This window comes from Myodes glareolus, chromosome 4 (assembly GCF_982192425.1).
Source record: "Myodes glareolus chromosome 4, mMyoGla1.1, whole genome shotgun sequence".
In the NCBI taxonomy this organism is placed as follows: Eukaryota; Metazoa; Chordata; class Mammalia; order Rodentia; family Cricetidae; genus Myodes; species Myodes glareolus.
The window spans coordinates 121,505,058-121,722,718 of record NC_142029.1 but is presented as its reverse complement, the minus strand read 5'-3'; the positions used below and the strand labels follow the sequence as shown (position 1 = coordinate 121,722,718).

The window sequence follows — 217,661 nt, the reverse complement described above, 5'->3', positions numbered from 1 at the left end:
ATTGATAAAGAACCTTCATCTGGCAATGGACGGAGATAGAGACAGAGACCCACATTGGAGCACTGGACTGAGCTCCCAAGGCCCAGATGAAGAGCAGAAGGAGCGAGAACATGAGCAAGGAAGTCAGGACTGCAAAGGGTGCGCCCACCCATGGAGACCGTGGGACTGATCTAATGGGAACTCACCAAGGCCAGCTGGAATGGGACTGAAAGAGCATGTGATCAAATCGGACTGTCTGAATGTGCCTGACAGTGAGGGCTGACTGAGAAACCAATGATAATGACACCAGATTTTGATTCTACTGCATGTACTGGCTTTTTGGGAGCCTGTCTGTTTAGATGCACACCTTCCTAGACCTGGATGGAGGGGGGGCCTTGATCTTTCCACAGGGCAGGACACCCTGACTTCTCTTAGCAATGGAGAGTGAGGGGGAGGGGAAGTGGGGGAAGTAGGAGGGAAATGGGAGGATGGGAGGAGGTGAAAATTTTTAATAATAATTAAAAAAAAGAAATTTGCAGGTCAATAAATATCTCCAAAATTCTTTTTAAAAAAAGACTTATGTATGTGTTCTGAAATACTATATCCATTTTAAAAGAGAAAACTTGGCAAACTGATGTTACGACTTGTAAATATCTGATATTCAGGACATCTGATATGTGACATCTGTGAACGGGTCATTCGACCCTCAGGTTGAGAACCACTGATTTTGAGGATGCCAATATTAACTAAGAACTACAGGATTAGGGTCCCAAAATAAATTCTACCATAGCTGAACAATCTCAGAAAAGTCTCACTATTTGATAACTAAGGAGCAATCCAAAGAACTGTCAATAAAACTCCTCAGGAACCCCAAGAGCTCACACAAGTCCTAAAATTCACAGATGTTTGCTGATTAAAATTTTCCTTGTCAGTCATATCATTTTTCTTTATTAGAAAAGGAAAGCTGAAATCACATCAGGACCAAGAAGAACTGAAAATAAAAAATTTTTAAAAATGAAACAAAATGAAGAAAAAGCACAGGAAACACAGAGATGCAGAGACACAACAGTGGCACACACAGAAAATTCACATAAACAAAATAAAAACCAAAAGACCAGTAAGGTAAAAAGCTAAAACAAAACAAAGCCCTCCAAATATAATTGATATTATAAAATAAATATCAAGTTATTATTAACTTGATAATATATTATCAAGTTAGTGTTGGGTTGGTTATCTATTGTAGGGCACAGGACTAGACTTTAAGTGTATTTGTGTCCTCAGTGAGTCTCACTTGGGGAAAACTGATGTTTTTCCTTTGTGAGCGGTTATCAATTGGAGATAACTTCAGGGTTAGAGATGGGACTAGTGTCCACTTTTCCCTTTTGGTGCTGGTACTCCATCTGGCTTAGACCTTTGCATACTTTTTAAATTTAAAAGTGTGTTATAAAGAAAATATATAGCAAAGTGACTTGCTAGCTTCCTTATCCGTGACTCTCCCAGTCTCCTCCTTTGAGTGAACACACACCATTCCTCTCCCATTTGACTGCTGGCTTCTTTTAACAATATAGTCAAGTCTTGTAGCATAAGATGAGTAACGTTCCCTTGTGTGTGCCTTGGACATACATAACTCTGTACTGGTACCCAGCTGCTCCCTGCTATGACCTGCAATGATCAACAATGACGTGGCTACAGATCTTGGAAGCTTCATGAAGAACCCGGTTTCACCCGTGAGGACACATAGTCAGAGGTGGAGCCACTGGATCAGATGCTCCTGTATCTGTGGTTGTTTGGGGTTCTGTGGAGCTTTCTGTGGCAGCTGCATCACATTGCATTCGCAGCAGCAGTGCCCCTGAGTCCCAGTTCCTCTGTCCCCTTAAGCCACTTCCCATTTTTAAAAGTTATTCTTGAAATGGGCATAGAGTGGTATTTGATTGTGGTTTTAAGTTACTGTTGGCATATGTTCATTTTGAGGGTCATGTTGACATTTCCATGCATACCTAGCCTGTGACTTGATATTTATCCTCCTCTGCTCTCTCTTACAGCTCAGTCCCCCTCCACCAACCCCTTCCCCCACTATCCCTAGCTGTCGCTCTTTTACTTCAGTTCTTGTGCTGCTATGGCTAAAGGAACCCCATTTTATGCCAAGCATTGATCTTGGTACCCACTAGTATTTGTTCCTGATTCCTGTCCCTGGAAGATAAGTTCCAAGAAACCCTGACTCAGTGACCCTCGCCCAAAAGTCTACAGTCGTGGCCATCTATTTGTTATGATATGACTACTTTTTTTGGTTTCTGTGACCTGCTTAAAAAGGTTCCCAAAGATTGTTCTGAGTTGCCTTCACCACTTAACTTGGCAGCACAGACCTGTCTTTGATTGCTTACATAGATATTGATGGTCTTCTAGTGGTTTTCACCTTTAGAAATCCTCACCTCAAATGCAGAATAGATACCATAGATACTCTGAGATACCATCTTACAACTGTCAGAATGGCTAAGATCAAAACCATGATGACAGCTTATCGTGGAGAGGATGTAGAGTAAGGGAAACACTCCTTCATTGCTGGTGGGAGTACAAACTTGTACAGCCCCTTTGGAAATAAGTATGGCAGTTTCTCGGAAAACTGGGACTTAATCTACTTTAAGACCCAGCAATACCACTCTTAGATATATACCCAAAGGATGCTCCATCATTCCACAAGGAAACTTGCTCAACTATGTTCATAGCAGCATTATTTGTAATAGCCAGAACCTGGAAGAAACCTAGATACCCCTCAACTGAAGAATGGATAAAGAAAATGTGGTACATTTACACAATGGAGTATTACTCAGTGTTAAAAAAAAATGACTCATGAAATTTGCAGGCAAATGGATGGAACTAGAAAAAAAATCATCCTGAGTGAGGTAACACAGACCCAGAAAGACAACCATAGTATGTACTCACTCATAAGTGGATATTAGATGTAGGGCAGAGGATAGCCAGGCTATAATCCACAACTGAGAATCTAGGTAGCAAGGAGGACACTAAGAGGGATATGCCTGGATCTGGAGGGGGGGGGAAATGGATGAAATCTCCTGGGTTAACTGGGGTGAGGAGTAAAGGGGAGGGATTGTGGGATGGTCAAGCTGGGAGAAGGATGGAGAGGGAGAACAATAAAAGAGATATCTTGATAGAGGGAACTATTATGAGGTTAGGGAGAAACTTGGTGCTAGGGAAATTCACAGTAATCCACAAGGATTATTCCAGATAAAACTCCTATCAATAGTGGAGAAGGTTCCTGAACCAGACTTCTCATGTAATAAGATTGATGACTGCCCTAATTGTCATCATAGTAACTTATGATGACATAGTAACAGTTACTTCATCCAGTAACTGATGGAAGCAGATGCAGAGATCCACAGCCAAACACTGGGCCAAACTCCTGGAATCCAGCAGGAGAAAGGGAGGAGGGATCATATGAGCAAGGTGGGGTCAAGGACATGACAGGGTAACACACAGAGACAGCTGACCTGATCTAGTGGAAGCTCACGGACTCTGGATCAACAGCTGGGGAGCCTACATGGTATCATGTAATGGTGAGGAGCGGCAGAAAGGTGGGCTGCGTTCCCACTCGGATCCCGGCTAGCTTACGCCGAAATAATTACACAGAAACTGTATTCTTTTAAACACTGCTTGGCCCATTATCTGTAGCCTCTTATTAGCTAACTCTTACATATTGATCTAACCCATTTCTAATAATCTGTGTAGCAACGGAGGTGGTGGCTTACCAGGAGGATTCTAACCTGCAGCTGTCTCAGAGAGGAGAGTCATGGCGACTGCCTCATTGCCTTCTTCCTCCCAGCATTGTGTTCTGTCTACTCCACCTATCTAAGCTGCTGTCCTATCAAAAGCCAAGGCAGTTTCTTTATTAACCAATGAAAGTAACACATAGACAGTTAACCCTCCTCCATCAGTACCGAACTAGGTCCTTTGAATGCAGATGACAGTTATATGGTTGGGTTTTTTTGTGGGACCACTGGCAGTGGGACCAGGATTTATCCCTGGTGCATGAACTGGCTTTTTGGAGTCCATTCCCTATGGTGGGATACCTTGCTCATACAGGGCAGAAGGGCTTGTTCCTGCCTTACCTGGATATGCTAGGCTTTGTAGAGCCCCCATGGGAGACCTTACCTTTTCTGAGGAGTGCAGAAGGGATGGGAGGAAGGTGCGGGGGCAGGAGAAGGAAAGGGAGGGAAACTGTGGTTGGTATGTAAAATGAATAAAAATGCATAGCTTAGTATAAAAAATATCCTCCCCTCACCCCTTTTCTCACGGCTATCTCAAATTTGGCTCAGAGATTGTGGTCCTGTTATCCTGGCAGTAACAAATATATTTTTTAATTATAATTGGATTGAGTCTATGGTCTTTTCTCAGGGATTACAAACTCCTTAGCAGTAACTTTTTCTACTCTGCATACAGCAGAAAACATTTCATACTTACTTGCTTACATCACCTAACACGATGATGTCCATTCTATATGCTTTCCTGGGACCAACATAAAGGTCATGATTTTATTTATGTAATTATGCATGTAATTATGATTCTCAGTCTGCCCTTGAACTCACTATGTAGTCATGTGTAACACCCGATTCTGTGTTATCCTCTCGGTACAGTTCGCGCGCAACTGTACCTTATGCGAGTTTGGGCAAAGGCCTGGAGATTGAAAGGAACGCACAAGAGACCATGGTCATTCGAAAAGAAATCAGCCGAATGTCATTTTATTTAGCTTTTTGCCAAACTAATATACCTAGGCTGCTGCAAAAGGATTATCTCCCAGGTAGGGGGGAATCTGGCTGGTGCATAGGAATTTCCTCCCAGGCATGGGGGGGGATCTGGCTGCTGCATAGGATTTCCTCCCGGGCAGGTGGGAAATTACCATACCAAAGGTGAAACAATGCCCTACAGCTAAATCACCAGGCTATGGCAGAGGGAGCACAGAACTAGCAGGAATGCTATAGCTGGCTGACCAGAACTGTCCTCAAGATGCACCCCAGGGAGCAAAAGTAGACCGGGCCCTACAGTCATGGATGACTTTGAGCTTCTGATCTTCCTGCATCCATCTTCCACATACTGGGATTACAAGCATGGGCCACTCTCTTAGCCAGTGTTCTATTGCTGTGAAGAGACACCATGACCACAACAACTCTTACAAAGGAAAGCAAGTTTAGGCTTGCTTACAGTATCAATGTTTTAGTCCATTGCCATTATATCAGGAAGCATGGTGGCATCCAGGAAGATATGCTGCTGGAGAAGGAGCTCAGAATTCTACATCTGGATCCACAGGCAGCAGGGAGAGAGAGTCACTGGGCCTGGCTTGGGCTTCAGAAAACCTCAAAGCCCACTCCCAGTGACACACTTCTTCCAACAAGATCTTACCTCCTATTCTTTCAAATAATGTCACTTCCTGGTAACCAATCATCCAAATACATAAGCCCATGGGGGCAATTCTCATTCAAACCATCACAGCCACCATGCTGTGGTTCCGTGCATCCTGGACCAGTTCTCTTCCACCTGTGCTGCGTTCCTAGCCTCCAGTTAGAGACTCTGACTTATATTTAGAATGCCTAGTTATGTTTGAGCATTTTGTCATGTGTGTATTAACTGTGTATGTGTTTGGATTTGGAGAGCTGTCTGTCCATATCCCCAAATAATAGCAATTACTACTACTACTACTACTACTACTAATTTTGGTTTTTCAAGACAGGGTTTCTCTCTGTAGCCCTGGCTGTCCTGGAACTCACTCTGTAGATCAGGTTGGCCTTGAACTCAGAAATTTGCCAGTCTTTGTCTCCCAAGTGTTGGGATTAAAGGAGTGTGCCACCGCAACCCAGCTCCCTGAACTATTTTCAAATGCAATTATTATTCCTTTATTGTGAGGCCACTGCTTTAAAAAGGAAACAAGGCAGTCTCTTTCTACTTGTTTACAGTCTTCTTTAGGGTAGGGTTGCATGCGATGCAGGCTGACCTTGAACAGTTTTGTAGGTGAGGATGAGCCTGAACTCCTGATCATTCTATTTCCAACTCTCAAATGCTAAAATGACAGGCATGAGACACAACACCCACCCAGTTTCTGCAGTACTCGGATGAAACCCGGGGTTCTATGTTTCCATGAAGGATCTCGCACAGTGGGGACCATCCTGCATCACAGTTTTTCCTCACATTCAATCACTAATGTCCCTTGGGTTGCAGGTGCAAGGGGGTTCATATGACCATAGAGGCAGAGCCAGGAGTGTCAGGACAGGAGGCCAGCATGTCAATGGCCTCCAACACCTGGAGAGATAAGAGGTAAAAACCAGTTTCTAGCTCTCTCTACAGGGACAGTTACCCATGTGACACTGACTTTACCACAGACACTCCAATCTCAGTTCCTGGTCTGCTGCACTGAAAGAGGGAACCATCTGTGTTTTAGACACCTGCTGTGTGTGACTGTGTCAGGGGCCATCCGAGGCTCATAGGGTCGCATCCACTAAACAGCCCTGGCCGGCCCAGGGAAGAAGGAAGACAGGATCTTCACTTTTGCAGTAGCCTTTTCCATTTTAAATTGTATTTATCAGTGTGTGCTCAGTCTGTAAAGGGAAGGTTTACTAATCTTCCAGTCTGGTACACCACACATTTTTGCTCATATACATTCCCATTATCTTCTCCCATCTTCCCTGTCACTTTTTTTTCTGTCTCTGATCAACTTTCATGTTGTGTGTGTCTGTGCACATAAAGAAACCTACATTCCATGTATGAGAGAAACATAGCATTTGTGCCTTTCCAGTTCAGCTTACTCTGTTCAGCATGCCAATCTCCAGATCCACCTGTTTTCCCCAAAATTACATCATTTAGTTGTTTATCTGACTACACTTCTCATAGGGGTGCCCATACTCCCCCAACCCACATCCCTTCTTCCAACCTGGCTGACCTCTCTCCAACTAAGTCTCACCCCAGTTCCCATGGCCCCGTCAGAACAATCCCTGTGAGTGGTCTTGGGCCCTATACAGGAACAGCCCAGAATAGATAAAAGCATAAAATGTGGGACTTGAGTTAATCAATGCTGTGAGAAACCTGGGCTCTCACTTCATAATAGCAAGCACGGGAGAAGCAACATTGTTGGGGGATATTCATTCGATCACTATGAACCCTGAGTTTGCTTTTGCATTAATTAAATAAAATTAACCTTGGGTCAGAAGGCTAAGTTAGCAACTAGCTGACAGAAAGTAATCACAGAACATCAGATGGCATGTGGAAGAGACACACACACACACACACAGAGAGAGAGAGAGAGAGAGAGAGAGAGAGAGAGAGAGAGAGAGAGAGAGAGAGACTCACCAGAAATTGTAGCAAGGGGTTTTGAGTGGTGCACGTTTATCTTTGTGTCTTTGTTTTTGCTTTTCTGAGCATAAGAACAGGCCCTTTGGAAGATACTAGCAATGACAGAAGGTTAAACTAGATGCCACTCAACCTCTTTGAGCTAGCAGGGTATTACCCCAGCCTTTTAGTCTCGAGTTTTATTAATAGAAAGAATGGTAGAGATTTAGTTAAAGCTACCTTTAGTGGCAGCAGCAGAGGCAGCTCCTGTGGGAACAGAATCCCGCTAGACTACAACCCAAGCAGCAATTGCTGGCTGAAATAGCAGTAGATTGAGGTGCACCCACTGTGCCTGTAGGTAAAACACAGCATGGTGAAGCCAGGTCGTTCACGACCATCCTGTTTATTTGAAAGCTTATTGGGCACATGATCTTGTCACATCTGCAGGTGGCAGGCAAGCTTGGCTGTTAGTAACTCTCTGCTCTACTCTTTTAGTTTGGGTCGGGGTGGGTAGACTACCACACTATAGCAGGGGACCAATCTTTTTGTTCACCTGTAGCTAGACTTAAACTGGATCAAGGCATTTTCATTTTGAAAATGAACCCATCACTTTTTTTTAAAAAACTCCTACAAATACCACTAGAGAACAAATAGCAGGTTTGGACCACAGATTAGTAAAACTTGAATATGACCTACCCGTACCCCAAGAACAGGATAAGCTAAAATACATAAATGGGATTGGTTCAAAATGCAAGACTGCTCAGCTAAGCAAGTGAATGCCCCATCATATACACACAGCATCTAAAATCCCTTCTCCTGACCTTCCACATGGATTAAACACACATAGGACCTGCCTGGTTCAGGCCACCATCACCTCCTCTAGGATGCAGCAGCTCCTTCTCCTTAAGTAAAGTCTGAGTATGGAGTGGTCCCTCCCCAAACCTTGCTCTCCCTTGCCTCCCAGCAAACATGAGGAGAGCAGACCTCCTTTAACATGCATTTGCCCCGTAGTGTACTCTGTCACCATCAGCCAATAGCAATAGAGCCAAACAGTAGTGCGGACTCAAACCCTGATTCATACCAACCCTTTCAGCCTTCGGGTGTTTTGTCACAGTGGTGAAAAACCTATGGCCATACCCTTCTCTTTGCAGCCCTAGGATCTGTGTGGTAGCTTGTGTGGCCCCCATAATCCCATAATCCCGCAATCTCATATTAGGAGGTGTGGCTTTGTTGGAGTGGGTGTGGCCTTGTGGGAGGAAGTGTGTCATTGTGGGGGTAGACTTTGGGATTTCATATACTCAGGATATCACCCGATGTCAGTCAATTTCTTGCTGCCTTCTGATCAAGATGTAGCCAGGACCACGTTTGCTTTCACACCCCTACGTACCCCATCATGAAACCTCTGAACAGTAAGCAAGCCACCCCAATTCACTGTTTTCTTTATAAGAATTGCCACGATCGTGATGTCTCTTCACAGCAATAGGAACCCTAAGACAATCTGCCTTGTGTGGTTCTCATCAGGGCAGCCATAGAAGCCTGTTAAGGTGAAAAATGCATATAGCTTTGTTCTCATCAAGGGCTTTACATTCTTGTCTCACCCTGAAGTCCTCTTGTATGGCATCCTGCCACTCTCTGCTCTGAACAACTATCTTTTTCTATGGGTGACATGATGAACCAAACGCAGGTCCCCACACGACCTGCTGGGCTAAGCAAGCTGTTTCTGCCTCTGAGCCACTGTCTTTCCCCCTGGGGCACTTCCCTCCAGGAAATGCACCAGACATCTTTAGTCCTGCCATCATCCCTGATGCCTTCAGATTAGAAGACTGACCCCAGTCACCAGGCCCTCTCCTGCATGATTTTTCTGAACTTCACCCATCATCCCCTGATTTGTCCTAATTAGTTGTGTTTACTTTTTCATTTCAGTTATGATAATGAATTTGACAATTTCTTCCTGACAGAAATGGTGGTGCATCTCTAGCCCTTACAAAAGTGGTAGTTCCTGGAAGGAGCTCAGTATTATTCACCAAGATAGTGCACACTTAGTGGCTGGTATCACTCCTACACAGAGCCCTGTGTGCATCACAAGCCCTTATCACCCAAAGTGACACACAGACATAGGCAGAGGCTTCTTGTTTGTTCATGGCAGCTTATGCCTGAAATAATCACTCAGAAACTTTATTATTTGCAATACTGTTTGGCTAATAGCTTGAGTGAATTGCTAGCTAGCTGTTACATCTAAAATTAATCCATTTCTATTATTTCATATTTTACTATGAGGCTCGTAGACTACTGGCAAGGTTCCAGCTGTCAGCTGGCGTCTTTTCCCTCTGATAACTACATGGCATCTCACAACTCTGCCTTTTTTCTCCAGCATTCAGTTTAGTTTTCACTGCCTAGTTCTGTTCTGCCCTGCTATAGATTCAAAGCAGTTTCTTTATTCATTAACCAATAAAAGCAACACATGGGAGAAGAACCTCCCACACCATGCGGCCGAGCCTGAGGAAGGTGGAAGGGTATTGAGGAGTGGGCCCAGCACAGGCACAGTCTCTGGTACAGGAGGGTAGGCAGGGTGACAGGATTATCATGAAGGATGGGGGAGCTCAGGGTGAAGACACCATGAGGCCCCCAGTGCAAGCTGTCATGGTTTTCAGTCTCTATCCATGGCAAGAACACAAAGTACTCAGACCATGGAGGGAGAGGGTGACAGCTGCATCCACAAGTACATCCCAGAGCCGGTACTAGAGAGACACGAAGGTATTGTGGGGTATCCACCAGAGAAGACTGCTTGGGCATGGGTTTAAGCCAATAGAAAATCTTTATTAGCTGGCCGGCAGGTACCCTGGGTATTTGTGATCCCAGTGTAACATTGAACTTTCTCCAGTGTGAGCTTTGAAGCACAGACATACTGGTCTGGGTTGGCACACTCTGGCTAACAAGAACAGTTAGCCAGAAGCAGAATTACAGAAGCCAAAAGGCATGGACTTGGATAGACTAGGTCTTTATTTTTGTTTTGGTCAGTGGTACTGACAATGCTGAATTTTACGGCCTGAGTGGTACTCCTCAAGAAATCAGCTGTGGTAAGGTCTGGGGCCCTGTCACATTCTCCAGCAATCTTAATGAATCAGTCAAAGTGTGAACTCATACTATTTTAGTTTAAGATGCAGGGCCCCTGTGTTAATCCAATCAGAAGTAGAGACCCAGCCAGTGCTGAGAGTGGAGAGCTGCTGTGGGGGTGGGGGGCAAACCAGGAGAGCAGACTTGTGTCAATTATTTGGTTTTTGTGTCTCTTCTCTTTTTGAGTCTTTTTCCTCTCTAGCCACAGCGAGATTTTTTTTTCTAATTACTCCTGATTAATTAGCATAGGAACAACAGGTTTCTTCCAAAGCTATTTATTGTTGCCTTTATCTTAGGAACAGTAAGTTGAAGCCCTTCCAGTGTTTTAGGACCGTTTCAGTGTCTAACTGTATATTACTGTAGCTTTAGTCCAGAAACAGAGCTGTTTAAAACCTCTAGATCCTGATCAACCTGTCACTTAGTTTGGAAAGCATTAGAAGGGGCACATTTAGTCAAATCATTGGTATGTGCCTACCAATTAGTCTCAGGGGCTTGGTGTCCAGATGTGTTAACCCACAAGGCCAAATAGCAGGTGTCAGAATAAAGGAAAGTGCCTAGGTTAAAGATTCAGGAATAGTAGACAAGTTTTAGTCTCTTGTAAGTCCCCATAATTTGGGTGGTCCCCAGTTACAGTGAGTTGTCATTCAATAAGATGACAGGCTGGTTAGTTCCTATGTAGTATGGGAGCTGGGTATCTAAGCATAACTAGCAATCCTGGCTGATTTCTGGCAGGGAATGAATAACTCTATTCCCAGGGTCCCTTCCTATGATATAGAGTGATCCCAAGTTTTCCAAAGACCAGAATCTTTTAAAAGGATTTTTCAGGTTTTGAATTGGAAAAACCTTTGTTCCTGGCACCTAAGGGGCCCAGCCTTAGGGCATGCATAGAATTGTAAACTCAGTATTTCTATCTCAAAAGATAATTCCCCATATCTTTGCTTTGTTTCAATACAATCAATTCAATTCAATAAAGTGGGGATCAGCGAGCAAAGGTCAAGATGAATACAGTTTGCTGGCCTATAGTCAACTAGCCAAGACATATCCTGTATCTGTCTTTCTCAGTCCTAGGTCCAGACCTGAGGCCCATGGGGGTTAGACCATAACTCTATACTCATACCCTTTATACCCATAGAACAAAGCATAAGACTCAGGAGGAGGTAGAGGGGCAGGGAGTGAAAAGGCCTGGGTCCCAATGAAACCTTAGTTTTAATGTGTCCATAGTCCAGAGACAGTCCAGTTGGCATCATCGTCCATGGCTTCTACTTGCTTGACCTGGGTGTGGTGAGTCCGTTGTGTAATGCCGGCTACCTTCACAGCCACAAGAATAAAGAGAATCTCCTTGTAGGGTCATTTCTAAGTGGTTCCAGTGCCCCTTTGGCTACCTGCTAGAACCAGGGAGTATCAGCAGACTCCAGCAAGGAGAAACTGGTACTTGGAGGTCAGTTGGGTCTCTCAGATAACCCAGCAAATACACTCTTTGGAGGACTGGAGGTTCTGTTGTGACTTTAGAAAAAAAATGGTTAGACAGTTCTGCCAACTGCTGGTCTCTGGGCCTGGGAAGCAGTGGAGGAGGTCTTCCTAATAAAGTCTCATGGGGTAAATCCCTTTCTAATGGGGTACAGCAGGTCTGAAGCCAAGGAAAGGGGTCTATCCACCCTTCTCTGAACTCTCAAGAGAGTTTCATTATAGTTTTATTTTTTTCTTTGTAACATCCTTTTTTTTTCTACCTTCCCAGGACTCTGAGTTCTATAGGCACAATAAAGTTTTCCGTGTATTTCTAAAGCTTTAGCTATTAACAGAGAAGTTTTGGCTTTGAAAGCCAGACCACTGTCTGGTCCTGTTGGCTAGGAGTAGGCCAAATCAGGAAAACAGTCTTTGGAGGGGCTTTTAATCTTCTACTTACTATCTGAGCAGTTTCAGCCCAGGTGGGGAATGCATCTACCCACCCAGAGAAGACGCTGGTTTCTACAAAAACCAGCAAGTATTCTTATCTGCCCCTGGCATGCCAGATCACTGTGAAGTCAGTATTCTCAGAGCATACCAGTGTTGGTCTCTCATTCAGACCCCATCCTGGATAAGGGTTCTCTGATTTGGATCTACTTAGGCACAAGACTGTAATCTGGCTGAGACATCCTGAGCTAGCTATAACAACCTAGCTGGTCTGAGCAACTCTGCTCTGTGAATCTCAGGCGAGTAGCCTGATAAAGGTCAGTCCCAGAGTCCCACCAATTGTTTCTGGGAGAATGCTATTTCCCTCTGTTGTCCTCCATCAACCTTTGGGTTTGAACCGTCCGTTTCTTCTTTATCAAGGAGTCTCAAGCAGCACTGGGTTGGGGTATGTCATCAAAGTATCAAGAAGGCCCCTCTGCTCTTCATGCCATTCGTTGGACAGCAAGATTTTCGTGGCCCCAGAGTGTAGGTTAAGACCTCTTTTGTAATGTCTTTTGTTTGTGGGCAAACAGATGGAAAATATTTTGAGACATCTGGAAGGGCTAGGGCTATAGCAGACATCAAGAATGTTTCATAAGTCTCAAATGCTTTTTGTTAGGTCTCAGTTCAGGTTTGGGGCTCAATGAGTGCCCCTCTTTGTGCTGGTGTGTAGAGAGAGCCCTTGCTATTTCCATTTCTGGCATCCAGAAGCAGAAATACCTAGCTGCGCTTAGTGACTCTCAAGCCTGTCTCAGTCTTCGGAGCTGGGATCTGAAGGATGGCAGCATCTTACTCTGAGACAGGCTCCCTTTGCCTGCTCTCAACTGGGACTCAAGATCGGCAGCCTCTTATGTGTGGAGCTGGGCTTTCTTAGTTGGTATTCACTAGCACAATGTAACTACTATGAGTTCATATGTGCAAGAGCTCTGGTGGGAGCCAAGGATGCTGCTTGCTTGTGGTCATCCACTGCTCTGGCTCTTACATTCTTTCCACTCTTCCTTCTGCAATGATTCCTGAACCTAAGGAATGGAGAGTGGTGTAGATGACCTGTGTAGGGTTAAGCACGCTGCAATTTTTATACGCAGTTCCCTTTGTTGTTGAGTAGGATCTTATATTCTAAAATTGGAATTGTTTCTGTTTGCTTATAAATTGTCTAATTAAGAGTCCTTAGTATGCGGTGAATATCTGCTTTAGATGTTGTCTCGTGGCATGTAATATTTCACCATCTGTGCAGCCTTTTTTGAGACAGTAAGAAGTTACGGGTATCTAAACCTTCTTGGTGTGTACAAGGAGACCCATGATATGTCCAGGAGGAAGAAAATAAAGAGCATTAAGGAGGCTGGTTCAGACAGGCAATCATCCTGGAGAGGTGGCCACAGGCCAGCTCAGCCCAAAGAAAATCAAGGCTCCTTTGCCTGGCACCTCTAAAAGTTTCCTTTCTCCTGTGAATGGTCTTGGTGTGACTAAGTGAAGGACTTTGCCCACTGGGACCATCCTGCATTGTCTATGGCCTTCAGATCCAATCACAAGTGTTTCTCTAAGGTAAAAGCACAGGGATACGGGATGTTGATTCAGGGTTGAGGCCATGGGATCCCAGAGGCAGAGATGGGAGTGGTGGAGAGGGGACAAGGATGACAATGACTTCCACTGAGTGGGGAAGCAAGGGTGGACAGTCCTTCTGACCTCTTCAGGGACCATTGTAAGAGGTCACTTGTTTGTTCCCAGCTGTTCAGACCTGAAATAATTACACAGAAACCATATTTTTTGCAATACTGTTTCACCAATAGCTTAAGCATATTTCTGGCTACCTCTTATATTTTAAATTAATCTGTATATTGTCATAAGGCTGTGGCTTACTGGGTAAAGTTCTGGCGTCTGTCTCCAGCAGGGCTACATGGCTTTTCTTGTCTCTGCTTTCTTTCTCCCAGCATTCAAATTAGTTTCCCCACCTACCTATATTCTGCCCTGTGTAGGTCTAAGACAGTTTCTTTATTAACCAATGGTATTCACAGCATACAGAGGCAAATCCCACATCACCTCCCCTTATCTGTTTAAAAGAAAGGTTTTTAACTTTAACATAATAAAATTACATATAACAAAACAGAATTACAGTTACAATATTTATATCTACTTTATCTTTTATCATAACTAAGAAAAACTATAATAATAACTATCTATTCTTCAACTTCATCAAAGACCTCAGAAAATATAATATTATCTAAGTAAACAGGAAGTACATCATAAGCCCTATGGTGAGTGCCCAGGCATCTTTTAGCAGTGACACAGCTCTCGCTCTGAGACCTGGCAAGACCACTGTGGTAACTTTGACTCTTTGAATCTCAGCACTTTTAACTCGTGCCTGTTAAAAATGAGCGAGGGGGTCACATCCCAGTGACTAGCTCAATTTCCTGACTGAGCCTGCACTATGATGGGGTTCTGAAACTCCCAGTAATCCCACACAACTGCAGCAGCAGATAAGCCTCAAGGAGCTGGAGGAAGCACCCAGGGCCCTGACCTTCCCACTGGCTTGGGCTGTCCACACGAGCAATTAAACAAGTCCACTGCATTCCTGTCCTCAGAACACGCCTATAGGAAGCCTCTATTCAAAAGCAGGTTAGAAGTTTCTAGAAATCAGACCACATTTCTGTGGAAGCCATGGTCATCTGCCACTGACCTCCAGTATGGTTTGTGAGGAAAGCGAGGAGGTAGGGGGACTTTCATGATGGCAGTCACCTACATAAGAATATACACTTAGCACCTTGCACGAAAAAGCATCAGGACATGAGTCCAGGCTAGAACTATTTATTTATTTAATTTTATGTGCATTGGTGTTTTGTCTATATGTATGTCTGTGTGAGGGTGTTGCATCCTAGAACTACAGACAGTTGTGAGCTGCCATGTGGTTGCTGAAAATGGAACCTGAGGCCTCTGGAAGAGCAGTCAGTCCTCTTAACTGCTGAGCCACCTCTCCAGTCCAGTGTGGAACTTATATTTGGTGGTTGTTGCTAGGAATAGCAGAGTGCTCATTTGCTTTCCGTTGCTATGAGAAACACTGACCAAAAGCAACTCAAGGATGATATAATTTCATTGGCTTAGGGGAGGAGACAGTGCACCATGAAGGGAAACCGAGTCAGGAACACAAGGAGAGATCTCAGAGGAACACTTCTTACTCTCATGCTCCCAGGCTCCAGCTCAGCACTCTCTCTCTCTCTCTCTCTCTCTCTCTCTCTCTCTCTCTCTCTCTCTCTATTTCTTGACAGGGTCTCACGATGCTGATTGTCCTGGAACTCACTAGACCAGGCTGGTCTTAACTCACAGAGATCTGCCTGCCTCTGCCTCCCAAGTGCTGGAATTAAAGGTGTACATCATTGCACCCAGCCAGCTACCTTTCTTATGTATGCCGGGACACTTGCCCAGAGACAGTACAGCCTGCCAAGGGCTGGGCCCTTCCATATCAATCAGCAATCAAAAATCAAACAAACAAAAACAATAAAACACCCCACAGACCAATCTGGTGTTAGTTCCTCAACCAAGATTCCCTCTTGCCAGATGTATCTAGGTCTGCCTCAAGATGACAAAAAGTAAGGCTGGAAAGATGGCTCCACAGTTAAGAGTGCTGGAGGCTCTTCTAGAGAACCTGGGTTCAATTCCCAGCACCCACATTGCAGCTCACACCTGTCTGTAACTCCTGTTCCAGGGGATCTGATGCCCTCCTACAGACATACACACACTAACGACACCAAGGCACATAAAATGCTAATAAAGAAAATATTTGAAAAAAGATGTAACTGTGGCAAGCAGTCAGTTCCTACTGATGTCAATGACCCCGACTCACAACAATACCTGGTACAACAGCATCCTGGGCCCCATGTGATCGCCACAATATATAAAAACACAGTAATACATAGAAAATAACCAGGGGAGCTGGGGAGATGGCCCAGTCAGTAAATGATTGTCATGAAATCATGAGGATCTGAGTTCAAGTCCCTAAACCCGAGGACCTGAGTTCAAATCCCTAAACCCACTTTTAAAAAGCCTGGTGTGGCAATGCACATCCATAATCCCATAATCCCAGCAGTAGGGATGAGGAGACAGAGGATCCCTGGAGCTTCCTAGCCAGCAAGTCCTGCTAAGTCTGTGAGCTCCAGGCTCAGTGAGAGACCCTATCTAAAAAGCAGGGTGAAGAACCATTTCAGAAGACCCAACATCAACATGTGACCTTCACAGGCATGAACTCACAGGAGCTCACACAAAGAATAAAAATAAGGTTAACATAATTTACCAGGTACACAACCAGACAAAATGATCCAAATGATAACCAACAGGCACATTGGGACAACTAGAACGGACCACAGAAGAGTCAGAGCACGGCCCTAAGAATGCTCATGTCTACAAGTTCAAGAGAGGAAAAGGCGGGACTGTGAATCTCAGAGAAAGAACACAGATCAGAAACACACCAAAAGGAAATCTCAGAACTGAATAACACAAGCAAAATTGAGAACTCAACAGGAGAAAACTTAGGAATAGATTAGACTCAGTGACAAGAAGGTAAGTAAACTGAAATGAAGGAAAACACCAAAAAAGAATATTCATAGTGAAGCTAGTTGGGAAAAAAAGGAAGCAGACTCAGAACCCACTTGCATGAGGGTTGACCCAGTCGGAAGAGTGAGTTTCCCTTTGTTACTTCTTATATTACTTTGTTACTTTGTTACATTAACTATGCTGAGCCTGCCTCTAGGACTTTTTCCATCCCACTCCTCTCTAACCGTCTTTGGCCCCTCTCATGATCAGAATACTTTTCTTTTCTTTTCCTTTGTTTGTTTGTTTGCTTTTAAGACAGAGTTTCTCTGTGTAGCCCTTGCTGTCCCAGAACTAGCTCTGTAGACCAGGCTGACCTCGAATCACAGATGTCCACCTGTTTCTGCCTCCGGAGTGCTGGGATTAAAGGTGTGTGCCACCACCGACTGACAGTTTTGTTTTCTTTAATTTTTTATTTTATGTGTATGGTGTTTTGTCTGCATAGCACATGCATGCAGCACCTACAGAGGCCAGAAGAGGGTGTTGGATCCCCTGAAACTGGAGTCACAGATGACTGTGGGGCTCCATGTGGAGTGCTGGGAACAGAACTCAGGTCTTTTGAAAGAACAGTGAGTGCTCTTAACTCTCCAGCACCTCCAATGTTTGCATAAGTGACATTCAGCCAAACATGCATTCACATTCCTATCTCATTGTCCATAGTTGCCCTGCCTGATGCCAGCCAATTCTATTAACATAGATGGATTTGAGAATCACTTTGTCAATTTGTTCAATTTCCTCTTTAAAAGCTGTGGGTTTTGATTAGCACTGCACTGGATGCATATACTGATCTGGGGAGAGATGACATCTTTCCATGACTGCATCTTCTAATGCAGGATTGTGGCAAAATCCCCACTTAACTCAGGCTGTCTTGACTCTCTTGGCAACGTTTATTATTATCTTTTGAAAAATCTTTGACTAGATTTACTCTTAGACATTTGATCTTGTGTGTGACTATAAATTATTTCATTTTCCACTTAGGGAAAAAAGACTTACTTTGCTTTTAAGATTTATTCTTATTACTTTTAATTATGTGTATATGTCTATGTCTATGCACAAGGGTAAAGTGCCCTCAGAGGCCAGAGGGTTGGATCCCCCTGGAGCTAGAGTTACAAGGAGTTGTGAGCCACCCGACCTGGAAGCTGACAAACCAATGTGTCCTCTTCAAGAGCAGTGCATGCTCCTACCCATCAAGCCGTCTCTACAGGCCCCACAACTCATTTTAGATACTAGTTAAGTAACCTGTGAGCCTGTGCCACACAACTACCATTGCATTGGATATTTGTTTATTCGTTGGGATTATCTTTGTATGTAGCGGAGGCAGTCAAGCCTAGAGAATCGCAGACTCTGCTTGCTTCTGGTTATTCACACACAGCTCTTGCAATAATGCACTTGGCAACCCAAGCCCCTCACCTGCATGCACTATGCATGCACAACATGCTCCACTCTGAACCATGCAGTATGTTCTTTCCCCCTTAAGGACCATCCCACTTGGATTATATCCTGTCTTACTCAGCTTACCTCTGAATGAAGGCTGATCTGGCTTACACTGGTTTGGGATGAGACACAATCAGGGAAACCGTGTCCTCCAAGTGAACTTTTAGAGGGAATCTCTTATTTACCATCCTTTGGCTGTGCACAACTAGGTGTGCATATTTAAACTCAGATATATCATGGGAAGGGACATGGGAGACCTAGTCTGTCAATCAAAAAGATAACCACCCAAACTATATTCCTATTAAGCAAACTTTCCATAGAAAGAATCCCCAGGCAATAATAACCCAGTAGTGCAGGCTGCTGCTAATCTTGAAATTGGATTTCTGACCTGTACCTACCACTGCTTTCCCTTCCTTGTAAAGAATTCTCTGCCGAGTCCTTGCATGGCTCCAGGGAGCTGACCTGAGCAGGCATGGAAATGAAAATAGACAACATATACAGAGAAAATGGCATCGGGTGAACTGGGCTCTGATGAAAACTGGCAGCGACCAAGAAGCTCAGGGTGTTCACTATAAAGAGCTGAGCAGCGAGGAAAAGCAGATGGATGGATGGGGAGGCATGCATCTGTCCTGTGCATCATAGGACACTGAGCTGTGTCCCATGCTTTCACACATGAAATGCCAGCTAATACACCTTCCCCACAATGACAGTGAGAATGTCTCTAGCCACTGGCAATTATCTCTTGGTAACAAAAATCACTCCCACTTAAAAACCACCACAGAAAGAAATGGAATCTGCCTCGATGCCCATCACCAGATGACTGGATAATAAAAATGTGGGAAAATGTGGCAATTACACACAGAATAAATAAAACAGAAATTTATTCAGCCATAAAGAAAAAAGAGATCATGATTTTTTTTTCAGGAAAATGGGTGGTTCTGGAAATTATATTAAATAACACATACTGCAATTCTCTTCCATATGTGGATCCTAGCTTCTAATTTTTGAATGTGTTTATGTGAAACTGAGTGCAGATACAGGCAGTACAGTAAAAAGGAAACCATAAGAGGGGGAAAGAAGCTTTACGGAACAGGGAGAGGGGGAGGATAGCAGATAAGCTAAAATGGAAAAATGGAAAACAGATGGCTGGGGTGGAAAGGTGCAAGCAGAAGCGAGTAGTGGGCGGGGAAAGAGGACCAACCAACACACACACACGCAGAGAAAGAGTAAGTATCACCATGCCAGGAGACTTGTTACACTTTGCATGCTAATTGAAAGTAAATTTAAAATAATACCAGAATGCTTCAGATACCTAGTCAAAAAACATGTATTTTAATCTCTTGTAAACTGTTCAAAAGAAAAAGAAATAAAGTCTCTCTATTTTTAATATTTGCAAGTAAAGAGGCTCTCTGGGCCTCCCCTTTCCTGACAGGCATCCTGCAATGGGCGGCCAAGACCAAGTTAAAACACAAACAGGGACAAGTTGTCAAGGCAGTGGTCTAGACACCTTGGAGGTGGAAGGGAGGCAGCGAACAGTGAGGATGCTATGACCAGCTGACCAGAGCCGAGTTTCTACATCAGGATGCTCCCCTGGCTCCAGACAGAGGAGACCTTGTGTCTCCCTCCTAGCAGTCCCAGGAATGAAGCAGCTTCCCATGTTCACCTACCAATCGTGTTTCTAAACACGAGTTACAACCTCCTTAGAAAATGAGCCTTTGAAACTGGTCAGCCATGCTTGGTCTTGGCTGCACCTGGGTGGTATTAACATCAAGAGGAAAGAGAGAAACCTGTGTGGCTTTACCTCGGCAGCACGAGCCAGATTCCATTTCCTCCTCAGGTCTCTTTGCCTTTACTCTCACCATGGACAAAAAAAACCCACCCATCATTTTCCTTAGATACTTGGCCCTTTGTTTTAGACCAACAGCCTGTGTTGTTCCCACTAAGTACATCTTTATCTAGATGAGAAAGGGGTGCCTGGTCCAGACGAGGACGACACTGGAAACAGCAAGCATTTCTCTGGGTGGGAAACCAAGTCCAGAGCTGGGAGTTCATGGGTACAGTGTTTGCCCAGCATGCACAAGGCCGTGGGTTCAATTCCCAGACCTAGAGATTCTGTCTTTGCTTGCTTTTCATTGCTGATCAAAAGCAATATGGAAGAGAAAAGGCATTATCTGACTTACATGACAACTCCGAAGGTACAGTCCATCATCAAAGGACGTCAGCACAGGAACTCTAGCAGGATTTTAAAAGAGCACGAGACTCAAGCAGAGACTATGGAGGAGGGCTGCTTACTTGCATCCTCCTGCAGGCTAGCTCGGCCTGCTTTCTTACACAGCCCAGGCTCACCTGCTCAGGGATACCACTACCCTCAGTGGGCTGGGCCCTAACACATCAATTAGCAATTGAGAAAATGCCTCACAGACAGGACCACTTGCAATTTAGTGTAGTTAATTCTTCAGCTGAGGTTTCCCAGGTGACCCTAGTTTGTGTCAAGTTGACAAAACCTGATCATCACAAGTTTAAACCCGGTGGTTCTCAACCTTGCAGATACTGTGACCGTTTAATACAACTCCTCAGGTTGCAGTGAACCCCCAACTATAAAATTATTTTCATTACTACTTCATAACTGTAATTTGGCTACTGTTATGAATCGTCATGTAAATATTTTTGGAGACAGAGGTTTGCCACTGGGGTTGAGACTTATAGGCAAGGTCACTGGACACCAGCCTCATTCTCTTCCTATGCTTACTGTGGGAAGTGCTGAGCCTCCTCCAGACAGGTAGTCTGCCAGCTGACAACACCTGTTCAGGGACAGCGTGACAAACTGGTCACAGGAACAGGAGTTCATCTCCTGGCATGAGTATACAGGTATCTGAACCTCCAAAAGTAATTACCATCAGAGACTTTACTGTGGGCGCAGGGTCTGTCAGTCTCGGTAAGGGCTGTGCTCTGTGAGGAGACCATGCTCACAGTCTTTCCTCTGGGTGGCTCATCTCTTTCCCATCCTGTCTCAGTTATGAGGAAGAAGAGGAGGTGGTGGGCACAGCCCTAGTTCCTGAGCCTGCCACTGATATGTCAGGGAGATCTCAGGCTCCAACCAGAAGGGCTTCGCCTTGGAGACCACTATAGAATACTCTGGTACGGAGTTCTTTCATGCTTTCAATAAGATGACACCTGGGGACGCTGCAGGAAAGATCTAGATCCGCTTCAGCACAGGGTGTGTCTGAGGCAGGCCAATCTACCAATTACTCAGAGTTATGCCTCTTCTTCTGCTTTCCAATCCCGGGACCAAAGGGGTACACTACCAATGCCTATATGAGCTCCATGCCCCCTGAAAAGCTGTTTTGGCATTGGTGGGAAAAATCTACATGAATTTGACTCACTGCAAATGGTTCTTTATGAAATGGAATAATTCGGACTTGTTCCTGAACCAGGAACCAAGAGGAACGGCAACTAGTAAGAAATGTTCATAAGCCTACCTCTAGCAAGCCTAAGATGATCCCCAAGTCACTGTCTGTGACATGAAACACACATTTTATTCATTCTCCTGGTTCCTAGTAGGACCTCAGTTCCCACTGGTAATAAAACATTCTCCAAAGAGGAGAAAAAAAAGAAACAAAAAATTCTTTCTTCTAGTTGAAAGTAGGAATCAGCCTTAGTACCCCAGCAGAAGGTAATATAAGCACACCAGAGAAAATGCGGCCATGGAAGGAAAGAAATTCAGTAAAAACTTGTAATTCAGCCTTCCCCTTAGTCAGATTTCTCATGTTTTCTAAGGAAATCTCATCATCTCTCTACGTTGTGTCTATTGTGCCAGCCAATGGGAATGCTGTGACAGGGCAGCAGGGGACACTGAAGCTCACACTGGGCCAAATGCAGTGATGGGGTCCTGATATAATAACCTCCAAAGCCAGATACACACACGTGCACATGCACATACACACACAAACACACAAACGCACTCACACGCTCTCACACACATACATACATTCATATAAGCAAACACACATGTGCACATGCACACACATACATGTACACACACCTGTACGTATGTATACATCCCACACACAAAAACATGCATAAGATTTTTATAAGATTTTAAATTTCTTTTGAAGATACAGATAAATTTATATTAGGTTTACATTGATTTTGATTTTCGTGACAGGAAGAAAACCCTTCTATATTTAGCTCACCAAACAAGAAAACAGATTTAGTTTACTGATTAGCTGCCTACTGACACATTCAAGGAACCCACTTGTTCTTTCTTATGGCTCCTATATTTCTTTGGGTTGCACAGTCTGTTGCTTTCAAAGACAAAGAGAGCAGAAGATAGGGAAGCAGGAAAGTGTCATCGTCCCCCAATTCTTGTTTTTGAGGCACGGCTAATATGTTGCCCATGATAGCCTCCAATTACCATAAGGAGACCAGCTTGCCGTCAAATCCCTACATTTCTCTTGATTACTAGTATTACAACTGTGAGCTACCACTTTTGCCTGTGCTTCTTAAAGGCTGAAACATATCCTATTTACCCCCATTCACTTGGAGTAGGAAATTGTTCTCATTTGACCAGTGAGGTCCTTGGCTTGCCAATAACTTTCCACAATTGCCATGAAAGCTAAGGCAAACAGTTTAGAGGCAAGTCGAGTGTCTCTACTACAGACTGCCTACTCTTCCCCCAGTTAGGTGCCCGTGCTTCATTTTTCATTTTTCATTTTTAATGATCACTCTTATCTTCCTCCTAGAGAAAGACCTCAAGTTTGTTTTTATTTATTTATTTATTTATTTATTTATTTATTTATTTATTTATTATGTATACAACATTCCTTCCATGTAAGCTTGCATGCCAGAAAAGGCCACCAGATCACTTTATAGATGGCTGTGAGCCACCATGTGGTTACTGGGAATTGAACTCAGGACCTCTGGAAGAGCAGTCAGTGCTCTTAACCTCTGAGCCATCTCTCCAGCCCCCACAAAATGATTTTTTTAAAAAGTTAGAAAGGAACTTATCAGCACCGCACCCTCAAGGTTCCCATTTCCACAGATCTCAGAACCCAAACAAACAGAGCCAGGCCTGGTTAGTACTTATTCGGAAGAAAAGTCATCTCTAATATGCTCAAAGAAAAATCAAATGATGCCCACCCAGATCCTGGGGAAGAGGAGGCAGCCCTTCCAGAGATGTCTGACTCTATCCCTAGTCGGCACCTGGCCCAAGGTGGCTGCTGCCTGGCAGGCGCTGGAAGCCTGGAGCACAGGTGGCGGCATGAAGACTAAGGAGAGAGCCTGGGGTAGCTGGCAGCTGGCAGACACGGGGGCGGGGGTGTGGAGTAGGGCTGGGGTAGGGGACAGCAGAGCAAACTCACCAATGCTGCTGAAACTCTGACAAAGTTCTTCATCCTGCCGCTCTTCTGGCATGGCTGAGGCTCAATGAGGTCCCACAGCTGGGCGGTGTGGGGCATGCTCATCTTGGCGAAACTATTTCAGCTCACAGGGCCCACAAGGGCGGGCAGAGATGGCGTGCACAAGGTGCCCGCAGGAAGTAGCCAGATTTGAGTCTATGCCCTTTTCTCCAACGAGAGCCTAAATGTTTTCCATAATTACCATTCCAATTTTCTGCCACCCCTACATCCAAAGGGTCTGGAATGTCAAGTTGGGAGCATAGGCCCCAGGCCTGCTCTGGACTCCAAATCCCAGCAGGCCAAGATCCTGACCACTCCCCAGGGTACTTAAGTGATCTCCCGAAAGAGGAACATGTGGCCACCCAAGAGTGCAGATCTCCCATTAAACCTGGATAATTCTTAATTTGGCTTGATTGGGAATTTTTGCGTCAGCAGGGAGCTAATATTAAGAAATATTCCTAACAGATGGTGGCCTTCAAACCTATGGCACTACCATCTGCCTAATTCTATCAAATCTGACCGTTAAACTATGTTCAATTCGATTACAGTAACAAAAACAAAAACAAAAAACCTTCATGTGGAAAGAGAAAAATCAAATACAACAAACAGGTGGGTCCCAGCTTTTCTCGATAAGGACGTTTTAGCTAATTCCTTTTTAAAATCTATAAATGAGTATTCAAAGGACATTGTTAATGTTTACATCACGATGCACACATTGACTTTTAAAATGACAGGACCTCCATTAGCAATAAGCACACAGAGCAACAAAACCATGGTTTCTAGCTTTCATCCTGCAATTGGTGGGGGTGGTGGGAAGAGACAGGCTCTCTAGAGACATGGCAGATTCTAGACCAAAGGCAGAAAAAGTATAATCATAAATCAAAATATCGGCGAATCAATCCCACACCAGTTATGTTTTAAGGGGTTATTTATTTTGGGGGGTAAAACTTACATACACCATAAACCGTCAGGAAGGGAGCCTAGTCGCAGGAGCTGGGAGCAGGAGCCAGGAGCAAGCACCGGAACCAAGAGCCGGAACCAAGAGGGCCTGATCTGGATCTGCTTCTCTTTTTAAAAGAGAATCATAAACTATGGGAATTTTCAAAACAAGGGAAGGAGGATATGTTTAAACTGAAATCCAGAAACAACCTAAAGAGCTTGTACCTATAGGAACAATTATAACAACAGGCAAAAGGAGTACTATTCATTACCCATGCACTGTAGCTAGGAATTCCAGAGAGCATACAGGATGATCGCTCCAATGAAATCAGATAGATAGTACTTCTTTTTAGCATGAGATCAACTCAGGTGATAGCTAGTATGACAATTTCTGCAAACCATTACAGGCTGACATATGGTACCAGGTAAATACAGAGAAGAATGCATACACTTGCCTTAAGATAGTAGGAGCTTGACTGCTGACTACATCTCTTAGTTTCTTTTACATAACACTAAATCTGAAGGATCTCTGGGAAGTTAATGGTGGAGCTGTGACACAGGTAAACCCACCTTGCAGTAACAAGTAATGATCACAACAAGGGTTTGGGACTACATAACAAACTTTCAGAAGTGCCACAGTACCCTTTACTTCTGCTTTATGGACACGGGATCCGCTCCATAGCATAAACCCTAATTAAACTTAAGTGCCAACGGTACTGGAGCAGTTCAGTGGCTTTGCTGGGTCTGATCCCACAGAAACTTCAAGCACAACGCTTGTTAAATGCCATGTGTTTTTAGCAAGGTAACAGAATCAAGCTTCCTTTCCAGCTCCCTCTCACGTGCAGGAGTTTCGTGATTGCAAATGTGCACCACTGCACGTGGCTGTCCCTTTCTCTCTCTTACCTGCAGTAGTTTTAGGATTACAGATGTGCACCACTGTACTTGATCTTCCCTGTCTCCATCTCACCTGCAGGAGTGTCGGGATTACAGATGTGCACCACTGCACCTGGACTTCCCTGTCTCTATTTCACTTGCAGGAATTTCAGGATTCCAAATGAGCAACCACTGCATCTGCCCTTCCTTTTCTCCCTCTCACCTGAAGGAATGTCAGAATTACAGATGCACTTGGATTCCTTTTCTCCCTCTCAATTGCAGTAGTGTCGTGATTACAGATGTGTACCACTGCACCTTGCCTTGCCTGTCTCCCTCTTGTCTGCAGGAGTCTGGGGCTCACAGATGCGCACCTCTGCACATGTTCTTCTCTTTCTTCCTCTCATCTGCAGGAATTTCAGGATTACAGATGTGCACCACTGCACCTGGCCATCTGAGTCTCCCTCTCACCTGCAGAAGTATGGGATTACAAATGTGCACCACTGCACCTGGCCTCCCCTGTTTCCATCTCGCCTGCAGGAGTATGGGATTACAGATATACAACAGAGCACCTAGCCTTCCTTTTCTCTATCTCACCTGCAGAAGTATGGGATTACAGATGGGCAGCACTGTACCTGGCCTTCCCTGTCTCCATGTCACCTGCAGGAGTGTCAGGACTTCAGATGTGTACCACTGAACCTGGACTACACTGTCTAAACCTCACCTTCTGATATGTCTGAATTACAAATCAACACACTGCATCTTGCCTTCCCTGTCTCCATCTCACCTGCAGGAGTGTCTGGATTACAGATGTGCATCACTGCAACGGGCCTTCTGTAGAATGAGGGCTGGCTTGTTGGGGTTTCTGTCCCACCCGGTACCCCACAACCAGCATACCCAAAGGAAAATCACACACAAGACTCCATAAGATTATAAATTGATTGGCCCTTAGCTCAGGCTTCTTATTAACACTTATAGCTTATATTAACCCATTATTCTAATCTATGTTAGCCATATGGCTTGGTACCTTTCTCAGCGTGGCAGCTCACATGTTGCCTCTTCGGTGATCTGGGCAGGAACGGCAGAGGAAGCTTCCTGCTTCCCAGAATATTCCTGTTCTCATCGCCCCGCCTCTACTTCCTGTCTGGTTGACCTGCCTATACTTCCTGCCTAGACAATCAGCGTTTTATTAAAATACATAATTGACAGAATACAGACAATTCTCCCACACCATTTCCCTCTTCTTTTTTTAAACAAAGGAAAATACCCATAGTCCATTTGTTGGGAATGTGGGTGCAGTATTTCAGGCTACTTCCTGCTGATTGGGAGCACTGATAATCTTATGGGGACCTAAAGAAAATTTTGAGTTATAATCAAGTCCTGACTGGAGTATCCTGTGAGTCTTGATCATCTCAGGCAGCAGTCTTGAATCTGTTCAGGATGAAGAACTCAGACATCTGGGTCATCTCTTCCTACTGGAGATTTCTCGGGTGATCTCTCTTGGTCAAACTGGATTTTTCTTAAATCAGAATGAATCCACAGCCTCTCATTTTCTGTGGAAACAAAAGCAAAATCTCTTCTCCAAAGTAACATACCTTTTGACTTCAATTTTGAAGCCAAGGTATTTTCAAAATACCTATCTTGGATTAATTCTGCAGCATTTATAAGCAAATGTCTTTTGGCGACTGTTGCTCCTTCCTCAACATTCAAACAATTAAAAGAAAGCATAATAGCATACAGTATCAAGATTCTCTGTGTATTTTCCATCTTTATGCGGCTTTATTTTAACCTCTATTTCTTTTATTTTTACTTTTAACTTTTGGCTTTTTGAGACGGGTTCTCTGTATATATCTTTGTCCTGGAATAACTCTGTAGACCAGGCTGTCCTTGAACTCACAGAGACCCACTTGCCTCTGCTTCTCAAGTGCTGGGATCAAAGGTGTATGCTACCACACCTTGAATTCACAGAGATCTGTCTGTCTCTGCCTTCCAGGCTACCACACCTTGAAGTCACTGAGGTCAATCTACCTCTGCCCCTTGAAGTCTCAGAGGTCAATTTACCTCTGCCTCCCAAGTGTTGGGATTAAAGGTGGATACCACCACACCCAACTACTCTCTTTCTTTTTTTACTTTAAGAACTTTAACTTTTATCCTGCATATATTTTTCACACACTGTAAACCATTTAGAGGTTTTCTTCCTCTTTGAATCTCTCTTTACTGTATATCTCTCTTTTTCTGACCACATGAGTCTTTAATGGGTAGGACTAAAGCCGTAGCTTTGACAGTTAGATCCAGCCCATTCCTTAGCTTTCCAGCCTCATGGCTGAGATACCAGCCAGAGCTTTGTTTACTGCCACAACTCCATGGCGTTTCAAGGTCCTTGACAGCAAGCAAGCTGCAGCATTCTGCTCACAGACCACACTCAGTTGGACTGCCTGCCTGAAAGAGTCAGAGTTTGCCCTAGCAGGATGGCCCAGAAAGCCAGCATTTTAAAAACGGCACAGCTTTTTTCCTGCTATGGCTGAAAACTGAAAAGCATGCATTCAGTTTTTCATCAACACCGTTTAAGTGCTTTGTGGCAGGACCTCTTAATGAGCTGCAAAGTTTTGCAGCTAAAGCTGAATCAGGAAGCCTCTCTTAGATGAGAGCGCTTGCTTGCCTCTAGCAGGCAGCGCAGACCCAAGAAATTGCTGCCACCAAGAAAACATGCTTTCCCAAGCTTTCTCAAGCTTTCTGTGGATTCAGTTATCCACGTCTGGGCGCCATATGTAGAAGGAGCTGCGGGCAGGCCTGCTTTTCGTCCCGCCCAGCTCCCACACGGCTAGCTTAGCCCTGGAAATAACAACACATAAATTGTATTCATTTAAACACTTCCTGGCCCATTATCTCTAGAGAGTTAGTTACTGGCTAACTCTCACATCTTGATTAACCCATTTCTAATAATCTGTGTAGCACCACGAGGTGGTGACTTACCGGGAAAGATTCAGCATGTCTGACCTGGTGGTTGGCTCCATGACTTCTTGGATTCTTCCTAGAATTGTACGTGATGCTCCAATAACTGGAGCCTGGACATTTTATACTGATGCAAATAAATCATGGAAAGCAGGTTATAAATCGCAAGAATTGAGTAAGGTGGAACAAAGCCCTTATAATTCTGTCCAGAAGGCAGAATTATATGACATTCTTATGGTTCTAAGGGATTTTAAAGAACCTCTTAATATAGTTACAGATTCAGAATATGCAGAAAGAGTTATCTTGCATATTGAAACCGCTGAATTCATACCAGATGAAACAGAGTTGACTTCATTGTTTATCCAGGTACAGGACATAATTAGGAATAGGCTTTGTCCAATGTACATAACACACATCCAGTCACATACAGGTCTGTCTGGCCCTCTAGCACAAGGTAACGCTGAAACTGACCAATTATTGATTGGAAGCATTCTGCAGGCCTCAGAATTTTATAAAAAAACATCACATCAATAGTAAAGGCTTAAAGAAAGAGTTTTCCATTACATGGCAACAAGCTAAGGACATTATAAAGAGATGTCCTACTTGTTCTTTCTATAATCAAACACCGTTGCCTGCAGGGAGTAACCCAAAGTGTACTCAAAAGAATGAAATTTGGCAGATGGATGTGTTCCACTTTATGGAATTTGGTAAATTAAAATATGTACACCACACCATAGACACGTATTCAGGTTTTCAATGGGCAACTGCCCTGAGCTCAGAAAAGGCTGATTCGGTAATCACTCATTTATTGGAAGTTATGGCCATCATGGGTATACCTGCACAAATAAAGACAGACAATGGTCCAGCATATGTATCTAAGAAAATGAAATGCTTTTTTGCTTACTATAATATAAAACGCATTACAGGTATACCAAATAATCCTACAGGTCAGGTAGTTATAGAAAGATCAAATCGTACTATAAAGGATATGCTGAACAAACAGAAAGGGACGAAAGATACCCCCAGAAATAGATTGCATAATGCTTTATTAACCTTGAATTTTCTTAATGCTAATGAGAAAGGAACAACAGCAGCAGAGAGGCATTGGATAATGGAAAAAACTTCTGAACTAAACCAACCTGTTTATTTCAAAGATGTGCTGACCTCTCAGTGGAAGCCAGGAGATGTGCTACATTGGGGAAGGGGTTTTGCTCTTGTTTCCACAGGAGAAGAAAAATTGTGGATACCATCAAAATTAATAAAGGTTCGATTTAAAGAGGAGAAACCTCTTGGAAAGGAGAAATGACAGCTCATCTACAATGATGATATTCATACAGGTGGTAAGAAAAACACATAGAATTGGGGCAGGGTTCTGTTCTTATCTCCACAGGAAAACACTCATCTTTGAAAAATTCAAGGGACCCTGGATATTTGAATCCTGACAGATGGAAAATAACGGCCCAATAGAGATTATCAAGAAAACTGAATAGGTTCTGTAAGTAAAATATACTAAATCATATTTCTAAATTTATAGAACTGGTTTTGGAGTTGGACTCTGGCTCAGTCCCTCTCTAATTCCAAGCCTGTTGTTAAAAGGAAAACCCAGAGTTTCTGGAGTTTCTGTCTCATGTCAAGAGCCATGATATGGGACATGATATGAGTTTAGAAAATATCTTTACTTTTTTTCATATCTATCATACCTTTCATTAAATATTTCTATCATGCCTTTCATTGAATATATGTATGTCTGTATATGTCTATATGATTACTGTTTAAGTTTTCCACAATGAACAATGAGTTTTTCCTGCAGTGACATTTGAAGTTTCCAGGAAGAAGATGGGGCCCCATAACAACAACTCCACCTGGTTGAGATGACATCATGATACTGATAGCGCTACTAAGAGACCTCTTTTGTGTACCAGCTGCACAAGACGGTTCCAACGTGGTTACCTGAAATGGTGCACATCTTGTACAACATTCTGGCCAGACCTCCACAAAATACTCAGAGACTATTTGCAATTTTAAAAGACATTGATCTTGAAATTTAACCATCATTTTACTTTCACAGGATCCCCAAGAAAGAACATCGCCCCCATGACAGTTGGAAATAATTCTAGAGAATGGCGTCCCCTCTCCCAGTAAAGTTTGTCCTTGGGTTTAGGGACATCATTTAGGGGTTGGTTATAATTAGTATACGATTGAGGGTTGGGGAGGAATTTTATAAGCACAAGAAACTTAAAGAAAAGAGGGATAATTGGATTATGGGATAATAGATTTGTACTTGTGAGTTATTGTTTTTAGACAAATATATTGGTATAGATTCTTATATATTGATACAAAGTTAAATTATGTTGACTATTGTATACATGCATGCTCCTACCTCTGTTTAAAACATTTTTATGTATTGATATATATATTGTATTGATATATGTATATTTACCATATTGCATTGTACACTTCTACCTCTGATTAAGATACTTATATATTGTCTATGTATTGATATATATTTACCATATTGCAATGTATACTTGCACATTGTTTATATTTGGAGGTCATATTGTCCTCATTTATTGCACAGTTGTTTATTGTCTCAGTCTTTAAGTTATAAGGGATTGAGAACTGTATAGATCAGTAGTCATCTAAGTTTGTCATCTATAATTAGACTAATCAGGTTCTTCAGATACATAGAGATTATATTCAGTATAGATAGATAATCTTCAACCTCTTCAAAGAGCTGTAGAAGATGGCCTTTAATCTAATTCAGAGTTCTGTGGTAGTGAGACACAATCACTCCTGGCAACACCAATCTATTCCCGAGAGAATGTTGAGCACCAAAGACACTCCACCTGGAGCCTTTCTTCTTGCCAGAACTGGCCTTTGGGTAAAGAAATGCCCATACCTCAACTACTGAGAGAGTTACAGAATATCCGTAAATGGGTAAAACAGGACTGTCATATCCTGCCAAGACAGGGTAAGATAGTTTTGAAAAGTTTCTTGCCTTTGAAAATGGTATGTCAGTTACGTCAGGCCTTAGCCAAAGTTGGTTGCTTCAACACTGCAAACGTGACTTTGGGTGTTTGCCCAGGTAGCTAGTTGTCTCTGTAATTTGTTACATGTTCTGGAAATTGTTTGATTGCACTTCCTAATTACTCAGGTAACATCATTTCCCTTCTCAGATCTTCGATGGGATTGAAGATTATATAAATGTAGTTACTTTCCTCTCATGACTTGGCCAAGTTATTTATTATACAAGACTTAAACTAGTTAGAATAGGTTATTTGTATTTATTGTATATAATTTTGTAGGTTTGTACTTAGTGTATATAATTTCGTAGTAGGCTTAGAACTCTCTTACTTAAACAAAAGGGGGAGATGCTGTGGGAGCTCCCTCCGCTCCTTCAGCCAATAGCCACTGAGATACCAGCCCATGGGTGTGTGGTCTCTCTCTCTTTAAAAAAGCAGCGGCTGTCCTCCACTCTCTCTTTGGCTTCCGGCTCTGCTTCCGGCTCCTAGACTCCTTTCCAGTTTGCGCAGAGGGGCTGTTGTCTGGGAAGGTAATCTGTAAGTTTTTTTCCCCTTTGAAAAAATAACCATTCTATTAATCATAATTTCAAACTGGTGTGGGATTGTTTGTGACTTATGCCTTCAGCCTTCCCTTTATCCCTCTCACCTGCAGAAGATTTATGATTACAGATGTGCACCACTGCACCTGGCCTTCCATGTTTCCATCTCACCTGCAGTAGTGTCCTAATTACAGATGTGCACCACTGCATCTGGCTTTCCCTGTCTCCATCTCACATGCGTAAGTCTCAATTTACAGATCTGCACTACTGCACCTGGCCTTCCCATCTCTTTCTCACCTACAGAAGTTTCGAAATTACAGATGTCACCACTGCACCCTGCCTGACCTGTCTCCCTCTCTCCTACATGAATGTCTGTATTACAAATATGCATTACTGCACCTGGCCTCCCCTGTCTTTCACCTACAAAAGTGTCATGATTACAGATGTGCACCACTGTACCTGGCCTTCCCTGTCTCCTTCTCACCTGCAGAAGTGTCAGGATTATAGATGTTCACCACTGCACCAGTCTTTCCCTGTCTCCCTCCCACCTGCAGTAGTTTCGGGATTACATATGTACACCACTGTGCCTGGCCTTCCCAGTTCCATCACCTGCTAGAGTGTCAGGATTACAGATGTGTACCATTGCACCTGGTCTTCCTTTTCTCCCTCTAAATGCAGGAGAGTCAGAATTACAGATGTGCACCACTCCACCTGGATTGCTTTTCTCCCTCTCACCTGCAGGAGTTTCGTGATTACCAGAGTGCACGACTGCACATGGCCGTCCATGTTTCCCTCTTATCTGCAGCAATGTCGGGATTGCAGATGTGCACCACTGTGGCTGGCATTTCCTGTTTCCCTCTCACCTACAGGAGTTTCAGGATTACAGATGTGCACCACTGTTCCTGGCTTCCCCTGTTTCCATATCACCAGCAAGAGTTTCAAGATGTGCACCACTGCACCTGGCATTACCTATCTCCGCCTCACCTGCAGAGTATGGGATTACAGATATGTACCACTGCACCTGGCCTTCCCTTTCTCCTGCTCTCCTGCAGGAGTGTCGGGATTCAGATGTACACCACTGCACATGGCCTTTCCTGTCTCCATCTCACCTTCAGGAGTGTCGGGATTCCAGATGTGCACCACTACACCTGGCCTTCCCTGTCTGCATCTCAAATGCAGGAGTGTCAGTTTTCAGATATGGGCCTCTGTCACCTTGCCTTCCAATCTTTCTCTCACCTACAGGAGTGTCAGAATTACAGATGAGCACCACTGCCCCTGGCCTTCCCAGTCTCCCTCTCAGCTGCAGGCATGTCATTATTACAGATGTGCACCACTGAACTTAGCCATCCCAGTCTGCCTCTCACCTGCAGTGGTATCTGGATTGGAGATGTCACCACTGCACCAGGTCTTCACTTTCTACTTCTCACCTGCAGAAGATTCAGGATTTCAGATGTGCACCACTGCACCTGCCTTCCCTGTCTCCATTTCAGATGCAGAAATGTCAGTTTACTGATGTGCACAACTGCACGTGGCCTTCCCAGTCTCTCTCTCACCTACAGGAGTGTAAGGATTAGAGATGTGCACTACTGCCCCAGGCCTTCCTTGTCTCCATTTCACCTGCAGGAGTGTCGTGATCACGAATGTGCACCACTGTACCTGGCCTTCCCTTTCTCCATCTCACCTGCAGGGATGTCGGGATTATAGATGTGCTCCACTGCATCTGGCCTTCCCTGTCTCCCTCTCAGCTGTAGGTTTTATGAGACTACAGATGTGCACCACAGCTCCTGGCCTTCCCTGTCTCCCTCTCACCTGAAGGAGTGTTGGGATTACAAATGTTCACCACTGCACCTGGCCTTCCTTGTTTCTCTCTCTGCTGCAGGAGTGTCATGATTACAAATGTGCAACACTGCACCTGGCCTTCCCTTTCTCCATGTCACCTGCAGGAGTTTGGGATTACAGATGTTCACCACTGCACCTCACCTTCCCTGTCTGCATCTCAAATGCAGAAGTGTCGGTTTACAGATGTGCACCACTGCACCTGGCCTTTCTTGTCTGCCTCTCACCTGCCGGATTGTCAGTATTACAGGTTTGCACCACTGTACTTACCCTTCCCTGTCTCTCTCTCACCTACAGGAGTGTCAGCATTACGGATTTGCACCCCTGCACCTGGCCTTCTCTGTCTCCCTCTCACCTGCAAGAGTGTCATGAATGCAGATGTGCACCACTGCACCTGGCCTTCCCTGTCTCCCTCTCAGCTGCACGAGTGGATGCCTTTGGTCAATGAAAATAGGTCTCCAAATATATTTTCAGTATAAATGTCCAGGCTGTTTAAGAAGCTGCTAGATCTCAGACTTACTAGGAAAATGTATTCTCAGGGTAGTGAATGTGTTTTCCTTGAGGAAAACGAGGAAATGGGGACGTGCAGCCTAACAGCTGGGATAGGCACATGCCATACTGAGGGGCGTTCTCAGGAGACCAAAGTTCATGCCAACTTCTTAGAAAAGTCATAGGCCTTAATGAAGGAACCCTATTGTCAGCATGCTGATACCTGGATGTTATCTAAAGACAGAAGAATGTATGGAAATTAAGAAGTAGCTAGGGTTCCTACTAACAATAGACTCCTCAAAGAGAATATGAAAACCCCTCTTTTCTTCTTCAGTACACAGCTTGAAACTCACAGGATAAAATAAAGGTGGGACTAGCCACATGGGCCAAATGTATTGATCCTTCATGACTTTATCTAGAATAAGATAGTTTCTGAAGTCCTGGATATAGACACCAAAGTAAGATATTTTCTACCTTCAGTATCAGTAGGGACTGTCACATGGAATTGTAGATAATGTATCTGTGTCTTTTTAGCTGTAACTTCAATGAGAAGTCAATGACATAGCAATTGGTTTGGTTTTATGTCACATCCACACATTATTCAATATATGTGTTACTAGTCACAAGGGAAAGAAATGAGAATAGGTAGACAATACATGCTACTCCATCAATATCACTTCAAATCAAAGCAAAATGCATCTTTTTGAACTGTAGGAGGCGTAATGTGCAATCTGTTACTCTGTAGCACTGGTATCTCCTGGAGCCTGTGTGGTTGTGAGGCTGCTGTCTTCAGTCCTACTGGGTCAAAGATCAGCATTTCATAACTTCTAAAAATTATTTTATAGCTGGGCATGATGGTGCAAACCTTTAATTCCAGCACTCAGGAGACAGAGGCAAGTTGCTCTCTGAGTTATAGGTCAGCCTGATCCACAGGCAGAATTACAGAGTTTTAGCTACAGGACATCCAGGGCTACACAGAGAAACCCTGTCTTGAAAAACAAAACAAAACTACCAACAAAAGACCAAGAAAACAAAGCTCAAGATAATATAATATGTGGGTGTTGCATCTGTGTTATATGTGCGCCAGGTATACAGAGAGGCAAGAAGAGGACATTAGATCCCCTGGGATTAGAGTTATAGTCAGTTGTGAGCCACCATGTGGGTCCTGGGAAGATCTCTTGGCCATGCTGAGAATAATCCAACAGATAGAGTGGGTAGAGGTGGGGGTATAACCAGAGGCAATTAGATGTATAGGAAGGCTATTACAGCAATCCAGAAAAGACAGTGTAACTTACCTACAGGTGGTAGTAGTGGTGGAGGAATGGAGAAATGGTTAGATTCCAGATGCATTATGAAGATGCATACTAAGAATTGGATCTGAGTATATGAGAAAGGTAATTTTCAAGTTTTTTTTTTTTTGTTTTTAGAGACAGGCTTTCTCTATGTAACAGTCTTGGTTGTCCTGGAACTCTCTTTGTAGACCAGGTTGGCCTCAAACTCACTGAGATCTGCCTGTCTCTGTCTCCCAAGTGCTGGGATTAAAGGTGTGAACCACCAACAACCGGATAAGGGTACTTTTTAGATTCTTGGACACAGCAATTGGAAGAATAGAGTTGCTAATGACTACAGTGACTCCTAATGACTAATGATGCTAATGACTTCTAGCATCTCCTAGAAAGAGTGTTTTTTTCTCCTTAGCAATTTCCCCAACCATTGCTGCAGAACAAACCCCAAGGTCTTAAGTATGTTACCTGACATGTTCTACCACTGAGCTATACTTGCAGCCCTTTCTCCCAAACTCTGACGTGGTAGGTGACACAATAAGCCTGTGGGCCCAAGCTTCCTAATGTTTGAGTCATGACATCATAATTAATAACTGTAAAATGTTTCTGGACACATCACTCCCAAAAGACAATTGTAAGTCAAATGCACAATCAATCTGAGATGTTTCTGTGCTGCATGTCTTCCCTGCAGTCTTGGTTCTGAATTCACAAGTTACACTTCTCTGGGACGCCGGCACTCCACATGATGTGGGTGAATGTTTCTGAACTACTATAGCTCAGGTCCAAGACTGCCGTGTGTTACGAATTGTGTGCTTTTACTGTATGCACAAAGTTTTCTGCTTTTTACAGAGACATAATAATTGAATTATGAAAAACAAAGACTTTTAATATTTTTCTGTCATCATTCCTTAGCATGCAAGTATCAAATTAGTATCATTGGATTGTATCATGCTAGAATGTTGATTTTAAAAATTGCTGTTTAGAGGACCTGAGCTCATTTCCCAGCACCCACATGGCAGCTCACAACTGTCTATCACTCCAGCTCCAGGGAACCCAACACCTTTATACAGACATACACACAAGAAAAACACCAATGTACATAAAATAAATTTTAAAAATTTGTTGTTTAGAGGCCAGCAAGATGTCTCAGTGGATAAAAGCCTGGTGATCTGAATTTGATCCCTGGGACCTACACACAGTAGGAGAGAATCAGTTCCCACAGCTATATCATGAATTCTAATTAGTATTAATAATAAAAACCCAGATACAGATATAGGAGTTAACGCTGAAGATCAGAGAAGCAAAGCACCAGCCACTAGAGACTTCTTTTACCGCTACCAATGCTCAGACCTAAGGGGCGATCCTGACTGCATCTCCAGACTGCATGTCTCCACCAGACTTCAGACTACACTGCTCCTCACACTTGTCCAGTCTTATATTCCTCTCTGCCTAGTCATGTCACTTCTGTCTCCACCTCCCCTGTGACAGGATTAAAGGCATGGGATCCCAAGTGGTGGGATCACTTTTGTGAACTTTGTGTGAACTGTTTCTCTTTTATATAGATTCCATCTTGTGTAGTCCAGGGTGGACTTGAACTAACAGAGATCCCTCTGCCTCTTTCTCCCCAAGTCCTGGGATTAAAGTTGTTGTATGATATATTGTTGCCTGCACTTTTCTGTGAACACCCGGACCTCGAAACAGGCGCGCGCTTTCCCAAACCAAGCACATGAGAATGGATTAATATCCTAAGGGTTGAAACACACAGACACAGGAGATCGGCTCATTCACCAAAAGAGCAAATGGCAAATGGCCACTTTATTAAGCATAAGTCGGGTATATATACTGTAGGGCAGAAGGACACCAGCCCCCCATCAGAAACAGGCAAAGAAAAAAAATCAGGTAGTCGCGCCCAAGGTCAGAGAGCAGCTGATCAGGGAAAGAGGAAGTCAGGTGGCCGCGCCCAGGGTCGGAGAGCAGCTCTGGGCAGGAACCTAGCTTGCGGAGAGAAACTTGCTTGCAGGTGGAATTACCATAACAGAAGAGGGAGAGTTCTCTCTAAGCTATACCCTCGGGCTGTAGGTGAAATTATCATAACAGGAGAGGGCGAGTTCTCTCTAAGCTACACCCTCAGGCTGGTGCAGCGGAGCAGAGAAACCAGGAAGCAGAGGAAGAATGGCCCTGCATAGCGCCTCGAGCAAAAGGGGGAAAAACCTGTGTACCTACAATATATGACTTATTTCTTACTCTTTGTTTATGATGATAAACTTGACTGCCCTGGAACTTAAATTTAAATTTTTCCCTCTGACTATTTGTGTTATAAAATTCAAAGTTTTGTGTTTGACTGTACTTTTAATACTGAAATGTTTTTTTCTCTTAATTCAGAGACTCTTAGTAGAATTCATAATATTAGTCTCTTATGGAGATTAAAACTGCATTAATTATGTATAATTATATGGTTATAATTAGGATAAATCAACCTGAAGGTGGTGACAATATGAATTGTCTCTATTTCCTCAAAATGAATTACATTTGGTTATTAAGGGTTCTTTATATGTACTTTAGACTCATTTTTTTTTTATTTTTCGAGACAGGGTTTCTCTGTTGTTTTTGGAGCCTGTCCTGGAACTAGCTCTTGTAGACCAGACTGGCCTCGAACTCACAAGGATTCGCCTGCCTCTACCTCCCGAGTGCTGGGATTAAAGGCGTGCGCCACCACTGCCCGGCTCTTTAGACTCATTTTTGATTTTGGTTGTTGGAATGCAGTGAAGTGCCATGATTCTTCTTTTGACAAATTATGAAAATTTTCTACTATGTTATTGTATTAAAAATTATCTGTTGGAGTAAAAAAAAATAAAGTTGTTGTATGCCAGCCATTCCCTGGCCTCTAGTGGTTTAGCTCTGTACTCTAATCTTCAGGAAAACTTTATTTCTTAAAACACAAACAAAATTTCACTACACTATGATCCCCCTCACTAATAAGTAAGCAAAGACATGTAATTTTAAAAATTACTGTTTGGGCTATGATCTGAGTTTCATTTTAGAAAACAATTAAATGGAGGTTGGAGATTTGGCTCAGTTGGTATAACATGCTTGCCTAGCACGCATGAAGCCTCAGGTTCAATTCCAACACCATGTAAACTAGACTTAGTAGAGTACTCTCATAATCCTAGCACTCAGGAGGTGGAAGATTAGGTATCCAAAGTTATTACTAGCTAATTTGAGGTCAGCCTTGTATGTGTGAAACCCAGTCTCAAAAAAAAAAATCATGAAAAGAATTTTGAATTAGAATTAGGGCAGAATTTTCAACAAATTTTAAAATGCTTGTAAACATACTTCTGCCATTTCAAATGTGTGTGTGTGTGTGTGTGTGTGTGTGTGTGTGTGTGTGTGTATCCTTACATATGCCATGGCATTCTCGTGGAGGTCAGAGAAATTTGAGTGTCTGTCTTCTGTTTTCATCTTGTTTGATATGGGGTATCTTGATGTTTTCTCTCTGCTGTGTACCCTAGGCTAACTGGCCATCTAGCTTTAAGAAATTCTTTTGTCAGCTGGAGGTGGTGGTACACTCCTTTTATTCCAGCACTTGGGAGGCAGAGATGGGAAGATCTCCATGAGTTGAAGGCCAGCCAAGTGTACAAATTGAGTTCCAGGGCAGCCAGGACTGTTGACGTAATCACAAAACCATCCCACACCAGTTCAGAATTATGAATAATAAAAGGGTTATTTATTTAAGGGAAAAACATTGTCCTATATAACAGGCCTCTGCATGAACAGGAACAGAGCCTAGCAGCCAGAAGAGGGAGCCAGAAGCAAGAGAGCAGGCGCACATTCACTGCTGCTTTTACAGTATAAGAGACTGTGGCCAAGTGGGCTGGTATCTTACAGACTATTGGCTGAAGGAGCAGAATGTGTTCCCACAGCACAGGACTGTTACAGAAAGAAACCCTGCTTGAGGGGAAAAAGAGAAATTCTCCTGTCTCACCCCTTAGTCTCAGCTCCACAGGGACACTAGGATGCACAGGCATGCACTACCACATCTGGTTTTCTGTAGGTTCTGAGGATTCAGAGTCAGGCCCTCGAACTTGTGCAGCAAGCACTGAGCCCCCATTCTACCAGCCCACTTCTGCTATTTTGTACTATATATTTGTGAGAATCAATACTCTCAGAATGGATGATTATAAAATTAAAATATAAAGCAACTGTAAAAATAAATATGAAATCCAGCATTGGTGGTGCATGTCTTTAATCCTTGCACTTGGGAGGCAGAGACAGGAGGATGTCTGTGAGTCTGAGGTCAGCCTGGTTTCCAGAGCTAGTTCCAGGACAGCTAGAGCTATATAGAGAAACTCTGTCTCAAAAAAAAGTACAAAAATTAACATTGAAGATTCTATGTGCTGAGCAGCATTAAATACTCAGCTAATATTTAATATTATGTAAGATATACAAAATGGCTTTTGTCTTTAAAAATGATATAATTTTATCATGTATACAAGAGTGGTTTTAAAATAAATTTCAGTATTATTTATCATCAGTAAATGTTTATCTTGTATAACTATTTTATGTAATTATATACACAGGTGTTGTAAGGAGGCTGCTTGTTCATTTCCTGGCTGCCCAGACTCCTGAAATAACCACACAGAAACTATATTAAATAAATCACTGCTTGGCCTATTAGCTCTAACTTCTTCTTGGCTCGCTTTTACATCTTAATTTAACAAATTTCCATGATTTTATATTTTACCATGAGGCTTGTGGCCTACTGGCAAGGCAAGCTTCCAGTGTGTCTGTCTCCAGCATCAGCTCCATGGCTTCTCTCTGTCTCCACTTCCTTTCTTCTCCCAGTATTCAATTTAGTTCTCCCCACCCAACTAAATTCTGCCCTGCTATAGGTCCAAAGCAGTTTCTTTATTCATTAATGGTAATCACAGCATACAGAGGGGAATCCCACATCACCCAGGCTCAGGTAAAAAGTTCTCAGTCAAAAAGCTGTCTTGAGTGGAAAAACCTTTGCTAGATGACAAAGGAGAAAGTACAATTTAAAATGTGGTTTTGTATGAAAAGCTGAAGGTGGGTTTGGAGAGATAGCTGTTTCCCAGAAGATCTTTCTTCAGTTCCAAGCACACATATGATAGCAAATACCTGCCTGTAAGTCCAGGCCCTCTGTAGGCACTGCACGAACATATGTGGTACACAGACATACAAAGTACACAGACATACACGTCACATAAAATAAAATCTTTAAAGAAAGCTAAGCTGGATGTGGTATTGCTTGTTTTTAATCCCATCACTCTGAGACTAAGGCAAGCAGTTATCTATGAATTGAAGACCAGTCTCGTCTACATAGTCAGCTGCTACCTGCTAGCCAAGGCAAACAAACTCCTAAGGTTAACTCTGTCATGATTGAGTGTAAGTAGCTCAGGGCAAGAGTGAAATAACAGATATGGCAGTATTAGCAAAACTCTCAAACAATGAAAACTGAGTTTTATTGAACACTTGCATATTGACAGGGGAGACAAGGGACAGACAGGGGCATTTTCACATCTTATAAAGTCACATTTGTACTTCATATCGTAGGAAAGAGTTCGCAAGTACACATTGTAATAGCTGACTCAACACTGCTAAAAGAATGTTTGTTTTGGTGATCCAGGGGAAGAACACAAGGTTTTGTGACCTTGGGAATACACTGCACAGCTGCACAGCAAGCACAAGAGACACACAGAGAGAAGCTGCAGCACTGTGACTCTCAGAGGCAAGGCTGACCACCTGATCAGAGCAGGAAGACTAAACTTTGAAACGGTTGTCTGCCTCTGTTTCCATTTCATTAAAGACAACTGGCTGGAAATCAGGAGGCAAATAGAGGATGCTAATCTGCTGTCTCCTCAGATCACAAGGTTTCTAAATAAAGTGGCTTAATGACTCAATCCCTGTTTTCTACTCATTGGTGTTTGTTGTGACAGTTTAAAGGAACTCTGCATTTTGGTGACAGTATCACACAATCTACTTTCACCTTTTGATAGCCAAGCTGTGGTATAGTCTGCAAAGCTTACACATTTATTCTGTGGTTCTTGACAAGAAACGTTTGTAGATTTGTGATAGATGAAAATAGAGGGTGGAAGGTGACTCAGCGGTTAGGCCTTGCTGCTCATCCAGAAAATGTCCCTGATTCCCATGTCTGAAGGCTTACAGCCTCCACTTCCTAGCTCTGGAGGGATCAGACATTGGTCTTTTGGCCTCTGAGGATGCACAAACACACGTGGCACAAGGACACACCACACACAGCAAAATGGGGCATTAGTTGATTTTTAAAATAAAGGTCATGAGGGTGAAACTCCCATGACGGCATTCATAGCTTTATATTTATTTATTTACTGTGTGTGTGTGTGTGTGTGTGTGTGTGTGTGTGCCAGAGGTTAATTTTTGTGAGCAGGTTCTCGCCTTCCATTTTGTTGAGGCAGGGTCTCTTGTTTGTAGACAGGTTATTACAATCTAGCTGGCCCTCTTGTCTCCATCTTTTGTCTCAGGAGGTCAGGCTTGCCCAGCAAGCCATCTTACTCCCTTTCTCTCCTCTCATCTTTTCTTTTCATGTGGCATAGGTTGTCCCCAGAGCTGCTATGTAGCCAAAGCCGGCTTTGACTCCTGATCTCTCCGCCTCCATCTCCCAAGTGCTGGGATCACAGACCTATGCCTTTAGGGCTGTCTTTGATCATTTCTGAAGCTAAGTGATTACTTATGGAAGTTCACTTTGCTAAGTTTACTTCATTGTGCTTGATGGGAATCAAACACAGGGTATCTCAGATACTAAGCTGAGCTATAACATTGAGTTCTGTATATGCTTGAACGTTTTCACAATAGCGTTTTAAATTTTTAGATTTAAAAGATGATTAATCTTATGCTTTTCTCCTCCTTTCAAACAAACAAACAAAAAACCCTTATGAATGTTGTGTGGGGTTAATAAAACAAAGTCTTGCCCTTTGTTTCTTTTTTTGAAAGACAGAAGTGATTCTAAGTTTTTGGTTGAGCAATATCCTTGGAATAGTCACAGACATAGTACAAAGGCACCAACACAAGTAAAGGAAAAGATTTTTGTCTTGGAGGTGTGTCCCAGGACCAATCGCATTGCCAAAAAGAAATCAAATCGAAATCCTCTTTAGATGTCACCATAGAGTCCCTGGCCCTCAGCTGATCTGCAAAGGCAATGCCAGGCGCCAGTCCAGGGAAGTTCCGTCAGCCCCACCTAGCAGGGGAGGGGCGCGACGTCAGCACGTCGGTCCTCAGGTCCAGCTGGGAAAATACTGACCTGAGTACCCAGGCTGGCGCCGGCCGCTTACAGAGCCCAGGAGCCGAGCGCACTGCGGCTGCGCAAGCGTGCCGGGGGCGGGGCTTCTATGCTGAGCGGCCCTTGAGGAGCGGCTGCCGGAGGACCTGGTAAATCCCGAGAGACCGGAATGATTAGCCGAGGGGCTGCTCCGCCCCTGGCTCCTCCCGTCTCGCAACATGGCGGCGCCCAGGTGAGGCGGTGTGAGTGCGGTTGCCTAGCTGTATAAGCTCCAGTGGGGCTGACGATAGAGAAAAAGCATCGGTGAGGTAAAAACCTCTGGTGAGGAGAGAAAGAAGAGTATGGTAACAGTTTTTAGCGGTGACGGAGGGTCGCAAACCAAAGCTTATTCCTGGCAGCTCCTTGTCTGTTGTCTTGGCCAGCGTGGGCCCACCCAGGTAGGATAGGGTGCAGTCTATGGGCCAAGGCATGCAGCGGTGTTGGCAGCTCTGGTAGGATCTAGTGTTCATGTGTTTGGCGTGGGATAAATGCCCAGGGATGCCTGTATTAGCTGCTTCTGTGATTGGAGACCAGCACTTGATTCTAGTTCTTTTCCAGTCAGCATCAATTCTGTGAAGCAAAGGTAAGCTAGTAAACGTTCGTCCATATTTTTGCGACTTACACGCTTCTTGATCAACCCTTCTGCCTGTAGGGTGAGGGTGGTGTGTGTCAGTCTGTGCTTTTGGTCGATTTCACTGAACGTTTTTTTTTCTTCTTTCTTTTTTCTTGATATTTATTGAGGTCTACATTTTTCTCTGCTCCCCTCCCTGCCTCTCCCCTCCCCTCTTCAATCCTCCCCCAAGGTACCCATGCTCCCAATTTACTTAGGAGAGCTTGTCTTTTTCTTCTTTCTACTTCCCATGTAAACATAAAGCAAAGAAAACCAGCCTACAAACCACAATCTCAGAGAACTTAGACAACAATGAGGACACTAAGAGAGACTGTATGCCAGGAATCCAAGACTGTATGCCAGGAATCCAAGACTGTAGTGAGAGTTTGAGTCCAGCACATCCATGTAATCCGGATACACATCTGGTGTTATGGAAACTGTTGAAGATGGCTGCCAAAATCAGAATTCTGGAGAAGAGAAGTTTAGGAGCTAAAATGGCAAATTCTACTATGTTTATAAAACAAACAAACAAAAAATAATGAGTTGCTACTGGGTATCACATCATTAAACATCATTAAACAGTGCTAAGTGCTACCCGGTGAATATTACTAAATCACTGCTTCATGCAGTTAAATTTCTATGCACTTGTAGGAAAAGATAATAAACACCAAGTGTAAGCAAAAATAGCAACATAGAATATGTAATTTAGAAAGTTAGAAAGGGGTATGATAAATTTTTTTCTAATTGCTTAACTGTTTCTCTGTTCTTTTAAAATAGATAGTGCATTTTGAATAGCTTATAAATTCAAAAGCCATGAATTTCCTTACTCACATACCTATTTCCCTCTCTTGGAACCAACTCATATCACTGATTTCTCATATTTTAAAAACATGTATGTGAAGCCTTGTTTGATAGAAATCTAGGTTTGTTCTTAGTGTTTGCTAAGAAGTGTGTTACAATCAAAAGATTCACATTATGTGTGTTGATTGATAGCTTTTTTAAAAAAAATATTATTTTTATTTTCTGTTTGTGTGTTTTGCCTGCATGTGTATCTGTGCATTTCTTGCATGTCTGGGGCCCAAGGAAGGCAGAAGAGTGTGTCAGATCTCCTGGAACTGGAGTTATAGATGGTTGTGAACTACCGTGTGGGTGCTAGGACTTGAATCCGGGTACTGAGGAAGAGCTGTCAGTGTTTATAACCACTGAGCTGTCTCTCCAGCCACAGCTCTCTGTTTTTTGACTTAGGGATGGGCACAGTACAGTTGCCAGTTGGGGTAGGATCAGGGAAGATGTACTGGTGCTTAGCTAGTAGCAGAGCCTTTATGTCTCTACACTCTCCTTACCAACAGGGAACGTGCTCAGACTGGAGGTCACCGAACTACTATCATGGCTACTATCCGGTGACCTAACTTCTGTCACACATAAGGTGCATCCAAGCAACTGTGCAGTGACCTTGATTCCTCTGTTCACATCTCAGTAATCACCAAGGCCTGTTGATCTTATGGAACTTTTTTTTTCTTTCTCCCCTCTCCCTGTGTCTTTCCTTCTATGTCTCCAGTGTAAATTAGATTAGGCTTTCTGCTTGCTGCAGATAGGATATTGCAGGTCTTCTCATTCTCATCACAGTTGACCTGTTTTGTTCAACCAGCCTGCCTTACTCACTTTACCGTCCAACATGTACTCTGTGTTCTAGGAAACTGAACTAATGCTATTTTTCTTCTTTTCTTAAATGAAGTCTAGTAATTAATTTTGACTGTTCCCCCAGTTGTTTTAAAATGTAATTTTATTTAAGTTTATTTTGATTGTTAACTTTGAAGTGTATAGCACTGAACTAGAGATTCAGTAAACACTTGCTGCTCTAAAATATTTATGTGCATGGTGTGCAAATTTGTAGTCCCAGCACACAAAGGCTGAGGCAGGATAGCTTTTGTGGGTCTTAAGTCAGCTAGGGCTGCATAGTGAGTAACCGTCTCAATAAACAAAACAAATAAGCATATACTGGACTTGAGGGATGCACACCTGTAATACCAGCCAGCCTGTACATCTTTGAAATACAGTAGTATCAGAAGTTCAAGGTCAGCCTCAGCCTTGTAGTAGTTGTACAAGTTGTACAAGCCTCAGCCTTGTAGCAAGTTGGAGGCCAGCCTGGGATATGTGACACCCTGTTTCAAAACAGAACAACAAAATAAGGAGAAAGAAAGAAAAAACAAAACCTCTCAATTTATTACGATATTTCACTGCTGTTGATGGACATTTCTGTTTATCCTTTGCTGTTACCTCACTGAATACCTCTTTTTAAAAAAATCCGTATGTTCTGATCTTTCTAATTTGAAATCTTCCCAATTTTTTCAATTACATTGATTTTGTGTTTTTGTCTGTAGTTATGACACAAGCAACGGAAATTCTATTAGTAGTTAATTATATGAAGATATGTCATATATTTTCTTTTTCTTTCTTTCTCTCTCTCTCTCCTTTTTTTTTTTTTTAGTATGTATTTGTTTTTCTCAGCTAACTTAGAAGTTCCCACAATGCTATGCGGTGTATTATAGTTGTATGGTCAGGGCACTAAGGTCATAATAGGCATAAATGTTCACTCAACATTCCGTTACTCTTCCGCCATATTTCCTGGGTATGTACCATATGCTGGCATTCTTGTTCTCCCACAGTTTACATCACAGTGGAGGACTTAAGCTAACAGATGACTTGTCATGAATTTCTTTTACTTTCTGAAGTATTTCACTTTTTTTAAAAAATGGTATTCACTTTTCTAGGTTGTTGAAACTAATTTTTTTAACAAAACAAATTTTTATAAACATAGAAAATATTAATAATATAATTATCTCTTCAGGACTTTCAAGATTTACTCTTTTTATCCCTCTTTTCTACAGTATTACTATGAACATCAATCATAAAGGTGGCTTAAAACTTAACAAAATTGAGAAGAAATTCTTAAGGAAACAGAGTAAAGCCAGGCATGTGTTGCTGAAACATGAAGGCATCCAGGCAGTATCTTATCCCACTCAGGTGACCTTAAAGTATTATCACTTGAATATAGCTGTATCAATCTTCAAATGTATTATGTTAATATTGTGAAGTGTAGCTCAAAGCTGCAATTTGTTCAGTGATATGTTGCACCTGTATTAAATATACATGTGATAGGATGTGCTCATTTTCTATTAGTATGGTCTGTAGTTTGAATTCATGTTTAGTGTGGATTGAAATAGAGTGGTTCTCAACATGTATTTCACAATTATAGGAAAACATATTTCTGATGGTCTTAGGAACCCACAACCATGAAATTTTTTCATTGCCACTTCATAACCATGATTTTGCCACTGCGTAGTGTCTCAGTTCCCAAGACCATCAGACGTATGGGTTTTCTAAGAATTGTGACCAACAGATTGAGAACCACTGAACTAGAGCATGTTGCAATTATATATTAAATCTTTTTAATTAGTAAAGCAAACTTAACATTCATTATTATGTTTAATTAATTCTCTAAAAGTCTTTATGAGCTAAATGAGAAAACTATCATCTTTGAGAAGTTAATTTCCCTCAATATAAATAAACTAGTATATGGTTGAATAGAAACTTGAAGGTATATCTTCAATATCTTAATATAATCTTTCTTTTTTCTTACCTTCCCTATTTTACAAAGTATTTTGGTTATATAATATAAACTATATTCATTAGTCCTTATTTAGAAAACCTTTTCTTTTCTGTTGGAAATAATTAAGTGAGATGCTATGAGCTATTGTGAGGTTTCCTGAGCTTTAGATTATAACTCAATGTAACTCACTTCTCTCTTTGTTTAGATATGAACATTACTTTTGGCCTTGGCTTTTTTCTAAACTGGATATAGTATATATGCCATACTAAACTCATGCTAAAGACCCTCAGGAATGAATTTAGTTTTCTTTTATTTACTAATGAAGTGACTAATGGCTTCTGAGTGACCTCTGCCCACTGCAGACACCTAAGTATGATTGGAGAGTTGGATCTTAGCCAAGCTTTCTCTGGGGAAGGGAAGCTGATCACTGTGATAGTTACTTTTATTATTACTACAACAAAATAGCTGACAGAGTAAGGAGGAAGAATTTTTTTTTTAATCACCATTTTGAAACTACAGTCTATTATAGCAGAAAAGGCATTACTGCAGTACTGGGTCCTATGGCCTTGGGTGTCCGAAGTGGCTAGTCATCTTAAAATGATAGATAGGAATTGGCTAGAGAAGAAGCTAGATGGAGCTACAGCCTACAAGCCCCACCTCTACTATCCAGTATCAGCCAGCTAGGCTACATATAATCATAACCTCTTCAAACAGTGCCATCCAATGAGGATCAGGTATCCAAAGAATTGACTGTAAGGGACATCTCACATATATAAACCATAGCAACCAGTGGCCCATGATATATTCAGTCATGCCTGTGTAGAAGGTGCCATAAAACTATAAAAAGACAGAATTGAGAGCTTTTGGATATTGGAGCATGTGTAATTTGCTGGAGGGTGGTGTCCTCAGGGAGGGCAGTGGATTGCTGCCTTTTAATAACCTATATAATAAATGAGTGGCCGTGAGCAGTGTTTCACTGAGTTCTATGAGCTGTTCTAGTAATTTAATAGCCCCTGAGCAGATAATCTCAGGAACTGAGTTATAGCTTTTTGTCAGAAGTGTAGGTGATAGTTTCCTGCTGAGGGGAGCAGGCTTGCAGGACTGAGCCTGTGGGTTCTGTTGTTCTCACTAGGTAACTAGTGTTAAACTGAATTGATTTTGTCTAGAGAGAAATTAGAGGACACTTAACTGGGCTTGCTGCTGAATCTGCTAAGAATTAATTGGTTGCTGGTCTTTTTAATCATGTTGAATTAAGTACATGAGAATAGAAAAAAGTACTTTTTTTCCTTTTTGTCTCTGATTCAGATTTAGGGAAATGGGAGTGTTTTTTTTTGTAGTGGTGGCCACACATAACTAAATTGTTACAATATTTTAGTGAAAATATCTTATTGAATGAAGTCCATGATAAAATAATATGAGAATAAATTTTTTGCTGTTTAATGTGGTATTGTAATAGTGAGTTTATTATGTGTATCCTTATACTTGTTTGTACAAATGTATATGGCTGTCCTCTGGGGAAGAGAGTTTTTTCTTTTTTATTATCCAGTTTGATGATAATACTGTTACATCCTTTTCAAGGAATGTTGTAGATATCCTCATTGTGTAATAAATGAACATTAATTTACTAATCTTGAATTTAGTACAACTCATAGAATCAGCAAACTATTGTACTCAGAACGAACATGTCTTGTGAGCTAAGAATGGGCCTCACATTTTAATAGTTTGTTAAATAAACCAAGTTGAGGCTGTGTTACAGAAATTTACATGACTTATAAATTTTGTAATATTCTTTTAAGGACATTTTCAACACTTGATATAAATGATGAAATTGATAAGAATAAACCATTCCATTCGTTTTTGTTTTTTTAAATGTTTTTAGATGTAATTGGTTACACCAGTGAGATGTCCCAGGAGATACAGGTGCCTGCTACACAAACCTGACAACCTGAGTTCTATCCTTGGACCTGATGAGGTAGAAGGAGAGAAATAACTCCAGAAAGTTGTCCTTTAATCTTCACATGGGTGCTGTGGCACCTGCACACTGACACAGACACCCCACAGACATCCCCTTCCTTCCCTACACACAGACACACACACTAAAAGAAGATTCAGAAATAATAGGTGATAAATTGTGTTAACACCATTTAAACAGGTTTTAAGTATAGAAACTATAAGGGTACTAGACTATAAACCTCAAAATAAGGCAAAGAGAATTTCCTCATTCCCTCACATCGCATGACTAAAGTTTGCAAAGTGACAGGAAGTAATCTTGAAATTTATAAAGGTAAAAAGTTTACTTACAATATGACTAAATTACTTTGACTGAATTAATTTATTTGAGCAGGAAACTTCTCATGGTTTCTGAACATGCAATTAAATTTTCTTTGATCCAGTTCCTCAGTTTTACTTTTTGGTAAACATGGTTCCAGATGACCCAGAGTGCTCCCTCAATCCCTTAACCTGGTTTTCTGCTCAATAGTTTCTTGCTCTGTAAAGTGTGTCTCATATTACCCAATAAGTTTACTTTGTTTTAGAGATTATGCTAATTAGCATTAAATAGGTCAAAGAATGTAAATCATTTATTCTTTAGTAAAATATATCATGTGACTCTGATTGCATGTTTTCTCTCCAGCCTTCATTCCTTCTTTTTCATTATGTTGATTTGTATTTCTGAACATAATAGGAAGTTAGATTTTAACCTTCATTTCTGGTTATGAAGAAATAAATATATCACCATTGCAAACTATTTAAAAATAAATGTTTATAACATAGGAAAACTTTTCCTCCAAAATATTCAGTAAATTGGTTTATATACTTTGTATGAAGCTAGCAAACCAAATAACCAAAGGGAAAAAACAATTTTAATTACAATATTCTGAAATAATGATTTTATTTTATTTTCAAATAAATAGGTCATATCAATTGCTTTTTACTTATCTCACCACCCCCCCCTTTTTTTTTAAAGAGCCTGGTTGTTGCCAATGGTGGTCTTGGTAATGGTGTGAGTAGGAAGCAACTGCTTTTGGCTTTAGAGAATTGTGGACCCATGGAAGCTCTCTTAATGCCACCTAATAAACCTTATGCATTTGTAATATGCAAAACTATCGAAGAATCCAAGAAAGCATATGCTAACCTCAATGGAAAAGAAATCATTGATGATTTGGGGCAGAAGATTATTCTGTACTCGAATTATGTGGAAAAAGGTACCTTGAAGTTGCTTACATTTTTTGCGTGAGCTTTCTTCTTATGGAGTCTCTATCAATTTCTCTGTGTGTGGGAGGGTAAGTGTGTGTGTGTGTGTGTGTGTGTGTACATGTATATGCTGTTGTGTATATACATATGTTATGCTGGTGTGTTTGCTTGTGCTGTGCCTGTTGGGGTCAAAGGCTGATACAGAAAGAGAGGAGCCCCTACTCACTGCTGGTAAGAATGTGGACAGTTTGAAATAGAGTTTTCATATGATCCAGCTATCCTGCTTCTGGTTATATACCCAAAAGAATTTTAATTTTTTTCTGTTGGATAAGGATGTTAGACACAATTATAGATATATTGGCTTCTTTTTCTAGGTGAACCCCTTCTATTTCTTCCTCTTGTTGATCTAGCTAAGACTTCAAACCCTATATTGAATCCTAGTGGAGAGAGGACACCCTTGTCTCATTGCTGTTGATATTAGAGGAAATATATTCAGTTTTTCTCTGTTTCGCATAATTGTCCATAGGTTTGTTAAATATAGTCTTTATATGTTGGGGTATGGTACTTTCTAGTTCTTCAGAGATTGTATCATAAAGGAATATTGAACTTTGTTAAAGCCTTTTCAGTATTAAATGAATTGATCCTGCGGTTTCCATTCCCATTTTGTATTGTTTTTACCTTTGACATTTTTTAGTAACAGTTTATAAGTATATGAAAAACCTGTTCTTCAAATGAGGTTTACAAAGTGACTCAATCATGTGCAAACAGAAGACTTGAGTGCCATTCTTTGTTAAAATGAACTATAAAGACTACAGTACAGTACAACTCTGATCTTGATCTTTGCTTTTGCACTTTCTGTGGGCCTTCAGCATTTCTGAAAATGGTGATTTAGAGCTTTTCTGACATTGGTGCAGAAATTTATTTTTTCCAGGAGTTCAGATTTTGTATATGAGTATTTTAATTTGTTTTCTTGTAGCACAATGGAAAAAGTTGGGGCTTCAAGCCTTGCCTCCAGGCCTCTTGGTGGTAGAAGAAATTATTTCTTCTGAGGATGAGAAAATGCTTTTGGAAAGTGTTAATTGGACAGCAGACACAGGCAATCAGAATTGTAAGTAAAACTACAAGGTCCATAAATTAGATTTTTGGAAAATATCCTGTTTCTGCTCTTGCTTTCATTGTACACCATAGGTTTATTGGCATTTTACTGTTTCCTCAAGATCACTGGAAATAGCTTGGACAAGATCACTTGGAAATAGCTTGGACATAGGCAAGCCACACTAACAGTTCTTAACAACAGTATTATATATAACATTTGTATTAGCAACCTGTTCTAAACTCTAGTCTGAGGAATGTTAACATAGCTTTTATCAGATCTTCCACTGTTTAAAATCTTGTTTACTTCTTGACTTGACTCATGTGTCACAGACTAAGCACTCAGGACTGGGACTGAGAATATAGTCTATTCAATGGGGAGAAGTCAGATTCCCACAATCTGAAACCTTGACTCCTTCATGACCCTGTCCTTGACCCTGTACTAGACCTTGCCAGGTCTGCTGCTAGGCAAGGACACAGAGCTAGTGTTCCTTTAGTTGTTTCATCAGGGTCTCTGAGAAGGCTGTAGACTGACCTGGATCACAACATTTTCTCTGGCACTAACTGGTATAGGACATCCCATCAGAGCTGCTTCACCTCTTTCCAGATAACTAGCAACCCTGTGAGTGGCAGGATATATGCATATTCCTCTCACATTAATAGGTGTTTTAAGCATAATGAAACAAATAATATAAACAAAATGGGTAATGCTATTAAAACAGGAAATTTAACAATTAGGAGAAGTTGTCATTACCTAACAACTCCTTATAATGAGTGAAATATGAAGTGTGCTGTCCTTTTCTTTCAAGCAGTTTATTTTCTTTATACAGTTCAAAAGTCCTTAAAACACAGAAGAGTTAAACATTTTGGTTATGAATTCCACTATGAGAACAACACTGTGGATAAAGATAAGCCCTTACCTGGTGGTAAGTACATATTAATACACAGCAGATACTGGCATGGGAAGAATGATGTGATATATAAGAAATCTATAGTAGTTGAGGTGCATGTCATCTGTAGGTCAATTTTTGAGGTGACTGGTTAAATTTAGAGCATTTTCATTCAATAAGTGGCCTGGTTTAGTTATAAAAGTTCAAGTATACGGATGAAGTCGAAGCTCTTGTCTACTTCTATTCCTTCCTTCCTTCATTTGTTTATTTAGTTTGCATTCTGACTGCAGTTCTCCTTCATCTTCTCCCAGTGTTGACAGAGGTTTCTGTCCCACTTGGTCCCATAGCCATTCAGTCCCAAAGAAACATACAGAAGTTTACATTAATTATCAACTGGTTGACCTATTTGCTCAGGCTTCTTATTAACTAATTCTTACATCTTAAAGTAGCACATTATTCTTGTCTTTGTTAGCCATGTTGCTTGGTGCATTTATCAGCGAGGCATTTTCATCTTGCTTCCTCTGCATCAGGGTGACAACTGCAGACTGCTTCTTTCTTCTTCCCAGAATTCTCCTGTTCTCATCCCCTGCCTCTAGTACCTGCCTGGTTGCCCTGCCTGGCTACTTGCCAGTCAGCATTTTATTAAAATAATACAAGATAAAAGATTAAAAGACCATTGTCCCACAGCACCCCAGCCTCTTCCCCCACTTCCCTTCTGCTTCCCCATCTACTGCTCCATTTCTATTCAGAAAAGGGCAAACCTTCTATGGATACCAACAAAACATGGCATATCAAGTTGCAGTAAGACTAAGCACCTCTTCTTGTGTTAAGACTGGGCAAGATGACCCAGTATGAAGAATAGGGTCCCCAAAGCCAGCAGAAACATTAGAGATAGCCTCTGGTCCCACTGTTAGGTGTCCTACAAGAACACCAAGCTATACAACTGTCAAATATATACAGAGTGCCTAGGTCTGACTCCCTAATTCTTGGTCCAGTCTCTGTGAGCTCCTAAAAAAACAGGTTAGTTGTTTCTGTGAGTGTCCTTGACCCCACTGACTCGCACAATCTTTCTTCCCTCTCTTCAGCCGGATTCTGCAAGCTTAGCATAATGGTTGAATGTAGGTTTCTGCATCTGTTTCTACAAGTGTCTGGATAAAGCCTCCCTGATGACTTCTAGGTTAGACACCAATCTATGAGTATAGCAGAATATCATTAGGTATCATTACATTGACATCTTTTTCTTCAGTCGTGTTTGCTTCTGTCCTAGATCTTTGGGCCCCTCAGCCTCTGGATCCTAGTGCTTCAGGCCGTGTCGGGTGAGCTCACTCTCGTGGCATGGTTCCCAGACTGCGCTTGTCATTGGTTGGCCACTCTCACAATTTCTTCACTACCTTAATCCCAGCACATTTTATAGGCAAGAAAGGTTATAAGTCAAAGGTTATATGGCTAGTTTGGTGGCCCAATCCCTCTAATGGAAGTCTTGCTTGATTGAAGGAGATGACCAGTTCAGGCTATGTATTATATCCCTATTGCTAGGAGTCTTAGTTGGGGTTATCCTTGTAGATTCTTCAGAGTTTCCGTTGCACTCTGAAATGCCTTCATTTTCCAGTCATCTCTTTAAATACTTTCTCCATCCCATACCTCCTCATGACTTCTGTTCCCATCCCCATCCACCCCTTAGTCCACCCACAAAATTTATTCTAATTCCCGTTCCCAAGGAGATCCAAGTTACTTTCTCCCTATTACTTAGCTCTCTGGGTCTGCGGATTGTAGCATGATTATTCATTACAGCTATTATCAACTTATAAGTGAGTGTGTATTATGTTTGTCTTTCTGGGTCTGGGTTACTATACTCAGGACGATTTTTTTTTCTAGTTTCTTCCATTTGCCTATGAATTTCTTGATGTCAAAAAAAACAGCTGAGTAATGCTACATGGTGCAAACGTACCACATTTTCTTCATCCATTTTTTTGTTGAAGGACAACTAGGTTGTTATCAGGTTTTGACTATTAGAAATAAAGCTGCTATGAACATAGTTGAGCACTTGTCCTTGTAGTATGATTGATCATCCTTTGGATATATGCCTAACAGTGGTATAACTGGGTCTTGAAGTAGATTGATTTCCAATTTTTCTGACAAATCACCATAGTGATTTCCCAAAGTGACTGTATGAGTGGCGTGTTTGACTTGCTTCACATCCTCGACAGCATGAGCTATCAGTTGCGATTTTGATCTTAGCATTCTGATAGGTGTAAGATGAAATCTCAGAGTCTTTTGATATGCATTTCCCTAATAACTAAGGATATTAAACATTTTAAAAGTGTTTCTTGGATATCTAAGATTCTTCTGTTGTGAATTCTTTGTTTAGATCTATACCCCATTTTTAAATTGACTTACTTGATTTTTTGATGTCTAATTTCTTGAGTTTTTTTATATATTTTGGAAATTACCCCTCTGTAAGATATAGGGTTATTAAGATCTTTTCTCATTCTGTAGGCTTCTATTTTTCCTACTGATGATGTCTTTGCCTTACAGAAGCTTTTCAGTTCCGTGAGGTTCCATTTATTAAATGTCTATCTTAGTGTCAGTGATTTTGGTGTTCTTTTCAGGAAGTTTTCTCCTGTGCCAATGCATTGAAAACTGTCTTCCACTTTCTCTTCTGTCAGGTTTAGTGTATCTGAACTTATGTTGAGGTCCTTGATCCACTTGGACTTGAACTTTGTGCAGATTTATAGATATGTCTCAAATTGCATTTTTGTATCAACCTTCAGTTAGACCAGCACCATTTGTTGAAGATTACTTCTTTTTTCCATTATATAATTTTGACTACTTTGAGAAAAATCAAGTGTTCATAGTTGTATGGATTTATGCGTGGGCCTCCAATTGCATTACCTTGACCAATGTGTTTTTATGCCAATACCATGTTACCATGTGCTTTTTATTACTATAGTTCTGTAGTTGAACTTGAAGTCAGAGATGGTGCTAACTCCAAAAGTTCTTTTATTGTACAGGATTGTTTTAGCTATTCTTTTTTTTTCCTTCTCTTTTTTTTTTTTTTTGTCTTTTCATTTGAAGTTCAGTATTTTTCTTTTAAGGTCTGTAAAGAATTATCTTTTGATTTTAATAGAAATTTCATTGAATCTGTAGATTGCTTTTGATAATAGGGCTGTTTTTACTGCATTGTCCCTACTGATACGTGAGCATGGGAGCTCTTTCTACCTTCTGTTATCTTCTCCGATTTTTCCTTTAAATACTTGAAGTTCTTGTCATAAAGGTATTTTACTTGCTTGGTTAGAGTTACACCAAGATATTTTATATTATTTGTGACTATTGTGAAGGGTGTTGTTTCCCTGATTTCTTTCTCTACCTGTTTATCCTTTGTTTATATCAGAGCTACTGGTCTTTTTGAGTTAATGCTGTATTCAACCACTTTGTGGAAGGTGTTTATTAACTGTAGGAGTTCCCTGGTAGAATTTATGGGATCGCTTATGTATACTATCATATCATCTGCAAATAGTGATACTTTGACTTCTCCTATTTGTATCCCCTTGATCTCCTTTAGTTGTTTTACTGTTTTAGCTAGAACTTCAAGTACTATATTGAATAGATATGGAGAGAGTAGACAACCTTTCATTGTTCCTGATTTTAGTGGGATTGCTTGGATTTTTCTCTCCATTTAATTTGTTTTTGGCTATTGGCTTGCTATATATTACATTTATTACATTGATGAATATCCCTTATATCCTTGATCTCTCCAAGACTTTTATAATGAAGAAGTGTTGGATTTTTTTTAATCACTTTTTCAACATCTAGTGAGATGATCATTGTTTTTTTTTCTTTCAGTTTGTTTATATTGACTGATTTTCGTATGTTGAGCCATCTCTGAGTCTTTGGGATAAAATCTACTTCATCATGGTTGATATTCTTTATGATGTGTTTGTTGGTTTACAAGTATTTTATTGAATATTTTTGTGTTGAGTGATATTGATCATTAATTCTCTTCTTTGTTGAGTCTTTGTGTGGTTTCAGTATCAGGATGACAAGCCTCATAATAAACTTGGCATTGTTGCTTCTTTTTCTGTTTTGTGTAATAATTTTAGGCATACTGGTATTACCTGTTTTTTGAACATGTGATAGAATTCTGGCCCTGGCCTTTATTTGGTTTAGAGACTTTTAATGACTATTTCTAGTTCTGATCTTGATTTAACTATGGTAAGTGAAATCTATTAAGAAATTTGTCTGTCATTTATAGATTTTCCAGTTGTGTGTTGTATAGGTTTTTAATGATTTTCTGGATTTCCTTGGTGTCTATTGTTATGTCCACCCTTTTCCTTCTGATTTTGTTGATTTGCATGTTCCCTCTCTGTCTTTTAGTTATTTTGTAGAAGGATTTGTCTGTCTTACTAATTTTTTCAAAGAACCAACTCTTTGTTTCATTGATTCTTTTTATTGCTGTCTTTGTTTCTATTTTATTGATTTCAGGCCCCAGTTTGTTTATTTCCTGCCATCTATTCTTCTTGGTATTTGCTTCTTTTGGTTCTAAGTTCTCGGGTGTGCTTTTAAGTTGCTTGTATACAATCTCTCCAAATTCTTGATAAAAGCACTAATGTTGTAAACTTTTCTCTTAGCTCTGCTTTCATTGTGTCCCATAAGTTTGAATATATTCTTCATTCATTTTCATTGAATTTGTAAGAATTCTTTAATTTCTTTATTTCTTCTTTTACAATGTAGTCATTCATTAGAGAGTTGTTCTATTTCCATGAGTTTGTTGTTTTTCTGCTGTTTTTGTTGTTGAAATTCAACTTAAATCCATGTTGTTCTGATAGGTTGCAGGGGGTTATTTCAATTTTCTTTTATCTTTTGAAACTTGCTTTGTAACTGTGTATATGGTCAATTTTGGAGAATGTTCCATGAGGTTCAGAGAAGAAGGTATATTCTTTTGTTTTGCTTGAAGTATTCTGTAGTTATCTGTTAGATCCATTTGGTTCATAACATCTGTTAGCTCTAGTATTTACTCTGTTTTTATCTGGGTGTTTTGTCCATTAGGGAGTGCAGGGTATTGAAGTCTCCCAATATTAATATTAACAACCGTGGGTGTCCTTGTGTTTGGGGAAAGGTATTGAGAATTAAGATGTCATATTGATGGATGTTGCTTTTGATGGGTATGAAATGTCCTTTCCCATGTCTTTTGATTAATTTTTGTTTGATGTCTACTTTATTAGATATTAGGATAGTTGGACCAGCTGGTTTCTTGGGGGTTATTTGCTTGGAAAATCTTTTTCTAACCCTTTACTCTGAGGTGACGTCCGTCTTTGATGTTGGGGTGTGTTTCTTGTATACAGCAGAAAGACAGATCTTGTTTTCACATCCATTTTGTTAGTCTGTGCCTTTTTATTGGGAAATCAAGTCCTTTTACATTGAGAGATGCTGTTTTCTTATATTGTTGTTGTTGGTAGTGTGTGCAAACGTGTGTGTGTGTGTGGTTTTCCTTTGGGATATGCTGATGTGAGATTATTTATTGCCTATGTTTTTGTGGGTTTAATTAACCTCATTGCATTGAAGTTTTCCTTCTAGTTCTTTCTGTGGGGCTGGACTTGTGGATAGAAATTTTTTAAATTTTACTTTGTAATGGAATATCTTGTTTACTCCATTCATGATGATTGAAAGTTTTGCTGGGTATAGTAGTCTGATCTAGCATCTCTGCTTTTAGAATTGCCCTTGAGAAATCATGTGTTGTTCTGATGTATCTATCCTTATATGTTATTTAACCTTTTTATCTTGCAGCTTTTAGCATTTTCTCTGTGTTCTGTATGTTTTATGTTTTGATTATTATGTGGTGGCTATTCTTTTGTTTCTGATCCAATCTATTTGGTGAGTGTTCTGTAAGCTTCTTATACATTTATGGGCATGTCCTTTTTTTGGCTAGGAAAATTTTCTTCTATGATTTTGTTTAAAATGTTTTCTGGGCTGTGTTTGTGCTGTAAATCTTCTTCTCCTCTTCCTATTGTTTTTAGGTTTGGTCTTTTCATAGTGTCCCAGATTTTCTGAATGTTTGTGTCAGGAATGTTTTAGATATAACATTTTCTTTGGCCCATGTATCTATTTCTCTATAGTTCCTTCAACACCAGAGATTCTTTCTTCTACTTATATTCTGTTGGTGATGCTTGTGTTTATAGTTCCTGTTTGAGTGCATATATTTTTTCTTTTTTAGAATTACTTCATTTGTGTTTTCCTATTTACTTCTATCCTCTTTCTCTTCTTCCCTTTAGAAACATGTGCTCTAATCAGGTTAACACACATTCTTCACTTTTTATGAAATGAGTTCATATCCAAAATGTGTGTATCTATTCAAGTACATAGTTGAAGATGAATAGCTTCATATTATAAAAGTAGTTCTCTATCATCCACTTATAGTATATTTCTCACATGTGCCTTTTGGATATTTAAAAATTGACAAAGTATTCAATTTAATTTCTAACATAAAGTCTATAGGTTGAGTCTCTGTAAATCTGAAAATATAAAATTCAAATTTCTCTAAAATTTGCGGATGTTTGAGAGCAGATATGATGCTCCCAATGGAAAATATTCATATCTATGTGATGAGTCATAGTGAAAACACAAGCACATCAAAAATAAGATATAAGATTACTTTCAGCCCGGTATAAGGTTAAACAGTGATTTTGGATAAGGGCATTTCAATGTATATTAAGTTTATTATCACTTTACAAAATGTCAAATTTGTTATTAGTAAAATTATTATTTTGTGCTTTTTATTTGATTGTGTCAATGGTGTAAAAACTTTAAATATTCTTACAGGTCTATTTTTAATTTGTTTTGCCTGTGATTTGTCATCTTTTTTGCTTTGACCGCAACACTAAAAGCTCAGATTAGTATCAGTGTTACTTTTATATTTTCGGTTAAATATATAGTTTCTGAGTGTGTTTTGCTTTTCTGGTTATCAACTTTAGGTCTTCCTGATATTTGCAACAGTATTTTGGAAAAATGGTTGAAAGAAGGTTACATTAAGCATAAACCTGATCAGTTGACCATAAATCAATATGAGCCTGGGCATGGTAGGTTTTTCTTTTTAAAAAAGCATTTTCTTTTATTTTAGGGTATCTATTTTCATATATATATATATATATATATATATATAGAGAGAGAGAGAGAGAGAGAGAGAGAGAGAGAGAGTTTTGACTGTATGCATGTCTGTGAATCGCATGTGATTGTAGTGCCCTAGGAGGTCAGAAGAGAAACTATCATGTCCCATGGAACTGAAGTTATAGATGGTTGTGAGCTGCTTTGTGGGTGTTGGAAACTAAACCTGGGTCTTCTGGGAAGAGTATCTAGTGTTCTTAATCACTGAGCCATATCTCCAGCTCCATTTGTTTCTTCTTTAATATCCCAGTTGTGTATTTCAGAATTAAGAAGGTTATGAAACTTTTCAAGATCAAAATTCAGTGTTTTTTGTTTTTATTTTAGCTCAAATTAAGTTTTAGACTGCTTCAATAATATTCAGTATCTGTATTACTTCTTATTACTTGTAGTCTGTACCTCCATTTCTTGAGGAGCTTCCATTATAAAACATAACTAAATGGATATACATTGCTGTTTGTAGTTTTTGTTTCTCTCTCAACATGTCAGACAGGGAGTTGGTAGCTTGGAAAACAAGAAATGCATAATAGAAGAAGCATGTTAGCCACAGAAAGGAAGAAAGTTAACTGGTTGGATGATTTTTTTCCTCCTGCTTTATAATGTGTAAGATAATTCTAGGAGTATTTGTCAGTGAAAATCTTAGGTATAGGTAGGTTATTAGTAGCATTTTCACCCGATATTTGTAGTTAAGTGAGTTCCCCCCCCCCACACACACACAAAGGGAATCACTTTTTGTCCCACCTTTTTTTTTTTTTATCATGGAATGTTTTATATTTTATTTTTTATTGTGATGCTGAGGATTAAACATAGGACCTAGTGTAGCATGAATTATAATAAAAACCTGAAGTCAGATATTGGGATAAATGCTGAAAGATCAGAGAGACAAAGGAGCCAGCCACAGCCACCTCTTGCCTAGCTAACTTTTCAGCTGAAAGGGGTTGAGCTCCTTTCTGTACCTCGCCTGATTATCACTTCTTCTCTCTGCTGAGCCATATCACTTTCTCTTTCCTTTTCCCAAGTGCCTGGCCTCTGTGGTTAACTAGTGGCTAGCATTGCACTCTGATCTTCCAGCAAACATTATTATTATAGCACAAACAAAATATCACCACAGCTTAGTCCTTCTGAACAGGAACCCAGTCATTGTGCTACATTCCCAGCCCTCAAAGACTGATTAAAACGTGAGCTGCTCCTTTCCCAGCTCTCGTGGGGCTAGGACTTTAGATGTGTACTGTGGTGTTAATATTGTAAGTATTTGAATTTCTTGTTTTCTTATCTGGCTTTCCACCAGTCTATACATTCTTTAGTAGGATGTTTCTTTCTTCTTTGTATCTTTTCTCTGAGTTACAGTTTCTTTACCAATGTCTACTCATTTGCCAGACTGATGAATGGAAGAAGTGGTATCTTAATTATTAGTACACTAAGTCTTTAGTGTATTAATGGCCTCTGTTGTCCAAGTTTTTGAGAATCCAAGTGTTTATGGAAAAGAATGACTTGTATTTGTCTTCCACATTGACCATTTAAGCAGTTACTCCTGAGACTTTATTTAAAGTCAATTCTCAATGTCATTTTACTTTGATGTTGAGTTATCCTGGTTTAGATTTAGTTTAATTTTGTTGAGTCATATTCACTCTGTTTCCCGCTAACTGAGATAATAGTACCTTCTAAAAAACCAATCTTTTCACCGTAATTATGTGAGACTCCATGTGTGTAGTCTAAATCTACGATGAACGATGAAGTGATATTGTCATGTTTTCTATCTCAGGAATTCCTCCCCATATTGACACACATTCTGCATTTGAGGATGAGATTATTTCTCTCAGTTTGGGGTCAGAGGTAAGTGCTGAAGCATTTCTTTTTTTCTTTCTTTCTTTTTGTTTTTAAATCAGCTTTTAGCCTATTTTACCTTGCACAGTGCCTTGTTTCCCCATATGGGAATATCCATTCTAATTAAAATGAATTAAAATTTCTAAAAGGAAAGAACTTTGTTAGCACATTAGTTCCTAAATGACCACCCCTCCTTTTATTTTTTTTTTAAAGTTGTCATCAGATGCCAGGAAAGTCTATACATTTATTGATACATTTCAAATTAGCAGTTGGGTGAAATATAGATAGATTTTCTCTGGTACTGTTTGGCCAATTTTTGACCTGCCTTTGTTTCATTGTCACCTGATGGCAAACGATAGTCACTGTATGAAGCAGGATAATGAAATAATGACAGAACTGAAATACAAATACATAAACTACTCATTTATTTATTTATTTGGCTATTGTTGTTATAGATGTAATCTTTTTGGCTTTGGTCTTCGTATGTAGACCAGACTGGCCTGGAACTCACAAAGATCCACCTGCCTCTGCCTCCTGAGTGCTAGGATTAAAAGCATGTGTCACCACATCCGGCCACATGGTAGATCTTTATAATACTTGGGTAACTTGAGTCAGGCCTTTCAGAAATGTTAGCAGCAGATAATTTCTGCCCCGCCAGGTGAAGGAAAGCCCATGTTTATTCAGTGCTTGCTTTCTCTTGTACTTTGCTTGAACTGCTATACATGCAGAACCATGCTTTAATGTGGTGAATATAAGCCCCTCAATGAATGAGGGACCAGGCCCTGACTACTCTGATAGCCAGACCTAGTCCCTTGAGGCATGTGGCCCAGGCCCTGTCCCTCAAGACTGCTCTTACAGTTTTATTTTAATGGCCATTTCTGTCTGGAGATGCAGGTGGCTAAGCTCTACCATACAGGTGGAAAAAAAAAAGCCTGTGATCAGGTCACAGAATTCCATTAATTCATGAGTTTGCCCCCAAGATCAGGCTAGAGAATTACAGCAATTCCTGAACTTGCCTCAAGATCAGGCCGCCCTGGAGAGGTCTTCCTCCCCTAAAAACCCCTATGTCCTGTTCAGTTCTTTGCTGCTTTTCTCTCAAGCAGAGGCAAACACCCTCTTGTGTCTTTCCCAAAAATTATTTTGTGTTAGGTTTGTTGGGTGGTATGAACTTTGGTATTCCTACTGCCAGAATACCTTTCCTCTCAGAGATGTAACACTTATAGTATATACAAGTTTCACATGGACTTTCAGACAGAAATAAAAAAAAAAAATCCAAAATAATTTTTGAAATATGAAAGCATCTGACTAGGGTTATTCAATATTTGATGTCTCACCTGAAGGCAAGTACTATTTGCTTCTCACCCTCCTTTCCTCTCCCCTCTTCCTCCTTTTGTCTCTCTCCCCTATATCTGTACAGTTCCCATCTGTATAGCTTAAGTACTTTGGCTTCTTAACTTTTGCTGTATTCTTCTGATCATCTTATTGCTGTGATTAAAAAACCAATATGATTTATTTGATATAGTAAACCATCTTTTCACTTACATATGTAGATTTTTGTATAGAAGGTTTTAGAAATAATGAGCATGGTAGAAAAAGCAGTTCTTTTTCCATGTTGCCGATTGTTACTTGTAGTTTTAGAAGATCAGTGAATAACATTCTTGAGTTTTCTTCCCAAAGCTGTGAAATTAAAAAAAAAAAAATGACAAATGAAATCAGCATGTCTTCAGCTCCCTAATGAGAAAAATGATGGCAGACTTCATTGTAGGTCTATGGCCATTGCATACTTCACCTCTGAGTTGTGGAAATAAAGTGTTCTTATTCGCACTGACTGTTTAGAGGAAAAGGCTGGCCCTGTAACATTAGACCAGAAGGAGCTTGGTAGATAATACACACTGGTTCTGAATAAGAGTGAAGAAAGGGCAGGGACAAGTGAGCTAGCTTTATTGCTGTCCTGGGAAACTGTAAGCAAGAAGGTATGTCAAAGGTAGGGGTTTGCTTCTTTCTCCTGGAGAGATTTGCCTCCCTCCCAAGGAAATATGAAATTAAACACTGGAAGTGCTTAATTAAATGTTGTAAAAATCTTGTGTTTTTTTTAACTGAAATCTTGTTGATTGGTATTTCCATTTCTTGTCTCTGGAGATGTGCTTTTCATCTGATGGTGGAATGATTAAGTTTTTTGTTAACTTTCTATGTAATAGCTAGGAAGGATATGAGTTATAGTTATTACAGGCACAGATTTTACCTTAAAAGATAGTTTGAGGGGAAGTAAAATTTTGAGATTTTGAAAATTTCAAAATTAACATTTCAGATTATCCTGCTATTCAAAGTAGGGCTCTAAATCTGAACTTTTATTTTACTTATCAAGTGGGGTTATTAAAATTGCTTTCCTGACCAAAAGATTATGGTAGGAATAACATGAGTTAATCTTGTTAAAATGGTTTTCAAACTTGGAGCCATCCATTTAGGTAAAGACTCATCAAGGCTTGTCCACTAGGAGTCTTTGCTTGAAACCTTCATTTTTTTTTTTTTGGCAGAAATAGAAGTCCTTATTCCCATGACCTGGGTGCAAGTTTTTTTACCCTTGGCACAGCAGCCATCCACAGTTGTTTTTAAGAAATTTCCTGTATTTTCTTGTAGTGTACCGTTGGGACCTGTCTGCTTGTGGCAGCCTCCTTTTCTTCCTTCCTTTCTTCCTTCCTTCCTTCCTTCCTTCCTTCCTTCCTTCCTTCCTTCCTTCCTTTTAAATTTTAATTAATTAATCATTATTATTTTTTAAAAACTATCTTTTCTCATTTTACATACCTATCCCAGTTGCTACTTTCTCCCCTCCTCCTGCTCCCTCTATCTTCCCCCCACCCCATCCCTATCAGACTGGGTAAGGATTCCCATGGTGAGTCAACAAAGTCTGATATGTACCTTTGAGGCAGGACCAAGGCCCTCCCCCCATATTTAGGCCGAGCAAGGTATCCTGGCAAAAAGAGTGGGTTCCAAAAGACCAGTTCAAGCACTAGGGATAAATCTTGGTCCCACAGCCAAAGCTAGTGGCGCCACAGACTGCGCAATCCAAACAATTGTCACCCACATTCAAAGGACCTAGTTTGGCCCTATGCAGATTCCCCCACTATCAGTCCGGAGTCAGTGAGCTCCCTCTAGCTCAGGTCAGCTGTTTCTCTTGGTATCCCCATTATGGTGTTGACCCCCTTTGCTCATATTATTACTTGTCCTTCACTTTGACTCGTCTCCTTTTTCTTCTTCCATCAGTTGCTGTTTGAAGGTTCTATAATGATAACTCAGATATTCATCAATCTGATTACAGATTACAGTGGAAGGCCAGTTTAGGCACCTTCTCCACTATTACGTAGAGTCTTAGCTGGGGTCATCCTTGTGGACTCCTGGGAATTTGCCTGGTGCCAGGTTTCATGCTAAACCCATAATGGCTCCCACAATCAAGTTATCTTTTTCATTGCTCTCCCTCTGTCCTTCCCCAGTCTCCACCATCCTATTCCCTCCTGTTTTCCTCCTCCCTCCCTCTCCTCCCCCTCCCTTTTTGCCCTTCCTTGTCGACTCCACCCACCCTCCCACACACACCCTGCACCCTCCCCATTTTCTCAGGATAACTTGTCTATTTCCCCTTCCTTGGGGGGATCCATATATGTCTTTCTTAGAGTTCTCCTTGTTAACTAGCTTCTCTGGGGTTGTGGGCTATATTCTGGTTATCCTTTGCTTTACATCTAATATCCACTTATAAGTGAGTATATGAAATGTTTATTTTTCTGAGTCTGGGTTACCTCATTCAGAATGTTTTTTTTTCTAGTTACATGCATTTGCGTGCAAATTTCATTGTTTTTTATCACTGAGTAGTACTCCATTGTGTAAATGTACCACATTTTCTTTATCTGTTCTTCTGTTGACGTACATCTAGGATGTTTTTTTTTTTTTCTTTTAGTAATTTTATTAAATTATAAAAAGTTTCCATTTACGCCCCTCCTCCCAACGCCCTCCCACTCCCCCCCTCCCTCTCCTCCTCCCTCTTTGTCCCCAAGGGAAGTCAGGGTCTCCTGCCCTGTAGGAAGTCCAAGTTTCTCCCCCCTCACTCCAGGTCCAGGAAGGTGAGCATCCAAACAGACTGGATCCCAAAAATCCAGTATATGCAGAGGAAACCAGTCCCAGTGTCATTGTCAATGGCTTCTCGGAAAGACTGCAGGCCAGCCACATTCAGAAAATCCAACCACATTCAGAGAATCTGGTTGGATCACATGCTCTTTCAGTCACGGTCCATCTGGCCTTGGTAAACTCTCATTAGATCCGACCCCTTGTATCAGTGGGTGATAGTATCCCTCGCAGTCCTTCGTCATTTTCTTCCTCCTTTTGCTCCTCGTTTGGAACTTGGGGGGCTCAGTTCGGTGCTCCAACGCGGGCCTCCATCTGTATCGTCATCCAACGCCAGGTGAGGGATCTATGGTGATAAGCAAAATATTCATCAGTATGGTCACGGGCCAAGGCTGGTTCAGGCACCCCCTCCTCTGTCCAGAGAACAATCTGGGGATCTCTCCTTGGACCTGGGATCCCATATATAATCAAGTTTCCTGTAAACTCTAATATGACTCCCTTAGTTGAAATATATTCTTCCCTGATCCCACATTCATCCTTCCTCCCTTCCCCCCATCCCGGTCAACCGAGCTTTCTCCATTCCTCCCCTACTCCCTTCTCTCTAACCCTCTCCCCTTCCAACAACCCTCCCACCACCCCTCCCCCCATGCACCCAAGGTTACCTGGGACTCTTGACTATTTCCTACCTCCTGGCGGATAGGTAAATAATCTTCATCAGGTTCGTCTTCCTATTTAGCTTCTCTAGGATCACGAATAATAGGCTCAAAGACCTTTAATTATGGTTAGAATCCACTTATGAGTGAATACATACCGTGTTCCTCTTTTTGGGTCTGGCTTACCTCACTCAGTAAAGCGTTTTCTATGTCCATCCATTTGCATGCAAAATTCAAGATGTCATTATTTTTTACCGCTGAGTAAAACTCTAATGTGTATATGTTCCACACCTTTTTTAACCATTCTTCTATTGAGGGGCACCTAGGCTGTTTCCAGGTTCTGGCTATTACAAATAGTGCTGCTATGAACATAGTTGAACAAACGCTTTTGTAGTATGTTTGGGCATCTCTAGGGTATATTCCCAAGAGAGGAATTGCTGGGTCCTGAGGGAGGTTGACTCCCAGTTTCCTGAGAAACCGCCACACTGATTTCCAAAGTGGCTGCACAAGTTTGCATTCCCACCAACAATGGATGAGTGTTCCCCTCATTCCACATCCCCTCCAGCATAGGCTATCATTGGTGTTTTTAACTTTAGCTATTCTGACAGGTGTAAGATGGTATCTCAAAGTGGTTTTGATTTGCATTTCCCTGATCGCTAAGGAGGTTGAGCATGACCTTAAGTGTCTTCTGGCCATTCGAAGTTCATCTGTTGTGAATTCTCTGTTCAGATCAGTACCCCATTTTTTAATTGGGTTAATTAGAGTTTTAGTGCCTAGTTTCTTGAGTTCTTTGTATATTCTGGAGATCAGACCTTTGTCTGATGAGGGGTTGGTGAAGATCTTCTCCCAGTCAGAAGGCAGCCTTTTTGTCTTACTGACAGTGTCCTTTGCTTTACAGAAGCTTCTCAGTTTCAGTAGATCCCATTTATTCATTGTTTCTCTTATTGTCTGTGCTGCTGGGGTCCTACTTAGGAAGAGGACTCCTGTTCCTATATCTTGTAGACTACTTCCCACTTTCTCTTCTATCAGGTTCAGAGTGGACGGATTAATGTTGATGTCTTTAATCCATTTGGACTTGATTTTTGTGCATGGTGATAGATATGGATCTACTTTCATTTTTTTACAGGTTGACATCCAGTTATGCCAGCACCATTTGTTAAAGATGCTTTCCTTCTTCCATTGTATACCTTTAGCTCCCTTGTCAAAAATTAGGTGCTCATAGGTTTGTGGGTTAATATCCGGGTCTTCTATTCGATTCCAAAGGTCGATTTCTTTGTTCTTATGCCAATACCAAGCTGTTTTCAATACTGTAGCTCTATAATAGAGTTTGAAGTCAGGGATGGTAATGCCTCCTGAAGTTCCTTTATTGTATAAGATTGTTTTGGCTATCCTGGGTTTTTTGTTTTGCCATATAAACTTGATTATTGTTCTCTCAAGGTCTGTGAAGAAGTTTGATGGGATTTTGATGGGGATTGCATTGAATCTATAGATTGCTTTTGGTAGAATTGCCATTTTTACTATGTTGATTCTCCCAATCCAAGAGCAGGGGAGGTCTTTCCATTTTCTGGTATCCTCCTCAATTTCTTCAAAGACTTAAAGTTTTTGTCAAATAGGTCTTTCACTTCCTTGGTTAGAGTAACCCCAAGATATTTTATGCTATTTGTGGCTATCATGAAAGGTGATGTTTCTCTGATTTCCCTCTCTGCTTCTTTATCCTTTGTGTATAGGAGTGCCACTGATTTTTTGGAGTTGATCTTGTATCCTGCCACGTTACTAAAGGTGTTTATCAGCTGTAGGAGTTCTTTGATAGAGTTTTTGGGGTCACTTATGTAAACTATCATATCGTCAGCAAATAACGAAAGTTTGACTTCATCCTTTCCAATTTGAATCCCCTTGATCTCCTTATGTTGTCTTATTGCTATTGCTAGAACTTCAAGCACTATATTGAAGAGGTATGGAGAGAGTGGACAGCCTTGTCGCGTTCCTGATTTTAGTGGAAAGGCTTTGAGTTTCTCTCCATTCAGTTTGATGTTAGCTGTCGGCTTGCTGTATATTGCTTTTATTATATTTAGGTATGATCCTTGTATCCCCAGTCTCTCCAACACCTTTATCATAAATGGGTGTTGAATTTTGTCAAATGCTTTTTCAGCATCTAGTGAGATGATCATATGGTTTTTTTCTTTCAGTTTATTTATATGATGGATTACATTGATAGATTTGCGAATGTTGAACCAGCCCTGCATCTCTGGAATGAAGCCGACTTGATCATAATGGATAATTTTTCTAATGTGCTCTTGGATACGGTTTGCCAGTATTTTATTGAGAATTTTCGCGTCAATGTTCATGAGTGAGATTGGCCTGTAATTCTCTTTCTTGGTTGTGTCTTTGTGTGGTTTTGGTATTAGAGTAACTGTAGCTTCATAAAAGGAGTTAGGCAATGACTCTTCTGTTTCTATATTGTGGAATACGTCAAGGAGTATAGGTATTAGCTCTTCCTGGAAGTTCTGGTAGAATTCTGCATTGAAACCATCTGGTCCTGGGCTTTTTTTGGTAGGGAGATTTTTGATAACAGCTTCTAATTCTTCGCGACTAACAGGTCTATTTAGATTGTTCACCTGTTCTTGGTTCAACTTTGGTATATGGTACTTATCTAAAAAAATGTCCATTTCTTTTACATTTTCCAACTTTGTGGCATATAAACTTTCGTAGTAAGATCTAATGATTCTCTGAATTTCCTCTGTGTCTGTGGTTATGTCCCCCTTTTCATTTCTGATCCTATTAATTTGCACGTTCTCTCTCTGCCGTTTGATTAGTTTGGATAGGGGTTTGTCAATCTTGTTGATTTTCTCCAAGAACCAGCTTTTTGATTCATTGATTCTTTGGATTGTTTTCTCTGTTTCTATTTTGTTGATTTCAGCCCTCAGTTTGATTATTTCCAGTCTTCTACTCCTCCTGGGTGAATCAGCTTCTTTTTTTTCTAGAGCTTCCAAGTGTGCTGTTAGGTCTCCAATGTGTGCTTTCTCCGTTTTCTTTATTTGGGCACCTATTGCTATGAACTTTCCTCTTAGCACTGCTTTCATAGTGTCCCATAGGTTTGAGTATGTTGTGTCTTTGTTTTCATTAAATTCAAGGAAGTCTTTAATTTCTTTCTTTATTTCGTCCTTGACCCAGGGGTGATTTAGTAGTTGACTGTTCAACTTCCATGAGTTTGTTGACTTCCTGGGGTTAGCATTGTTGTTGAATTCTAATTTTAATCCATGGTGATCTGACAAGACACATGTGGTTACTAATATTTTTTTGTATCTGTGGAAGTTTGCTTTGTTACCGAGTATGTGGTCAATCTTCGAGAAGGTTCCATGAACTGCAGAGAAGAAGGTATATTCTTTCCTATTTGGGTGGAGTGTTCTATAGATGTCTGTTAAGTCCATTTGATTCAATACCTCCAATAAATCTCTTAATTCTCTGTTTGGTTTCTGTGTGATTGACCATTCCATTGGTGAGAGAGGAGTGTTGAAGTCTCCTACTATTAGTGTGTGTGGTTTGATGACTGCCTTGAGTTCTAGAAGAGTTTGTTTTATATAAGTGGGTGCCTTTATATTAGGGGCATAGATATTCAGGATTGAGACTTCTTCCTGATGAGTTGTTCCTGTTATGAGTATGAAATGTCCATCTCCATCTCTTCTGATTGATTTTAGTTTGAAGTCGATTTTGTTAGATATTAGAATGGCCACACCCGCTTGTTTCTTAGGTCCATTTGCTTGGAAAACCTTTTCCCAACCCTTTACTCTGAGTAGGTGTCTGTCTTTGTGGTTGAGGTGTGTTTCTTGTAAACAGCAGAATGTTGGATCCTGTTTTCGTATCCAATCTCTAAGTCTGTGCCTCTTTATAGGTGAATTGAGTCCATTGATATTAAGAGATATTAATGACCAGTGGTTGTTGACTCGAGTCATTTTTTTTTTTTTTTTTTTTAGGTAGTAGAGTGTATGTGTTTTCCTTCTTTGGGTTGTGCTAGTGAAGGGTCGCTAGATGTCTGAGTTATTGTAGTCAGTGTTGGCAATGTTGGATTCCTTGGGATGTAATTTTCCTTCTAATATTCTCTGTAAGGCTGGATTAGTAGTTACGTATTGTTTAAATTTGTTTTTATCCTGGAATATTTTGTTTTCTCCGTTGATAGTGAATGAAAGCTTGGCTGGGTATATTAATCTGGGCTTGCATCCATGGTCCCTTAGTTTCTGCAGTACCTCTATCCAGGACCTTCTGGCTTTCATGGTTTCTATAGAGAAGTCTGGTGTAAGTCTGATAGGTTTACCTTTATAGGTTACTTGACCTTTTTCCTTTGCAGCTCTTAATATCCTTTCTTTAATCTGAATGCTTTGTGTTTTGATTATTATATGGCGAGGGGATGTTTTTTTCTGATCCAGTCTATTCGGTGTTCTGTATGCTTCTTGCACCTTCATAGGAATATCACTCTTTAGGATGGGAAAGTTTTCTTCTATAATTTTGTTGAATATATTTTCTGGACCTTTGGACTGCAATTCTTCTCCTTCTTCTACTCCTATTATTCTTAGATTTGGTTTTTTTATTATGTCCCATATTTCCTGAATGTTTTGTGATGAGAATTTGTTGGATTTGCTGTTTTCTTTGGTCAGGGCATTTATTTTCTCTATGGTGTCTTCATAATCTGAGATTCGTTCTTCTATCTCTTGTATTCTATTGGTTATGCTTGTTCCTGAAGTCTCTGTTTGTTTACCTAGATTTTCCATATCCAGCCGGTCCTCGGTTTGTGTTTTCTTCACTGCCTCCATTTCAGTTTTCAATTCTTGAACTGATTCCATTACCTGTTTGATTATTTTTTCTTGGTTTCCCAGGGTATCATTTACGAATTTACTTATTTCTTCAAACTTTTTGTTATATTTGTCTTCCATTTCTTTACTCATTTCTTCCATCCTTTTGTTATATTTCTCTTCTATTTCTTTAAGTGAGTTATTCATACCCTGTTTAAGAGACTCTATTGCTTTTATAATGACACTGTTTTCCACTTCTTCCGGTATAGGGTGTTCAAGTCCTTCTGTCATAAGATCGCTGGGATCTGGTGTTTTCGTGTTGTTTTTCAGATTGTTGGAGGAATTCTTGCCTTGGCGCCTGCCCATCTCTTCCTTCAGATGCTCTCCAATGGCTCTTCCCTCCGCTGGGTCTTTTGCTACTGGATTAATGCCCCTTGCTATCCAGGAATCACTTTGCCTGCAGCCTTAGGTTGCTGCAGGCAGGCTTTAGAACAAAGGGATTTCCGTCCCTTTGCACTCACCGCCTGTACGTCCCGCGGTGCCCTCCCCGGCTGAGATGGAGGAATTTAAGCCCCGAAAAAAGGAGAGGGGAGGGTATGGGTTCCAGGCAGAAAGCTGGGATGGCGTTGCAGGAGAGAGGGATTAGCTGGGGAAGCTGCCCCTTTGGAGTAGTCAGGGAGATAAGGGTGGCGGGAGTATTGTGTGTTCCCTAACCGGCCTTGTGTGGCGGTCAGGAACAATACACTTACCCCTCCACAGGAACAGAGCCCCTCGCTGGTCAGAGGTGCCCCTGCCTGCAGTCTTGGCTTGCTGCAGGCCGGCTTTTGGAACAAAGGGACTCCAGCCCCTTTGCACTCACCGCCAAACCTGGCCCGCGGTGCCCACCCCGGCTGAGATGGAGGAATTTAAGCCCCGAAAAAAGGAGAGGGGAGGGTATGGGTTCCAGGCAGAAAGCTGGGATGGCGTTGCAGGAGAGAGGGATTAGCTGGGGAAGCTGCCCCTTTGGAGTAGTCAGGGAGATAAGGGTGGCGGGAGTATTGTGTGTTCCCTAACCGGCCTTGTGTGGCGGTCAGGAACAATACACTTACCCCTCCACAGGAACAGAGCCCCTCGCTGGTCAGAGGTGCCCCTGCCTGCAGTCTTGGCTTGCTGCAGGCCGGCTTTTGGAACAAAGGGACTCCAGCCCCTTTGCACTCACCGCCTAACCTGGCCCGCGGTGCCCACCCCGGCTGAGATGGAGGAATTTAAGCCCCGAAAAAAGGAGAGGGGAGGGTATGGGTTCCAGGCAGAAAGCTGGGATGGCGTTGCAGGAGAGAGGGATTAGCTGGGGAAGCTGCCCCTTTGGAGTAGTCAGGGAGATAAGGGTGGCGGGAGTATTGTGTGTTCCCTAACCGGCCTTGTGTGGCGGTCAGGAACAATACACTTACCCCTCCACAGGAACAGAGCCCCTCGCTGGTCAGAGGTGCCCCTGCCTGCCACATCTAGGATGTTTTTAAGTTCTGACTGTTAAGAATAATGTCCTTGTGGTATGAGTGTGCATCTTTTGGGTATATGCCCAAGAGTGGTATTGCTGCATCTTGAGGTACATTGATTCCAAATTTTCTGAGAAACGGCTGCACTGATTTTCAAAATTGCTGTACAAGTTTGTGCTTCCACCAGCAATGAAGGAGTGTTCTGCTTACTCCACATCCTTTCCAGCACAATTCCTTAAATGTCTTTTGACCATATGAGATTCTTCTGTGGAGAATTCTCTGTTTAGATCTGTACCACATTTTTTATTGGATTATTTGGTATTTTAATGTTTAGTTTCCTGTGTTCTTTGTGTATTTTGGAGATCAGTCCTCTAGCCAATGTGGAGTTGGTTAAGATCTTTTCCCATTCTATAGGTAGCCATTTTGTCTTCTTGACTATGTCCTTTGCCTTCTCTGTTTCAGGTTGTCCCATTTATTGATTGTTGGTCTCTGAGTCTGTGCTATTGGTGTTATATTTAGGAAGTGGTCTCCTGTAAACATGCATTGAAGTCTACTTCCTGCTATCTTTTCTATCAGGTTCAGTGTCAATCATTTTGTTGAGGTGTGTGATCCATTTGGACTTGAGTTTTGTGCATGGGGATAGATATGGATCTATTTGCCTTCTTCTACGTGCTGACATCCAGTTATGCCAGCATCATGTTGGCATGTTTGTTGAAGGTGCTGCCTTTTTTCATTGTAAAATTTTAGCTTCTTTGTCAAAAATCAAGTGTTCATAGGTATGGATTAATATCTCGGTCTTCGATGCAATTTCATTGGTCCACGTGTCTGTTTTGAAAATATCAATCTGGTTTCATTACTATAACTCTATAGTAGAGCTTGAACTCAGGGTTTGTTGATGCTCCAGAAGTTTGTTTCTTGTACAGGATTGTTTTGACTATCCTGAGTTTTTTTGTTTTTCTATATGAAGTTGAGTGCTGTTCTTTTGAGGTCTGTGAAGGATTGTGTTGGAATTTTGATGGGGATTTTATTGAATCTGTAAATTGCTTTTGTAAGATTGCCATTTTTATTATTAATTACTACTACCCAGGAGCATGAGAAATCTTTCCATCTTCTGATATCTTCTTCAGTTTCTTTCTTCAAAGACTTAATGTTTTTTTCATACTAGTCTCCCACTTCTTTGATTAGTGTCACCCCAAGATATTTTATGTTGTTTGTGGCTATTTATTGTAAAGGGTGTTGTTTCTCTGTTTCTTTTTTTACTTTTTTTTATTAAAAATTTCCACCTCCTCCCACTTCCCTCTCATTTCGTCCACCTCCCCCCTCGCCTTCCTTCTCCAGGCTAAAGAACAGTCAAGGTTCCCTACCCTATGGGAAGTCCAAGGTCCTCCCGGCTCCCCCCAGGTCCAGGAAGGTGAGCATCCAAACAGACAAGGCTCCCAGAAAGCCCATCCATGCAGTAGAATCAAAGCCCAGCGCCATTGTCCTTGGCTTCTCAGTCAGCCTCCACCATCAGCCACATTCAGAGAGTGCGGTTTGATCACATGCTCCATCAGTCCCATTCCAACTGGCTTTGGTGATCTCCCATTACATCAGTCCCATTGTATCAGTGGGTGAACGCACCCCTCGCTGTCCTGACTTCCTTGCTCATGTTCTCCCTCCTTTTGCTTGTCATTTGGACCTTGGGAGCTCAGTCCAGTGCTCCAATGTGGGTCTCTGTCTCTATCTCCATCTATCACCAGATAAAGGTTCTATGGTAATGTGTAAGATATTCATCAGTGTGGCTATAGGACAAGGCCAGTTCAGGCACCCTTTTCTCTGCTGCTCAAGGAACAAACTGGGGACATCTCCTTGGACACCTGGGAACCTCTCTAGAGTCAAGTCTCTTGCCTACCCTAAAATGGCTCCCTTAATTAAGATATATACTTCCCTGCTCCCATATCCACTCCTCCTTCATCCCAACCATCCCATTCCCTCAAGCTCTCCCCATCCTCCCCTTCTCCCTTCTCTCCCCCCATCTCCCCTTATCTCCATCTCACCCCCACCCCCTTGCTCACAACCCCTGCCCGGCAATTTTGTAATCTTCCAATATCCAGGAGGATAACTTTAAGTTTTTCTTTAGGTTCACCTTCTTATTTAGCTTCTCTCGGATCACGAATTATAGGCTCGATGTTCTTTATTTATGGGTAGAATCCACTTACCATACATACCATATTCCTCTTTTTGGGTCTCGGTTACCTCACTCAGTAAAGTGTTTTCTATTTCCATCCATTTGTATGCAAAATTCAAGATGTCATTGTTTTTTACCGCTGAGTAGAATTCTAAAGTTTATATGTGCCACACCTTCTTTATTCATTCTTCTATTGAGGGGCACCTAGGTTGTTTTCAGGTTCTGGCTATTACAAATAGTGCTGCTATGAACATAGTTGAACAAATACTTTTGTAGTATGATAGGGCATCTCTTGGGTATATTCCCAAGAGTGGAATTGCTGGGTCCTGAGGGAGGTTGACTCCCAGTTTCCTGAGAAACCGCCACACTGATTTCCACAGTGGATGCACAAGTTTGCATTCCCACCAACAATGGATGAGTGTTCCCCTTACTCCACATCTTCTCCAGCACAGGCTGTCATTGGTGTTTTTAATTTTAACCATTCTGACAGGTGTAAGATGGTATCTTAGAGTTGTTTTGATTTGTATAATTTTAGCTCCTTTGTCGAAAATCAAGTGTTCATAGATTTTTGGATTAATATCTGTGTCTTCGATTTGATTCCATTTGTCAACTTCCCTGTTTTTATGCCAATACCAAGCTATTTTCATTACTGGAGCTCTAATAGAGTTTGAAGTCAGGGATGGTAATACCTCTGGAAGTACTTTTATTGTATAGGATTGTTTTGGCTATCCTGGGTTTTTTGTTTTGCCATATAAACTTGATTATTGTTCTCTCAAGATCTGTGAAGAATTTTGTTGGGGTTTTGATGGGGATTGCATTGAATCCATAAATTGCTTTTTTTAGAATTGCAATTTTTACTATATTGATCCTCCCAATCCAAGAGCAAGGGAGATCCTTCCATTTTCTGGTATCCTCTTCAATTTCTTTCTTCAAAGACTTAAAGTTCTTGTCAAATAGATCTTTCACTTCCTTGGTTAGAATTACCCCAAGATACTTTATGCTCTTTGTGGCTATCGTGAAAGGTTTTGTTTCTCTGATTTCCCTCTCTGCTTCTTTGTTCTTTGTGTATAGGAGGGCAACTGATTCTTTTGGAGTTGATCTTGTATCCTGTCACATTGCTAAAGGTGTTTATCAGCTGTAGGAGTTCTTTGGTAGAGATTTTGGGGTCGCTTATGTACACTATCATGTCATCTGCAAATAACGAAAGTTTGACTTCTTAACAATTCGAATCCCCTTGATCTCCTTATGCTGTCTTATTGCTATTGCTAGACCTTCAAGCACTATATTGAAGAGATGTGAAGAGAGTGGACAGCCTTGTCTTGTTCTCTCTGATTTCTTTTTCTGCCCTTTTATCATTTGTGTATAGGAGGGCTACTGATTTTTTTTTTTTAGTTGATCTTCTATCCTGCTACATTATTGAAGGTGTTTATTAGCTGCAGAAGTTCTCTCATAGAAGTTTTGGGGTTACTTATATGAACTATCATATCACCTGCAAATAGTGAAAGTTTGACTTCTTCCTTTCCAGTTATTAACCCCTTGAGCTCCTTTAATTGTCCTATTGCTCTAGCTAGAACTTTGAGTAGCGTAGTGCATAGATAAGGGAAAGAATGGACAGACTCTTCTTGTTCCAGATTTTAGTAGAATCGCTTTGAGATCCTCTCCGTTTGATTTGATGATGAATGTCAGGTTGCTGTGTAATGTCTGTATTATGTTTTGGTATGTTTCTTGTATCCCTGACCTCTTCAAATCATTTATCATGAAGGGGTTTTATAGATTTTGTCTAAGGTTTTTTCAAAATCTAATGAGATAATCATGTTTTTTTTTCTTTCAGTTTATTTATATGGTGGAATACACTGACAGATTTTCATATGTTGAACCATCCCTGCATCTCTGGGATGAAGCCAACTTGATCATGGTGGATGATTTTTTTGATGTGTCCTTGGATTTGGTTTGCCAATATTTTATTGAGTATTTTTGCATCAGTGTGCATGAGGGAGATTGGTCTGTAATTACCTTTCTTGGTTGAGTCTTTGTGTGGTTGGATATCAGGGTTACTGTAGTCTTGTAAAAAGAGTTTGACAATGTTTCTTCTGTTTCTATTGTGTGGAACAATTTGAGTAGTACAGATGTTATGAAGCTCTTCTTTGAAGTTCTTGTAGAATTTTGCTCTGAAGTCATCTAGCTCTGGACTGTTTGGTTGGGAGGCTTTTGATGACTGCTTCTGTTTTCTTAGGGGTTACAGGCAGGTCTATTTAAATTGTTTATTTGGTCTTGATTTAATTTTTGTGTGTGGTACCTATCCAGAATATTGTCCATTTCCTCTAGATTTTCCAATTTTGTGGAGTACAGGTTTTTGAAGTATGACCTAATGAGTCTTTGGATTTAACAGTGTCTTTGCTATGGCCCCTGTTTTATTTCTGATTTTTGTTAATTTAGATATTTTCTTTTTGCCTTTTTTGTTAGTTTGGATGAGTGTTTGTCTGTCTTGTTGATTTTCTCAAAGAACCAGCCCTTTGTTTCATTGATTCTTTGTATTGCTTTATTTGTTCTATTCTAGTGATTTCAGCCTTCAATTTGATTATTACTTGTTGTCTATTCCTGCTGAGCGAGTCTGCTTTGTTTTATTCTAGAGCTTTCAAATGTGCTGTTAAGTAGTTAGTGTGAGATTTCTTCATTTTCTTTATGTCGGTACTTAGTAATATGAACTTTCCTCTTAGCACTGCTTTCGTAGTGTTCCATAGGCTTTAGTGTGTTGTACATTAATTTTCGTTGAATACTAGGAAGTCTTTAATTTCTTTCTTGACCCAGGGGTGATTCAGTTGAGCATTGTTCAATTTCTATGAATTTGTATACATTTTACAATTAGTGTTGTTGAAATCTAACTTTAAGCAATGGTGATCTGACAAGATGCGGGGGTGGTGGTACTCCAGCTTTTTTGTATCTATTGAGGTTTGCTTTGTTACTGAGTATGTGGTCAGTTTTACAGAAGGTTCCATGAGGTATGAGAAAAAGGTGTATTATTTTGTATTGGGTGAAATGTTTTATAGATGTCTGTTAAGTCCATTTGTATCATGACATTTGTTAGTCTCTTATTTCTTTGTTTAGTTTCGTCTAGCAGTCCTATCCATTGGTGAGAGTAGGGTGTTGAAGTCTCCTACCATTAGTGTGTTGGTTTGATGTGCAATTTAAGCTTTAGTAATGTTTCTTTTATATATGTGGGTGTTCTTGTATTTGGGGCATAGATGTTCAGAATTGAGATTTCATCTTATTGGATTTTTTTGTGATGAGTATGACGTGTCCTTCTCTATCATTTTTCTTTGATTTTAGTTTGAAGTCTATTTTGTTAGATATTAGAATAACTACACCCTCTCGTTTCTTAGGTCCATTTGATTGGAAAACCTTTTACCAACCCTTAAATTAATGTCTGTCTTTAAGGTTGAGGTGTGTTTCTTCTATGCAGAAGAAGGATGGATCCTGTTTTTATATTCATTCTGTTAACCCGTCTCTTTTTATAAGTGAATTGAAATTGAATCCATTGATATTAAGAGATACTAATGACCAGTGATTGTTAATTTCTGCTATATTTCAGTGATAGTGTTTGTAGGTTTCACTTCTTTGGAGTTTGCTGGTATGAAGTTTAAAATTATCAGTTTCCTGTGTTTTTGTAGATGTAACTAACTTCCTTGTGTTGGAGTTTTTCTTCTAATATTTTCTGTAATGCTGGATTTGTGGATAGATATTGTTTAAACCTATTTTTGTCATGGAATATCTTGTTTTGTCCAATTATGGTGATTGAAAGCTTTCTGGATATAGTAGTCTGCAGCACATCTGTCCAGGACCTTCTGGCTTCATAGTTTCCATTGAGAAGTTGGATATAATTCTGATAGGTCTTACTTTATGTGTTATTTAGCCTTTTTCTTTTGCAGCTTGTAATATCCTTTCTTTGTTCTGTATGTTTTGTGTTTTGATTATTATATGGTAAAGCTACATTTTTTTTGTCCAGTCTATTTAACGTTTTGTAGGCTTCTTATACCTTCATAGGCATATCCTTCTTTAGGTTGGGAACGTTTTCATCTATGATTTTGTTGAATATATTTTCTGTGCCTTTGAGCTGGAGTTCTTCTTCTATCCCTATTACTCTTAGGTTTGGTCTTTTTTACAGTGTCCTAGATTTTCTGGATGTTTTGTGTGAAGGATTTGTTGGATATAATATAGTAATATAATATAATCTGTTTCCTCTACTGTATCCTCAACTCATGAAATTCTTTCTTCCATTTTTTCTATCTGTTGACTAAGCTTGCATCTGTAGTTCATGTTCGTTTACCCAGATTTTCCATTTCTAGAATTCCCTCAGTTTGTGGTTTCTTTATTGTCTCTATTTCAATTTTCAAGTCTTGAACTGTTTGAACTGTTCACTTCACTTGTTTGTCTTTTTTTGTTTTCTTTGATTTCTTTAAGAGATTTATTTATTTCTTCCATTTTTTTCTTTTCCTCCATTTCTTTAATGGGATTTTTTATTTCCTTTTTAAGGGTCTTTAAAATCTTCATAAAGTAATATTTAAGGATGTTTTCTTCTCCTTCTTCTGCGTTAGAATTTCAGGTCTTCCTTTTGTAGGACCTCTAGCTTCAGGTGTTGCCATATTGCTCTTTCTGTTGTTGAATGTATTTTGTGTTGGTGCCTACCCATCTCTTCCTCCAAGGGGTGCAGGTGGGGCCTCTGCTTCAGGGGGTCTCTCTTCCTCCAATTACTTCAGATGGGGCTTGTTGCTTAGATGGTTACAGATTCTCCTCTGGGGGACTCCTCTCCATTTGCTGTCTGGGCCAAGGCTCTGGTGGTCATAGCTGCAGTGAGGAATCGTTGCAGGTATGAGGCAACTGCTCCAGGATCTTTGGGGTTTGGTGGTTGGGGCTGGGGCATGGGATGTTCCTCTGTGGGCTTGGACCTGGACAGCAGGGCCCTCTTGCTGGGAACCCAGATACTCACCTCTCCATGGCAGTCAGTGCCAAGGCTCCAGTAGTCAGAGATGTGCTGTGGGATGGTTAGGAGTGAGAGGAGTCTCCTTCCAGGCTTCAGGCTTTGATAGGTGGAGGTTGGGTTCAGGATATGTCTCTGGGCATTAGAGTCTAGAGGGCAGGGCCCTCCAGCAGGGAAGCCAGATACACATCTCTCCAGGGACAGTCAGCTCCAAGTCTTTGGTGGTCTCAGATGTGGTGGTACATGGTTGCTGATATGAGGAGGCTGCTCCCAGATTTCTGGGTCTTGTCTGGGGGTAGGGAGTAGGGCACAGGATGTGCGTCTTGAAACAGACTCCTTTTTGGGCCACTGAAGAGCAGATTCTTGTTTATTGGCAAAACTGTCACCATTGAGTTAGTATCAGATTCTAAGTTGCACAAGTGACCTGTACTGTGGAGAAAGGATGGGATGTCACATTATTGAGCCTGCTTCTCAAAACAATCATGAAAATGTTTCAGTTCCTAAAAGGTAGTGTATAGCTGCCTATAGAATAGAATATGGAAGTGTTCCCTTTTCTCCACAACCTCTCCAGCATAAGTTGTCATCGTGTTTTTGATCTTGGCCATTCTTACAGGTGTAAGATGGAATCTCAGAGTTGTTTTGATTTGCATTTCTCCGATGACAAAGGATGTTGAACATTTCCTTAAGTATCTTTCAGCCATTTTAGATTCCTCTTTTGAGAGGTCTCAGTTTAGGTCTGTACTCCATTTTTTTATTGGATTATTTTTTCTTTTGATGACCAATTTCTTGACTTCTTTGTATATTTTGGAGATCAGACCTCTATCTGATAGGGGGTTAGTAAAGATCTTTTCCCAATTTGTAGTGGGAATGCAAGCTGGTACAGCCCCTTTGGATGTCAGTGTGGCGATTTCTCAGAAAATTAGGAAACAACTTTCCTCAAGATCCAGCAATACCACTTTTGAGTATATATCCAGAGGATGCTCAGTTGTACCACAAGAGCATGTGCTCAAATATGTTCATAGTAGCATTGCTTGTCATAGCCAGAACCTGGAAAGATCCTAAATGCCCCTTGACCAAAGAATGGATAAGGAAAATGTGGTACATCTACACAATAGAATACTACACAGCAGAAAAAATAATGACATCTTGAATTTTGCAGGAAAATGAATGGAGCTAGAAAACATCATTTTGAGTGAAGTAACCCAGACACAGAAAGACAGTTAACACATATACTCACTCATAAGTGGTTTTTAAACATAAAGCAAAGAAAACCAGCCCACAAATCACAATCCCAGAGAACTTAGACAACAATGAGGATCCTAAGAGAGACTTACATAGATCTAATCTACATGGGAAGTAGAAAAAGACAAGATCTCCTGAGTAAATTGGGAGCATGGGGACCTTGGGGGAGGGCTGAGGGAAGGGAGCAGAAAAAAATGTAGAGCTCAATAAAAATCAATAAGAAAAAGAATGGCATACAGTGCCTATAGAATACCTATGACTGCTTTATATAGTATAGTATGTAGCTGCCTATTGAATAATGTACAGTGCCTTTGCCAGCTTACTGTATCATTGAAATAAATTTTTCAGCTACTTCATTGTTTTATTTTTTTAATGTCATTGTTTTGCTTGTTTTTTGCTGTTTTTTTCTCCCCACCTAAAATCCAAGAGGCTATATAATATTAGTTTTTCTCCTTTTTAAAGAAATTCCTAAGGTGGCTTTTAGTTCTTAAATGTTCTAGCCCAAGTTGTTCCTATCATGTTTTTCCTTATTTTACTCTAAGTCGTATTTCAATGCCTTAATTTTATCATTATCCTTAGAGTATTTTTAAAAGTCTCATAGTATTTCTAAAAAATAAGTCTGAAAACTGTTGTCAGATATGTCTGTTCATACATTAATCCTAGCACTCTTGAGACTAAAAGAAGTAAATTGCCCTGAATCCGTGGCCAACATGGCTTATAGAATGAAACTTTGTTACAAAACTAAATCCAACACAAAGCAAAATAAAACTTGAAATAGTAGTGTATATCTTATAGAGAGCTAATATAGTCTTGACTTTTTGTCTGAGCTATTTGTATTGCTTTTACAGTTAAACTGTAGTCACCTTAAATGCTTTTGTACCTCAGAAAAATACCTCATATATATACACATACATTTTTTGATATGTATTCATGTGAGGATACTTAAAAGTAAGTAAGACAAGCACAATTACACTAAGTTTGTATCTCAGATAACATGATGTTTCCTGAAGGTTAGTTCATGCTCTTTTGCTTAAGGTCTAGCTTATTGAGCTACCAGCAAGGGGTAAGATGCCTCAGGACATGTGAGAATAATAGACACACTTCATAATTGCTTAACGTTTAAGTTATTAAGTAAGTGCAACCTGTCTTTTGTGGTTAGGTGTGTTTTAAGCAATGCCCTTACCATAAATTTCCTTGTGATAATGAGCTAGGAATAGTGGGCAGATAATCAGTTCAGCAAAAACCATAAGGACTTGGTCATCTAAGGATGACAATAAGCATTTTATTATAAATTAAAATTTGACCAGGACATAACTTGAAAAATGAAACTAAAAATCATGGAGATGATTGATTTTTTTCCCCTTTTAACAATATTTAATTTATGTAATAATTGCTATTTTTTATTTTTAAATGTTTTTAATTGAGCTATATATTTTTCTTCAGCAATGGAGGAATGTTCCCTTTACCCCACATCCTCGCCAACATAAACTGTAGTCAGTGTATTTGATCTTGGCCATTCTTACAGGTATAAAATGGAATCTCAGGGTTATTTTGATTTGCATTTTTCTGATGGTTAAGGATGTTGAACATTCACTTAATTGTCTTTCAGCCATTTTAGATTAATCATTTGCAAGTTCTCTGTTTAGGTTGGTACCCCATTTTTTTACTGAATTATTTTTTTTGTTTTGATGACCAATTTCATGAGTTCTTTGTATATTTTCAAGGTCAACCCTTTGTCCGATGTAGGGTTGGTGAAGATCTTTTCCCATTATGTAGGCTGCTTTGTCTTGTTGACCATGTCCTTTCCTTTACAGAAGCTTCTCAATTTCAGGAAGTCCCATTTATTAATTGTTTCTCTCAGTGTCTATGTTACAGGAGTTATATTTAGGTATATTTAGGGACTGATCTCCTGTGCTAAGGTGTTCAAGTGTACTTCCCACTTTCTCTTCTATAAGGTTCAGGTTGATAGTTTTATGTTGAGGTATTTGATCCATTTGGACTTGAGTTTTTTTTTTTTAAAGTAATTTTATTAAATTATAAAAAGTTTCCATTTACGCCCCTCCTCCCAATGCCCTCCCACTCCCCCCCTCCCTCTCCTCCTCCCTCTTTGTCCCCAAGGGCAGTCAGGGTCTCCTGCCCTGTGGGAAGTCCAAGTTCCTCCCCCCTCCCTCCAGGTCCAGGAAGGTGAGCATCCAAACAGACTGGATCCCAAAAATCCTGTATATGCAGAGGAAACCAGTCCCAGTGTCATTGTCAATGGCTTCTCAGAAAGACTGCAGGCCAGCCACATTCAGAAAATCCGGCCACATTCAGAGAATCTGGTTGGATCACATTCTCGTTCAGTCACGGTCCATCTGGCCTTGGTAAACTCTCATTAGATCCGTCCCCTTGTGTCAGTGGATGATAGTATCCCTCACAGTCCTTCATCATTTTCTTCCTCCTTCTGCTCCTCATTTGGATCTTGGGGGGCTCAGTTCGGTGCTCCAACGCGGGCCTCCATTTGTATCGCCATCCAACGCCAGATGAAGGATCTATGGTGATAAGCAAAATATTCATCAGTATGGTCACGGGCCAAGGCCGGTTCAGGCACCCCCTCCTCTGTCCAGAGAACAATCTGGGGATCTCTCCTTGGACCTGGGATCCCATATATAATCAAGTTTCCTGTAAACTCTAAAATGACTCCCTTAGTTGAAATATATTCTTCCCTGATCCCACATTCATCCTTCCTCCCTTCCCCACATCTCGGTCAGCCGAGCTTTCTCCATTCCTCCGCTACTCCCTTCTCTCTAACCCTCTCCCCTTCCAACAACCCTCCCACCCCCCCCCCCATGCACCCAAGGTTACCTGGGACTCTTGACTATTTCCTACCTCCTGGCGGATAGGTAAATAATCTTCATCAGGTTCGTCTTCTTATTTAGCTTCTCTAGGATCACGAATAATAGGCTCAAAGACCTTAAATTATGGTTAGAATCCACTTATGAGTGAATACATACCGTGTTCCTCTTTTTGGGTCTGGCTTACCTCACTCAGTAAAGCGTTTTCTATGTCCATCCATTTGCATGCAAAATTCAAGATGTCATTATTTTTTACCGCTGAGTAAAACTCTAATGTGTATATGTTCCACACCTTTTTTAACCATTCTTCCATTGAGGGGCACCTAGGCTGTTTCCAGGTTCTGGCTATTACAAATGGTGCTGCTATGAACATAGTTGAGCAAACGCTTTTGTAGTTTGTTCGGGAATCTCTAGGGTATATTCCCAAGAGAGGAATTGCTGGGTCCTGAGGGAGGTTGACTCCCAGTTTCCTGAGAAACCGCCACACTGATTTCCAAAGTGGCTGCACAAGTTTGCATTCCCACCAACAATGGATGAGTGTTCCCCTCATTCCACATCCTCTCCAGCATAGGCTATCATTGGTGTTTTTGAGTTTAGCTATTCTGACAGGTGTAAGATGGTATCTCAAAGTGGTTTTGATTTGCATTTCCCTGATCGCTAAGGAGGTTGAGCATGACCTTAAGTGTCTTCTGGCCATTCGAAGTTCATCTGTTGTGAATTCTCTGTTCAGATCAGTACCCCATTTTTTAATTGGGTTAATTAGAGTTTTAGTGCCTAGTTTCTTGAGTTCTTTGTATATTCTGGAGATCAGACCTTTGTCTGATGAGGGGTTGGTGAAGATCTTCTCCCAGTCAGAAGGCAGCCTTTTTGTCCTACTGACAGTGTCCTTTGCTTTACAGAAGCTTCCCAGTTTCAGTAGATCCCATTTATTCATTGTTTCTCTTATTGTCTGTGCTGCTGGGGTCCTAATTAGGAAGAGGCCTCCTGTGCCTAAATCTTGTAGACTACTTCCCACTTTCTCTTCTATCAGGTTCAAAGTGGACGGATTAATGTTGATGTCTTTAATCCATTTGGACTTGATTTTTGTGCATGGTGATAGATATAGATCTACTTTCATTTTTTTACAGGTTGACATCCAGTTATGCCAGCACCATTTGTTAAAGATGCTTTCCTTCTTCCATTGTATACCTTTAGCTCCCTTTTCGAAAATTAGGTGTTCATAAGTTTGTGGGTTAAAATCTGGGTCTTCTATTCGATTCCATAGGTCGACTTCTCTGTTCTTATGCCAATACCAAGCTGTTTTCAATACTGTAGCTCTGTAATAGAGTTTGAAGTCAGGGATGGTAATGCCCCCAGAAGTTCTTTTATTGTATAAGATTGTTTTGGCTATCCTGGGTTTTTTGTTTTTCCATATAAACTTGATTAATGTTCTCTCAAGGTCTGTGAAGAAGTTTGATGGGATTTTGATGGGGATTGTATTGAATCTGTAGATTGCTTTTGGTAGAATTGCCATTTTTACTATGTTGATTCTCCCAATCCAAGAGCAGGGGAGGTCTTTCCATTTTCTGGTATCCTCCTCAATTACTCTTTTCAAAGGCTTAAAGTTCTTGTCAAATAGGTCTTTCACATCCTTGGTTAGAGTAACCCCAAGATATTTTATGGTGTTTGTGGCTATCGTGAAAGGTGATGTTTCTCTGATTTCCCTCTCCGTTTCTTTATCCTTTGTGTATAGGAGTGCCACTGATTTTTTGGAGTTGATCTTGTATCCTGCCACGTTACTAAAGGTGTTTATCAGCTGTAGGAGTTCTTTGGTAGAGTTTTTGGGGTCGCTTATGTACACTATCATATCGTCAGCAAATAACGAAAGTTTAACTTCATCCTTTCCAATTCGAATCCCCTTGATCCCCTTATGTTGTCTTATTGCTATTGCTAGAACTTCAAGCACTATATTGAAGAGGTATGGAGAGAGTGGACAGCCTTGTCGTGTTCCTGATTTTAGTGAAAAGGCTTTGAGTTTCTCTCCATTCAATTTGATGTTAGCTGTCGGCTTGCTGTATATTGCTTTTATTATATTTAGGTATGATCCTTGTATCCCCAGTCTCTCCAACACCTTTATCATAAATGGGTGTTGAATTTTGTCAAACGCTTTTTCAGCATCCAATGAAATGATCATATGATTTTTTTCTTTCAGTTTATTTATATGATGGATTACATTGATAGATTTGCGTATGTTGAACCATCCCTGCATCTCTGGGATGAAGCCTACTTGATCATAATGGATGATTTTTCTAATGTGTTCTTGGATTCGGTTTGCCAGTATTTTATTGAGAATTTTCGCATCGATGTTCATGAGTGAGATTGGCCTGTAATTCTCTTTCTTGGTTGTGTCTTTGTGTGGTTTTGGTATTAGGGTGACTGTAGCTTCATAAAAGGAGTTTGGCAGTGACTTTTCTTTTTCTATATTGTGGAATACATTAAGGAGTATAGGTATTAACTCTTCCTGGAAGTTCTGGTAGAATTCTGCATTGAAACCATCTGGTCCTGGGCTTTTTTTGGTAGGGAGATTTTTGATAACAGCTTCTAGTTCTTCACGACTAACAGGTCTATTTAGATTGTTCACCTGGTCTTGGTTCAACTTTGGTATATGGTACTTATCTAAAAAAATGTCCATTTCTTTTACATTTTCCACCTTTGTGGCATATAAACTTTCGTAGTAAGATCTAATGATTCTCTGAATTTCCTCTGTGTCTGTGGTTATGTCCCCCTTTTCATTTCTGATCCTATTAATTTGCAAGTTCTCTCTCTGCCGTTTGATTAGTTTGGATAGGGGTTTGTCAATCTTGTTAATTTTCTCCAAGAACCAGCTTTTTGCTTCATTGGTTCTTTGAATTGTTTTCTGTGTTTCTATTTTGTTGATTTCAGCCCTCAGTTTGATTATTTCCAGTCTTCTACTCCTCCTGGGTAAATCAGCTTCTTTTTTTTCTAGAGCTTTCAAGTGTGTTGTTAAGTCTCCAATGTGTGCTTTCTCCGTTTTCTTCAATTGGGCACTTAGTGCTATGAACTTTCCTCTTAGCACTGCTTTCATTGTGTCCCACAGGTTTGAATACGTTGTGTCTTTGTTTTCATTATATTCAAGGAAGACTTTAATTTCTTTCTTTATTTCTTCCTTGACCCAGGGGTGATTTAGTAGTTGACTGTTAAACTTCCATGAGTTTGTTGGCTTCCTGGGGGTAGCATTGTTGTTGAATTCTAATTTTAATCCATGGTGATCTGACAAGACACAGGTGGTCACTAATATTTTTTTGTATCTGTGGAAGTTTGCTTTGTTACCAAGTATGTGGTCAATTTTCGAGAAGGTTCCATGGGCTGCAGAGAAGAAGGTATACTCTTTCCTATTTGGGTGGAGTGTTTTATAGATGTCTGTTAAGTCCATTTGATTCAGTACCTCCAGTAAATCTCTTATTTCTCTGTTAGGTTTCTGTCTGATTGACCTGTCCATTGGTGAGAGAGGAGTGTTGAAGTCTCCTACTATTAGTGTGTGTGGTTTGATGACTGCCTTGAGTTCTAGAAGAGTTTCTTTTACATATGTGGGTGCCTTTATATTAGGGGCATAGATATTCAAGATTGAGACTTCTTCCTGATGAATTGTTCCTGTTATGAGTATGAAATGTCCATCTCCATCTCTTCTGATTGATTTTAGTTTGAAGTCGATTTTGTTAGATATTAGAATGGCCACACCCGCTTGTTTCTTAGGTCCATTTGCTTGGAAAACCTTTTCCCAACCCTTTACTCTGAGTAGGTGTCTGTCTTTGTGGTTGAGGTGTGTTTCTTGTAGACAGCAGAATGTTGGATCCTGTTTTCGTATCCAATCTCTAAGTCTGTGCCTCTTTATAGGTGAGTTGAGACCATTGATATTAAGTGATATTAATGACCAGTGATCGATGACTCCTGTACTTGAGTTTTATGTGTTGCAGTAAATATGGATCTATTTTCATTCTTCTATATGTGATATTCAATTATGCCAGCATCATTTGTTGAATATGCTTTCTTATTTCCATTTTATATTTTTAACTTCTTTCTCAAAAATCAGGTGTTCATTGCGTGTGGATTGATATCTGGGTCTTCAATTCAGTTCCATTGGTCCCCTTTACTCTGAGGAGATATATCTTTCTTTGAGGTTGAGGCATGTTTATTGTATGCAGCAGAAGAATGGAGTCTGTGTTTGTATCCATTCTGTTAGCCTGTGTCTTTTTATGGGTGAGTTGAGTCCATTTATATTAAGGGATATTAATGACCAGTGATTGCTAATTCCTTTCATATTAGTTTTCATTTCTAGGGATGTTGTGTGTGTTTTTTCCTTCTTTGGGATTTACTGCTATGAGAGCATGTATTTTCTGTTTTTTTGGATATACCTAACTTCCTTGGGTTGGAGTTTTCCTTCTAGTACTTTGTGTACTGGCTTTGTGAGTAGGTATTGGCTAAATTTGATTCTTGTTTTGTCTGTTTATTGTGATTGAAAGTTTTGCTGGGTATGGGAGTCTGGGATGGCGTCCATGTTCTCTTAATGTCTGCATAATGCTTGACTAGTACCTTCTGGCTTTTATTGTTTCCATTGAGAAGTCAGGTGTAAAAATTCTGAGAGGTCTGACTCTATGTTACTTTGCTTTTTTCTTTTGCAGCTCTTAATAGTCTTCCATTATTCTGTATGTTTAGGTTTTTTATTATTATTATTAGGTGGTGTGGGGACTTAATTTTTGGTGCTGTCTGTGTGGTGTTCTTTAAGCTTCTTGTATCTTCATTTGCATATCTTTAGGTTGGAAAAGTTTTCTTCTATGATTTTCTTGAATATATTTTCTATGCTTTTGAGTTGGATTTCTTCTATCCCTATTATTCTTAGGTTTGGACTTTTCATGGTGTCCCATTTTTCCTGGATAGTTTGTCTTCAGCATTTGTTAGATTTAATGTTTTATTTGACCATTGAGCCTGTTTTCTTTTCTCTGTTGTATCCTCAGCATTTGAGATTCTCCCTTCCATCTCATGCATTCTGCTGTTTATGCTTGCATTTTTGGTTCAAAATTATCTGTGGGTCTTTGAGTGCAGGCTTTCATGTGTCAAAGCACATATAGTAGAGATGTACACATATAATAATGTGTGAAATCAGAAGACAGATTTTGAAAGTGTTAATCAGTTCTTTTCTTGCAAGTAATTTTCTATTCATATCTAATTTGCAGTTAGATTCATTCCTTGATATCATTTGTTGTGGTGTTTTTCTGTTTTGGAATATCTTTTTGGTGTTTCTTCTTTCTCTTCCCTTTCTGTATATATAGAAAGCTCACATTTTGTTGACTGTCTTATTTGCTGTTATAGTTGTCCATTGAGTTAGAAAGTGCTGGAATATCAGTGCTATGTATCATCTTAAGGTATTTTTTAAAATTTTTGTGATGTTTTTAATTTTTTTGAATGTGTATGGGTGTTTTGCCTGTATGCTCTTTTGTGTTTCATATTTATGCAGTACCTGTGGAAGCCAGAAGAGGTTATTGGATCCCCTGAAAATAGTGCTACAGATGGTTATGTACTAAGTAGGGCTGAAACTTGAACCTAAGTCTTCTGGAAGAGACAGTCGATGCTCTTAATCACTGATGCATCTCTCTAATCTCCTACATTTATATTGTTTTAGACAAAGAATAGGAATAAGGTATATAAGCCCCAGATGACAGCTTTTATCATCATTTTTTTTTAATTTTCCAAAATAATGTTAGAAACTAGAAATGTAAAGCCAATGTAATTGTCTTCAGATCTTTATATATTGGTAATGAGAGTAGACTAAAAACTAGATAAGGCAAAAACTTGGTTCTAGTTCATACCTATTTATAAATAAGTATTTATAAAAAACCCAAGACTAGTTTTTAATGAAATGTTTTAGGTAGTAGATGCCAGCTTGATAGATATAGTGGCAAGGACAGGACAATAATATCCATTAGTAATAAGTACTCTCTATACTCTAAAATATACTTTTTATAACCTTGTGTTATTGGTTATTAAATTTTTTTCCTTGACATATGGTCTGTGTATATCACGACAAATGTTTTGAAACTGATTAGTCTCATGTTTATGTTTGTCTGTCCTTATTTGGTTAGATTGCAATTTCTGAATTTGAAAAACATTTCCTTCCTTTGATGCCAGGGGCAATGTTTGAGTTTCACAAGTTAAATGTTTGTTCCATTTGTAAAATGTTGAATTTTGGCCATAATTTTTTTTTTATTACTTTAAAAAAATGTCAATCCAAGTTCTCACTACTTCCCCTCCTCCCACTTCCTCCACACTCCCTCCTATCCCTCCCACCTCCAATCCTAACATGCAGTAGAGACAAATCCCAGGGCCACTGTCAGTGACCCCTCAGTCTGCCCCAACTGTCAGCCACATTCAGCAGGACTAGTTTGATCCCATGCTCTTTCACTCCCAGTCCAGTTGGAGTTGGTGAGCTCTCATTAGCTCAGGCAAACTGTCTCAGTGGGTCAGCTTCTCATGGTCTTGACCTCCTTGCCATATTCTCACTCCTTCCACTCTTCAGCTAGACCTTGGGAGCTCAGTCCAGTGCTCCAATGTGGGTCTCTGCCTCTAACCTTTAGGTGAGTGAGAACCTGCACTTTGCATTCAAGTTTGAAATCTTTGATACTTGACATGATGACTGATAAATTTGTTGGCAAACTGGAAACAAATCTCCTAGAATCCTTCCCTATCACAGCATGGGATTTAATTTAATGCACCAATGATCATCTCTAATAAAATAATTTTGTTCATTATTTTATCCTTCTTTGTGGACCGTAGCTTAACTTCAGAAAATCAAAAACTATATACATTGGTTTTGCAAGACATGTTAGATTTTACCCCCCTTTTCATCAATTTCTTATATTTTCATACAGAAAAGTTGATAGAATTGTAAACACCCCTAAACTTGCTTCCTAGATCCTTCAATCAACATTTTAATATATTTGCTTTAGTCAAATACTACTTTATCTCTCCAACAATTTGTTAGTTTTTTATATAATTCTAAGCCAGTGATAAACAAGCATACTTCATTGTAAAACTATAACTTTTATGCATAACTTTTATGAGTACTGATGTTAGAATATGACTAAATAAAAGTATTTGTAAACATTTGGGAAAGAAAGTTTGTAGAAAATCAAATATCATCACTTTACTATACTTAGATTGATACCAAAAGGAAACAAATGTAAACTTGTCTGGTTATTATTTACAGAAAGTTTTTATATAATATCTAGTTAGATCCAGTATTATTATTTTGAATAGCAGTGATAGTTAATCACATTTATTTAACTTTTTTTCCCAACTACTGTGATGTAGTCACCTTCAAGAAGGATACAGGCTAAATTCCTTTATCCTACTTATATTTTCTGATCACATTTATTTTATTTATTTATTTAATGCATATGAGTGTTGTTTCTAAATTTACACCTTTATGCCAGAAAAGGGGATTAGATACCACTTTAGATGGCTCTGAGTTACCATGTGGTTGCTGAGAATTGAACTCAGAACCTCTGGAAGAGTGACCAGTGCTCTTAACCACCGAGGCATCTATCTCTCCAACCTAAAACAGTTCATTTAATATTTTTTTATTGTTTGAGACAGTTTGACAGAAAATGCCTCCCAAAGGGAGTAGCAATATTAGGAGGTGTGACCTTGTTGGAGGAAGTGTGTCACTGTGGGAGAGGACTTTTAGTTCTCCTTTGCTTAAGCTTTCCTCAGTGTGACAGTCAGTTGACTTCCTCTTGTCTGCTTGCAGATATTTTGATGTTCCCCATATAATGATCATGGACTAAACCTCTGAAGCTGTAAGCAAACCACTCCAATTAAATGTTTTCTTTATAAGAATTTCCATGACTATGGTGTCTCTTTACAGCAATAAAAACCCAACCTAAAACACAGAATTTCTCTGTGTAGCCTTGGCTCTCCTGAATCTTGTTCTGTTCACCAGGTTGGCCTCAAAGATCTGCCTGCCTCTGCCTCCTAAGTGCTGGGATTAAAGGCATGCACTACCACTGTCTAGCTCACATTTATTTTTCAAATAGGTTTATTTGTTCACTCAAAAAATACTGTTCTCAGTTCTGCACTATGCCCTTCAAATTCCTGTTCATCAACTGCTGCCGTTTGTAGTATTTGGTGGGTTCCTAAGACAGAATATCTTCTTGAGTATTGTATTTTTGCAGGGCCATTTAGAATATTTGAATGTACATCAGAGAAAGTTATACTGTTTTCTTGGACATCTTTTAGTATTTTATTTAGTATTTTAGTGTTTTATTTCTGTCAGAGTACCACAGAGGTTAACTAAGATTCGGAATCTAATAATTATTTTTCCCTTAGATCATTACTTATTAGCATTCCATGGGTGGTAAAAATCTGCTATTTTCTCTATTAATTATGTACCATATCCGTTATTATGTAATTCATGCAGCAATCTGTGAGGGTTAAGAAAACTAGGGAAGAGAGATGTTAACTGACTCTTAAACATGACTCAGAATCCAAAGAGCCTGGCTAGGAGAGTGCTGTGGCTACAGAATCCTGTGTGACCTGCCTTCGTGCTTCACATGCTGTTTTCCTCTTACTACCTGCCTTATAGTTGCCTGCGATGTTCTTAGAAATGTGGATTCTGAACTTCACTTCATATTCAATGTAAAAGTTTGTCACCCCAGTGGGTCACCTGTCCTTATTGTGTTAGAGGAAGTTTTAGCTTTACTTAGCTGTTAACCTAGAATATGGTCAGCATAAATGAACCATCCTTAATTTTTGGAATGTATGACACTAGACTCAGTATTAACCCTTCTTTTCTTGGTGATAACCTTTCAACATTTGTCTTTACTCTAAGATTGTTATGGATTTTAAGCACCCGGAGGGTGTCACAGTACAAGTTATGTTACCTCGTCGGAGTTTGCTGGTGATGACAGGAGAATCTAGATACCTTTGGACTCATGGGTATGTATTGTTGTAACCTTGGTGACTGATGGAAACTTTCTGTTTGTAAGATTTCTTAATCTTTTCTGTTGAACTGCTTAAGCCATGTCCTGTGCTTGCACATCAAATTATTTGGGTATAAACCACCTAGGATGTATGCCGAGTTTTTTTGTTTCTTTGTTTTCTTTTTAAATGTACTGCCTTTTTATTTTAAAAAGATTTTAAATTTAAAGAAAAAATTTAAGTGTAATAGAGTAAACTCCCTCCTTTTTTCACTTATAGTTCTCAGTTGTGAATACTTTGCTACATCTTACTTTTTCTCACTTATTATCATCATTGCTTTTGCTTAATCATCTGAAAGTTAACTTTTTCTTTGTTTTAGTGAAAACGCATCTTTAGTTGTTTGACGTCAGTACATACTACTGCTAGAATTTATGTATGAGAATTTATGTATGTATATAAAAATAATTAAAATATTGCATAAATTTTTTATGAATTCTGATCTGTTTATAAATTTTAACTCGCACATTTCAAATATTCAAGGTAATGATCATGTTATTATATTAATAGCCTGTTCTGTGCTTTCATTTGTCTATTTATTGAAAATAGATTCTTCTCTTGTACAGTATATTGTGGCCAGTTTCCACACCCTCTGTGCTACCTAGCTCTCTTCTACCTCATCTCCTCAGATCCATACTTCTAGTCTCTTTCCTTTTCAGAAAAGAGCAGATCTCCAAGAGATGACAAACAGGACAAAACATGATGTAATAAATCAAGGCAAAAGCCTATATATTGAGTCTGGACAAGGCAGCCCAGTAGATGCAAAAGAGTCCCAAAAGCAGGCAAAAGAGACCCACAAAAACACTAAGCTAACAACCATAACCTGTATTCAGAGGACTTGGTACAGACCCATCTAGACCTTGTGCCTTCTTCTTTAGTTTCTGTGAGCCCATGTGTCTTAGTTAAAGTTTCTATTGCTCTGAAGAGATGCCATGACCATGGAAGGCCTTGTAAAGAAAAATGTTTAATTAGGGTAGTCTTACAGTTCAGAGATTTAGTCCATTAATGTCCTGGTGAAAAGCATGGTAGCATTCAGGCAGACATGGTGCTGGAGAAGGAGCTGAGAGTTCTACATCTTGATCTGCAGGCATTGAGATGACCTGACTTGAGCTTTTGAGACCTCAAAGCAGACCGCCTAGTGACATACTTCCTCTAACAAAGCCACACCTATTTCAACAAGACCATATCTCCTAATAGCACCACTCCCTATATGAACCAAGTAGTCAAACACATGAGTCTATGGAAGCCATTCCTATTCAAGCCGCCATACCATGTGAGCCCTGCTTAGTTGATTCAGTGGGCTGTGTTCTGGTACCCTCTATCTCCTCTTATTTTTACCTTCCCCTCTTCTTCAGGTTTCCCAGATATATAAGTGGGGGGAACCTTGTAGAGACCTCCAATTTAAATTGTCTCTCTCACCCACATAATATCTGGCCATGGGTCTCTGCACCCATTCTCATCTGCTGCTGGAGGAAGCCTCTCTGATGATGAGGGCACAGACACCTATCTATGAGCAGATGAGAATATCATTAGGAATCATTTTATTATTTTTTTTCTTGCCAGTTATATTTTGTTCCTGGCCATCTAGGCAATGTAGGTAATAGCTTCCTTCTTGTGATGTGAGACTCAAGTTAAACAAAATATTGATTTTCCACTCTCACAAGTTCTTTGTCACCATTGCTCCTTCACGTCTTTCAAGTGGGACAAGTTGTAGGTTGAAGGTTTTGTAGCTGGGTTGGTGATGTGGGATTCCCCTCTGTATGCTGGGAATACCATTGGTTAATAAAGAAAGTATTTTAGGCCTGTGCAGGGAATAGAGGTAGGTGGGGAAAACAAAGCTGAATGCTGGGAGAAAGGAGGTGGAATCAGGGGAGAAGCCATGTACCCCACCACCACCACCACCAGAGACAGATGCCATAACTTTAGCCGGTAAGCCACAGCCACATGGCGATACACAGATTAATGGAGGTGGGTTACATTTATATAGTTAGCCAATAAGAAGCTAGAGCTAATGGGCCAAGCAGTGATTTAATTAGTATAGTTTCTGTGTGATTATTTCTGGGCTGAGCAGCCAGAGACAAACAAGTAGCGCTCTCCTCCAATAGGTTGGCTCCATGTTTCTCTTTCCATAACCTGCAGAATATCTTCTTGAACCAAACTGATTGTAACAGAAGGGTGAAAGCTCTGTACTTTCTTCACTGTACATATAGATATAGATGTAGATGTAGAATTTAGAGAGGAGCTCAGTCTCTCACGTTCAGTGAGCTGTATAGATGTTGTACTAAGAAATGATGCTTTCAGTTTCAGAGAATGATCTGTCCTAGTATCAGCTTAGGTTATTTAGGAATCTCCTCAGTACCTTTTGGGCCAACAGCACAACTAAATGCAACCCAGTCCCACCACTTAAAACCTTGCCTGGCTACAAAGATGGTCAGTTCAGACTTCATAACCTCTGTTGCTCAGAGTCCTCACTAGGGTCACCCACACAGATTCCAGGAAATTGCATTTCCACTCAAACCTCAGTTGACCCCCTCATTCCTGCTATTTCTCCCTGTACTCTCTCCCTCCATCCCTTCCCACCCATCTTACATGATCCCTCCCACCCATGTCCTCACCCTCCTGTCTCCCTCCACCCCCCACAACACCTATTTCCCTTCCTAGGGATTCCCCGCTAGAAACCTATTCTTTATCCTCTCTGGATCTATGGATTTTAGCTTGATTATCACTTACTTAGCAACAAATATCCACTTATATATAAATACCATATTTGTCTTTCCGGGTCTGGGTTATTTTACTTGGGATATTTTTTTCCAGTTATAGCCATTTGTTTGAAATTTTCATGATGTCATTTTAAGTAGCTGAGTAATTCTCCATTGTATAAATGTACCACTTTTTCTTCATCCATTCTTTTGTTGACGAATATGTAGGTTGTTTTCAGTTTGTGTTTGCAATGAATAAAGCTGCAATGAAAATAGTTAAGCAGGTGTCCTGGTAGGATGGAATGCTCTTAGGGTATATGCCTAAGAGTGGTATAGCTGGGTCTTGATGTAGATTGAGTCCCAATTTTCTGAGGAAACATATTGATTTCTACTATGGTTATACAAGTTTACAGGCTCACCAGCAGTAGAGGAGTAGTTCCCATTCACATCTTTATCAGCATGAGCTGTCAGTTATGTTATTGGTTGTATCCATACTGACAGGTGTCATTCAGACATCCAGTTTTGGCTAGCACCATTTACTGAAGAAACTCGTTTTCTCCAGTGTGAATTTTTGGCTTCTTAATCAAAAATTAGGTATCCATAGCTGAGTGGATTTATGTCTGAGTCTTCATTTTGATTCTGTTGATCCACTTGTCTGTTTTTATGTTAGTGCATGAGGTTTTTATTACTATAACTAAAAATTTTTACAACTAAAAATTTTAGTACAACTAAAAATCTGGGATGGTGATACTTCCAGCAGTTCTTTTATTATTAGCTATCCTGGGTTTTTCTTATGATGGTGAGAATTGTCCTTTCAAGGGCTTTATAGAATTGTGTTCTAATTTTGATGGGGATTATGTTGAATCTATAGATTGCCTTTGTTAAGCTATTCATTTGTACTTTGTTAATTCTTCCAATCCATGAACATGGGGAATCTTTCCATCTTCTTATATCTTCTTCAGTTTCTTTCTTTAAGACTTGAAGATTTTATCATACAAGTTTTTCACTTGCTCGGGTAGAATTACCCCAAGTTATTTTATATTATTTGTGGCTAATTGTGAAAAGTGTTGCTTGAAGTACAATTAATTAAAAACTCAGAGACTAACATTGGGACTCAACCTGAAGAACCAAAACGGAAAGCAGTCAGCCACTGGCTCTTACCTCGACCTCCATCCGTGGTGATCCTGCCTCCAGGAATCTTTGAATGAGACTGTATCTGAGCGCTGTTTCCTCTCATTTTATAGTCATATCTAGTTCTGAGATTAAAGGTGTGCACATCTTAGATTAAAGGCATGCATTTCCCAGTTTCTATGGTCAACTACTATGGCTACTGGTATTAAAGGTGTGTATTACCATTACTTGGTCTATAAGACTGACTAGTAGGGTTGTTTTACTCTCAGATCTTCAGGCAAGCTTTATTTATTAAAATACAATTGAAATGCTACTATATTTGTTTCCCTGATTTCTTTCTTAGTCTACTTGTCATTTATGTATAGAAGGGCTACTGATTTTTTTTTTTTTAAGTTAACCTTGTTTCCACCCACTGTGCTGAAATTGTTTATCAGTGATAGGACTTTGCTCATGGAATTTTTAGGGTCATCTCTGTGTAGTATTATATAATCTGCAAATAATGATACTATAAAATCTTCCTTTCCATTTGTATTTCTTTATAATCCTTCAGTTGCCATATCGCTCCATCTAAAAGTTCAAGTACTATATTGAATAGATTTAGAGAGAATTTGTTCCTGATTTTAGTGGAATTGCTTTGACTTCCTCTCCATTTAATTTGATATTGACTATGGTTTGCTATAAATTGCTTTTATTATGCTTAGGTATGTCCCTTTTGTTCCTAATCTCTTCAGGAGTTCTATCATGAAGGGTTATTGGATTTTGTTGAATGCTTTTTTGATATCTAAAGAAGTGATCATGTGGATGTTTTCGTCACTTTATTTACTTGGTGGATTACAATCACAGATTTTTGTATGTTGAACCATTCCTGCATCTCTGGAATAATCTTTTTTGATGTGATTTTTAGATTCAGTTTGCAAGAATTTTATGGAGTATTTTTATATCTGTGTTCATAAGGGAAATTGGTCTGTAATTATCTTTATTTTTTCAGCCCTTATGTGGTTTGGGTATCAGAGTAACTGTGGCACCTCATCAGATGAATTGAGCATTGTTCCTTCTGTTTCTATTTTGTGAATAATTTGAGGAGTATTGGTATTAGCTCTTCTTTGAGAGTGTGGTTGAATTCTACACTAAAATCATCTGACCCTTTGCCTTTTTTGGTTGGGAAACTTAATGACCGCCTCTATTTTACTAGGAGTTATAGGTCTATCTAAATTGGTTTAATTTTGACATGTGGTATGTGTTGAGAAAATTATCCATTTCTTTTACATTTTCCATTTCAGTGGAGTCTGGGTTTTTACAGTATGTCCTTTTGATTCTCTGGATTTCCTTGTTGTTATGTTTCCTTGTTGTTATGCCTACCTTTCATTTATGATTTTTATTAATTTGGTTATTGTCTGTGTTTTGCTTTATAAGAGTTTATCTATCTTGTTGATTTTATCAACCAACTCTTTGTTTCATTGATTCTTTTGTGTTTTTGTTTATTTATTTTTTTGTTTTTTGCTTTTTTAAGACAGGGTCTCTCTGTGTAGACAGGTTGCCTTCAAACTCACAGAGATTTGCCTGCTTCTGCCTCCCAAGTGCTGGGATTAAAGGTGATTCTTTGTATTGTTCTCTTTGTTTCTTTTTAAATTGATTTCATAGGCAGACTTATTGGAATTATACCTGACTTCTTATGGAGATTCTAAAAGCAAAAAGGGCTTGGACAGATCGGCTGCAGATTCTAAGAGACAACAGATGCCAGTTCAGATTATTATACCCAGTAAAATTTCAGATGTCACAAATGGAAAAAATAAGATATTTCATAATAAAGTCAAATTTAAACGGGATCTATCTACAAATCCAGCCTAACAGAAGGTGCTAGAAGGAAAAATCTAAAGGAAGGAGGTTAACTACACTGATGAAAACACAGGAAATAAATAATCTCACACCAGCAAAACCAGGAGAAGCGAACCGCGCGCGTGCGCGCGCGCACACACACACACACACACACACACAAAACACATATATAGACAACACATACACACACCACCACCACCAACAACAACAAAATAACAGGAATTAAGAGTCATTGATAAACATCTCTTAATATCAATGGTCTCAATTCTCTAATAAAAAGACAAAGACTAACAGAATGGATTCGAACAGGATACAATGATGAATACAAGAAACACACTTCAACATCAAAGATAAATATTACCTCAGGTAAAGGGTTGGAAAATGATAATCCAAGCAAATGAACCTAAGAAGCAAGCTGCTGTGCCCATTTTAATATCTAACAAAATAGACTTCAAATTAAACAAAAACGATTGCAAAGGACACCACATATTCAAAGGAAAAATCCAGCAAGATGACATTTCAATTCTTTACATTTATGCTCCAAACACAAGCTTCTCTCCAGCATTTGTAAAAGAAATATCAGTATAGCTTAAATCACACATCTAACCTCACAAATTGATAGCAGGTGATTTCAACACCGCACTCTCACCAATGAACAGGTAAGTCATCCAGACAAAAACTAAACAGAAAATTCCTGGTTCTAACAGACATTATAAACTAAATGAGTCAGTATTTACAGGACATTCTACTTTCTTCTTTGTACCTCATGGAACTTTCTTCAAAGTGAGCACATAATTGGACACATGAGTCTAAGCTTCTACAAGAAAACTGAAATAACTACCTACAACCTGTCAAACCATCATGGATATAAACAACAGAAGTAACAGAAAGCTTACAAACTTATGGAAAACTGTGTTTTTGTGTTGGCATCTAGGCACCTGGGATTGAGGTGATTTTTAAGTCTAGGTTTGCCTTTATTGGGTTGTGTGTTGACTGTTTTGCCTTTTCCTGGCCTCCTTGACTGGTGTGTTCATGGGAATGCTTGCTGGTGTTAGAAGCTGGGGGAAAGGGAAGCCAGGGGAAGATAGTCTGTTGCAGTGCTAAGAATGACCCTAAATATTGTGTCTGAGGGAACAGAAAGAATAGAGAAAATTTGGGAGCAGTCTACCTGGTCATTTGGCAGTCATAGCCTGTGGTTGAGCAAGTGGTAGTGCCCACGATGGGGGTGGGATACAGAATCAAAGTGGGAGAATAGCCTAGAGGGGGATGGACCATGAGACCCACAGGAGATATGGACAGGGGCAAGGCAAGGCTGCATCTTATATACTGTTATAGAGCTGTGGATAACCCTGAGGAGTGTGTCTGGGGAAGCAAGAAGTTGCAGAATATCTGTTGGCAGCCTTCCTGGTGTTCTGATGGTGTGTGGCCTGTGGTTGAGCATGGGGTATCCACTTGTGTTTTCGGGGCTGGTCTTCTGGCAGGCATGGTCTGTGGTTGAGTAGGGGTGTATGCCCAAGTAGAAGTTATCTGCCCAATTTGGGGGCTGGGACATGGTAAAGAAATGGGGAGAGGAGGCCATGGAGAGATGGTCTGTGGAAGTCATCAGATACATGGATGGAGGTTGGGGAGGCAAGCTGCAGCTGGTGTTCTGTTGCAGCCCTGGTGGCTACCCCGAGAATTAGGTTGGGAAACAGAGACAATGGAGAAGATCCCTCCCTGGGCAGCCTACCTGGTACCTGGTCTTCTTTCAGGCTTTTCCTGTCATTGAACTGGATGTTTGCTAGAGGTGGAGGTTGGGACACAACAAAGAGGAAAAAGCCAAGGTGAGGTTTTGAGACCCACAAGAGGTGTGGACAGTGGGGAGGGGAAGCTGCAGCTGTTGTTCTGTTTTAACACTTGGACCCACCCTGAGAATTGAGTTTAGGGGAACAAAGAATAACTGTCTTTGAATCATAAAAAATAAATGGCCTGATTTTGATTCTTTTTCATAGCCATTAAAATATTTGCGCTTAAATATAGTCTAATCAATTTTCTCAAGTATTCTTAGAATTTTGAAAATAGGCAGGTTTTCTTTTTGGGTTCAGGCTCTTTGTGTTGTCGCTCATTGTTAAACTTTTAAGAATAATGACATTATAGTAAGTGCAAAATAAAGAGTTATTTTGCATATATATTGTGAAACAATCTATTCTTGGAAATACCTAAAGCTTCTTTGTAGTCAGACTTTTTCATCGGGACTGTCGGCTCCACAGGAATGATGCAGAAACTGTTATTAATTATAAAAGGGTGGCCAATAGCTTATGCTTGTTTCTAATTAGCTCTTATAACTTGAATTAATCTATATCTTTTAATCTATATTCTTTTATTATAAAGAATGAACTAAAGTGGTTCAGTTACTTTACTCTGTATTACCCATTCTTGCTCCGAGTCTCCTGGCATCTCCCCTTCTTCCCAGCATCCTCTCTCCCTGGAAATCCTGCCTAGGCCATTCAGCTTTTTATTAAACTATTCAGAGTGACACATCTTCACAGTATATACAAAAGATTATTTCATAACATATCTCAGATATTATTTTGATCACACTTTTTTATTGAAGGTATATTATGTCCTTAAATGTTAACAGTAGTTATATATGAAAGTTTGATTCTAAGTCATACTAATATATAATTTAAAGCTGATGTAAGGGTTATACGTTCTTTGTTATATTATTAGGAGGAAGAAAAATAAATATTAACATTATATTTGAAGGTTGCCATTGACATTCATTACCTCCAAAGTGACTGGCTGACTGAGTATGCATTTGCATGCTTTGGAAAGTGATGCTGAAGGGTCATGTTACTTTCATTGGTTAATAAAGAAACTGCCTTGGCTTTTGATAGGACAGCAGCTTAGATAGGTGGAGTAGACAGAACAGAATGCTGGGAAGAAGGCAATGAGGCAGTCGCCATGACTCTCCTCTCCTAGACAGCCGCAGGTTAGAATCCTCCCGGTAAGCCACCACCTCGTGGTGCTACACAGATTACTAGAAATTGGTTAATCAAGATGTGAGAGTTAGCCAATAAGATGCTATAGATAATGGGCCAGGCAGTGTTTAAATGAATACAGTTTCCGTGTAATTATTTCGGGTGTAAGCTAGCTGGGATCCGGGTGGCGGGAAAGCAGCCCATCGTTCCTTTTACAGGAAAGAGATGGAGAAAAAGGTGTAGGTTGTCAGAGATGGGAAAAAGTGTAATAGAGGAAACAAACAAATGGTATACCAACTATTTGATTGATAAGATCTTTGGTGAAGGGGAGAATAAATTGAAATAAGCATGCCAGCATAGGAAATCAACCTTTTGATGTTTATTCTGGAAAAATATATAACAAAATTCCAATCTGCTATATGTTTATTCTTTTTCAAGTGCACTGTAATTTGTAGAATGTCATGTATTTGAAACAGTATGCTAATCCCAACATTTGTTGTATCTCTAAATGTTGTCACTATAATGCCAAGTAAGTTATTTTATTTATTGTCTTTAGAATTACACCCAGAAAGTTTGATACTGTCCAAGCATCTGAGCAGTTTAAAGGTGGAATAATCACCAGTGACATCGGAGACTTGACTTTAAGCAAGCGGGGAATTCGAACATCATTTACGTTTAGGAAAGTGAGGCATGTGCCCTGTGATTGTAGTAAGTGTCTAATTTCATCTATTCTGCATCAGAATAAATGAGGTATGGAAACCCTTTAAGAGCGTCAATACTTAGGAGAGCTTTTTCTTAACTTCTCCAGTAACATCTGCTGTACTGTGCATGTGTCAGACTTTTGTAGCACTTCTCTGAGCTACCTCCATCAGAGTTTATATTCTTTGAAGGCAGGGGCTATATTTTATCATTAATTCACCTGATATTTGGTCCTTTAGCATCCTTGAGTGCCAAGAAAATGCTTTATTTTTTGAAGTAGTAACTAAGAGTGTTGGGATTGTTAGGCAATAAAACATTTCTTATGGAGAAATGATTTTTGTTGGCAAGGCTTGTCAGGCCTTTAATTTTTGTTTTTTAATCTCAACAGAGAATTTGGGGAGGACAGATTGCTTGTGTGAGTGACTCTGGGGTAGTAAGTGGAGGTTTATAATTTAGTCAGTTTGAAAACCTGTAAGGATCTGAGAAGAACTGCACACAGGATGCTGTTCTGATTTGTTTATCTGAGTATGTTGTTCTCTATATTTACTTCTTGAAATCAGCAGAAAATTCTTTTACTTTATAAATGTTAATTTTTACGTCACAGGAGTTTCAATTCGGGGTAGCCTGTAACAATAGCCATTTTATTTAGCTGCAATCTTAAAAAATAAATAAATGAAAACTCTTTTATCTCAGGGCTGGAGAGATGGTTCAGCTGTAGCTCTCCCAGAGGACCTGAGTTTGCTTCTTCCCAGTGCCCATGTTGTCAGACTGTCACTCCAGCTCCAAAGGATCTGATACCTCTGGCTTCCACAGGCACTCCCCTCCCACATGGCGTATGCACACAGAGACAAGAATAGAAATGAAAATAAATCTTAAAGAACAAAACCTCTTATCTGAAAATGATAATCCTGTTAAAATACTTGAAATTACTCTATTTGTGAGGCTGAAAATGAGTTTTTGCTAATTTTGCTAACACTATAGTGAGTTTATAAAATGTGATACTTTAAAATATGCTTGGTATTTGATAAGTCTTACACTACTGGCAGCCTTATAAGGTATAGAAACTAAAGCAAAGCTCCTATTCTCGAGCTACTTAAAAATTTGGTTGGAGAGAGAAGCTAGGTTTCTTATGCAAATGTGTCATTGTTGTGGGTGGTTATTAATTATAAGTGAAACTCTAAAAGCATTTCACTGAGTCTTTTTATTCAGTTTGCAGATTTTTCCTCCTTTTCTTTCCTCCTTTTCTTTATTCTTTGACAGTTTCATGCATGTGTTATAAATTTCGGTCATTTTCACTCCTTATTACTCTTCTCCCACTGACTCTCTTTCTGCCAACAAATCCCCAACTCCTTACTTGTTTTGTTTTGCATTTTGTTTCCTGGCCCATTGAGTTTAATTAAAATTCCTTACTTGAATGTGGTGTAGAATTATTTTCTGGACCATGGACAACTTATCAGTGACAATGTAACTGAAGAAAATGATACCTCTTCCCCTAGCAGCCATTAAGTACCCCTCGACCCTCTTCCATATATTGATTTTATTTGATACCCTAGTCTTTTGCATAAAAAGTTAACATTGCTTTACTTATTATTTAATAAATCTATTTTAATTCATTATTTATCTAATTTTTTTATTATTGATTGAGTGAGTGATTGATTGAGATAGGTCTCACTCTATAAGCCTAGATAGCGTGGAACTCACTATGTAGTACAGTGTGCCCTCAAATTAATGGTGGTCCTGCTGCTCAGATTCTACAGTGGTGGGTTTATAGGTATGTTTCACACCTGGATGCAGAGTTTTTTTTCTTCTCATTTAGGTTACTCCTCGGTCTGCGACAGACAGAGGAAGGCCACACTTCCTTCCCTTCCAGAGAGCAGTAAAGAAGCTTGCCAGCTGGAACAAGAGCATGTTCATCGTGTCTATGATTTGATTGCAAGGCACTTCAGCAGCACAAGACACAGCCCATGGCCACACATCATGGAGTTCCTGAAAGCTTTGCCAAGTGGTTCTATAGTGGCAGATATTGGATGTGGAAACGGAAAGTACCTTGGCATCAACAAGGAGTTATATATGGCAAGTAATTGCTTCTGTTTTCTTTAAATTGGAAAAATGGGATGGAGGTTATGTAGGAGGGTCATCTGCCTACGTGTTACCACCACTCATTTTACTACAGGAGGTTCATATGTGAGTATTGTAGTTAACATCATTTTCACTCCTTCCTCTCCGTATTTCAATTCCTCCTGTTTCCCTCCCTATTACGTTTATAACCTTATTTCACTGTTATTGTCACATAAATATTCATATGTATGTATAAATACAGCCTGTTGGGTCAATTTATTGGTGTGTGTGTGTGTTTAGGGGTGACAGTTTGGGATTACTTAGCCTGCAGGGGATACTCCTCCCTGAATTAGACTGATTCTCCCTTTCTTAGTAGTCATTAATTGCCCTGATTTTCATGCAGGGGTGGAGCCTTATGAAATTTCTCTCATCCACATTAGCATGTAAGGTGTGTTGTCATTGTTCAGGACTAGCCATATTTAGGCAGCTATATAGTTGAGATTCTATGGGTGTAGCTTCCCTGTCCTATATTGAAGATGCTGTCTTACAGCAGATGTTCTGTTCCTGTGGCTTTTCAAATCTTTCTTCTCCTCTTCTATGATTTCCTTGCTTTATGCATCTACTTTATTACTCCCTTATTAGGATGCCCCAATATTGAAGATCTTGCTATAAATCCTTTCTAATCTATAGTTTGTAAACATAAGATAATTTATTGATAGTTACATTGTAAGTAAAATCTAAAGACAGGAAAAATTACAAAGAATATAATGGTTATAAATATCTAGGTGGATAAAAAAGAACTAGAGCAGTCTTGGGGTGATAGTTCAGTAGATAAAATGCTTCCACATAAGCTTGATAGCCTGAGTTCTATTCCCAAGTACCCACATAAAAAACACACAAAAACTGGATGTGGTGGTATGTGATGCTTTCCCCTTGCTGGGGAGGCAGTGACAGGAGGATCCCTCAGGCTCAGTAACCAACCAGCATAGCTGAATCAGTGAGCCTCAGGTGTCGCTGAGAAACTTTTGTCTCAAAAATATAAGTTGGGCAGCACTTTAATTATGACAACTGAGCATATGCACGCTTAGCCACATATGAACACACACACACCTAAAATAAAAGATTAGACGTGTTTCTTAATTTTTAGTCTGCAGCAACCTAAATAAAAGTATATACTATGACAAGGAACCACTATAAGGAAAACACAGAGATAGAAACATAGTAAGTAAGTGCACATCAGAAATGCTTTCTTGCAGCAGTTGGAGACTTACAGAAAGCCACAACTAGTCAAAATGCCAAGAACAACTGGTGATGAGCTGTTGAATGCCAACTGATACATCTGTAGCACAGCTCCTACACCTGAATAACAGACTTGTTCCTGTGCCTTTTGGGTCTAAACCCAGTGCTCATTTGTTCATAGTATTGCCTCGTAGATTTAAATACTTTCAGATGTACTATGTCAGAGCCAGCGCTGAAGCCGTTTCTAATCTACACGTGTCTGCTCTCATTGTTATCATTTCCTTCTCTGAGTCACTTTTTTCTTCTCATGTGAATAAAGTCTTTATGTGGTAGACATTGATGTAAAATTCATACTATCACTGTTCTGTGATGACTAGAGCTTTTATTTCTCAAGATTGGGGGTGAAGAAGGTAAGGAAAAAGGAGGAAAGAGGGAAGGTAGAGAGTCAGAGAATGAATGAATGAGTCAGTCTATATGGAAGTTATTGAAATATCTCAGATTATTTGAAATATTGGCTTCCTTCCCCACCCTTCATACTTTGTACTGACACAAAGCAAAAACTACTACTGGAGTTAAGGGAAAGTAGGGCTGGCATTAAGAGGCAGATGAAAAGCAGCTTTCCATCGAGGTACAATGTGAAACCCATGGATTGTTGTCATGTGTAGTTCTGTTTTGTTTTGTGAATAACAGACTATGTTTGCTCACACTGAGGAAGTAGGTTTTTGATGTGTCACGAAAAATTCCATCCTGCAGTTCAAAATAAGATATTCAAACCAAACTTGATGATAAATGCCTATTATCTTAGTTCTTCTGGTGCACTTGAGCTACCTCAAAAGCAAACAAGCAGGGAAAACAAAGTATGATATACCTTTGGCTGCCCTAGAACTTGTTATGTAAAACAGGCTGGCTTCAAATTTATAGTGATCTCTCTGCCACTGCGCCCCAAGTCCGAGGATTAAAAGCATGTCCCACCATGCTTGCGGGGTGTTAACTTCTTAAAAACTTCTTCAAAAAGGTTTCAGAATAGACTCTGCTTTCTGACAAAAAAGAAAAAGGGAGAAGACACAAATTTATTTTGTGATTAAAAATGGAGATTAAGAGTGTGATTCACCAAATATTCCAATAAAGTACAGAATATTAATTAGAAATTACTATGAGAATTGTTAGTCTAAAGAGCTGGAAAGTCTTGAAAAAATATAATTTCTAGATGCATACCAAATTAAAGCCAGAAGATATTGCAGACCCACTATAGTCAAAGCTATAATCAAAGCTCAACGTTATAATCAAAAGCATTCTGTGAAAGAAACACCCAGGACCAGAGAAATTCATTGTTGAATTCTATCAAACTTTCAATGAAAACCTCATCCAAATTTTTTATAACTTGTTTCACAAAATAGAGAGTGAAGGAACACTACCAAATCTGTTCAGTAAGTCAGTATTCCACTGATCCAAAACCATAGAAAGACAACAACAAAAAGAAAATTACAGTCCAATTTTTTGATGAACACAGCTGGATATCACAATATCCAACCTCAAATTATACTACACTGAAGTTGGAACTCAAATGTAGACTTCAGTGTCTCCTTTTCTTGCTTTTAAACTGTATTTCTCTGTACTTTGTGTATTGCCATTTTAATATCTCTACAATTGAATCTTTTCTTTTATAAATAGTATTTAAAAGTTGTAATTTATGTGTCTGAATGTGGATTTAGGTATGTGAGTGCAATGCTTATCTAAGCTAACAGGTCATTGGATCCCCTGGAGCTAGAGTTAAACGTGGTTGTGAGCCATCTGGTGAGGGTACTGGGAACCGAACTCAAATCCTCTTTAAGAGCAGTGTATGCTCTTAACCACTGAATTATCTCTCTAGCTTTAATGTTTTCTTCATAGTTTTAAAAATTGTGTGTGTATATGTGTATACATATATATTCTTGTTAAAAAAGTATTTACTTATTTTATGTATGTTTGTGCTTTGCCTGTGTGTTTGCACATGCACTATGTACAAAACTCTTGTTATTAAGTGTCAGTAATGGGAATTGGATCTCCAGGAATTGGAGTTTTGTAACAGATAACTAGCCATCATGTATGGGTACTGGGGATCAAACCCATGTCCTCTGCAAGAGTAGCAAGGTCTCTTAATTGCTGAGCCATCTCTGTAGCCCAAATGGTGTGTATTTTTAAGAAAAACAAAGCCCTATTTAGAATATTGTTGAAAGATATTTATCTACCTGTATTCCTATTACCCTAATAAAGCAGTTTATAATGTGTATATTTTCTAATTATTTTTCCCATAAATATTTTATAATATAGTTTATGGACTTTCATAATACTTATCACTTATCCTCACTGTTACATTAATTGTCTTTAAGTTTCTAGAGTTTAGAATATTTATAATAGATGACCTTTCTGTATATATGGTTGTTTTAGTTTAGTGCTGTTTTAAATAACTGATAGATTGGGATCTTAGCTCAGTGGCACAGTGTGAGTTCTGGGTTCTAGGTTCCACCTTTAACAGCATGTGCATGCACACATCTAAATAACTTATTGTGCACTTAGTTTTGTTAGGATGGTAGATTTCCTATTGCGTATGTATGCTATGATAAGAAACACACAAAAGGTTCTTACTGTAAGAAGGCATGTATGTTGAAAGATATTGTGACAGAAGAGAAAATGTAGATTTAGGAGACAAGAAGATCATGTTTTTAAATCTGTGGTCTATTCTGGCCTTACTATTCTATACTATATTCTATACTTTCTTTGCCAGAAAATTTCATCATCCCTACTATAGAAATATAACTAACTCAAAATATGTTGCAAAGAATCTGCCTAGGTGAATTCCAAATAAATAGGTCAATGGGTCTTAGTCTGGTTAGCTTTTTCTACAATTTGTGTTATTTCTTAAAATGTTATTTCTAAAAATTGAGAAGAGTGGTTATTAGGCTAAAAGTTGTGGACATTGTTATGATAATAGTTAAAGATAATGTTACTAATTGCTTTTTAAATGACTTGCCAGTTTGCACTGTCAGCTACATTATATAAGGAGAGTTTTTAATCACACTGTCATCACTGTTGTAGTGGCATTTCATTTGTAGTTTAATAACTGAAGCTTGCCTGAGGATCAAAAAAGTAAAACAGCCACATTGGCCAGCCTTACAGATCAGGCAGCAATGGCACGCACCTTTAATCCCAGTAGCCACAATGACACGCACCTTTAATCCCAGTAGCCACAATGACACGCACCTTTAATCCCAGTAGCCACAATGACATACACCTTTGATGCCAGTAGCCACATTAGTTTGTCATAGAAACCAGGTGATAGCGATGCATGCCCTTAATCCCCAAACTAGAGAGGATAACAAAATGGGAGGAGACAGCTCTTAGTCTCAATCTTATTCTGAGATTCCAGGAGGCAGGATCACCATTTCAGCCTGAGGTAGAGATAAAAGCTAGTGGCTGGCTCTTTTGCTTTTCTGACCTTTAGGTTGAACCCCAATTTCTGTCTCTGAGTTTTTATTAATCGTGCTTCAGCTGTGAGACATTTTGATTTTAGAAGAGGTTGGAAGTCCTACTCTGTGTTGTTCACTTTCCACTCTGACACGCTGAAGGGTATGCATGCTTTCGTTTCTTTGCTTTTTCCTTTCTCACCTGGTAAGGTAAGCATCAATTACTTGCTTGCTCTAAACGTTATGTTTTTAATAGTAGAAAATGGAACTTAGTTTTAATGATTTCTTTTGTTTTATTTATACATCCATAGTCACATATTTAGGGTTTTGATTTGTTTTATTTTTCTTTGAAAATTTTAAAAATAAAGAAGTTTCAGTTGGGGAGATAGTGGTCAGTAAAGTGCTTATCACACAAACAAGTGGACTTGAGTGGAAATTCTCAGAATAGACATAAAATCCAGATATGGTATCAGGTGTCTATAGTATCAAGTACTTGAAATTCTTCATAATCATGCCACACAATGTTCACAACAGAGCAGAAAGACGGCCTATTTATAAGCAAAAACAGGAACTCTTGCAAAGATACATATTTCATTGTCTTGGATGGAGATCAAGAGCATAAAAATTTATATTAGGCTTAAAAATATTTTCTTACTCTTTCCTATTTGTGTATTTATTTTGTGTACACATGTGTTGCAGAAGGGCCGCCCGGCAAGCTTAGACTCGAAAACAATCACACTGAAACTGTATTATTTACATCACTGCTTGGCCCATTAGTTCTAGTTTCTTATTGGCTAACTCTTACATATGAATTTAACCCATTTCTATTAATCTGTGTATTGCCAGGTGGTTGTAGCTTACTGACTAAAGTTCCCAGCATCTATCTCTGGTGGCTCTATGGTTTCTCTCACTCTGCCCTTCTTCCTTCCAGCATTCTGTTTAGTTTTCCCCTTCTAGCTAAGTTCTGCCCTGCTATAAGCACAAGGCAGTTTCTTTATTCAGTAATGGTAATCAGAGCATACAGAGGGAAATCCCACATCACACAAGTGTTCATGTTCATGTGCAGGCATGCAGGCATGCATATGTTAGTCTTTGCATTCCACCTTGCTTAATTCCGTGTCTCTGGTTTACAGCCAGGTACAGCAGGCTAACTTAACCACAACCTTCCAAGAATATTTCTGTCTCTATCTCCCATCTCACTGGAGGAGAGTATGAACTATAGATACCTGATACCATATCTGGATTTTATGTTTATTCTGAGAATTTCCACTCAAGTCCACTTGATTGTGTGATAAGCACTTTACTGACCGCCATCTCCCTAACTGAAACTTATTTATTTTTTAAATTTTCAAAGGAGGAGGGGAAAAAAGACATGATTTAACTATGGTCTGTGGTAGGCTCCAGCAAAACAAGTGAAAGATGAAAGTCTTGAGCCAGGCGTGGGTGACTTCTTTAGCAGCGGGATTTATGTGCTTTCTTGTTAGTGAAAAGGTGTGCTGTGTCCAAACTGTCAAAAGCATCTAGCAAGAGAGAAGAGACATTTCCTTTTATTTGGATTGACTTCTGTTATGGTTTCTTTAAGTTATGGTTCTCTTAAGTTGTTCTTAGCAACTTTCTTCTGAATAATCATTGAGCCCTGCTTTTAAAACTTTGTTTTATAGTCAGATTGGATGTCTTTCTGTTGACTTTTAGTCAGATTCAGTTGTTGCTAACAACTGGGACTACTTTGGTCCTCTGATTATTTTTGAACTGAATTTAAATATAAGGAAATATGACCAACATAAAATTCTGTATATTATTTGAATGGTGTTTCTATTTTGAGTTTGTGTTTACTAGCTGAATTATACATACATACATATATATATATATATATATATGGAAATACATAAATGTGATCATTCAGACATGGATCTTAAACCAAAGGAAAAGCTAGGAATAGTACTGATGCTGTTATTAATAGCCACTTGGGACATTTCCATGTTGATTTATACCTAGGAGATATAGCAAATATAGTATTGCTATTCTTTGTGTGTGTGTGTGTGTATATATATATATATATATGTATATATATATATATATATATATATATTACTAAACAGGAAAGTTTAAACAGAAAGGATAAAGCTGTATTGAAGATGGGAAGCCCTCAGACGCTTTCACAGAATCAGGTGGTCATGGGACTCATTGGACTTTACCTGCTTGGGAAAGTGGAATATTTGCTCTGCTTGCTGCTGTCAGTGGTTCCATTCATTTGGATTGGTTATCTTATACAGAAAAGTTTAAACAAGCACAGTTTTACAAATTGTGAATTCAGCACTATGTTATTTGTAGGGCTAGGGATTTAACAGAAAAAAAAACACCCAATAGCTTTAAAAATTGGAGTATTCTTCAGCAACAATAATAAAAAAAACCAAACAACAAAAACAAACAGGATTTCACTGTGTAATACTGGCTGGGCTTGAACTTGTAGAGATTTGCCTGCCTCTGCTTCTAGAATGCTGGGTGTGTACCACCATATCTGACCTAAATTCTCCTTTTTATTTGGTAATGACTGATTTTCCTAACTATAGTCATGACTTTGTACTGACTCCTATGGCTTGTAATATGATTGCTTGCTTATGTAGATAAAGCTTGTGTGATTAGTCTAAGGTATAAAATAAACCTCTGTGATATGCAAACTAAATGTTACACATTTCTTTCCCTATCATAGATTGGGTGTGATCGTAGCCAGAACCTTTTGGACATTTGTAGAGAGAGGGAGTTTCAGGCCTTAGTCTGTGATGCACTGTCTATTCCATTCCGAAGTGGATCTTTTGATGCTTGCATCTCCATTGCTGTCATTCATCATTTTTCAACTGCGGTGAGTATAGCTTTTCTTTCTGTAAAACTTGTAATTAAGGTGACAGAGAAAGATTGTATGTGTGTGAGTCAAAATAAACTATTTCTTAATTTTTTCTTTTATTTTCCTATTATTTTTGTCAAGGTCTCAACATGAAGTAGCCTCCAAAAATAAATTAGAAAGGCTCATGTATTAAAGTCTTGGCCCCAAGCTGGGGTGACTCTATTGGAAGGTGATTGGGTGCTAACTCCACCAATGTGTTAATTCATTGAATCCTTTATGCTGTATAGACTCTGAGGAAGTGGGGTCTGATTTGAAGTAAGGAACTTTGAATGGCATATTTCTTCATGGTCCCCTCCCAATTTCTTCTGCTACCTGGCTGCCATCAGGTGAGCATCTTTGTCAGGATGCTGTCTTCTCTGAAGAGCCCATCATAGCCTTAGGAACAAGAAGCCAAATGGCCATGGACTGAAACCTGAAAGTCTATGAAGTAAAATACATCTCCATTTTATATTGCTTTTCTCAGGCATTTTACCACAATTGCAAAAACTGATAACAGTTTTCTTTGATTGCTTATCTCACCAACGTTATGTAGTGTTTTCTCTTCCCTTACCTTTCTGTTTATATACTCTTTAGTTATTTTTAATGGTTATCGTGGTACCCAAAATCTACCCATGACATTAGGCTACCTTGAGTTGTTATGCTTAGCCCTTCTAGCAATGTAAGACATCAGAATAACACTTAGCACCTCTGATTTCCACTGTGTTATTGTATAAATTTTGTTGTTTTAAGCGCATGATATTTATTTGTACTTTTCAAGATTTACTCTTTCTAGTCTTCCTTCTTTAAAGCACTTTTAAAGGTTTCTGAAAGACTAGCTTTCTTTTACTTGAAGAATTTTCTTTGTTATTTTTATTTAAGTATTTATTTATTTAGGTATTAAGTGTTTAAATATTGGCAGCATATCTTTTTTGTGTCATTTAAACTCTTTATTTTAAAAGTATTATTTTGACTATATTTTGAATTCTGAATTGATAATATATTTTATATTTTGTTACCCTCTTTTAAATTTCTGCTTCATTTTTGGTAATTTATGCTGATTTGAATTCTAGCTTAATTATCTGTGAAGATATATGTAATTTACCATTAAAATTCTTGTGTTTTGTATTAGTCTGGAATTTATTTTATGTCTTCATTGATTTTTTTTCTAGTTTTATGAACATATTAGCTTAGTTATTTTAAAGTCTTTGAGGTTTTATTTACTCATTTTTAAGATGGAAAATAAATCTTTTTCTTGTTTATTTTTTACTGAACACATGTTAATAGTTGTTTTACCATATTTATAGTCTAGATCATTGCAAAGTAATTAATGGTGATATGTAAAATTTTTAAATTTATTTACTTTAGAGTGTGTGTGTGTGTGTGTGTATTGATGTCAGTTGCCAAAGTGTACATTTGTAGGTCAGAGAACAACTTTAAGAGTGAATTCTCTCCTTCCAGAGGTGAATTCAGGTCATTGGGTGGTAGCAAGAGCTTTTACTGTGCCATCTCCCTAGCTTAATTCCTAATTAATTAATACTTAATTAATTCATAATGCTTAATTCTTAATTACATTGGATATAGAATAAATGATGTAGGAGGGTCGTCTGTCTATGTGTTACTTTCACTGGTTAATAAGGAAACTGCCTTGGTTTTTGATAGGACAACAGCTTAGATAGGCGGAGTAGACAGAACAGAATTCTGGGAGGAAGAAGGCAGTCAGGCAGATGCCATGGCTCTCCTCTTCCGAGATGGACGTGGGTCAGAAACTTCCTGTTAAGCGATGACCTCTTGGTGATATACAGATTATCAGAAATGGGTTAATTAAGGTGTGAGAGTTAGCCAAGAAGAGGCTAGATATAATGGGCCAGGCACTGTTTAATACAGTTTCCGTGTAATTATTTCGGGTAAAGCTAGCTGGGAGCCAAGTGGCGGGGATGCAGCCCACCGTTCCATCTACAAATAAATGTATTTTTCTATGGCTTAATAGTCAGTATATTACAGAAAATAGAGGTCAATAACTACAAAACATTAGGATGAAAACAGTTGTGTAAACCCAGCCTTATTTCCTAGTAGTACATCACTTGGTATATATATATATATATATATATATATATATATATATATATATATATATATATATACACACACACACACATATATATATATATATATATACATATATATGCTACTATAGAAAGTAGCAAATCAACTGGAAGAAATGTGAGAAACTTAAAACAAAAATTGATAAGACCAGTAATAATATACATGTTAAATATGTTATTTTGGTTTTAATCTATGTAAAAACTAAAATGTTGTAGGAGACTGCTTGTTTGTTCCCAGCTGCCCAGACCATGAAATAATCACGCAGAAACTCTATTATTTAAATCATTGCTTGGCCAATCACTTAAGCATATTGCTAGCTAGCACTTCTATCTTGGGTTAACCCATTTCTATTAATCTGTGTATCGCCCCGTGACTGTAGCCTACCAGCAAGGTCCTGGCTTGTCTGTCCCTGACTGTAGGCTTCTCTCTGACTCCACCTTCTTTCTTCCAGCATTCAGTTTAGTTTTCCCCACCTAGCTCTACTCTGCCCTATCTCAGGCCAAGGCTTACCTATAAAAGCAGCACATCTACAGAAGGGCCTCCCACACCACTGAAATACCTGAGTGATGGAATGATGTGGAGCTTAGTCACGGAACTTGAATTCTCTCAAATTTTGTAGAAGTTGCCTTTTTGAAACACTGCATGGTCTTAGAAAGTTGTGATATATAATTTTACATCTTTTATAAAAGGATAGATAATAGTGAACAGAGTATCTCTGGAGAGACAGAGGCCATACCTTGTGGTTAATAGGTGGCAAAAAAGTGTCTAAACCTAATGGAAATAATAATAGATATCTCCTTTTATGTCTGTAAAAACTGAGGGTCAAGTTTCTGAGAATACATAAGCAGTTGAAAACAGACCTTCACAGCCAGTCTTTCTGAAGTGAAAACTATTTTGCTACTTCCTTGTCTTTCTGGAAGTGATAGTTACAAAGAATCCAAATAACTGTGAAAAACATACTCCAGAATTTAAAAAGTGAAAGTTCTGTTCATTTTCCTACTGAAAAAGTGAAAGAATTTCATTAAATCAAGCTCTCTCTCCGCCCTCCTTCTCCTCCTTCTTCCTCTCCTCCTCCTCCTCCTCCTCCTCCTCCTCCTCCTCCTCCTCCTCCTTCCTCTGCTTCTTTTTCTTCTGTCCTTCCCGCTCCCTCTTTCTCTCCCTCCCTTCCCCACCAGCAGTAGTGATACACCCTTTCTTTTATATATACTAAATTATTCTTGGGGCTAGAGAGGTGACTCGTACTTCAGAGCACTTTCTGTGCTAGCATGAAGGCCAGAGTTCAGACCCTAGCACCCACATGAAAACTGGGCATGCTCCTCACATGCACACCTGTAACGCCAGTGCTGAGACTGACAGAGATAGGAAGATTTCTGGCATTACTGGCAGGTAGTCTAGCAGGCAATCTAGCTCATTCTAGATTCAAGGAACCCTTTGTCTAAAGGGAGTAAGGTGTAAAGTGGTAAAGGTGGACACCTTGGTGCCTTCTTCTGGCTTGGGGGTTTATTTTTCTAGTCTGTCTTTGCCTCTGGTTTTTGGGCTTTGGTCATGATTGCTTTGAATATTCATCAAGATTATTATTATAGTTATTATTATTATTGTTATTTGATGCAAAAACCCACAAAGTATGGTTAATAATTTATTAAGGGTACAATGGAAAAACAGACTCATGAATACAGAATGACTTAGACACAGCTGCTGATTCAGCTGCCATTGTCCTACTGTTCTGCCTAAGGGTGATGAGGACCAACTGCAAGGCTTGCTCCTGCTCCAACCACCCAAGAGAGAGAGTGTACATCCCCTCCTCAGTTTTGTTTGGTCACTTATCCTGAGAAAACGATGCCCATAGGCCTAGTTATGCAAACATCAGTTGTTATTATTATTAATATATGCTTATAATTAATTATATTAATAATATATAAATTATTATTATTATAACTTCTGGACAGTTTATATTAAATGGTATAGATTCTTATGTCTGTTTCCAGAGAGCAGTAAATTAAGATCAAAAAGTACATATAAACTGATCAGTTTAATTCTTTAGTGATTGGCTTTCTGCTCTATTGTGACCAGTTTATAGTTACTTCTTTCTGTTTCTCCCTTTAGTTTCAAGTTAAACTTGCCATTGTACTTCGAAGACCCTAAGATCTTGTCTGGAGATGTTCTGTCTCCAACATTGTATGATTGCTAAAACCTTTGCTTTGCTTTCTAACTTCCCAGCTGCTCTTCTGCTGATTTCCTTGGAATTCCGCCCTGTGCTCATGCAGCATGGGTCTCAAAGATACCGTTAGAGGACTTTGCATGTAGCCTTTGGAGGCATTTCCCTGCAGTTCCTCCTTTATCTGTGATTCTGTTCCCTGCGTTCCAGGACTTCCCTGTACTCAGAACCTGGTGTTCTCAGGCCAGGGAATCTTTTGTTTCCATCTTATAATCTATTTCCCACACTGTGAATTAAATTCATTCAGGTCTAGTCTGCAGACTTGCTTACCAGTGCCTTAGCCAGATGTTTTATGTCCAGTTTGAGATACCTACACATAGTCCTACATTTAATTATAATTTTCCACATCCTTTTTCTATCTCCTCTGGATTGATAAATAATAATCATTTCATTTTAAATTTTTTTTTTTTTTAGGAACGTAGAGTGGCAGCTCTCCAAGAACTTGTCCGTCTCCTGAGACCTGGTGGTCAGGCCCTCATATATGTCTGGGCAATGGAACAAGAATATAAAAATCACAAATCCAAGTACCTTAGAGGAAGCAAAACTTGCCTACAAGATAAACAGGAGATAAACAATGTCATAGTCACTGAAGGATTGCTAGTAAATCAAATGTCTGATGAAGGTAGTGAAGACCTAGCATCTTCTGTCCCCTCCACTGATAATATCAAGGAAAAAGGATTCAAGCCAAGGAAAGTTCAAAATTCTGAGCTTCCTGTTCATACAAACCGGACTTCTTTTCATTCCCAAGATGTGCTGGTTCCATGGCACCTCAAGAGAAATCCTGGTAAAGAGAAAGCTGCTGAGCCCTTTGGCTTAGCAGGATACCCTGATCCATGTCCTGTGTTTCATCGTTATTACCATGTTTTCTGTAATGGAGAATTGGAGGCTTCCTGCCAGGCTCTGGGTGATGTTAGCATTCTGCAGAGCTACTATGATGAGGGGAACTGGTGTGTTGTTCTTCAAAAGGTCTGATCTGAACATATCAGGTGTAAAGAAAAAATGCCTATCTGCTTCTTCAAAGGAGGCTAAATTATCCCTTTAACTAATGAGGAAGCTTTGGGAGATATTACCAAAGGAAAACTGAGAGCAGAGATTATAGAGGTAACATTCTATCTGCGATTTTTGGCTGACTTCATAAACATACGTTCCTCTTACATGCCTTCTAAGTATGATGTTGAAAAATGATTGGCATTAACTTGTGAAAGGTCTGTGATCTTTGTGTAGGTGTACAGCATTTTGAAGCTAAACTTTTCTTATAAAGTGTTTATAAAGATCCTAAACTATGTAGGATCAAAGTGAAGCACTTATGTAACGTTTTAATGACTTGATGACTCCTGGACAACAGGACACTCTCTGAAGTGTTATCTACAACTGATTGTTCCCAAGAAAATCATAGTACACTGTGGATGCCCAGTAAAACTTTAGCCACATATTTCTCAGAATTAATAGAAACTTCATTCAACAGATATTCATTAAACTCCTACCATTTACTATTAAGTACTAGGAATGAAGCTGTAAGCAAGTAAAGGAGGTTGGGGTGTGGCTCGGTGAAAGAGCAGGTGTTTCTAATTGAAGCCCTGGATTTAATACCCATCACCACAAACAAACATAGCAGCAGAAAACAAGAGCAAAGTCCTTCTTTCTAGGAAGCTTACTTTCTAGAAGGTGAGGCTGACAAAAGCAAACAAATAAGTAAATATTATGTTCCTGGTAATCATAAATGACACGTAAAAAAGTAAATTGGAGGCTGAAAGGGATATTAATCTATGAGCAAAAGATTGCTTTTTAATGGCTGAAGTAACTGCCAATCCTGAATGATGAATTGCCAGGAACTACTATTCTTGATCTATTGGTTTAAGTTCTAAAGAAAACTCAAATAGTTCCCTTTAACAGTTAAATTGCAAACGTTAAAATGTTATCAGCCATACCAAACTTTGCTCTTTCAGTCACAATTGACTTTTTTTCTTATTCATCATTTGTCCCAATCTAGGAAGAATGGAGGCATTTTTATCTAGTCAGTGAAACCAAAAGCATGATCTTGGAAAGTACTAAAATTGATCAACATCTAGCCAGACTGAATTGACCAGGAAAAAACTTTTATGATTTTTGTAATTGACTCAATCAAAAAACATAATTAAAAGCAACATAATTAAAGCAAAAAACATAATTAAAAGCTTTAAGACCATAACTTGATTTAAAACATTATAATTAACAAATTAAAAATTATAGTAAGACACTCTTAAATGAGACTTCTATTTGAATACACAATTTTCTTTTTCTTTTCTATTTATGAGAGAGAATCTCATGTAGTCCAGTCTGGTCTCAATCTAAGTACCCAGTTCTCTGCTTTCACCTCTCCAGACCTGGTGTAACAACAGACCTGATAACACAACAGCCTAAGAATAGTTTGATATTATTTATATTGAAAAAAATTAAGATATTATTTATATATTAAAACAGTGGTTCTCAACCTGTGGGACAGGACCCCAGGTAGCCAAACCACACTTTCACAGGAGTTGCATAAAACCATTAGAGTTGGGGGGGGAAGTTAAAAAAAAAAACATTAGAGTTATATATTTATATTAGTATTCATAACAGTAGCAAGATTACAGGTATGAAGTAGTAATAAAAATAAGTTTATAATTTATTTTTATATATATTCCTACAACAGGAAGGATGGTATTAAATAATCAAAGCATTGGAAAGGATAAGAATCACTCCATTAAAGGAACATATGGCCCAGTAAGATACTTAGTTGATAAAGGCATTTGCCACCAAGCCTAATACCCTGAGTTCAGTCCCCAGTAACCACTTGGTAGAAGGTGAAAACTGACTCCAACAAGTTGTCCTCTGACCTTTGTACTTACACATACACACACACACACACACACTAAAAATATTTATTTAGTGGATCTACTGGATCTCACTTTATAGTTACAACTTTCCTGGAACTAGCTAAAATGATCAGGCTGGTCTCAAATACATTTCTGCCAAGTGATGGAATGAATTAAAGGCGTGTGCCACCACATTTGGCTAAATACATTTTAAAGAAAGATATAAAGCTGTGGTGATGTCCCATGTCTTAGTCTCAACACTTAAGAGGCAGAGGCAGGAGGATTGCTTTAAGTTTGAGATCATTGTGGTCCACAGAGCAAGTTCCAGGATAGCAAGGGCTAAACAGAGAAACCCTGTCTCAAAGGAAAAGAAAAGAAGAAAAAAGAAAAGAAAAAGCAAAGTTAGCTGGTCCTAAATCAAAGTTTGAATATGTTGTTTGTGATCTTAAGTTTCCAAGTAAACAAGTTAGCCATGTTGATTGACCATAAGAAGAACATTTCTTAAAATATATATTGGCTCTTTAGGCTAATTTGAATATTTATTTATTTTTGGATAATTTAGAAAGAAGCTTAAAGGTAGGCATAGGGTCATACCTATAGTATTAGCTGCTCAGAAGTCTGAACCCCAGAGGTCAAAACTGGTTAGGGTTACTTAGTGAGACCCCCGTCTAAAAGTAAAATAAGAGAAATTTCTTCCTTGTGTCATTTCCACCATTTCTTCTCCTTTGAAATGGCATCCTTGGGTCTCAGTCATGAGTATAGTTAACAAGTAAGTTCATTGTCCCTGCAGTACCTGATCTCAACTTACTGCATGTTTTCTCTCCATAGAATTAAGAAGTGTTTGTAGGTGTTTTGTTACTTCCCATTTCCAGCAGCTTCAGGCTGTCTACCCCCACTGTTGGGATTGGCGTTTCCTTGAGACTAAAGAACTGCCATTGTGACATCTTGGTGGCCTTCTCCTAAAGTCTTTAGTAGATAACTTTTAATTTCTTCATAAAACAATTGTTATAAGCTAAGAGAAAATATGAACTCTAGCTGACAATTAGGATTTTTCAATTATGACTATAATTCTGAAAAATTATTTATCTTTAGTTAATGAAGGAAATGATCTCCAGTTTTATTAGAATATTAAGAAACTGTGATGTATTGTGTCTCATAAGTCACTCTTTTATTGTATACCAGCTTTTGAATGAAAGTATCTAGTGGATGAGAGGAGCAATAATTTGATTAGAAATATTGACTGTCTGCCTATCATTTTAAAATTTTATTATTTTGGATATAACCAGTTCAAATTAGAACCCTGTGAATTAAAAGGCTAAGAAATAATAATGGGACTATGTCAATTTGATTCATGTTTTTCATACTTGAAGAATTTTAGCGAAAAATTTGAAGATATAAATTGTTATAGTCTTATGGGGGCTGTGAACATGCATTGCTTTTTTAGCTTCTGACTTCCTACACACCATTGTGGCTATGTCTGACTTGAAATAAATTTGTCTTGTGTGCTGTGTCAGCATCATGACCTGAGCAACTAATGGTTTCTCTTTCATTCCAGTTTGCAGATGGCTCTTGTTCAAGTACCCACCCTATCATGTGAACCAATCTAACAAATACACATTTTATAATAAATATACATTCTGTTGGTTAAATTTTTCTAGAGAGCCCCATCTAATACACCAATAAAACAGTGTAATAAGTACATACATAGCATATTTATATTGTGTTAAGTATTAGAGGTAAACTAAAGATCATTTAAAGTCATGGGAATATGTGTGCTAGATACATTTAAATTTTACTTTATATAATGGATTTGAGTTTCTTTGGATTTTGACCTCATCCAGAGGTCCTGGAACTAACTCCCCTGACCCCCCCCCCCACCCACATGCAGATACTAAGAGTTGCTTCTAGTTGGAAATAAGGTCAGAGACAATATAACATATGCCAAAACATTCCTGGCTATCATTCTGAGATTGCAAGCTCTTTGAAACAAGTGACATCCTGAGTTCTACTTTGAATGGAAATTCTGGCTGCTGTGTGAAGATTTCACAGTAAAGCTATTAGAGTGGAAGTAGAAGGGTCAGTCAGGAAGCTTTTAATACAATCCCAGTGAGAAGTCATTATTGGTTTGCTATAGTCAATGTGTTCGCATTGTACATTGGAGAACAGTAAGCTTTGGGTTGTAGATTTGAACTCTGTGAGTATCTTCTAATTTTTAGCAATGTATCCTGTAAATAATAACTCATTCTTTTGCTACTGTTGTTGGAGCTATAACTGTTGGCTTAAATAGAGAATCAAAGAATGTGAATTTGAAACAAGAAAATAAATTAATGTAGCAGTAGAAAAGATAATTGAGACTCTGTTCTATTTTAACATTCACTTTAAACTAGACACAGAGCCTTGGATGGTGTAGTGTTTGTTCCTCTCTTTGCAGAATGTTACATATGTGAGTGCAGATTTCCTTAAGTGAAAAATCTGTGTGCCAACAGTTACACAACAACTTTCTTTATACATTGCTTAGGTCACCATTATAGTGCTGTGAAGAGATATTATGACCCAGGCAATTCTCCTAAAAGAAGATATTTAATTGGAAGCTGCACACAGTTTTAAAGCATTAGTCCAGTGGGGAGATGGCTCAGTGGTTAAGAACACTGGCTGCTCTTCCAGAGGTCCTGAGTTCAATTCCCAGCAACCACAAGGTGGCTCACAACCATGTATAGTGGAATCTGATGCCCTCTTCTTCTGGAATAAAGGTATACATGTAGATAGAACACTCAAAGCGTTAGTCCATTATTTTTTTTGAAAGTAATTTTATTAAATTATAAAAGTTTCCATTTACGCCCCTCTTCCCAACACCCTCCCACTCCCCCCCTCCCTCTCCTCCTCCCTCTTTGTCCCTAAGGGCAGTCAGGATTTCCTGCCCTGTGGGAAGTTCAAGTTCCTCCCCCCTCCCTCCAGGTCCAGGAAGGTGAGTATCCAAACAGACTGGATCCCAAAAATCCAGTATATGCAGAGGAAACTAGTCCCAGTGTCATTGTCAATGGCTTCTCAGAAAGACTCCAGGCCAGCCACATTCAGAGAATCCGGCCACATTCAGAGAATCTGGTTGGATCACGTGCTCGTTCAGTCCCAGTCCAACTGGCCTTGGTAAACTCTCATTAGATCTGACCCCTTGTATCAGTGGGTGATAGCATCCCTCGCAGTCCTTCGTCATTTTCTTCGTCCTTCTGCTCCTCATTTGGATCTTGGGGGGCTCAGTCCGGTGCTCCAATGTGGGTCTCCGTTAGTCCATTATTTTTGAAAGGAAATACGGTATAATGCTTGGCACTGCAGTACTAGCTGAGTGCTACATCATGATCTGCAGACAGAGACTAGGCTGTAGCACAAATAATGAAAACCCAGAGACAGATGTCCAAACTGGACATCAGAAAAGCAAAGGAGTCAAGCCACTAGAGGGCTCTTACCTCTACCAAGGCTCAGTTAGGCAAAGGTGTGATCCTATCTTCAGTGTGACTGCAGACTGCAATGATCGCCACCAAATCTCAAACTGCAATGAGCTCTTGTATCCTCCTGCCATATATACCCCTTTCCCCCAGCCATATCACTCCTGTCTCCACCTCCCTAGTGCTGGGATTAAAGGTGTCTGACTCCTGAGTACTGGGAGTACCTTCCTGTAAATTCTATTTCTCTTTTTAGATAGATTCAATCTCGTGATGCCAAGGGTGTCTTGAGTCCGGGGATTAAAGGTGTGTGCTACCACTCCTTGGCCTCTAGTAGCTTAGTTTTGCACTCTGATTTTCAGGCAAGCTGTATTTATTAAAACACAAATAAAATACCACTGCAGTAGGCCTGACATTGACTTCTGAAGCTTCAAAGACCATGCCCAGGAATATACTTCCTAAAGCAAGGCCAACCCAATTCCAATAGGGCCATTTCTCCTAATTCTTAAGTCCTTTCAAACAGCTCCTTTCCCTGATGACTAAGCATTCAAATATATGAGGTTATGGGGGGCATTTTTAATAGAAAAAAATCATTTATGTAGTTTTTATCTACAGAACATAACTTATTTAGAACAAGAAAATTTATAAATAACAGTATTGCTTATTTTGTCAAACACTTCTTCAAGCAAGGCAGTATATATGGTTGCTTGCCTTTTGAATAATATGGTAGTAAACAGTGGGTATTAATATTTTATGTGTGTCTTAATCATTTATTCACAATAAGTCTTTTAAATCATGATTGGCCACCTGCTAAGATGTGAATAATATGGTAGTAAACAGTGGGTATTAATATTTTATGTGTGTCTTAATCATTTATTCACAATAAGTCTTTTAAATCATGATTGGCCACCTGCTAAGATGTAAGTGATCCAGAGGAAGAAAAAAATTCAAGAAAACATAAAAACCTTTCTGAAGATTTTGTTTTGTTTTGTTTTTCGAGACAGGGTTTCTCTGAAGTTTTGGAGATTATCCTGGAACTAGCTCTTGTAGACCAGCCTGGCTTCAAACTCACAGAGATCCACCTGCCTCTGCCTCACGAGTGCTTGGATTAAAGGCGTGCGCCACCACCGCCCAGCCTCCCTGGAGATCTATAAAAACAAATTCTTTGTAACATCTTTACATCTCATAGATCTTTCCACTTAATAAGCCAAGTACACTAATTATGTTTTTTTCCCAACATTTGTCTTGAGGCTAGCACAGTATGATGGTTTATTGATTGACTTGATTCTATACACAATGAATACTCTTACATTCTTTCTACAATAATTACAACTTCCATAATAATTTTTATTACAGACAAGAGAAAAAGCTTAAAATGAAATAAATATAGAAAGACAAATAGCAGTTTAGTCACAATAATTTAACCAAAGTATCATTAAGAAAAATATTTTTTTAGAACATGAATGTTGTAAAAATTTTCAAAAACAGCATTGAAATAACAATGTGAATTACCCCATGATTTGGTGACTTTAATCACATGAAATAAATGCATACTTGTGAGAATTTTCAACTAATTTTTTGATCTTCTTTTATAATAAAGATGTTAAACCATAAATTTTACTCTAAGCCACAGAATGAAAAATGTGCTTATAGCATTTAGTGAATTAACATCACTCTTGGAGTCACGGAGTTCTATCTTTTGTTTAGGAACTTGAAAAACGGTTACCATTTTAACCAATAATACAAAAATGAAAAATACCTAGATATAAAAAAGGTTTTCCAATTGAAATATTGATTATTTCATAATATATTCAACTTAGTTTTATAATATTAGGCACATTTTACAGGTTCTGTGACAAATAACTCACAAATACAGAACCTTCAGATAAGAAAAACTATTGTCCAGGCCTGGGAAAACTCAGTTGAGAGAGTGCTTGCCTAGCCTTCAGAAAATTATGGATGGGTTTTACTCCCAGCACAGCATAAAATGGACATGGCATTAGACTTTGTAATTCCTGAACTTGGGAGAGGAGCACAGCATAAAATGGACATGGCATTAGACTTTGTAATTCCAGAACTTGGGAGAGGAGACTAGATAGAAGATCACAATTGGAAGAACATCCTCATCTTCATATATAATTCAAGACCAGGCAAGGATACATGAAACCCTATCTTATGGGAAAATAAACACACTACAGTTTAATGTGTATGATTTAAGTAAAAGCTCAATCAACCTCACTGTTTCACTCAGCACCGTCAAATGGCTCACATAAACCAGCAGAGCTGAGCAGCTGCCACAAAGACTACCCAGTCTATAATTTCAAAAGTAATTTATGGGAAAATATTCTGACTACTGAGCTAATATATCAATCTGTGAGGTTCAAATTAAATAAATTTGTTCTTTGAGAAGTTTAATTTGAACCAGGAAAAATCTGTTAAGAGAAATAAGACATTTGTATAAATCACCAAATCTCAAAATCAACAACAAGCTCATAATGATGACAATAACTTATTCAAGCCACGACAATATGCTTAAGAAGTAGACTGGCACAGTTTCCTTTAACTACACAAAGTTCAAATATTATTCGAGACACTATCACTTTAATTGGCCTATGCTAATTTATGCTAATTGGCAGATTTACTATCGGAACACAAATATATTTTCTTCAGACTTCCAAATTGTGAAATTGTATCTTATTTAAAAGACCAAGACTTTTCAGGTAGAAGTAAGAGGTCCTTTTCTAACTTGGAAAAAGTTTCTTTCTTAGGTGTCCTTAGAACATTGTCCTTGTCAACAAAATGCCAACCCAGTCTCTTGGGAAAAATTTGGCATGAAATGCCTCCACTAAATGAATTCTTTTAAAGTACATTTGAATGAGAAATACTACAAGTGAGAAATAACACACCTGTTTTATCTAAGAAGGGGGAGCTTTGAGTTCGCACAGCAGACATTTGGCCATCCCACTACTGCTCAGGAAAACAACAGATCCAACTTTAGAGTTTAACTCTCACAATTACAGAGACAATGTTCTTGTGTTTAGGAATGTTATCTCTACTGACCAAAAATCCCTCTACTTATTTTTAATTATTTTTAAATTACCATATTACATGAATAAAATTACCCTTTGGAGTTTTCCCTACAATCTCCATATAGTGTACCATCACCTTGAGTGGTGTTTCTCAAACTCTGACTGCTCAGCACCTGCATAGTTACCTGACACTCCCTGATAGAAGTCTACATTTCCAGGACTGTCTAGATAGCTGAGCGAACACTGATAGATGCATTTTACAGGCTGTCTAGGTGATTAATGTGTATTCTAACAAAGAAAGGGAGTTTGATTCTGTTCTTTTTTAAAGATCACCCCAAATACCTTTATATGGGTCAAGAGATCCAGGCTTGGAAAAAACTTTACCAACAGTGTGATATTAAGGAAAGAAACTTTCATATATTTTCTGAACCAAAGTTTTTGAATTTGGGAATGGCAAAACCTTCATTATACAATGAATAAAAAAGATAAAAGGAGGGAGTTTTAGAATACTTTAAAAAACTGCAAAGACTTAAGTAAAATCATTATTATTGTGACATTTAGAGTTTATGTGAGACAAAGTGGCACAGGAATTTATAGACTTTGGTTTACATGTTGAATGGACTTGAACACAGTGTAGGTCAGTCTTTACAAGAGTCAGAAGGTAAGGGAATATTTTCCATGATTATACTCATTGATGATAATGTTAATGTTCTCCATGGTGACATGTCTACTTTAAAATTTAAAATTCTGTTTTGCACTTTACTTACTTAATGTGGAACACAAAACGAAGTGGTGATTTGTAGAGAAGTTTACATCTGAATACAAACTACTCTGATGGTCAGAGAAAATTAGTGATCTTTTCCAATGTTAAGAACCTACTAAGAATTGCTTTTCTTGTTTTCTACAGAACTTGTAACAAGAATGCAATGAATATTGAAGGCACTCATGCCATGATGATGGAAGTCACAAAATAATCCCATACCATTTAAGAATTATCATTAATAAAAGGGTTATTTATTTAAGGGAAAAAACTTAAAGATCACTGTCCTAGATAACAGTTCTCTGTGTGAACAGGAACAGAATCTAGCAGCTGGAGATGGGAGCCAGAAGCAAGAGAGTGGGCACACACTTTAAAACTGCTTTTAGAGTATCAGAGACCATGCTCAAGTGGGCTGGTATCTTAAAGGCTATTGGCTGGAGTAGCAGGATGTGCTCTCACAGCAATGCCATAAAGACTGAAGAGAAAAAAGGTAGTGTACCATGGTGTTCTAGTTTCATTCTAGTGCTGTGACAAAGACCATGACCAAAAGTAACTTAAAAGAGGAGAGGATTTACCTGGTTTATATTTCCAGGTCACAGTTCATTATTGAGGGAAGTCAGAACGGGAATGTGAAGCAGAAAACATGGAGGAATGTTGCTTCTTTGTTCCTTGACTCACTTGCTCAAACTTGTTATACAATCCAAGATCACTTGGACAAAGAATGATAGCACCCAAAGTGGGCTGGGTCCCTCTACATCACTTACTAACCAAGGAAGCTCTTCTCACCCTTGTGCACTGGCCAATTTGATCTAGACACTCCCTCAGTCAAGGTGACCTTAGGCTGTGTCAAATTGACCAAGGTGACTAGGACATATGACCTCATGTCACTCACTAGAAGATAATATCAAAGTCTAAATAATACTGCCCTGAACTTAGTACTTAGTTTGGAAACTCCAAATCCTTTATCTCATTAAATTCTCACAGAAGGTAGAGGCATACAGTGTTGTCACCACTTTACAGTTAAGAAACCAAAAGAAGCAGATTATGTAAAGGAACATGACAAAATAAGTGGCAGAATTTTTTTACCTAACATATCTGTCTTTAGAAATTGTGCATTGAATGCATCACTATTACCTCAGAAATTATTATAGAATTGGTTGCTGGGAAACAGATTTTCAAGTCTCTGTTATTGGCTACATCATATTGTCAGAAAAGATTCTTGGTCTTTCTTGGCTCTTGACCACCTAAAGGCAACCAACTGTGTGTTGGAAAGGAATTAATATAGGATTACTCGTAGGGTAGCCATGTGATTTGTGCTCTAAACTGTGACCCTTTCAAAAGCTAAATAAGGAATTTTGTTGATAACCATCAGGGAAACAAAATCTGATGGATTCATGTCAGCTATAAGACATGTGGTCATCTGGTGTGGGAAGTCCTTCTGCATATGTGCTGCTTTTATTGGTTAATGAGTAAAGAATCTGCTTTGACCTCTGTTAGGGCAGAGTAGAGCTAGGCAGGAGAACTAAACTGAATGCTGGGAGAAAGTGGGGTTAGGAAGAAGCCATGTAACAGCCAGAGGATAAAGATGCGAGTTACTAGCTGGAATCTTGCTGGTAGGCCATGAGCCTCATGGTAAAATACAAAATAATAGAAATGAGTTAAGTTAAGATGTAAGATCTTGCTAGGAATACGCTAGAGTCATATGCCAAGCAATGTTGTAATTAATGAAGTTTTGAGTGGTTATTTCAGGTCTGGGCTGCTCAGAAACAAGTGAACAGTCTCTGACTACAGTCATCCTCACTGGATCTATTTTATCCTCAAAGAAATATATTCTCTCTCTCTCTCTCTCTCTCTCTCTCTCTCTCTCTCTCTCTCTCTCTCTGTGTGTGTGTGTGTGTGTGTGTGTGTGTGTCTGTCTGTCTGTCTGTCTCTCCTAGTGAAATTGAATATCCTTCTATACCTTGCATGTTACTGTATAATAATGTTGTTTTCAAACACCCATGTACCTTTATTTTATGGAAAATTTTGTAGATTGTCTTTATTGTGTTTGACAGTTGTATTACACATGACAGAATTTAACCTCTCCAAACATTGTTTCACATAAATAATTGTGTTCAAACAGGTTGTCTAATTTGGCAAGGATTAAAACTTTTTTAATTAATTTATTTTTCTTTTATGTGTATGAATGTTTTAACTCTATGTAAGTGTACTGCATGCAAGCAGTGCCCACAGAGATGAAAAGAGGGTATCTGATTCCATGAAACTAGAGTTACAGATTTTTGTAGCTTGTGTAGGTGCTGGGAATCCAGTGTGGGGCCTCAACATGAACAGAACCTCTTAACTACTAAGTCATTTCTTTATCCACAGACTTTGTTTTAAAGTATAGATTCTATATTAATACTTTTTAGATCTTGCAAGAATTACAAAGAATATGAAAGAAACTCTTAAAATTATAAGCAGATATATGCAGTTTATTATGTAAATTCAACCATTCACCCAAGTTCTTGAACTCACATGTAGTAGTTATCCAGAGGGTTATCCAGGAAACAAGAAAATGGGCAGTAAAAACAACTTTAAGTAGAAATAGAGGGCTATAGCAGCATTAAATCATGATGTGAAAATATCTAGGGAGTAGTGTGAAGATGGGAACACTACTACACTTTGTGATCAGGGAAAGGAATATTTGTTTGACCTGGGATATGAATGGCATGCAAAGGCCTTAGGTAGGAATAAAAACTGGAAGGAGGCCCAGCAATGGAAGTAAGTGAGGGGAAAGAGAAAGAAAGGAAGAAGGAAAGAGGCGAGAGAATGGAGGGAAGTTCAGGCAGCAGAGGCAGTGAAAGCATAGCTACAGGGTGGCTCCTATGAATGACTCAACTCTGTGACTTACAAGAAGGACAGAATTCAACATCTATGAACCTGCCTGGACTGTCCTCAAAGAGACAAGGTCTAACAGGGCTTAGGCCTCACCTGTGTTTTTCTTTACACGGTTGGAGCAGGGCAAACCCTGTGGAATTAATGGAGATGCAGGCAACTACGCAGAGTCAGGCTCCTCTGTCTTAGCTGTAATAATATCAGTCTGGTCTCTCATAACTAGTGCATTTTGGGATGTGTTGTTGTAATCTGTTGGCCTGGTCTGTCAAATAGGTATACTATCCCTTTAAGAGACAAGCTCTGCTCCCCTCTTCAGTGATCTCCTGCCTCCTCCCCAGCCTGTGCCCACTCTTTCTCTGTCTGCCTGTCTTCTGGAGAAGCAGCTTCTGCCTCTCTCTCTCTCTCTCTCTCTCTCTCTCTCTCTCTCTCTCTCTCTCTCACTCCCTCCCTCCCTCCTCTCCACTTCTTCCCCTTCTCTCTTTCCCTTCCCCTTCTATAACCTACTAAATAAACTCTATACCCCATCTCTCTGCATGGTGTATCTGTCTGTTACTCACCCTCAGCCGTCTCCCACCCACCAAGGGGACCAGATGAGGCCTTGGGTGGACCCCTTGTGGAACCAGCCCTTGGGTTACCACCCTTTATAAATAATTTCATTTTTAACAGGAAAGGAAAGTAGGGAAATTTTCAAAATTTAGTTTTCAGTTTCCTGACATTTTTATTTCCTGTAACTCTACAATGTCAAAGCTCATTGGTATTGCTCCTAAACAACAAAATGAACTTTCAAAGCATTTCTGACTTAACAGAGAAGGCAGAATACTGAAAACCACCAGACTGACTAGTAGAATTTCATAGCATGCCCTTCTAGGTGCCTTTGGTATTGCAACAGCCCTTCCAATCAACTATCCTGACTCTTGATTCAGATGCACAGGTGTATTTGAAAGAGTTCAGTCTCTCAAGCATAATGAGTCAAATTTAACAATAGCATTTGGGGAGGGGAAGAAATTTGGACATTTTAAATCCTGCTTAGCTGCCAGAGGTAAAAGGAGAAATGGTTCCTTTCAGTTTTCCTATTACCATCCCTGTGAAACAATCAAATGAAGTATAGTTAAGGACTAGTATTTTAATACAGAGACTTATTTATGCAAGGCGCAAGGAACACAATAAAGAAGTTCCTGTTTTCTTTATGAGAGATAATCTTCCACCCAATGCATCTTTTCTCAGGGTGAACTCTTCCTGTAGCCAGGCTTGCGCAACACTAAGTTTCAACCTCAATAGATTTTTTAAAAAATATTTTTTATGAGTGTTTTCTCTGCCTGTACGTAAAGTGCACCACAAAGGTGCAGTGCCTGTGGAGTCCAGAAGAGGATGTGGTGTTGGGTGCCCTAGAAATAGAGCTACAGATAGTTGTGAATCTCCTTTTGTATTCTGCATCTGAACTTCAGTCCTTTGCAGTTAGTACCTGAAACCACTGACCCATCTCTCCGAACTTGGTTTTCAGTATATTAAAGATAGCATTCAACAAAAAAATGCTAAATTTTAAAAGCAGTTTTTCTTTCTTTTTTTTCTATTTTCTTTTCCCCTATGTTCTCCTGACTTTATGACCAGCTTCCCTTTAGCCTGATGCACCACCACAGGAAGTCAGAAAAGAACGCTGAGGTTTGAATTCTTTTAAGAGTCTAGGCTAGAAAAGAGTTAATATAGTGCAGGATGCTTAATAACTCCTGTTGATATTAACTCAGCGTTTAGCGAATCCAGTTCACCTAAAATGTCAGTCCTCCAGCAGGCTTCCAGGCTACTAAACGTTTTTCTGAACCTACGCCTGCTCCGTTGGCATAGTAACGCCCTGGACTACTACTATGAAATCTGGATTTGGGTTCTGGATTACGACAGTCGCAAACTGAGGTTTCCTTACGGCGTCCTCACTTTACGACAGTAATAACTATGGCGGCGTTCGGTGGAAGATTTGAAAGTGCTACGAGTATCGAAGATCGAAAAGAACAGACCCGACTTGCCAGGGCCGAAGTGTTACGCCAGGTACCGCCGCTTTTTAGGGCTTTCTTTCTTCCTTTTAAAACTAGTGCTTGCACTGAGAACTTCCTACATGCTAGGCCAGCACTCTCATCTCGGAAAGTTGAGACTCCTGGGAGGCAGCTCGGTCTGACTGTGGTCTCTTTCCAATGCAGTGTCTTCTGAATGCTCTGGCCGGTTCCGTTTGCTCATTTTCTTTGCAGAGAGATGCGATTGGTTTCCTCCCAGTTTCTTTAGCTTTTCCGCCATCTGTTCTTGACATTTCTGCCGCCTGGGGTGCACAGTTTTTATTTAGTGTGTTACATCTGACTCCACCAGTTATGTCGCAGCCGGAGTCATGGCAGCGGCTGTTTTGGAAGTAGGTCGGTGATTCCTCCAACCGTAGTTGAAGAACAGAATGTTTGGTAACGATTTGGTGGCGGGGGGGGGGGGGGGGGGAGTGGGTTTAAGGTGAAAGAGCGCATATAAAAATGGTACAAAAGAAATAGAAAAGACAGGAAGAATGACTCTTTAAGTCACATTTTAAGGGAATAAGTGAGCAGCTAGTTTTGGACAGGTAAACCGTTGTGATTCTTCATTGTTCTCACAATAGTTATAATAATATTCTTTATTATTGTTGGTCTGGTATTTCTAGCAGTTTTAGTAGGAAATTCTTTGTAAGCTGTGATGAGTTTTATAGGTATCTACTTTATGATCAAGCTCAACTTTGACATTTGAGAGGTGGATGAGTAAGCAGAAGAAACTACTTGAGAAAACCTTACATTGCTTGACTGTTGTTGACCACTGACTAGAAACAAGCAGTATGATCCTCTCTCTCTCTCTCTCTCTCTCTCTCTCTTTCTCTCTTTCTCTAAGATTTATTTATTTATTATGTATACAGTGTTTCTGTCTGTATGCTTGCTGGCCAGATGAGGGCACCAGATCTGAACCACCATGTTGTCGCTGGGAATTGAACTCAGGACCTCTGGAAGAGCAGTCAGTGCTCTTAACTTCTGAGCCATCTCTCCAGCCCCTAACTTTTCTTTTTTTTGCCTTTTATTTTTAATTTTTAATTTTTTTTCTCCCGAGACAGGGTTTCTCTGTTGCTTTGGAGCCTGTCCTGGAAATAGCACCAGGCTGGCCTTGAATTCACAGAGATCTGCCTGCCCCGGGTGCTGGGATTAAAGGCTGTCTGGCTATTTTTTTTTGTTGTTGTTGTTGTTTTTAGACAGGGTTTCACTGTAACCTTGGAGCCTGTCCTGGAACTTGCTCAGCTGATCAGGCTGGCCTTAAACTCACAGGTATCTCCTGATCCTTTCTTTTTAAGAATATAACTATTTTTTTTTCCTGAGACAAAGTGTTGAGGTATAGATATTACCTATTAAAGGCATGGAAAAATTCAGCTTCATAACTTTCTAAAGAACTAGCCCCAGAAATGATGAAGTTTAAAGTGATTCCAAGTCATATTTGTGACAGGGAGAAACGAGGACAAAGTCTAGACCTGGGTAAGATATTGTGTGTGATTTGTACCATGATTTACTGAAGGTTGGAAATTCCAAAGAAAAGCTATTGTTAGGTTTTAAAAAAATTTTTTTATACCAGTAGAAACAAATTTATTGTCAAAATAGACCATTTATTCATTAGAAATGTTTATATGAAAGTGCTACCAATTTTTATTTTTATATATGAAATGTGGATCTGTCAATTGTCGCCTTATCCTTTGTATTCTTTCCTTGTAGGCTAAAAGTAATTTCAAAAAAGAACAAAGGTGCAAAGAACTTAAGCAATTTCGAGGTGAGGATACTTGGATGTTACCTGATGTGAATGAGCGAATTGAACAGTTTTCACAGGTGAATATTCCGGTTGTGCTTGAAATAATAATAGGACTTATTTTCTTGATGTGTTTTTAGGAAGGGTCTTTCTTTGTAGCCCTGGTTGGTCTAGAACTTATTATGTAGACTAGGCTGACCTCAAAAGCACAGAAATCAGCCTGCTGCTGTCTACCAAGTGTTGGGATTAAAGGCATGTGCCACTATGCCTAGTCTATGTCTTTTCTTTTTAAAGTATGTTTCAAGTTAATATTGAGGAGCAGTTCTTTCTTTATGCTTATGTATTCTCTCTCTCTCTCTCTCTCTCTCTTTCTCGTGTGTGTGTGTGTATGTGTGTGTGTGTGTGACCTATGTGTGCGTGTCAAAGGACAACTTGCCTGAGTCAGTTCTCTCCTGCCTTGTGTCTTCTGGGAATTGAATTCATATTGTCAGTAATATGTTCACTATCAGGTGGTTAGCATTACTGAAATTTATCTCATTAGACCACAGAATATCTGTCTTCACCACAAGTTCATGATGATATGAAAAGATTTTGTTACTTGTGTTGACTGGTAGATTTAGTTATAAATCTGTGGACTATTTGTAGGAAGCTTCTAGATCTGAAAGTACATGTTTTAAGCTTTATGTCTTTATTTTTATTTAATTAATTATTTTATTTATTTTTATTGAGCCTCCTTTTCTCCCTTTACAAATTTTTAGAAGTTTGCCTTCTGGCATGTGCCCCCACAATTGGTGTAGGACTATTTATTTATTGTTTATTTGTTTGTTTTATTTTTAATTGGCAGATATTTATTGTTTATATTTACAGAGGACACTGATATTTTGATCTTCGTATACATTATGGAAAGATTTAATTGAGGTTATATACCCTTCATCCACTCACTTTTTTTCTTGTAAGAATATTAAAAGTCTGTTTTTTAGAAAATTTTAAATGTTAATATTTATTAGTTTCTGTGGTCCTGGTCCTGCACTGCCTTTCACTAAAACTTAATGGTTGTATGTATTTATCTATATGTATTTGATAATACCTGTCACATACAAATAACTTAATGGTTGTATGTATATATCTATATGTATTTGATAATACCTGTCACATACAAATAACTTAACTAAAACTTTTTTTCATATCTCCTCTGGTAAGAAATCTGAGCTACTACTTTGATTAGTAGTGCTCATCTTACAGAAAGTCTATGCAAGTTTTTTAGACAATTTTTTTTATAAATAGTCATAATTTTTGTTTCTTTTCATGAAAGATGTAAAGTTTTTGGTAGTGTGGGTTTTTCTTTTTTTGCAGTTTATTTTTATTTTTATTTTTTTTTATTAAAAATTTCCACCTCCTCCCCTCCTCTCACTTCCCTCCCTTCCCCTCCCTTTACTCCCCCTCCTTCTTCAGGCCAAAGAGCAGTCAGGGTTCCCTACCGTATGAGAAATCCAAGGTCCTTCCTGCTTCCCCCAGGTCCAGGAAAGTGAACATCCAAACAGACAAGGCTGCCACAAAACCCAACCATTCAGTAGAATCAAAGTCCAGTGCCATTGTCCTTGGCTTCTCAGTCAGCCTCCACCGTCAGCCACATTCAGAGAGTCCGGTTTGATTACATGCTCCATCAGTCCCATGCCAACTGGCCTTGGTGATCTCCCATTAGATCAGTCCCATTGTATCAGTGGGTGAACGCACCCCTCATGGTCCTGACCTCCTTGCTCATGTTCTCCCTCCTTCTGCTCGTCATTAGGACCTTGGGAACTCAGTACAATGTAGCATGGATTTTTCATTCCACTCAAAATGCCTTACTATTAAAATTATGTAAGATTAAATTATGTTTATACTTGTTCAAAATTATTAGGAACACTCTGTGAAGAAAAAGAAGAAAAAGGAAAAGCATTCCAAAAGAGTAAAGAAAGAGAGAAAAAAGAAGAGCAAGAAGCAGAAACGTGAAGAAAAGACTGAGTCAACTGACCGTTCCTCAGTGAGTAAGCACTGCAATGGAGCCCTGCACCTGTGCAGAGCAGTGGGCTGGAAGGAAAAATGTTGCGATAGAAAATGTTTACAAGACATCCATGTGGAGTTCCTGGTAATGTAGATTGTTGGTTTTAGAAAATGGGATGTCATTATTGACCTTTGTTGTTTGGAGATGTAACAGTAATGAACTGTGCAGGGAAACTGAAAGGTGCATGCCAGTACTGAAGTACCACATGGGAAGGAGAGAGAACTACTTGTATAAAAGTGGTTGGAAATTAGAAGTCAAAGCAGCAAAGAATTGTGTTAGAAAAATAAGGGAGCAGAGTTTTAAAACACTGGAGTCTATTTTTCTTTGGTATTTCTGTTTTCTTCATAGAAAGTAACATCTAAGTCTTCAAAGTAGAATTTATTTATTTATCTTTTCGGCCAAAAAGAAGAGAGTGTTGAGTAGCCAGTTCTACTCAGTGAGGACACAGAAAAAGCAAGCCAGCCAAATCTGTCATAACTTATTTTCAAGACGAAAGGGGTTAGTGTAGACAGTGATGGCAAAGAAATGTTTAGGGACGATTATTTCTCCAGACAAAATTGGGTTTTATTAGCAGGAAGTACCGCGCCAGCACGGTCTGGAACCATGAGTCTCGGCGGAGGGTGTCCAGGTTGAATGAAATCCACAGAGCACGAGGTTGAGGTGAAACAGCAGCTCGTTTATTGTTCTGCTGGGGCTAGCTTTTATACTATGGCATCAAAGGGGGAAGGGGCTGCGAAGGGACTGTCACCTGACCCAAGGAGGAACTCTTACCTGACCCCAGTAGGGGTCAAGGACTGATCACATGCATTCCACCTTCACCTGTCCCCAGTAGGGACTGTCACCTGACCCCAGCAGGGATCAAGGAATAATCACGTGCACTCAAACTTTCTCATCCAACTCCAGGAGCAGAGGGAAGTTAAGATTCTTTGCAGATAAGCACCTCAAATGGGGGCAGGGAAATATAACTCGGGGTAGCAATTCCCATAGGAAGGAAGAGAGATTACATAGTTTTAGTGACAGGAAACCATGCAAGATAAGTGCTATGATCAGGTTTCCCTGTAGTGCTCCAAATATGTGGTGGATAGAGACTGGGGAAGGAAGGGGAGCAGGAAAAATGGGGGTCCTAGCGCTATATTTGGTGATTCAGTTGTGAAGGTGACAATAAGATCTGATTTAAGACTCCTGTTTTAAAGATGGAAAGGGGGACATGTGTTAGTTGAAATTCTTTTTTGCACGTTATAGAAACTAAACAATTTAGCAGACTTGAAGAAGTCGAAAGGACGTATTATTCAGGTATAAATATTCAGGTAAAACATTTAAATATAGGAGTAAGCTTAATCCCAGTGACGTGAATTTAGAATTGGAGTTGTAAGCGCTTTATAATCATAACTGGTCCATTTTTTTTTCCACTTTTCAACACACAGTTAGGTCCTGACAGTGTCTTTCAAGTTCTCTTTGCTTTTACATCAGCCCATTTGACTTCATTGTCAAATTCATTGACAAATAACTGTTTTGGCTAGAACTGTAGTTGGGGCTGGGATTGAGGTATGCTCATAGGGCAGTGATGTAGTGTTTGCTCCATGGACTATTTGACTAGTGTTTTGGAGATGAAAATCAGCTTGGATGGGTGGGCGAGATGATCCTGTAATTCCTGACTTGATGATGCCAGGTAACCCAGTTTAGTAATTCAGTAGGCGAAACGGGCTTTGTGGAAATGAAGAATTTGTTGTTCTTGAGTTTAGCATAACACTCAAGATGGTAATTAAGTCACTAAAGCTTTGGTTGTACAAATACATAAAGGAAGAAGAAAAAAGGTAATTAAAACGATGAGAATGAATATAATGGGGGCAAAAGAGTGTGTAGAGAATAAATTATATTAGTGATAAGGTGGAACCTCAGGAGGGCTTAAAATCTGAGTAAAGGATGGAGAATATAGGAAGAAAATAAAGAGTAAACATTGAGGGTTGGACTGAAGAACATCTTGAAAATTTTGAATGTGAGTCAGCAGCAGAGTTGAAGTTCTGGAGATAAAGACTGGAATATTTTGTTGAGCTTGGAGATGTTGCAGCCATTTATGAAGTTTGAAGAATTGTCACTAGATTAATGTGTATGATAGTTATGAGCTTAGAGAACTGTTTGATTGGGCAATTCCTTTTTCAGTAACATTGTCCTAGAAAAGGGTTGGAGGACGAATCGCTGCTCTAATCATACATAAGGCAAGGAAATGCCCCATCCGAAAAGAAAGGGATTCGAAATGCTGAAGCTCACACATCTCTAGGCCATCAGGGCCCTTCCTTTGAAGCAAATCAGAAAGAGAGACAGATCAAAATCCTTGGAGGAGGACCTTCCAGCAGCAGGAGCATTGACAGGAGGATCGATCTAGCACAACTGTCAGTAACTTTGCCAGGGGTTGGGGGAGAGATAGAAAGCGAAAGTGACCTCTTTTTGGTAAGGTAAGATGAGAGATCATTCGTCCTGCATGTAGGAAATGTTAATTGGTAAGAAAAAAAAAAACTCCAGGAAGGTATGAAGAAGGTAACAGTGGTCTGGTTATTAGAGTGGGTCCAAAGTTGGCAAAAGTGACTGTGGTTTCTGTGGTCATAGAACTTACTACCTAAACCAATTAAGGATCAGTAAGGTGAACTCTAGTTTCATTAGTGTCTAGTTAACTGAAATTGCAGGAGGTGATGGCTTCTGCACTAGTTGGAACAGGGTGATAAAGTTCCCAGTGGCTCAAACTAATGAGGTCAAGTCACTAGTCACATAGAGAAAATTCTCACTTTAGAATTCCTGTAACAGGACACAACAGAACTCAAACTTCATTGTTATTTTCTTCATTTTAGCAAACTGGCCCTCTTTCCCCCCAACGCCCCCAAAGTGCCAGTTGTTTCAGGCTGTAAATCCCGATTTTAGTGCATGGCATCAAGAACTGTGATTGAGGCACTAAAGTGACTTGACAATATAAACTTGAGTTAGGCTAAACTGTGTGTGTGTGTGTGTGTGTGTGTGTATCTACTTTATATATAATGATTATTTTATATCTATATATGAAATGATTATTTTTAAAAATATGTGAATATTTTTATTTTATTCATATGTAAATATGAATAAGTTGTGGCGTTTCAATACAAAATAAGGCATGAATGAGTAAATAGAATCTGCTTTGGGAAACAGTTGGCAGTTAATATGACAGAACATAAGTATGTTTTACGTATTTCTTATATCACAGATGTAGTTGTGGCTAGAGCCACATCAGTAGAGCATTTGCTCCTTTTTCAGGGTACTGAAGTTCAGTAGTTCTTAGCCCCCACATTGGGTGGCTCACAACAGCCAACTATAGTTCCAACTCCAGGATATCTAGACCATGTGCTACACACACACACACACACACACACACACACACAAATTGTCTTAGGATTCTACTGCTGCGATTAAGTACCATGACCAAAGAGCAAGTTGGGAAGAAAGCATTTATTAGGCTTATAGTTCAGCATTGCTTTTCAACACTGAAGGAATTCGGACAGGAGCTCAAAACAGAGCAGGATCGTGGAAGCAGGAGCTAATGCAGAGGCCATAGAAGGGAGCTGCTCACTGACTTGCTTTCCTTGGCTTGCTCAGCTCATCTTTTTATAGAATCCAGGATCAGCAGCTCAGGGATGGCACCACCCACCATGGGCTGGGACCTCTCCCATTGATCACTAAAAGAAAAAATGCCTTACAGTTGGATCTCAAAAAGGCATTTCCTCAGCTGAGGCTCCTCCCTCTGATGATTCTAGAACACAGACCACACAAAAACCACCCAGTACAACTGACCCCTTGTCAACTTGATATCACTACTAAACCCCAACTCTTCCTTTATTATTCCTCCCCAAGATCTCACATTAAGAACATAAAAGTTCCACTGTCTTTACAAATTCAAACACATTAAAATTTTAGTAACCAATCTTAAAATCTAAGGTTTTTCAAAATTCAAAGTCTCTCAACTGTGGACTCCTGTAAAATAATGATCCTACTTTAAGAGGGAGAAATCGGGATACAGTCACTATCAAAGCAAAACATAATTTCAACTGTTCAATATTTGGGATCCACTCATGATCTTCTGAACTCTTCAAGAGAGCTTGTATCACTTCTCTAACTCTGCCTTCTACAAGACATACAACTTGTCTTCTGTTCACTGACTGGCTCTACTCCATTGCTTCTGCTGTTCCTCATGGTCATTCCATGGTACTGGCATCTTCAAAATGCTAGGATCTCTCACTGCAACTGGGCTGCACTTTCACCAATAGCCTCTACTAGGCTCTCTTCATGCTTCTTTGCATGACTCCTTCAGTCCTGGACCTTCAGCTGCCACTGAGACTGCACCTTCACCAATGGTCTTTCCTGGCCTTGCATAGTGCGAAACCTCAGCTGCTTTCCATGACCCCTTCATGCCTTCCAAAACAGTACCACCTGGGTGATGCTCACACATATCCAAGTCCAGATGCCAGCACGAGGTACAACCTTGGCCGCCTCCCTATGCTGTCATAAAACATTTCCTAGAAGACTTCACCTCAGTGATGCTGGTGTCTTCTTAATCACCACTAATTTCTTAGCTCTAAAGAGCCAGCATCCAGTATCCTAGCAAAGCAAAATGTTGCTTTAGTAGTATTGCTATCTTATTGATCACAACTCATTCTTCAACCCCAGGTAACCAGAACCACAGGATCTTAATTCAAAATAACACATGGCCCTTTAAACTTCTCTCTGAAATTTCAGAAGTCAGGCCTCCGTCTTCTGCATTATTCTTAACATTCTTCCAAGCTCATAGAGTGTCCCACTGAGCTCTTAGTATTCACTGATTCTTATCGCCCAAAGTTAGGACCAGTGTCGTTAAACAGTCCTCACCAAAGCATAGTCAGGTCTGTCCTACTAATACCCCACTAAGCTGTACCAATTTGTCTTAAGGTTTCTATTACTGCGATGAAACACCATGACCAAAAGTTAAGATGGGGAAGAAAGGGTTTATCTTGCTTACATTTCAGCATTGCTGTACATCACAAAAGGACAGGAACTCAAACAGGGCAGAATCCTGGAGGCAGAAGCTAATGCAGTGGCCATGGAGGGGTGCTGCTTACTGACTGCTCCCCCTGGCCCATTCAACTCAACTTCTGATAGAACCTAGGACCTCCTGCCCAGGAATGGCACCACGCACCATGAGCTGGGCCCTCCCTCAATGAATACTAAATGAGAAAATGCCATCCAGCTGGATCTCCTCAAGGCATTTTTTTCAACTGAGGCTCGTTCCTAGCTTGTGTCAAGTTGACTCAAAAAACCAACCAGTATACAAACAAATCTTTAAAAATGCTTTTAGGCAGTTTTGAGGAATTTCATGGAAGAGAGAAGAGCATCAGTTTTTTTTTTTTGGGGGGGGGGTCTTGATTCAGTTGGTAAAAGTGTTTGCTGTACAAGCATGAGACCCTAAATCTCAGTCACTAGCACCCATGTAAACTGGCATATCTTCACATGCCTATAACTCAAGCACTGTGTGGAAACTGAGACAGGAGGTTTTCTTGGTCTTACTGGCTGCTGAGGCCAAGTTCATTCAGAGACTCTTAACAAGGGAATAAGGTGGAGAGTGATAGAGCAGGGTCACCAGCCCAGATGTTATTAGAGATTTCTGCAGTTTAGGTCTAGGGAAATCCCCAAATTTTACACTTATGGCAAACAGTGAACTCCTTTGCATGGTTGTTATTTCCCCTATTTAGACAAACTTATGAGTTCATTTAGATGTTGGTAGAAATTGAGCCTTGTTTTGGTGCTTTTCTTCCTAGCTTTTTATTTTACCTTTTGATATAACTCATGAGAGAAAGAATGAATTTGGTGTGTCTTTTGGGCTCAAGCCAAAGTAGGATTTTCATGTTATTTCTTGAGGTTTTCCCATATTTTTTTTCAAAAGGGAAAAGCAATGAAAGTATCTCTTCTAATAAGCTGAATTATTTCCACTTAACATCAGAATTTTATATATAAGTATGCAAATTGTGAATGTTATGTTTATGCTCTTCTAGAGCTCTGAAGAGTGGGTGGAGGCTGTTCCCTCCCAAATACCTGACAAAGAAAAGACCTGGAAAGTGAAAGACAAAAGTCTAGAAAAAGAATGTGACAGCCATGCTATGCAGGTAAGCACCCACCTGATTTAGAGAGAAAAGGCTTCTAAGTACAAATGGATATTAAACTGATGATTATAACTTGTTCAGGAGAATTATACTTTAGCAGTAATTTATGAAGCCTCTCCTCAGAAATGCTGAATGCTGTAGCCTTCTGCTATGGAAGGTAGATGTTTATCTGTACTGCAGCCCTTCAGGGCTTCCTCACCTGTGATTGTTGGCATTTTCCTATTTTCCTCTTTTTTTTTTTTTTTTAAGATTTATTATGAATTCGGTGTTCTGCCAGGCCAGAAGAGGGCACCAACTCTCATTACAGATGGTTGTGAGCACATGTGGTTGCTAAACTTGAACTCAGGACCTCTGGAAGAGCAGGCAGAGCTCTTAACCACTGAGCCATCTCTCCAGACCCAGCATTTTCCTCTTTTAATGGATTTACCAAATACTAGAAGTCTCTGAATCTCTTGGATGTGTCAGTTTCAGCTTTTCTTTCTCTTCCCTTTATGTTGCAATTTGCTTAGCAATGCTTATAGTTGAATAGCAAGTAAATTTTGAGTTCTGGTTCATATGCCTAAGAAAGAATATAATTTACCCACTTAGCCATGGATACAGGAGAAAAGGTAAACAGGACCTACCATTTTATTGTGTATGCCAGGTTAGCAAAAACAAGACGCTTCTTGAGAGTGGCTAACCACTTATGTTTGTTCCTGTTTGATGCCTGCAGTCTCTGATATTAAGAATGTCTTAAGTACAAATTAAAATGGCTTCATTCTTTTAAACAGCGGGATGAGTGGATGACTGTTGATTTTATGTCTGTTAAAACTGTCTCTTCATCATCACTCAAAGCCGAAAAGGAAACTCTAAGGAAAATAGAGCAGGAGAAAGCCCAAGCACTAGAGCAGGTAAGAGAGCAGTTTCAATGTTTTCATTTTTGAATTGCCTTAAAATAAATACCTTATTTGTAATACTATTTAAAGTATGTTTTAAAATGGTATTTGATAACAGTGATACCTAAGAAATGTGAAACTAATTTTTAAAAAGTAAATTTCTTGTAGAAAAGCTGTTTAAAAGCATCCTAGAGCTTGAGAGATGTTCAGTAAGAATACAGACTGCTGTATCAGGGAACTCAAATTGGGTTTTCAGCTCCCACATGATAGCTGACAGCCATCTATAACTCCAGTTCTAGAGGTTTATTGTCCTCCTTTGGCCACTGGGGGCACTGCATACATGTGGCACACAGACATACATGCAAAGCACTCATACACATTAAGTAAAAATAGATATTTTTTTTTAGAGATATATACTGAATTCAAGCTGGAAAGATGGATCAGTGGTTAAGAGCATGTATTGCTCTTACAGAGGACCCAGATTCAATTCTCAGAACCCACAGTGCGTAATTCATGGCTGTGTGTAACTCCAACTTTAGGAGAGCCAATACATCTGGCCTGGGCAGGCATTTGTACACATGTTCACATATTTACATCTAAACACAGGTACATAAAATTATCTTTTAAAAGTCATCTTAGATGTGTAAATCTAGGTGAATGTAGTTGAGCAATTAATATCTGTTACATGACTGTCGTGAATTACAGTTGAACTATCAACAGAGCCTTCGGTGTGTACACAAATTACTTCTAAGAATGCTTTCAAGATGCTTAGAACGTCACAGGAAGTATTAAACAAGCATTTTATGCTATTGTTTTCACACTGATGTCCTGAAAACAATGGGAAATCCTTAGAGACCACAAAGTATAGAAATGCTTTGAGATTGTCTTATGATTTCCCTTAAATGTAATACAGATCAACAGGTGAAACATGTAGCAAAAGATTTTGAGAGTTCTATGGTCAGTGTTGTTTTTTGTTTTTTCTCACTCTAATTTTAAATATAAGTGTATAATTGTATTGTAATCAAGCTGCTACCTGTGTGGAACATCGGAGGACATGATTTTTGGAATGTCTTGTCCAAGTTTTGGGATGTCTTGTCTAAGTCTCTGAGTTAGACTTGATGGTTCTGAGAAGCAGTAGGTGTTCACTAAAGATACCTGACGTTGTTAGACATTGTTATGGGCAAGTTCCATAATATGTCTTAATATTTTTACATGATATGATGATGCTTTTTTATCCAACAATTAGCCACCTCAAATGATTTAGTCATTTCCATGGTGATTGACTTTTACATTGTAACCTTTCAAAATGTTTTGTTCTAGTCCAAACTGCTAGAAAGAGAATTGAATCCATACTGGAAGGATGGTGGGACAGGTATCCCATCAGAAAATTGTATACTGGCGGTTACTAAAGGTATCTTTATATTTTTTGTAGACTTGTGCGCATAGCTCAGTTTCTGATAATGAGGATGGTAAAGATCATTAAAGTATATTATGTACTTGTGTGAAAATGTCATATTGAAACCCACTATTTTGTGCAGGTAATATATACTAATAAAAGAGTACAAATTCTTAAAGTTTAATGTTCCTAAGAGAATGACTTGAGTTTATATATAACAAAATATGTATGAAATATCTGCAGTCTTTTGAAATCTTACTTAAGTCATTATGGAAATTTTACTATTATGTATTTTGCAACAAGATAATTCAGTATATATTGTTCATAATAGCCATCATTTGCAAGTTTCTCTTTTAAATGGGCTAAGACAAAGCATGGTTATATGAAACTTTATATTGCATGCGATTTGTTAAATTCTATAGCAAAATGCAAAGATGTATTTAGTTAAAATTTATGCAAATAATGTATGAACATTAATGATGCGATTTTATTGCTTTTAGAAATTCCTCATTTGTCAGGATTCACAAAATTTTTGTTGTTCTTAGGAGGAGAGTGCTATTGTTTTCTACTCAATGGAGAAAATCTTTTGAGTATCACTAGTGCTCAGTATTGCCAATTCAGTGATAAGTTCAAATACAATTTAGCCAGAATAAAATAATATTATTAATAATAATGTTATTTTTTGCCTTAGTTATTTATCAGTAAGATATTTTGTTTTATTTATAACTCATTTTTATTTGGCTGCTTCTTAAAGATTCTTTGTGTGGACATGAAGCCACTGAATTCACTCAAAGATATCTTTAGAATTCTTAATTAGTAATTTTACTAAGTTATAGCACCTGTGTGTTGTACATGGAGTTTTTCTGTCCTGACCTCCTGTTCCCAAATAACCACTCAGAGTCTTAGTATTAATTGTAATTGCTTAGCCAATAGCTCAGGCTTATTATTAACTGGCTCTTATATTTCAAATTAACCCATATTCCTTATTTATACTCTGCCACAAGACAGTACCTTTTTTAACATGGCATGTTCATCTTCTGTTCCCTCTGCATCTGTCTGGCAGCTTCTTTGACTCTGCCCTCCTTTCCAGTGTCCTTAATTTGGTTGTCCCAACATATTTCCTGCCTGGCTACTGGCCAATCAGCTTTTCATTAAACCAATCCAAGTGACAAATCTTCATTCACAGTGAACAAAAGGATTTTTATACAGCAGCACGTTTTATTTTGTTTTTTTTTCTCATGGACAGAAATGTCTCTACCAGATTAAATAATAGTAATGGTAGTCATATAAAGCTCTCTTTGAAATACAACTTTCTAGAAAGTTATTAGGTAGGGAACAATGAGTTAGCTCAGTCTGAGACTGGTCAGGTGATTTGTCTGTAGTCAGGTAAGTAGTTAAGGGACCGGGCCTCAGATTCACATTGAAGCATTCATTACTGCAGATTATTGAGAAGACTGATTTTTTTCATGTGCTTAGCGGACACTGATTTATGGACTTTTTCAGCGAGTTCTGGTTGATTCTTCCTCCTCTTCTCTTTTTGGACTTTTCTGTCAGAATCTTTAAGTTGAAAGGACCTTTAAAGGTGGTTTAATTGAATACTTTATTTAGTATGAAGATGCAAAAATTCAAAACGAATGGCTTGTTTTTTGATGTTATAAATATTTTGTATTTAGTAGTAGCAGCAAGACTGAAGTCTAGGTTTCCTAGTGGCTTAGTTTATTGTTTTTTTTTTTCCTGTGTATTGTCTTTAGAGAGAAATGGGAGAGATTTCTAGTATTTGGTTGTATTTTGTTTGTTATAGCATAGCATAGCTTGTTAAAACCATGAAATTGAAACTTAATTTTACACTTACTCAAAAAGTTAGTTGTGGGATACAGCTATATATATATATATATATATATATATATATATAAAACACTGAATTTACTATAATTGCTGATAAAAATTTTTTTAAGCACAGGCAGGTAAAACTATGCTTATGGTTTTTGGCTATGGTGTGTTTTAACAGTTTTCCTGAATGTTAAATATTTATTAAGGACTTCTTGATTGAATCTGAGGATGCTGCTTCAAGTTCTTTTTCCTTTAACATTGGGTAATTTCTCAGCAGTATATTAGTATCAATCCTGGTGGTAAAATTAATAAGACTGTTAAGTTTATTTTGTCAATCACAGCTGATGATGCACAGATATTCTCAAAGTTAGGATGCAGGTTGTGACTGAATTGTTGGATTTTTATTGGTTTTATAGGTTTCCTGACTGATTTTTATTCCAGTTAGGTTTCACACAAAGCAGCATAGGGGAAGCAGTCTTAATTTTGTTTTCCTGAATTTCTCTCTGGACTTCTAATATCATACTGACCGTTGAGGAGAGATTTTCATGGTGCCCAGTTGTTATTTGATCAGGGTCTAATTATGTATCCGGTAATATTAATAAAGACATAAATTGCTGTGGGTTTTCACTTATAACTATGCTGACCACAGATTTGGGCTAAGTTCCTTGAGTGCTGACAGTATATAATATATGCTATATAAGTAAAAAAGCCCAAGTGAAATAACATTTTGAACGAAAAGTGCCATCATTAGAGATCTGGGCTTTAATCACAAAGTGTTTTAGATCTGTAAAGAAAGCCCTCTTTGTATTAGAAGAGATTGCTTAGTAATGTTGAGATTTGAGTAAAATAATAGTTAATGTGAATATAATTTAAAAATCTGTTTTGATTTTAGTTCTGTCTTTAAATTTAAAAATATTTTTGTTACTTTTAGTTATACATACATGTGAAGTGGGGGTGTTATGAATGCAGGTGTCAATGCTGACCAGTTATGTCAAATCTGGAGCTAGAATTATAGATAATTGTGAGCCAACTTATGTAAGTGTGGGAACTGAGCTCTTGAATCATCTGCTAGAGACAACACATCATGCTGCTAACCTCTATTCCTTCCTAAGCCTCTTTTCCAAGTCTGACATACATAGAAAAGTACCTAAACCACAAGTGAAACAGAATGAAGTGTCATAGAGTGTTAAACGCTTTCATCCCCTTCTAGTAACTGTTCTGTTCACTGGAGGGGGAGCCACTGACCTATTTTCTACCACCAAAGATGATTTGTGCTCTTCATCTTTTTAATTCTTTGTCCACATTTGAAGTTCCTCCATATTGTTATGAATAACTAGTTCATTCATCCTCAAGGCTGTGTAGTAGTCCATTTAAGAATAGATCATGATCCCTGTGTCCCTCTCTGATCTTGACTATTTTCATGTTAGGCTATTGGTAGGCTGTTCTAATATGAACATTCTTGTACTTGTCTCCAGGAGCTTGTATTTCTTGGCTCTAGAGCTAGCGGGATCTAAAGCTGTCCTTATTGGAACAGGGAATATTAGAAACAGAGTTTTAATTTAAGTAATCAATTAAATTTCTTTGTATCAATTGAAAATAGGACAAAACACACATACACACACACACACACACACACACAGAGTTCATTGAAGGCATTCAAATGTTGATAACTGCTAATCACAACTAAGGTTTAACTTAATGACATTGTCTTCTATAACTTTTCTTATTTATTATGTTGCTTTCTTCACTGTGTACATTTATTTCTTATTTCTGGGCGGGGCAATCCCCTATATTTGTTACATTAAGTCTAACTGGAAGATCAGAGAAAGTTTCATAGAATATTGCTTAGGCTAAGCATGATGAGTCATGCTTTTAATTCCAGGATTTAGGTGACAGAGGCATAGATATCTCTGAGTTCAAGGCCAACAACCTGGTCTACCAGGCCATTTAGGGCTGCATAGTAAGACCCTGTCTCATTAAACAAACAACTAACCTTAACATATATAATTTTATGCTTGTTCTCTTAAATTGGTATTTACTTACAGGTAGTTTGTTTCTCCTTCCTTTTTTCATCATGACAAGCCTTTGTAGCTTGTATAGGTAGGTATTTAAATGTATGGTGAATATTAATTGTGATTATAACTTTAAATTAATCAAGGAAAGTATTTAATTTTATACTTTAAAAGTGCTAGAAACAGTATTTGTTTTAATAACCACCTTAGAAATACGACTGATTTTTATTATTGGAATTTAGCTTCAGGAGTAGAGGATGGTGGATTAAGCTGGCTAAGAAAGTCTTATCAAAGAATGAAAGAACAAGCTCAAAGAGAAAACAGAAATTTTGTGGATATTGTAGCTGAAAAATATGGGGTAAGTATTTGTGCTTTAAGAAGATATGTATTGTTTCATAGTTATTTGAAAACAATATCTTTGTTTTGAATAATGAAGCAATTTGAATCAAATAATATTAGATATATCTTCATTCTTTTAAGTAATTTTCTGTATCTTCTTATGCAAGGATGTTGCTTAAAAATGTTTTACACTTATTTCTGTATTTGTACTCAGTAATGTACACATGCCATAGGGCCCATGTGGAAGTTACAGGAGTCATTTCTCTCCTTCTATTATGTTGTTATCTTATATATGTGGTCCCATATGAATTTAAGTCATGATGCTTGTTAGTAGTTGCCTTTAGCCTCTGAGCCATCTTGCAAACTTAGCCTACATCTTTTTAAGATTAACACAATAAATGCAAAGCCCTAGTGTTTAAAACTTGAAATGTGTGTATGTTTAATATAAAAGTAGAATTTTTCTCATTGGAAGAAATTTTAAATAATGCAGGGGATTCTCTGTAGTACACCTTTAGAGATAAGCATTGTTGACGTTTTTGTTGACTCTAGAGTTTCATATTTTGTAGCATTTTGCAGCGTGCCTATACTTTAGCATGTATTTTTTAAGCCATCATGATGTCTTTTCAGGTAATGTTTTAATTGCATACCTTGTCTGTGAATCAGTTCCCTCTTGCATAGTCCTTTCCCTGTCAAGTTTTTGCAAAGATTTTTATTTTGAGTAGAATTAGATGTAATAGTCTTTCTCCTTCTATTCCCATCTGAAAAGGCCATTCTGTTCAAGAAAATCAGTTATGTGGAATCCTCTATTTTTTTCATGCTTTTCTTTCACCATCCTTTTCTTTGGAAGACTAAAACACAGTTATAAGGGTCTCTAGAATCAAATGTTTACATATCTTTTTTCCCCCTCTCAAAACATGCATCTACTTGCTGTTGATTTCCAAACTATATAAAATTCCCTGGTCAATTTGATTTTTTTCCCCAGGATCCAGACTCCCTGTGTATTTTCCATCCTTTTTATATTATTCTATTCTCTGTTTTTAAACATTTCTTTATTGAATCTTTGGAGGTTTCACATTAAGTACCCCAATTCTGTTCACGTCCCTCCATATCCCCTCTCATCCCTTTTGCATTCCCACAAAGAAAGAAAACTAAACAGAGTAAGCAAGCAAGCAAAGAAAAGCAAGAACAAAAAACCCTCCCCAGTAAACCAAAACAGAACAAAAACAACACCATGAACAGAAAAATTTCTGCTTCTCCTTCTTTTCTGACTCTCTATCACTTTTTCATCTATCCTGGTGGCATTGGAGGCTATCGTGTGTCATGCAGAATACACCTTTGTCCCATCAGCTTGACTGGCAACAGCTCATTGCAGTAAGTCCTTGGTCTGGTTCAAGCCCTCCGATTTATAGTACACCATCCTCACTGGATTATCACCAGAGCTCTTCTAGAATATCCTGAGCCCCAACTGGTGGGAGGACAGACCAGCCTGCCTGATGCAGATGTGCTCAGATGGGGACTTCCCAGCAAATAAGAAGAAAACCAGCCCGGGTCCTTGGGCCCAGACTGGCAGTCAGTCTGATTTTTGAGAATTTATTTCATTCAGTGTACCTAAACTTTCCCCCGTCATTTTAGGAATTTTTGTAAGTTGTATCTATTGTGAAGAACATTTATTCTCAGTGTATCCCTTTTTGAAATACTTCAATTTGATTTGATTATTTTTCTTTATCTACTTATGCTTTCTAAAGTATTATTGGTGTGTGGTGATTTTTAAGGTTGTGTCTACGTTGGTGGGACATTTTTATTGTACCATGTAACAATGTATCATAACACAGTGGAACCTTTCTTAATTGTAGATATGTTATTCTCTTCTATAGTCAATGGAAATATTTCAGTCAAAATTAAAAGAAGCTGAAAAAATTGCATGCAAAAGAGAAGATTATGAACGGGAACGGTGGAGGAAGCCTGCATATTCAGATAGTACGCAGTGTAGTCAAGCAAGTAGCATTTCAGACTTAGTGAAATGTAAGAAGGACTCAAAGGACAGACATTTTGCTACAGAGGTTGCAAAGAGGAGCATTGACGACTGTGAGTTTAGTGACCCTGACACAAGGAACCGATCTGGATCTTTAGAAACTTGTATAAGAGTATCCGCCTTAAGACAAAGGCAAGAATCTTCTGGAAATTTGAGACCTAAATTCTTAAGACCCTCTGATGAGGATGAACTGTCACTTCACAACAAAAGGAGAAATTTTGAACCGTCTACTTCGTCTTCTACATTAGTGACTCAGGCTTCTTTGCATTGTGATTTTCAAAAATCCACAAAGAGCAGTGAAGAAAATTTGACTTCCTGGAGCCTGTGTGGTAGGCAAGGAGGAGACCGAAAGCATTCAGATCAAAAGCCATTGGAAACCTGGAGCAGCAGTGCTGATCAGTGCTCTCCAGGACACAGGAGAGAACAGTTGCAGGCTGAGAGCTTGAGGGGTGACCCACCAAGAAGAGGACATCTGCAGAACATAAAGGCAGCATTTTCTGGGTATTATAAGTATTTGTATCTTTTCAGTTAGGTTCTTGGGGATTATATGAAACTTGATTTTGTCATAGGGGTGACTCTTTTGGAGGTTAAAAAAATGTATTCTAAAGATAAGGACTAACTTCCACTTAAATCCTTAAAATGGATTAAAACTCTAGGGAGATAACTGAGATAGCGGGAGTAGCAGTATGTATCTATAAACTCAGTGCTCCAGCAGAACGATGGGAGGTGGAAACAGGAGAAGCCGCTGAAGCTAATGAGCCAGATAGCATTGGAAACTGAAGCAGAAGTTTTGTTATATGACTGGATAACCATGGCAGGAATTAGAGAAAATTAATGTGTACAGTAACAAAAATGAGAGCCTGTTTCAAACAACCCAGAAGGCAGCACCAACACTAAAGATTGTCCTCTGACCTCCACACTCTTACTATGTGCCACTGAAAGGAAAAATATTGATTGAGTAACCATTGGAGGGATTAGAAGAAATCAAACTACATGGGTTTATTTTGGGTGCCTTTTTGTTTCAAGTCCCCAACTGCCAATGGATGATGTCATTAAGTATTGATATCATTAATACTGGCTTAGCATTTGGGCACAATGTGCTGGTCTTGTTTCCTTTGAAGGTAGATGAGCCATGTGTGCAGAACTTTCATACAAACATTGTTACTTTTCTATCTGGTTGTTGAATTGCTTCATTTCTGTTATGTCTTCTGACATTGTAGATTTCTGGTACTTACAATACAGGAATGTAATGCAGGCCCTGTGGTCTGTCTGATTTTTTTTTTTTTTTGCCAGTTTTAGTTTTTAATTAGACTGGGACTAAAAGGAGTATATCTGTAGATAATAGCAGAAACAAACATTTGGGAAGATTTATAAAATTTTATCCTTTTGAAAATGTGATATACCAAAAGGCCAATTTACAATTTTTCTTGAGATTTTTTTTTTCTGGATGATTTGTCCTTTTTCTACAGATGTCTCATCTGTCCAGGGGTCTTGGATTTTTTTTTTTTGAAAGTAAATTTTATTAAATTATAAAAGTTTCCATTTACGCCCCTCTTCCCAACACCCTCCCACTCCCCCCCTCCCTCTCCTCCTCCCTCTTTGTCCCTTAGGGCAGTCAGGGTTTCCTGCCCTGTGGGAAGTTCAAGTTCCTCCCCCCTCCCTCCAGGTCCAGGAAGGTGAGTATCCAAACAGACTGGATCCCCAAAATCCAGTATATGCAGAGGAAACAGGTCCCAGTATCATAGTCAATGGCTTTTCAGAAAGACTTTGGGCCAGCCACATTCAGAGAATCCGGCCAAATTCCGAGAATCTGGTTAGATCACGTCCTCGTTCAGTCCCAGTCCAACTGGCCTTGGTAAACTCTCATTAGATCCGTTTCCTTGTATCAGTGGGTGATAGCATCCCTGGCAGTACTGATTTCGTTTTTCATGTTCTTCCTCCTTCTGCTCCTCATTTGGACCTTGGGGGGCTCAGTCCGGTGCTCCAATGTGGGTCTCCGACTGTATCGCCGTCCTTCGCCAGATGAAGGATCTATGGTGATAAGCAAAATATACATCAGTATGGTTATGGGCCACGGCCGATTCAGGCACCCTCTCCTCTGTCCAGAGAACAATCTGGGGGATCTCTCCTTGGACCTGGGATCCCATATATAATCAAGTCTCCTGTAAACCCTAAAATGACTCCCTTAGTTGAAATATATTCTTCCCTGATTCCCATATTCATCCTTCCTCCCTCCGCCCCCCATCCCAGGCCACCGAGCTTTCCCCATTCCTCCCCTACTCCCTTCTCTCTAACCCTCTCCCCTTCCATCAACCCTCCCACCCCCCCGATGCACCCGAGGTTACCTGGGACTCTTGTCTATTTCCTACCTCCTGGTGGATAGCTAAATAATCTTCATCAGGTTCATCTTATTTAGCTTCTCTAGGATCACGAATAATAGGCTCAAAGACCTTTAATTATGGTTAGAATCCACTTATGAGTGAATACATACCGTGTTCCTCTTTTTGGGTCTGGCTTACCTCACTCAGTAAAGCGTTTTCTATGTCCATCCATTTGCATGCAAAATTCAAGATGTCATTGTTTTTTACCGCTGAGTAAAACTCTAATGTGTATATGTTCCACACCTTTTTTAACCATTCTTCTATTGAGGGCACCTAGGCTGTTTCCAGGTTCTGGCTATTACAGATAGTGCTGCTATGAACATAGTAGAACAAATGCTTTTGTAGTATGTTAGGGAACAAAAGGCTGCCTTCTGACTGGGAGAAGATCTTCACCAACCCCTCATCAGACAAAGGTCTGATCTCCAAAATATACAAAGAACTCAAGAAACTAGGCACTAAAACTCTAATTAACCCAATTAAAAAATGGGGTACTGAACTTAACAGAGAATTCACAACAGATGAACTTCGAATGGCCAGAAGACACTTAAGGTCATGCTCAACCTCCTTAGCGATCAGGGAAATGCAAATCAAAAGAACTTTGAGATACCATCTTAAACCTGTCAGAATAGCTAAAGTCAAAAACACCAACGATAGCCTATGCTGGAGAGGATGTGGGGTGAGGGGAACACTCATCCATTGTTGGTGGGAATGCAAACTCGTGCAGCCACTGTGGAAATCAGTGTGGCGGTTTCTCAGGAAACTGGGAGTCAACCTCCCTCAGGACTCAGCAATTCCACTCTTGGTCTGTCTGATTTTATTTTTTTCAGATTAGTTAATTTGATGTTAGAAAAAATTTGTAACTTTTTATGAATTCCATGATTAGCTGGAGAGTAAAAGAAGAATTTAGGAATCATCCCTATATATTTGGAAGAAAAATATTTCCGAGTGATCGAGTAGTGGTAAGGAAGCAAGAATGCCAGAAAGTGTCAGTGAAGGAATGCTCAAACCTATTAGTGTGTCTGGACGTTGTTGTGAGATATGTTTGATTGTTAAACCAATGCTAGGATTCTAGGAATTTTTAAAACCAATGAACTTCTGAACTGTAGAAAGGTTACTAGCCTAATTTTTGAACCAGAAGAGATCATAGTCTGAGCCTTGCATTTTTCAGCTTTGAAAACTGTGGGAATTGAAGTTGTAATCCTCATCATATTGTTGCTTGACTTAGTGAATAAAAAAATTATTTTAAGCAGTTGGACATATTTATATGAACTATAACAAATAGAAAACCCTGTTGCTAACCTGGAATTTGAATGTAACTAGATTTATACATTTTATCTGGCAGCTCTGTAGCCCACTAAATTTTTACTAGATACATATATTTTTGAAAAACAACTTTCCCCTAATATTTGTTTCCTTAAGTAAGTGGTGCTTTTGTGTGGTTGGTTTCTTTTTCTCTATTTGCATCATTGGTAGCTTTCTTTTTCTAACCATTCTTTCATTTTCTTTCATAGGATCACCTTTAGTATTTCTCCTTCATACTTTTTTGAGCCTGATTATCTTGTAGGAAAACATCATCTAATAGTTGGTCACATGAATTAAAGCTTTAGGCTCATTATTCTTAGAGACAAAATTGTGTTTGTGTATATTTTTATTTTGTTGGAAAAAATATATTAACAAGCACTTTTAGAAGCCTAAAACCCAGAGTGCTACTTTAAATGAGTAGAACATATTTTGTCCTTAATTTAGAGTTTAAATGTGTCAGAAACTAACACATTTAATATACTATTTGTACCTTTGTCTCTGATCTTGCCAGTTTGGCATTATAGCACAGAAGGGCAAGAGAAGGCTGTCAGACTCTTAGTTTCTGAGTAAGGTTCTGAGATAGGAGTGAAAATGTGAGAGTGTGGTGAGAAGAGCATAATTACAGAGATCAGTGACCACAGCCATCAGAAAAAGGAAAGCTGAAATATACTCAAATTTTCTACAATGTCAGTGAACTGACTGTAAACAGAGATTACACTTCTGTTTCCTGGCCTCCCAGACCTAAATAATCACACAGAAACTATCTTAATTACAACCCTGTTTGGCCAGTGGCTCAGAAGTATCCTAGCTAGCTGGTCCATCTTAAATTAATCCATTTTATTAATCTATGTATTGCCACAAAACTGTTTCTTACCATAGGTAATGTTCTGGCATCTTTCTCCTTTGGGCGGCTATATGGTATCTCTTCTACTATGCCTACTCTCTCTCTCTCTCTCTGTCTGTCTCTGGATTTCCCACCTTGCTTTACTCTCCTAAACCATTGGCCAAAACATCTTATTCATCAACCAACAAAAGCAACACATGTACAGAAGAACATTCCACATTCCAGAACTCTGATTATCTCCTCGGTAGAGGTTTGGTGCTCGTGTGTGTGTGTGTGTGTGTGTGTGTGTGTGTGTGTGTGTGTGTGTGTGTGTACACGGGTGCATTCGGGTGTGCTTTGAAAATATACATTTTAATGGGAAACTGATTTTTATAGAAACTAATTATGAAGGAGACTGCAGAAAAATCTCTAATCCAGGAAAATGAGACATTACCATACTTCTTTCTTACATAAAGTATGGTAGCAGATAGGGTTATGTTTCTTTCTAAGTGTCCGTTCAGTGTTGCAGATGGTTAGAGAAGGTGGGGAAAGCTTATTCTGTAATTATGTTGAAAACTGTTGGTTTCATGTTGGCTTTAGTGTTTCTTTAGTACCTTCTTTGAATCTTTCTGCTTTGGTCTGAGACATGAAGGAAAAGGGAAGTTTTTCAGCAAAGTGCAGGGTGAAATAAAGTAATTATGCATTCTGTATAAGCATTAACAGAGGCAATCTGCGACTTCACCCAGGATTTGTTTCAGTAGTCTAAAGTATGATCCCATTTATGATGTCAGAGACAGAAATTATATACCAGAGATAGAAGTAGAAGTGTTGCTATTGTTTTAACGTTGGCACAGTGACTGTGTCTTATTCTACTGATAATTCAGCCAGCAATTGCAACTCTGAAGTTACCAGCTTTGCTGGTCTAGCAGCAGCCTAATCAATCAGGCCACAGCCTGGCAAGAATTCTGCTCTCGCTGACACTGGTCCTGTCACTACCATTAAAGGTAGCTTTAACTAAATTTCTATCATTCTAATTATGAATGAAACTAAAGATTCAAAGGCTGGAGTAAAAACCTGCGAGCTCAGAAAGGCTGAGTAGCAGCTAGCTAATCCTCTCCTTGCTAGTGTCCACGGAAAACCCATGCTTCTACGTCCTCAAACCACAACAAGCTGTGCCATTCCCACCCCCACTCTACTGCTTCCTGTGTCTCTCTTATCCCTCCTGGATGCCCTCTGGCGCTCTATAATTATTTTCTGTCAACTAGTTGCTATGCAGCCTCCTGATCTAAGGTTAATTTTATTAGTGCAAATGCAAATTTGGGGTATATAGTGTGATCAAATATCCCTCAATATATTGCCATTGGGCTCACGAGAGTTTTTGTTTGTGTCTGCAGTCTCAGATCTGAGAAGGTGGGTATGGGAGGATCCCCAGAGTTCATTAGTTACCTAATCTTGCCTCATTGGTGAGTTCAAATCAGTGAGAGATCCTATTTCAAAATAAGGTGAAGTAAAATCTTTTTATCTCTATTAAGACTCTGACAAACTAAAATTGCTGTGAAATCCATTTTTAAAAAATAAGTAGGAATGACTCGAGATTGTGGAGAGCACAGGAGAAAATGGAGGAAGTTTGTGTTCCTGGTTAAGTTCACTGTTTTTTAATATGTGATTTCCTAGAATGTGGTGTCTCTCTCAGCCTGTATAAGGGCCAACAAAGAGTTTGATAGCTTCAACAATATTAAAAATGATACAACAGTTTAGTAGTCATGCACATGATAACATTGAGACATCTCAATTTGTTAGAACTCTGTTATTAGTCTAACTTGTTTTATCCCTTCAATTTTTGTGAACCGCTGAAACAAAAATATTTCAAAAACTGATTAGACAATATGCACATTTTATTACCGTACTCTTTCTAGTCTTTGAATATCTGAACCTTAAGAGTACTTATCATATAGTAGTTTTTCGGTAATTAGCTGAATATGGTTAAGTGAATGGACAATGTTCTTAAAACCACTGAACCCTGCAAGTAGCTTCAAAAGTCATGCTTCAGTTAGACTGTGTTTTATAAATAGTAAGAAGGAAGTATCTCAAGGGTTCTTGAAGGACTGATTTTACATTTTAAAAGCTTCTGTAAGTAGGAAGGTTGGATTGAAAAATGGAATAGATTAAAGGTAAATGTACTAGTAAAGAAGCGGTGCTGAGAAAAGAAGTCCTGTCCAAGAGAAGTGGGTGTAGAAGAAAGGTGCCATTTGATAGAGCATTTGAGATTCACTGATGAAGTTATTTCATTGGTTCCTTAGAAGGATTTGTTAACTTGTCTATTCATTGCTCCAGATATTTCTTTTAACCTTTTTTGAAGTGATTTCATCATTAGACTTCAAGAAGAAGGAATGTAGGACTGTTTGGAAATTTCTGGGATTTAGTAATTAGCTGTCAGTGGCAAGAACATGTATAATTATCAAGCACTGAAGTAGGTACTTTGTTTATTGCTTTCCTACAACTCCTGTAATTTTGTACATTCTGACATTTTATTTTGGCAGTATAGAAATGAACATGAACCTATTTCTTGGTATTAGTCGCTTTCTTTTTATTAAGATATATACTTTTTATTTTATGTATATGTATGTGTTCCTAAAGAGTTTATGTATATGGGCCTGATTGTATGTTTATACACCATATATTTATATTCAAGAGTCTGCAGAATTCAGAAAAGGGTGTCAGATCCCCTGGTTCTGGAGTTACAGGCAGTTGTGAACCACTGGGAACTGAATTTAGTTATTATACAAGGAATCAAGAGCTCAGTAGCTCTTAACTACTGAGGCATCTCTCCCAGCCCTCCTTTTTTTTTTTTTTTAAAGTCTTAGATAGTTTGAGGTACTTGGCCAGTATATAAATATGGCTAATGGCAGTCTAGATTTGAACCCATGTCAGTTGGATTGGGAAACTCTTTGTCCTAAAACATTTCAGACTTTCCTTCTTTTCAAGAAAGGAAGAAATAGGTTCCATTATAAATACATGACTGCTAGTGTGTGAATAGCTAATAATAGAAAATCAGGATTGGTTGGTTGGTTTCAGATGGTCCTTTCATTTATAGAAATGAACGTGAACCTATTTCTACATTGATATTTAATATGTAGTTACTCTCTTTCCTTAGAGGAAGGGGATGCCTTGATGAATGGCTTCTACTCTTCCTTCTCATCTGGTCCAACTTAAATTGGTTATAAGACTCCTTCCTTTTTCATTGACAGCTTGTGTAGAACTGTCCCATATATGGATTTTAGTAAACTTCTCTTAGGTTAACAGGTAAAGATCTGTGAGCCATTCTTCCTTCAGCTCTTTATTTCCTTATCTTGCAATCTTGAGATTGAAATAGATAAATTGGGCATATATTTTTGGATAGGAAAATCTAATGAGGTATTAAGTACTTGGGAGGAGAAGTAGACCAGACAGAGAGCCAAAGGAAAGCAAACAGTTTCTTATGGAGTGAGCAGAGATATGTGAGAAACAGACCTAGGAATTAGGTGCATTTGCTGTTATCATAAATGACAGATTGTCTTTAGGAGGGTGTGAACTGTGGTTCTCTACTTTATATTATATATTCCTGCAGAAATTTAACTACTACCTTTAACTTCTGTCTGAAGGACAAGAACAGTATATTTTGAAAGCAGAAATTTAACTGAATGGGAAATAATACAAACTGAGAAAATTATGTTGAGTGGGAAGTAAAATTTGTAGAAATAGAACTGGGTTGCTGAAAGTCAAATAAATTGCATTTATAATACAATAAAAAAATGAGGTATTACTTAATTTGAGAGATTTTCATACAAAAGAGTTCAACAAGCAGTAACAACCCACAGAGGCAAATAAATAGTTATGATATTCTCCTAATCATATGAATTCAGTGCCCCACTGTTTGTTTTAATTGCTTTTTAAAATATGGGCTCAAAAGAACATGAAGGGAAGGAAAAATCCCTTCCAAATGATTCCTGTTCTTCTAATATTTTTATTCTTTATGCTCTAGAATTTTACTCTTTGTGTTCATCTAGTATAAGACAAAATGGTTTCTATAGCAAAGAATAATACAGTGTCCTTAACAACAAAACTCATATGGTATCTGTTAAGTTGTCTTTTTTATGACAGAGAAAGTAAATGTATCTTTTTAAATTCCATACATGGTCATTAGCTAAGAAGTTTCTCCTTCTCTCTCTTAGAGTTTGTTTATTTTTTGTTATTTGCTCAGAACGTATGTTAACAAAATAATAGCTTAATTTCAGTGAAGTAAGATAAAACCTTAAGATACAGGAAAACTAGGATATGAATGGTATGTACTTTGATAGCTCAGCCTGTTTTTCTTATGAAATGACACTCTTTGTCTAGAATAATATAATATTTGGTGTTGCACAGTGATCTGCCACATATTTATATAGATAATTCAACCTTTGACTAATGTTGACACGTTGTATGTTTCTTCTTTTTACCTATAGCACATTTATATCCTTATATTTACAGAACATTTTTGTTAATTAAAAAGTCCATAGCTAATATCTACTTTAAAAAAAAAACAACTTTATTCAACTTTATTTCATGCGCATTGGTATAATGATGTCAGATTCTCTTGAACTGGAGCTACAGACAGCTGCAAGCTGCCATGTGGGTGCTGGGAATTGAACCTGGGTCCTCTGGAGGAGCAGTCAGTGCTCTTAACCACTGAGCCATCTCACCAGCCCCTAATATCTACTTTTTAATACATATAGTTAGATAATGTTATTGATGTATAGGCTGAATATCCCTTATCTCAAATGTTTGGGGCCTTTTAGTGTTATGGTTTTTATTTATTTTACTTTGGACTATTTACACCTGCATATGCATCAAGTGATCATTTGGGAAATCTGTCTGTACATAAAATATACTTTGTCCCATAAATATCTAAATATCTAGTAAATACATGTGTGTGTATATTTTAAAGGGAATTTTATAGACTTTTAATAATCTGGTGTTTTGAGTGTGATTATCATGTAAGATCAAGTATATGATATTAATACTAAAACATTTAGCTCTTTCTCAAGTCATTTTCAAATTTCATATGCTTTGGTTGGTGGTATGCTCAATAGCATAAAAAAAATCTTCAGATATTCTTTTGTTTTCTGTTGTCCCATCTATCTTCACAGTTCAAACTTCCTTGAGCTGCTTCTTCATTTTCAATAAAGTTGGGGGATTTGAGTCTCTTTATTTACCTTCCCTTCTAGGGACTCCCCATATGATAGAGTATTTAGGGTTGCCATGCAGCCTTCTGATGCTGTTTTTCAATTTTTCTGTTTCATTTTGTATAGTGTACTGGTCCATTAGTAATCTGATTTTTTAAAAATCTTAATGTGGTGTTTTTAATCTCTGGGTTGTTTCCCTGACTAGAAGTTCAATTTGCATCTTTTTTGTTTTTATTGTTGTGCCTTTAGATGCCAAGCTGGCCTTGAACACTCTAACATCCTGCCTTATCCTCCTGACATTAGATGTGCACCACCAGGCCTGGTTAAAGTGGCTCTTCAATTGCTCTTTTGAACAGATGGGATACATTTATCCTAATAATTGAATATACTTATTTCTTGTAACTGTGTCAGTTCTGGATGGCTTTTGTTTGGTAGATTTTTCTTCTAAATATGAATTATACTTTTCTACTTGCATATTTGATAATGCCTGGATATTAGATATAATGGTATTTACTTGTTGAACACTGCATTTCTCCTGTTATTTTTTATTGGCATATAGTCATCATAGGAATTGATCAATTTTATAAGACCATTTTCATTCAAGTGTATAACATCTTTAAATATTTTTGCATTTTGTTTTGAAATGTAACTAATTGGAAAGCATTTGCTACTTTCTTACTCTTAATCTTAACTTTTTTTTTTTTAATTTGGGCTCCAAGTAGCATTTTAGTGTGCAGGACATATTATTTCCTAAGGCTTCTACCCAGTATTTTCCCACTTATGCAACTTGGCTGTGTGACTAGTGGGACCATACACTATTACCAGAATTCCTTATAACATTTCTTTAATTATGTGGGAGAATTGTTTCTATGACTACAGGTGTTTCTTTCCTGAATACTCCAGGGCAGCCCTGAGTGATTCTTTCATGGTATCACTTTCTCTTGGCAGTCTATACCATGACCTGGGACTACTTTGGACTTGTGTGATTGTTACTGTTCTTTCCTTGCTCAGGACTCCTCCAGACTCTTGCTGGGTTCACCCTCCTTTTCTGTAGCCTTGACTCCTAAGAATCTTCAGCTGGGGTTATCTGACGTTGGCTGAAATTTTCTCTCAAGTGAGGCTTTTCGGACTTTAAAATGATCTCAATTTTAAATTATTTTGCTTATGGTTAGTTATAGACCAATTTAGCAAAATAACACGCAATTGCTGCTTTTATTTCTTGAATGGCTAAATGTACCATCCCAGGTTTATAGTCATAAGATGGTGAGTAACTCATCATCTTGAATACTAAATTTCTTAAGATATAAAAAATTGTGGTCTGACATTAATGCTTTTGTTGGCTTTCTTTTTAAAATCAGTATAGATTTTGTTTCCGAGACAGGGTCTCTCAGTCTAGCCCAGAGTGGCCTCATTTAATATGCTCAAGATGGCTTCTAACTCATGGCAGCTTCCAACTTTGGTCTACTAAGTGTTGGGATTACAGGTGTGCACTAGTACACTGGCTGAGTTTTTTAAAAATGAAGATGTTAACTTGTATATTATTTATCTTACAGTTAGCAGTACTCTTCAGTTATTATTGCAACTGTAATAGGCCATTCTTAACTTTGTAACAGAATGTTGAAGTGCAGTTCACCCTAGAAGACTGAACGTAATTCTTGTGTGTTAGAATTGTGATCTTCTATTGGTCCTGAATGCCTTACTGAGGTCAGTTTAAGATAATGCATAATTTTGAATTATGGCATATGCTCTTTTCCTGTCCTGTTTCACCTGCAGTCCAGATGCAGAGTCCACCTGTATCTTGAACGTTGATGAAAAGAACAAGTTGGGGGCCAAGATTATCAAGGCAGAGATGATGGGAAATATGGTAAGACCCGTGTGTTCTGTTCACTTGGATAAGAATGAAATGTTTAACCTTCACAGATAAATTTAGAAGCTTTAGCCATTTAGATGTGGCATTCTTTGAAGATATTACTTCTTAATTTCCTTTTTCTTTTATTATTAGGAAGTTTTTTAATACAATCTTTTCTCATTTTACATAGCTATCCTCATTCTCACTTCTTCACCACCTCCTGCCCCACCCTTCCCCCAGTGCAACTCTCCTACACTACTCAGAAAGGGTAAGGCTTCCCATGGGGAGTCAACAAAGTCTGACACTTCACTTCCGGGCAAGACCAAGGCCCTCCAAAAAGAATGTGCTCCTAGATGCCAGTTTAAGCACTAGGAATAAATCCTGGTCCTTTTGCCAGTGGCCCCACAGATTGCTCAAGCCTCACAACTGTCTCCTACATTCACTGGACCTAGTTTGGACCTTTGCAGGTTCTCTTGCTATCTATCAGTCCAGAGATAATCATAATCATAATTAGTTGTTTCAGTGGGTATCATAATCATGGTGTTGACCCCTAGCTCCTCCCTCTCTTGGACTGGTCTCCTGTAGACCGGCCCAGTTCTTTGCTGTAGATCTCTTTATCTGTTTTCATCAGTTGCTGGTTGAAGATTCTTTTATCTGATTACAGAGGAAGGCCAGTTTAGGTGTCCTCTCCACTGTTTCTTAGAATGTTCTAGCTGGGGTTATCCTTATGGATTCCTAGGAATTTCCTAGTGCCATTTAATGGCAAGAGCCATTATATCAGTCAAGATATCACTTTCTTTTCACCCCCTCACTGACCTTCCCCCTTTTTAGTATCCAATTCCCTCATGTTCTCCTCCTTTCTTCTCATCTCCTCTCTCTCCCCTTTCACCCTCCCTTCTCTCCCACCTCCCAATTATCTCAGGATATCTTCCCAGGTGGATCCATGTATGTCTCTCTTAGGGTTGTCTTTGTTACCCAGCTTTCCTGGGATTTTAGGCTGGTAATTCTATGCATTAAGTCTAATACTCACTTATGAGTGAGTCCATAAAATGTTTGTCTTTCTGATTCTGGGTTACCTGACTCAGGATGGTGTTTTCTATTTCTATCCATTTCCATGCAAATTTTAAGATGTCATTGTTTTTTCCACTTGTAGTACTCCATTGTGTAAATGTACCACATTGTCATTATCCATTCTTCTGTTGAGGGACATCTAGGTTATTTCTAGGTTCTGGCTGTTATGAATAATGCTGCTGTGAACACAGTTAAGCATATGTCCTTGTGTTATGAGTGTGCATCCTTTGGGTATATGCCCAAGAGTGGTATTGCTGGATCTTGAGATAGATTACATTCCTACCAGCAACGGATGAGTGTTCCCCTTAATCTGCATCTTCTCAAGCATGAGCTATCATTGGGTGTTTTTTGATCTTAGCCATTCTGACAGGTATAAGATGATATCTCATAGTCATTTTGATTTGCAATTCCTTAAGTGTCTTTTGGCTATTTGAGATTCTTCTGTTGAGAATTCTCTGTTTAGATTTCTATCCCATTTTTTGTTTGGATTGCTTGGTAATTTGATGTCTAGTTTCTTGAGTCCTTTATATGTCCTCTGTCTGTGAGATGAATGAAGATTTTTTTTCCCATTCTGTAGACTGCCATTTTGTCTTAGTGACTGTGTCCTTTGCCTTTCAGAAGCTTTTCAGCTTCAGGAGGTCCTAGTTATTGATTGTTGCTCTCAGTGTCTGTGCTACTGAGGTTATATTTAGGAAGTGGTCTCCTGTGCCCATGTGTTTAAGGCTCCTTCCCACTTTCTCTTTAGTGAGGTTCAGTGTGATTATATTCATGTTGAGGTCTTTGATCCATTTGGATATAAGTTTTGTGCATGAGGATAGATATGGATCTATTTACATTCTTGTACATGTTCACATGCAGTTATGCCAGTACTGTTTCTTGAGAATTTCTAGAGATAGTACTCTTGTGGTTTCTCTATTGGAGAAATACATATTATCTCTCCTTTTTAGGTTTCTGGAATTTATGAAAAACATGTTATTTTTACATACCTTTCTACTTATTCTTGCATTTCTAACATCTAACATCTGGGACATAGTTGGAGGCATTAACGATGTCTTTCTTTCATTTCCATTTTAACTAAAGAATGCTTATTAGTTTCTTTTCGTAAAGATTTAATTTTTATTAAACATTTTTATTGGTGTGTGTGTGTGTGTGTGCGCGCGCGCGTGCACGCACGCACATATGTGTGTATACTATGATGCCCTCTGAAGCCAGAAAAGGTGTTAGCTCTTTTTGGAGCTATGGAGTTATAGGTGGTTGTGAACCACCTGAAGTATGTGCTGGGTATTGATAGCTGGTCCTTTGTAAGAGCAGCAAATGTTCTTAACCACTGAGGTGTCTGCAGCCTAACACTGCTTATTATTACTTTCTTAAAATAACACATAAGAACCTAAAATCTTGGTACAGGTCGGATGACTCAGTAGGAGTTTGTCATAAAGGCTGATAACCCGAGTTTAATGTGTACCACCAACCTATTACTACTTCAAGTTGTGCTCTGATCTCCATACATATGCTATGATGAAACTCAACAGTAAATTTAAAATGTTTAAGAACATACAAAATATTTATGAATTAAGACCAATTTGCCTACAATTAAATAAAAATAGGGATAATTTGGTAGGACCTACTCATTCATTTACCACACATACACATATATTACCATTTATTTTAATTTGTATTAACTTTGATATGGCAGAATAGCAAAGACAGAAATTCTTCTGTGTTCCAGGATAGTGAATTCATTCACTGAAATATACATGGATTTTTTTTAAAATTTAAATGTAAATGCTTTGGAGCCAGTCCTGGAGCTTGCTCTGTAGACCAAGCTGGCCTTGAACTCACAGAGATCTGCCTGACTCTCCCTCCCAAGTGCTAGGATGTGTGCCACCATCACACAGCTGCAAAAGTGTAATTCTTGATGATATGTATTTTTTCCATTTTCTTACCTCTCTCAAAGTATAGTTTCTTGAAATTACTCACCTCAAAATCATAAACAGAGTGTCTCAATACTCAAGAAATTTGTAACTGAAGAATACTTATTAAAATTAGTGTCAATTGGTTATCAGAGTCAGGTGTTGACTGCTTTAAAACTTTGAAATATTCTGTGATGAAAAATTTAGCAACACAGCTTACCTATTTGATTTTTCCTTTTGAAGGAATTAGCTGAACAACTTAAAGCCCAACTTAAAGAGGCAAATAAATTCAAAGAAACCATAGCACAGATATCAACACAAAGATCCAGAATAAAGGTAAGTAATGAAAGCTTGTTTGAATGTATATTACTTTGTTTAATGTTATTTTATTACAGGAGTGGTATTGTAATTCTAGATGTCTGTATGTAAATTTCACTCGCATTCCCTGGTGAAAGCCTCATCCTCAGGCCAAGGATATCTAAATTCTGTGGCTTGATGATGTCCTTAAATTTTTTTTCCTACAGTAGAATAAGAGAATTGAATTAGATATTCATTTCAGATAATACAAATGATTTTGTCTATGGTTTATTTGTCTATTTATTATTGAATGGAACAGATAAAAATGCTTACCTATTTAGAACTTTCATTTGTGTATGGATGATTTTTGCCAGCTATAAGGCTGTTTTATTGATAAAGAATTGATAGGACTAAAGCATATTGAGATTTGTTTATAAGAATATCCATAGAAAATGTTTGTAATTAGACATTCGCTTTCAGTGTTTGTAAAATCAAAAATTGTGGTTTGAACAGTGTTTGTTGGGAATAATGTAAAACTCTGGAGCATTTACGAAACGGAAAGCATTTATAAATTCTTTCTATTTGTAGCAGAAAATGTATTTGCATTTTTGGAGAAAAAATAATATAAATTACATAGATGTTAAGATTGGATTGCCTAATTTCACTTTTAATTTCTTGCGATAAGCACTCTCTACTCTGTAATTCTTGTCCTGGGACTCACTATTGTAGATCAGCTGGTGTTGAATTCAACACAGATCCACCTGCCTATCCCTCCCAAGCACTGGGATTAAAAATGTTTGCCACTGTGCAATGACAGGCTTTTTTTTTTCTCCATAGAACAGACCTCTCTGTTGTAAGTGAATAGCATAAGTTGGTTTCAGGTCTTATGAACTGGCAACATCGTGAAAATGAAAGTAACAAAGTGACACCCAAGGGAAGGAAGTGGTTTAATTTTGAGAGTGTCTCAATCAGTTTGAGGCCCTAGTTTGGTAATTCCATTTATCAAGCATTTATTGAGGACTCTGTTATTTTACAGTGTTCCAGGTCTTCTATATACTTAAAATGTTTACCTTTTCTTGGCCTGAAAAGGTGGCTAAGACAGAAAATCACAAATAGTATAATGGTTGCTTTCTTAATGATTCGTAGTAATAGCAATGTGAATATTCTTAAAATTACTTGAGAACTGATGGTTGGCTGTGATTACATTCTTGTTTTCCTTGTTGAACAAGAAGGTAACTATTTCTGTGAAATGGAAATAAAGTGCAAATTTGCCAGAATTGTGAAGCGTTAGAAAAGAAAAGAAGTACAGGGCCAACATTTGAAGGCTGCACAGATTCTTGGGTTTGCCATGTTCAGTTTAATTCCTCTTGTCTTCTGTGCAGAATTAAGGTTTTTATAGATGTATAAAATGTGTGTGTGTGTGTGTGTGTGTGTGTGTATGTTCACACTGAACTGATAGTGTCATAAAATTGATTGACTTTATGAGAAAACTAAATAAAGATTATAGTAAATGGGGCTAGAGAGCTGTCTTGGTGGTAGAACTATAAGTTTAGTTTCAGCATGCACATAGCTGTTCACAAACATTTATAACTCCAGTTTTGTGGGATCTGTATCACTCTTCTAGCCTCTTCTGGGACTAGCTTCACATGTGGTACACATGTATTCAGACTAAACATTTATGCTTGTAAAATAAAAATATATAAGAATATACAAAATGTCTCAATTTTTATGTTGAATTGAATCAACATAAAACTTCTGTGTGCTGACTTCAAAGATCTATGAATGTTCAGTTTTTAGATCTTTTATTGCATTAATAACATAATTCACCCAGGTCTTTTTGAGCATCACCCTGATCTGGGAAATCAATAAATCTTGGAATCACCAGCATATGACAGATAGCTCTGTCATATGCTGGCTTTCTTTTTTTTTTTTTTTTTTAGTTTTTCGATACAGGCCTTCTCTGTAGCTTTTGGAGCCTGTCCTGGAACTAGCTCCACCTGTCTCTGCTTCCGAGTGCTGGGATTAAAGGTGGGAGCATAGACAACAGATGTACACACAGCCTTTGCTGGCAGCAGATAGCAAACGTGGCCCCCAGATTACAGCAGAAATTATATGCCTCAACTTTGCCTCTGGAGGCAACATAGACCACAGACTTCAATATGGCCCTCTGTGGCAGTGCCACCATCTTTGTTCTTTCCTTTATCGTTCTTCAATGTATTTGGATGAAACTGTTTGAACTGGGCCTTTAACACAAGCTTGGAATCTTAGTCATGTGGGAGGGAGGCGGGATATGGCAAGTTCAAAGTTATTGTGAAATACAAAGTGAGTTGAAGGCCACATTGGATAATTTAGTAAGACTGTATCTCAAAATCTTCTTTTAAAAAAAGAAATATCAGGGTTAGAATATGACTCATTGGTCAGCTGCTTACCTAGTATTATACATGAGGCCTTAGATTCAGCCCCATTGTGCCCAATTAAAAATGGTTAACGGAATCATTTGAAGGTTGCCTCATTAATTGAATTATAAAAATGCTAAAATGAACTTTGGGTTTCTCCCCCTCTTGTGTTTCATTTTATGGTTAATTTACAATGAGTGTTAAAAATCCAAGAGACTTAAAATGACCCATAGGTCTTTCTGAAATCTAGACTCTTTTCTGTAATTTGTTGTTGTTAAGTGTGGACATTTAGCATTATAAGTATTTTAAACATTAACTAAACCTTTCCTTAGCGTGAAGATGAAGAAGTGATCCTTACTAGAAGAGATGAGTCTGGAAGAGTGTGGCCTGTGAACACTCCTGGAGGGACCCTGGATATGACAGCGAAAAGAAGAAAGAGACAAGGAGTATGTGTAGCATATGCTTTCACTTACAAATTCACAATTCTCTTTTTCTCTTTGGAGTTCATTTTGCATTAGACTAGAATTTTCTTTTGAAATGAAATCATTGAAAAATAATAAATTTTCACTTTTATTCTTAGTTGTACCTTTTAACTTTTTTTACAAATGGCAGACAATTCAGCCATGTTTTTGGAGTGACTGAATGTGGAAGGCTTACTGCAACTTTAAATTTAGTTTACATTTTTTAACATTGTATTCAGTTTCTTTTGCATATTTACCATAATGCACATAGAAAAGCTTGACCTCCTAGACCAGGTGTCTTTGTAAACACCTAGTTTGAGACCTAATGGTAGGGTGTTCACATATCTAATGGTAGGGTGTCTTAATTACATAGGGGGTATGAGTTTTTAAACACTGTATTTTTTTTTCTATCTTCCATCTCTGATAATTAATTTTTAGCACTACCGTGAGTATGGAAAGGTGACAAAAACCCCACCTCCACTTTCTATAAATTGGGTTTTTGTTTTAAAATTGAAGATCTTGTACATGATAACTGAATATAAAAATTTTTGTTTGCTTTGGAATTTTTGGCAACTATTATTTGTTTGCCTGTTGAGTGCCTATCCTACTTTAGATACTAATTAATTCCTTGAATGCTGAGAGATGAGATTGATACTCCTAATGTAATGGGGAAGCTGAAGAGATACGGTGAAAAATAAATGAACAATTAAAATGACAGAACTGTCTAGGAATCCATAACCACAATATCAGATGTCATGAAAGCCTTTTTAAGTTGCATACTACTGAACAACCTAAACAAGTGATTAAAGTCAGAGACAGATTAATTCAGGCCTGGGATTTGCATTTTTGAGTGCAGGCCAAATATTAAGTATGTGGAGCCAGGGAAATAATATCAAATGAGGTTCAGGTTGGTAAAAAAATAAGGCGATACTAGAATAAATGATGGGACATTGTTTTTTGGCATTGCAAAGAAGTTAGGGGTTGGGTTCTATTTGAATACTAAAGTGAGTGGTTGGACTAGGGAGAAAGAAAACAGCACTTTGTGATTCATGTGTAGATAAGGAACCAACTGAGGAAAACCCAGGGCTGAATTATGTGGCCTCAGAATATCAGTTTTGTTTTTGATGAAGCTGTTTATAGAACAAATTAGTGGTTAGAAATGCATAATTTATCGGTCTGACAATCAAAACAATCTTTCAGGTTGGTGGTCTGGCTAACAGAAATGTGTTCTTCTAGAGAACACATCATCTGGAGAGTGAGAACTCCAGATGACTTGTAGGTTAAACATTTGAGTTTACAGTAATGCTTTTCATTTTATTCTAACGTAGTAGAGAGCAGACACAGAGCAAGTGCTGTCATATCTTTATAGGATACTTATCTTACTCATGAGGTCTACATCTTATTACCTGATTACCTCTCTAAAGTCCTAACTCCTTGTAACACATGAGTTAGGGAAGGGCTACAAACATTAGACCCAGAGTAATAGATGTTTACTTCTGTTACTTCTTTGTTTTATTTTTGTTTTTGTTTTTTTTTTATTTTTATCATTAAAAAATTTCCACCTCCTCCCTATCTCCTATTTCCCTCCTTCCCCCCCCCCCACTCCCCTTCCCCTTCCTCTCCAGTCCAAAGAGCGGTCAGGGTTCCCTGCCCTGTGGGAAGTCCAAGGTCCTCCCCCTCCATCCAGGTCCAGGAAGGTGCACAACCAAACAGACTAGGCTCTAACAAAGCCAGTACATGCAGTAGGATCAAAACCCAGTACCATTGTCCTTGGATTCTCAGTCAGCCCTCATTGTCCGCCACATTGAGAGAGTGTGGTTTGATCACATGCTTTTTCAGTCCAAGTCCAGCTGGCCTTGGTGAGCTCCCATTAGATCAGTCCCACCATCTCAGTGAGTGGGCGCACCCCTTGCGGTTCTGACTTCTTTGCTCATGTTCTCCCTCCTTTTGCTCCTCATCTGGGCCTTGGGAGTGCAGTCCAACACTCCAATGTGGGTCTCTGTCTCTATCTCCATCCATTGTCAGATGAAGCTTCTATGGTGATATGCAAGATATTCATCAGCGTGGCTTTGGGATAGGGCCACTTCAGGCTCCCTCTCCTCAGCTGCCCAAGGAACTTGCTGGGGACATCTCCATGGACACCTGGGAACCCCTCTAGAGTCAAATATCTTGCCAACCCTAAAATGGATCCCTTAATTAAGATATCTTCTTCCCTGCTCCCATATTCACTCCTCCTCCATCCCAACCATCCCATTCCCCCAGGGTCTCCCCATCCTCCCCTCCTCACTTTTCTCTCCCCATGTCCCCTTACCCCCACTCCACCCCCCACCCCCAAGATCCCAATTATTGCCTGGCAATCTAATTTACTTCCAATATCCACGAGGATAACTGTATGTGTTTCTTTGGGTTCACCTTCTTGTTTAGCTTCTCTAGGACCACGAATTATAGGCTCACTGACCTTATTTATGGCTAGAATCCACTTATGAGTGAGTACATACCATATTCATTTTTTTGGGTCTGGGTTACCTCACTCAGAATAGTGTTTTCTATTTCCATCCATTTGCATGCAAAATTCAAGATGTCATTGTTTTTTACCACTGAGTAGTACTCTAATGTGTATATATTCCATACTTTCTTTATCCATTCTTCCATTGAAGGGCATCTAGGTTGCTTCCAGGTTCTGGCTATTACAAATAATGCTGCTATGAACATAGTTGAACAAATGCTTTTGTAGTATGATTGGGCATCTCTTGGGTATATTCCCAAGACTGATTTTGCTGGATCCTGGTGTAGGTTGATCCCGAATTTCCTGATAAACCGCCACACTGATTTCCAAAGTGGATGCACAAGTTTGCATTCCCACCAGCAATGGATGAGTGTACCCTTTACTCCACATCCTCTCCAGCAAAGGCTAGCCATTCTGACAGATGTTAGATAGTATCTCAGATTTGCATTACGCTGATCGCTAAGGAGGTTGAGCATGACCTTAAGTATCTTTTGGCCATTTGAACTTCTTCTGTTGAAAATTCTCTGTTCAGTGCCCCATTTTTTAATTTGGTTAATTAGCATTTTAAAGTCTAGTTTCTTGAATTCTTTATATATTTTGGAGATCAGACCTTTGTCAGTTGCTGGTTTGGTGAAGATCTTCTCCCAGTCAGTAGGTAGCCTTTTTGTCCTAATGACAACAGTGTCCTTTGCTTTACAGAAGCTTCTCAGTTTCAGGAGGTCCCATTTATTCAATGTTGCCCTTAATGTCTGTGCTGCTGGGGTTATACGTAGGAAGTGGTCTCCTGTGCCCATGTGTTGTAGAGTACTTCCCACTTTCTCTTCTATCAGGTTCTGTGTGTTCAGATTGATATTGAGGTCTTTAATCAATTTGGACTTCAGTTTTATACATGGTGATAGATATGGATCTATTTTCAATCTTCTACAGGTTGACATCCAGTTATGCCAACACCATTTGGCATAACTTCCATTGTATACTTTTAGCTCCCTTGTCGAAAATCGGGTGTTCATAGATTGGTGGGTTAATATCTGGGTCTTCTATTCGATTCCATAGGTCAACTTCTCTGTTTTTATGCCAATACCAAGCTGTTTTTAATGCTGTAGCTCTGTAATAGAGTTTGAAGTCAGGGATGGTAATACCTCCAGATGTTCCTTTATTGTATAGGTTTGTTTTGGTTATCCTAGGTTTTTTGATTTTCCATATAAAGTTGATTATTGTTCTCTCAAGGTCTGTGAATAATTTTGATGGGATTTTGATGGGGATTGCATTGAATCTATAGATTGCTTTTGGTAGAATTGCCATTTTTACTATGCTGATCCTCCCATTCCAAGAGCAAGGGAGATCCTTCCATTTTCTGGTATCCTCTTCAATTTCTTTCTTCAAAGACTTAAAGTTCTTGTCAAATAGGTCTTTCACTTCCTTGGTTAGAGTTACCCCAAGATATTTTATGCTATTTGTGGCTATCGTGAAAGGTGATGCTTCACTGATTTCCCTCTCTGCTTCTTTATCCTTTGTATATAGAAGGGCTACTGATTTTTTGGAGTTGATCTTGTGTCCTGCCACATTACTAGAGGTGTTTATCAGCTGTAGGAGTTCTTTGGTAGAGTTTTTGGGGTCGTTTATGTACACTATCATATCATCTGCAAATAACGAAAGTTTGACTTCTTCCTTTCCAATTCGAATCCCCTTGATCTCCTTATGTTGTCTTATTGTTATTGCTAAAACTTCAAACACTATATTGAAGAGGTATGGAGAGAGTGGACAGCCTAGTCGTGTTCCTGATTTTAGTGGAAAGGTTTTGAGTTGCTCTCCATTTAATTTGATGTTAGCTGTTGGCTTGCTGTATTATTATATTTAGGTATGAACCTTGTATCCCTAATCTCTCCAATACCTTTATCATAAAGGGGTGTTAAATTTTGTCAAATGCTTTTTCAGCATCTAATGAAATGATCATATGGTTGTTTTTCTTACAGTGTATTTATATAATGGATTACATTGATAGATTTGCGTATGTTGAACCAGCCCTGCATCTCTGGGATGAAGCCTACTTGATCATAACGGATAATTTTTCTAATGTGTTCTTGCATTCGGCTTGCCAGTATTTTATTGAGAATTTTTGCATCAATGTTCATGAGTGAGATTGGCCTGTAATTCTCTTTCTTGGTTGTGTCTTTGTGGGGTTTTGGTATCAGGGTAACTGTAGCTTCATAAAAAGAATTTGGCAATGACTCTTCTGTTTCTATATTGTGAAATACATTAAGGAGTGTAGGTATTAGCTCTTCTTGGAAGTTCTGGTAGAATTCTGCATTGAAACCATCTGGTCCTGGGCTCTTTTTGGTAGGGAGGTTTTTGATAACAACTTCTAATTCTTCGCGACTAACAGTTTTATTTAGATTGTTCACCTGGTCTTGGTTCAACTTTGGTATTTGATACTTATCTAAAATATGTCCATTTCTTTTACATTTTCTAATTTTATGGCATACAGGCTTTTGTAGTGAGATCTAATGATTCTCTGAATTTCCTCTGTGTCTGTGGTTATGTCCCCCTTTTCATTTCTGATCTTATTAATTTGCGTGTTTTCTCCCTCCCGTATGATTAGTTTGGATAGGGGTTTGTCAATCTTGTTGATTTTCTCCAAAAACCAGCTTTTTGTTACATTGATACTTTGGGTTGTTTTCTGTGTTTCTATTTTGTTGATTTCAGCCCTCAGTTTGATTATTTCTAGTCTTCTACGTCTCCTGGGTGAGTCTGCTTTTTTTTTTTCTAGAGCTTTCTAGAAAGCTTTCTAGAGCTTTCTAGTGCTGTTAAGTCTCCAATGTGTGCATTCTCCATTTTCTCTAATTGGGTACTTAGTGCTATGAACTTTCCTCTTAGCACTGCTTTCATAGTGTCCCATAGGTTTGAGTATGTTGTGTCTTTATTTTCATTAAATTCAAAGAAGACTTTAATTTCTTTCTTTATTTCTTCCTTGACCCAGGGGTGATTCAGTAGTTGACTATTCAGTTTCCATGAGTTTGTAGGCTTTCTGGGGGTAGCATTGTTGTTGAATTCTAACTTTAATCCATGGTGATCCGATTAGACACAGGTGGTTACTAATATTTTTTTTGTATCTGTGGAAGTTTGCTTTGTTACTGAGTATGTGGTCAGTTTTTGAGAAGGTTCCATGAGGTGCAGAGAAGAAGGTGTAGTCTTTCCTATTTGGGTGGTATGTTCTATAGATGTCTGTTAAGTCCATTTGATTCATTACCTCCATTAATTCTCTTATTTCTCTGATAGGTTTCTGTCTGGTTGACCTGTCCATTGGTGAGAGAGGTGTGTTGAAGTCTTCTACTATTAGTGTGTGTGGTTTGCTGACTGCCTTGAGTTCTAGAAGTGTTTCTTTTACATATGTGGGTGCTTTTATATTAGGGGCATACATATTCAGGATTGAGACTTCATCATAATGAATTATTTCTGTTATGAGTATAAAATGTCCATCTTCATCTCTTCTGATTGATTTTATTTTGAAGTCAATTTTGTTAGAAATTAGAATGGCCACACCCACTTGTTTCTTAGGTCCATTTGCTTGAAAAACCTTTTCCCAACCCTTTACTCTAAGTAGATGTCTGTCTTTGTGGTTGAGGTGTGTTTCTTGTAAACAGCAGAATGTTGGATCCTGTTTTCGTATATAATCTCTTAGTCTGTGCTTTTTATAGGTGAATTGAGTCCATTGATATTAAGTAATATTAATGACCAGTGGTTGTTGACTCCGGTTATTTTTTGGGGGGGGGTAGTAGAGTTTGTGTGTTTCCCTTCTTTGATTTGTGCTTGTGAAGGATCGCTAGATTTCCGAGTTATTGTAGGCAGTGTTGCAATGTTGGATTCCTTGGGTTGTGATTTTCCTTCTATTACTTTCTCTAAGGCTGGATTTGTGACTACATATTGTTTAAATTTGTTTTTATCCTGGAATATTTTGTTTTCTTCATTGATAGTGAACGATAGCTTGGCTGGGTATAGTAGTCTGGGCTTGTATCCATGGTCTCTTAGTTTCTGCAGTACCTCTATCCAGGACCTTCTGGCTTTCATGGTTTCCATAGAGAAGTCTGGTGTAAGTCTTATAGGTTTACCTTTATAAGTTACTTGACCTTTTTCCTTTGCAGCTCTTAATATTCTTTCTTTAATCTGCATGCTTTGTGTTTTGATTATTATATGGCCAGGGGATGTTTTTTTTTGATCCAGTCTATTCGGTGTTCTGTATGCTTCTTGAACCTTCATAGGAATATCGTTCTTTAGGTTGGGAATGTTTTCTTCTTTAATTTTGTTGAATATATTTTCTGGGCCTTTGATCTACAATTTTTCTCTTTCTTCTACCCCTATTATTCTTAGGTTGGTCTTTTTATTGTGTCCTAGATTTCCTGAATGTTTTGTGATGAGAATTTGTTGGATTTGCTGTTTTCCTTTATCAAAGCGTTTATTTTCTCTATTGTGTTTTCAGAATCTGAGATTCGTTCTTCTATCTCTTGTATTCTATTGGTTATGCTTGTTTCTGAAGTCTCTGTTCGTTTGCCTAGATTTTCCATATCCAGCCGGCTCTCAGTTTGTGTTTTCTTCATTGCCTCCATTTCAGTTTTCAATTCTTGAACTGTTTCCATTACCTGTTTGATTGTTTTTTCTTGGTTTCCCAGGATATCATTTACGGATTTACTCATTTCTTCGAACTTTTTGTTATACTTCTCATCCATTTCTTTAAGGGAGTTTTTCATATTCTGTTTATGGGACTCTCTCGCTTTTATAGTGTCACTTTTCTCCACTTCTTCTGTATTAGGGTGTTCAAATCCTTCTGTTCTAAGATCGCTGGGTTCTGGTGTTTTCATGTTGTTTTTCAGATTGTTGGATGAATTCTTGCCTTGTTGCCTGCCCATCTCTTCCTTCAAATGCTCTCCAATGGATCTTCTGCTACAGGATCAGTGCCCCTTGCTAGCCAGGGACATGTCTGACAGAAGACTTACCTTGCTGCCTGCAGGCTATTGAAACAAAGGAACTCCCTCCTGCCTGGTTGCACTCACCACCCCCTCCAGCACCCAAGGAGGCTGAGCTGGGGGATTTTATGGCCCCGAGCAATGGAGGAAGAAGGGAAGGGGTTCCTGGGTGAAAGCTGGGATGGGATAGAAGGCGAGAGGGCGTAGCAGGGTGGAGCAGCCCCTGCAGAATGACCAGGAAGTTAAGGGGGTTGGGGAATGTCTGTGCTCCGTTTCCAGACTTCTTCTGCAGGTCAGGAGCACACTCATCCCTCTGATGGATCTTTTGCTACAGGATCAGTGCCCCTTGCTGGCCAGGGACCTCGCTGACAAAAGGTCTATCTTGCTGTAGGAAGGCTATTGAAACAAAGGAGTTCCTGCCTGCCCGGTTGCACTCACTACCCGGTCCCAACCTGTTTTTGTTTTCTTAATTCTTATTTCCTGCTTGAATATTGGCAGTCTTTCTTCTACTGTGTAAGGACTTTTAGGTGTAAGGAAGTGTAGGAGAGATAGGGATAGGACAGTTGTCATGGAGAGCAGGAGAGGGGACAGGACAGTTGTCATCATGGAGAACTGGAGAGAGGGGACAGGAAAGTTGTCATGATGGAGAACTGGAGAGAGGGGACAGGACAGTTGTCATGATGGAGAACTGGAGAGAGGGGACAGGACAGTTGTCATCATGGAGAGCAGGAGAGGGGACAGGACAGTTGTCATCATGGAGAACTGGAGAGAGGGGACAGGACAGTTGTCATGATGGAGAACTGGAGAGAGGGGACAGGACAGTTGTCATCATGGAGAGCAGGAGAGAGGGGACAGGACAGTTGTCATCATGGAGAACTGGAGAGGGGACAGGACAGTTGTCATCATGGAGAGCAGGAGAGAGGACAGGACAGTTGTCATCATGGAGAGCAGGAGAGAGGATAGGACAGTTGTTATCATGGAGAGCAGGAGAAAGGGGACAGGACAGTTGTCATCATGGAGAGCAAGAGAGGGGATAGGACAGTTGTCATCATGGAGAGCAGGAGAGAGGGGACAGGACAGTTGTCATCATGGAGAACTGGAGAGAGGGGACAGGACAGTTGTCATCATGGAGAGCAGGAGAGGGGACAGGACAGTTATCATCATGGAGAACTGGAGAGAGGGGACAGGACAGTTGTCATCATGGAGAGCAGGAGATGGGACAGGACAGTTGTCATCATGGAGAACTGGAGAGAGGGGACAGGACAGTTGTCATCATGAAGAGCAGGAGAGGGGACAGGACAGTTGTAATCTTTGGCCAAACTTGGCAGTCAGCTAATGATTGCTCCCTCCTGGGAAGAAAGACAAGAAAGGGAAGAAATACAAAGTATAATTCTGTTGGACTTTCTTTCATGTGGAACAGACAGTTGTGATATGTGGTGGAATTTTTTTTAACATTTATTACCAGATTTATGGATAATTCATTCAAAACATCTGCCGAGACTTTATTATGTTCCTTTTGCTTTAGGTTTCAACCCATGAGGATAAAGAAAGGATCCGATACTTTCCTGATGATGATCATCTGAGTCTCAAAGATTTAGTCAGAAATGAGAAGATGGGAACAGATATTGATCAAAACAGACTCTTCATGAGAATGACATCTAAGGTAAGATGGAGCGCTAGCAAACCTTTGCATTGTGAGCACCTGATCCGTAACTAACAGTGATGTGCATGTTAAAGAACTCTAATCTTAGTATGTTTCATTATATTGAACTTTTTATATGGTATATTAGGAAAATATTAAGGCAAGTATTACATGTGATTTTCCCCAATATTTTAGTTGTAATTTTTTTCCATAAAATATACTCTGATAAAAGTTCCCCTCTCTCATCTTCTTCTAGATCATTACCCACCTGCCCATCCATTCAACTCCATAACCTCTCTCTTTTTCTGTCTAAAAAATAATCAGACAAACCAGAGTAAAATAAAACAAATGAAAATAAAGATGCATGGGAAACATGCCCACCCCTACACAAATACACCCATCCTCCATAGAAATACAAAATCAAAACCTCTGATATACAAGCGAAGACCAGTAAAGTTAAAAAGTGCCTAAAATAAAGCATTATGAGACAAAAAGTCATTTGTTACATATTGTCCATCTAATACTGGTTATGGGGCCTCCTTTAAGTGTGATTTGTATACCCAGTGAGACTCCACACTTGAAGATAACTTCTGGGTTAGGGTTGGGGGCTCATGTCCACTTCTCCTCTTAGTGCTGGAACCCTGTATGGTTTTTTCTGTTCAGACTCTATAGGCAGAGGCTGCCTGTTCATTTCTCAGCCACTCAGACCGGAATAATCAATCACACAGAAACTGTATTAATTGCAACACTGCGTGTCCAATAGCTTAGGCATATTCCTGGCTAATTCTTTTTTTAGTATTCATTCATTCATTTATTTATTTATTTATTTATTATGTATACAATATTCTGTCTGTGTGTCTGCCTGCAGGCCAGAATTTTATTTATTTATTTATTTATTATGTATACAATATTCTGTCTGTGTGTCTGCCTGCAGGCCAGAAGAGGGCACCAGATCACATTTCAGATGGTTGTGAGCCACCATGTGGTTGCTGGGAATTGAACTCAGGACCTTTGGAAGAACAGGCAATGCTCTTAACCACTGAGCCATCTCTCCAGCCCCTGGCTAATTCTTATATCTTAAATTAATCCATTTCTCTTCCTCTGTGTATCACCATGTGGCTATGACTTACCAGGTAAAGTTCTGGCATCTGTCTCCTTTGGCAGCCACATGGTGTCTCCTTGACTCTACCTTCTCTCTCTCTCTCTCTCTCTCTCTCTCTCTCTCTCTCTCTCTCTCTCTCTCTCTCTCTCTCTATCTTCCAGCCTGGCTATATTCTGCCCTGTCCTAGGCCCAAAGCAGCTTCTTTTTTTTAATCAGTGGTATTCACTGCATGCTGGGGGAAATGCCACATCATCTCCCCTTTTCTGTCTAAATAAAAAGGAAAGTTTTAACTTTAACATAGTAAAATTACATAAAACAAAATAGGTACCAACCAAAAATTATAGTTACAATATTTATATCTGCGTTATCTTTTATCATGACTAAGGAAAACTATAATTATAACTCTATTCTTCAACTCTATCAAAGACCCCAGAAGGATATAATATTACCTAAGTTAACAGGAAGTGTATTGTAAGCAACTTCCAAAATTCTAGAATTGACATAGACATCTTGCTGCCTGGACAAGTTTCTGTACCATTGGGACATTCATCTTCAGCCTACAGGCCCATAGAATTGTGCAGATGTTTCTATAAAGCAGGAAATTTTAAAGACAGTTCTGCCTATATTGGCAGTTTATCAATCACTTTCATCTGTGTCCTGCAGAATGTCTGGCAGGCTCTTTCATGAAGGAGGAAACCTGAAGGACTGTCTCATCTTCTCTAGGTACCTTCAGCAGTCATTTTTCTGTGGGTCCTGCATGCCCAGTTTAAATAGCTTACCATCAAACAGTCCAGGCAAGAACTGTTTCTTTCCCAAATGGCTAGCAAATTCCATAAGGAGCCTTTTGAATGCCCATTACCCTCTTGAAGTAGATTGGTGCTGCCTGTAACAGATGTGTCTCATTGTCATGAAAAGTCCTAATTTCTTAAACATTTTAAATCCCATATTCTGTTAATTTTTGAAAGGTTTGAGAAATACTTATTCATCTGAAATATATCTCTATACATCCAGAAAACCTAACATGACTACAAGCTTAATTATTATAGATGTGTATTAGCTCATTTCTTAATTATATATCTCATTTTTAAATGAGCTGTACAAACATAATACCTTAATCAAGAGCAGAAATATAACAAAATTGACCTAAAATTTGTATCAATAAACCAAGATACATAACAAGGCAAAGTATTCATCTCTAAATTATATACCCTTAAAATGAAAACAAACATTTATAAACAGTATTTTGGAATTTGGATGTAGTTCTCTCCAAACTGCTTCCTGATTTTTGTTGGGTGAAATAATTTTGGGGTTCATGGAGACCTTTCAGGGGGTCTTGTTCCATCAAACCATTTAGTCTGGAAGGAATCCACAGGTTCTCATCCTCTGTGGAAACAAAAACAGAAATCTTTTCCAAAGCAACATATCCTTAGACTCAAATTTTGAAGTCAAGATACCATTAAAATAACTGTTGGTTTAGCTTAGCAGTCTGTACAATGAAATGTCTCTCTGTACTCAGCTCCTTCACAGTCAAAAAATTCAAAGAAAAGATAATAATATACATAATCCAGATTCTCTGTATATTTTCTATCTTTTTGTGGCTTTTTTCCTTTACTTTAATCTGTGATTGTCTGTACTCTGTCTCTTTAAAGACTGTTTTTTTAAACCACTTCCTTTTATAACTATTGGTTTTCTTCTATCTGCTAAGCCTACATACATTTAGCTAACAATGTGACCCATTTAGAGGTCTTTTCATCTACATTTGTCCTTATTTTGTGCATATCTGTAATTATTTTTTGACCAGGAGCACCTTTTTTTATATACTAAGTGTGGGTGTGGCTAGGACTACGGTTGCTTTGTCTTTTGGCTCTGCCTAGTTTAACAGGGTGGAGGCATGTTCACTACCTCTGAGAGCCATGCTCCAGGGTTGCAGTGGGTCTATTTCATCAATAAACAACTAGTAGCATGCTACTCACAAACCCTATTTAAGTGCTTGGCCTCCCTAAATAGTCAGTGTTCATGATGCCAGCATGAACTAGGAAACCATCGTTTCTTATACTAAGTCAGTAAGCCTTCTGTTAATGGAGCTGTGATGCCCCTGCTTACCACCAAAAAACAGAGCCTATCTGAAAAAAATGTTGTTACAAAGAAGCTTTGCTTGACTCCTATTTTTTGAGTCTAGAAACCTTTTTTTTTTTTTAAATCTTTCTTAGACTTCACATGAAAATTCTTGCCCCATTCTGGCTGCCATTTTGTAGGTTGAGGCTGCTCGTTCATTTCCTGGCTGTTCAGACCTGAATAATCACATAGAAACTGTATTAATTACACCACTGCTTGCCAATAGCTTAAGCATATTCCTGGCTAACTCTTATATCTTAAATTAACCCATTTCTCTTAATATCGGTGTATTGCCATGTTACTATGCCTTACAGGGTAAACTTTGGATGTCTATCTCCTTCGGCAGCAACATGGCTTCTTCTTGACTCCACCTATTCTGTCTATGTATCTCTTCCAGCCTGGCTATATTCTACCCTGCCCTAGGCCCAAAGTAGCTTCTTTTTTCATTGATATTTGTTGAGCTCTACGTTTTTCTCTGCTCCCCTCCCTTTCTCTCCCCTCCCCTCTTCAACCCTCCCCCAAGGTCCCCATGCTCCCAATTTACTCAGGAGATCGTCTCTTTTTCTACTTTTTACTTCCCATGTAGATTAGATCTATGTATGTCTCTCTTAGTGTCCTCATTGTAGTCTAAATTCTCTGGGATTGTGGTTTGTAGGCTGGCTTTCTTTGCTTTATGTTTAAAAACCACCTATGAGTGAGTACATGTGATAATTGTCTTTCTGTCTCTGGGTTACCTCACTCAAAATAATGTTTTCTAGTTCCATCCACTTTCCTGCAAAATTCAAGCTGTCATTATTTTTTTCTGCTGTGTAGTACTCCATTGTGTAAATGTACCACATTTTCCTTCTCCTTTCTTCAGTCGAGGGGCATTTAGGTTGTCTCCAGGTTCTGGCTATGACAAACAAAACTGCTATAAACATAGGTGAGCACATGTCCTTGTGGCACGATTGAACATCCTTTGAGTATATACCCAAAAGTGGTATTACTGGGTCTTAGGAAGGTTGTTTCCAGATTTTCTGAGAAATTGCCACACTGACATCGAAAGAGGTTGTACCAGCCTGCATTCCCACCAGCAGTGCAAAAGTGTTCCCTTTTCCCCACAGCCTCTCCAGCATAAGTTGTCATTAGTATTTTTGATCTTGGCCATTTTTACATGGTATAAGATGGAATCTCGGAGTTGTTTTGATTTGCATTTGTCTGATGACTAAGGATGGCAAACATTTCTTTAAGTGTCTTTCAGTCATTTTAGTTTTCTCTGTTGAGTTCTCTGTTTAGGTCTGTACTCCAATTTTTTTTATTGGATTATGTGATATTTTTGGTGACCAATTTCTTGAGTTCTTTGTATATTTTGGAGATCAGACCTCTGTCTGATGTGGGGATAGTGAAGATCTTTTCCCATTCTATAGGCTGTTGTTTTGTCTTGTTGACTGTGTCCTTTGCTTTACAGAAGCTTTTCAGTTTCAGGAGATCCCATTTATTAATTGTTTCTCTCAATATCTGTGCTGATGGGGTTATATTTAGGAAGTGGTTCCCTGTGCCAATGCGTTCAAGTATATTTCCCACTTTCTCTTCTATAAGGTTCAGTGTGGCTGGCTTTATGTTGAAGTCCTTGGTCCATTTGGTCTTGAATTTTGTGCATGCAGATAGATATGGGTCTATTTTCATTCTTCTACATGTTGATATCTAGTTATGCCAGCACCATCTGTTAAATATGCTTTCTTTTTTTCCATTTGATATTCTTTGCTTCTTTAAAGATCAGGTGTTCAAAGATGTATGGATTGATATCTGGGTCTTCTGTTTGGTTCCATTGGTCCTCCTGTCTGTTCCTATGCTGTTTTTCAGCCTGTAGTAGAGTTGTTGTGATACCTCCAGAAGTTCTTTTATTGTACAGGATTGTTTGGGCTATCCTGGTGTTTGGTTTTTTGTTTTTTTTTTTTTTTTGCTTTTCCAAATGAAGTTGAGTACCATTCTTTCGAGGTCTTTGAAAAATTTTGATGAGATTTTGCTGGGCATTGCATTGAATCTGTAGATTGCTTTTGGTAAGATTGCCATTTTTACTATGTTAATTCTATGTAATTACTATGTAATTGGAGAACAGGAGAGACAGTAAACATTCCATTCTTTACCGATTTGGCCGTGGGTTTTTAGAAATAACATACCTTGGGCATTGATGATTGAGACTAAGGGATGGAGTAGTCTAAGAAGGCTGATTCCCTGGCTGATGTGGGTATGCCTTCAGCAATTGCTGACTTAGACTTGATTATCATTTTGCCTTGTGAGTATTGCCATAAGCTTGGATGCTTTTGTGGACATTAGATTTTAGCTTATTTTCCTCTGTTATAATCTTGCTATTTTGTCTTAATTTGGGTTTTTGTTGCCTTGAGGTGACACCATGACCACAGCAACTCTTACAATGGGGAACATTTACAATTTCAAAAGTTGAGTCCATTATCATCATGGTGGGGAGCATGGTGGCCTGCAGGCAGACATGGTGCTGGAGAAGGGGCTGAGAGTTCTACTCCCAGGTCAGCAAGCAGCAGGAAGTGGTCTGTCTCACTGGGTGTGGCTTGAATATATGAGACCTCAAAGCTTGCCTTTGAGTTATGCATTTCCTTCAACAAAGCCCTACCTACTCCAAGGCCACACCTTCTTATAGTGCCACTTCCTATGAGCTTATTGGGGTTATTTTTATTCCTACATTTACTTCCTGGCGCCTATTCCTACTTCAAAAGTCGCTATAGTCTGTAACAGTCTAAAACTTGTTTAAAACTCCAAAGTTCAAAGTCCTTTTTGAGGCTCATTCTATCTTTTTAACCCATGTAAAATCAAAATCATAAAGCAGATCTCATACTTCCAACATATAATGTCACAAGTTATTCATTATCATTCTAAAATGGAGGAAAGGGAGCCCAGTGAGAAAATGCCGGACCAAAGCAAAACTGAAAAGCAACTGGGCAAATTTCAAATTCTGCATCTCCATGTCCTGATGTCAAAACTTTCTTCACATCTCCATCTTTTTCAAAATCTTTGTTCTCTTGTACTGGTTCCATGCTGTTTTGTAGATTTCCTGGGCAAATGTCCCAAGGTTCTGGCCTCTCCAACATCTTGGGGTCTCTAAGGCAACCCTTGCTTCACCTTCACAGCTTCACAGATTGACGTCTCTAGACCTCCATTCAGCGATACACCTGACACATGCCTGGTCTCAGATACTTTCTTTTGTCACAGAGGTAAATTTCATAATCCCTTTCTTCTATTCTTGACTCAAAAACCAGAACAACAGGGTTGAAGCTTCCAAATTGTGCTTCTTGCTAGGGCTGGAACATCACCCCATTGTTTATTTACAGCTTCACCAGCTTTCTGTTGTCTATAGTTTTCTTTACTGCCTAAGTTTGGCTGCCCTGAAACATCTTCTGCAGTCCAGGCTGGCCTCAAATTCAGAGATCTACATCTCTCTGCCTCCGGATTTTTGGGATTAAAGGCTTGAGTGTGTGAGAGCATGCACCATCACACCTGGCTCCAATCTTTCCTTTAATTCCTTTTCAGTTGAAAAGTTGGAAGTTCAGCTAGGTTGGGTCTTGCCCTGAGGTCACTTCCTTTATTTAACCTATGGCTTTTCTTTAATCTGTTTATTTTTTTTTAATACAAGATTCAGCTCTATACTACTTCCTGGTACCCCCTTTCCCCTTCAACTGTACATTTTATATTTTTCCCTGCTCAGCTCTTAGATCTACATAAGACTGAATACTAATAACCTCACAACAGAATCAATACTAGACTGACTTGAAATTTCCACTGCCAAAGCAATTCAGAGCTCTTCAGTTTAGCATCCACAGACATTTCAGAGAAGGAAAAAAAGCAGTCACATTCTTCACCAAAATATAAGAATGGTATCTAGGCCACATCTTAATACTATTCTTTTCTGAAGCTTCTTGTGCTAGAGTCCCACAGTTAAAATCACCTTCAGCATCAGTGTTGTTATATCCTCTTACTGGTATGGCCCCATAAACAGCACTTGAAGCATTCCACAGCTTTCCTAACCCAGAGTACCAAAGCCCAAATTCCTCCAAACAAAAACACAGTCAGGTCAATTACTGCCAATAACCCAGTCTCTGGTACCAACTTCTCTCTTGGTTAGAGTTTCTATTGCTGTGCAGAGAGACACAGTGACCATGTCAACCCTTCTAAGGAAAAATATTTAATTGTAACTGACTTCCAGTTTCAGAGATTTAGGCCATTATTGTCATGGTATGTCATGGCATGACAGTGTATGTGCAGACATGGTAATGGAGAAAGAGCTAAGAGTTCTACGTCAAGATCATCAGGAAGTGAATGTCTCACTAGACCTGTCTTGAGCATTTGAGTTCTCAAAGCCTGCCCTTAGTGGTGCACTTCCTCCAACAAGACCTACCTACTACTACCTCCTAGTAGTACCCCTATCTATAACCCTATGGGGGCCATTTTTATATAAATACTACATCTTGTAAGAATTTGAAAGGTTTAGGTTTTTTTTTCAAGATTTATTTATTTTATGCACTGTTTTTGCCATTATGGATGTGTGTTTGTGCCTCATGCCTACAGAGATCACAAGAAGGTATAACCTACCCTAGAATAGGAGACACTACAGTGTGGATGCTGGGATCGGAATTTGTGCCCTCTACAAGAGCAGTCAATGCTCTTAACCTTAGGACCACCTCTCCAGCCCCAAGATTTAGATTTTATGTTTATATTTTTGATTCACTTTTGTATATGATGTAGGGCTTCTAAAAACCATTTATGAAAAATACTGGATCTAAAGTTGAAATTATTTTTCCCCTCCTTTTTATTAACATTTGCTATTTACATACAGGCTAATGGATTTTATTATGGCATTTTCATACAGTTATGTCATTATACTTTGTATTCATTCTCTTCTATTATCTGTCCTGTGTCCCTGTCACTTTGTACCCTTCTGCCTGGTTTCTTTTCTTTCTTCAGATAATTTTACTTTCTTCTATCTATTACACGTGTTTCACAAGTTCCTCTCCCTTAAACATTTCATTTCTCCCCTCTCAGATCTATTCCTAGTCTTATGACTTACACACACACACTCACACTTAAATCTAAGTGCCATATATAAGAGAGAACATATAGTGTCTTTCTAACTCTTGCTTATTGCATTTAACATTTAACATGATCTCTGGTTGTTTTTACTTTCATGCAAATGTCATGATTTCAATTTTCTTCACATCTGCATAAAATTCCATTGATTAAAACATTTGTTTAAAATTATTATTTTCTCATTAAATGATTCTGATACCCTTGTCCAAAGTCATTTGGCCATATATACATGTATTTATTTGGCCATGAATGTTTGCTTGACTCTGTGTGTGTTTATTTGACCATGTATGTTGTTTTAATTTCTGGGTTCTATATTCTGTCCCATTAATCCATAAGTTTGTGTTTGTGCCGTTATTGCAGTACTTTAATTCCTGTAGTTCATAGTAAGTTTTAAAATCAGCAAATTTGCATTCTCCATGTTTGCAGTTTGCTCTTCAGGATTACTTTAGTTTTTTAGGTTTATTGAGAATCCATAGGACTTTTAGGATGGTAATTTGTTGATGGTTGGTTTTTTGCTTGTTTCTTTGTTTTGACACAGAGTCTCAATGTGTAGCTCAGTCTGGGAGTCTTCAAGCTGTGAATTCTTTTGTCTGTTATCAGACCAAGGCAGATTTTGTTTTCTGTTTTTGTTATCTTTCTACTATAAATGTCATTGGCCTTTTAATAGGGACTTCATTGTATCTGTGTGACACCTTGTATAGAGTTTGTAGTGGTTTAAGTAAAGATGCTGTGGATCCCCGAGTGGCTCCAGTGGTTGGTGGATCCCGAAACCACGCTGCAGGTCCCCTAAGTGGCAGAAGGCAGCAGGTCCCGAGACCACGGCAGGCCACAAAGGCAGCTGGGTCGCAGTCAGGAAGCCACGTGGTGGATGAGAGACCATAATGGGGCAACCAGTCCCATGAGGAGAGACAGACAGATGGGCACGCTGTGCAGAGTGAGGTTAGATATTTTTTTAGTGGGTTAGATATTTATTTAGTAGGTTAGATATTTATTTAGATGGAAAAAAGGAAAAGGGGAAAAGAACAGAAAAAGAGACAGACAGAGAGAGAGGAGGGGAGAGGGAAGGAGGGGGGAGAGGGAAAGGGGACAAGTGGTGAGAAGGGAGAGACATGCTGTCTTTTTGAGGGGGGAAATGGAGAAGAAATTGTGGGGGTCGCCGTTCCACGCCACCCACCTCCCACAAGTTCCATATTGTCCTAGGGGTTAAAACACAAGACGCACACACACAGATACAGAGTCCCAGTCATCCTCAAGAAGAGAATGCCCAATTTATTCAACTTAATCCAGGGTTAAATCCTTTTGGCCCCAGTAAAGAAAAATTCCTCCCACCTGGAGGGGGCTGGGGAAACTGACCTCAGGCAGGTGGTCGAGGGTGCAAAGCAATGTCAAACAGGGTAGATGGGCCTTGACACCTGAGCTTCTTTCAGGCAGGTTGAGAAATTACCATTTTAAAGTAAAATAGACCCCTCAGGCTATTGTACCAGACTGTAGCAGAAGCAAGGATGGAACTTAGCACGAAGCTTAGCTGGTTAGGGTAAACATTACTTGCATCCTGTGTTTTGACCTCAAGGAACAGGGAGGACAGGGCCTCACAAGAAAGGACTCAGGCTGGAAGCTGAAGATCAGCTTGCCTGGGGGGGAGGGATGGGGAAGGGAGTTGGTGTGGCTTGTCTATTAAAGGGAAAGAGCAGACCATTACATTCCCATCTCTTTTTTATAATAAAAAGGTGGGAGTTTAGGTATAACAGGTTAAAAGAATTGATGCGACAGATTCTCAAGACTGCTTCCTGCTTATTTGTGGGCATCATATGGGGGGTGTCTGAGAAAGCTGGGTGCTGGTCACATCCTGGTATAACTGATCTCTTTGTTCCTGTCCAGTGTTTGTGGTATGGAAATGTCTGGTGTCTATTACACCTGTTTAAAGTATTGGCAGAACAGAGGACGAAGTTAAATTTGGGGGAAAAAATTTTAGCATCAGAGAATTGAGAGGGGTGTATCTGACCTGTTTAAGGTGGATCCTTCAATTCAGCTTCCTGGATTCACAAGAATTCTTTGGGTTTGTGAAAACAGAACTTTTAAACATTTACATTGTATAAACAGTAGCATATTTATGTCAAAATGTCTGTAACAGATATTTTTGCACAATGAAAAGTATTTTTAAGACTATGGGAGGTAGTGTGAGAGAGAATTTTTATTAGCTTGTATAACCTGCAGGTACCTTAATAATTTGTATTTGTGTTTTACTGAAATGTGTTTGGTGAGGTTGCCCTTTTAAACTGACAAAACTTCTCAGCTGTCAAACTGCATCAGAGATCTTTGAGAAGTTTTGCCCAGTGGTCAGCACTTGGCAGTTGAAGTGAATTGCAGATGGACGTTTTTCTGTGCCCATTTGTCTTCTGTCTTCTTTGGAGGAAGTAGAGTGCTGCTGGTAGGAGCTAACCTGTCTGTTTTTGTTATGAAAAGTTTTCTAATAATTAAATACTTAAATGTCATATTCCCCATATCTCTGAGCAGTTGAGGGCTGTTTATCAGGTGTAACTACAGTATAGAATCTGCCTGAGAACCTGGGTCTGAGTTTGACTGTCCTAGCTCTTAACTTAACAGGTAAGATTTACACTCATAAAAATACAGAAAGAAGAAAAACTGCTTGCAATAGAAAGTTAATGACAGGACTGACAATAGTAGGGAACAGCTTAATATATTTTAAATCAGAGTTGGATTAAGTATACCATATTGTTTAAGAGACTTAAAAATTCATACCAATTTAAAATATGAAACTTATTGCTTTATAGCCTGGAATGAGATACAATGAAGAGACAATTATAACATTTAACAGTTAACATAGGTGCATTTAAGTTACATGTATGAACACACACACAGAGTGAACAGGAATTGGGTGAAATGGATGCTGTTGGTGGGCCCTACCAAAGGCATGCCACAGCACAAAACACACATGCAACAGAGTCAACAAGAGAATTTAGAGACAAAAGCATAAGTAAACCGGGGTACTAGGCAAAGAATACCTCTGTAAAGATGACGGGATTTGGTTATTTGTCCTGGCTCTCAGTTAAGATGGTGGTGTAGTCACCTGACCTCAAATAAGATGGCAGTAAGGTCACCCATGCAGCAGAGTTAACACTGGGGAACCAGGAAGGGAATACCTCAGCAAAGATGACGAACTTGGTCACCTGACCTGGTTTTCAGCCAAGATGGTGGTGAAGTCACCTGACCTCATTCGAAATGGCAGTAGTCACATGTTGTATGGAAAAGCCACAATTTTTGAGCTGCAGGGATTTTAAGTTTAATAATAAGAGAAACCTAGAGGTGTGATCTGTGCTGTTGCTAAGCCATCATACCACAAGCCGTGGCAGGGAGCAAAAAGCTGAAATTGAAAATAGCCACCTCATGGATCCGACCAATCTTGCTGGCAGCAGTAGCGGTGGCAGGGACAGGTTGAAGAAACTCCTTCCATTTGCCTATGCACTGACAATAGTTAGAAGGCTTCCATAAAAGTGGAGCCAGTGGGACACTGGAGCTGAAGAAGTAGGGCATTAAGACCTGGAGTTTTAGGACCTCTAAAAGGCACCCATCCCAGGGGGAGGATGAATTGATGGACAAGAATCCATAGCAGAAACCATGAAAATCTGTGAAAACGGCGACACCACAAGGCCTATAGGAAGACATCTCTCCTCTATAGGTGGGGTGTGAATTGGCAGCAAACACCTCAGGGCTTGTAGGAAAGCGTCCTCTGCCTAATTGGCTCTGGTTTGGGAGATTTGAGAGCCAGAGAGGCCAGAGGCCACTTTGACCGGCCTTTCACAAGGGGTAAAAAAGAGAAAAAAGAAAAGAAAAGAAAAGGAAGGGAAAGAAAAGAAAAGAAAAGGAAGGGAAAGAAAAGGAAAAACAGAGAAAGAAAAGTCTGAGGGATCCTGGGCCCCTAGTCGCAGGAGGACTGACCCCGGGTCATCCAAACACAATTTTAGCTAAGGGACGCAATCCAGAGATGAATGTCAGCAAAGGGCTCAATTGTAGCCATAAGGGTCGCAGTTGGGAGCTTTCCCCTCATTTCTAAGAACACCAAAAGATTGCCAGAAGCTCAACGGTCAATTCCTTAAGTTTGAAGAAATAGTTAAGCTGACCAGAATCGGGAAACTCACCAGTTGAAGCTGGTGGTTTGCAGGAGGCAATGTGGAGAGCCTGGCCGAATCACAGCACCAATGTAATGGTTTAAGTAAAATGCTGCGGATCTCCTGAGGGCCAAAACGCTGTGGATACCCAAGTGGCTGTAGCAGGCAGTGGTCCTGAGACCACGCCACAGATCCCCAAAGTGGTGGCAGTGGGCAGCGGACCATGAGACCATGCCGGGCCATGCTGCGTGTTCCTGCGTGGTTGCAGTGGGCCACGAGTCCCAGATCATGGCAGGCCTCGAAGGCAGTCGGGTCCCAGGTAGGAAGCTGCGTGGTGGGTGAGAGACCTCAACGGGGCAATCAGTCCCACAAGGAGAGACAGATGAATGGGCATGCAATGAGACCACACTTCAGGTCTCCAAAGGCAGATGGTCCCGAGCAGCAAGCCACTCAGCAGGCGAGAGACAAACAGATAGGCTTGTCATGCAGAGTGAGGTTGGATATTTATTTAGTGTGTTATGGAGGGGAAAGGGGAAGAGAGCAGAAGGAGGGGGATGAGAATTGGGGAGAAGAGAGACAGAAGCTGCCTCTTCGAGAGGGAGGTGGAAAATAAAGGATTCAAGCTAAAACTGAACATCAGCTGCCTCGGTGGACAGGGGAGGGAGTGGGCATGGCTTGTCTCTTAAAGGGACAGAGCAAACCATTACAGTGTTAACATTTCCTTTCCTTTTAAAAGTCTTCTTTCTTTTAATTTTTATATTCACTTTAGCACATTTTTCTGATATTTGCCATAGAGGTGCTCCAAGTTTTAAGGTGTATGTATGGTGTACTATTTTAGATTGTAGTGTAGCTGACTTCCTTTAACATTTTGTTTGAATGGTGAAACTTGTTTTCCTGCCCATTTTCCCTCTTTACTCCTCTACTACTTCGGTGGCTTTTACTTCTTAAAGATAAAATACTTTCTACTACCTGTTAAAATAATACTGACTAAAAATGTTGTTTATTGATGCTAAATATGATATTATTATAGGCATAAAGTTGTAGAAGAGGCCTGTATGGCTAATAACTTATGAATATTTTCAAGCATACCACAAACATAATAGAAGTCCACATGATTAATGCGAAAGAGGAGCAGACTTCAAGTGTTTTCAGATAAGTGGAACCATCCTCACTTGCTAGTCTGTACCAGAATCAGTTCAAACACTAAAAAGAAATTCGAGAAGATTGGTAGCATCTATGTAACTTTTATAAATATGAAAGTACTGTCTTTGATATACAGAAAATAAATATCTCCTATGACAATATAGAATGGTGTACTATATTTAATAAGGACATGATTTTATATGTGGAAGCATGTACTATGTTGTTTTAGTATACTGTATACAAGCCACTACTTAAATTTTACAGTTTGATTTATTTATTCTTATTCTTGATGAAATTTCATTTTCTTCTAACTCTTCTGTCTTGTTGAATGTATTTACAGTATGTTGATGATATCCTTCATAAATTGGGTTCTTTTTGTTTTGTTTTGTTTTTTCTAGACAGAATTTTGTTGTAGCTTTGAAGCCTTTCCTAGAGCTCACTCTGTTGTCCAGACTGTCCTCAAACTCAGAGATCCACCTGCCTCTGCTTTTCAAGTGCTAGGATTAAAGGCATATGCCACCACCACCTGGCTAGAAATTGGCTTCTTAAGGGGAAGAATCTCACATTGTCAGATAAATGTGGCTGATTGTGTTGGCCCACACCTGTAATCTCAGCAATCAGGAGGCTCATACAAGAGGATCAGAAGTTCAAGTCCAGCTTGAGCTACATAGTGAGAAGCTTAGAAAACAGCAAAAATGTTCCATGTAGTCTTGGTTGGCAGTTATATTAATGACATTTCTGGTTACATTCTAAACTCTTTAAAGTGTTTGAGATTTATTTATGATCCAGAATGTCATCTTGGTGAACATTCTGCATACTTGGAAAACCATTCACTTTCTTGCCTAGTGGGACCTTTGTCATTATTAATTAGATTATATTGGTTCATAGCTTGTTAAAGTCTCTATTCTGTCTCTTGATTCTCTACTTATTCAGCAATTATAAAATGATGTTTAAATCTCCAAATTGTCTGTTTTGTTTCTTCTTCTGTACCATTGAGTTTTTGCATTGTGCATTTTAAAATTTTGTTATTGGGCACAGAAATTTTAGGAATTTTGTGTCTCTATGTGACTTTTTTCTTTAGAGATTTGGTCTCACTATGTAGCCCTGAATGACTTGAAACTCACTGTACTGAGCAGGTTAGCCTTGAACTCACAGAGATGTGCCTGCAATTAGCATTTTTATCCTTCATAATCTTTGATTACAAATGTCCTTTTACTTAAGTAGAACTATACTGCCCTTAAATTGTTTTTCAAATTATGCTAAAATTCAAGTATCTTGTTATCGTTTTGTGTTTGATGATTTTTCAAGTAGTTTTTTGGGGGAGGGCATAAGGCTAGTAGATTGAGTAGAAAATAATTTAGTAAGAGGAAAAACAAGCCAATGAATATTAACACACTGTAGTCATTATGAGACTGATCATAATACTTTGGTGGGGCATGAATATCCAAGGAAATTTCTTTCTGGTGATGACAACTGAATCTAAAAAGACAGCTGAAAAATGGCAGCATGGAGAGAATTGGTCAGAGAGCATGTGCAAGCTGAAAGGCAACAGTATCTTGGAAGGCTAAAACTTTCTAGAATACAGAGAGTGACTAGATGTGGCCAGATGTGTTAGGAAAGGTTATTGCTAGATTATATGAAGCTTTTTTTAATGAGATTTGTTGCTTTAGGTTATTAGTATTTATTTACTTTGTTCGCTATGTGTTGTAGGAATAACCCAAGAAGACAGAGAATATTGTTGTGATCATTGTAAAATAAGGAATTGAGAGAGTGTAGAAGTATTTCATAAAAAGCTCAAGGCTAAATAGATGGAGATAGAATTTTATATTGGTTATTTTGGAAGCTTATAATAACACAGTTTTTTGTATCTAACATTTTTCTAGGCTGTAGGAAAGTTTGTATTTGACCTTGTATACAATATAGAGCTCTTTAAGGATTTTTAGGTAGAGACATAAAGTTTGTGTTTTGTGTTTGTCCAAATGTTGAAAAGGAGTTAGAGAAGCAGAGCAGTATTTAATTTTTATATAGTGTATAAGCTGAGTTTTCCAGGAGTTTAACGTCTGTATTTTCATTCCTTTACAGCTTAAGTGAACATAGTAATGGTTTCCATATTATAGTAGTAGATAAAATAATTAAATGGAATAAATTAGTAAAGATTCAGTGACTTTAGCTGTGATGAGGTTGATGATGGCCTCAGTAATGATAGATGAATTTTTTTACCTCAAGCTTAATTTTAATCATTAAAATATTAGAGATTGTCTTGTATTACTTGCATACTTTAGGATGTCATTTTTCAATGAAATATTAACTACCACTTTCTGTCTCCTACTATTATTATTTTTATTTTTCAGTTCATGGGAAAACCAGATGGAGACTATTATACTCTGGATGACATGTTTGTCTCCAAAGCAGCTGAGAAAGAGCATCTTGGAGAAAGGGAAGAGAGCCAGAGGAGGAAAGCGATTGCCGAACACCAGAGTCTTACTGCACAGATGGCCAAATGTCTGTACTGTTTTGATAGTTCTCAGTTTCCCAAGCATCTTATTGTTGCCATTGGTGTCAAGGTAAGAAATAAAACACAGACAAAGTACACGTCAGTATATGCAAATTTGTTCGCTCTTCAGATTTTTAGAAAAATTTTTTAAAGTTTTTATTTATCTTGATTTTTTATATGTTTTTATTTTCTAAGTTACCATAATTCTTAGGGCCTTTGATAGACAACATAATTCTATTTTTTTGAGAATCTAATTCTGGCTCTTCTGTATTCTAGATTTATCACCTAATGATTGAATTGAAATCAGCATTAAAATCTTCCTTTAGAGTCTTTTTCTAAAGCAGCTTTCATTTCTTACTTCCTCATAGAGTGTATTTGAATTCTTGTAGACTGTGTCATAGTTTGAAAACTTATTGAAGTTATTTTACCTTGGTTGGGTTTTTCCCAATGTCTTGAAGCTTCTGGAGTACAGAAATAGATAATTTTGCTCACCGTTGTATTCCAAGCATCTTATCTTCACAGTATATCATAATCATTTACTCAATAAATACTTGTTGATGACTACTTTTTACATTATAAAAGTTAGTTCATTTAAAAAAGTTTATTCTTTTAAGGATTTGGTGGAGCAGTATTATTGAGAATTTAATCTAGGGCTCCACCTAGGGAAGTGCTCTAGGTAGTTATACTTCTGAAGCTTTTATTCTATTGAAATACAATCAAATAAGCAAATTAAACTTTACTGTGGTTCAGAAGGATATTTTCATAAAGTGAGGGACAAAATCATGGAAAGTGTTATTTTGAAAACACGATCTAGAAATCTTCTTTGAGGCAACAGCGAATGGAAAGCCTTGATAGGGAACAGAGAAAAGAGAGACACCTAGAGTAGCCCTCCTGTAATCCTAGCACTTGGGAGTCAGAGTCCAGCAGATCTCTCACCTGGAAGCCAGCATGATCTACAGAGAGTTCTAGGACAGCCAGGACCATACAGAAAAACCCTGTTTAAGGGAAAAAAAATACTGTAGTGGATTAAATGAGAATGGGTGACTGAATGAAGAAGTTCTAGTTTTAGGAAGTAATAATTTAGGGAACATTCATATTTATTTTTTATCTTTCTCATCACTCATATACATATGAATATCTCCTTGTATATAATAAAAATAGTTCTGGGTTATAGATAATTCATATATGTAAATAGAGTTTAACCATAAAGGAAAGCTATCCTGGACTCATTTTCTTTCCCTTAGTTGGGTTAACTCAGTTTTCTCCCACAATGAGAGAAATTGCTGATACACATATTTTAGACTCAAGAAAAGAAAACAAAAACAAAAATTTTTTTTTTTTCTAGAGCCAAACTTGAATGACCATAGCCCAGAAACACTGATTTAGGTCATCTCAAGTTCCGTATTTCAGGGTGGTAGGAATTTCTTAATGTTTTTAGAATTATAAATCAAGGAAAAAACCCACCAGGACACTTTCATATATGTTTATGAAAACAACAGGTAAGTAAGTTATAGAACAGCCAGGAAATCTCAGCAATCTGAAGCTTTTAAGCTTTTTAGACATTCTGGAAGGTTTGCCTGTTGGTCACAGGGATGTTAGGGCTTACACGAGAAGGGAAATAAATGACTATCTATTAAGGAGTAAACGGTTAGCTCAGGGTAATTTGGTTTTTGACTTCTAGCACATTAGGCTCCTCAACAAGTACAGCTCTGTCTGGTTCATTAGCTCTAAACAGCAAAAGGTGCAGTTCTTCCAAGAATTTCCATTCATAAAATTTACATTGTGTCTTTCTATTTTTCAAAAATTGTTGTTTTCAGTGTTTGTAAGTATATAGTTCCCTCAGATAAAAGATCAAGTGGCATTTGTTCTGGTTCTTTCTTAGTAAATCTTAGTTTTTGATGTCTATCAATGAAAACTGAGACACGTGCTCTAAATTTCCAGTTTATTAGAAACTATTTCTGTGACGTTTTAAGTATAAATAGCATCTTTGAGAGTATTGAAATAAAACTAGTTCATAAAAGCAAATCTGCCTTTTTAAATAGTCATGGTTTCACTACTGTATTCTTATCTGTTATAATCATAACTAAATAACTAAATCATTAAAATTTGCCCTAGGTTTATTTATGTTTACCCAATTTCCGGTCTCTTACTGAGGGCCACTGCCTCATAGTCCCTCTACAGCATCTTCAAGCAGCTACAATGTTGGATGAAGATATCTGGGAGGAGATTCAGGTCAGTACTGTCATGCTCATTGTCTGCAAGGCTCATGAAGAGGTTTTGCAAATTATTATGATAAATTTAAACAACGTTTGATATCTCTACTTAACAATTTTTAGGTGTCTATAAGATCATTATGTTTCCATCTCTTACTATTATTTTCTCCACATTCTTGTTTTGAAATCTTTTGTTTACTGAGGGTACTAACAAAGTAATTTTTAACATGAAGGGGCCTGCTTGTTAGGGTATCTGTCCTGCCTGGTACCCCACAGCCGGCAAGCCACAAAGAAAATCACATAGAGGACTCCATAAGATTATCAACTGATTGGCCCATTCACTCAGGCTACTTATTAGCTCTTATAACTTATGTTAGCCCATTATTTTTGTCTATGTTAGCTACCTGGCTCAGTACCTTTCTCAGTGGGGCAGCTTACATGTTGCCTCCCTGGTGGTCTGGGCAGAACTGCAGAGGGAGCTTCCTGCTTCCCAGAATACTCCTGGTCTCTTTGCTCTACCTCTACTTCCTGTCTGGTTTTCCTGCCTGGCCAATCAGCATTTATTTAAAACATGATTGACAGAATACAGACAATTCTCCCACACCAGTGTACAATTCTCCACACTTTTAAAAATCAATTCTATTTATAATTAGTGCTTTGTGCAGCTTGAGATAATAATTCTTACTATTAGAAGAAAGAAGTTCCAAAGAATGAAAATATGTGGAGTCAGAGTTTTACAGGTAGCAATTACTGTTTGCCCTCAGACTATGGTGATTGTGCTGCCATATCAACCCCCGTTTCTTCTTGGTTCCCTTTATAGCATACTCTGGCAATGAAGTCACTTACATGAATTATATATTTTTGTGGCTGATACTTTGAGAGTTTGAAAGGCATAGCATAGGTTAAATTGTTGCTGAATTATTTCAAGACCTCATATTGACTAAGAAAGAAAGCATGTTAAGTACTGTCAGCTGAGTTGAGGTTTCAGAGACCCAAGATAGAAAATGTGAAGTTGTAAGCTGTCAAAGGGATGGCAGTATATATTAGTTTTAGAGAATATGGATAAAATGCCAAAAAAAGAATATGTTTGCCTGCATTTTATGAAATGCAGTCTCTTATTTCTTTGCTTTTTGAGGTTGATACTCCAAAAGTTCATGGAACAATTATGTTGTTTTGTCAAAAGCCAAACATAATGAGCAACAAAGACAGAATATTTTTGATGTGAAAAAAAAATTGGAAGTGTTAGTGACACTAGGTAATTTTATGTAAAAAAAAAAAGTGTGTAAACTTGGTCTTTAGGATTATTGGAGGACTTTTCCGAGGTGCATTTAAAAATATATAACAAATTGATTTAACTTACAATAAAATACAGTGCAAAAACCTTCAATTACAAGAATCTTGTATGTATGTTATATTTTTTTTGTGAGGAATTAAGGTAAGTGGTGAAAAACCTCAAGGTGGTTGAAGCATTTTTTCAGTGCCCTAGGAAGTCAACATATGAACATAACATTTTAGGTGCTATACCCAACGGTATACTGTTTTCTACTATAGGTTGCATTCTAGAATAGTGGTATTCTAGAAAACTGAGCAAGAGAGGAAAAGCCCATCTGTATACAAATAATGTCATTGTAGTTCTTGTAAAAGGAAAAACATTAGACATTGCACACGCGTGAAGAGTGGCGTACTGAGGTGCCTGCACCCGTGAGACTGAAAAAGCACAGTACATGACTCTCAAATTAATTATGCTCTGGGGACGGTTTATTAGATATACTTTTGAAAAGTGATTTGACCTAACAGAAAAGTATTGTTTGAAAATGAAGAAGCTCCTTTTCAGTGATTTTCTTTGTAAGTATCTGAAAACGCTGGTTTTGACCTTATGTTTGGCAGAAAATGTTCAGATAGTTTCATCAAAGCATACTTGAACAACCACAATTGCAAATGAGAACGATTCAAATTGTTTTGTATTTTTTAGTTGAAGAAAATTTTGCCTTTAATGCAATTGATTATCTCAAATTGTTCCATCTAACCAGTAGTTTTTGAGATTAAAAACCTTTGTGAATTTAGAGTAATTTTTGAATATATGTCTGTCATATTTTTCCCATCTTCTAGATATTTAGGAAATCATTGGTAAAGATGTTTGAAGAAAAAGGATTGGATTGTATCTTTTTAGAGACTAACATGGGTATGAAAAAGCAGTATCATATGGTTTATGAGTGTATTCCTCTCCCAAGGGAAATGGGTGATATGGCTCCCATCTATTTTAAGGTATTTATAAACAGTTTTTTTTGTATATTTTTATTATTTTCACATTCAATTTTGGGTGAATATATGTGTAGTAATGTACTTTTTAAAATACAATCATACCAAATTTTATACAAAGAAATGAGGTAAGCATAAAATACTCTAAATATATTTCTATATAATGACTTTTGAACTTTTTGTTTAAGGAGGCTTGCTTAGACCTATAAATAAACCATCACCAGTGACTTACAGTTTCTGTTTTAATGCCGCTAGTGAAGTCATTGTTTTACCATGAGGTACTTCCAAATATAACTCTAGAAAAATGATCTCATGCAGTTGTAAATTGGGAATAACAGCCTATCCGACATACTTTAAATTGGATTTAATTGAATGTTAATTTCACCTTAAAATGTGTTTCCTTAATGGTAGCCAAAAGTAAAAAATAAAAGATTATTTTATAAATAGTACCTATACTATTTAACTTAGGAAGCCTTAAAATTCCATTTCTATGTATTTTTATCCTTACTTTTAAAAAGTAGACTTTAGTTTTGAGAGTAATTTTTCTCAAAATGTTTACTACCAGTTGTTTGGTCCTAAATAGTTTTTGATACTCACAAATAATATACATTTCTTTTTTTATTCAGAAGGAGACTAGTAAAATGAACTGATTTGAGTAGATTTCTATGCATTCAAAAAGAAATTTGTGTTTATCTTAAATTATTTACTCTTCTCAAGGATAGCTTTTTGTCACATGAAGTTGAGGTGGTCACTATAGAGTTAGGAATAAAACAATATTATCTCTGACTAAAATTTGGTCTTCAAAACATTAAGTAGTTCTAGTTTTAAATCCTCTAATTAAGGCTTTTACCCATTCATAACAAGTCTGTCCTGTGCACTGAAATCTGTATTCACCTACAAAACAAAGTAACAAAAAAACCTGTCTCTTTGTGTTTGCTACTCTATTGATTATTTTTCTTTTTTGTTTTGTTTTTCAAATGGTTGTTTCCTAGAAAGCCATAATGGAATCTGATGAAGAATGGTCCATGAATAAGAAGTTGATTGACTTATCTTCCAAAGATATTAGAAAATCTGTGAGTATTAAGTTTTCTGTAATAAGAAATTACTATAGTATGGGAATCTTTGTAAATGTGAATTCTCTTGTTTGAGAATTAGGCCATTTGACTGAGTGAGTAAAAGTGAAGCAGAAGTACACTTCACCAAGAAAGTGTTTTCAGTCTATGCGGTCTATAAAATCTCATTTGTTTATAGGGGATTTTATTTGTTCAAATAATTTTTTCTTCCTGGTCCTCAGCCTCTTCCCCTTTTATTCACCATAATCAGCTATGATGGCCAATGGATTCTGCTGTGACAGCCTCTCAAGAGAACACTTTTGTCACTGGTGTTTTAATGTAAGGAGCAGTTTGTGTTGGCTCCATTTTGAGTTTAGAACACCCTAGCTCTTTTTCTGCCCCCTCTTTCTTCCCATTCCATTAAAAGAATATGTGTGCATATGTGCATCTGGTCTTAGCCTTCTACTGTTTTAGACAGGGTCTCTTGGTTGCTGCTATATACACTAGGCCAGCTAATGTAAGCCTCCAGGGATTCTCTTGTCTTTACATTCAGTCTTGCCATAAGAATCCTGAGGTTATAATGTATGCTACCGCATCAAGCTTTATTGGGTTCTGGGGAACCCAACTCAGGTCTTTTCACTTGTGTGGCAAAGACCTGCTAAGCCATTTCCAAGACCCCAGATCTGTTTTTTTATATAAAAGTTCCCTTCTACATTCCTAGAATATACTAGTTGGGTTAGATTCTGTGTTTGCCACATTCATGAGGATTTGCTAAAGGATATATTGTTCAGTTTTGACTTTTAAGTCAACTTTTAGATGCAATATAGTAACTACTTCTCTAATGACTATCATTTTGTAGAAATGGAAATTAAATTAAATAGAGATTAATAAACATAGATTGCTTTTGAATTTTCTTTTTAAAATAACTCATTCTGTTAGTGTTCATTGCTTGCCTGCAATTTACCAGCTCTGTTCTGGGCATGCTCTGTGTAGTAGATCAGAACAGAAAATGTGATTGCTTTTGTGGAGTTTACTATAGTGAAGGCTGTCAGTTCAGCCTCTATGCTAAACCCAGTCTTCCATACAGAATTATTGTTTTTTTTTTTTTAAAAAAAATACAGCTGTACTTGCATGTAAATTGCCCCTGTAGGTTTTTCATGCTGCTACGGGTTCAATAGTCTACCAGAGACTACATGACCTGCAAACCATAAAAGGCATTTCAGCATGAGACCTTTTGACAGAAAATGTTTGACCACTGTTATTTAAGTAGATACCCTTGGAATATTTTCCCTCCATTTCTGCTTTTGGAAAGTCAGACATCTTAGTCAAAACTCATGGATGGCTAGCATTCCCTGTCACACTAACAGCCAGTCCAAAGATGTGTATTTCATAGTACTACTTAAGGTATAGTTTTACTCAGAGGTCAGTGTTTTGTCTGCCATCTTTTTCTGTTCATTCCCTAGACAACTGGACCAGAATTTTAAGGAAAAAAAAAACATCCTAAGTGTCTTGTTTACTCTTCTTTCTACTGACTCATGAAAACAGTGTTTAATGTACAGTTTTTGTTCTTTTTTCTTTATTATCCATTCAAATATTTACACTTCCACCCCTCCATCCATTCCCCTTCCGCTCGCACCCTCACCTTCCTCCCACCCCCTCCCTCCTTAAGATAGGGCAGGGTACCCTGCCCTGTGGGAAGTTCAAGGCCCTCCCCGCTCCATCCAGGACTAGGAAGGTGTGCCTCCAAATAGGGTCCCAAAAAGCCAGCACATGCAGTAGAAACAGGTTCTAGCCTTTAACAATGACTTCTCAGTACACCCCCATTGGTAGGCACATTCAGAGAGTCCGGTTTGATCACATGCTCATTCATTCCTGGTCCAGCTGGATTTGGTGAGCTCCCATTAGATTAGGCATACTGTCTCAGTGGGTGGACCAACCCCTCATGGTCCTGACTTCCTTGCTGATGTTCTCCCGCCTTCTCCTCCTCATTTGGACCTTGGGAGCTCAGTCCAATGCTCCAATGTGGGTCTCTGTCTCTAACTCCATCCATCGTCAGATGAAGGTTCTATGGTGATATGCAAGATATTCATCAGTGTGGCTATAGGATAAGGCCAGTTCAGTCACCCTCTACTCTGCTGCCCAAGGATCTAGCTGGGTACATCCCCTTGGACACCTGGGAACACCTCTAGAGCCAAGTCTCTTGCCAACCCTAAAATGACTCCCTTAATGTAGATATCTTCTTCCCTGCTCCTGTATCCGCCCTTCCTCCATCTCAACCCTCCCACTCTCCCAAGCTCTCCCCAGTCTTTCCCTTCTCAATTCTCTCTCCCCCTTACCCCTTCCTACATTCCCACCCCAACCCCCACCCCCATGCTCCCAACTTTTGCCCAGCGATCTTGTTTGCTTCCAATTTCCAGGAGGATCTATATATGTTTTTCTTTGGGTTCATCTTATTATTTGGCTTCTATAGGCTTGTGAACTATAGGCTTAATGTACTTTGTTTATGGCTAGAGTCCACTAAATTCATCTTTTTTGGGTCTGGGTTATCTCACTCAGTAAAGTATTTTCTTTTTCCATCCATTTGCATGCAAAATTCAAGATGCCATTGTTTTTTACTGCTGAGTAGTACTCTAATGTGTATATATTCCACACTTTATTTATCCATTCTTCCACAGAAGGGCATCTAGGTTGTTTCCAGGTTCTGGCTATTACAAATAGTGCTGCTATGAACATAGTTGAACAAATGCTTTTGTAGTATGATAGGACATCTCTTGGGTATATTCTCAAGAGTGGTATTGCTGGATCCTGAGGGAGGTTGACTCCCAATTTCCTGATAAACCGCCACACTGATTTCCAAAGTGGATGTATAAGTTTGCATTTCCACCAGCAATAGATGAGTGTTTCTCTCCAGCATAGGCTATCATTGGTGTTTTTGATTTTAGCAAGTCTGACAGGTGTAAGATGGTATCTCAAAGTTGTTTTGATTTGCATTTCCCTGATTGCTAAGGAGGATGAAGATGACCTTAAGTGTCTTTTGGCCATTTGAATATCATCTGATGAGAATTCTCTTTTCAGTTCAGTACCCCATTTTTTAATTGGGTTAATTAGAATTTTCATGACCAGTTTCTTGAGTTCTTTATATATTTTGGAGATCAGACTTTTGTCTAATGCAGGGTTGGTGAAGATCTTTTCCCATTCAGTAGAATGCCTTTTTGTCTTAATGACAATGTCCTTTGCTTTACAGAAGCTTCTCAGTTTTAGGAGGCCCCATTTAGTCACTGTTGCTCTTGTTATCTGTGTTACTGGGGTTATACGTAGGAAGCGGTCTCCTGTGCCCATGTGTTGCAGTCTACTTCCCACTTTCACTTCTATCAGATTCAGTGTGGTCGGATTTATATTGAGGTCTTTAATCAATTTGGACTTGAGTTTTGTGCATGGTGATAGATATGGATCTTCTTTCATTCTTCTACAGGTTGACATCCAGTTATGCCAGCACCATTTGTTGAAGATGATTTCTTTCTTCCATTTTATAATTTTAGCTCTTTTGTCAAAAATCAGGTGTTCATAGGTTTGTGGGTTAATATCCGGGTCATCAATTCAATTCCATTGGTCAACATCTCTGTTTTTATGACATACCAAGCTGTTTTCATTACTGTAATAGAGCTTGGTGTCTTGGATGGTAATGCCTCCGGAAGTTCCTTTATTGTATAGGATTGTTTTGGCTATCCTGGGTTTTTTGTTTTTCCATATGAAGTTGATTATTGTTCTCTCAAGGTCTGTGAAGAATTTTGTTGGAATTTTGATGGGGATTGCATTGAATCTATAGATTGCCTTTGGTAGAATTGCCATTTTTACTATGCTGATTTTCCCAATCCAAGAGCATGGGAGATCCTTCCATTTTCTGGTGTCCTCTTCAATTTCTTTCTTCAAAGACTTAACGTTCTTGTCAAATAGATCTTTTACTTCCTTGGTTAGAGTTACCCAAAGATACTTTATGCTATTTGTGGCTATTGTGAAAGGTGAAGTTTCTCTGATTTCCCTCTCTTGCTTCTCTATCCTTTGTGTATAGGAGGGCTACTGAATTTTTGGATTGATCTTGTTTCCTGCCACATCATTGAAGGTGTAGGAGTTCTTTCGTAGTGTTTTTGGGATCACTGATGTACACTATCATATCATCTGCAAGTAACAAAAGTTTGACTTCTTCCTTTCCAATTCGAATCCCCTTGATCTACTTATGGTGTCTTGTTGCTATTGCTAGAACTTCAAGCACTAGGTTGAAGAGATATAGTGAGAGTGGATAGCCTTGTCTTGTTTCTCATTTTAATGGGATGGCTTTGAGTTTCTCCCCATTTAATTTGATATTAGCTGTTTGCTTGCTGTATATTGCTTTTATTATATTTAGATATGATCCTTGTATCCCTAACCTCTCCAAGACCTTTATCATAAAGGGGTGTTGAATTTTGTCAAATGCTTTTTCAGCATCTAATGAAATGATCATGTTTTTTTTTCTTTCAGTTTATTTATATGATAGATTTTTGTATGTTGAACCAGTCCTGTATCTCTGGGATGAAGCTTACTTGATCATAATGAATATTTTTTTTGATGTGTTCTTGGATTTTGTTTGCCAGTATTTTATTGAGAATTTTTGCATCAGTGTTCATGAGTGAGGTTGGTCTGTAATTCTCTTTCTTGGTTGAGTCTTTGTGTGGTTTGGTATCAGGGTAACTGTAGCTTCATAAAAAGAGTTTGGCAAAGACTCTTTTGAAACACATTAAGGAGTGTAGGTATCAGCTCTTCTTGGAAGTTCTGCATTAAAACATGTGGTCCTGGGCTCTTTTTTTTTGGTGTGGAGGATTTTTTATGACAGCTTCTATTTCCTCACGACTTATAGGTTTATTTAAATTGTTCACCTGGTCTTGATTCAATTTTGGTATATGGTATTTATCTAAAAACAAGTCCATTTCTCTTACCTTTTCCAACTTTGTGTAATATAAGCTTTTGTAGTAAGACCTAATGATTCTCTGAATTTCCTCAGTGTCTGTTGTTATGTCCCCTCTTCTCATTTCTTATCTTTTTAATTTGTGTCTTCTCTCTCTCTGCCTTATGATTAGTTTGGATAGGGGTTTGTCAATCTTGTTGATTTTCTCTAAGTTCCAGCTTGCTTTTTGTTTCATTGATTCTTTGGATTGTTTTCTGTGTTTCTATTTTGTTGATTTCAGCCCTCAGTTTGATTATTTCCAGTCTTCAACTCCTCCTGGCTAAGTCTGCTTCTTTTTTTTTCTAGAGCTTTCAGGTGTGCTGTTAGGTCTCCAATTTGTGCTTTCTCCATTTTCTTTAATTGGGCACTTAGTGCTATGAACTTTCCTCTTAGCACTGCTTTCATAGTGTTCCATAGGTTTGGGTATGTTGTGGCTTTATTTTCGTTGAATTCAAGGAAGACTTTAATTTCTTTCTTTATTTCTTCCTTGATCCAGGGGTGGTTCAGTAGCTGACTGTTCAGGTTCCATGAGTTTGTAGGCTTGCTGGGGGTAGAATTGTTGTTGAATTCTAACTTTATTCAGTAGTGATCCGATAAGACACAGGTGGTTACTAAAATTTTTTTGTATCTGTGGTAACAAAAATTTTTTTGTTGCCGAGTATGTGATCAATTTTCGAGAAGGTTCCATGAGATGCTGAGAAGAAGGTATAGTCTTTCCTATTTGGGTGGAATGTTCCATAGATGTCTGTTAAGTCCATTTGATTCATTACCTCCGTTAGTTAGGTTTCTGTCTGGTTGGCCTGTCCATTGGTGAGAGAGGAGTGTTGAAGTCTCCTACTATTAGTGTGTGGGGTTTGTTGTGTGCTTTGAGTTCTAGTAATTTTTCTTTAACATGTGGATGCTTTTATATTAGAGGCATAGATATTCAGGATTGAGATTTCATGTTCCTGTTATGAGTATAAAGTGTCCATTTCCATCTCTTCTGATTGGTTTTAATTTGAAGTCAATTTTGTTAGATATTAGTATAGCCACATCCACTTGTTTCTTAGGGTCCGTTTGATTGAAAAACCTTTTCCCAATTCTTTACACTGAGGTAATGTCTGTCTTTGTGGTTGAGGTGTGTTTCTTGTAAACAGCAGAATGTTGGATCCTGTTTTCGTATCCAATCTTGTAGTCTGTGCCATTTTATAGGTGAATTGAGTCCATTAATATTAAGTGGTATTAATGACCAGTGATTGTTAGCTCCGGTTATTTTTTTTTCTGGGGGGGCAGTAGAGTTTGTGTGTTTCCTTTCTTTGAGTTGTGCTTGTGAAGGGTCACTTGATTTCTGTGTTGGCAATGTTGGATTCCTTTTGTTGTGATTTTCCTTCTATTACTTTCTCTAAGGCTGGATTTGTGGCTACATATTGTTTAAATTTGTTTTTATCCTGGAATATTTTGTTTTCTCCATTGATAGTGAACGATAGCTTGGCTGGGTATAGTAGTCTGGGCTTGTATCCATGGTCTCTTAGTTTCTGCAGTACCTCTATCCAGGACCTTCTGGCTTTCATGGTTTCCATAGAGAAATCCGGTGTAAGTCTGATAGGTTTACCTTTATAAGTTACTTGACCTTTTTCCTTTGCAGCTCTTAATATTCTTTCTTTAATCTGTATGTATGACGAGGGGGTGTTTGTTTGTTTTTTTGTTTTGTTTTGTTTTAATCCAGTCTATTCGGTGTTCTGTATGCTTCTTGAACCTTCATAGGAATATCGTTCTTTAGGTTGGGAATGTTTTCTTTTTTAATTTTGTTGAATATTTTTTCTGGGCCTTTATTCTGCAATTCTTATCCTTCTTCTACCCCTATTATTCTTAGTTTTGGTCCTTTTATTGTGTCCCAAATTTCCTGAATGTTTTGTGTTGTGAATTTGTTGGATTTGCTGTTTTCTTTGATCAGAGTGTTTATTTTCTCTATGGTGTTTTCAGAATCTGAGATTCGTTCTTCTATCTCTTGTATTCTATTCGTTATGCTTGATTCTCTAGTCTCTGTTAGTTTACCTAGATTTTCCTTATCCAGCCAGCCCTCGGTTTGTGTTTTCATTATTGCCTCCATTTCAGTTTTCAATTCTTGAACTATTTCCATTACCTGTTTGATTGTTTTTTCTTGGTTTCCCAGGACATCATTTACGGATTTACTCATTTCTTCAAATTTTTTGTTATTCTTCTCATCCATTTCTTTAAGGGAGTTATTTATATCCTGTTTAAGGAACTCTTATCGCTTTCATAATGTCACTTTTCTCCACATCTTCTGGATTAGGGTGTTCAAATCCTTCTGTTGTAAGATCACTGGGTTCTGGTGTTTTCATGTTGTTTTTCAGATTGTTGGAGAAATTCTTGCTTTGGCACCTGCCCATCTCTTCCTTCAAATGCTCTCCAATGGATCTTCTGCTACAGGATCAGTGCCCCTTGCTGGTCAGGGATCACGCAGACAAAAGGCCTACCTTGTTGCAGGCAGGCTATTGAAACAAAGGAACTCCCTCCTGCCTGGTTGCACTCACCAGCCAGTCCCAGCCCCCATACAGGCTGAGCTGGGGGATTTTTATGGCCCCGCGGAAGGGAGGAAGAAGGGAAGGGGTTCCTGGGTGAAAGCTGGGATGGGATAGAAGGAGAGAGGGTGGAGCAGCCCCTGCAGTATGACCAGGGAGTTAAGGGGGTCGGGGAATGTCTGTGCTCTGTTTCCGGGCTTTTGCCGCGGGTCAGGAGCACACTCACCCCTCTGATGGATCTTCTGCTACAGGACCAGTGCCCCTTGCTGGTCAGGGATCTCACTGACAAAAGGCCTGTCTTGCTGCAGGCAGGCTATTGAACAACCTGTGTCTTTTGATAGGTGAAGTGAGTCCATTGATATTAAGTGATACTAATGACCAGTGGTTGTTAACTCAGATTTATTTGGGTTTTTTTTTTTTTGGATTGTTTGTATGTTTCTTTGAGTTCTGCTGGTGGAGGGCTGTTAGATGTCTGAGTTATTGTGGGTGTTGTTGGCTTCTTTGGGTTGTGATTTTCCTTCTATTACTTTCTGTAAGGCTGAGTTTGTGGCTCCGTATTGTTTAAATTTGTTTTTTTCCTGGAATATCTTGTTTTCTCCATTGATGGTGAAATAAAGCTTGGCTGCGTTTAGTAGTCTGGGCTTGCACCCATGGTCTCTTAGTTTCTGCAGCACATCTATCCAAGACGTTCTGGCTTTCATGGTTTCCATAAAGAAGTCTGGTGTAAGTCTGATAGGTTTACCTTTATATGTTACTTGACCTTTTTCCTTTTTAGCTCTTAATATTCTTTCTTTATTCTGTATGTTTTGTGTTTTGATTATTATATGGCAAGGGGATTTTTTTATCTAATCTATTCGGTGTTCTGTATGCTTCTTGTACAGGAATATCCTTCTTTAGATTGGGAAAGTTTTCTTCTATAATTTTGTTGACTACGTTTTCTGGGTGTTTGAGCTATGATTCTTCTCTTTTCTTCTACCCCTATCATTCTTAGGTTTGGTGTTTTTATGGTGTCCCAGATTTCCTGGATGTTTTGTGTTAAGAATTTGTTGGATTTTTGTTTCTTTGATTAGTGTGTTTATTTCCTCTATAGTATCTTCAGCATCTGAGATTCTTTTATCTCTTGTATTCTGTTGGTTATACTTGTCTCTGTAGTTTCTGTTTGTTTACCCAGATTTTCCGTATCCTGCCATCTCTCGGTTTGTGTTTTCTTCATTGCCTCCATTTCAGTTTTCAAGTCTTGAACTATTTCCATTACCTGTTTGATTGCATTTCTTGGGTATTTTTGAGGGATTTATTCATTTCTTTTTTTAAAAAAATATTTATTTATTATGTATACAATATTCTGTCTATGTGTATGCCTGCATGCCAGAAGAGGGCACCAGACCCCATTACAGATGGTTGTGAGCCACCATGTGGTTACTGGGAATTGAACTCAGGACCTTTGGAAGAGCAGGCAATGCTCTTAACCTCTGAGCCATCTCTCCAGCCCCGATTTATTCATTTCTTCTAAGTTTTTGTAAGTCTTCTCATCCATTTCTTTAAAGGAGTTTTTCACATCCTGTTTAATATTCTCTGACACTTTCATAATGTTACATTTAATGTCCATTTATTTCTTCTACTTCTTCTGGATTAGGGTGTTCAAGTCTTCCTCATGTATGTTCGCTGGATTCTGGTGTAGCTTTCCAGATTGTTGGAGAGATTCTTGCATTGGTGCCAGCCCATCTCTTCCTTCAAATGTTATTAGGAGAGTCTTGGCTGCTTGGTCCGATCTTTACTTGGCTATCTGTGTACTTGGGGGTTTTTCTTGATGTGCCCTCTTTTAGGTCCCCTCAACACTGGAGTTGGCTCTCAGATCCTCTCTATCCTGAAGTAGGCTGTGGTGGTGGATCCCTCCAGATGAATCTACTGATACTGGATCAGGGCCACTTGCTGCCCAAGGACCTCACAGACAAAAGGGCAGGCTTGGTAGATGCCGGCTCGGTTCAACAAAGAACCCCCTGCAACCTTGCACTCACCACGGTGTCCCCAGATCCTCAGCACAGAAGCAGGCTGAGTTGGGGTATCCTAGGACCCCACAGATGGAAAGGGGTGTTTGGGGGCATGCTGGAGTGGGATAAGTAGGGAAAGCCAGTAGCCGGGGAGAAGCCCCACTGAATGGCCAGAAAGTTTAGGGGATTGGAGGGTGCCTGTGCTCCCTTCCTGGGGCGTCTGGCCGGCCGGGTGGGCACACACTTATCCCACTTACCCCTCCGGTTGAGCTACTCCAATTTTTGTTCTTGACATCATAATTTCATACTCAAAATTTTTTCATAAAAGTGTAATGATGGCCAATGTATTCGAAGTAGAAAATTTAAAAGAAATGTATTTTTCCACATTTGCTACTGTAAGTGTAGCTTGTGGAACATCTAGTACTTAAGCTTGCTTTTTGAAAACGTAGATGTAATACGTGAAGTACATATCCAGGTGCTCTTACTAACTTAACTGATAGGGAAAACAAGAATCAGGTGTGACTACATATAAGAGCAGGAGTCAGTCTTCAGCACCAGTAGTCTGAAGACAGGAACCCTTGAAGCAGTAGGGATTCATAGAATTTTTTTTTTTTTTACTGGAAACTTTTAAAAAGTTATAGTAGATAGGGAAGAAGACAGATAACTTCCTAGTGCATCTTAATGTCCATTTTGGTGGAGTTGTGAGAAGATCTTAATTCCAGAAGAGTTCCAAAAAAAGCCAACTTTCAGGGTACCCCACTATTCAGTGCCTTTTAAAGTAATGTGTTTCAGAATATTAAGTGAATAAATGCTTAGTCACTTTAAAATTTTATATCAGAAAGACTTATAAACATTCTTGTGAATGTTTTGTGGCCTTAATAATTTCAAAAGTTTTTTGTCTTCCTCTTTGCAGTTGGGGCTTATTGTTTTTTCTCCAAGTGCATTCTTAGGTTTCAATGGAGTTCATGTATTTGTACTTTCTTCTGATTCTTTTGAGTTTATTTTTTTCAATGTCATTTGAGTGTTAGTGTCCCATTTCTATGGTCTTTAGATTTCTTGCAGTGTGATTCCAAGCCCATGGCTCGAACAGTAGATGATGTAAACAGATCTGAGTGCTCACAGCAAAGGGATCATATGTTAACAAAAAAATATATCAAGAAAATGGGCAACTATTTTTTTAAGAAAAAGCAAAGCTGTTGTATTGAGAGAGATGGAAATTCTTGATTAATTTTACAAAAATTAAGGTGAATTTTATGGAAAATGTAACAGTCAATATTTAGAGGATTCTTGCTTTTTAATTAAGAAAACTGCTTTCAAGGGAAATTTGAGGAAATTAGTCATTACTATTGAAATCAGAGGGAAAAATTTGGACTGAAAAACTGGGCAGTTTTCACAGTTTTGCTATTCATCTGAACAACACTCTTAACTTCCTCACTTCTGAGCCTCCATACATACCTCTCCTCTGTCCAATTCATAGTCTATTTTTGTTATGTAAGTATGTCTAGGGTTGATCACTTGGGATTTGACATGCTCTGTTAGAGCTTGTTCCTGGAGGAAACTTTTGCTCTTAGCAGCCATTGATCACTTGTAACTCTGTCTTGGTTGTGGCCCCATCTATGTTGTTATGTCAGTCTTGTTGTTATGCTGCTCTTGTTCAGGTCACCATATTCTTCAGACTTCTTGCATGCATTTTTTTTACAAGCCTCATGAACCTCTAGCTCTTAAATTTATTTATTTTTTTATTTTATTTATTTATTTATTTTGCTTTCTCTCTCTTGAGCCTTAGCTGTAGGGCTTGCATTGCAGATGTATCAGTTGGGATTAAGCAACCACACACAGACTTATTCTCTTATTCCTTATTCTCTGCATTTTGACCAATTCTGGTTCTCTGTAATAGTTCACGTTTGCTAAAAAAAGAATTTTTTGATGAGAGCTGACAGCTATACTTCATCTGTGAGTATAAATATTTGAACACAGACATTACACTGGGTTAGGAAAATGGCAGTAGTAGGTTCTCTTTCTGGTCTAGGACCTCTCTAGCAGTCTAGCCATGAGTAGTAGGCTACATTTATAGAACCAGGCATGAATTTCCTACTATTAAGTTGGCCTTAAGTCCAATTAGACAGCTTTGACTCCCCTAAAGATAGAAGAACCATTCTTAGAACATTGGTGATATTTTGCTAGTCTCATCATTGCTAGGATTCATAGACTTTACAGCTTGATAGGAGGATGGATTGATCCTCTTTTGGCAGCTTACATACTATGAGAACTAGTCCCCCCCAGAGGAGGCTTTCAGTTCAGGTCTAGTTCAGTTCCTCTAAGTCCTAAATGCTGCTTGTTGTCTCTTACTTGAGGGTCCTAGATCTGAATCTTGAGATTTGAGTAGATAACCTGGAGTATCTGAAGTAGCCAGTAAAGTAGAAGGAACCATGGGAGGATGAGGTGAGAAGAAGCTTTAGAAAAGAGGATAGCAGGAGGCAGGTACTATGAAAGTGATAATGGTGAAAATGGAGGACTATTAACTGGGGATAAGGGAGGAAACTAAGCATAATAAAGGGGCTAGGGAAGGAGTGTAGCACGAATTCTAATTGTTTTTAATAGTAAAAACTCAGAATCATCAGAGGGTGAAAGCTGAAGGATGAGATAAGGAAAATGGTCATCTTCTAGAGAGTTCTTGCCTCTTCTAATGCTCAGACCAGAGACAGTCCTGTCTCTACAACACCTCAGACTGAATGAACTGAGCTCTTGTCTCCTCCTGCCGTATATTCCTCTCTCTGCCCAGCCATATCCCTTCCTTTTTCCACCTCCCTAGTGCTGGGATTAAAGTTATGTGACTTCAAATACTGGGATTAAAGATGTGAGCCAATTCTGCCTAGCTCTATTTTTTTTAGACTGGCTCAATCTTGTGTAACCCAGGGTGGCTTTGAACTCAGGGATCCATCTGCCTCTGCCTCCCAAGTGCTATGATTAAAGGTATAAACCACCACTGCCTGGCCTCTATGACTAACTAGTGGCTTAGTCTGCACTCTGATCTTCAGGCAAGCATTGTTATAGTGTAAACAAAATATCACCACAAAAGAGAGATATATAATATTAAGGTTGTTTGAAAAAGGCATAGGGTAACATACTGTTTTATAAGCCATGCTCTTTCTAACAGAAATCCTAGTGCTAGGCTTTGGAAACCGCTCCACATGTTGATGGTTGCAGGAATACAAGAACCTCCTAAAACAATATGGGCTGTTGCCATTGCCTTTGGTTGCCTTCTGGAACTTGAAGGTCAGACCCTATTTCTGTGTAAACTGTTAAAGAGCGGAACTGGAGTTTCAGCAGTTTTCCTTACAATGGAAAAGGCAGGAAATGGAGAGTGCTAATGATTACAAATGTACAAACTCTGATGCCAGTGCCTTTGTCAACAAGTGCCTTTGTTGGAAGTATGGACTACACACTCTATTGGTGTCTCCTGAAGACTGTGGAGAAGAAATTTTTTTTTTAATGGACTGGGAGTGAACTTGGGGCTTTGTGCCTATAAGGCAAGAACATTCCCACTGAGCCATATCCCCTGCCTTAGTTTTGTTTTTTCTTATTAAGTACTTGCTGAATGGTCTCTCAAGCCAGCTTTGACCTCTTTATACCCAAGTCCTTGAACTTGAAGCCCTCCTACTTCAGCCTCCTGAGTGGCTTTGACTATAAGCATCTGTCATCAGTTCTAGAGAAGAGAAGACACTCTTATCTTATAGTTGATAAAAGCTATCTATGTCTATGGCTTGTGGCCTTCTACTGCCTTCAATGAAGAGTTAGGTACCTACCAGTCTTTATACCTCAGGCCTTTTATTTCTTGTAATTATCCTCATGATTATATTTATCTCATGTGAATATCGTGGCATCACCATTTTATTTCAAGACTCTAAACTTGTTCATGCCATTTAATGTCTCTTTTGCCATGTAAAGTAGTATATTCAGGACCCATTATTCTGCCTACCAGAGTGTAATACAAAGAAAATGAAAGAGTGCTGGCACTATATATTCCTTCAAGTTATTTCTCAAAGTATTGCATGCTGCATGCCCGATGAGCTAGTTAGGTCAGTTTCCAATGGAGCCTTCTTTCCTATTGTCACTGAATAACTTTTCACAGAGCATTCTTGTAGGGCATAGAAATGAAAGTAAGTCTCCTGTATGCTAAAATTAGAGCTGGGGAGTTACATAAACATCCTTCTCTTGGATATTCCTAACAAACCTCAGAATGCTTCGTGTTTCCCCTTAGATTCAAATGTTGCAGAATTGTCTGACATGACATACTCATGAGAATCAGAGATGTGCTTAAAGCTTTGTCTGTGGGTCTGTTTTTACTTTATTTTTTCTTAATTGTCAGTAATGACTATTATCATTAAAAATACGGGACTATAGAAAACATATAAATACACAAAGCAACATTTTAATGTTTATATTACTTTGTAGACTGATTTTTTTCCTGCTTTATGAGAAACATTTTGTTGTCTCTAATTTTATTTGACTTATAATGACTACAAAGGACTTCTCTGTTCCTACTATATTTACTGTAAACTCTGAAATTGTACCTTCTTAAGTACCCAATACCAAGTGGGAATATGTGGTCCAGATGAGTCATGTTGCTTGCATAGTGGTTTTAGAGGGGAAGCTTACTGTATATTGACTAACCTGGATGATATGTAGTGGTAAAAGTTGGAACTTTAGAGGAAAACCTTACAAAGATACAAAATCTGCTGCATAAAAGCAAGAAATTATAGTTCTTTTCAATGAGTAAGGAGATTAAAATTCTAACCTCCCCCCTTGTTTGTGTGTCTGTATGTGTGTGTGTAAAGGGAGGGAGAAAAGGGTAAAACGTAGCTGATCCCAAGGTATTGTGAAATTAACTTGATACACTAAATAGTGTTGTATTTATCTCACTAATTAGTGAAAGAAATAAAAATTATAAATTTATTTATATTTGATAAATGTCATAGTAAAGATTTTTATGCATTTGTAAACACAGCCACAAATATATGATCAAGCTCCCTCATCCTAAGTATAATATGAACAAAATAAACTTTTGTTTGTGTAATCATAGGAAAATTGTTCTTTGTAAAAAGATTGAATACCTTTTTTCCACTGTCTTCATGAACAGGAAAGAAGTTGTTTTTATTGTGAATTGCTAGACTTGATGAAGATCTGTCTGACTGAAAGACTATTAGAATGAAATCTTTTCCTTGGACAGTTAGGTCATTGGAAGTTTGTCATGTACATTCTCCTTATAGATTACAAGTTCTCTCATGGCAGAGAATTGGAGATACCATAGCTTTCCTATTTCATATGTAACTTGTTTGTTTACTTAGGTGCCTAGAAGCTTGCCTTATTTTGCCGTAGAATTTGGCCTTCAGGGGGGATTTGCCCACGTCATTGAAGATCAACACAAATTTCCTCGTTACTTTGGAAAGGTATACTCAGAAATTTGATAAAACACTAAAGTTTAGTGATTTTGTTAATATTTTCACAAAAGTATGAAAGAAAATTAAGTTTGAACACAATGTACTAGAATTTGGTGAGTTGTTCTCTATACAAGTTTGAGAGAGAGGGATGGGGTTTAAGAGGTAACAGTAAAAATATACCAGAATATTCATGATCATGTCAGATATTATTTTGACAGTGTTTTCAGTCTTAATGACCATAATGCTTTTCTGACTTTGAAATCAGACAGCTTTGTCCTGAAAAATTGTGATATTTTCTCACATTTATTAAGGGCTTACAGTGTGCCTATCTACTGTCCAAGCAGTCATCTAGTGCTCTCAGTAACTAGATTTTGATCTAAAATTTGTTGTACAGATTAGAAAACTATAAATTGCAGAGAGATTGTGTAACTTGCCTGGGGTTATGTGCTATATGAGAAAACCCAGGAACCCTAAGTTATGGTTATTGGAGAGAATAAATAGTTTCAGCTCTTCATTTAAAGTATAATCCAGAACAAATAAATGACCCATTTCACACAGTTAAGTTCTGGGCACATATGAAAGAAAATCCCAGTCATTTGACTGCCAGTAGTTTCTTTCAGGGAAGAAAAAAAATGCCTTTTTAAGAGTATATTCCTTAAATTAGAGGTCTACTCAACTATGTATCTAAAGTCTTGTCAGGAACTGAAATGGAATTAATGAGGCATTTCAAATTGGCAAAATGAATTTGGGCCTAGTGCAGGCCTTCTCATATCACTTCTATGTGTCTGTGCGTCTAAAGAGAGGGTTCTTGATAAACTCTTCTGACAGTTCATAATTGCCCACCCTGCTTCCTCCTCTGCCCTACTCTCATCTGCATAAGATAATCTTCTACAGTGAATTGGGATGTGCCAAGAAGAAACAGAGCTCCATAGGTTTGGATCCAGAACTGCTGTCCTTAATGAGTACCCAGATTCTAAAATCACATTCGTTTTTGAATTACTGCTTATAGATTCTCACATGACCCAACTGGATCTTGAATTTACCACATAACTGAATATGTCCTTACAATCCTGATCATCCTACCTCCACCTCCTGATGTGACTTTCCAGGAGTGTACCATCATGCCTGTTTTTATATATAGTCTTAGGCATCAAACCCACAGCTTCATGCATGTCAGGCACACATTCTACTACTCTACCTACCAACTGAGTTCTTGCCCATCCCTTGTTTGAGAAGTTTGCAGAATTTTTTTCTACAGAATTAACAAAACAACAACAAAGAACAACCTTGTTTGCACTACTCTGAAAAATTCTGTTGTTGTTCCCTAGAGATTTTTAGCTGCTCTTTAGCTTTGGATTTAGAGCTCTCGATTCATATTTTTACAGATTGTTTTCTAGAGGAAAGGACACCATTCACCCATTGTTTTACTTTTTCAATTTTCATTGGGTGAATTGTCTCCTCTTCAAATATTACTCATGCATTGTAGTTTTAAGATTGAACAGGCAATTTCCCCATGCATCAGAGCATCCATGTGTTATGAACTACTTTCTATCCTTTTTTGACTTGTTTCCCAAGAAATTAATTATTCAGAGAACAATGGAAAATAGTCTGTTTTGCAGTAAGAGAATGAGAACCTATCTTGCACTCTCAAATAATTCATGCAGTTGTCTAGAGACAGTTTCAGACAGACACATAAACTACCCTTTCTCAGACTGTACTGTTTAAATGGCATGATGCCAGGAAACTTTTTACTAAATCTGAATTTGGCTTGTCTCTCTTGAGATCATATGCAGAATACTTTCTTATGATGGGTAGTTCCCTTTTCTGGTTTATCCAACAAGTAGGATATTCATTTGTTTGTTTTAAATGTCTTCTGGTCTTTGTCACCTCCCTTTTCCAACCATATAACTGAGACTTATTATTCTGGTTCTCACCACATCTCCATATTCTCTTATGAGCTCTCTGTTGACATATTATGTATCTTTATGAGAAAGGAAATTAAATTTCACTTTCTTTATCCTTTTTGCTACCATTAGATAGATATACTAATGAGTAACCAAGCAGACAATTTGCTTCCCAAGAGACACCACAAGTACTCTCAGGATAACAGAATTTCTAGTTAAGATTGCAAATAAAGTTTCTTGCTTGAAACTAATAGGTAATGTGTGTACATTGTCACAAAGAACTACTTAATAATATGTTTAATAGCAGAATTAATGAGTAGTTCCATTCTTGATTGCATTGTTTGTACATGTATACTTTCATATTTTTCTTACTCTTTAAAAGGAAATCATTGGTGGTATGCTGGATCTAGAGCCCAGGCTATGGAAGAAGGGCATCAGAGAAAGCTTTGAGGACCAGAGGAAGAAAACATTGCAGTTTGCTCAGTGGTGGAAACCATTTGATGTCACCAAAAGTAAAAGCTGATAAGTGTACCCTGCATGTGTCGTTTCCTCTGCTGAGCCCATTCAGTTTATGTATATTTACAAGCAACTTTGCCTTGGTCTCTAGGGAAAGCAGCAGCAGCTGGCTACTCTAGTCACTGACATCCATGCTAGGTCAAACTGTTTTCTTCCTCATGGGAACTTGATTTGAGTGATAGTGGAATAAGAGCAGATGTATCAGAATTATTGGTTCATGTTCTTTCTGTACCTAACTTCTAGCTGTTTCAGTTGTTTGCTTAGCCTAGAGAAGGACTTGTTTCCAGAGGTTTAACAAGACTTCAGTGGAATGTGGGTCTGCTTCCAGGTAGAGTCTGGTAGCTTCTTTTATGCTTTTAAAGAAAACTAGATGTACTCAGAACTAACAGGGCTATTTTCATAGTTTTATTAAAGGGTTCTTTTTCCTTTTTTTAATAGTAGGGTATAGTATCTTTGTTAAGGAAAATGATTAAAGAATTAAATGATAATGAAATATACATAAATGAATATGTGTTTTTATTTCTGGACCTTAAAATAATTTGAATTTTGGTAATCCAAAAATAATTGTCTGAAACAGCACAATTCTTAGTTGTTTGGGGTTTGTATAAAGTTAAATTCTGTAGCCAAATCACTGTATTGGGTTTTTAATATTGTCACAAGTGTCAAATAATATAAATTCAGGAAATGTTCCTAATAAAAGTGCTTAAGTTTTATTGGTCTCAACATCTGATTTTGAGAAAACCTTGTGTTTATAAAATATGTGTTTTAGTAAGTCTTTTTAAAACATGTTTTCAAAAAAATCAAGCTGTGATATTTTATTATAAAATGTTAGTGCCTGGAATAAGAATGAAGTTAACTCTAGAGTTACTCATTTTGCATTTATTTTAATGCCACACTGTCACTTTTTTGTGTATGTTCCTTGTATGTTAAAAGACTGCTGTTTTTGTTCCTTTTAAATTTTCCAAATAATGGTAAAGCTTACTGGTTTTAATTTTCAGTACTTAATACATCTAAGTGTGTATACATGTATGTACATATATAGTGTATTATGTATAATAAACAGTATAATTGTGTTTTCAAGCTATTAGCTTTGTCTCAAGTTTTAAATGAATCTAAAACTTTCATTTTTATAATTAGTGAGTTAAAACATTTGTTAATATAGTGCTGTTATGTTGATAGTTCAAAACATATGAATACTCCTGCCTTAAATTCTACTGTATTTGTAGTATGTGCATTCCAAATGAACTCTTCTTTTTGATTTGGCTCCAGTTACTTCTTGATGCATAGTCAATTTTGCTAAACCTCAGTGGCTTAAAATAATAACTTATCTTGTGCCTATGGTTGCGACTTTTAGTGATTTGCCTTTTCCTTATGATGTCTAGGTCCTCGGCCAAAGTGGCTCAAACATCTGGAGATGAGTTGTTTGTTGAGGACTTCTGTTCTTTGTACTGCAAATGAGAGTTCTGAAATGTTCTGTATTGTTTTGTCACTTACATATCTATTGTCTGGACTGGGGAACAACTGGGGATCTTTTGGTATCATTTTCTCTATACATGATACCTTCAGAATAGTTGGATTTCTTTTCTTCCTTAAAACTCTCCCTGAGAAACTATTCCACGGGAAATCTTTAAGAAGTGGGATGTGCCAGTCTCCAAGTCAGAGCCCAGATATAGATACAACTTGATATTTCTGCATTATGTTTATCAAACTTGACTTAGGCCCCACCTACATTTAAGAAGAAGGATAGGGCTGAGCATGGTATTGCAAGTCTTTAATCCTAACACTCTGGAGGCAGGCAGGCAGATCTCTGAGTTCAAGGCCAGCCTAGTCTATGTAGTGACAGGCAGGACTACAGAGAGACTCAGTCTCAAAAAACCAAAACCAAACAAGCAAAACAAGTAACAGCAAAGGTGGTAAGTGTCATAATCTTGCCTTTGATAGAAGAAATGTGAATTGTGTGGCCATTTTTATTTCACTTCCTCTTTATCTACAAATTTACTTTTCTTTCCTGTAAAGCAGGTATGTTCAAATCCTCATAAGGAAACGTCGTTGCAGTGGGGTTTTAGGTTTTGAATTATGCTTCAGGATCTCACCTAAAGCAAAATGGAGATAAAAAGCTATTGAGGTGTTTTTCCATTCCATCTGAAGACCTGTATACTTATTTACCTGCACTCTTCCCACACACATATGCTTTTAAATCTACAGCACTGAGAGAAGTATACATTCATTTACAAGTCACAGCCATCAAACAGGAAGGAAGGCAATCGGGAGAAATGTTGTCAGTCCATATTCTCTAGTGAGTTTGAAGTTAAATTGGGCATGTTGTTTTTCTATGTTAGAGTCTCAGTCTGTTCTTGAGAAGACTTTAGCTCTTTCCTCTGTTATTGGTGCTCTTCATATACCTGAGTTGACTTTTTTTGCATAAGAAATGTTCAAGACAATTTGTGGAGACAAAATAGAATGACCATGTTGCCCTCCTGCCTAAAATCACCAACAGACAACATAAACCCTAATTTCCAGGTAAGGAGAATCAGAATCACGGAACAGAGTTTGGTGATCACTGAGAGATAAGTAAGTGAGAAGGCTTCTCTAGATTGTGTCCCATCA

The 217,661-nt window shown here is 38.7% G+C and overlaps 2 protein-coding genes and 1 pseudogene across 5 annotated transcripts; all 3 read left to right on the top strand.

Moving 5' to 3' along the window:
• The first annotated feature begins 43,044 nt into the window (after positions 1-43,044).
• On the top strand, positions 43,045-120,270 carry Alkbh8 (alkB homolog 8, tRNA methyltransferase). Of its 4 annotated transcripts, XM_087905906.1 has the most exons (13): positions 43,159-43,588; positions 44,965-45,041; positions 46,504-46,639; positions 50,191-50,428; positions 51,394-51,525; positions 52,340-52,435; positions 59,368-59,472; positions 61,317-61,387; positions 92,500-92,606; positions 101,828-101,979; positions 103,787-104,043; positions 111,421-111,570; positions 116,324-120,270. In XM_087905906.1, the coding sequence occupies exons 3-13, from the start codon at positions 46,511-46,513 to the stop codon at positions 116,879-116,881; spliced, it is 1,995 nt and encodes a 664-aa protein (XP_087762032.1). In that variant the 5' UTR covers positions 43,159-43,588; positions 44,965-45,041; positions 46,504-46,510; the 3' UTR covers positions 116,882-120,270. The 4 variants fall into 4 exon arrangements, with proteins under 4 accessions (XP_087762031.1, XP_087762032.1, XP_087762033.1 ...); XM_087905905.1 differs by lacking the exon at positions 44,965-45,041 and having other exon boundaries at positions 43,045-43,198; XM_087905907.1 differs by lacking the exon at positions 44,965-45,041 and having other exon boundaries at positions 43,159-43,403.
• LOC146894769 (small nucleolar RNA SNORA24) lies at positions 79,816-79,967 on the top strand (annotated as a pseudogene).
• A 10,475-nt stretch (positions 120,271-130,745) lies between the features above and the next one.
• On the top strand, positions 130,746-216,138 carry Cwf19l2 (CWF19 like cell cycle control factor 2). The gene is made up of 18 exons (XM_087905903.1): positions 130,746-130,880; positions 132,593-132,703; positions 134,524-134,646; positions 140,712-140,822; positions 141,590-141,709; positions 143,015-143,105; positions 147,175-147,290; positions 149,146-149,804; positions 160,787-160,877; positions 164,087-164,179; positions 166,869-166,982; positions 175,987-176,124; positions 192,039-192,251; positions 194,297-194,413; positions 196,504-196,659; positions 197,646-197,726; positions 212,542-212,643; positions 214,921-216,138. Exons 1-18 carry the CDS (start codon positions 130,788-130,790, stop codon positions 215,059-215,061), a joined length of 2,670 nt encoding a protein of 889 aa, XP_087762029.1. The 5' UTR covers positions 130,746-130,787; the 3' UTR covers positions 215,062-216,138.
• Positions 216,139-217,661: the final 1,523 nt, after the last annotated feature.

Coding starts and splice junctions, on each gene's coding strand:
- Alkbh8 (XM_087905904.1), top strand. CDS start 43,494: ATGCCCAGGGATGCCTGTATTAGCTGCTTCTGTGATTGGAGACCAGCA. Junction 43,589..46,503: donor ATCAATTCTGTGAAGCAAAG/GTAAGCTAGTAA, acceptor TCTTTTCTACAG/TATTACTATGAACATCAATC. Junction 59,473..61,316: donor TCAATATGAGCCTGGGCATG/GTAGGTTTTTCT, acceptor TTTCTATCTCAG/GAATTCCTCCCCATATTGAC.
- Cwf19l2 (XM_087905903.1), top strand. CDS start 130,788: ATGGCGGCGTTCGGTGGAAGATTTGAAAGTGCTACGAGTATCGAAGAT. Junction 140,823..141,589: donor GTGACAGCCATGCTATGCAG/GTAAGCACCCAC, acceptor TCTTTTAAACAG/CGGGATGAGTGGATGACTGT. Junction 166,983..175,986: donor AAAGAAGAAAGAGACAAGGA/GTATGTGTAGCA, acceptor CTTTTGCTTTAG/GTTTCAACCCATGAGGATAA.